The 233,809-nt window shown below is 51.1% G+C and overlaps 4 protein-coding genes and 2 non-coding genes across 20 annotated transcripts; 4 read left to right on the top strand and 2 right to left on the bottom strand.

Annotated features, from left to right (window-relative positions):
* Positions 1 to 48,544: 48,544 nt before the first annotated feature.
* Positions 48,545 to 54,755, top strand: RPS3 (ribosomal protein S3). Its single transcript, XM_003814701.4, has 7 exons — positions 48,545 to 48,642; positions 49,759 to 49,889; positions 50,709 to 50,802; positions 51,421 to 51,515; positions 53,085 to 53,272; positions 53,737 to 53,933; positions 54,677 to 54,755. The coding sequence occupies exons 1-6, from the start codon at positions 48,613 to 48,615 to the stop codon at positions 53,928 to 53,930; spliced, it is 732 nt and encodes a 243-aa protein (XP_003814749.1). The 5' UTR covers positions 48,545 to 48,612; the 3' UTR covers positions 53,931 to 53,933; positions 54,677 to 54,755.
* Positions 49,456 to 49,603, top strand: LOC112441262 (small nucleolar RNA SNORD15). The gene has a single exon (XR_003029199.1). It is a non-coding gene; the product is annotated as a small nucleolar RNA SNORD15 (small nucleolar RNA).
* LOC112441261 (small nucleolar RNA SNORD15) lies at positions 53,486 to 53,631 on the top strand. Its single transcript, XR_003029198.1, has one exon. It is a non-coding gene; the product is annotated as a small nucleolar RNA SNORD15 (small nucleolar RNA).
* A 9,288-nt stretch (positions 54,756 to 64,043) lies between the features above and the next one.
* On the bottom strand, positions 64,044 to 80,942 carry KLHL35 (kelch like family member 35). 3 transcript variants are annotated; one of them, XM_055094691.2, is made up of 7 exons: positions 80,505 to 80,942; positions 77,219 to 78,091; positions 75,912 to 76,096; positions 73,990 to 74,108; positions 72,860 to 73,048; positions 71,164 to 71,352; positions 64,044 to 70,240 (listed from the first exon to the last, which is right to left on the bottom strand). In XM_055094691.2, the coding sequence occupies exons 2-7, from the start codon at positions 78,088 to 78,090 to the stop codon at positions 70,052 to 70,054; spliced, it is 1,743 nt and encodes a 580-aa protein (XP_054950666.1). In that variant the 5' UTR covers position 78,091; positions 80,505 to 80,942; the 3' UTR covers positions 64,044 to 70,051. The 3 variants fall into 3 exon arrangements, with proteins under 3 accessions (XP_054950666.1, XP_003846066.3, XP_054950667.1); XM_003846018.5 differs by lacking the exon at positions 80,505 to 80,942 and having other exon boundaries at positions 77,219 to 78,228; XM_055094692.2 differs by lacking the exons at positions 64,044 to 70,240; positions 80,505 to 80,942 and having other exon boundaries at positions 71,196 to 71,352; positions 73,953 to 74,108; positions 77,219 to 78,228.
* Positions 80,943 to 82,091: 1,149 nt separating this feature from the next.
* GDPD5 (glycerophosphodiester phosphodiesterase domain containing 5) lies at positions 82,092 to 173,902 on the bottom strand. Of its 12 annotated transcripts, none has more exons than XM_055094685.2 (19): positions 173,108 to 173,902; positions 138,006 to 138,089; positions 127,028 to 127,272; positions 125,403 to 125,579; positions 116,651 to 116,803; positions 110,588 to 110,691; positions 105,148 to 105,241; positions 104,212 to 104,271; positions 97,349 to 97,447; positions 96,981 to 97,074; positions 96,441 to 96,586; positions 91,879 to 91,961; positions 90,601 to 90,751; positions 89,828 to 90,046; positions 89,110 to 89,267; positions 88,611 to 88,758; positions 87,326 to 87,408; positions 84,381 to 84,493; positions 82,092 to 83,107 (listed from the first exon to the last, which is right to left on the bottom strand). In XM_055094685.2, the coding sequence occupies exons 4-19, from the start codon at positions 125,517 to 125,519 to the stop codon at positions 82,959 to 82,961; spliced, it is 1,971 nt and encodes a 656-aa protein (XP_054950660.1). In that variant the 5' UTR covers positions 125,520 to 125,579; positions 127,028 to 127,272; positions 138,006 to 138,089; positions 173,108 to 173,902; the 3' UTR covers positions 82,092 to 82,958. The 12 variants fall into 12 exon arrangements, with proteins under 12 accessions (XP_054950660.1, XP_034789276.1, XP_034789278.1 ...); XM_034933385.3 differs by lacking the exon at positions 127,028 to 127,272 and adding an exon at positions 86,786 to 86,800 and having other exon boundaries at positions 82,092 to 83,110; positions 173,108 to 173,825; XM_034933387.3 differs by lacking the exon at positions 127,028 to 127,272 and adding an exon at positions 86,786 to 86,800 and having other exon boundaries at positions 173,108 to 173,824.
* A 29,581-nt stretch (positions 173,903 to 203,483) lies between these two features.
* On the top strand, positions 203,484 to 220,504 carry SERPINH1 (serpin family H member 1). Of its 2 annotated transcripts, none has more exons than XM_055094693.2 (5): positions 203,484 to 211,480; positions 214,021 to 214,676; positions 216,438 to 216,536; positions 216,646 to 216,878; positions 219,501 to 220,504. In XM_055094693.2, the coding sequence occupies exons 2-5, from the start codon at positions 214,055 to 214,057 to the stop codon at positions 219,801 to 219,803; spliced, it is 1,257 nt and encodes a 418-aa protein (XP_054950668.1). In that variant the 5' UTR covers positions 203,484 to 211,480; positions 214,021 to 214,054; the 3' UTR covers positions 219,804 to 220,504. The 2 variants fall into 2 exon arrangements, with proteins under 2 accessions (XP_054950668.1, XP_003814752.2); XM_003814704.5 differs by having other exon boundaries at positions 203,484 to 210,022.
* Positions 220,505 to 233,809: the final 13,305 nt, after the last annotated feature.

The raw sequence follows: 233,809 nt of genomic DNA on the forward strand, positions 1-233,809 counted from the left end.
CGCTTGTGTTTGCGGGCCTCCCCTGAGCGCCTGCATACAGTAGGTGCCCAGTAGATGTTAGCCCACTTCTCTGCAGGCTTCTCGATGTCCTGTGAAATCTTGGCTGAGACCCTGCTTTGTCTGAGGTGCCTTCCTGCTTTGCAGGTAGTGGGAAATGGTAAGGTCTTTACCACACCCTCACTACTGAGATTTGGCTAATTATCCCGGATAGGTCCCTGATATCTAAGTATTAAGGGGAAAGTAAGCTATCATTTACTCTGATGCTGTTGTGAGTATGTAAACATCTCCTGTAATTATGCTCAGAAGCAGTCACCTATACTGTTTATATGCAGTATAATTACTATAATTATGTCCAGATTTGGCAGAGGGGCAGGGGGAGGCTGATGGGTAGGCAGGGTGGCCCACCTCTGGGCAATGTTAGGAGCTAGAGAATATGGATGAAGGCCCAGAACCCTCCTCCCAGTCTTGGCCTCTGGGCTTCACCCTCTACAGAGGAAGAAGAGGAAACCACCTGTTGTTTCTGCAGGGCTCAGAGATCTGGAAAGGAGCAGACTAGAATCTTCTTTGATGACAGGAGATCCCTAACCAGGATGGTGAAGCCAGGTCCTGCCACTCTCCACATCAGTTTCCCCACCTGTAAAACAGGTTTGACCAAACCATAAGATCTCCAATGGATCTCTCCATGATGATGCCCAAAACATCTAAATGTATTTATTTATTTTATTTATTTTTGAGACGAAGTCTTGCTCTGCCACCCAGGCTGGAGTACAATGGAATGATCTTGGCTCACTGCAACCTCTGCCTCCTGGGTTCAAGAAATTCTGCCACCTCAGCCTCCCCAGTAGCTGGAATTACAGCCACTGCCATCATGCCCAGCTAATTTTTGTATTTTTGTAGAGATAGGGATTCACCATGTTGGCCAGGCTGGTCTCGAACTCCTGACCTTAGGTGATCCACCCACCTTGGCCTCCCAAAGTGCTGGGATTACAGGCGTGAGCCGCCGCACCTGGCCCTAAATTTAAAGACTCATGCAAATTCTTCATGTATTTGTTTTACTGTATTTGTTTTTGTGTTTGTTTTACTGTAAAAATAATGTTTTTAATTACTTCCAAGTAAAAGAAACAGTCCAGAAAGATGCATCAGGTGGTTTCAGGTAACCTCTCCCCACAGCTTGGAAAGCAGGGCTCTGACATTTAGGGACACTGAACAGACTGGTAGACTGTGGAGTCAACATGCAGGAGTCCAAATACTGTATATCCCCACTGGCCTGTAAATTCCATGAGGCAGGGCTGTGGTATGCCTGGTGCTACTTGATACAATTCTGAGATAAGTGCTCTTCCCTTTTTCTTTTTTTGATGAGGTCTCACTGTTGTTCAGGCTGGAATGCAGACTGCAGTGGCATCATCATAGCTCACTGCAGTCTCCAACTCCTCAGCTTAAGCTATCCTCCAGCCTCAGCCTTCTGAGTAGCTGGGATTACAGAAGTGCACCACCACACCAGGCTAATTTTTAAATTAGTTTTTGTAGACATGGAGTCTCTCTGTGTTGCCCAGGCTGGTCTCAAACTCCTGGCCTCAGGTGATCCTCCCACCTCAGCCTCCCAAAGTGCTGGATTTACAGGCATGAGACACCGTGCCTGGCCCTCTTTTCCCTTTTTTATAAATGAGCAAACTGATATCCAAAGAAATTAAGTCATTTGCCCAAATCCATAGCCTCCTCTGGGCCTTGCCTCTGACCTCCCTTCCTCTAGCCTTCCCCCAAAGGGAAACTGATACATAGTAGAAACTATGATTTAATTTACTTTATTTATTTATTTATTTATTTATTTATTTTTATTTATTTATTTTTTTGAGGCAGAGTCTTGCTCTGTCGCCCAGGCTGGAGTGCAGTGGCGCGATCTCAGCTCACTGCAAGCTCCGCCTCCTGGGTTCACACCATTCTCCTGCCTCAGCCTCCCGAGTAGCTTGGACTACAGGTGCCCGCCACCATGCCGGGCTAATTTTTTGTATTTTTAGTAGAGACGGGTTTTCACCGTGTTAGCCAGGATGGTCTCGATCTCCTGACCTCGTGATCTGCCCACCTCGGCCTCCCAAAGTGCTGGGATTACAGGTGTGAGCCACTGCTCCCGGTCGATTTAATTTACTTTAAATTCCAGTGAGGGAGCAACGATGGCAGAAGAAGAGTCAAGAGGACAATTTTGCTTTACCTGCCAGGCTCTATGAAAAACATATATATATATATATATTTTTTTTTTTTTTTTTTTTTTTTGAGATGGAGTCTTGCTCTGTCACCCAGGCTGGAGTGCAGTGGCGCAATCTCGGCTCACTGCAAGCTCCGCCTCCTGGGTTCAGGCCGTTCTCCTGCCTCAGCCTCCTGAGTAGCTGGGACTGCAGGCGCCCGCCACCACGCCCAGCTAATTTTTGAAAAACATATTTATGTATTAATAAAATGGCCGGGCATAGTGGCTCACGCCTGTAATCCTAACACTTTGGGAGGCCAAGGCGGGTAGATCACTTGAGGTCAGGCGTTCAAGACCAGCCTGGCTAACATGGTGAAACCCTGTCTCTCCTAAAAATACAAAAAAAAAAAAAAAAATTAGCCAGGCATGGTGGCGGGCGCCTGTAGTCCTGGCAACTTGGGAGACTGAGGCAGGAGAATCACTTGAATCTGGGAAGTGGAGATTGCAGTGAGCCGAGATCACGCCACTGCACTCCAGCCTGGGTGACAGAGCCAGACTCCATCTCAAAAAAAAAAAAAAATTTAATAAAATGTAAAAGTGATAATGTTGAGGAGAACTCTTTGTATATCCACAATATAATCTCAGCATATCCACAATATAATCTCAGCCAGTAATAAGTGTTATGAAGAAAATAAAGCAATAATGAAACAGGGTGATAGGGACAAGTAGACTTAGAAAAAGGCCCTCCGAGGAGGTGGGCTTTGGGCTGAAACCTGCGGAAAAGAATCAGCGATGTGAGGGGACAGTCAGGGAAGGAGCTGCCCAGGCAGAAGGAGCAGCAACTGTAGAGGTGCAGGAGCAAGGACAGTGCTCCTGGTGTTGGTGAACAGGCAAGGGGTGGTACAGGTGAGGCAGCAGGGTTGGGGACACACAGAACTTGTAGTTGAGGATGAGGAGTTTGGGGAGCCAGTGGGAGGTTTAAGCAGCTGAGCACCAGTATCTGCTTTGCATTTTTAAAGGTCACTCTAACTGTTGGATAGAGGTGACTTGGTACTGGACAAGAGCAGAGGCAAGGCACCCCATTATTGCAGTCGTCAGGGTGGGGTTTTGGGCAAGACAGGTGGCCACAGAAATGAAGGAAGTAATGGGGTTCAGGATATATTTGGGAAGCAGATTTTTTTTTTTTTTTTTTTTGAGACAGAGTCTCACTCTGTTGCCCAGGCTGGAGTGCAGTGGCACGATCTCGGCTCACTGCAAACTCCGCCTTCCAGGTTCAGGCGATTCTAGTGCCTCAGCTTCCTAAGGTAGCTGTGACTATAGGCGCATGCCACCCCGCCCAGCTAATTTTGCATTTTTAGTAGAGACACGGGATTTCACCTCAAGTGATCCACCCGCCTCGGCCTCCCAGAGTGCTGGGATTACAGGCGTGAGCCACCACACCTGGCCGGGTTCAGGATATATTTGAAAGGGGAGCTGCCAGCACCTACTGAGGGACTGGCTGTGAATAATGGAGGATCCAGGATGACTCAGAGGTTTGGGTCAGGGTCTGTCTGTGCCAACTCTGCATGTAATTCTCCAAGGGAAGTCACGGTCGAGAGGACTGGTGGCCTCCATTCTTCCCGTCAACCCATTTGTGTCACATCCTCCACCTGAGCAACAGAGTGATTTTTGCTCAAAGGCAAATGGCTTCAGCAGCTGAGGCTCATAGGATATGGTCATCTCCAACTGTGTTCCAACTAGGGCGAGTCACATGCCTGAAATTTACCACTCACAATCATTTCTTATTAAGAAATGAGAAAGGGAGGTTCTGGGTGTGGTGGCTCATGCCTGTAATCCCAGCACTTTGGGAGGCTGAGGCAGGAGGATTGCTAGAGCCCAGGAGTTTGAGGCCAGCCTGGGCAACATAGTGAGACCTCTACAAAAAATAAAAAAAACAAAAAACTAGCTGGGTTTGGTGGTGTGTGCCTGTAGTCTTAACTACTTGGGAGACCAAGGAAGGAGGATACCTTTAGACCAAGAGTTTGAGGCTGCCATGAGCTATGATTATCCCACTGCACTCCAGCCTGTGCAGAGAGACCCCTGTCTCTTTAATAAAAAAAAAAGAAGAAGAAGAAGAAAGAAAGCAAGAAAAAAAAAAAAGAAAGAAAGCAAGAAAAAGAAAAGAAAGAAAAGGAGAGATAGAGAGAGAGAAAGGAAGTATTATGTCTGCTTTTTAGATGAGAACACAAAACTTTACAAGGGAAACTGCTTAAGCCAAGGGCATAGCAAATGAAAGGTAGAGCAAGGACTCAAACCCAAAGCTGCTGCATAGCTGGGCAGATAGCTGAGTGTCAGACTAAAGTCAGACTGAAGTGTAAGTGAGTGGGTGGATGAGTTTTCAGCTCCTTGTTCAACAAAGGACTTGAGCTGGGTGTGGTGGCTCACGCCTGTAATCCCAGCAATTTGGGAAGCTGAGGTGGGCGGATCACCTGAGATCAGGAGTTCAAGACCAGCCTGGCCAACACCCTGTCTCTACTAAAAATACAAAAATTAGCCAGGTGTGGTGGCACGCGTCTGTAGTCCCAAGTACTCAGGAGGCTGAGGCAGGAGAATCGCTTGAACCTGGGAGATGGAGGTTGCAGTGAGCCGAGATCATGCCACTGCTCTCCAGCTGAGGCGACGGAGTGAGACTCCATCTCAAAAAAAAAGGACTTGAGCCTGACTGAAGCCTTACTGATGTGCTCCTTCAAGATGTTAGAAATTGAGAAACTAATAAGGAGCTTCCCTACCTCTGCCCAACCAGAAATCTGAATGTGATCCTTGACTCCTTTCTTGTCCACCTCACTCCTTAGCTACCTAGTCCCAGACTACCTCCTAAGTGTCTCCCAATAAAGTTGGAGGGGTACCAGGAATGAGACCATGCTGGGCCTGGAGGGTCATGTAAGGAATTTGTTCTTCATCCAAGTATCAATGAAGAGGCTGTGCAGAGAGGTGACATGATCAGACATGCATTTGGAGAAGATGCTCTGGTGGATGTGTGAAGAATGGATTGGACATGCACCAGAAGGGATGCAGACAGGAAGACCAATTAGGACATGGTGTCAGCAATTCAGAGGGAGGAATGATAACTGCATTCCAGAGAGAGGACACACAACAGCTGCAAAGCCAGGAAGGAAGGAAAGGGCACAATGCTTGGGGGAATTCAGATGGATCTGTGGCGAAAGCAGAGTAGTGGGGAAGGACTGGAAAGGAAGATGGGGCCGTATCCTGAGGAAGCAGGCTCAGACAAGGCATCTCCCCAGTATGGCTCAGGGCCTGTTTTAGGTTTGTCTAACAAGATCTCCAGTCCCCATTTTCCTAAGGTGGGATTGTTGGTATTTATCACTAGGTGGACATTTCAATGTTATCTTTTTTTTTTTTTTTTTTTGAGATGGAGCCTCGCTCTGTTGCCCAGGCTGGAGTGCAGTGGTGCAATCTCGGCTCACTGCAACCTCTGCCTCCCGGGTTCACGCCATTCTCCTGCCTCAGCCTCCGGAATAGCTGGGACTATAGGCACCCACCACCACGCCCAGCTAATTTTTGGTATTCTTATTTTTAGTAGAGACGGGGTTTCACCATGTTAGCCAGGATGGTCTTGATCTCCTGACCTCGTAGTCTGCCCGCCTCGGCCTCCCAAAGTCCTGGGATTACAGGCGTGAGCCAACGTGCCCAGCATCAAAATTCTCATTTGTAATCAACAAAAACCAATTCTGGCAGACTTAAACATACAAAAAAATTATTGGCCATATATTCAGGTAGCTGCCACTGCTGAACAATGGACACCACAGTTCACATCTCCACTTTCTCCAGCACCAAACCCAACCCCATTGCTGCCCCCAGAAACTAGATATGGCCACTGCTGCCTCTGTCACCATGATGGACTCTTTGTTGGCCCTACATCTTTGAGTCAAAGTCCCCCATGCATTTGATTGGCTGAGTCTAGGTTATGTGGTCCCACCCTTGCTTCAAGGATGCTGAGAAACTGTGTAGATGGCATTTGAGATTTCCATTCTGGGAGGTGGGCTTTGACTTACTGTAAGACTCATGGGATAGAAAATTCCCCAAACATAAGAAAAGAGTTTAGAGGCTGAGCAGCCAAAAACAATTCAAGTATCCACTTCACTATGAAATGCAACTGGGTGAGTTATAGGAATAGCTCAGAATGGGAGGCAACATGAAGGGATAGATGTCCTTGCTGACAGGCCTTTGCCAGGATGCCTTAGTGTTGCTAGCTTTCTAAAACAGGGAGAAAATGATTCTGACTCTGTTAATGGTGGAGTATTATCCTCCACCCTCCTCCAGATAACAATATAAATGTTGGACAAAATATAAAAACAAGGATTTGGCTGGGCATGGTGGCTCAAGCTTGTAATCCCAGCACTTCGGGAGGCCAAGGTGGGAGGATTGCTTGAGCCCAAGAGTTCAAGACCAGCCTGGGCAACATGCGAGACCCTGTCTCTGAAAAAAAAAAAAATTTTTTTTTTTTTTTGCCAGGTACAGTGGCTCAAGCCTGTAATCCTAGCACTTTGGAAGCCAAGGCGGGTAGATCACCTGAGGTCAGGAGTTCAAGACCAGCCTGGCCAACAAGGTGAAACCCCGTCTCTACTAAAATATAAAAATTAGCCAGGCATGATGGTGGGTGCTTGTAATCCCAGCTACTTGGGAGGCTGAGAAGGGAGAATCGCTTGAACCCAGAAGACAGTGGTTGCAGTGAGCCGAGATCACACCACTGCACTCCAGCCTGGGTGGCTGAGTGAGAGTCTGTCTCAAAAAACAAAATTTTTTTTTTAATTCACCGGGCGTGGTAGCGTGCACCTGTAGTCCCAGCTACTTGGGAGGCTGAGGCAAGAGGATGGCTTGAGCCCAGGAGTTTGAGGCTGCAGTGAGCTGAGATTGCGCCACTGCACTCCAGCCTGAGTGACAGAGTGAAACGCTGTATTTGAATTAAAAAACAAAAACAAGGATTTGAAAGCACTGCAGAGCAAACAAAAACAGTCCGAAATTGGAGGAAATTCACCCTTGTTAGATGGGAACCACACTGGGGAAATCTCCTTTTCTATACTTTCCTCCTGAAGGCGCTACCCAATCTGGGCAGTGCATGGAAGCTAGGACTCAGGAAGAAATCTCTAGGACGCAGGAAGCTGCTTGAGATATTAAAGGATGGAATTAGGGGCTGCTAAAATGGCTAGAAATTGAAGGAGAAATCTTGGAAAGAAGAGGGGCACAAAGGGGGTAAGCCCCCAAATAAGTATTTGACAGAAAAAGTATTTGGATTTCATAAATTTGATGAAAAACCTCATTAGAAATCCAAAAAGTTTAGCAAAATCCAAGTATGATAAATACGAAGAAAACAATACCTAAACACATCATAATCAAACTGTTAAAAACAAAAAAGAAAGAAAAAGTCTTTTTTTTTTTTGCAACAGAGTTTTGCTGTTGTTGCCCAGGCTGGAGTGCAAAGGCGTGATCTCAGGTCACCACAACCTCCACTTCCCAGGTTCAAGCAATTCTCCTGCCTCAGCCTCCCGAGTAGCTGGGATTACAGGCATGCGCCACCACGCCCGGCTAATTTTGTATTTTTAGTAGGCACGGGGTTTCTCCATGTTGGTCAGGCTGGTCTCAAACTCCTGACCTCAGGTGATCTGCCCACCTCGGCCTCCCAAAGTGCTGGGATTACAGGCGTGAGCCACCATGCCCAGCAAGAAAGAGAAAGTCTTGACAGTAGCCATAGAAAAAGACATAATAGCAAACAGATTACGTACAGAGAAACAATACAAATGAATCCTGACTTCTCATCAGAAACCATGGAGCCAGAAAACAATGGAATATCATCTTTAAAATGCTGAAAAGTAAACAAAAACCTGTCAGTCCAGTGAAATAAAGATCTTTTCAGATAAATGAAAGCATAGAGCATTAATTGCCAGCAGACCTGCAGAATAAGAAATGTTGCTGGGCACAGTGACTCACTCGCAGTCATCTCAGCAATTTGGGAAGCCAATGAAGGAGAATCGCTTGAGTCCAAAATGTAGCACAATGCCCGGCTAATTTTGTATGTGTGTGGAGACAGGGGTCTCATTATGTTGCCCAGGCTGGTCTCAAACTCCTGGGCTCAAGTGATCCTCCTGCCTCAGCCTCCCAAAGCGCTGGGATTACAGGCATGAGTCACCATGCCTGTCCCCCAGAAGTTAGATCTTTAGAAGGGTATGAAAGAATACTAGAAACAGTGAGTATATGGACAAATACATGAACAAATTTTTTTCTCTGCTTTTAATTGACTGGTGAACATCAAAATAATATTTTATTGTGGAGTTTTTAATGCATGTAGAAGTGAAATGTGTGGCAACAATAGCATAAAAGACAGATAAATTGAATTATATTGTTGTAAGGTTCATATCTTTTTTTTTTTTTTTTTTTTTTTTTTTTAGACAGAATCTCACTCTGTCACCCAGGCTGGAGTGTGCAAGGGCGCCATCTCAGCTCACTTCAATCTCCACCTCCTGGATTCCAGCAATTCTCCTGCCACAGCCTCCCAAGTAGCTGGGATTGCAGGCACCTGCCATCATGCCCAGCTAATTTTTGTATTTTTGTAGAGACAGGGTTTCACCATGTTGTCCAGGCTGGTCTTCTTTTTTTTTTTTTTTTTTTTTTTTTTGAGACAGAGTCTTGCTCTGTCGCCCAGGTTGGAGTGCAATGGCGTGATCTCAGCTCACTGCAACCTCCGCCTCCCAGGTTCGAGCGATTCTCCCACCTCAGCCTCCCCAGTAGCTGGGACTACAGGAGTGTATCACCACACCTAGCTACTTTTTGTATTTTTAGTAGAGATGGGGTTTCACCATGTTGACCAGGCTGGTCTTGAACTCTTGACCTCAGGTGATCCACAGGCCTCGGCCTCCCAAAGTGCTGGGATTACAGGTGTGAGCCACCGCACCCAGCGTATATCTTTTATTCTGAATAAACTGTGATAGGTTATGGAGGTATATTGTAATCCCTAGAGGAACAACTTAAAAATACAGGAAGTAGGTATATTTAAATGAAGTACTAAAAATACTTGATTAACCTGAAAGAGGACAGAAAGGAAAAAGAGAACAAAAAACAGATGGGACAAAAATGAAACACAGCAAAATGGTAGATCTAAATCTTACCATATAAAAACTGCATTAAGGGGCGGGGTGTGGTGGCTCACGCCTGTTGTCCCAGCACTTTGGGAGGCCAAGGCAGGTGGATCACCTGAGGTCGGGAGTTCGCGACCCACCTGACCAACATGGAGAAACCCTGTCTCTACTAAAAATACAAAATTAGCCGGGTGTGGTGGCACATGCCTGTCATCCCAGCTACTTGGGAGGCTGAGGCTGGAGAACTGCTTGAACCTGGGAGGCGGAGGTCACGGAGAGCCAAGATCGCGCCATTACACTCCAGCCTGGGCAACAAGAGTGAAACTCTGTCTCAAAAAAAAAAAAAAAAAAAAACTGCAGTAAGTGTATATGGACTAAACATTCTAATTAAAAGAATAAAAAAGCAAGGCTCAATTTTTACTGCCTTCAAAACATGTACTTTAGGCAGGGCGCAGTGGCTCACACCTGTAATCCCAGCACTTTGGGAGGCCGAGTTGAGGTCAGGAGTTTGAGACCAGCCTGGCCAACATGGTGAAACCCTGTCTCTCCTAAAAATACAAAAATTAGCCAGGCGTGGTAGCACATGCCTGTAATCCCAGCTACTCGGGAAGCTGAAGCAGGATAATCACTTGAACCCAGGAGGTGGAAGTTGCAGTGAGCCAAGATCACGCCACTGCACCCCAGCCTGGGCAATGAGTGAGACTCCATATTTTTTAAAAATTTAATTAATTAAATTAAATATATATATGAAATAAAAGGCACAAATATTGAGAAGAAAAAAGTAGAGCTGTCTATATGTGCAGATTACATGAATATTTACATAGAAAATATTAAGGAATGTATAAAACTGCTAGAATTAATAAACAATATATGAAAATCTATTGTGTTTCTAAAAATAAAAAAGAAATTGAGATTTAAATTTCTATTTATAATAGCATCAAAAAACACAAAGTACTTAAGAATAAATTTGGCTGGGCACAGTGGCTCACACCTGTAATCCCAGCACTTTGGGAGGCCAAGGCCAAGGCAGATGGATCACCTGAGGTCAGGAGTTCAAGACCAGCCTGGCCAACATAGTGAAACCCTGTCTCTACTAAAAAAAATACAAAAATTAGCCAGGTGTGGTGGCGCACATCTGTAGTCCCAGCTACTCAGGTGGCTGAGTCAGGAGAATCCCTTGAACCCGGGAGGCGGAGGTTGCAGTGAGCCGAGATCGCACCACTGCACTCTAGCCTGGGCAAGAGAGTGAGATGCTGTATCAGAAAAATAAAAAATAAAAAAAATAAAAAATAAATTTAACTAAAGACATGTAAGACCTCTATCTTTACACTGAAAATCATAAAACATTGTTGAAAGTAATCAAAGAGCTAAACAAATTAAGAAACATAACAAATTCATGGTTCGTAAGACACAATATTAAGCTGTTATTTTCCCAAAATTGTTCTATAAATCCAATACGATAAGCTTTGTTGTAGACATTTATATGGAAATAGCAAAAGCAATCTTGGTGGTGAGGGGGAGACAAAGTTGGAGGACACATACTACCTGATTTTAAAATTTATTCTCAAGCTACCATTATGAAGACTGAATGGGGCTGGGCACAGTGGCTCACACCTATAATCTCAGCTCTTTGGGAGGCTGAGACAAGCAGATCACTTCAGACCAGGAGTTCGAGACCAGCCTGGCCAACATGATGTAATCCTATCTCTACTAAAAATACAAAAATTAGCTGGGCGTGGTAGCACATGCCTATAATCCCAGCTACTTGGGAGGCTGAAGTATGAGAATCGTTTGAACCCAGGAGTTGGAAGTTGCAGTGAGCCGAGACTGCACTACTGCACTCCAGCCTGGGTGACAGAGCAAGACACACACACACACACACACACACACACAAAAGACTGAATAGTACTAGTCTAAGGATAGACAAATAGGTTAATGGGATGGAAATAGCCCCATAAGAATATGGTCAACTGTCAGCATCCCCTTTTGGATTGTAAGCTTTGTATCTGTGTCTGTATTTGCCTGGTTTCTAACTGCACCCCCAGAGCCTAGAACAGAGCTGATTACTTAGTGTGTGTATTGTAACTGAATAATCAGAGCCTAGTATAGTAGGTGCTCAATAAATATTTATTGAATAAATGTATTTTAAGAAATGGGGTGGACATAACAATCTGGTCCTCTCCCAGGGCCAAGCTATATGCTTTTTTTAAAAAAAATTATTTATGTATTTATTTATTTATTTTTGAGACTGAGTCTCACTGTGTCCCTAGGCTGATGTGCAATGGTGTGATCTTGGCTCATTGCAACCTCTGCCTCCCAGGTTCAAGCAATTCTCCTGCCTCAGTCTCCCAAGTAGCTGGGATTGCAGGTGCCTGCCACCACACCCAGCTAATTTTTGTATTTTTCATAGAGACAGGGGTTTCACCATGTTGATCAGGCTGGTCTCAAACTCCTGACCTCAGGTGATCCACCCACTTTGGCCTCCAAAGTGCTGGGATTACACGCATGAGCCACTGTGCCCAGCCCAAACTGTATGCTTTTAGACATGCTAATTCTGGAGGATGAGAGATCACCCTACCTTACTCTATTCCCACTTCTCCTAGTTCCCTTTGCTGGAGTCCTCTCTTTCCTTTCTTTTAACCATCCAGAAAATCAGCACTACTGGCTCCCTGATCTGCACTGTCCCCAACCCCCCGACTACTGTGGACCCTCCAAAATTCAGAAAGCAGATCATGCTAGGGGCTCTAGAGGTTCTCCTCCAGCAGAACCAAGATGGAGGAAGAATGAGAGGCTGGGCTGGAATTGCCCCCTTGGAAGGGTGACCAACTGCACAGGTTTCCCAGATGCGGGGGTTTCCTGGGACATAGGGCTATGAGTTTTTAAACTAGGACAGTCCTGAGGAAACCAGGGATTATACCCACCTCCTGGGAATCCTCCAGCTTCCTTCATCAGAAAGGGATGGACTATACCTCTCCCATGGTGGGGACTGCCAACCCTAGGGTCAGCAGTCTTTTTGTAATGATGGTTTAAATATCCAGAGCAAAGATGGCTCCATATCCTCACCCCCAAAACAGGGTCTGAAGCTTAGGAAGTGCTAGATAATTGTTGGATGATGAGCGTGCTTAGGAGCAGGAGAAAGGGCCCTGCCCTCTGGGACCCCCTGAATCCAAGGTGGGCTGTTTTCTACAGCTCCAACCCCTCCTTCCTGCACATTTTGCACCTCTCCCAAGCAGGGAAACGGCTTTCTTGCCCCATCCAGCCCCATCATATCCCTGCCCACCCTGCACGTTCTATCAAGCACCAGCATGTTTCTGCAGTCAACATTTATGTACATTTTAATTATTTTTATAAAAGCATTACTTTTTTAAAAAGTTTCAATATAGAATGTTAGTAAGGGAAAAGTCAAAGCCCCACCCCACCTCATCCCACGCTGCCCTATACCCCCCCTCTTTTTTTTTTTTTGAGACGGAGTCTAGCTCTGTTGCCCAGGCTGGAGTGCAGTGGCGTGATCTCGGCTCACTGCAAGCTCCACCTCCCAGGTTCACGCCATTCTCCTGCCTCAGCCTCCCAAGTAGCTGAGACTATAGGCACCCAACACCATGCCCATGCCCAGATAATTTTTTGTATTTTTAGTAGAGACAGGGTTTCACTTTGTTAGCCAGGATGGTCTCAATCTCCTGACCTTGTGATCAGCCTGCCTTGGCCTCCCAAAGTGTTGGGATTACAGGCATGAGCCACTGCGCCCAGCCCTTACCCCCTCTCTTAAAAAAACTTTATTTTTACCTTTTCTGCTTTTAGCTATGGTAGTTTGTACCACAAATCTGATTGATATGCATATACCTCAATTTCTTGATTTATCCACTTGAATTAACATTTATTGACTCTTCTCATGAAAAAGGACATTTGCTCATTTACTTTAATGCTCATCTCCCAATCCTTTCTACATTGTGTTGTAGTGTTAGTTTATTCTTCCATTGATTGATAATTGCTTAAAACCTTTATTTCCATTCCTATGCACTTTAGATAGTATCTGTCATTTTTTTTCTTTTTTTGTTTTTTATAATAGAGATGGGGGCTCAACATATTGCCCAGGCTGGTCTCGAACTCCTGGGCTCAACTGATCCTCCTGCCTTGACCTCCCAAAGTGCTGGGATTAAGGCTTGAGCCAGCGTGCCTGGCCAAGATAGCATCTCTTGATTTATACTATGTAAAATGAAAAAGTTAGCATCTGTGCAGTGTTTGATCTCTCCTCTTCTCCTCCAGCCTTCTGACACTGATAGTTATACTCTTACATTGCTAAGAGTTATAATATTTAAATTTATTCTGTAACTATAATGAAGTCTTCCATGCTTTATCTAGAGAGTAATTCTGCTCATTTAAATCCAATAAATAGCATTTTCAATATTACAATTAGAAACAAATTCTAATTTGAGATTATATTAGATTCATAAAACAAGAAAGAACTGCTAATAAAGGGATCAATTAGACAACATGAAAGAGTCCTGGGAAATAAAAAACATGATTGCCCAGATAAAAAATATAATTAAAAAGTCTAGAAGTGGCAGGGCACGGTGGGTCACGCCTGTAATCCCAGCACTTTGGGAGGCCGAGGCAGGTGGATCACGAGGTCAGGAGATCAAGACCATCCTGGCTACATGGTGAAACCCCGTCTCTATTAAAAAATACAAAAAATTAGCAGGGCGTGGTGGTGGGCGCCTGTAGTCCCAGCTACTTGGGAGGCTGAGGCAAGAGAATGGCACGAACCCAGGAGGCAGAGCTTGCAGTGAGCCAAGATCGCACCACTGCACTCCAGCCTGGGCAACAGAGTGAGACTCCGTCTCAAAAAAAAAAAAAAAAAAAAAAATTCTAGAAGCTAGTGCCAGAAAATAAGGAAGCACTGGAAAAAAAAAAAAAAAAAAAAGGAACCTGAAAGAGCTCTCAATAGCCAAAACCGGAACAGTATGAGCAACAAAATAAATAAGGTCATATTGGATTATAACCCAAAGTATAAAATAAATAAACATGAGTCCATAGTGGTCTAAATAAATGGTTGAATAAATAAATACATGGCAGGAAAGGACAGATCTTCCTTACAGAGGAATACCAAATAATATATAGATATACTCTCCCCTCCAGATGGAGTTGAATTAGCCCTCTTGCCTTGAATGTGTGCTGGACTTAGTGACTCACTTGCAAAGAACAGAGTATGGATAGGGAAAAAAATAGTAACTTTAAAGTGGAGAAATCTGGCAAACACTGCTTTAATGAAGTGATCAGGGTTACGTCACCAGCTGATATCATGTGATGAGCCAGACACTCCACTGTTGTGATATTCTCCCCCAAAATACCTAACTCCAGCCTAATCATGAGAAAAATTCCAAATTGAGGAACATTCTGTGGAATACCTGACCAGCCCTCTTAAAACTGTGAAAATGATTTTAAAAACAAGGAAAGACTGAGAAATTGTCACAGAGGAGACCAAGGAGACATGAGGACTAAATACGGTGGGAAATACTGGAGTGGGTCCTGGAACAGAAAAGGACATTAGTAGGAAAACTGGTGAAAATCTGGAGTTTCATTAATAGTAATATATGAATGTTAACTTCTTAGTTTTGATGGACCACAGTTATGTAATGCCACGGACCCTGGTGGACTGAACAAAGGAGGACAAACATGGGAATAAAAACAAAGACAAGGCCAGGCGTGGTGGTTCACGCCTGTAATCCCAGCACTTTGGGAGGACGAGGCAGGCAGATCACGAGGTCAGGAGATTGAGACCATCCTGGCTAACACGGTGAAACCCTATCTCTACTAAAACTACAAAAAATTAGCCAGGCGTGGTGGTGGGCACCTGTAGTCCCAGCTACTTGAGAGGCTGAGGCAGAAGAATGGCGTGAACCCATGAGGCGGAGCTTGCAGTGAGCCAAGATCGCGCCACCGCACTCCAGCCTGGGCAACAGAGCGAGACTCCCTCTCAAAAAAAAAAAAAAAAAAAAAAATCAAAGACAAAAGAGTATATTTGGAAGAAGGGGTTAGGGGACTCCTTGCTTCTAGTGAACAAGGGCCCTGAGCTTCTAGAGCCCTTTGTATTTACTAAGTAAAGGAGATAAGGAGAAGGGGGTGGTTGTCGGTCAGCTGCTTGACTTAGTACATGGCCTGCATGACTGCATTCTTTGAAGACTAGGCTCCAGATGTCCCCATAGATAACCTCAAGGAGCACGGCACCAGGGAGTGACTGCCCTCAGCATACCTTCTGGTAGCAGGTACAGGTGCAAGTTTGCCCACATTCTGTATTCTTGATAAACAGTTTGCTGTTTGATCATATAGCCTCCAGTGGAATGCTGAGTTGGTCACAACCCTCAGGCTTTCGGCTCCTATCAATGTAAGATGCTCACATTAGAAGAAAGTGGGTGAAGGGTATATGGGAACTTTGTATATTATCTTTGCAACTTTTCTAAAAACCTTTTTTTTCTTTTTGAGATGGAGTCTTGCTTTGTCACCCAGGCTGGAGTGCAGTGGCGCAATCTCGGCTCACTGCAGCCTCTGCCTCCCGAGTAGCTGGGACAACAGGCGCCTGACACCACTCCCAGCTAATTTTTGTATTTTTAGTAGAGATGGGGTTTCACCATATTGACCTGGCTAGTCTTGAACTCCTAACTTCAAGTGATCCACCCACTTTGGCCTCCCAAAGTGCTGGGATTACAAGCATGAGCCACTGCATCCAGCCTCCTACAAATCTAAAATTACTCCAAAATAAAAAATTTATGTAAAAAAGTGGCTGGGTACAGTGGCTCATGCCTGTAATCCCAGCACTTTGGAAGGCTGAGACAGATGGATCACCTGAGGTCAGGAGTTTGAGACCCGGGCCAACATGGAGAACCCCATCTCTCCACTAAAAATACAAAAACTAGCTGGGTGTGGTGGCGCATGCCTGTAATCCCAGCTACTCAGAAGGCTGAGGCAGGAGAGAATTGTTTGAACCTGAGGGGCGGGTGGAGGGGGCAGGTTGTAGTGAGCCAAGATCACACCACTGCACTCCAGCCTGGGGCAGCAGAACGAGGCTCTGACTCAAAAAAAAAAAAAAAAAAATTCATATAGTTCTCCAAAAATATAGAGACAAAAAATAATTCTTTATTTTACCTTTTTTTTTTTTTTTTTTTTTTTTTTTCTTTTAAGACAAGGTCTCACTCTGTTGCCCGGGCTGGAAGGCAGTGGCACAATCATGGCAGCCTTGACACCTAGGCTCATATGATCCTTCCACCTCAACCTCCCAAGTAGTTGGGACTACAGGTGCATGCCACCATACCTGGCTAATTTTTTACCTTTTATAGAGACAGGGTCTCACTATGTTGTCCAGGCTGGTCTTGAACTCCTGGGCTCAAGTAATCCCCCTGCCTCAGCCTCCCAAAGTGCTGGAATTACAAGTGTGAGCCACCATGCCCAGACACAATATTTTTAAATAGGTAGAAAAAAATCAAGTCATAAAGCATCAATTCAGGAGGTCTGATATCTGTTTAATGAGAATTCCAGAGAGAAAAAAGAGCCAGAGCCGGGTGCAGTGGCTCACGCCTGTAATCCCAGCACTTTGGGAGGCTGAGGCGGGCGGATCACGAGGTCAGGAGATAGAGGCCATCCTGGCTAACACGGTGAAATCCCGTCTCTACTAAAAATACAAAAAAATTAGCCAGGCATGGTGGCAGGCACCTGTAGTCCCAGCTACTCGGGAAGCTGAGGCAGGAGAATGGTGTGAACCTGGGAGGCAGTTTGCAGTGAGCCGAGATCCTGCCACTGCACTCCAGACTGGGCGAGAGTGAGACTCCGTCTCAAAAAAAAAAAAAAGAGCCAGGCATGGTGGCTTATCCCTGTAATCCCAGCACTTTGGGAGGCCGAGGCAGGTGGATCATGAGGTCAGGAATTCAAGACCAGCCTGACCAATGTGGTGAAACCCTGTCTCTACTAAAAATACAACAATTAGCTGGGCGTGGTGGCACATGCCTGTAATCCCAGCTACTCAGGAAGCTGAGGCAGGAGAATCGCTTTAACCCAGGAGGCAGGGGTTGCAGTGAGCTGAGATCATGCCATTGCACTCCAGTGGCAGAGCAAGACTCTGTTTCAAAAAAAAAAAAAAAAAGAAAGAAAGAAAATAGAGGTAAGAAAATAATCAGAGAAATACTAGAAGAAAATTTCCCAGAGCAGTAACAACAAAAAAATGAGTCTTTACATTAAAAGTGTCTGTCCGTTGAATGCTGAGCAGAATCCTAAGGATTCATGAGGTTTCAGAAAGTCCAAGACCTTCTGGAAATCAGAAACAAACAAACATTATCTGCAAGGGAATAAAGATCAAATGAGCACTGGGCTTCTCTGAAGCTAGAAGCTATAAAACAATGGTCTGTATAGTTCTAAGGGGAAATGGTTTTGAACAGTTAAGCCACAAAACAAGCTTAGGGGCAAAATTCTGAGAAGCAATAAAATTTACCTCCCACACATTCTTTTCTTTTCTTATCTTTTTTTTTTCCTTTTTTGAGACTTGCCCTGTCGCCCAGGCTAGAGTGCAGTGTCACCATCACAGTTCGCTGCAGCCTTGACCTCCTGGGCTCAACTGATCCTCCCACCTCAGCCTCCCAAGTAGCTGGGACTACAGGTGTACACCACCACACTTGGCTAATATTTGTATTTTTTGTAGAGATGGGGTTTCTCCATGTTGCCCAGGCTGGTCTCGAACTCCTGAGGCTCAAGTGATCTTCCCATCCCAGCCTCCCAAAGGGCTGGGATTATAGGCGTGAGCCACCGCACCCGGCCAGCCACGTGCTTTTGCTGAAAAAATTACTTGAGATTGTAATCCAGAAAAAACAAAAAATCAGATATAATGTAGTGCTGTCATTCTCAAGATATAGTTCCAGAAGCAGCATCTGGGAACATGTTAAAAATGCAAATGTAGGGCCCATCTCAACCTGTTGAGTCAGAAACTCTGGGGTTTGAGGGCAGCAGTCTGTGTCTTTACCACCCTTCCAAGTGATGTGGTGCATGCTCAAATTTGCAGACCCCAGAGTTGTGGATGATGCTGTCAGTCCACTCAAATCCCTTTCACCAGGCTGCTGCACCCATTCCCAGCTGCTGTGAGTTGCTGTACAAAATGCCCCCTGTCTCAAGGTGGCACCAGGCTGAGACTGGTCTCCAGCCAAGAACACTTCCTAGCTTAGCTTTCTTCCCCCGCCCTATCCTGCTTCCCTCCTTCCTCTTCTCCTGAGATCACTTCCTCAGTTGGTCACTGTCACCAAAATCCCTGTCCCAGCCTCTGCTTCCTAGGAGGCCGGACCTAAGTCACATAGTAACCAAGAAACCACAGAACTAACTCACATGCACATTGAAAAAGAAGTCCCACAATGGTAACTGCCAGGAAGTATTTGATTTAAATTAGAACATGGAAACAGAAGACTGCGATAACAATGTCTTTTAAACGTTTTTTGTTTTTTTTTTTTTCGAGGCAGAGTTTCACTCTTGTTGCCCAGGCTGGAGTGCAATGGCATGATCTCAGCTCACAGCAACTTCCACCTCCCGGGTTCAAGCCATTCTCCTGCCTCAGCCTCCAGAGTAGACGGGATTACAGGCATGCACTACCACACCCGGCTAATTTTGTATTTTTAGTAGAGATGGGGTTTCTCCATGTTGGCCAGGCTGGTCTCAAACTCCGGACCTCAGGTGATCCGCCCGCCTCAGCCTCCCAAAGTGCTGGGATTACAGTTGTGAGCCACCGCGCCGGGCGGGTCTTTAAAATGTTTTTAAGAAAAAAGGGAATTTCAGTCCATAGACAGTACAATTAAGAAGCTAGAAGCTCTTAGTCATATGGTAAAGAAAGCACACAGTTCTTCTCTCAAAAAGCAATAGGAAAAGTGTCAAGAAACTCCAGAAAAAACACAAAACTATACCAGAAAATTGTGATTCAAATATGAAACTGTGGCATGATTTTAAGCAATTGATGATATGTAAGGAAAGAGAAGAACTTGATCTGAACATTTGGAATATTTCATTTTTTTATTGACCTTATTTTATTTTACTTTGAGAAAAATTTCAACATATGCCGAAGTAGAAAAAAATTGCAAAATGAACTTCATGTACCCATCATCACTCAACTTCAATGGTTATCAAGATCAGGTCAATCTCAAATATCTAGTCAATTTTCAAATTTCTCTAAATATCTCATTTTTTTCTTTTTACAGTTGGTATGTTTAAATCTGGACCCAAAGTATATTTATTGCATTTAGTTTATATGTCTCTCTTAAATCTCTCCCAGGCTACAGTGAAACGCTCCCATTTGGACAGCCTCAGTTTAGGGACCTGGAATTACATTTCCTTCTTTACTGATCCAAACAATATCCAAAATCTACAGTGACTGTTCTGTTCCTGCTTGAAGGTCAAATCCCTTGTCTTTTTTTTTTTTTTTTTTTTTTTTGAGACGGAGTCTCGCTCTGTCGCCCAGGCCGGAGTGCAGTGGCACAATCTCGGCTCACTCCAAGTTCTGCCTCCCAGGTTCACGCCATTCTCCTGCCTCAGCCTCCCGAGTAGCTGGGACTACAGGCACCCGCCACCACGCACGGCTAATTTTTTGTATTTTTAGTAGAGACGGGGTTTCACCATGTTAGCCAGGATGGTCTCGATCTCCTGACCTCGTGATCCGCCCGCCTCGGCCTCCCAAAGTGCTGGGATTACCGGCATGAGCCACCATGCCCGGCCAAATCCCTTGTCTTAATCACTACTGCCTCTTGAAATAACCATTTGGATTGCCTTCAAGTTCAGGCTGCTTCAACCTCTCTCAAATCTTCAGGTTTTTTAGAATCAAAAGATTATCTCCAGTTTCTTTAGGTCTTAAAGGACCTTTTCTTGGGGGTCCAGTCAATATAGAAATTTGGGATCCCCTGTTCCTGCATAAATACTGAAGCAGGTGTCCGGGGTCTAGAAATCTTCTGTATTTTTCTGTTTACCAAACTTTGTTAAGAGCTCCCCTGGTCACACAGGCTATGGATACTTGAGTGCCAGATGGGATTAAAGATAGCCAAACAATGCTCTAATTTATCTCTGAACCTCTCAGAAAGTTCAGGAAGTTTAGGTTAGGAGCCAAAAGGTGTTTAGGGCTGCAGCCACAAAAGATCCTCAGAAACAATCTTCAGCCGGGGAGCCCAGGTTTTGTTGTAAAGAGCCCTTGACCATGAACATGAATGAGGCGGCTGGCTTTGGGCATAGACTGCCTCATGGAAGCTCTGCCTCCTGCCCAGCCCTGAGTCCTGGGGTCTGGACTTTACCCCTTCCTTCTCTTTATTGGGGTGGTTGGTTATGAGGGGTGGGGAGCAGGAAGGGCAGATGGGGCTGGAAGCAACGTGAAGGGAGCTTTAGTCTCAGCTGCCCAAGACCTCCCAGCTAGTAAGTTGTCAGGCCAGGATTTGAACCCAGACTGATCTGGTTTCAGATTTTAACCCCTTCTCCTGCCTCCTCACTCCCGTGGAAACTGGAAGACCAGGAGGGAAAAGCCCTAATGCTGACTTAGATATTCACTCACTCAAGGACTGAGAGGAACGCCTAGAATCAGAACGGCCAAGTTCCTTGCAGTTAAACAGTTGACTCAGACAAATATCAACAGACACACCCAGATAGATGAAAGCAAAAGTCAACAAACCAGCTAACAAAAACGGTCCTTTTGACAGATGAGGAAAAATCAAATAATTACTCAGGTCAACCTCTTCACTCTTGTTATAGATGCTTGGGGAACTTAAACCTTAACTAGCTAATTTTTTGTTGGGGGAGGAAAGGCGGGTAGATATTTGGAATGTTCCAGACACTGTGCTGAAAACTGGGACAGCAAGATAAGAAGATACAGTCCCTGCCCTCAAGAAAACTGTTCCTGGGTGCTTTATTCCTGTGAGTGATGAGCTCCCTTGACAGCAGGGACAATTTTTCATCCTGTCTCCATCCTCATTGCCTGCATGGGGCCGGTCTGGCACAAAATTACCACTCACTCCGTGAATGAATTTCACTTTTGAAAATTATCCCATTTTCTCTGACACCTGATAATTCTTCAAGTGTTTGGTGATTTTGTAAATTGTTAGACAAGAGAAAACTGGGCCAGGCACAGTGGCCCACACCTGTAATCCCAGCACATTGGAAGGCCGAGGCAGGTGGATTACCTGAGGTCAGGAGTTCGGGACCAGCCTGGCCAATGTGGTGAAACCCCGTCTCTACTAAAAAATACAAAAATTAGCTGGGCATGCTGGCAGTCGCCTGTAATTCCAGCTACTCAGGAGGCTGAGGCAGGAGAATTGCTTGAACCCAGGAAGCAGAGGTTGCAGTGAGCTGAGATCATGCCACTGCACTCCAGTCTGGGTGATAAAAGCAAAACTCCACCAAAAAAAATAAATAAAAAGAAGAAACTGTAGTCAAGGAAGGGAATTTAGAGGTGAAATGATGCATGCTGCTTGGTAAATACTTTTTCTTTCTTTCTTTTTTTTTTTTTTTTGAGACAACGTCTTGCTATGTTGCCTAGGCTGGTCTCAAACTCCTGGGCTCATGTGATCCTCCTGCCTCAGCCTTCTAAAGTCCTGAGATTACAGGTGTCAGCCACCATGCCAGCCGAGACATACCTTTTTTTTTTTTTTTTTTTTTGAGATGGAGTCTGGCTTTGTCACCCAGGCTGGAGTGCAGTGGCACAATCTCGACTTACTGCAGCCTCCGCCTCCCAGGTTCAACCAATTCTCCTGCCTCAACCTCCTGAGTAGCTGGGACTATGGGTGCACACCACCACGCCTGGCCAATTTTTGTAATTTTGGTAGAGATGGAGTCTCGCCATGTTAGCCAGGCTGGCCTCGAACTCCTGACCTCAGGTGATCCACCCACTTCAGCCTCCCAAAGTGGTGGGATTACAGGTGTGAACCACCACAACTGGGCAAGACATACTTTTTTAATGCCTTCCTGAGTAAAGTAAGGGAAGCAGAGGGAGAAAACAGCCAGGCCTTAGAATGGCACCCTGTATCCGATGAAGAAAAAGCGCTGTGACTTCTGGAACAGGAGATGGGACCATCTGTTGCTTTCAAAGGTCTCTAAGGATCCACAGCCCTGTGGCTGTGAAGGAGACAGAGTTTGAAATGGTTGTCAGAAGTAAATCTTCAGACTTCCAGGAGTGGGGCCATTCATTCATTCAACATGTGTTTGTTTATTTATTTATTTATTTATTATTTTTTGAGACAAAGTCTCGCTCCTGTCCCCCAGGCTGGAGTGCAATGGCACGATCTCAGCTCACTGCAACCTCCGCCTCCTGGGTTCAAGTGATTCTCCTGCCTCAGCGTCCCGAGTAGCTGGGATTACAGGCACCTGCCACCATGCCCGGCTAATTTTTGTATTTTTAGTAGAGACAGGGTCTCACCATGTTGGCCAGGCTGGTCTCAAACTCCTGACCTAGGGTGACCCGCAGGCCTTGGCCTCCCAAAGTGCTGGGATTACAGGCATGAGCTACAGCGCCTGACGTCAACATGTATTTATTGAGTACCTACTCTGTGCCATGTCTTTGTTTGAAGGACTGGAGATACAACAATGAGTACGAGTTTAAGAATCCCTGCCCTCCTATGGAACTTACATTCTATTCAGGGAGCAGGAAAAAATTAATACATACAATTATAAATGCACTTATTCCTTGACCCAGCAACCTCATTTCTGAGGCTTTAGCCTAGAGCTTTATCGGCACCGTAAAAAATGATACAGGCACAAGGTTATTCATTGCGGTACTGTTTGAAATAGCAAAAGACTGAGCACAGCTTTGAATTTTGAACCACAAAACTTATTATACATTCAAATCAAAAGGAAAGTTTAGAAAATTGTAGTATAGGTTTTGTTGGATGGCGATAAATGTATTATGGAGAAAAATTAAGTAGGGAAGGAGATTCGGTAATGATGAGAGGGGACATTGCTATTTGAATGTGATTGTTAGGGAAGGCCTAGTGGAGAAGGCCCGCATGTGAGTAAATATCTGAAGGAGATAAGGATATACTGGAACATCCTTCAGGCAGAGGGAACAGCAAGGGCCAAGGCCCTGAGGCCTTTCAATGGCTGAAGAACAGCAAGGAGGCTAGGGTGAGCTGGAGTGGCCTAGTGGTGGGGAGAGGGTGTCCCAGCATTGTCCTCCAGCCGCTGGGGCCTGAAGGCTTGCAGCTGGGAGACTCATGGCCCTGAGGGACCACCACCATCTCCAGCTCCCCTGCCCACCTCCTAGTACTGCTTGCAGTGATGGCTTCCTCCTGGAAATTCTCTTCTCCGTTGGCCACCTGACGACAATCCTGAGGTCTCCCTCTGGGTACTACTTCTTTTTTTCTTTTTTTTTTTTTTTTTGAGATAGGGTCTTGCTTTGTTACCCAGGCTGGAGCACAGTAGCACAAACACTGCTCACTGCAGTCTCAAATTTCTGGGCTCAAGCGATCCTCTCGCCTCAGCCCCACAAGAAGCTGGGACTACAGGTGCGCAAGTCACCACTCCCAGCTAATTTTTGTATTTTGTAAAGACGGGGTTTCGCCATGTCGCACCAGGCTAGTCTCCTGGGCTCAAGTAATCCTCCAAGCTCAGCCTCCCAAAGTGCTGGGACTACAGGCGTGCATCACCCTGCCCCTCTGGCGGCCTCTTCTAAGTCTCCCTCACTGCCCCGAAGCCCCAAGCCTCCCGGTTCTGTCCTTGTCCTCCTCTCTCTTGCCAGCTGTTACCATTCCACCCTCCTCCAGGGCTTCTGCCCAGAGTCTGCTCCCAAGCCCAGACCCACAGTTCTCCTGGCCTCTGGACATCTGCCTCGGATGTCTCAAGCATCTTGGACTCCACGTATGCCCAGACCTGACCAAAGCACTCACTGATCACCCCTCTGCCCTGCAGACCAGAAAGGCTCATCCTCTGGATTCCCACCGTGCATGCCTCCCCTCACAGACGGTGCTGATGGTTCCCCCTTTCTGCCTCCTCCATCTGCCCTGAGCAGGACCCGGCTTGGTCTGTTTGTTTGCTGAGGCCTCCCCAGCACCCAGCGCAGTGCCGGGTACACAGTGAGTCCTCAATAAACAAACTGAACAGGCCAGGCGTGGTGGCTCATGCCTGTAATCTCAGCACTTTGGGAGGGAGGCAGGTGGATCACCTGAGGTCAGGAGATTGAGACCAGCCTGACCAACATGGAGAAACCCCATCTCTACTAAAAATACAAATAAAATTAGCTGGGCGTGGTGGCGCATGCCTGTAATCCCAGCTATTCAGAAGGCTGAGGCAGGAGAATCGCTTGAACCTGGGAGGCGGAGGTTGCAGTGAGCCAAGATCGCGCCATTGCACTCCAGCCTGGGCAATAAGAGTGAAACTACGTCTCAAAAAACAAAAAACAAAAAACAAACTGAACAAATAACTGCACAGCTTCAGTCACTGCCTCCAGCTTCTGAATCTGCTCCCCTCTGCTAGACCCAGGGGCCCGCCCTCCAGGGTCCCTAAGCTCTGGTTGGGGACAGCCCCATGGTCCAGCCTCACAGCTCTCCCACACTCAGAACCGTGCTTCTTGCAGGAGATTCAGATTTCAGGAGGCCACCGGCCCCTTGCATCTGCCCCCTGGAGGCTCAGTGTCGCTCTTTTGGTTTCAGTGATTTCTGCCTGCAGGGGACAGAGTGTGACTAGGTCATGGACACCCTTGGGAAGAACATTTTGAATAGGAGGAAAGAGAAGCAGAACCAGGCATTGGAGGGCCCCGCCTGTCGGGCCCTAAAGACCCATGGTGATGCCTCTCAGTGCAGCATCCTGATGTGTTTGTGTCCCACGATGAGACTGTAAGCCCTAGAGAGCGAGGATGGCCTCAGCTTCTCCTCTATGACTGGTGTCCTATGGCAACGGTTCTCAACACAGGGCAGTCCTCCACCCTCACCCCTAAGATTGCCAGAAAAATGCAGGCCACCCAGTGAAATCTTAGAATCAGATAAATAAGTACTTTTTCAGTATAAGTATGTTCTCTACTCAGTATGTCATTTGGGGCATCCTTATAGTGAAAAGTTATTTGTAGGAACATTCATTCTGTTTTATAGAATGAGGTGTTGTCCAATTCTAGAAAAAAAATGTGTTATATGTATGAAATACAAATTCAAATTTAACTGGGTGGCTTGAATTTTTATTAGCTAAGTCTGGCAACCCTATCCCTGGGTGACATTTGGCAATGTGTGGAGACACTTTTGGTTGTCAAACTGTAGGGGGGTGCGGGGTGCTACTGGCATTTAGTGAGAGAGGGGAAGGATGCTACTAAACATCCTGTAGGGCATAGGATACCCCCACCACAACAAAGAATTCTCCAGACCAAAATGTCAATGGGTACTAGAGCACCCAGAACTCTCCTCCTCATACCCTTGACGCACCTGCCTTCCTACCCCCAAGCCATTGTGGCAAGAGACTCTTAGACTTACCACAGATGTTGGCTGGGCATGGTGGCTCATGCCTGTAATCCCAGCACTTTGGGAGGCTGAGGCAGGAGGATCACTTGAGGTCAGGAGTTCGAGACAAGCCTGGCCAAAATAATAAAACCCCATCTCTACTAAAAAATACCAAAAAAATTAGCTGGGCATGGTGAGGCGTCCTTTCTGGACCAGCTCCTGCAGCCTGGTCCCCGTGCCCATGCAGAGGTAGCTGCTGCTGCTGAGCTGATGTTGAGCATGGCAGGGACAGAGCTCTATCTTCTGCTGACACTGGAAATTGGGATCCTGTGGTCATGGGGGCAGTGTATTCTACTAGATTCTACTAAGTTGCTTTAAAATTAGCTGTATCGGCTGGGCACGGTGGCTCACACCTGTAATCCCAGCACTTTGGGAGGCTGAGGCCAGCGGACCATGAGGTCAGGAGTTCGAGACCAGCCTGGCCAATATGGTGAAACCCCATCTCTACTAAAAATACAAAAATTAGCCGGGTGTGGTGGCGAGCGCCTATAGTCCCAGCTACTTGGGAGGCTAAGGCAGAAGAATCGCTTGAATTCAGGAGGCGGAGGTTGCACTAAGCCTAGATCACACCACTGCACTCCAGCATGGGTGACAGAGCAAGACGCTGTCTCAAAAAAAAAAAAAAAAAAAAATTAGCTATACCATTATACTCTATCACCAGCAAGGTATGGCAGGACTGACACCAGGCTTTCAAATGCTGGCAATCTGACAGGCAAAAAGTAGCATCTTATTGTTTTAATTTGCATTTCCCTTACAATGGTAGAGATCGAATATCTTTGGATGTTCATTTTTATTTTTATTTTATTTTATTTATTTTTGGTGAGACAGAGATTTACTCTTGTTGCCCAGGCTGAAATGCAATGGCGCGATCTCGGCTTACTGCATCCCTGGCCTCCCAGGTTCAAGCGATTCTCCTGCCTCAGCCTCCCAAGTAGCTGGGATTACAGGCATGTGCCACCACGCCCGGCTAATTTTGTATTTTCAGTAGAGATGGGGTTTCACCATGTTGCCCAGGCTGATTTTGAACTCCTGACCTCAGGTGATCTGCCCGCCTCGGACTCCCAAAGTGCTGGGATTATAGGCGTGAGCCACTGTGCCCGGCCTTATTTTTTTTTTTTTAATTTTTTTAGTATTTATTGATCATTCTTGGGTGTTTCTCGGAGAGGGGGATTTGGCAGGGTCATAGGACAATAGTGGAGGGAAGGTCAGCAGATAAACATGTGAACAAAGGTCTCTGGTTTTCCTAGGCAGAGGGCCCTGCCGCCTTCCGCAGTGTTTGTGTCCCTGGGTACTTGAGATTAGGGAGTGGTGATGACTCTTAAGGAGCATGCTGCCTTCAAGCATCTGTTTAACAAAGCACATCTTGCACCGCCCTTAATCCATTTAACCCTGAGTGGACACAGCACATGTTTCAGAGAGCACGGGGTTGGGGGTAAGGTTATAGATTAACAGCATCCCAAGGCAGAAGAATTTTTCTTAGTACAGAACAAAATGGAGTCTCCTATGTCTACTTCTTTCTACACAGACACAGTAACAATCTGATCTCTCTTTCTTTTCCCCACATTTCCCCCTTTTCTATTCGACAAAACCGCCATCGTCATCATGGCCCGTTCTCAATGAGCTGTTGGGTACACCTCCCAGATGGGGTGGCGGCCAGGCAGAGGGGCTCCTCACTTCCCAGACCGGGCGGCTGGGCAGAGGCGCCCCCCACCTCCCAGACGGGGCAGCAGCCAGGCGGGGACTGACCCCACCTCCCGGACGGGGCATTTTTTATTTTTTATGTTTTTAAAATTTATTAACTCATATACCTGCACATCATACAACAGTCAAAAATCATCAGTGAGCCAGGAACGGTGGTTCACGCCTGTAATGTCAGCACTTTGGGAGGCTGAGGCAGGAGGATTGCTTGAGCTCAGGAGTTCAAGACCAGCCTGGGCAACATAATAAGATCTCATCTTTACTTTAAAATTCTTTTTAATTAGCCAGATGTGGTGGCACATGCTTGTAGTCCAGCTACTTAGGAGGCTGAGGTGGGAGGATCACTTGAGCCCAGGAGGTCAAGGCTGCAGTGATCTGTGATTGCACCAGTGCACTCTAGCCTGAGCAACAGAGCCAGACCCTGTCTCAAAAAAAAAAAAAAAAAAGAGTCAGTAAAAAGTAAATCTCCTTTCCATAGATCTGAAGCCAGCTCCCATTGAAAGACCGTGTCTGAAAGAAGTTTCTGGTGTTTCCTTCCAGAGATATTCAATGCATATATAAGCACTTGGATATACAGGCTTTCCTTTTGGTTTTTAAACAAATTGTCAACCAGGCATGGTGGCTCATGCCTGTAATCCCAGCATTTTGGGAGGTCGAGGTGGGCGGACCACTTGAGGTCAGGAGTTCAAGACCAGCCTGGCCAACATGTTGAAACCCCATCTCTGCTAAAAATGCAAAAATTAGCCAGGCATGGTGGTGGGCGCCTGTAATCCCAGCTACTCAGGAAGCTGAGGCATGAGAATCACTTGAACCCGGGAGGTGGAAGTTGCAGTGAGCCGAGATCATGCCACTGCATTCCAGCCCGGGCAACAGAACAAGACTCCAAGACTCCGTCTCAAAAAATAAACTAAACTAAACAAATTGTAACATTTTCCACACTGTTCTGCACTTTTCTTTCTTTCTTTCTTTCTTTTATGAGACAGGGTCTTACCCTGTCATCCAGACTGGAATGCAGTGATCTTGCCTCACTGCAGCCACAACCTCCTGGGTTCAAGCAATCCTCCTGCCTCAGCCCCCCAAGTAGCTGGAACTATAGGCATGCACCACCACACCTGGCTAATTATTTTTTTTTTTCTATTTTCTGTAGAGATGGGTTTTTGCCACATTGCCCAGGCTGGTCTTGAACTCCTGGGCTCATATGATCCTCCCGAAAGTGCTAGGGTTACAGGCATGAGCCACTGCACCTGGAATTTTTTTAAATCCTGGAAAATGGCTTATCCCAATACACATAGAGGTATCTCATTATTGTACATGATTCATAGTATCCCATCTGATGGACACAGTACAATTTTGAACAGTTCCCTAGCGTTGGACATTTTGGTGGCTTCCAATATTTTGCTGTAGTGAATATTTTTGTGCATATACAATATCTCACCTATAGGAATGTATTTGCAGGATAATTTCCTGGAAGCACTAGAAGCGCAACTGCTGGGTCAAAGGGCAAGTGTATTTAAAATGTTCAAGGTTATTACCAAGTTGCCTTTCACATCAATTCACTGTTTATGTCATTTTATGATCATACAGAAGCTTTTTTTAAATTCAGAGAAAAATATAACACAGTCATTGTTTTTGATAATAAGAAACCAGCATTTATGAAGCATCTACTGTGTATCAGGAACTTTACACATATTGCCAAAAACACTCAGGACCCCTCTGAGGCACAATGAATTAAGTATTTTGTTCGAGGCACCCACAAAGGAGGTGGCAGAACCAGAAACCAAGCCACGGTCTGTCGGGATCCTCAGCTTGGGCCTGGGCTTGCTCCTTGTCATCATGCAGAAGCTGACACCCTGGTATGAGGAACTGGATTCCAGCATAACTCACAGTGATGTCACATGACAGGTGTCTGCATGGAGGCCTGAACCAAGAGCTGGAACACAGACCCAGAGAACAGGGAAGGTCGGGTGGCGGTGGGGTGGCTGAAGGGGCTTCATAGAGGCAAGAGCCTTGAAGGTGAGGCCTAAGGGTTGGAGGGAACAGATTTTGCTGGTGAAAAGTAGACAAGGCTGCTCAGGGGAAAGGGATCCACAAAGACATAGAGGCCTGAAAATCAACTGGGGAAAGAAGAGCTAGTGTGCACAGAGCAGAGGTTGGTCTGGGGCTGAGGCTGGAAAGGTGGGGTGCAGGCAGGGGGTGAAGAACCCCTTGCAGGCCGCTCTATGGAGCTTGGGCCTTCCAGCGGGAGGCTGCTCATCTGGGAGGCTGGACAGGGCACATGGCATGGGGAGGAGCTCAGACTCTGGAGCTAATCTTACCTCCACCCCTTCCTTGCTCTGTGCGCTGTCTCCTCCTCTGTGAAACAGAGAATCTAATTCATAACATTGTGGGAATTAAATGTGTTAAGACAAGTTTAAAAAATAAAAAACACTGGCTGGGCATGGTGGCTCACGCTTGTAATCCCAGCACTTTGGGAGGCCGAGATGGGCAGGACGGGTGCATCACGAGGTCAGGAGATGAAGACCATTCTGGCTAACACGGTGAAACCCCGTCTCTACTAAAAATACCCAAAAAATTAGCCAGGCGTGGTGGCAGGCACCTGTAGTCCCAGTTACTCAGGAGGCTGAGGCAGGAGAATGGCGTGAACCCGGGAGGCAGAGCTTGCAGTGAGCCGAGATTGCGCCACTGCACTCCAGCCTGGGCAACAGAGCGAGATTTCATCTCAAAATAAGTAAATAAATAAATAACACCTGACACTTCACAAGCACTCAAGAAGTGGTAGCCATTTATTAGTGAACAATTGAATTGTTTTAAAAAGTTGTTTTTTTAAATGGATAACCTCTTTTTTTTAGGTTGTTAAAAAAAAATCTTAGTTGGCAGAGCATTGGTTCCATTTGGCAGGAGATGACAGGAGGTGATATCATAACGGCCCAGTCCAGGCACCACTGACAAGGGTTTTGATCAGAGCGATGTCAGGTCCATCTCTGGGCAGCATAGCTGCCGAGACAGCTCTCAGTAGTTTATATGTGTTGCCAAACAATAATTGTCCTAAAGTGTTGAAATGCTGTTACGCAAATGCAGATTTTAGAAAGTTAGCATTTATTTAGCTCTTACTATTATAATTAAAGTATCTAATCCTCTCACCAACCTTATTGGAGAAGTACTCTTATTATCCCCTTTTTACAGATGACAAAACTGAGATCCAAAGAGAGCTTTAGGCCATTTTCCCAAGGCCACACAACTAGGGTCCACACCAGGCTTTGTGAGTCCACAGATGGTTCTCATCTCTTTTTTTGTTTTTTGGTTTTTGGTTTTTATTAGAGACAAAGTCTCACCCTGTTTCCCAGGCTGGAGTGCAGTGGCACGATCTTGGCTCACTGCAACCTCTGCCTCCTGGGTTCAAGTGATTCTCCTGCCTCAGCCTCCCAAGCAGCTGGGATTACAGGCGTGCACCACCATGCCTGGCTAATTTTTGTATTTTTAGTAAAGATGGGGTTTCACCATGATGGCCAAGCTGGTCTTGAACCCCTGACCTCAAGTGACCCTCCCACCTCGGCCTCCCAGAGTGCTGGGATTACAGGCGTGAGCACCCATGCCCAGTGCTCTCACCTCTTTTTGGATCTGCCTTTCCAGTGGGAAACTGAATCAAGAATCCAGTTGGTGGTGGTGGTGGTGTGGCCTTCCCAACGCTGTGGTCTTTGAAGTTGAGTTGTCTAAACTCTCCAACCTCCTGAATCCTGAATAGCTCTGTTCTCAGACCAGAGGGGAACAGAGAGACAGGGGTAGCCACACAAGTTTCCTAATCTGGGGCATGACAAGCTAAGCTGCATTTGTTATTTTATTATATATTTTAATTTTTTTGAGACAGGGTCTTGCTCTGTTGCCCAGGTTGGAGTGCAGTGGTGTGATCATAGCTCACTGTAACCTCAAACTCCTGGGCTCAAGTGATTTCTCTGCCTCAGCCTCCCCAGTAAGTGGGATCACAGGTGCTATATATATATATACACATATATATGTATATATGTGTATATGTGTATATCTATACATATACGTATATGTGTATATCTATACATATACGTATATGTGTATATCTATACATATACGTATGTGTATATCTATACATATACGTATGTGTATATCTATACATATACGTATGTGTATATCTATACATATACGTATATGTGTATATCTATACATATACGTATATGTGTATATCTATACATATACGTATATGTGTATATCTATACATATACGTATATGTGTATATCTATACATATACGTATATGTGTATATCTATACATATACGTATATGTGTATATCTATACTATATACGTATGTGTATATCTATACATATACGTATATGTGTATATCTATACATATATGTATATGTGTATATCTATACTATATATGTGTATATGTGTATATATATATATATTTTAAAATATAATTTAGAGACAAGGTGTCACTATGTTGCCCAGGCCTGTCTCAAATGATCCCCCCCACCTCAGCCTGTCAAAATGTTAGGATTACAGGCATGAGCCACCACCCCAGGCCCATGCCTGGCTAATTTTAAAATTGTTTTGTAGAGACAGGGGTCTCACTATGTTGCATAGGCTGGTCTCAAACTGCTAGGTTCAAGTGATACTCCCACCTCAGCCTCTAGAGTAGCTGGGACTACAGACAGGAGCCACCATGCCCGGCTGAAGTTGTGTTTTAGAAAGCAGCTCTGATGTAGCAAGGCGGAGGCCTGAGGGGTGAAGAGAGAGAGACAGCAAGCATCCAGGAAGTGTGTGGGGGAGGTGTGGGCTGGCAGGGCTGTGGGCAGGGCCAGGAGAAACCCTGAGCCTAGCCATCTCCCAGGGATGCTCTGAAATCCTCCTAAGCCCTTGTCCTGCAGCAGGTACTTACCTGACTAAAATCATCAATAGCCACAAGTGGCTACTGAGCCCTTGAAATGTGAGTAGTCCAAATTGAGAAGGGCAAGAAACAAAAAACATCAGATTTCAAAGACTTAGTATCAAAAAAAGAATGTAAGGTGTCTGAATGATTTTTAGATTAATGGCATGTTGAAATGAGAACATTTTTGGATATATGGGGTTAGATTTAAATATTATTACAATTCAAGTCACCTGTTCCATTCTTTTTTTTTGAGACAGAGTTTTGCTCTTGTTGCCCAGGCTGGAGTGCAATGCGCGATCTCCGCTCACTGCAACCTCCGCCTCCCGGGTTCAAGCGATTCTCCTGCCTCAGCCTCCCGAGCAGCTGAGATTACAGGTGTCCACCACCATGCCCATCTAATTCTTGTATTTTTAGCAGAGAAGGGGTTTCACCATGTTGGTCAGGCTGGTCTTGAACTCCTGACCTCAGGTGATCCATCCGCCTCTGCCTCCCAAAGTGCTGGGATTACAGCGTGAGCCAACGCGCCCAGCCCCTGTTTCATTATTTTTTTCTATGATTCTCTTTTTGAAATGGAGTCTCGCTCTGTTGCCCAGGCTGGAGTGCAGTGGTGCGACCTCGGCTCACTGCAACCTCCACCTCCCGAGTTCAAGCTATTCTCCTGCCTCGACCTCCCAAGTAGCTGGGACTATGGGCGTGCACCACCATGCCCGGCTAATTTTTGTATTTTTAGTAGAGGCGGAGTTTCACCATGTTGCCCTGGCCAGTCTCGAACGCCTGACCTCAAGTGATCCTTCGCCTCGGCCTCCCAAAGTGCTGGGATAACAGGCGTGAGCCACCGGGCCCGGCCTACTTTACTTTTTTTTTTTTTTTTTAAAGTGGCTACTAGAAAACTTGAAATTACGCATATGGCTCACGATGGACAGAGCCACACTTCCCTCCTGGGAACCTGTCTTCCTTCCCTTTCACAGAAACTGGGTGCTCGGGGGCGAAGGCTCGGCATCAGAGGCGTCCTCTTGGGTCCAGGCTCTTCTGGGTTCTCTCCTGCTGCGGAACCACAGCGCGGCTCCTGCAACCCGCGGGCTCCGCTGTGCTCTGCCGCCCCCTAGCGGCGCCTCTTCCAATCTGCCCTCCCGCTCTTCAGCGACATCCCATCTTCGTTGATGTGACTGGGAGGGACTCTGTATCCTGAAGCACTTTGGGGTCCCAAGGCGTTCATTCCACTACCTACCATCCTGTGTTGATTTTAGCTGAAAGCCACTTAATACAAAGAATTTAAGGAAAAAATTAGAGTTTAAGGCATGTCCTCGTCCCAGGTCTCAATATAACGAAAATGTCTTAGGTATCTCTTCTCCGATTGTGGCTTCTGGTTGGTGAAGAGTTATCGATGATGTCTGGAAAGCAATATTGCACCTACTCCATTAAACTCCAGGATGTTAATAAGTAATTTGATTTATGGGACTAGATGTTTGGTCTCGGAAGGCAGTTTCCTGATTTTGGTAAAACAGGTTAGTAGTATAGAGATCAGTTAAACTGTACCCTGAGGATTATGGGGCAATAATGTATATAAAGTATTTACAACAGTGCCTAGTACATTATGAACTCTCAACAAATGTAGCTATTGATAGATGAATTGATTTTTTAATATATATATATAAACAAAAATCAGGCCAGATGTGGTGGCTCACACCTATAGTCACAGCACTTTGGGAAGCCGAGGCAGGCGGATCACCTGAGCTCAGGAGTTCTAGACCAGCCTGGCCAACATGACAAAACCCTGTCTCTACTAAAAATACAAAAATTAGCCAGGCATGGTGCACACCTGTAATCCCAGCTGCTCTGGAGGCTGAGGCAGGAGAGTCGCTTGAACCCGGGAGGTGGAGGTTGCAGTTAGCCGAGATCACGCCACTGCACTCTAGCCTGGGTGACAGAGTGAGACTCTGTCTCAAAAATAAATAAATAAATAAATAGTATAAACAACAATTGTAGGTTTGGGGAGTGTTACTTGCCCCTGCATGCATGCTAGAGTCCTAGCTCAGAACCTTTTTCACGAGTAAACAAAGGGAGTTGAAAGAAATGAAATTTCCTTTTTTTTTGTTTTTTTGAGCTGGAGTCTCACTCCGTTGCCCAGGCTGGAGTGCAGTGGCACAATCTCAGCTCACTGCAACCTCTGTCTCCCAGGCTCAAGTGATTCTCCTGCCTCAGCCTCCTGAGTAGCTGGGATTACAGGTGTACACCACCACACCTGGCTAATTTTTGTATTTTTAGTAGAGACGGGGTTTCACCATGTTGGCCAGGCTGGTCTCGAACTCCTAACCTCAGGTGATCCACCCACCTTGGCCTCCCAAAGTGCTGGGATTACAGGTGTGAGTCACCGTGCCCGGCCAGGAAGTAAATTTCAATGGGTAACTGGGCTGGGAAAACATCCCGCTGGTCAGGCTCTTCCTGGAAAATTACCCAGTGAGACCAAACCAAAGTCAACTCGGCCACCCTGGGCAAGGGGAGCGAGTGGGGAAGAGGTCATGGATCAACTCCACAGAGAACTCTGGATTTTCCAGAGTGCACGAAGACATTCCCAGGGTTGTGCGGAATGGAAATATAAATTCAAGAAGGAAATGAAACAATAAAAATGTTCAACTGTTCAAGAAAAGCTTATTTGTGTACTTGTGTATTTTTTAAAGCGGATGATTATGGGTATCAAATCACTGTGGCATTTATATTCCCATGGATACATTTTCATAAGTGACTAACTGCTTTAAAGTGTTGACATTAGAATGGTGCTGGAAATTGGCTGGGTGCGGTGGTTCACGCCTGTAATCCCAACACTTTGGGAGCCTGAGACGGGCAGATCGTGAGGTCAGGAGGTCAAGACCATCCTAGCTAACATGGTGAAACCCCGCCTCTACTAAAATACAAATATTAGCCAGGCGTGGTGGCGGGTGCCTGTAGTCCCAGCTACTTGAGAGGCTGAGGCAGGAGAATAGCATGAACCCGGGAGGCGGAGCTTGCAGTGAGCCGAGATCGTGCCACTACACTCCAGCCTGGGTGACAGAGCAAGACTCCGTCTCAAAAAAAAAAAAAAAAAAAAGAATAGTGCTGGAAATTATAGACTTTGCAAGTTTATTTAAACTTACAGTGAAAAGTTCTACCTATGTCAAGGTTCTACATAACTTTTTAAATTTTTATTTATTTATTTATTTTGAGATGGGGTCTCACTTTGCCACCCAAGCCAGAGTGCAGTGCTGCCATCTCGGCTCACTGCAACCTCCGGCTTTCAGGTTCAAGCGATTCTCCTGCCTCAGCCTCCTGAGTAGCTGGAATTACAGGCGCACGCCACCATGCCTGGCTAATTTTTGTATTTTTAGTAGAGATGGGGTTTCGCCATGTTGGCCAGGCTGGTCTAGAACTCCTGACCTCAAGTGATCCACCCACCTTGGCCTCCCCAAGTGCTGGAATTATAGGCATGAGCCACCGCACCCTGCTCGAAGTTCTGCATATAACTTTAAACACACAAAAGAAAAACACATCCTTCAAATTCTTGGAGGTGGAATGTGAGCAACTCTGAATCCCAGGGCTCAGGCTGTATACCTGGGAGTGGTTCGTCTGGGTTGTAGGACTGCAGGATCAACATTCCTTAAGGATATACCAGACTCCACAAAGCAGCTGTGCTGCTGTATTTCCCTCCAGCAGGCTTGGCAAGATCCGTTGTTCCACATCCCCATGAAGGGGTAAAAGACAACGCCAACCTGAAATATGCCAGATTGGTATATTGATTATTGCAAGAGGAAAACACTGGAGAAATTGTAGTTTCTGAAAGGCTGAGCTGACCTGTCTCTTGCTACATGAAGCAAGCAATAAAGATTCCTCTGGGAGGAGTCCCTTCTCCACACCAGACAGAGAAAATAACACTTATCACCGGAGACTGGGAATTGGAAGTCACCATGGACCTGAATAAACATACTTAACAGTAACCCTTATCTTCCACTTGGTTCACAGCTCACCACTACCATGTATCTCCTAGTGACTTCCCTAGAAAATCTACTGCCCCATAGCCAGATTTTCTTGGTCCTGTCATTTCTTCTCAAATGTATCACTCTATCTAAAAAGTATAAAAGTTTCTTGCTTTGGCCACTTCTTCATGCTTCACCCTCTTACGAAGATCCCCATATACATGTAAAATTAATGAAATTTGTATACTTTTCTCTTGTTAATCTGCCTGTTGTTGATTTCGTTTCTAGATCCAGCGGAAGAGCTCACTAAGAGCTAAAAGAAGGGGTTAGAGGTGATCTCTGGCTCCTTGACACTCCCCAAGTTGATGACCGGGTGGGGTCTTGCAGCATTCCTGAGGCAAACACATCCATCATCTCTCCAGGGAAGTCCAAACTAAGCAGAGGTTACTTGGAGCCAGGACCTCAGACTCCCAAGCCTGGTGAGTCAGGTTTTGGGGTTTTTGTATGTGTGTGTCTTGCTTTTTGTTTTTTTTTTTTAGAGACAGGGTCTTGCTCTGTTGCCCAGGCTGAAGTGCAGTGGTACAACCTTGGCTCACTGCATCCTCAAACTCCTGGGCTCAAGCAATCTCCCCACCTCAGCCTCCTGAGCAGCTGGGACTACAGGCATGGGCCACCATGCCTGACTAATTTTTTTTATTATTATTATTTTTAGATATAGGATCTCACTATGTTGCCCAGGCTAGTCTTGAACTCCTGGCCTCAAGCCATCCTCCTGCCTTGACCTCCCAAAGTTCTGGGATTATAGGTGTGAGCCACCGTGCCTGGCCAAGAGTCAAGGTCTGAACTAGATTGGATGGTTCTAATAGCTTCTCTTTACGAAAGCCCTCAGCACTCACCCCTAAGTTAAAGCTCTCTCTTCCCTGTCATACCTGGTTCCTGTCCCTCCCTGGTCAGCTTGGCTGCATGCCAGTCCTTGGCTCTTCCCCTCCCCACTTGCCTCCAAGCTAACCAGCTGCCTGTTCACACAGCCTTATTCTGGGTAGGAAGCTGGGAAGTTGGTAGCATTGGCTTGTTAGCCTCTTGTTCCTGTCCTCCAGCTACCTAAGTGAAGTCACACAGTATATTCAGACCCATATGTGTGGATTTCACTAGTCAAATCCTGGGAAGCCAGTCTCCTGCCTGTTGTTTCTGTGGGGCATGCCCACCCCCCGCTATGTATTGTTCTCCATGCTCAGGCCTTTGAACGGAGTTTGAATGGGGTTACCAATGGTGTCCACTTGGCTGGGGGCCAGGTTTGTAATGGCGGTAGGATGCGGAGAGCAGCAGCCCCAACCCTTTCTGGTGAACAAATTGACCACGTTGCTGTAGTTGGTTGTTATGACCACCAGAGTGCGCAGTATGCACAGTTTTGGGAGAGCCAGTTAAGAAGGGAGGCATTTTAAAGCTAAAATTAAGTGATAGCAAAGACGGAACTTATGATGAAAAAAAAATGAAGATAAAATTAAACTAGATAAACCTACTGCCTCTGGGTATTCCAACTGTATTCCCTGTCTTCAACCTGGGCTCAGTAACAGCGCTTCAAGAAGGGTTCAGCTGGTCTTTCTTACCTGGCTGACCACTGAAACTGCCCTCCCGCTCCTGGCCCTTTTTGGCCCTGGGAAGGCCCTTGCAGCTGCTCCTGGGCCCCATCTCTCTAGAACAGATGCTGGTCCCATGCCCCTGCATGACGCCTGATGGGGCTGGGACATCCTTGGCCTTTCTGTTCCAGCAGTCTGATCTGTGGCCGACTTCTTCCCACATTTTTCCTTTGAAGGAGCTTTCTCTGTCCTCTACGTTGTGGTAGTGTGGTCCTTTTGCCTGTAAGAAATAGTGCCTGCTGTGTGTAAGAATGAAAGGCACTGGTGTCTTGTGGTCTTCCCCTAAGAGCAGAGATATGAGCCACGTGTTAGTGTTGGGTAGTGTGGTCCTTTTGCCTGTAAGAAATAGTGCCTGCTGTGTGTAAGAATGAAAGGCACTGGTGTCTTGTGGTCTTCCCCTAAGAGCAGAGATATGAGCCACGTGTTAGTGTTGGGTAGTGTGGTCCTTTTGCCTGTAAGAAATAGTGCCTGCTGTGTGTAAGAATGAAAGGCACTGGTGTCTTGTGGTCTTCCCCTAAGAGCAGAGATATGAGCCACGTGTTCGTGTTGGGTAGGACTTGTTGAAACTGACTCACTAAACAAAAACACTGAAGATTAATGTAAACCTAAATGCCAAATTGTTTGTCTGCATTAAAAGCAATGATGGCCGGGCGCGGTGGCTCACGCCTATAATCCCAGCACTTTGGGAGGCCGAGGCGGGTGGATCACGAGGTCAGGAGATCGAGACCATCCTGGCTAACACGGTGAAACCCCGTCTCTACTAAAAATACAAAAAAAAAAATTAGCCGGGCGTGGAGGCGGGCGCCTATAGTCCTAGCTACTCGGGAGGCTGAGGCAGGAGTATGGCGTGAACCCGGGAGGCGGAGCTTGCAGTGAGCCGAGATCGCGCCACTGCACTCCAGCCTGGGCAACAGAGCGAGACTCCATCTCAAAAAAAAAAAAAAAAAAAAAAAAAAGCAATGCTAACCCATTCCATCTAACAAGGATTTTCCATGTGCTAAGCACTAAGCTAAATGCTTTACAGATACCATTTAATTCAATCATAGAAATTCTATGAAATTAATGATAATTCCTCCATGTTATGGATGAAGACTCTTAGACTCAGAAAGGTTAAGTGACTTGCCTGAGATCACAAAGCTTGTAAGTGGCAGTACTGGGATAGGAAATAGACTGAGCTGGCTTCCAGTTTGCCCTCTGTCTGCCTCCACCTGAGCTGCCCACTCCCTTTCCACCCTCCAGGCATGGCGCCAGCGTCCCTCGCCGCCGGGTGTATTGTGGCGCCCCCATTTGTGTGATATTGCAGGTGCACATTGACTCCTCACAGTGGGTATCGACACCTAGGGAGAGATCTGGAAACTTGTGCCCCCGTAGTTTACACTGCCTTACCAGAACAGTGTCATTTTTATTTTCCTGGGTCTTTTTTCTTTTTTCGAAAAGGAGTCTCGCTCTGTCGCCCAGACTGGAATGCAGTGGCGCAATCTCAGCTCGCTGCAACCTCCACCTCCTGGGTTCAAGTGATTCTCCTGCCTCAACCTCCTGAATAGCTGGGATTACAGGCACGCACCACCACTTCCAACTAATTTTTGTTAGAGACGAGGTTTCACCATGTTGGCCAGGCTGGTCTCAAACTCTTGACCTCAAGTGATCTGCCTGCCTTGGCCTCCCAAAGTGCTGGGATTACAGGCGTGAGCCACCATCTCCAGGCTTTCCTGGGTCATTTTTATTTCCTTCTTTGTTCTTTTCAATATTTTTAAATGAAAGCATTTTATTGTTTAAATCAGGAAACTATTTTCATAATTCAGGGGTGTTCTCTTGCTCCCAAAGTGTTCAACCCATTTACGCTGCCTGGTGCGTCCACTACTCTGGTAAACAACTGAGCCTCTTGTAAGCCTCCACTGAAGAACTGGAACTCTGTGACACCTTTTCCAACACCCTGCCTTCCCCAACGCCTTCTCACTGTAATGCCCCTTATGATGCCTATCACACTCATTTATCTGTATCCCCACTCCCAGCTCTGAGCTCCTGGAAGGCAGCAGCGGAGTCAGATTCTTCAGTGACCCTAGGATCTGGCATCGGCACTGGTTCCAAGCAAGAATAACTAATGCCAATTGAATACACTGCATCCCGGGTGCTTTACTATGTGCTAAGCACTTTGCCTGTATTAATTCATTTACTCTTACAACTATTCCAGGGTGTGGGTTTACTATTATTTTCATCACATTTTACAGATGAAGTAACTGATGCACAGATAACACACCTGAGGTCGCCTAGCTGGTAACTATAGAAACCCAGACCAGGAATGCGAGACCAGGCTGTCAGGCTCAAACATACGCCACACTGAAGAGGTGCTTGGTAATGCTTTGCTAAATGAAAAAACCTAGAGTTTCTCCAAAGTATCATTCAATCTGAAAAGTGTTTTGAATACAGCTGGGAGCAGTGGCCACACCTGTAATCACAACTATTTGGGAGGCTGAGTGAGGTGTGAGGATGGCGTGAGGCCAGGAGTTTGGGAGCAGCCTGGGCAACATAGCAAAACCCTGTCTCTAAAATAAATAAATAAATAAATAAATAAATAAATAAATAAATAAATAAAATTGATCAGGGGGAGTGCCTTGAATAGTCCCAAAGGCAGGAAATTGCGCTTATTTTTTTGTGTGTCTTTTTTTTTTCTCTTCCTTTTTGTGAAGAACGGGGTCTTGCTATATTGCCCAGGCAGGTCTCGAACTCCTGGGCTCAAGCTATCCTCCTGCCTCTGCTTCCCTGAGAGCTGGGATTACAGGCGTGAGCCACCGCGCCCGGCTTCAAAGGCAGGAATTTAAATCCACATCCCAGCCCACTGTGCGGATCCAGTGGCCACACAGCCAGTTTATTCAGGAAAACCTGAACAAGGTTAAGTGGTTGCACTCACTGAGTTCACCTCTCCTCATTTACTAAACCATTTGGACCTCAGTTTATAGAAGAGAAAGAACACGTATATGTGGGTGAGGGGCTGTGGTGGTCTCACTTCCCTGGCTCCAGGGCTCCAGGCCTCCAGGAGCAATCCTGAACTTCCCTTAATCTGCCTCTTCCATCCTTATAAAGCTGATCTTCTAGGTCAGGGTGGGGTCCCAGGAACTCACCTGACTATGAAACTTAACTGTGAGTTTGCTATCAACTGTCTCTAAAAAAGAAAAAGAAAAAGGAATTGCCAGTCACCCCAGCCTTCAACAACCACCACCCTGATCAGTCAGCAGCCATCAACATCAAGGCAAGATCTTCCACCAGCAAAAAGATTATGACTCACTGAAAGCTCAGATGATCATTGGCATTTTTTATCAATAAAGTATTTTTAATTAAGATATGTACATTTTGGTTTTAGACATAATGCTATTGCACACTTAATAGACTACAGTTAAGTGTGCAATGGTGCAACTATAACTTTTACATGCACTATAGTGTAAATATAACTTTGATATGCACTGGGAAACAAAACAAATTCATGTGACTCACTTTGTTGGGATGTGTCTGCAGCCAAACCTGCAACGTCTCTGAGGTATACCTGTAATTCTAAATGTTCTAGTAGCAAAAAGCAAAAAGAAATAGATGAACTTAATTGTAATAACATTTTATTTAACCCTATATATAAAGTGTTATTGTTTCAACATGTAATCAATATAAAATATTAATGAGACATTATATTCCTTTTTGTATTTCCAAATCTGGTGTGTATTTTATACTTACAGCATTTTTCCATCCAGACTAGCAATTTTCACGTGCTCAAAAGCCCCATGAGGTCAGTGGCTATGGTATAAGACAATACAAATGTATAGTCTGAATAAGAGACTCTGAGTTTGTTTTTTTTTTTTCCTGAGACGGAGTCTTGCTCTTTCGCCCAGGCTGTAGTGCAGTGGCGCAATCTCGGCTCACTGCAACCTCCGCCTCCCAGGTTCAAGCAATTCTCCTGCCTCAGCCTCCCTCGTAGCTGAGATTACAGGTGTGTGCCACCACACTCGGCTAATTTTGTATTTTTAGTAGAGATAGGGTTTCACCATGTTGGCCAGGCTGGCCTTGAACTCCTGACCTCTGGTGATCCATCCGCCTCAGCCTCCTAAAGTGCTGAGATTACAGGCGTGAGCCACAGCTCCTGGCCTGAGACTCTGAGTTTTCTATCATAGATCACATTGTAGATGAAAAGTTTTTTTTTAAAAAAAAGAGACTCTGAGTTTTCAGAAGAAAGGATTATACCATTTTGTGTTGTAGGAAAAGACATCCCTATTGTTTCACAAGTGGCCGCATGATCAGAAATCCATATATGTTCGTGTCTCCTTACATTTTTTTCTTTTTTCTTTGTTTTCATTTCACAAGTAACACATGCATATATATATTTTTTTCTTTTTTGTTTTTTGAGACAGAGTCTCGCTCTGTCACCCAGGCTGGAGTGCAGAGGCACGATCTGGGCTCACTGCAACCTCCGCCTCCCAGGTTCAAGCCATCCTCCCACCTCAGCCTCCTGAGTAGCTAGGACTACAGACCCACACGCCCGGCTAATTTTTGTATCTTTTTGTAGAGATGGAGTTTCGCCCAGGCCCGTCTCGAACTCCTGAGTTCAAGCAATCTGCCCACCTCAGCCTCCCCAAGTGCAGGGATTAAAGGCGTGAGCCACTGCACCCAGCCAATATATTTTAAGAAAAGTCAAGCCATAAATTGCTCCTTAACCTCCCCTAATACTGCTGCATTCCCCAGAGGTAACCTTAGTTCTCTATCAGTTGAGTATAAATCCTTCCATGCATTTACATGCATAAATATGTTTTATTATATTTTACATAAATATTATAGAGTAATATTTTTCTGCATCTTGCTTTTTTTCACATAGCAGAATTACTTAATGCTTTTTCCATGCAAGTACACAGATCTATTTCTTTTTTTTTAGTTATTACATAATATTCCATAACTATTTTCCTACTTCAGGGCTTTTTGGCTGTTTATAATTTATTTTTTCACTATTACTAATAATGTTCTAATAAGCATTCTTGTAATCACCCCATGTACATTGTGTGAGTCTTTTTCTGTAGTAGATAAAAAGAAATGTATTTTCTGGGCCAAAGGGAATCTACATCTTCAATTTTAGTGGATACTGCCAAGCTGCCCTCCAAAAAGGAAGTACCAATTCACACCTCACCTACAGAGTGAGGATGTTTGTTTTATCACACTCTTCCATACACTGAATCTTATTTTTATTTTAAGTAGGGGTATTCAGAAGTGTGAGTCTTTTAAGCAATGATACAAAAGCAGTAAAAAAAAAAGATCTGTTCAAATTTATTTGACAGCATTCTTCTATGAATATGCAGAGACTCAATTTGAGACCCAGAGTGAGTCACTGATCAATTTTAAACAAAACACTGAGAATCCAATGACATCATTGTGTCTCTCTGGGGGTGTCAGACTCTAAAGTAAGTGACAACTGAATATAGTTGCTATTGCCCTAGAACAGCAATCCCTTAACAGGTGCCATAATGGAGACCCATGTACCCTCTCTCTGTGAACAGTAGAAGCTCCTCTGTCTTCCCACCTCCCTCTGAGCCACTCTGGAGCAGCGAGGCAGGCACACCCACCCCTATTCCCACGACTTCAATTCTCTCTCTTTCTTTGCCAAGCTCATCGAGTGGGATTCAGGTAAGTTTTTCTCTCTTTCTTTCTTTTTTTTTTTTTTCCTGAGACAGAGTCTCACTCTGTTGCCCAGGCTGGAGTGCAGTGGCGCAATCACGGCTCACTGCAAACTCCACCTCCTGGGCTCAAATGAGTCTCGTGCCTCAGCCTCCTGAGTAGCTGGGACTATAGGCCTGCCATCATGCCCGACTAATTTTTGTATTTTTAGTAGAGACGGGGGTCTCACCATGTTGGCCAGGCTGGTCTCAAACTCCTGGCCTCAAGTGATCTGCCTGCCTTGGCCTCCCAAAGTGCTGGGATTACAGGCATGAGCCACCATGCCCAGCCTTTGGATTCAGGTAAATTCAATGCTTTCTATGAGGTTCTACTGTTTTCAAACTGTTCCCAGAAACTGTGGGCTGTATTCATTCGACCAGGGCAAATCTCACCTTTGGTTTTCAGGAATTTCAGGAAAGTACCTTTGTGACGCTCAGAGGGCCCCTGCATGGCCCAAGTGTGGCCACAAAGCCATATGTTTCTCAGACACACACAGTCCTCTCTTCACAATCCCAGGGACAATTCTGTGACTCTGTGGGCTGAACAGATAAAGCCTTGCTTTCATTTTGGATACCCAGGGAGAGATTAAGGCACTCTCACTGTCCTTGCTCTTAATTACAACTCAGTGTATCACAACTGCTATTGTTTTCATAGCATTATTTTGAGTACTATATTGCCTTTTTCTTATAATAGTCTTAGACAAAGGAAGGGCAGTATGATCAAGACAAAGGCTTCCTTCATGGACTTTCTCCTGGGACTAGGGGGTGACACTCAGGCAGGCAGCCTCCTGGCATCCCTGGGGAAGGGCAGCAGATGAACTACCACATCATTAAGAGGCATTTACCTCAGAGAACTTGCCACTGTCTGATCCTCAGCTTTGAGCCTCCAGAATTTGGTTTTCTGAACATCCCAAATAAGATACAGCATGTGCAGGCAAATTCATATTAGTTCCACGCTACGAGTAACTATCTAAAAACCAGAATCCATGCATTGATTTGTTTGCTCTTCAAACTTTGACTGACACTGGGCCTGAGCCTGTCCAGATCCAAGCTCTGAATAGAATGAATAAAATAGGCTCAGTCCAGGCTCTTACAGAACCTACAGTCTACTGAGAGAAACACATAGACCATTCCAACCCAGTGAGCTGAGTGTTACAGGAGGGGATGCACAGAACGCTATCAAAGCAATGAGAGGAGGCAAAACCCTGAAGAAGTGGTGTATTTAACATGTGGGCAGCAGGGAAGGGAAAGAGTCAGTATGAAGTGAGATTACCATGGGCAACGGGGAGAATGATTGCTAGAGCAAGGTCTTAAGGAAACAGAACTAAACTGGGACCAGAACACAATGGGAAGGCTGGCCTTGGGAAGAAAGAGGGTCTCTTTCCTAAGCCAGGAAGGAAGGAGGAAAGGATAGCCAGGGACACATGGGATTATAGGATGGGCGGGAGGCAGTTTCTGGTTGTGCAATCTATTAGGGGGGCAAGGGACTAGGAGGGAGGTTGACTATTGAAAGTGAGGAGGAGGTTCTGGGGTTCTAGCTTTGTCAAAGATTATAATAGGGACCGTGGGAGAATGTGAGGCATATGGGAATGAAAAATAGAAGCGATTCACTGAGAGGGTCTAGGAGCCTGCTGTGATTTTACTCTGATCCCAGCACGCAAGGCCAGGTGCTCTCCCTCAGCGCCCACATCTCTAGTGAATCCATAGGCAGGTGGATTTACCAGGCTCATGTTTTCAGCAACCTGGCCCCACTCTATAGACAGACCAAGGAGTTGGATGAAGAGGCACATGAAGAGCAGAGAGAGATAACAGATGGATGGGGGGTGGGGGGGAAGAAAAACAACTTATTCCTAGGTTCCTCATCTTGGTAAGGATGGTCGCCAAGCATTCACAACTGAAGTCAGAAACTAGGGCTTCTGCTGGGCACAGTGGTTCACGCCTGTAATCCCAGCACTTTGGGAGGCCGAGGTGGGTGGATCATCTGAGGTCAGGAGTTCGAGACCAGCCTGGCCAACATGGTGAGACCCTGTCTCTACTAAAAACACAAAAATTAGCCAGTGGTGGTGCATGCCTGTAATCCCAGCTACTCGGGAGGTTGAGGCAGGAGAATCACTTGAACCCAGGAGGCAGAGGTTGCAGTGAGCCGAGATTGCGCTACTGCACTCTAGCCTGGACAACAAAGGGAAACTTTGTCTCAAAAAAAAAAAAAAAAGATAGATCCACAGCTACCATTTCTTTGGTTCTTTGGTTCATCCACTTCTTTTCCTTTCTTTTCTTTTTTTTTCTTTGAGACGGAGTCTCGCTCTGTCACCCAGACTGGAGGGCAGTGGCTTTGACCATGGCTTACTGCAATTCCACCTCTCGGGTTCAAGTGATTCTCATGCCTCAGCCTCCCAAGTAGCTGGGATTACAGGCGTGCACCACCACACTTGGCTAATTTTTGTATTTTTAGTAGAGATGGGGTTTCACTATGCTGGCCAGACTGGTCTCAAACTCACGACCTCAGGTGATCCACCTGCCTCGGCCTCCCAAAGTGCTGGGATTACAGGCATAAGCCACCGCGCCCACCCACTTTTTGTCATCTTCCCTGGTCCCTCTGCTCAGCAACCACAGAACTCTGTTAATTCCATGATTATAGGACAGGTCACTTTACATCAGAGTTGTTTTAGTGCTGGAGTTAAACACTCCAATGGCTTCTAGGACCAGAAAATAACTGAGTGGTGCTGCCAGGGAGTGTGGCACCTTGGAAAGCCTCTTTTTGTATAACAGGAAAGGAGAGCACTGCCCATGAAGAAATGTGGGTTCACTATTTTGCTAGATATTTCTATATCCTTAAGAAAAACCTAAAATAGTTTTAGAGAGAAATACCCTGACTTTTAAATGAAGAAAACTATTCAAACTTAAAATAAAACTGTTGGCTGGGTGCGGTGGCTCACGCCTGTAATCCCAGCACTTTTGGAGGCCGAGGTGGGCGGATCACAAGGTTAGGAGTTCAAGACAAGCCTGGCCAACATAGTGAAACCCTATCTCTACTAAAAATACGAAAATTAGCTGGACATGGCGGTGCGTGCCTGTAGTCCCAGCTACTCAGGAGGCTGAGGCAGGAGAATCGCTTGAACCCGGGAGGTGGAGGTTACGGTGAGCGGCGATCGCACCACTGCACTCCAGCTTAGGCAACAGAGTGAGACTTCGTCTCAAAAATAAATAAATAAATAAAATAAAACTGTTATTGAAGTGTTTAGGGGTAAAGTTTACCAATGTCTGCAACTTACTTTGAAATGCCTCAAAAGATGTATTGGTGGGTGGCTACAGGGATGAGTAGATCCATGATAAAGCAACAGCAAAATATTAATTGTAGCATCATTCTCAATTCCCCCTCAGCTTGGTGATGCATACACGTACAGTTTTTTCAACTGTTCTGTAAGCTTCATTAAAAAATGAAGGGACATTTTTAATTTTTTATTTTTTTTAGACTGAGTCTCACTCTGTTGCCCGGGCTGAGTGCAGTGGCACAATCACGGCTCACTGCAGCCTAGACCTCCTGTACTCAAGCAATCCTCTCACCTCTCCCTCCAGAGTAGCTGGGACTACAGGCACACACCACCACACCTGGATAATTTTCTTTTTTCACTTTTCATAGAGATGAGGGTGTCTCATTCTGTTGCCCAGACTGGTCTCAAACTTCTGGCCTCAAGCTATCCACTTGCCTTGGCCTCCCAAAGTGCTAAGATTACAGGCCTGAGCCACTGCACCTGGCTAGAATTTTTTTTTAATTGAAAAAGAAGGCCAGGCACGGTGGCTCATGCCTGTAATCCCAGCACTCTGGGAGGCTAAAGCAGGTGGATCACTTGAGGTCAGGAGTTCAAGACCAGCCTGGCCAACATAGTGAAACTTCATCTCTACTAAAAATACAAAAATTAGCTGGGTGTGGTGGTGTGCACCTGTAATCCCAGCTACTCAGGAGGCCAAGGCAGAAGAATCACTTGAACCTGGGAAGTGGAGGTTGCAGGGAGCTGAGATCGTACTACTGCACTCCAGCTTGGGCAACGGGAGAGAAAAGAAAGAAAGGAGAGAAAGAGAGAGAGAAAGAGAGAGGAAGGAAGGAAGGAAGGAAGGAAGGAAGGGCAGGCCCATGGGACCTTCTGGGACTTCTGTTACAAATTGTAATGGACTTGATGAAAGTAAGGTGGGGTAAATGAGAACAACATAAAGGACACAGAACGCAGTCCCTAGGACACTTAGTAAGTATCAGGTTTTATTATTATCATTTGGAACGGAGGAAATGGGTACAGACTGGGGGACATGAGTTGTTTTGTTTGTTTGTTTGTTTGAGACAGAGTCTCACTCTGTCGTCCAGGCTAGAGTGCAGTGGTGGGATCTTGGCCCACTGCAACCTCCATCTCCCAGGTCCAAGCAATCCTCCCACCTCAGCCTCCCGAGTAGCTGGGATTACAGGTGCCCGACACCACTCCCAGCTAATTTTTCTATTTTTAGTAGAGACGGGGTTTCACCATGTTCGCCAGGCTAATCTCGAACTCCTGACCTCAAGTAATCCGCCCGCCTTGGCCTCCCAAAGAGGAGTCTTAAATGAGTTTCACTGAGGGATTTCAGCAGATTTTCATTACAGTGTCCACCCTGAAAGTGTAGGGGCCAGAGTTCCACGCTGGTTAATCTCTCTTGCTGTGTGAACTTATACCTGTAATTTCCACCTCTGCACCTCACATTGCTTGTTTTGAAACTATGAGAATTGAACTCTAAGGTCCCCTGAAGTTTAGAAGTCCTGCTGGATGAACCCCCTTTCCTGTTCCTGCCTACATTCTTCTTTCCCTGGACGCCTTACTTACGTAAAAACTACATTTCCCATGAGCACCCACAGGCGTGCACGCAGCGCAGCTCTTTGTCGTCGCTCGCGCCCTTTATACTCACTTCCGCCCGCGAGCCACTTCCTTTCCTTTCAGCGGAGCGCGGCGGCAAGATGGCCGTGCAAATATCCAAGAAGAGGAAGGTGAGCCTCTGGGGACTGGGTTCGGAGAACGACGGCGCCGCGCGGGTCGAGGGCTTCTCGGGGTGCCACCGCGAGGCCTGCAGCTCCGTGGCCTGCCCTGGAAGCGGCTTAGGCTTCCTGGCGTTCCTGCGGGCCGCGGATGGCGGTGGATTGAGTGAGAGGCCCGAGCCAGGAGGGCGCTGTGTGGCCGGGTTCCAAGTGAAGCGCAGAGAGATGGGCACCAGGCGCCCCTTCTGTCCCGGAGAAGGCGTTTGTGAGCATTTGTCGGTCAACGGAATTAGTAAACGTGGTATTTTGAGGGCGTGTGTCATTTCCCTCATGTCTTATCCCATGGTTTTGGGAAGAGAAGGCAGCAGTGTATTCTTGCCTTAACTGGTCGTTTCTGGGTACAGTCTGCTGGCCCCAGGACCTCAACTTGAAGGGTTGCTGACGGTTGCTTGCTCCGTCTGGGGACCCCGGGAGGAAGCTGCCTCGGATTTAACGCCTTGTCATTCCATGGGATAGAACTGTGTAAAAATCATTAGCTTTAAAAATAGACAGTTTGTCATTTCATATATACACTTCGATGTCAAAATTAAATCCACAACTTCTCGAGAGTTAGGATTTGCCAGCTCTGTTGGTACCGTAAAGCCAAATAACATGGCTGGGATTCTTTAGACGGTGCAGGTTGTGTCTACAAGTGAGAGAGCTTATATGTTAAGTCTACTATCTATTCCTTAACAGTGACAAGTACAGTGTCTTTGCTGTGCTGAATGAAGTGTAAATAGGCCATTAGAGCAGTTTCTTGTTTTGCATGTGGAACTGTTTTAAACCCTTCGATGAAGAGATGATGACGAGTCTGACTTGGGGATGTTCTCTTTGCCCAGGTGGCCTACTCTGTGCTGCGTTCTGTGGCACAGTTTAAAGAGCCCTGGTTGAAGTAATTTCCTAAAGATGACTTAGAGGCATTTGTCTGAGAAGGGTTGCTGCACTCCTGTTGGAACAAGGGTTTGGAACCATTGGTTGGAGGTATTTAGTTTTGGTGAGGGATGCATTGACTAATAAGACTAGACTGGCTCAGGCGAAAGTGAGCCTACACCGATCTCCTAATTTTGAACTTTGCTTTGTTTGGATTAGTTTGTCGCTGATGGCATCTTCAAAGCTGAACTGAATGAGTTTCTTACTCGGGAGCTGGCTGAAGATGGCTACTCTGGAGTTGAGGTGCGAGTTACACCAACCAGGACAGAAATCATTATCTTAGCCACCAGGTAAAACTCATTTAACTGGCCATCACCTATAATTGTTGTAAATGCTAAGTTGGTTTATTTATTTATTTATTTTTTTGAGACGGAGTCTTGCTCTGTCCCCGAAGCTGGAGTGCAGTGGCGCGATCTCGGCTCACTGCAAGCTCCGCCTCCCGGGTTCACGCCATTCTCCTGCGTCAGCCTCCCGAGTAGCTGGGACTATAGGCGCCCGCCACCATACCTTGCTAATTTTTTGTGTTTTTAGTAGAGTTGGGGTTTCACCGTGTTAGCCAGGACGGTCTGGATCTCCTGACCTCGTGATCCGCCTGCCTCAGCCTCCCAAAGTGCTGGGATTACAGGCGTGAGCCACCGCGCCCGGCAGGTTTATCCTTTATGAACTTAAGGGGACAGACGGAACAGTGCATCTGGGCTTAGTGAATGTAATTGCTTCTTAAAAGCTAGATTTTAAGGCCAGGCGTAGGATCACTTAAGTTCAGGAATTCAAGATCAGCCGGGGCAACATGGGGAAACCCCCGCTCTACAAAAAATAAAAAAGGGTGTGGTGGTGCATGCATGTGGTCCCACCTATTCCAGAGGCTGAAGCAGGCGATGGCTTGAGCTCAAGAGGTTCAGGCTGCAGTGAGCCATTGGTGTGATCCAGCCTGGGTGACAGAGTGAGACCCTGTCTCAAAAAAAAAAAAAAGCTACGTTTAAAAAATTTTAGTTTTTGTCAATGAAAATTATACGCTTTGTGGCAGAGATTTTGCTACCACACATATATGCAAGATTTAAAGTTACATCTAGCATTTGTGAGAATCTTGAATTGTCACTTTTCCTCCCCAGAACACAGAATGTTCTTGGTGAGAAGGGCCGGCGGATTCGGGAACTGACTGCTGTAGTTCAGAAGAGGTTTGGCTTTCCAGAGGGCAGTGTAGAGGTGAGTGATTCTGGCATATGCCAGAGGTAATGGCTCTTCAGAATGATACTTCTAAAAACTCTCAACTTAGAGACTTTAATTGTTTGTTCATTACAAATGGACTGGTATAACTGTTGAAATTCTCTTAATGAATAATGGGCTTAACTTTGTAAGCCTATTCTGCTAATGGCTGATGGTTAAAGGATTTTACATTCAACTTGGGTATAGAAATGATGCATATGATGGATTAACTGTCCCCATTGGTGTACTTGGCATGGCCAAAGGAGCCAGGGTGGGAGGGCAAGGAACCTGCATTGTGTGTAGGTGGTAGAAGTGCTTTAGGAATTGAGGGATACTGAAATTAAATGCTGTATATGATGGTGGTGTCCGATCTTTTGGCCTCCGTAGGCTACGTTGGAAGAAGAAATGTCTTGGGCCACACTACTACTGGTAGCGCAAAAAATCACGATGTTGAATTTGTGTTGGGCCACAATCAAAGCCATCTCCTGGGCAGCATGCGGCCCGTGGGTTGGGCAAGCTTGGTGTAGAAAGTGATACTTGTGTGGCAAATGCCAAATTTTCAACTTTCAGTTGAAAATAATGGTGATGGTAACAGGATATCCCTTGCTTCCTTTAAAGCTTTATGCTGAAAAGGTGGCCACTAGAGGTCTGTGTGCCATTGCCCAGGCAGAGTCTCTGCGTTACAAACTCCTAGGAGGGCTTGCTGTGCGGAGGTAAGTGTCCTGAGACCTAATGGTCATGACCTTTTGTGTGTATATGTCTGCCATTTGTTAATTTAGCAGATGAACTGTTACAAAGTTACAGGATCTGCTAGTCTCCCAGGGTTATAATAAGATACTAAGCCATGCCCTCACTGAACTGGCAGGCTAACAAGACTACTAAAGCAGCAAGAACTGTAAAGGGTGGTCAGTCCTGTAATGGAGAAGTGTTCTGGGTGCTTTGGGAGTTAAACACAAATAGAACTGTCCAAGGAGGGGACCAACTCCTGTTGGTCTTCTTGAGAAGGCTTTACAAAGAGCCCTGTTGGGGGGGGCGGGGCAGTGGGCAATGAGGAATAATTAGGCCTGTTACTGGGTGTGTGTTACGTATCCCTAGGTAGAAGTGCCTTAGTACTAGTAGGATACCATGAAACTTTAGTAGCAATCATTCAAATCTGCTTAGTGTGTTCACTCTTAAGATGGTATTGTGAAGAGATAAGATAGACCTGATGCAAAATAGCTTAAAATCTAGACACTTAACCTCTGAGTTGCATGCAGATAGTAGTAATGTTGAGGGTCTACTGGTAAGATTTCAACAGGAAGTTCTTTGTGCAGTTTGACTGTATGTAAAGGCACTGAAATGCCTTGCCTAGAGGAATGACAGGAAAGCTGTGCTGTAGGAAGGTTGACTGGTAGGGATGGGTAGTGTAGGCAAGGCTCTAGGTAAGGACCTAGAAAAGACGGCTTACCTGGTTTGAGTGCCAGCTAGGCTGCTTAGAACAATGGTTCTCAAGATTAGTGCCAGCCCCAGACCCACCAAATGGGAAACTGGATGTGTGACTCAGCAATCTGTCTTAATAACCCCTCCACATGCTGTTTGCACACATTGAAGCAAGTTAATGAACCTCTCAGCCTGGGATCTGTTATCTTCTAAGGTGGACCATTATACCACCTCTCAGTTGTGGAATATTAAGTAAGATAATGTGAAAGGGCCTGGAGGTGGCTAACTCTCCAGTTAGTATCTCGCAGAGTGTAAACTGCCGAATGAGTTGGGGGGTAGGTCATATTTTAAAATGTTTTATCAGCGTTCTAATAGCAAGATAGCCAGGATCCTAGGTGGGTTAGCTTTCCTAGTGAATGAGACTTCGGAGGTTGCAGAGTATTTCAAGGGACCACAAAGTGGGTAATTGTGGAGTGTAAATGTGGTTCTCAGTTTTGGTTATACATGAGAATTACCTAGGGAGCCTTTTTAAATAGATATTCCTGGACTTTGCCCATTTAATTGGCCTAGAGTAGGGCCTAGATGTCAGGGTTTCTTTTGTTTTTTATTTTAGCCTTCTGAGGTGATTCCAGTATGCAGCCAGGGTTGGAAAGTACATATTTAGGAGCTTGACATACTCAATGACTATTACCCTAAGGTTTGGAATGATAGGTGTGGAAGAGAATTGGTATTCTTGGGGCCAGACTCTGGTCAAATGTATTCTCCATTAAAGGAACATTGAAAACCAAGTCTTTGTTTTGTTTTTTAAACTTGGTGGAGGTCCTTGACAATAACACAAGTGGCTCTCTTCTGTTCTTTTAAAGGGCCTGCTATGGTGTGCTGCGGTTCATCATGGAGAGTGGGGCCAAAGGCTGCGAGGTCGTGGTGTCTGGGAAACTCCGAGGACAGAGGGCTAAATCCATGAAGTTTGTGGATGGCCTGATGATCCACAGCGGAGACCCTGTTAACTACTACGTTGACACTGCTGTGCGCCACGTGTTGCTCAGACAGGGTGAGCAGCTGAGAGTGCTTGGCAAAGGGCATTTGTGGACAGATTTGGTTTTCCACAGACATCTTAAGTATTTGGGGGAGTTTATCATGGAAGTAGCTGGGCATGTTCATATTCCTTGGTGTATCGATTGCCACGTTGATCTGTAAGAATCGAATTGCTGAGATCTGTCAGATCCAAGAGTTGGTTTGTCCTTGTTGTAGCCATCTGTGTACCCTTCAGTGATGACACGATGACGAGTCAGAAAGGTCACGTCCTGCTCTTGGTCCTTGTCAGTGCCATGTTCTGTGGTGCTGTGCACGAGTTCCTTTGGCAGAAGTGTCCTATTTATTGATCGATTTAGAGGCATTTGTCTGAGAAGGGTCCAGACCCAGGGGTGCTTGAGTAAACTGCTTGCTCTCTTTGGTCTTGTGTGATGGGGGCCTTTGAGACCCCAGCTGTGTGCTAACAACTGTGGTGTCCTCTAGGTGTGCTGGGCATCAAGGTGAAGATCATGCTGCCCTGGGACCCAACTGGTAAGATTGGCCCTAAGAAGCCCCTGCCTGACCACGTGAGCATTGTGGAACCCAAAGATGAGATACTGCCCACCACCCCCATCTCAGAACAGAAGGGTGGGAAGCCAGAGCCGCCTGCCATGCCCCAGCCAGTCCCCACAGCATAACAGGTATGTCTGCAAGGGCAGGGGCCTCTTGGGGCAGAATAGGGTCCTTCCGAGTCTTTCTGTTAATACTTGTATCCCACATTCTGGTAAGCGTTCGGTGAATAAAAATTTCATTTATTTGCTTTATGTGGGAGAATACAAGTTGAAGCCTGGGGTCTATTTAACCCTTGGTTCCAGTGGGACAGGTGTTGCCTTTATTCTTTCCAGAAAGAAGTTCCTGCTTTTACTCGTGTATATGAAATAGTTTTCCCTTATCCTCCCTTATTTGCTCAAAATTTTTGGCTCAGTGCAACCTCTGCCTCCCATGTTCAAGCAATTCTCCTGTCTCAGCCTCCCGAGTAGCTGGGATTATAGGCACCTGCCACCAAGCCCAGCTAATTTTTGTGTTTTTAGTAGAGACGGGGTTTCACCATGTTGGCCAGGCTAGTCTCAGACTCCTGACCGCAGGTGAGCCACTGTGCTTGGCTGCTCAAGATTTTCTAGGCACTTTTGCTATTCTGTCCTTTAGCACCCCCTGTAAAACACTAACAAGCCTCCTGTGGTCAACACTTGGGGTTTTTTTGTTTATAGGTGTTGTGTCTCTAGGTGCCTTGTATTTTTTTTTTATATGAAAAAGGACAAACCCTTATGTATGCATTTTATTAATGTTGCTGCAAACCCTAAGTGGGAGTGTGTATCCATTTGGTAAATCAGGAACTTAATAACTCTGGTAAAGTTTCTTACTTTTGTGCTTTATTTGGTTTCAGGGTCTCCTTGGCAGCTGTATTCTGGAGTCTGGATGTTGCTCTCTAAAGACCTTTAATAAAATCTTGTACAAAGACACAAGGTCTGACTAGACTGTTCAGTATTCAGACTGAGGGGCATGTTGGCCTCTGGAGCATTACATATCTTCTTGGTTTTAACCATACTTGTGGTATTTGCAAGGGCCAGAACAGTAAGACCCAAGCAGAGCCAACCAGAGAAATAATATTTGTGTGATAGAGAAGGCTGATAGCAAGCAAGGCAGCACCTTGATTCGTTGTCCTGTAGTTCAGGATTGTAGGTTTAGAAGAGGGATATGTTTGAGTTTTTCCTATGCATAAGGCGATCCACGTTGCACATAGAAAGTGAATATAAATGGCCATTATATTTTGTGTCATGCTGTGCTCTAAGTGTTCTTTACATATGTACTCGTTAATCAACCTCTCTAAAGTGTAAAGGAAATTTGCTTGCACCACTGAAGGCACGTAAGGCTCAGAAGTAAATTTGCCTAAGCAGTATAAAGCTATCATTAGAATCCACATTCCTAAGTTGTGTTCTCTTAGGGGATCATGGAACCAGTCATTGGTACTACAGGCTGTTATGTTCTGGAGAACTGTAAATTGTCTCTGATTTTATCTATCAATGTTTTGAAGTATTTTCTACCAGTGTCTGTACTTCACAAGAAATTCGGCACTATTTTTTCAGGCAAAACTAGTGAGGGACAGGTTGGCTTGAAAATCATGAGACTGATGTTAAATCAGATGCTGGTTGATCACAGAGGGGACTTACAGGGAAAGCTGTTACGGGCCTGGAAGGCCTAATCAGGTGGCTGCTTCCTGGTGATGCAGCCTGGCTGATGAGATAACCTTGGCTCCATAGATGGCTTAGCAGGTGCTGTGATGATTTGGTTGTCTTCTCAATTAGACTGAGCTGCACATGGTGTTTATATTGCTTGGCACATGGTAAGGGCTTAATATTTGAGGTAATTATGTAGGGCGCACACTGACGAGTATCTGACCCCCCCTTCCTTTTTGACTCATAAATTGGTCATCTTAACCATTTAAGTGTACACTTCTATAGTGACAGAGTCAGCCCTCTGTCCAAGGGATTTGCATCTGTGGATTCAACCAACTTTGGGTCAAAAATAATCAAAAAGGATGGTTGTGTGTGTATTGAACATGTAGACTTATTTTTCTTATTTTCAAAATACTATATTTTCTTGTCACTTATTTGCTTGTACACTGCAGTGTAGCAGCTATGTAGCATGTACATTAGGTATTAAAAGTAATCCAGTGAAGATTGAAAGTCTAAGGATGTGCCTAGGTTATCTTAGGTATAAATACTCTACCATTTTGTATAAGGAGTTTAAGCATCTGGGGATTTTGGTATTTGAAGGGGGTCGTGGAACCAATCATTGGTACTGCAGGAAGACTGCTCTATATTCTCATTGTGCATCAATCTCCAGAACTTCATCTTGCAGATGTGCTGCCCCTCCCTCACCTTTTTGAAAGAGCCTTTGATGATTATATGGATTCCTGTCTTTTTTATTTTTTGAGGTGGAGTTTTGCTCTTGTGTACCAGGCTGGAATGCAGTGGTGCTATATCGGCTTACTGCAACCTCCGCCTCCTGGGTTCAAGCCATTCTCCAGCCTCAGCCTCCCGCTAGCTGGGATTACAGGCACCCACCACCATGCCCAGCTAATTTTTGTATTTTTAGTAGAGACCGGGTTTCCCCATGTTGGCCAGGCTGGTCTCAAACTCTTGACTTCAAGTGATCCCCCCACCTCGGCCTTCCAGAGTGCTGGAATTACAGGCGTGAGCCACCACACCCAGCCAGTTGAACTTACTTGAACATCTGCAAATTATTTTTTATTATTTTTATTTTTTGAGACGGAGTCTCGCTCTGTCACCCAGGCTGGAGTGCAGTGGCGCGATCTCTGCCCACTGCAAGCCCTGCCTCCCTGGTTCACACCATCCTACCTCAGCCTCCCGAGTAGCTGGGACTACAGGTGCCCGCCACCAAGCCTGGCTATTTTTTTTTGTATTTTTAGTAGAGATGGGGTTTCACCGTGTTAGCCAGCATGGTCTCGATCTGACCTCGTGATCTGCCTGCCTCGGCCCCTCAAAGTACTGGGATTACAGGCATGAGCCACCGTGCCCGGCCAAACATCTGCAGATTAAGTGCTGGGAATAGGTTAAGACTATACTGTGCCGTATATTAGATTAGGTGATCTTTTAAATTCCTCATGAGTTTTCTCCAGTCCACTTGGAAGTTCAGCCGGTGGGAGAAGTTAGTGCTGTTAATTCCCACTAGGTGTTGCTGTAACAAAGGAAATGTGCAGTAAGAGTAATAGCTTAAGGAGAAAGAAAGAAACTTAATGAATTGTGACAGAAAAGTATGCAGATTATTAGCGTTATAGATTACTGAATTATTGGAAGAAAGTGCTGTTAATTACCACTAGGTGGTGCTGTGACAAAGGCAATGTGCAGTAAGAGTAACAGCTTAGGGAGGAAGAAATAAACTTAATTGTGACAGAAAAATGAAGATTATTAGTGTATAGATTATTGAATTATCAAAGTGAACACCCCTGTGTAACCATTTAAAAATGCCAAAATGTGTCCAGCTGTGGTGGCTCACACCTGGAATCCCAGCACTTCGGGAGGCCACGGCAGGTGGATCACTTGAGCCCAGAAGTTCCAGGCCAGCCTGGACAACATGGTGAAACCCTGTCTCTACGAAGAGATTTTAAAAATTTGCCAGATATGGAGGCTGAGGTGGGAGGATGGCTTGATCCTGGGAGGTGGAGATTGCAGTGAGCCATAATTGTGCCACCACTCTCCAGCCCAACCTGGGTGACAGACCCTGTCTCAAAAAAATAAAAAAAAAAAAACCCAGATTTGCCCCCTCCCTTGTATCTAAGAAGATATGGGAGGCCAGGTGCACTGGCTCATGCCTGTAATCTTTAGGAGGCTCAAGTGGGAGTTTTTTTTCTTTTTGAGACAGTCTTGCTCTGTCGCCCAGGCTGGAGTGCAGTAGCACAATCTCAGCTCGCTGCAACCTCAGCCTCCTGAGTAGCTGCGATTACAGAAGGCCACCACCACTCCTGGCCAATTTTTGTATTTTCAGTAGAGACAGGGTTTCACCATGTTGGCCAGGCTGGTCTCGAACTCCTGACCTCAAGTGATCCACCTCCCAAAGTGCTGGGATTACAGGCGTGAGCCACTGTACCCAGCCTACTCTTTTACATCTTTTACAGAAAACTATGTAAGACAAATGTAGAGCTCAGGTGAGCACTTGGTAACCAGAGTTTGAGAAGTATAAAGTATGCTGGGACTCCCTCTATATGCCACTCTAAACACAGCCCCACCCTCCATAAGTTACCTTGATTTTCTTTTTTGAGACAGGGTCTGGCTCTGTTGCCCAGGCTGGAATGCAGTGGTAGTGGCACAATTTCACTGCAAACTCCACCTCCTGAGCTCAAGCCATCCTCCCACTTCAACCTCCCGGGTAGCTGGGACTACAGGCACGTGCCACCATCTCTGACTAATTTTTATTTTTATTTTATTTTTTATTATTTTTTGAGACAGTCTCGCTCTGTCACCCAGGCTGGAGTGCAGTGGCGAGATCTTGGCTCACTGCAAGCTCCGCCTCCCAGGTTCACGCCATTCTCCTGCCTCAGCCTCCCAAGTAGCTGGGACTACAGGTGCCTGCCACCACGCCTGGCTAGTTTTTTGTATTTTTCGTAGAGATGGGGTTTCACCGTGTTAGCCAGGATGGTCTCGATCTCCTGACCTCATGATCTGCCCGCCTCAGCCTCCCAAAGTGCTGGGATTACAGGCATGAGCCACCGTGCCCGGCCTAATTTTTATATTTTTAGTAGAGATGGGGTTTCACCATGTTGCCCAGTCTGGTCTCGAACTCTTGACCTGAAATGATCCTCCTTCCTCGGCCTCCCAAAGTGCTGGGAATACAGATGTGAGCCACTGTGCTTGGCATTTACCTTGATTTTCAAAGTAATTGCCTCCCTAGACAGTATAATAAAAAGTACTAGCAAGTATTTTTATTTTATTTTATTTTATTTATTTATTTTTGAGACGGAGTCTCGCTCTGTCACCCAGGCTGGAGTGCAGTGGCGCAATCTCGGCTCACTGCAAGCTCCGCCCCCTGGCTTCACGACATTCTCCTGCCTCAGCCTCCCGAGTAGCTGGGAACTGCAAGCTCCGCCCCCTGGCTTCACGACATTCTCCTGCCTCAGCCTCCCGAGTAGCTGGGACTACAGGTGCCCGCTACCATGCCTGGCTAATTTTTTTGTATTTTTAGTAGAGACAGGGTTTCACCATGTTAGCCAGGATGGTCTCGATCTCCTGACCTCATCATCCACCCGCCTCGGCCTCCCAAAGTGCTGGGATTACAGGTGTGAGCCACTGCACCCAGCCCTTAATATGTCTTAAGTGGGGAGGGAGAGTTGAAAATGCTTGTTGCTTGACCAAATGGCATTACTCTTCCAGCCAGGGCTGTGCCACAGGAGTGCTGTTCAGTGGAGGAATTAAGTGGTTCCCTGAATTTAGCTGCTGTTAGAGAAGGTGGGAAGACCTCTAAGGTAATTCTTAAAGGCCTTGTGGCTCTTGATGAAGCAGTCTGACATTGTCAGTGTCCTTTAGGGACAACCATTCAGCCTTATGTGTGGTGCTGGACACAGCCAGAGATCTTAGGACACAGCCAGAGATCTTAGCTTGTAATCTGTGCAAGTAGATGGAATCCTGCTGCAGTAGTGGTCATGGCCCCACCCTCAGGACTGCAAAAGACTTCCAGTTAAATACCCAGGTAAAGCCCATCTACAGCACCCTTGAAGGAAAGGCCAAACAAGGACTCATCTTTCCCTCTTTGTGCTTTTGTACCTGGCTGTTTACACTGCTTGCACCCTTGTGACTGACTCCAGTAGAACTTAGTTGAAACTTGCCTTTGTGAAGCCTTCCCTGATCTGGCTCTTACTGTTATGGACTGATTTATGTCCCCCGAAATTCTTATGTTGAAGCCCTAACCTCCAGCACGACTGTATTTGGAGCCTTTAAGGAGGTATTGTGGCACTGGCTTGGCTCTTGTCATGGACTCTATTGCCTTTCTTGGCTGGACCTCTCTGCAGCTCCATCTTTCCTACTTCCACAGTGGGGGCTTGATGAATGAGGAGAGACTTGCTTACTTGTAGCTCTCCTGAATGTTCTTCAAGCCAAGGCTATCATTACCTCTCTGTTCCTTTCCATTTCAAAATAGGGTTTGGGAGAAGGGGGCAAGAAGAGGCATTGAATATGCAGATGGGGGTACATACTGCCCTCAGGGACTCCTGCCTCCACCTCACCAGTGATCCCAAAGTAACTGGATGTTCTCTGCAGGAGAGTAGGAGGTTCAGGCCAAAGGAGCCAAGGCTGAGGGCCAGGGGTCACAGGAAAGTTCGAGAGTCATTTTCTTTCTGTCAGGGCTTCAGATATAAAATCTGATTGCCAGTGAAATAAAGATGATACTAATCTATGTGTTTTTATTTTTATTTTATTTATTTTTTCTGACACAGAGTCTCGCTCTATCGCCCAGGCTGGAGTGCAGTGGCGTGATCTCAGCTCACTGCAACCTGTGCCTCCCAGGCAAGTGATTCTTGTGCCTCAGCCTCAAGAGGTGGGACTACAGGCAAACGCCACCATACCCAGTTAGTTTTTGTAATTTTTCATAGAGATGGGGTTTCACCATTTTGGCCAGGCTGGTCTTGAACTCCTGGCCTCAAGTGATCTGCCCACCTTGGCCTCCCAAAGTGCTGGGGTTACAGGCATGAGCCACCATGCCTGTCCTGTTTTTATTTCAACTTGTGAAAATTAACATGTGTTCCAAATAATATTTTAAAACATGTTAGTCTATTCATAAACATGATAAAATCAGCCCCTCTCCCACTGCTGAGCTCACCCTCTGCAGAGGCGCTCTCCACTGTGTTTCTTGTGTGTGTGTGTGTGTGTGTGTGTGTGTGTGTGTGTGTGTATATATTTTTTTTTTTTTTTTTTTTTTGAGACAGTCTCACTCTGTAGCCCAGGCTGGAGTGCGGTGGTGCGATCTCGACTCACTGCGATCTCAGCTTACTGCAAGCTCTGCCTCCTGGCTTCACGCCATTCTCCTGCCTCAGCCTTCCGAGTAGCTGGGACTACAGGCATCCACCACCACGCCCAGCTAATTTTTTGTATTTTTAGTAGAGACGGGGTTTCACCGTGTTAGCCAGGATGGTCTCTATCTCCTGACCTTGTGATCCGCCCTCCTTGGCTTCCCAAAGTGCTGGGATTACAGGCATGAGCCACCGCGCCCAGCCCTTCTTGTATATTCTTAAAGAGATACAGTCCATGTATACACCACTGAGTATGTGTATTTTTTATCTTTTCCCAGATGCTATTACCTTAAGTATGACAATACTGGCAGCTTAATGCACAGTTTGTTCAGAAGCCATTTTAGAAAGAGCAGGCCTGCCCTCTCAGGGTAACCTCACCACAGCAGGATTTTAGGGAAGTCTCCCACATTGGAGGCAAGAACCCTCTGAGCTGGATGCCATCCACAGCAAATTAGGTATTGTATCTGCAAGCAAAAGAAGAAACTGGCTAACATAAGCAGCATAGAACTTTATTGGAAGGATCTCAGGTAACTCAGAATCTATGAGAAGCCTGGAAAACTCAGCTCTGAAATGAGATCTAGGGAGGCTGGCATCAGGGAATGCAGCCAAGGTCATGGCTGAAAAGCAGTCTGGTCTAGGATGTCATCACCAGACTCCCCCAGTGAACGATTTCTCAGCTGTCCCTTTTTCTTTGTGTCACTCTGAGGTTTAAAGTTGTGGGTGTGAGCATCTGATTGGCCAAGCCTGGTGTCTGACCCAGCTGCTGAAAAAGATAGCTTTGGCTTCTACAGTGGAAATGAGGCCCAGCCCAGTGCCATACTCAATGCCCCTCCCCCCCCAACTAGGCAAGGTGTTGATGCTGGGTGGCCAAAACCATGTTGTGAAATTGTCCTTGGAACCCACTGATAGAAATATGGCTATTGGCAACATGGAGACAAGGGCTGAAGCCTTTCATGGACTTCTCATCAAAGGTTACTGTCGGCCGGGTGCCGTGGCTCACGCCTGTAATCCCAGCACTTTGGGAGGCCGAGGCAGGCGGATCACGAGGTCAGGAGATTGAGACCTTCCTGGCTAACACGGTGAAACCCCGTCTCTACTAAAAATACAAAAAATTAGCCGGGCGTGGTGGTGGACGCCTGTAGTCCCAGCTACTAGGGAGGCTGAGGCAGGAGAATGGCATGAAGCCAGGAGGCGGAGCTTGCAGTGAGCTGAGATCGCACCACTGCACTCCAGCCTGGGCGACAGAGCGAGACTCTCTCTCAAAAAAAAAAAATTAAATAAAAAAGGTTATTCTCAGGCTCTGAAGAGTTAGGTTCTAGTCATTAGGTTTCCTGGCAGCTGGTGACAGACTGGGAGCTGGGAGCTGCTTAACTGATCAGCTTGCCCATCAGGCAAGGAGAGAACACCTGCTAGTAATGTGAGCTCTTGGGGATAGACCCAGAGGGTGAGCCAGTCAGGGGTGAAAACACCACCATTAGCGTAGAGAACCAGGAGAAGCACAATGTGTGCTGAGAGGACAGTGGATAAAGGGTTTTTTGGGGGATCCACTCCCAGACAGAAGCTGGGCTGGCAAGGCTGCTGAAGCCCACAGCGTAATGTGATAATCTGGAGTCTGCTACCCGCATCTGTGACCTCACACCACCAAGGGGAGGTCCAAGAAATTTCAGCCACAGACCCCACCCAGTCCACCACCTCCAGTCAGCCATGCTCCGCACTCTTACCTGGGAAATTAAGCAAAGGCTATGAGTATCTCAGTGCTGCTGTGGTGGTGAGGCGAGCGGGAACACCTTCCTCTGTAGTGCTTTACTAAGGGGACTTGAGATGCGGGGAGAAGCTGAGCATTGCAATCAGACCTGGGATCAAATTCTGGCACCAGTACTGATTGAGTGGGTGACCTTGGACCTTTCTGATCCTCAGTTATCTCACAGGGCTGTTGTGGGAGTTAAAGGAGATGTAACTACTAATATGCATTTCTGTGTTTCTTCTCTAGTGTTTATCATCTATTCCCTCTGTTTGGAGACATTATAACAGTTAAGAGCCCAGCTCTGGCGGGGTGTGGTGGCTCACACCAGCATTTTGGGAGGCCTAGGCTGGTGGATCAGTAGAGGCCAGAAGTTCGAGAACAGCCTGGCCAACATGGTGAAACCCTGTCTCTACTAAAAATACAAAATTTAGCCGGGCATGGTGGCTCATGCCTATAATCCCAGCACATTGGGAGGCCAAGGTGGGTGGATCACGAGGTCAGGAGTTCAAGACCAGCCTGGCCAAGATGGTGAAACCCCATCTCTACTAAAAATACAAAAATTAGCTGGGCTTGGTGGTGGGTGCCTGTAATTCCAGCTACTTGGGAGGCTGAGGCAGGAAAATCTCTTGAACCTGGGAGGCAGAGGTTGCGGTGAGCCGATATCGTGCCAGTGCACTCCAGCCTGGGCAGCAAAGCGAGACTCCATCTCAAAAAAAAAAAAAAAAAAAAGCCAGGTGTGGTGGCACATGCCTGTAATCCCAGCTACTCAGGAGGCTGAGGCATGAGAATTGCTTGAACCCAGAAGGCGGAGGTTGCAGTGAGCCACGATCGTGCCACTGCACTCCAGCCTGGGTGAGAGAGCGAGATACTCTGTCAGACAAAGAAAAAAAAAAAAGACATCAACACTCATTGTAGAAAACTTGGACAATAAAGGAAAACATGGCTAAGAGAAAAATAAAAAAAAAACCCCAGCTCTTCAAGCCCGACAGTTTGGATTCAGCACCAGGTATACAACTTAGCAGTATGAGCGCAAGCACATCAGTTACCTCCCTGTTCCTCCCTTTGGTCATCTGCATGTAGAGTGCTTAGCACAATGCCTGACCTATCACAGCAAGTGCCCAATTAGTGCTAGCTGTTACTATTACCACTACTTAAGCATATCCTCTTGGATTTTAATACCTAAATTCATGATATTGGATTCTCCCCATCCCAACTGTACGTGCACTGACTACAGGTGCCATGCTTTCTGCTTCTGTTCAAAAGGTGGGCATAGCTGGGCAGATAATCAATATTCCCATTTTACAATGGTGAATTTGGCCTTTTACTGTGCCTTGTTCCATTTTCCATCTTGATTATTTCTATTTTTTTTTTTTTTTTTGAGACAAAGTCTCACTGTCACCTAGGCTGGAGTACAGTGGCGTGATCTCAGCTCACTGCAACCTCCGCCTCCTGGGTTCAAGTGATTCTCATGCCTCAGCCTCCTGAGTAGCTGGGATTACAGGCATGCACTAGCACACCTGGCTAATTTTTAATTTTTAGTAGAGACGGGGTTTCACCATGTTGTCCAGGCTGGTCTCGAACTCCCAACCTGTGGTGATCCGCCCACCTCAGCCTCCCAAAGTGCTGGGATTACAGGCATACATCTAGTGATTATTTCTGAGATCTGATGTTGCTATGTATAAATGCAGCTGTTGTATTTCAAAGTAGGGCCTGCCAGCATCAGAGCTGGAAAACATTGAAGTATCATAGAGAGTGAATATTTTCAACCTCAGAGATTGTTTTTCTTACTATTCTCCTCAGGGACATTAGATTTTGATATTATTTTATCAACCAAACCATTCTCTTTTTTTCCTTATAACACCCAGACTGGTATGACTCTGTTATTAGCCAAAGCTACATTTATAGCGTAAGCATGACCATGGTGAGAAGATAATTGTTAGATGCCCTGAGCTTGCTGTAAACATTTAATCTTCCTGACATCCCTTATAATGGACAGATTTCATTACTAACCTCATTTTACAAGTTTAATCCATACAGTACATCTTAGGCGGAACTGGTGATTTTTCTTAGGCTTTAAGAAATATTGGCAGGGTATGGTGGCTCACATCTGTTATCCCAGCACTTTGGGATGCTGAAATGGGAGAATCATTTGAGCTTAGGGGTTCAAGATCAACCTGGGCAACATAGCCAGACTCCATCTCTTAAAAAATTTAGGCCAGGAGTGGTGGCTCATGCCTGTAATCCAAGCACTTTGGGAGGCCGAGCCAGGCGGATCAAAGGTCAGGAGTCGAGACCATCCTGACTAACACGGTAAAACCCCGTCTCTACTAAAAATACAAAAAAAATTAGCCGGGCATGGTGGTGGGCACCTGTAGTCCCAGCTACTCGGGAGGCTGAGGCAGGACAATGGCGTGAACCCGGGAGGCGGAGGTTACAGTGAGCCGAGATCGCGCCACTGCATTCCAGCCTGGGTGACAGAGTGAGACTCCGTCACACACACACAAAAATTTAAAGATTAGTCGGGCGTGGCGGCACATGCCTGTAGTCTCAGCTACTGGGAGGCTGAGGTGGGAGGATCACTTGAGCCTGGCAGGTAAGAAACATTGGCTGGTCTCCTGGCCCCTCCTGGGCCCCTGCTGAGCCCTCCTGACCCCTTCCCAGAGTCACAGCCCCAGGCCCTTGCTTTCTGAGGTGCTGCTTGTCCCAGGGGACTGAACTGCTGGTGGTGTGCCCCAGGTGCAGGATATTGCCACTGGAAAGTACACCTGTAAGGGGATGCTGGGGTCTTGGGAAGGAAGGTGACTGTTAACCTATGGAGATCAGCTTGCTACTGTGTGAGCATTGGCCAAAATGACCAGGCTGCCCAGCCTCGGCCCGGATCAAGATCTAGAGGCCAGGAAGGAAGTGGGCCTGCCTCTCCACCGTGCCATGCAACTGGTCAGATAAGAGGTGCAGATACGGGCTCCACCCCTCCAGGACCACCAGCAACCAGGGTGTTTGCAGCCTCACAGCCTGGTTTTCCACAAGTCTGCCCCATCCCTAAGGCCACACAGCTGAAGCTTTGGCTCTGCTTTCATTCCAGGGATGGGCAGGCTGGCATTGGGCCACCTGCTGCCCCTGGCCCCAGACTCTCTGGGTGGGGGGCCATGTGATCCATCTGGCTGGGGCAATGCCAGGACCACCCCACCCATTTCAGTGTCCTAATTCTTACTTTGTTCTGCCATTGTGGCAATCTGGTGGTAAATATAACCTTTTGACAGTTTTTGAACTGCCTGGAACCCAAGATACTAAACATTTTTTAACCGTATTTGGGTTATCTTTTATTTTGGTTTTTATCCCCAATGGAGAAAAATCAAGATGGAAAAAAGTTATTTTAAAATACATGATGGGTGGCAGCAGTGGTGGTAGGGAAAAAGGTAAAAAAAAATTTTTTTAAATAAAAAGGTACAGGATGAAGTGAATTGAAAGATTTGTTTAATGCACTCTTCTTCAAGGATAGTATTTCTGTGTTCATAAAATTTGAGAATAAATTGGTCTCGAATTAAAAAAAAATTTTAGAATGTCAAGATCCTAACTTCCAATTTGAGAACACGTAACATGAGTCTCTGGATTGGGAATGACTTAAGTGATCCCAAACCCTCATTTTCACAAAGAAGATGGAGCCCTAGTAGCTCTGAAATTCAAATGAAGCCATGCCTCTGCTGCCTGGTCCAGTGCTGTGCTAACCCCTCAGCCTGCCCAGGTACAGCTGGGTCTTTGTCCACCGAGCAGGGAGTTCCACTGTGATATATGCATCCCACCCTCACTGGCAGGCCATTGACTACACCTGCAACCAGCCTATTCTCACAGCCCTTTTTGTGGTGAGCAGGAGAGCTGGACTCTGAGCCCTCAGTTGCCTAGAGAGAGGGTAGAGCTGGCCTTTAATTAAGGACTTTTTTGCTTTTTAGAGCGAGCTTCCGGGGAAGCATAGCACAGCAATAGGGCCACTTTCCTGCCAGAGGGGGTGGGTGCCAAAGGATGTGGGTCTTTTGCTCACTGGTTTACCCTCAGCATACCAGGAAAAATAGTCATCCTGATTCACTGTTTGGTCCAGGTTTTTATCACACAGTATTGTGTGATGAAATCCTTCCTGTTGAATGATTTAACTGGATGAAAATAACCATGTTTCTTTTTTGTCTTTAGAAATATGTTACTCTGGCTGGGCTTGGTGGCTCATGCCTGTAATCCCAGCACTTTGGGAGGCTGAGGCGGGTGGATCACCTGAGGTCAGGAGTTTGAGACCAGCCTGACCAACATGGTGAAACCCTGTCTCTACTAAAAATACAAAAATTAGCTGGGCATGGTGGCACACACCTGTAATCCCAGCTACGAGGGAGGCCGAGGCAGAAGAATCTCTTGAACCCAGGAGGCGGAGGTTGCGGTGAGCTGAAATTGCGCCACTGCACTCCAGCCTGGGCAACAGAGTGAGACTCCTTCTCAAACAAAAAAAAAAAAGAAAGAAAATCTAATATATCCATATGGTAATGAATGTTTCATTTTATTTTGTTTTTATTTTTATTTTTTATTTTTGAGATGGAGTCTCCCTCTCTAGCCCAGGTTGGAGTATAGTGACACAACCTAGGCTCACTGCAACCTCCACCTCCCAGGTTCAAGCAATTCTCCTGCCTCAGCCTCCCCGGTAGCTGGGACTACAGGCATACGCCACCATGCCCGGCTAATTTCTGTATTTTCAGTAGAGATGAGGTTTTGCCTTGTTAGCCAGGCTGGTCTTGAACTGCTAATCTCAGGTGAACCACCCACCTCGGCCTCCCTAAGTACTGGGTTTACAGTCATTTTTTTAAAAAATAAATCTTGTTCTTTGGAAGACCATTAAGAATAGTCATAAAATATCCTTACAAATAGAACTGCTCAAAAAAGAAACTCAAAAACTAAATTTGAGTTCAGTGGCTTATGAGGGTATACCACGAGTGAAGTCTCTTATGTTCTCAACAAGGGAGCAAACGGCAAAGCCGCACACCTGAGGGCTCAGTGCTCTCAGGATTCATGGCCTGGCTTACTGCTAAGTGGTAGCAGGTCCCTCTCTTTCATTTGGACTGAGTGTCCAAAGTGCAGTGGATTAGGAGCCAGGGAGATCCTCCATTTTTGGTCTTTTGGTTTAACCAATAGTCCTAGGAGCTTAGCACACCTGGGGTGTCACCTTTTGCTTGTGTTTGTGAACCTCTCTTATCAGGGACAAGAACCATGTGTCCATCTAGCTGCAGGCCTCTAGGGTGGGGACAGTATCCCATCAGACAGGGATTCCGCATGGTGCAAATGATGGTCTCTCCTCCTTCGACACATCTGTGCTGCACTCAAGCCATTTGTCAGGTTAGCAGAGCCTGGGGGAGGCAGTGTGGAGAGAGCTGGCTTCGGAGATAGCTGGGCCCAGGTCTGAATCCTGGCTCTGCTGCCACTTCCCAGCCCAATGACTTTAGTCACTTCACCTCACAAGGCTGAGTCTCTGTTTCCTCATTTGTGAGGGGGCAGGCGGGCGGCAATAGTGCCTGCCTTACACTATTACAAGATTTAGTGTAGTCAGTGGGAAGCCTTGTTCCAGGCACTGGAGGACACAGGTGAAACTGACACCTTTCCTGCCTCAAGGGGAATCCTATGGGTGTGTCAGGGAAGACTAGAGAAGTCACATAAAAGAAAGACCTGGCCATGTGCCCGCTGATAGAGGAGGGCAGCGGATAAGGAAGGGGCACAAGGAGAAGAGGCAACTCGGGTTGAGGTTATAAGGTGGGCCTGGGCAGAAAAAGGAGAGGGCACGTGCACGAAAGCGCACTGGAGGCACGAACAGTCAGCATGGGGTAAATGGAGCACCCTGCCTGGCATGTGGGAAGGGTCCAGCCAACTAAGATGCCCACTTGTTTGGGAGGAGCGTGCCCTGGATCTGCCCCTGCCTTTTCCCTGGGTAGGCCAGTGATATGATGCCTTCTTTGCTTTGTCCTGAGCGTTCCCCATAGGGTGGGCGCAGGCAGGCTAACTGTCCCCACTCCCCTCCTCCACTGCCATTATCAGCTGTGTCCAGATGGTCACAGGCTCTCTAATCTGGGATAATCGGCGGGTCGGAGCTCAGCTGGGACCCGGGCCTTTAAGCCTGCCATGATGGGACAGCCCCAGCTGGAGAGACCCTGTAGACAGGGCCCTGGGGCTTTGGAAGATGGGGTGGGATGTGGGGCTGGCTCTGTGCTGAAGGGAGATGCAAGGAGCAGATGATCGCTCTTCTTCCAAAGGCAATCTGAGTACAAATGAGGGGGAGCCTGCAGCTGGGGCCTGGCCAGCTCCTCCAGGCCTCACAGCGATATGCACAGAGCCTCGCAGAATCTGTCTATGGTGTCTTTTGTTCCCTTTCTCTCCCTCTCTGAGCTCACCCCTCCCTACCCAGCAGTTTGTTGCTGCCCCTAGAGCCCCAGGCTTATAATGACATCAGGGGCTTGTGCCCCCATTGACGTTGGACACCTGACAGATTCAGGTGCAGAGCCAGGGTGACTGGCTTCTCAGAGGCCCATGGCTACGGTGCCCCCACCCTGGGCCTGCAGTTTGCTGTGAGCCTCCACTCCGTAGTTGTTCAGGGATCCATAACTGTTTTTGTTTTGTTTCAGCCTCTTCCATTAGTGGGGGAGCCCGCTGCTTGTCTCCAGCTCCTAGCAGTGAGTCCTGATAATCTCAAATTTAAGGACAGTAACTTTGTCTGGGATGAGTGTGGGAAAGGATGTGTTTGGGAACAGACGCGGGCCTGCAGAGGTGTTTGTAACCATCTCTTTCTAAGTGGTGGGAAGCAGACATTTTATTCTTTAACTGTTAATATATATAGTGTGTGTTTTTTATGCATGAAATATTTTAGTTTTTTAAAATGCCCACACTACTATTTTGAAAGTAAATGAGGTAATGTATGTGTCAGAACCCAATGCCCAAAGCGATCGTAGTAAGAGGTGGGGCCTTTGGGAAGGCATTAAATTGCTTAGGGAATGAGGGTGGAACCCTCATGAATGGGATTAGAGCCTTATAGGAGAGGTTGGAGGGAGTTGCCTGGCCTCCCTCTCCCATGTGAAGACTCAGCAAGAAAACATTATTTAGGAAGCAGAGAGCCCTCATCAAACACCAGATCTGCTGGCCACCTGATCTTGCACTTTCCAGCCTTCAGAACTGTGAGAAATAAATTTCTGTTGTCTATAAATCACCCAGTCTAAGGTGTTTTGTGATAGTAGCCCAAACAGACTGCAATGGTATAAAAGTGCTTCATCAAGAGTAAACACAGGGAGCAAATATTAGACATTCCATCTCCAGGCAGGGCAGACTGCAGCTGGAACACAGACCCAACAAGGTTTTATTTATACAAGAAAAGGGACCATTAAGTTAAGGGCTGTTTGCGTGGAGGTGCCATGAGGGAGCAGAGTGTGCATCTGGGCTCTGCCTGCCTCTCCGCCTCCTGGCTCAGGCTGTCCAAATCTGAATCACCTGCCCAAGCTCTGGATGATGGTGACACAGCCGTGGGAGCTGGTGCAGCGCTGCAGGGATGGCTGGGCCTCCACCTGCCCACTGCTGGGGTCAAAGGTGAAGACCTTATCGGTGCTTTCTCCGCGATCATCCCGCCCGCCAAGGATGTGGACCTTCCCGTCACACACAGTGACTCCACAGCTTTCCTGGGTGGACAAACAGAAAGACAACTATCAGGTCCAGCCTGGGGCTTCCTCTGTCCCTGCCTGGCCAGGCCAGATAATAGAACCTTGACCCACAGACTGTGAACAGGCAATCTGGACTGTAGAGAGGCAGGAAACTGGATGGACCTGAGTTCCAGCTCTAGCTTGACCCTTATTCAGTGAATGGCCTTAGGCAAGTCACTTAACCTCTCTGGACCTCAGTTTCCTCATCGGCAAAGGGAGAAGAACTAAAGTGCCTTCTTCACAGGGTTCCCTTAACAGTTAATGGAAGTTAAGCATATAAAGCATTTTACATAGAGCCTGGAATGTGGTAAGCACACCAATAACAATAATCTCGACTGCCGCCATCTTAGAATCTCAGACTCAAGCCAGAAATCTCACCTCTAAGGTCACCAAAGGTCAGAACTGGCAGAGACCTCCAGTCCAACCATATCTGTGTAGTCTCTCGAGTTTCAGGGGATGGAGAAGAAGGTAGGGGAGGCAGGGAATTGCAGGGGCCAGAGCTTCCAGGACTTGGACCTCCCTGCTCTGATATCACTAGAGCAGACCTTAGCAACTCCCTTCCCCACATCTTACCTCATGATTGGTTACTAGCAGTGGCCTTCGGGGCAGGAGAGACCACAGGGTCATTTGGACCAAATCCCCACTCAAAGCTATAGCACTTGGGACTGCAGGGTTCTAGGCTCTGCCTTAACAGGGCCTAGTTGTTGGCCTGGGCCAGGTGCTGAACCTCTCTAAGGCCAGTCTCCTCATCTGTGAAATGCATGGTTCACTATCACTGTGAGGATGAGCTAGAGAGTGATGTATAATAAAACCACCTAGGATGGAGTCACAAGATTCACAAGCTCCAAGATCCAGAGCCTTAGAAGCGGGTTCCGCTCTCCTGCCTTGAAGCCTCCACTTACCACAGGGCTGGGGAGGACAGCTGCCTCCCCCCACACATCTGTGCCTGGATCATAGGTGAAGATTTTGCTCATGAGACCCCCCATGACATAGATGGTGTCCTCAAGGGAGACAGCCTCGAGACACCGCTGTGAGAAGGGTGCTGGTGACTGCAGGCTCCACCGGTCCTCCTTGGGGTCAAAGCACTGCACCTGAGGGGCAAGAGCAGCAGTCGTGGTGAAGACTCACCACCCCCTCCCAACAAATGCCCCACCGCCCACATGCTGCCACCTCTCCCCCCGGGGGCACTCATTCAAAACGACATTTGCCAGTGTCCACCAGGCCTGAGCCAGCATCTGGGAGGGAGGGGGAGATCCACCGTCCCTGCCCTCAAGGGCTCTTCATCTAGTTCTATGTTCTGTGCTCTGCCTCTGGACTCCCTTTGTCAAAAGCCTCCTCATCTTTCAAGGTCCTGCTCAAATGCCATCCCATCCTTAAAGGTCTCCCTTGTGTTCCCCCCTCCCCTCATCCCTCAACACACACACACAGGAACAGTCTCTCCTTTGATGGAGAACACAGTCGCCTCAGATTAATCATAGAGCACATCATACTGAGCTGGGAGAGGTACTGTCTGCTTTAGGGTTATAGAGGGTCCTCAGAGCAGACCCCTGACGGGGATGTGTTCCTAGCTGCATACACTGTCAACTCCCTTCTCTTTTCCTGGTGCTGTCAGGTCATTAGATTCTAGCTGAGGTGTCTTGCAGCCCTATTTCTACAGCTGTCCACATGCCCATGGGTGTTTCTGATGCCCTTAACAGTTTCTGTATTTAGCTGCCTGCTCACCTCACTCTCTGTTTCCTCAACTGTTTCCTTGGAGCCCCCCCTCCCCCCACAGCAGCCTATAACAAATCAGTGCTGCATGGATGGTGTTAAATGGGGCCTCCCACCATGAGTGCCCATCACGCAGCTCCAGGAGGGTTTGCTGGAAGAATGTGGTCAGGGAATAAGGAAGCGTGGGCACCCTAATTTGGGAAAGAGTCAAGTCCTAGGACCACAGGCTTATGAGGCCATCAGGGGAGGGAAGGAACTGCTATGATAAATATTTTTATTTGCAAAAAGCCTAAATGTCCAACGATAAAAGATGAGTAGACTCTAGTTCATCCACCATGTGGAATAGTACAGACATTGAAATGATGGCTATAAAGTTGCTAATCACGTGGAAAATGCTCATACCTAAATTAGAATAAAATGCAGAATGCAAAATTCTAACAAAACAAAACTGTAAGAAAAACAAAAATCAATTCAGTGGAAGCCTGTAAGGCAACACACCAAAATATGAATAGCAGCTCTGCCTAGACGGTGGGATTATGGGGTTTTTTTCTATTTTTCCGTGTTTTCTAAATTTTCAGTAGTAAGTGTATTGTTTTTGGAATGGAACAAAAGCATTTTAACTATCTTGCCCTCAATTTTTAAAATGTATGAAACTTACATGGCACCAGCCCAAACATTTGAGTCCCAGTGTGCTGCTGACCCACTGTGTGACCTTGGGGTCATTCTTCTGCTCATTTCCTTCCCTGAAACATGGAGGTGACTGGTCTGGGCTGTTGATGGGATTAAGTGAATAAATGGACAAGGGCATGGAAACGCCCAATTCTGCGCCTGGCACACAGTGGGCACCCCAGCCTCCAACGCCCTCTCGCGCCTGAGGCCCACGCCCACCTTGTCCGTGTTGACGCCGCCCTGCCTGGCGCCCCCAATCACGAAGAGCTTGCCCGCGCAGGACGCCACCGCCGCCGAGCTCACGGCCTCCGGGAGGGGCGCGACGGCCGCCCAGGTGTTGGAGAAGGGGTCGTAGCGCTCCACGCTGTGCAGGCGCCTCAGGCCGTCGAAGCCACCCACCGCGAACAGCTGCAAGTGAGGACATGGGCCGGGGAGCCGGGTGCCAGGGCCTTAGGGCCCTCGGCCTCATCGCTTCAGTCTTACAGTCTTTGAGCTGGAAACTATCCCTGTCCCCAGCCCAGTTTCAGGACCAAACTGACCCCCGAGCCCAGTGCTGCCACCACCTGGGCAGCCTCCACCCAGTTGCTGTACCTCCCTGAGCCGGTTTCCTCTCATTTAGCAGGGATGAGACCTTAACCTGCATGGTTACAGCTGTAAAATACCTGGCACCAAGCTGATGCTTAATAATAATAGCTAGTATTGAGACTTTACCACCCCACTTAATTGATTCTAAGAAGCATCTTTGTTTCTGAATTCGGGATGTAGCTTACAAAGATAATTGACTTTTTTTTTTTTTTTTTGAGACAAAGTCTCGCTCTGTTGCCCAGGCTGGAGTGTAGTGGTGCAATCTGGGCTCACTGCAAGCTCCGCCTCCCAGGTTCATGCCATTCTCCTGCCTCAGCCTCCTGAGTATCTGGGACTACAGGCACCCGCCACCACGCCGAGCTAATTTTTTGTATTTTTAGTAGAGACGGGGTTTCACCGTGTTAGCCAGGATGGTCTGGATCTCCTGACCTCGTGATCCGCCCGCCTTGGCCTCCCAAAGTGCTGGGATTACAGCCACTGCACCCGGCCGACAGATTCTTTTATTCTGGAGTGGCACAGTCAAGATTCAAACCTAGACTGTGTGGCCCCAGAGCCCATACCCTTGACCATCAGGCTGTTACTATTACAGTAATTGCTATTATTATTAGCATCAGCCATTATTATGTGACCTTGGACAAGTCTCCTTCTTTTTTGGGGGGCTTCAGACCCCTTCTTACAAAGAGAGGGTTTTAGAGAACCTCCCTCCAGCACATCCACAGATCTGTACCTTGTGTCCCAGGGCAGCCGCTGCAGCTCGTGCCTACCTGCCCCTGCACAACTGCCATCTTGTGCCTCCACCTGCCCTTGTGCAGAGAGGCTACCTTGATCCAGGTGTGCAGATGGGAGCTAAACATCCACACATCATGACTGTTGATGTGGCCTCCTAGGGAGAGAGAAGCAGCTGTTGCCCACCGGCTCTCTTGCTATCCCAAGCACCCCCAAAGAGCTAGAAACTAGGGCCCCCAGATCCAAAGGAAGGGTTAAGGGAAGGCAGCAGGAGGACTTCTTGAGCTGGTGTAAGACTCTGGACCTGTGACCCAGTGTGCTTTGAATAAGTGGTGGGAATGTCTGAGTTACGACCCTCGAGGGGAGAAGCCTGACACATTCAGGAAGAAGGGGCTGGTTTTCACCGGGCGCCTTGTGGTGGTGGTGGTGGTGTGCCAGGCTCTGTGCTCAGGAAAGCAAAGAGGGGGCCGCTGTACTAAAGGTAAGAGTACAAAGGGTACCTAAGGCAAGCATCTGGAATGTACTGGGGATCCAGGAAAAGCAGAGCCAGCTGCACTGGGAGCCAGGAGAGGTAGAGGGTGACCCAATAACCCTCCCTCCCTTCTGCCTTCACCTGCACAATTTCATTTCTGATCTCATCCCTCCATGAGGTGTTGGGAATATTAGACCCAGTTTACATATAAGAAACTCAGATGAGACTTAGAGACCAACAATGACCTGCTGAAGACTACATGGCCTTTTGTCAGAGCCAGAACCAGAGCTTCTGGCTCCAGGCCCAGCATTGGTACTGCTGGAGGACATGGCATGCCCTATGGGGCCAGGTACTGGGGATGCAGGATGTGGACTCTCCCTTCCCATGTCTGGCCACCCTGGGGATCTTGGCCGGGGATTCACCTCTCAATGGGAGCCTCCCTGGGGACAACCCTAACTGCACCCTTCAGCCTGAGCCTGTGACCAGAGCCACATCTGTTTGGTAGCCCCATCTTTGTTTATTCCTAGTGGCATCCAACAAAGGCCCCACATGTTGCTCAGAGCCATCAATGGCCTTGGATAAATTGTCCAGTGGTAATCTGTGGCCTGGATGGTCTGTGAGGCCTCCCTGGCTTATTCTCCTGCTCCTTACTCTTTGCAGGCACCCATAGTTCTTTACAACATTAAGGTCAATCCACCTAGCCCCAGACTCAAAGCCTCCCTGATCTGACTCCTGCCTCACCTGTGATACTCAACCTGCACTTCAGAGCCCTGAGTCCCCAGGGTTCCTTTCTGCATGTCCCTGCCCTTGTGCCTTTGCCCATACTGTTCCCTCCAACTTTCAAGGTCCAGCTGAAAAGTCATCTCTTCTATGAACCCTGGCTAGATTCCCTGAGTGGCATTCCAGATCATCTGGGGACTCTGAGAATTCTGATCACATTCTGCCTGGCAGTAAAAGTGAAGTCTCTCTCCTCTCCAGGACACTCCAGGGGAGCAAGGACTGTGTTTTATGCTTCTCTGAGTCTTTAGGGCTTGAGCCTTAGGGAGGACACAGTTTGTTGGTATCAAACAGATGTGTGTTCCTCCTAGCTTTGCCATTTTTGAGACAATGGGGGAAATTCTGAGCCTCTCCGAGCCTTTCTTATCTGTAAAACAGCATTGTAGGGGGATTTAATGATAACGAATGTAAGCTTCTTAGCATAATGTTCGGCACATAGTAGGCTAGTTGAAGTGATTATTAATACTAATACGAATTGACTTCCTTAGGAAGCCGGTTCAGAACAAAAAGTAATCATATGTATTGAAGTTAACATTCCTGAATAAAGGGCGGGTCACACGCGTAGTTAGCCCTGCTCACTTCAGCCAATAACTGTAGGTTATCAGAAAACATCCCGCCCCTCTCTCCCGATTGGAGGGAAAAGCAAAGGGGGTGGAGTGCGGAGGCTACTAGTCAATCCCGTGTGAGCTCCTGTTGCGGCTCCGCCCTCACCGGAGACGTAGACGTCATTGCGGAGAGCACAGGCGGCGAATTCTGAGCGAGTGTAGCCGGGCAGGCTGGGCAGTGGGGTCCACCGCTGGCTCTCTGGATGGTAGGCATCGGCGAAGGGCAGCTTCAGGAGACCTTTGCGGTCGCAACCGCCGATGACCACGATCACTTCAGCTAGGTCCATGAATCTGGCGTGCGGATAAGCCCAGTGCCTGTTGGGCCGCACCCAAGTTCGGCCCTCTCTTACCCTCTCGACCACACTGCACGGTCCCGCTGCCCTTTCACGCGTTTCTGCCATCACCCCCGCCCACCCGATCCCCCGGCCTCAATCCCGCTAGACCCTGCCACTTCCAACTTTGCCTGTGGGTACTGGGAAGAGAATCGCTAATGCTTACCGCATTCTGCTGACCTCTAAACTACAGACAAAAAAATCTTTACAGAGCCCTTGCCCTCACCTAGAAAAATCACCTCGTTTAATCCGTATGGCAGTTCTATTAGTAGGGATTATTACCCCTTTCTCAGGGGAGGAAACTGAGGCTCACATACCATGGCGTGCCCAAAGCCATTAAGCGTCAGAGCTGGAATTCAAGCCCAGGTTTGTCTGTCGCTAACTCATCTTCAACACCCTTTTCTCACCTCCAACCGCTGATTCTGCTGCCTCCCTCCTCCTATGACATCCCCTCATCCCTAATTCCATTAAGCCGGATAACTCACCCTTTCAGCAAATCATTCTTCCCTCTCATTGACCCCACCATCTGACGCCACCAGAATTTCCATACCCTTTAGCCACTGGTTTTCTAATTCCTTTGGCACATATTTGAGGATCTCTGTCCCAGGCCCTGTGCTTAGTGTTAGAGATAGTGTCGTCTCTGGGGGCATGATTAAGGGCTACTCTGCCCAGAGCCTCCCAGTCTGGCTTTCCAAAGATGGGGCAGGCTGCTTTCACTACTTCCTCATGCCCCTGCCTATTTCTATCCCTCATTAGACTGCGAGCTCCCAGAGGGCAAAGAGTGTTTTCAAATCACTTCCGCATCCCGGCACTCTGCACAGAACTTGCGTAGAGTATTAAGTACTCGGAATTACGGTTGCATGGGCCAAAGAGAGTGTGCGCAGCTGTGGGGTCTCTGCATCTCCCTCACTGGCTTGTTAACTCTTCAAGGGCAGAATTATGGGCACCAAGCCTCTAAAATGTTGAACGAATGACTGAATATCATCAAGAGGCAGTCACTAAAAGATGATGAAAGAATGAATGAGCGGTGGAAGCAGGCGGGAAGAACGGAGGGCGGGAGGCTAGGGGATGGCGGCCCTACCTCCGCGGCCGGGTCCGCAGCGCACCAGCCTCGCGGCCCAGGATGAAGCAGGCGCGAGCCTCGAGCAGCAGCGGGCGGCACTCGCCGCAGGCCTGCAGCAGCTCGTCCGCCTCCACCTTCTCCAGGAAGTAAGCGGGCGCCAGTAGCGGCAGGCGCACGTGCTCCAGCAGGCGTCGCAGCTGACCGCGGCGGGCCGGCGCGTCGTGGCGCACCCAGCGCATGGCCGCTTCAAACACGGCCTCCTCGCGCGCCACGCCCAGCGCGGGGTCCGCCAGCAGCGCCGCCACCTCGTCAGGCGCCAGCTCCAGGAAGTCGGCGTGGCGCGCCACCTCGGCGAAGGCCTGACGCAGGACGCGGCCGCAGCGCTCGGCCAGCGGGGCCAGCGAGAAGGCGGCGGCCACGCGGCGCAGCGCTAGGCTGTTGGCGGCGCGCAGGCGGCCCTCGAGAAAGCGAACGCAGGCCTCGCGCAGGCCCGCCACGCCCAGCCGCTCCGCCAGCGCCAGCACGGCCGCCGCCTCGTCCTCCGCGCGCAGCCGCACGCCCGCTCCGTACACGTAGTCGAGCACCACGGCCAGCGCCGCCGCCGCCCCGGCCGGGCTCGTGCCTGGCGCCTCGGGAGCTACTGGCACCACGGCCGGGCCGCGCTCGGGCCGCCCGGCCGCGAACAAGCTGCGGAAGTAGGCGCTGCCCGCGCTGAGCGCCGCGCGGTGGCACGGAAAGTCGCGCCCGCCGGCGCGCAGCACCACGTCGGTGAGGGTGCCGCTCCGCCGGTAGGCGTTCAGGGTCTGCAGCACGCGCTGCGCGTGGCACGGACCCGCGCACGGCGCCTCGCAGCCCGGCTCCGACTCCTCTGGCGCATGGCCTTGCCGCATCCTGCCGGGGAGAGAACACAAACAGCGTCGGGGAAGCCACCTGGCTGCGCCTGGGAGAGGCGACAGCCCTCATCCGTTTATTTCCTCCCTTGACCATTTGTTCAGCGACTCTCCCCTCCGTTCAGCATCCAGGTTCCTTATGGCTACAGTGCCCCAGCCCCGCCTCACCAGCGCGACATTCTGCCCTGCCTACTCACTCAGAGTGCCCTTTTCGGTTCTTCAAACTTGCTAAGCGTTTTCCTATCGATATCTGCAGGTGACAGATGGCACGCTCTCAAATAGGGTAATCGGAGGAGGGTCTAATAAAGGAACTATTTTCAACAGCGGAGTAGGCGTTAGGGACTCCGGTAGGAGTAGGGCTGTGTCCCAGGATACTAACAGCAGGGCGCCTTGGCCGCCCCGGGGTCTGTAGCGGGAGAGCAGGGAAGTTACTGGAACCTGGAAATATATCTGTGTAAGGAGGGTCCCGTGACAGGAGCTGAAGCCCTGGGTCAAGGGACTCAGGCTGCCCCACAGAGACCCAGTGTGTGCATGTGCAGGGGAGAGAGGGTACAATAACTCCACCGCCCTCTGCTCAATCCAGCCTGTCTCCTGCCGATCTCCGGTAGGTGCTGGACACTGACCACACCCTGAGCACTCCCCTGACAGACAGCATCATACACACAGCTTTCGCGCAAACGAATTCGACAAGTATTTATTGGGAGCCCTTTCTGTGCCAGGCAGTGAGCAAGACAACCATAGTTACGGTGTGCCCGGAGCTCCCAGCCTGGCGGGGGTGCCATGGGGAGGCACCGGAGGAGTGTTAGGGGAGTTCATAGAAGGGCCGCTGGACCCAGGTGGAGGGGAGTCAGGGAGGGCGTCCCTGAGGGGAACCTTCCAGCTGAGAAGGATGGGCGAATTCTGAAAGGTTAGAGCCCAAGCTGAGGGAAGCTGGCCCTCTCTCTAGTGAGTTCTCTTGGTGTTCTCCAGGTAGCACCGTCAGAAAGTGGAAAGAACTCTAGGGACAAATGGGGATTCTAACCCAGTCCCTGCCACAGGCTTACGGTGTGGCCGGGGCAAGTCACTCCTCTCACCTGCCCGCCCTGGCCTCAGTTATCTCATCTGAAATGGGATCATAATCCCTACCTCACAGGGCTGTGGCTTCAAGACTATTACATGGGCTGTATGAAAAGTGCTAGTACACAGTACGAGCTACATGGGTGTTTCCCTATAATGCTTTTACTCAAGAGGAAGGGAGGACACTGTGTGTGCCAGCTGCTTTTATAGACATAGTTTAATTTCATCCTCACAAGCTGAGAAGTTTCTTTAGCCCACACCTGCCCCTTTAGTTTGTCATAAGGGAAACAAGCACACACAGGACACCCGCCCTTCAGAAGTTTGCGGCGAGGCTCAGCAGAGGGGTGTTTTGTGAAGGCGCTCTGCAGACTGAGGGGCTGGGCCATGCTGGTTATGATTTGGCCATTATGAACACAAAACCTCTGCTTGCACACCTCCAGGGACAGGGAGCTCCCTCCTTTCCATCAGCTTACTCTAGGGGGCTCAGGTCCACCCTCTGCGCCCTGCCTCTCCTTCCATCCTCCTGCTCCCAGCTGCTCTGCTGCCTCTGGAGGTCAGATCCCGCCTAGTGTCAGCCTGGCTTTCATGCCCTGGTCATCCAGGGCAGCGGATCCCCTGGTCAGCATCATGAGAGATGAGCTCCCTGGTGGGCAAGAAAGTTAACTACTTTTGCCCAAGTAGAGCGACTGGATCCTGAATCCACCTGGCTCCAGGGTTTGCATGCCACACTTGCCAGGGTGGGGGTGTGTCCCAAGGAGCAGCCAGGACCGGTGGAAGGAAGTGAGACCGGTCATCACAGCACGCTGCAACCAGTCTGTCCTCCACTGGCTCAGAAAGCACAACCATGCTCTGAGTTGAGACTCAAGAGGGCAGGTCTCATCAGCATAAAGATGGACTTCTTGCAAAGGTGCCCCACAGCACAAGCAGCTCCCTGGGGGAGAAAGAGTCCCCTCCTAGGAAGTGTGTCAGTACTTTTTCATTTTACTATCTACTGCGCTGGGCACTGTGGACACACAGTGACATCAGATCCAGCATTCACTCTGGGGATCCCCAGTCTGGGGGTCGAACGACACCCAGTTGGAACACAGAAGGTAAAAATTCCCAGGTAGGGCTCAATGGGTATCCTCCCTTCTCGGCTGAGTCTAGGCACTTCAAGCCAGGGGTCATGATGCAGATTGAAGGGCCCAGCCTATAGAAGCTGACTCGAACATGCCACCATCACTCTTTTACACACCCACATCCACTTGAAGCCATTACCCAAGCACCTCCTCCGCATCCTCCCCATCTCAGACTTGCGGACACCACGCAGCTGGGGCAGCCCTGCAGCCTAAGCCTTGCCCCATGCACCTGGCACTTACCTGGCCACGCCCTCTCCCAAGTGCTCCGCAGCTGCTGCTCTCACAGGTATCACTCCCGTTTGTGCCTGCCGCCCGCACCCCTGGCAGCCCAAGCTCCAATGTTCATGCTGCTCTGCCCAGACTCCCGTTTGCTGTTCGCTCGGGCTCAGCTGCGGGAGGACAAAGGGGCTGGACGCCAGGAGGGAGGGGAAGGGAGAAGCGAGCGGGGAGGGGGATGCTGGGCTTTTGTTCCACTCTTGGACTAGCCCTGGGAGGGAGGGAAAGAAAGAGGGGGCATAAGAGTGGGATTGACTGTGTGTGGAACTCCAGGATTTGGTATGCCTGGGTTTGGGGGTGACCTGGTGCTGGCCTTGTCCCGGAATGACGATGGGTTCGAAGGTGTATGGTGCTGGAGTTGGGGTGTGGGAGGGGTGTCATCATGCAGTTGTAGGCATGTAGGTTCCAGGGTGACTATGTGTGATTGTGGAAGTACATGGAATGAAGCGACTGTGTAGCATTGGGCTGCGTGTGGACATGTGGCTGTGTGACCATGTAGATGCCAATGTGACTAAGCATGTGGGGCGGGGGGCACAGTGGCTCTGAGTCTTACTCCCTTGAGCTCAGGGAGAGGCGGGAGCTGACCTCTGCCCCAGGAAGCAGAGCACTTGCCAGACATTCAGTAGCAGGGGCAGGAGGGCCGGTCCTCGAGGTTACTGTGGGGGCCCAGTGGAGCTTCCAACATTTGCAGAGGGCTCTTTTCTTTTTTACCTATAAGGTGCCAGAATCTCCTAGACCCCAAGAATTCTATCCAGAAGATCCCTGTTTGGAAGAGACACGTCCCTTGGCTCCCAGGAAGCATGGAGTTAATTTGATGCAGGCTGGAGCTGGGGCTCAGCTTCCCCCTTTTCCCTCAGGTCACACCCATGACCAGGCAGACTCTCAGGATAAAGAGGGGAGTTACAGGCCTGCTCTGACGCCACCACTGACTCCTGCCCACAGACAGCAGAGGTCCCAAGGACTGGAAGGAAAGGACACCTGTGGTCCCAGGGCTGTACTTTGGCTTTCAGCTCAGGTGCCCCCAGTCCTGGGCATGGGCATGGGCCCTCCTCAGGCAGGTCCAAAGCTCGGAGAAGTCAAAGCCAAACTCCTGGCATGGGGAAGAGGCCTCCCTGTGCTGAGGGCTTGTCCCAACATAGCCGGGAGGTTCAGAATGCCTTCGTGTGGCTGTGAGGGCACCTGCCAGTCCCACTCCCAGCCCTACATTGGACCCAGGAGCCCTCCCCCTCTGTGTGTCATTCCTAGCTTATGGGAGGCACACATATGCGCTGGGGCCAGAGTCTGGATGGGATTCTGGCTTGGCCTGTTCTAAGCTGTGTGGCTTTTGGAGGTCACTTTACCTCTCCAAGACTGTCTCCCCATCCACCATATGAGGATACCGGCTCCCAGCCACTGGCACCATGGCGGACCCAGGGAAGGGGAGGCACCATTCTGCCACTTTCCCATTCATTCCTGAGAATGGTTCCTCCTCAGATTATAGGGTCAGAACTGAAACCTAGACCCAGCGCACTTGTCCCCACCCTCCTGCTGGCAATTCAGAGACAACACACATCAAGATGGCAGCTTTAATCACATTGGCCAAGGCCCCTAGGTTCCCTCTGTGCAGGCCCACTTAGCCACACACCCACCCTGACCATATCCAGAACACTTCTACCAGGTGGGCCCTGCCCTGTGGCCACTGATGTGGGAACCTGAGGTCACATCAGTCTGTGGACTCCTGGGTTAGGTGACCCTTCTGCCTTGAGGTCTGCTGGACACCTGGGCATGGGATCCAGTAGTCCTGAGCTCACTCTTTTGGCCATCTCCAGCTGCTCCTAGGGGACGTGGCTCAGGCCCGCTCCTGGGGCAGGGGGTTGGCGGTGGCATGAGGTGGGTTGGGGAGGAGGACGTGTCTCCACATTGCAGCTGGCTTCCTCCTGGGCTGAACCTCCTTGTGCTTTGAGACTGACAGGAAGAGCAGAGTTGCTTCAGGTAGAGGCTCGGCCCAGGCCCTTGGGGCAGGATAACAGCAGAGAACTCAGGTGCCTCGTGGCACAGACAGGAGGACAGATGGCACAGGTGAGCATCCGCACACTCCATTGCCACAGGGGGTATGGCATGGCCCATGACCCATCAAAGCTTCCAGGTCGGGATACAGGAGAGGGCCTCAGAAGAGGGGGACCAAGCCCTAGGCCCCATACTTCCCAGAAGGAGCCCCAGGCCTGCAGGGGCATCTGAAAGGATGGAGTCCTGGCCCAGCTGGGCCTCAGGGGACAGGGAGTCCCCCTCAAGAGCGGCTGCGGCTGACAAGGGGCTGGAGCCCACAAGGAGGCTGTGGAGCCCACTCCCAGAGCACTCCGAGTTCAGACACACTTCTACCAGCTCTCCTAGGCTCCCCAGCTTCTGTGTCAGGTACAGGTGGGACAGACATGTCTTCAGCTAACGCCCACTCCGCTCTATGAGGGTCTTGGTGCGGCTGCCACCCCCTCGGGGGCCCACAGGGGTGGCGGTGCTGTTGGCATATGTGTCATAACTGTTGTCTGAACATACGGAGAGCACATCGGAGACCTCTACACCATCGCTGATCTCTGCTGGGCCAGAGGGAGACAGAATGTGAGTCGGGGAGGAGGCAGTCGTGAGGATGGGTGATAGATGGGGCAGGAAGGCTGCACCACCCAGCGGGGCACTTGGAGGCTGATGAAACCACTGGGCTCAGGTCGACATTGAGCCTGGCACTCAAGGCCCCTTTGGTGTCTGCTGAGCACTCTAGCTTCACCTTCATCTGCTGTCCCCTGGGACTCTGCAGCCACAGAAAACCACCGGTGCCCCTGAGCTTGGCACCCATGTGTCCACTCTCCTCAGGGCCTTTGCATGTGTCAGCCCCTCTCTTAGGAGTGACTGCCCCAACAACACCTCCTTTTCCTACAGTCTGGCTCAAGTCTTCTCATCTGTCACTCAGCCTCCTGGGAACCTCATCGGAGCCCTGGGCCGAGTTAGGGCCTCCTCATGGCAACTCCAGCCCCTGCTTCCTTCTGCCCTGGCCATATTCTGTATGGTTGCTGCCTGGGCCCCCAAAATACCTCAAGGACCAGGGTGGGTTCTGGGCATCTATGTCCCCAGGGCCTGGTAGAGTGCTGGACACAGAGCAGAGGCTCAAGAAAGCTCTGCTGAGTGGAGTTCGGCCATATAGAGGGACACTTCATTCTTGGTGCCCAGGCAAGCGGTGCTCCCTTGCCACCTCTGCGCACATGCCGTGCCCACCTGGAATGCCCTTCCTTCCCTCAGCTCACTCGGCCCTCATCTTGAAGCCATTACCAAAGCACCTCCTCTGCATCCTCCCCATCTCAGTGTATCAGGCGCCCAAAGCCTTCCTCACTGCCCAGGCAGCTCTGACCACGCCCTCCCCCCCGGCACTCCCATTGCAGGAACTCGACTTTCCCTGCCACTGTTTATATACGTAGCTGCTGCTTCCATCAGACTGGGAATGTTGACAGGGACTGGCAAAGAGCAAGGGTGAGGCCAACATTGTAGGATCCAAGTACGAACCAGGCAAAGGGGGATGGGCCTTCAAAACAGACTCCTCTCCCTACCCCACCCCTGCCCACCAACCATGGCACTGACACCAAGCCATGGTGGATGACAGGGTGGATGACTGTGTGTGTGGGGGTGTGTGTTTTCACACGTGTACTTATGCCTTTGTATGTCTGTGGGTATAATCCCGGTGGGTTTATGTACGTCTGTGCCCTTGTCCCTACCCATATGTGCCACATGTGAATGTGTGTGCATACACATCTGTTTGCATGTGGGGGTGCAGAAAGCTGGGCCCAGGGCCTGTCTCCACCTGTCTGCAGGGCTGTGTACCTGAGAAAATAAGCTTCTCCTTCATGATGCTGACGTCCCGGCTGGTCCGGCGCACCGCAGCACTCAGCATGATCTGCTCAGGGTTGTAGCTCCGTATGCCACCCAGGCGCCACCTGCAGAGATGGCCCCGTGGGCATCAGGTCTCTCCTCAGCCCTCCCTTGGAGCAGAGACCCTGCCTACTTCCAGAGCCTCTCTGGATGTGGCCCAAGAGACCAGCAGGACTCTTGTCCCACTGTACAATGGGGAAATAGGCCCAGAGAGGGCAGAGTTGGGGCTTGAATCAGAGCCTACTGACTCTCGGCCAGGGCTCCCTGGCCTCCCTCTTACCTCCAGAGCCGTCAGTCAGCAGCCCTGGCCCAGGACTAGGGTTGGTTAGTTCTGTCTCAGGTGTCCCCAGTAATGCACCTGGCTCTCTTTGAATGGGACAGATTTGGGAGCAGGAGGAGCTTAGTAGGCACGACTCTGTTGACCTAAGCTGGGGCACACACCAATCTCAGGGAGTCCCAGCTGATGTCTCTTATAGCTCCACCATCATGACCAGACTAAGTGAAGCCATTGGGGAGACCCCCTGAGAGGGAGGGAAGGAAAGCAGGGGGGTGGGGCCAGGTGGTAGGGGGCTTTGCCCAGAGCTGGTCTGCACAGGTTCCCAAGGCAAGGGGGTTAGAGTGACTTGGAGTGGGGCCAACTGCTGCTCTGTCCTGGCAGTCCTAATGCGGAGGGAGGTCAGAGCATGAATCCCTCTGATGGCTGAGACAGGTGCAAGGTGGGGGTAAAATTACTCAAGAGTGGGCTGGGAGGTGGAGCATGCACAGGGCATGAAGGGACCAGGCACTAAGTGGAAAGGACTCAGGTTTCTGTGCCCAGCCCAGGCCACTGTCTTCACTATTGTCATTCCTCTGAACTAGCCCCAGTCCCTGGCCTCTGAACTTAGACCTTTCCTGGGATCTAGGCAGAAGGATCACTGGACTCTCACCCCTGTCCCCACCAGGAGGAGTGGGTGATCAACTTGGGAACAAGAACCCAACTGCCTCAGGGACTGAACCCTGCTTGGGGGATGGAGAGAGCCAAGACTCCACAAGAAACCAACTGTGAGTTACTAGATGGGGTCAGCGCAGCAGAAGTGGACAGACAGATGGACAGGTGGATGGATGGATGAACAGAGCAGGCAGACAAGGGGAAAGCAGGAGGCGGGGGGTGGCACAGACACCCTGGCGAGGCTGGCTGCCCTATGAATCATTGAGGGCAGTGAGCAAATCTCTCTCTGTTCATCGCTGTGCCCCAGTACCATCAGTGCCTGCCGTGTCCCGGGAGCCTGACCTGTACTTGTTGAGTGAATGAATGGAAGAATAAGGCCCACAGGGAAATAGTATCCTCCCCCGGCCTTGTCCCTCAGGGTCCCTTCCTCCATCAGGCCTCTCCTGATCCCCAGGAGACAATGACACTGCCCTGGCTGTGTCTGAGCAGACCCAGCGTGTCTGTGCCAGCCACTGAATCACCATGGGGTGGCCTCCCCAGCACCCTGGGGCTCCATGTGAGAAGGCCCAACTCCTGCTGCAGACAGCATCAGCAACCAGTGTATGTGGATGTTGGTCAACTGGGCGGACAGAGGAATGACTCAAGGAATGTCCCATAGCCAGGGATAGCATCTCCTCCTAGAAGCTGGTTGGTGAAGCTGCCTGACCCAGGAGGGGCTAAGGCACTAGACGGAGGGAGACGTGGGTCCCTAAGCTCTAGGTCCCATCCCGGAAATTCATGTTGAAACCCAGAAGGACAGTGTCAGGCCAGGGTCTCTCGGCCAGGCATATCCAGAACAGGAAGCTCAGCCACTGTGGGGTCCTCTGAGGGGAATGAGGAAAAGGCTGTGTGTTGCAGGGAGCAAAGCAGGGATGGGTGTTAGAGATAGAATGTAAAGAAGAGAGAGAAAGAGATGGGAGAGGCAGAGAAAGGTAAACAGGAAGAGTGAACAGTGGGAGAGGCAGAGCCAGGGAGGGAGAAGATGGGAAGAGAGAGGCAGAAACTTGGTAGGGTCTGCCCTGGGCAAGTGGTGAAGGCCCCTGTGAGTGCCAGAGGCAGGGGGATGGGGGTACCCAGGCAGGGTCCCCTCTCCCAGGGAGACACTTTGGTGCAGAGAGAGGCCAGGTCAGGAAGCTGTCAAGGAAACACTGGTCCCCACCTGCAGAAACGGCCATGGGAACAGGGAGCAGAGGGACACACACGGCAGTGGGACGGGAGGAGCAGAAAAGAGGATTGCAGGGGTAAGGGAGGCTTCAGGCAAGGGCGCTGTCTGCGAGGTGACCCAGGCACAGGGCTTGGTGCACGGTGGATTTTTAGACAGAACTGGAGAAGGGGATGGCAAGAGGGAGAAAGAGGAACAGAAGGAGGAGGAAGACCACACCAGAATTACCTGATCAAGTGATAGCTGTGAGATGCCAGAGTGCAGCAGAGAGAGGGGGAGGGGGAGAGAGGAGGGACATGCGCCGATCAGAGCAGGATGGGACAGAGAGAGAACATCAGTCAAGAATAAAATCCCAGCCCCTTGGTTCCTGGCTGGGTGGGGGCCCCAGGCTGGCCCTAGACCCTCCCTGGGACCAACCACACCTCCCCACTGCGAGCACACCCCAGCTATCTTGCTGAGGGCTGGTGGGAACCCATGCCCTGGCTAACAGATGAGCAGGCCAGCCCGGTGAGGAGCTGAAATTCACCTAAGCCCACATAGCCACTCAAGGCAGAGCTTGGCTCTGGGATCCCAGCTGCATGTTCATTCCAGAAGTCACCCAGCCTCTGTCTGAGGGAGGATGGGGCCACCGGAGTCCGTCCTTCTTCCCTGGTCAGGCCTGCTCCTGGCTGAGGGCCCAGGGCTCAGGAGAGGGTTCACCTGGCTGGGGTGGGGGCTGGGCCTGCTGCAGGGTAGGGACAGCCACGGAAGTGGTCAGATCCTACTCACTTCTGGAGCACGAAGATGCCCACGATGAGGGTGAAGGAGACCAGGTCGGCAGTGACCCACATGAGACAGTACTCGTCCGGAGGCTGTGGACAGACGGCCCGAGGCCAACTTCCAGTCATGGCCAGTCCAGACTGAGGCTCCAGACTGAGGGTCCGTGGACCAGAGGACCCCACATGGCCACTGGGGAAGGGCAAGGGAGGACCCTGAGAGGGTCTGGGGGCTGAAGATGACATTTTGCAGGTGTGGGCTCCAGGCGCTGTGGGCCTGGGGGCCGGGGTGTGTGTGTGCACACGTGTGCACTCTCAGGGTAGGAGGGGACTGTATGGTGCTCAGGGCAGAGGGGGTGTGTGCTAGGCCTGCAGGGTCTGTGTGTCTAGGGTCCTCAAAGCAGGAGCCAGATACTGAAAGACAATGGCTTTGCCGCCCCCCGCTGCCGACTCTCATCCATCGGTCTCGCCCCTTTCCCCAGGCTGCCTTCCCTTCACCCTCCTCTCCCATAGAACCATCCACAGCTTAGGTCTGATTCATTGGCACTGCATTCTCTCAGCCATAAGGATACCCTCCACCTGCCTTCTGCATGCTCAGGGTGACAGTGGAGCCACCACCTATCTGCAGGTGCCCAGTCAACCAGCTAAAATATTGCTTTATTTGCTCTTCTCTGAGCAGATTTTAATTGTTTCCTATTCTTTTTTATTTTTATTTTTTGAGACAGGATCTCACTTTGTCACCCAGGCTGGAGTGATCACAGCTCACTGCAGATTTGACCTGCTGGGCTCAAGCAATCCTCCCACTTCAGCCTACCGAGTAGCTAGGACTACAGGCGTGTGCCACCATGGCCAGCAAATTAATTAATTATTATTATTTTTTTTTTGTAGAGACAGGGTTGCCCAGGTTAGTCTTGTACCCCTGGGCTCCAGTGATCATCCTGCCTCTGCTTCCCAAAATGCTGGGATTATAGGCGTGAGCCCTGCGCCCGGTCAATGCTTCCTATTCCTGTCCTTGTTACCCTCCAAAGCAAAGAAACCCAAGCAGCTCTTTACTTCTTTAGAGCCCTTAGTGATGCTTTTCTCCCTGTGGATGAGGCCCAGGGTCCTCCCAGCACCTTAGTGCAGATCCCAGATGCCATGAAACCCTCATGCCTCAAGCCTGCACTCCCACCATGGACTCCCCACCATGCTAGAGACCTCCCAGGGACAGCTCCAAGCACAGAGCTTGCCGAGTGGTCAGGGCAGGCTATAGGCAGCTCCAGCACTGCCCCCCAGGGGCCCTCTGCCCCCCAACTCACCATGATCCAGAGCGGAGAAGGCACCTGGGACAGGGTGTGGGAGTTGTCAGAGGTGACGGATGGGACCCCCGCACACCACAGCAGGGAGAAGAGCCACGGCGCGTTGACTGTGTAGAGGTTCACACTCAGGTTCCAGGACGCGTAGTCCCTGTGGGGCAGGGGAGAGGCAGGTCAGCATGCGGACCCTGGCAGCTCCAGGCCCAGTGTGGGGGCTGGTAAAGCACGTCCTGTTCACGACCTCACAGCCATGCCTGGGGGAAGGAACATCGGCTCCAGAGGGCCAAGCTCCGGGACAAGCCCGGGTCTGCCCAACACGCTCACTCTCTTGTCTTTGAACCATGTGTGCCTGATTCCTCTGTGTGCCCATCCCTCTGCCCGACCGTGTGTGTGTGTGTGTGTGTGTGTGTGTGTGTGTGTGTGTGTTGGGGGGTGGTGGTGGCAGGACTGGGAGAGACTCAGTCCCACCCCCTCCTGGAGGAGCCCGGGGCAGGGCAGGCACCTGAGCTCCTGGCGGGACACCTGAGTGTAGCGTAGGTTCAGCCGCTGGATGTGGCCTCTCCGCAGGCTGGCGACTGCCTCCTTGGAGCCTGATGTCTGTTGGAAGCCGGGAGCCACCTTCCGCACCAGGGGCCTCTGCCTGCTAGGCAGCCACATGACCTGCAGGCAGAAGAGAGGCAGCCTCAGACTTCTCTTCTGCACGATGGGTAAGAGTACCTACTCCTCCTAGAGTACCTGTGGGGTTAAGAGACAGGACCTGGCAGGCGGTGAAAGCTTAGATGAAGTCATGAGCAGGGCAGGACTCAGTCCCAGCCAAGGCTGCAAAGCGCACTGGCAGCAACTCAGGAAACTTCGCTTCTGGCCTGCTGTCAGTACGGGAGGGAAAACCCAAACAGCCACTACTCTGCACATGGCCACTAGCACCTAGTGTGCCGTCCTAAACTGATGTCAGATTTCTCTGGTCCCAGATTATTACACCACACGACAGGGCAACACTTCACTGAAATAACTTGACGGCCTGGACCTTTATACATTTTAAAGTGTTTTCTTTTTCCCCTCTTGTCCCATGATGACCCTGCCAGGGAAGTGAGGAGTGTGTGATCCCCATTTTACAAATGGGAAAGCTGAAGTCCGGAGTGCAACAGGGAAAGGCTATGCAGCAGCAGGGCTCTAGCCAGGCCAGGGCTCCCGGGGGGCAGAGCTGCGTTGCAGGGCCTCACCTGGTGCTGGGGGAAGCCGGAGTGCAGCACGGCCTCCAGAGTCACGTTGATAAAACTGCTGCGGTAGGGGTGCTCCCGGGGCGGGTCACGCAGGTTGAGCAGCAGTGTGGCATTGCCCTTGGCCAGTTCCAGGAGCTCTGCCAGGCTGCAGATGGACTGGTTCTGGGCCTCTCTGTGGTCGGAGGGTGACAGGGAGCTGGCTGTCCAGAAGGGGTCAGTCTGGCAGGGACAGGGACACACACATGGCTGCATCATCAGCCCTTTGGGGGCCCCCACATACCCTTCTGGCAACCAAGCGTGGAGACCCCTGGGCTGCCAGAGTCTGCTGGGGTCAGGCAGATTGATGGCTGTGGCCATGTGGAGGCTGTAGGAGGCCCCAGCCCTAACCTTTCTACCCCACACCCTGCTTACCAAGAGGACGGAGGACGGCTTGCTTGGAATCGCTCCCAGACCCACAGCATTTCTCCTTCTAGAGCATTTCAGATCAGAGAGTCAAGCCCTCTCTAGAGTTTTACAGAGTTAAGAATTCTATTCACTGCTCTCATCCCTGTCAACCTTTTCTAGTGAGGGAAATGGACCCAGAACAAGCAGTGACAACCACGAGTCTGGCAGCAGTGGCAGGAGCCTAGGAGGCCACTAAGCAGCTTGGGTGGAGGTCGGGAAAGCTCTGAGAGTAGGGGTCTCGAAGCTGATGGCCACCCTTGCACCTCTCACTCCTTGCAGTCCCTGCTGGTGTTTTCCATGCCTAAGATTGGGATCAGGTGCAGCCAGACCTTCAGGAACCACTGGCCAGCGTTGAGTCTCTGCAGGGTGGTCCAGTTGAGCATGGAGGCAGGCCTGCGGGCCAGCTCCGGGAACTCCTCCTCCACGTTGGTGGTGCGCCGCAGGGTGGTGTCATGCATGAGGAAGGGCACGCCGTCCAGGCTGCAGGGAGGGTGGGGCCACCGAGTCAGTGACCCCCCAGATCCTTTACCTGCCCACCAATGATCGTCACCCCACACAGTCCTCCCCACCCCGCACAGGATCCCGGCTGGCTCTGCCCCTCTCTGGGCCTCAGTCTCCCCATCTGCACAGGGAAGACAGTGGGCTGGTGGGTGACCCTGAAGGGCCAATGCCTTCTGGCTCTCTGTGAGGGTCAGATGGGGGTGGGGACTGCCAAGGAGGGAGGGCTGGGAAAAATCTGGACCTACTGTCTTAGCAACCTTGGAAGGTAGGTGCTGCCTCATTTGATAATGGAGAAACTGAGGCTGAGAGAGGGAAGTATCTAGCTCAAGGTCCACAGCCTGTAAGTGGTGGAACCCAGTTTGGAACCAAATCCCTGTGATGCTATGATGAGAACAGTGCAAATGTAGACCTCTTTGGCAAATTCCACCCAACCCCAATCCTTGTCTACTCTACCAGGGTTGCAAATAGCTCATATGGTGCCTTAGTGTGAAACAGTAAAAGGTACCTGTGCCCTCTGTTCCTCAAGGCATTTTACCACCATCTGCTAGAAAGTTGTGATAAACACACAATTCTATGTCTATACTGGGAACAATGTCCTCATATATGTGATGCCCTTGTTCAGTTTGCAACCTGTACAACTATATATGACAGTTCTGCCCTTCTTCCCTTCTCAGATAACCTCTGTTATGAGATTAGTATGGATTCTTCCTGCCATTTATATTAATATCTACTTATATACGTACATGGAGAAAGTTTATATGTCACTTTTTTGTGGTATTTTAAAACGTAACTGGAGTCACAGTGAATGTATCACTCTGCAACTTGCTTTATTTCCCTCATGAGAGTGTTGTAGCTCTATCATCTATTTTTCCCTTCAAGTGGCTCTGTGGCAGTGCTCCTGCTTGCACCAAGAGCATTTGGTCTTTCCTCTATTTTACATCCTGGAGTCTGCAGGAACAGGGTGCCTGCCCTGCTGTGGATAATCTAAGTCTTCCTCCTCCCATCTCAGAGGCTCTGAGACCAGAGGTACCCCCAGCAGAGACCCAGGTGGATGCCGAAGCGTGTGGGAGGGGTTAGAGGAACTATCTCCCCTCCGCTACACCTACCTGATGGTAATGTCAGCCTGGAGCCCATACAGCTTCTGCTCGAGGGCCTTCCGGAAGGACATGAGGGTGTGCTCTGGAGCCAGCTGGGGAAGAAGGGGTGGTGAAGGGAGAGCCAAGATTCAGCTGATGTGCCCTCCCCAGCCAATGGAAAGTCTTCCATGTTGGGAGGATGGGCTAGGCCTGGTTCTAATTCTGGCTCCTCCACAGAGTAGCTGTGTGACCCTGGTCACCCACTCAGCTTCTCTGAAGTTCAGCTTCCTTATCTATTAAATCATGCCTACCTCATTGGTTTTACTGGGGGCAGGGGAGGCAGGGCTGGTTAGTGTTGATGCATATAAATGCCTGACATGTAGCTAGCACTTGACACATGGTAGCTATGGTCATTATGTTATCATTGCTCTATGCCAGGCACTGAGCTAGACACTGGGGCTGGAGGGCTTTTTTACAGTCCTCTGTGGCTCTCTGGCAGTCTTGGGCTGGGGCTGTATGTGAAATTCAGGTTATACCAAGGGTTATACCAAGGGTTATATCCTGAGACAAGTCCAGGGGGAGACCTGGAAGAAGAGAGGGTAGATGGGATGGTAGAGTTTCAGTGGGGGACCAGTTTCCTCATCTATATAAACATGACAGCAATATTTCCCTCCCTGGACTGTTACGTGAATTAAAAGCCTCTAGCACACTGCTTGATATATACAGTAAGTGCTTAATAAATAGCAACTGTTTACCCCTTACATGATCCTGGTTCTAGCATTTTTTAAAGAGACAAGGTCTTGCTGTCACCCAGGCTGTAGTGCAGTGACACAATCACAGCTCACAACAGCCTCAAACTCCTGGGCTCAAGCAATCTTCCCGCTTCAACTTCCCAAATAGCTGGGACTACAGGTGCATGCCACCACACCCAGCTCTGGTTCTAGCCTTGACTCTGCCATTAACTATTGTCCTGACTTTGGGTATATTTCTCTGTGGGTCTCAGTTTCCCCATGTGCCCCTTAGAGATGTGTACTCATGAGGGTCTTTATGCTTAGGACAGTTGGGGTTCAAGCCTCCCTAGTTGGGTCTCATCTGAGGACTGTCATACCTGTTGCTGCCACTGGGGGTCAGCACCAAACCAAGGATTGGGCAAAGACCAGGTCCATGAGGGATGGTCAGAGGGAAGGCGGGAGGGAGGACACCCCGGACCCCCCTGCCCTGCTCTGTCAGTGAAGGGGTGAGGTGGGAAGGATTCCCATGGCTGATCTCATTCATTCCCACTGAAGACAATCCTGTTCCCACCTTCTCTCCCTCTGGCCACGATGTTCCCCAGCCACTCCCCTCTTTTGTGACACAGCCTAGCACTGGGGAGCCAGGGAGTGGTGAGGGCTTTGGAACGGACTGAAAAGGTGCAATTTCACTTCCCAGACACAGAGCTGGGGCCTCAGTTTCTTTAGCTATAAAATGGGCTAACATTATCAACCTCACAGGTGAGATAACAAAAGTCACAGACCCTAGCCCAGGACCTGGCACACAGCAGGGTCTCAGTAATGAGTTTCTTTCTTCTCCTGTCCCTGGCATACAGCACTCTTGGAGGACATGTTACCTGTCTCCCAGTCCAGTGGGTTGTGTGAAGCACTCCCAGGGGAAGCAGGACTACAAAGGCATGGAGAGAGAGGCAAAGACTCAGTGGAATCCCACCCATCTCTAAATATCCTGTGGCCAGGCCTTCCATCAGTGGCCACTTGACAGGGGCCCACGCTCCCTGCTGCATGGGCTGGGGCTGCAGAAGGCAGAAGCTTGGAAGGGGTTGCGAAGACCCTCAGGGCAGAGGAAGTGTTTGGGAAGGGGAAAGTCTTTTTTGGAAGCTTTTAGACACAGTTAAGTTCTCTCTGGGTTAGGTGCTGGCCTCCTGGAGAAAGAGATATGGAAACCTGGCCCTCCCTGGCCAGACTCAGGACTCCAGGAAGGCCCCAGAAGCATACACGTTGCTGGGGTGAATTCTTAGTCCCCGTCTCAGAGCTCGCACCTGCCTCAGGCCAGTCCAAGTGGGGTTCTGTTGTCAGGAGGGTGTGCATGGCGGGGGGTGGTTACTCAGGTGGGTGGGACACTATGGTTAAGAGACCCGGATTTATAAAACAGCAACTCAAAGTACTATTAAAAAAGAGTCCTAGCTTCAGAGTTAGTGCAATCAAATATTAAAGTACATGTACACACATGCACAGAGGGACAGGCCACATCTGCATAGGAACAACACATCCAGGGACACACAGACAGTCTCCAAGACAGAGATGTGCACTTGGGCTCACCACACACAGACATGTGGACCCAGAGTCAGAGCCCCCCAAGGCAATGCACAGGGACACACAGAGCGGACCCTTGCCAGCCCCTCAAAAACTACCACCAGGGCATGATCAGTCAGATGCAGAATGTGAAAAATCCCACAGGACAAATGACTCCATTTCTCAGGACAAATAAACAGCCTAAGGGAAAAAAGGGAGGGGGAATTTTTTTTTTTGAGACGGAATTTCACTCTTGTTGCCCAGGCTGGAGTGCAATGGCGCAATCTCGGCTCACTGCAACCTCTGCCTCCCGGATTCAAGCAATTCTCCTGTCTCAGCCTCCCGAGTAGCTGGGATTACAGGCATGTACCACCACATCCGGCTAATGTATTTTTAGTAGAGATGGGGTTTCTCCATGTTGGTCAGGCTGGTCTCGAACTCCTGACCTCAGGTGATCTGCCTGCCTTGGCCTCCCAAAGTACTGGGATTACAAGCATGAGCCACTGAGCCCAGCTGGGGGATTGTTACAAACCAAAAGGCACTCAGGAGACACGCCAACCAGATGCGTGCTGTGGACCACATTTAGATCCTGATTTTTAACAACTAAACTGTAAAAAGATATTTTCGAGACAATAAAGGGAAATTGAACATGGATTCCATTTTAGATAATATTAAGGAATCATTATCCTTAATATTGGCTGGGTGTAATAACAGCATTGTGGCTATGCATCTTTCTAAAGTCCTCATGTGTTACAGATACATCCTGAAGTGCCTATGGGTAAGACGATGCGATGCCTAAGATTTGCTTTACTACCCCAGAAAAAAAAGTAGGGAACAGATGAAGCAAGAATGGCCAAACATTGATAAGTATGGGATTGCATTCATTACATCCTTCTTCATTATGTGAGTCATTATATGCTTTTCTCCACTTCTGCATATATTTGACCTTTTTCTACTAAAGAAAACCATCCTCACTGGGGCCACCTTCCTGCTTCAGCATACCACTTGTGTCCCCTGGCTGCTGGAGGGAGCCCAGGAGATGGTAATCTGAGTCATGGAGACAGGAGGGGCCATCGTTTTGAGCCCCTCAGAAGAGTTCCCCTGCCCCCACTGGGAAGGCTGGGCTCCAATTGGTCCTCACAATAACCAGCAGCATGGGCATCCATACCTTTGAGGCACAGAGGGGACTGGTGACCCCTCCAAGATGCACAGGCAGCATGTGGCCAAACTGGACACCAGATCCAGATCCCCACTGGCTGCCTCTGGGAGGGGCTGGGGTCAGCACTGGAGTCTGGCTCAGGGGCTGGAGTCTTATCGAGAAAATAATACCCACCACATGCAGGGGGCCAGACTTCCAGAGTGAGTGGCAGCCCGGCAGACCCAGCACCTCCTTCCAAAGCAGTTATGTGAGACCCCCTTACTACCCTGAGGTCCCACAACAGCCTGGAACACCAGGAAGCCAAGCCCTCAGGAAGTGCTCACACACACCCCCACTTGGCAGGGTGGGGGTGTGTACTACCTCTGCTGAGAAGCCTGGGTTCAAGGCTTTCATGGAGCAGGAGACCCTGCTCCAGAGAGATGGCCCTGCCCAAGGTAACAGCAGTGTCTGCCTCTTACTTTCTGTGCACCATGTGCATATTTGGGCACTGCACACGTGCTAACTCCTGCTCCTCATAGCCCCACAGCAGGCGCTCTCACTAGTCCCATGGTACAAGATGGGGGAACCAGGCAAAGAGATGGAAACTGTTGGGCCTCCCACAGCTGGTGAGGAGCTGTGCTGGGATGCTAACTCAGGCAGCATGGCTCTGGAGCCTGCCCTCTCACCGAAGCTCTCCTGCAGGGCTATGGAGTGCACTGGTGGCAGAATGCGGCGCTGACTTTGATCCCTTCGTCTCTCTCCAACTCACGCTGGTTCAGCCATACTCACTGTCACAGTGGGCTCTGAGCTGCCTCCCAGCTCTCCTGGAGGGTTCTCCTGATGCCTGGTGGCAGACCCCAGGCCCCACACTCAGCATCCATCTCCTGGGCCTTCCTAACTGGCACCTGGGTCTAGCCTGGGCCTAAAACCCTCCTGCATCTTTGCAGGGCACTTAGGACAAAAGTGAAATCTTTTTAGCAAGATGCCTTCAGGACGCTTCAAGATGTGCTTCCATCCCAGCACTCCTGGCCTTTTTGCCAGTCCTTCCCATGTACCTCCCCTCAAAAAGCTACAAATGGTTGCTACCATTACATATATCCATTTCCCAAGAAGGTCCCCCCCCATCGCACCCCACCCCAACGGGGCTGTTAGGACCCTGAGGTGGCACTCACCATGGGGGCCCCGCGGTGGCCAATGAGAGCAGGCTTGGGGCCGAGGTCTTTCTTCTCCATGATGCAGGGAGAGGAGATGGTGAGAGGGGCCAGGTAGAGGGCAAACACCACGGTGAAGAAGGTACAGAGAATGGTCACCTGGGAGGCTGCAGATAAGGGGCCGTGAGTGCTGCCTGGTGAGCCCTGGGCAGGTTGGGGTGCAATGCTGGACCCCTCTACCCCCGACCTGTCAGGATCCAGGTGCTCTAGGGGGCAGCCCTTATTCTTGCTGGGAAGATGAACCCCGCCTCTAACTCACACAGACACAGGTGCATACATGCAGAGAGAGAGACGTGGAGGAGGAATACAGTGTGAGGCCGACTGAAGCTGTGACCCTCCGTGGACTCTGTGGGCCACTCTGAGCCAGAATCCCCCTCACTGAGTGCAGGGGCCCCACCCCATCCCCAGGCCACCCCCAGGGAAAGCCCAGGTCAGGGCAGCGCCAGCTGGTCTTGGCATCTGCAGGGATTGGAGGGGCAGGCCCTTCACAGTTCTACTCACAGGTCCGCTCTGCGCGGGCGAACTGTCCTGCCACGATCCAGGAGAGCATGGTGACTGCTGCCAGGGCCCCCACATGCAGGAATGGCGCTGTGCCCTGTTTGCAGGGAGAGGGAAGGGAGACCAGTAACGCCCAGCTCTGCCCAGACCCTGTGTCACCAGCCTCCTACTTCTACCTATGAGGCAGGCAACCCTGTCTCCATCTGCCAACTGAGGACACTGGGAGCCTCAGGACCCTGGTGTCCTCCCTAGTTCTGACCTGCTCTGTGACCCTGGGCGCCTCCCTGCCCTTCTTTGGGCCTTGGTCTGGAGAAAGGGAAGTGACAGAAAGGCTCTTGTTGTGAGGGTCCTGGGGGACCCTCCTCACTCACCTGCAGGGAGATCAGCAGCACCTCCCACTCGTCCTCCCACAGCTGGGCCACGGCCGACATGGCCACCACCGTGGAAGCCAGGATGACCACCAGCCCGATCTGGAGGGGGAAGAGTCACCGGACAGAGGCTCAGAGCGGGTGGGAGGGTTCCCAGTGTGTCTGAGAGAGGAGCCAGAGGGAGAGACAGAGAGGGCAGGAGAGGCCGATGGAGCAGGGCAGAGGGGAGGGAGGAAAGAGACAGGCATGGGCTGCCAGGAAACTAGAGGCCGGCAGATAGACACGGCAGGGAGAGATTGAGGCAGGAGGAGGCAGCAGGAGGCCGGCAGACCCAGTGAGGAAGGGACAGCGAGAAATGGAAGGGAGGATGGGGACAGGAGGAGAGGGAACTGTGAGGAGGGAGGACATTCAGTAAGGGGGACCTCCCTGGGCCTGGCAGGTTAGTCACATCCAAGGTCCCGCCCAGCCTCCCTGCCACCTCAGCATGGCACAGCAGAGGAGGAAACCCACTTGTCCAGGCCATGCCCAGGCCTCAGGGGAAGGAGGCTGAGGACCTGGGTCTGCTGCAGGAGCCTGGAGTGCAGCCCAGCCTGGCACCCTGGGCTGGGCTCACAGTGGCACTTCAGGCGGGAGTGGGTGGTGAAACACATCGCCACCTGCCCCATCTCCACGGCCTGCCCTCTCCCGGACTCCCAGCATCTAGGTCTGCCGTGATGGGGGCCATCCTCCTTGCAGCCTCCAGAAGAAAGCAAAGCACAGCTCTCATGGAGGATGAGGTGGCACCTCTAAGGGACAGAGATCTCTGGTGACAGGTAAGACCTGAAATCTTCAACCACGTGAAGCTCGGCAGAGGTTTTCGGCTCCTCGGCCCCCAGCCCCTCGCCCCTAGCTGTGGATCTCACTCCACCCACCCCCCTCCACACCCCCAGGCGTGCCTCCCTGAAGCCCAGGTTGTGGCTCTCCTCCAAAGCCTCCCGCAGCTCCCAGTCTCTGGAAGGGTCAAAGCCGCCACCTCCGTACCCCTAGTTTCTCCAGACTCGTCTCCCATCTCCCTCCAAAGGCTTGTCCTTCTCCCACAGCACTGCCGGCCGCCCTGCCTCCCTGGAGCCGTTCTAGCTGCTGGCAGGGCCTTCACCCCCTTTCTCCCGAGGCAACCTTTCCCAGAGGCAGCAGCGGCCAGGGCCCTCTGATGCCGAGCAGGGACAGTGGCATTTCTAGACGATGAGGGTGGGGCTGTGGCCAGCATCTCCTCTCCCTACCCAGGGACCTTCACTCGCCGGCGGGGAATGCTGAGTCTCGCCTGGGATGAAGTTTCCCTTTGGAGGCTTTTCATTCCAGCCCATCAGCCTGGAAACAAATGTTCCCCCAAGAGACCCGAGCGAGGCAGGTGAGGAGCTGGAAGGGCTGTGACATGGGGGCTCGGGGCGGGAAGAGGCACGGGTGTGCCTGGGCCTGTGGGGGCGCTTCGCGTGGTCCCCAGGTTGGTTCCGCGGAGGCACGAGCATCCTCATCTCACACACGGGAAGCGAGGTTCGGGGAGAGGAACAGCTGGCTGGGTCACGGAGCTTTGAAGGGGCAGAACCAGAAACGAACACCTTCTGCCCATCTCAGGGGGTGAGGGGGTGTGCGCTTTCTCGGACAGACAGCAAGCTGGTGTCAGAGAGGCTGCGCAGTCTCTGGGAAGCCCAGCTGCGCCTCCGAACCCCTGAGAACCCCGCCCTCGGCACTCAGGCCTCTTCTCCCGGCTGCCCCCGGCGCGCAGCTCCCCCTTGTGGCCATCGTGGGAGGAGGCCCTGCACACAGTGAGTTAAGGATGGTTTCCGGGAGCATCTCATCACAATACCTATTAATGGAAATGACTTGCAATAAAACTGATTCCCCAAACCCTAATACAATTAAAAATGTTATTATCTCTGAGTTCCACAGTTGCTTTGGTGGTAATCAACACACTCAGCAGCATCACTGCATGTTCAGTGTCTGTGGGACTTCCCTACCTTGCATCATTAAGTTATAGCAATAGCACTGACACCCAAAAACGCAACCACCATCGCTCCTGAAATCTGACTGAGAAGGATGAATCCCACCCTAGAGGCCCAGAGACAGATCACCGTCCTCCTCTGAGAAAGTGGCCTTGGGTTCTCTGTCTTCATGGGACTGTGGCTTGCGATAGCCATGGTGGGAACAGGGGATACAACAGAGTCTTTCATTCACTCGATGAGTCTGGCCTAGGTGCCGGGACCCGAGGGGAGATGGAACCCCGCCTTGCAGAGGTGCAACAGCTGGCCTCTTAGGGGTATCTGGCCTCTGGGTTTTGCAGTCCAAATGGCAGACAGCTGGCCCAGGGTTAAGAGCCTCACTTGAATCACGGTCTTCAGTCGAATCCTGGCTCTGCTACCTACTGGGGATCTTTCCACATCCTCTCCAGGGACCTTTCCAGAGCTGTGAAATAGGGATAGCGAGTACCTACCTGGAAGGGGGTTGGGGAAGATCAATGAGGAAATGCAAGTGAAATGCTTAGTACAACGGCTGGCCAGAAGAAAATGCTTACTAAATCTCAGTGATATCATTTTAAAAAGTGAGCATGATATGGGAACAGGATTATTGTAAGGAGTGAAATGACTGTGAAATTCTGAGCAAAAGGTGCCTGACACATGTGGTCAGCACCCAATAAAGGATGGTTACTGCTGTTATGGTGAACGCAGTGCCTGGCACACACAGGAGGTGCTCAGTGAATGCGCCTTCCTTAAGCTGCTGCTGGAGGGACAGAGGCTGGACACCAGGAAAAACCATAAAGCTGGGGCCAGTGCATGGAGAGAAGTCTGAATTCACCAGGAGAGGTGATGAAGTAGACATAGCAGATGGCAGGTAGAGGCTGATGGAGCCTTGGTAGGAGGCAGAAGCCCCAGCCCCAGCCCAGCCAGTAACTTGCCTTGGGGCTGTGTGGTACCCAGTGCTCCTCTCTGGGGCTCAGGTTGGGTCGCTGACAGACGCCTCCTCTGTGCAGGTCCTGGGCTGGGGGCTGCTGCCACTGAGGCAGGGGAGTCAGGCGAGGACAGAAGAGCAGTGCAGTGTGCTCAGGGCAGCCTGGGGAGGTGTGAGCTGTGACCAAAACACCTCACAGAGGGCGGTGGGTGGGGCAGGAAGGGGGGCATCTCAGGGAAAGGGCCTCCTGTTTACTGTAAAGCTCCCAAGAACCCTTCAGCCTGCTCCCTCACCTCCTGGGTACCTCAATTTCTCCTGAACACTCACCTGGGAGAGATTTCTGGGAAACAGGAGATTTTGGCAGACTGGGGAGGAGGAGGAAGGTCCCCACATAAGCACCAGATCTACTCAGCACCCAGCCTGCTGTGAATGGCTCCCTCTCACCCTGTCCTGAGCATCTCTGTCCTCCCCTCCTCAGGACCCAGGGGAACCAGAGACTCTCAAAGTTCATGATTAAAACATACTATAGGCCAGGCATGGTGGATCATGCCTGTAGTCCCAGCACTTTGGGAGGCCGAGGTGGGCGGATCACGAGGTCAGGAGATCGAGACCACCCTAGCTAACACGGTGAAACCTCGTCTCTACTAAAAATACAAAAAAATTAGCTGGGCTGGTGGCCGGTGCCTGTAGTCCCAGCTACTCGGGAGGCTGAGGCAGGAGAATGGGGTGAACCCAGGAGGTGGAGCTTGCAGTGAGCCGAGATCGTGCCACTGCACTCCAGCCTGGGCGACACAGCAAGTCTGTCTCTAAAAAAAAAAAATACAAACATACTATAAAACTGTGGTCTTTAGAGTGCTATGTTGCTGATGTAAGACCAGATAGATAAATGAAAATAAGCAAAAAATTCAGAAATAGATCCAAATACATAAAGAAAATTTAGTATATGATAAAAATAGCATCTCAAATGAATAAAGGACAAATTCTCAGTAGAGAGAGTTGGGAACGTTGGGAGCCATCTAAAAAGAGCAGAGTAAGATCACACTATACCCCAAAATAGCTTCCAAAAAGAGAAAAAATTAAATGTTAAAAACGTGGAAATATATAATTACCAAGTGACACCATAGAAAAATTTTTATAATCTTGGAGTGGGAAAGACCTTTCTGAGTCTGACACAAAACCAAGGAGTCATCAAGAGATGACAGATTCAAGTATGTAAGAATAAAAAAATATATATCCCCATGGTAAAAACGCAATGAGCAAAGTCCAAGGATGAATGACAAACTAGGAAGAATTATTTGCAGTTTGTTAGCCAAATGGCTAATTTCCCACATCTATAAAGAGTTCCTGCAAATGAATAAGCAAAAAGCAATGGCAAAAATGGCAAAAGATATGAAGAGACAGTTTTATAGAAAAGAAAACACAAGTTACTCAAACATGTGAAAAATGCCGAATCTAACTCACCCGAAGGGAAATGCAAATGACAACTACAGCAAGGTACCACTTTTCACCCATCAGGCTGACAAAAGCCAATAAATCAGCTGATGCTTTATGGGCAAGGGTGTTTTTATAGAACAACTATCCATTGCTAAGAGAGCATGAATCGGAGGCACTTGGCAAGGAGGCCATTTGGCAAGATCAAAATGATGAAAGTACACATTCTTCACCCAGAAATTCCTCTCCCAGGTCACCACCACATCGTCCTGGCAAAAGACAGAAAGCAGCTGGGATGTCAATCCGGTCTATCAACAGGGAACTGGCTAGACACCTAGGGAATCAGGGAATATCCAGACCAGGGAGCAGGAGCAAGGGATGGATACCAACAGGGATGCTTTAATGCAGTGAAGAAGGAGCTCCAAGAATTCTGTTAAGGTGCGGAACAGAGGGTGGAGTAGGCGACTGTTTGTGTTTAAAGAAAAAAGAAAAAGGAAATGCATATGTACATGTGCATGTGCTTAAAATCTGTCTGGAAAGATAGTGAGGAGACTTTCTTTGTATACTTTTTTGTGCTTTTTGTATTTTGAATCATGTCGATGTATTACATGGTCAAAAATTAATTAAAGCAAACAATAAAGAATAAAGAGTCCTTAGAATTTTAGAATCAAATGACAGAATTTGGAAACAGAAGAGAATTTCCAGGCCCTGCTGGAACACTCTGAGCTCTGGGGAACTCCCTCCTGGTGGGGCGGGTCCAGCTCTGGGTCAGCTCCACCTGGAAGGACCCTGCTCATGCTGCGATCTCACATAGGGGGCAGAGGGCAGAGGAAGGCACCCTGGGAGCTGGCACCAGCATGGACAATGGGATCTGCTTCCTTGCATTGATCTGCCAGCTCCAGCTGGCTCAGCGGCTCTATAGGCCTCTCCACTAGAATCAAGCAGGTGTGACCTTACCTGCTGAGAGCCAGGCATGGCCCCAGAAGGTGACCACAGCATGTGCCAGCCCCACCCGGGGTGCCAGCTGGTGCAGTTCTTTCAAATGCCAGCTTTGCAGCCAGGAGAAGAAACTCCCTCACAGAGGGGATAGTGGAAGCCCAGAGGAGGCCTGTGAGTAGAGTGAGGGCAGGAGGAAGGTGGGGGGACCAGGGGCTGCTCACGGCTCCTATCACTCTAAGACTTCAGTCTCTGGGGTCTGACTCCCAAGCTCCAGGCCCGTGTAACAAACCGGCCTCGGTGCCTCCCTGGATGCTCACAGGCACCTCCCACTCCACACAGCCCAACCCAGGCTCATGCCGTCCCCTCTTCCTTTCCTATTCCACATCCGTCTTCTAGCTAGAAGTGAGACCCTCCCCTTGGAGTCATTCTGGCCCCATCTCATGGGCTCATGGTAGTTTCTGAACATTTCTGCCCTTTCCTAAATGGCAGGCCCACGGGGAGCCAGGCTCTGGGGAAAGGGAGACGATCCAGATGTTCCTGGGAGGGAGGGGCTCTGCCTTGGTCAGCTCGGTACCACTCTGTGCCCACCAGGGCCCCAAGAAGGCCAGGCATCAGAAACACACTTCAGCACTATGCCTGCAACGGACGTAAGGCAGAGAGTTAAGGCTCCAGAATGGGTGAAGCCTGTCTGCTTTGGGCCCAGCCCTGAGGGGGGGCACTGGGAACAGGGAGATGGAGGTTAACTCTGGCCTGCAAAGAGCACCTTGACTGGGTGGGTCGGGGTCAGGGAGCCAGACGAATACTGAAAACACAAAAACACAGCTGTTCAGACATGTAGCAGGGGAGGCTGCAGGGGCTGAGGAAGTCCCGGGAGAGAATCCTGTGTATGTAGGGGAGGTACTGAGGAAGGGGTCTGAGAGAAAAAGGGAGGGCAAGAGCAAAGTGCTAAACGGGGGAAGGAGGCAGACATGCTGGGAGAGCATGAGATGTCTCATGTAGCAGAAGCTGAGGGTGACTGTCCCATGATGGGTTGGGAGATCAGCAGGGGCCAGATCATGCCAGGTAGGGAAGTTTGGGTCATCCTGGGAGCGGTGGGAGTGGTGGAAAGGCTTTAAGTTGGGGAATGCCATCGCCAGATCAGGGTTTTCAAAAGAGCTCACCAAAGAAGGAAGAGGCAGGTGAGACCCGAGGCAGGGCCCCCAGAGGGTGGGTGCCACAGTATGAGCTGTGAGCTCTGCTGGTTAATCACATGACTATGGGACCCTGGATCTTCCATGTTTAAACTGGGAGACCTTAGGCAAGTCACTTAACCTCTTTGTACTTCAGTTTCCCCAACCACAAAATGGAATGATAACAGTACCTACATCACAAGGTTGCTGTAAGGGTTAAGTGAATGAAGACGGGTGAGGTTGTGAGAAAAGTGCTTGGCGCATAGTGAGTGCTCAGCCTTAGCTATGAGAACAATTCTAACGGCGATCCAGGGGAGGGACATGGTGGCCAGGCCCTTCCTCTGCTGCTGCTGCTGCCTCCAGCTTCCCTTGCTCTCTCCCAGCCCCGGCCGAGGCGGCCCTTACCTTGTGCAGCCAGTGCAGGTTCATCTGCTGCCCCACGGCAATGTGACATAGTGCCAGGACCTGAGGATGGACCCACAGGGTGATTGTCAGGCCCGTGTGGGCGGGAAGGCTTTGCCAGTTTCTCAGACACCCTGCTCCCCACTGCGGCTCTGGGCCTGACCCTGGGCAGAGGCAGCGAACCTCCCTCCAGGCGATGGGAATGCGCTGCCCTCCCCAGCCCAGCCCAGACTAGCCAGCCTGAGCCTGGCCTCCTCCCAGATGATTCCAGGCCTCTAGGCTCTTCCTCTGTGTGATTCCCCATCAAGAGGTCACTGGGTGCTGCTGTACTTGGACCACTCAACTTCATTCATCAAACATTTTGGGAGTTCTAGTCCCCGGGATTCTGAAACAGACTTGAGCCTGTCCCCAAGGAGCCCCCAGTCCAGCATGGGGGATCCACCTGCATCTCAGTGAGTGGAATATCGGGAGCAAGAGCCTGAAGCAGAGGCTCCTGGAAGAGGAAGCCTGCAGTGGGCCCTCTCGGCCAGGACAGCTCTCACTGGGTCCAGGGCAAACATTCCAGGAAGGGGCAGCCTAGAGAGACGGGCAAAAGCAAGAGGACCTTCTGCTTTGGGGGACCCAGGCCTCAGGTGCAGCAGCCCGAGAGGCCCTGGGCAAAATCTGAATTAATGTGCCATATGTAGCCAACTTCCTACTAGTGGCATGAAATAGCTTCTGATTAGTCGCTATTGTAAATTAAGATAAAAATGAAAATGTTATACATATCTTTCTGTATTTTTGATTACTTCCTTAGGATAGATTCCTACAAATACAATATTCCTACAAATACAGCTTTCCCCTTTATACCAGGGTGGGACCCTCCATCAGCCCAGCACAGGGCCAGTATCCCTTCCCCTGGGAGCAGGGCCACCTGCCCTCCGAAACAGCCCCATGTACCAGGAGGCCAGCGATGTATGCGAAGGCAGCAGCTGTGGTCACAAGGATGGGCACGGGCCAGTCGCTCCAGTAGCCCATGCGGTTGTAGAGGTACCTGCCAGGAGGAGAGGGGGCAGGGGTCAGACCTCCACCAGGCCACTACCTGGCCCAGGAATCAGGATGGTCTGAGCCTCCACACAGACGACAGGCTGGGCTCAGTGACCAGGCCGTGCCCACCCAGCAATAAGGCTCAGCATCTGCCTGATGCTCTACCATGCCTGCTCATGGCAGCCACCCGGGGACCAAGAAATGTAAAGGAGAAAATAATGCCCCATAATCCTATTGGCCAGAAGTAATCATTACCAAGGCTGTGCTGGATCTTCCTCCTGTGGGTTCCCCCGCCCCCATGCCTATATGTTTGTATAAACAGCAAAGCCAGGACCCCGCTGCACAAAGCAACACGGTCAGGAGCACAGGCTTTGGAGTGAGGCACACAGGCTGGATTCAAATCCCCTCTCGTCTCTGCTTTTCACTGTCTTGTAGGACCTTGTGGAGGACAGGCTTCACAGATTCTAAGATGCCATCGATTGTCACTGTCATCTCAACTTCAATGTTAAGATGTGAAAATTGGGGGTCTTAGAATTGATCGAATGTAATACTTGACTTCTCTGAGCCTTAGTTTCCTCACCTATAGGATGGGGATAAGAAAGTGCCTTTTGAAGCCAGGCGTGGTGGCTCACGCCTGTAATCCCAGCACTTTGGGAGGCTGAGGCGGGCGGATCACGAGGTCAGGAGATCGAGACCATCCTAGCTAACACGGTGAAACCCTGTCTCTACTAAAAATATAAAAAAAATCAGCCGGGCGTGGTGGTGGGCGCCTGTAGTCCCAAATACTTGGGAGGCTGAGGCAGGAGCATGGCGTGAACCTGGGAGGTGGAGCTTGCAGTGAGCCGAGATCGTGCCACTGCACTCCATCCTGGGGGACAGAGCGAGATTCCGTCTCAAACAAACAAACAAACAAACAAAAAAGTGCCTTTCGGCCAGGTGCGGTGGCTCACGCCTGTAATCCCAGCACTTTGGGAGGCCGAGGTGGGCAGATCACGAGGTCACGAGATCAAGACCATCCTGGCTAACATGGTGAAACCCCATCTCTACTAAAAATACAAAAAATTAGCCGGGCGTTGTGGCAGGCGTCTGTAGTCCCAGCTACTCGGGAGGCCGAGGCAGGAGAATGGGGTGAACCTGGGAGGCAGAGCTTGCAATGAGCAGAGATTGCAGTACTACACTCCAGCCTGGGCGACAGTGCAAGACTGTGTCTCAAAATAAATAAATAAATAAATAAATAAATAAATAAATAAATAAAAATAAAAAATAAAAAATAATTAAAAAGTGCCTTTCATGGGGTCTCATGAGGATGAAGTGAGGTGAGATGCATGGTAACTACTCAATAAACTCTCTTTGTTTTTGTTTGTTTGTTTGAGACAGGGTCTCTGTCACTGAGGCTGGAGTGCAGGGATGCGAACATGGCTCACTGAAGCTTTGACCTCCTGGGCTCAAGCAATCCTCCTACCTCAGCTGGGACCGTAGGCACCCACCAAAATATCGGGCTAATTTTTTTTGTATTTTTTGTTGAGGCAGGGTCTTGCCATGTTTCCCAGGCTGATCTCAAACTCCTGAGCTCAGGTGATCCTCCTACCTCAGCCTCCCAAAGTGCTGGGATTATAGGCGTGAGCCACCACACCTGGCCAACTGTCTTCTCAACACAAGCATTTACTTATGCCAGTAAAAATCCTGAGAAAATGTGATTTTTAAAATAGCCACGTGGTTTTCCACTGAATTAATGTACCATATGTAGCCAGCTTCCTATTAGTGGCATGAAATAGTTTCTAATTCTTCACAATTATAAATTAACATACAAATGAAATTTTTATACATATCTTTCTGTATTTTTGATTACTTCCTTAGGATAGATTCCTACAGATACAATTATAGGGTCAAAGAGAATGAATTTTTTTTTTTTTTTGAGACAGGGTCTTGCTATGTTGCCCAGGGTGAACTTGAATTCCTGGGCTCAAGCAATCCTCCCATCTCAGCCTCCCCAGTACCTGGGACTATAGGCACATACCACTGTGGCTGGTGGGATTGAAATTTTTAAGGGGCATGATAGATACTGCTTAGATGCTCTCCAGAAAGAATGAACTACCCACATCTGTCTGGGCGTGGTGGCTCACGCCTCTAATCCCAGCACTTTGGGAGGCTGAGGCGGGCAGATCACGAGGTCAGGAGATCAAGACCACGGTGAAACCCCGTCTCTACTAAAAATACAAAAAATTAGCCAGGAGCGGTGGCAGGCACCTGTAGTTCCAGCTACTTGGGAGGCTGAGGCAGGAGAATAGCGTGAACCTGGGAGGCGGAGCTTGCAGTGAGCTGAGATCATACCACTGCACTCCAGCCTGGGTGACAGAGCGAGACTGTCTCAAAAAAAAAAAAAAAAAAAAAAGAATGAACTACTCACATCCTCCTTGTACAAAGGGGGAAACTGAGGCTCAAAAGAGGCAGCAACTTGTTCAAGGTCATTAGAAAATCTGAGCGCTGGGCAGCTTCAGCCTGCTGTCATCTGGGACCTTGCCAGACAGCTGGGAAGGGACACCAGGAGGAACCCATGGGGCATCTGCCCTCCCTGGCCCTCATCCTCAGAGTCCAGGGGAAAATCTACTGCCTGGCAGATCACTGAATGCACTCACCTTACCATACAGTTGGGAAACTGAGGCCTGAAGAGGGGCAAGACTTGCTCCTGATAACTATTCCTGAAAGATGTTCTGGTTCCATTTGTCTCTCAAGTGTGACCACTTTTAGCAGGGAGTCCTTGAGGACAGCAACAGCCAAGACGGCCCTCCCCGGCCCTCCTCATCCAGTGCTGATCCCCAGCTGTCACTCACATCCTCTTACTGTATGAATTGAATTATTCCCAGAGATTCTTTTTTTTTTTGAGACAGAGTCTCACTCTGTGGCCCAGCCTGGAGTACAGTGGTCTCCCAGCTAGAGATGTGGTCTCCCAGGAAGCAACCCTCATGTTTAGGTAGAGCTTTGAGCCCTCTTATGTTCATCATCTCATTGCATCCTCAGAAAGACCTGATGAGGTTAGAGTTACCCCATTTTACAGAATGGGGTAAAATGTGATCTCGGCTCACTGCACTGCAACCTCCACCTCCCAGGCTCAAGCAATCTTCCCACCTCAGCCTCCCGAGTAGCTGGGACCACAGGCATATGCCACCACACCTGGCTAATTTTTTGTAGTTTTTGTAGAGATGGGGTTTTTTCATGTTGTCCAGGCTGGTCTTGAACACCTGGACTCACATGATCTGCCTGCCTTGGCCTCCCAACGTGCTGAGATTACAGGCATGAGTCATTGTGCCCGGTCCCCAGAGACTCTTGAGACCATCAGAACTGGGCCGGCGCATCCTGAACCCCAGCACTGACTCCAAGAAACTGAGGCGACAGGCTGAAGGAGCTGCAGGTCTCTAGGCATCCCTAAGTGCCAGGCAGGCCTCCCCTTGCCACCTCCCCAACAGGGCGGGAACCCATCCTCTGCTTGAAACTCCCAGTGACAGGGAGCTCACTCTCTGGGTAGAGTGGGTAGCTCCATGGACATGACACAGTCAGGCAGGCTGAAGTCCCGGTCCCAGATCCGTCTGCTTCTTGCTGTGTGACGCTGGAAAGGCTACTTAACCTCTCTAAGCCTTGGTCTCTTCAGTCTGTCCTCAATTCATGTTTTTGGCACTAACTGGTTGTGTGACCATGAATGAGTCTTCACCCTCTCTGGGCCTCCATTTCCCCATCTGTACATGATGGGGGTAGACTTGATGATCTTCTAGGCAGCAGACTCCAGTTCCGAGGAACTGTCTGGGTCTGCAGTTGAGGGCCAGCAGGGAACGTTCCCATTTACTCATGACAGTGCCCATGCTTTGGACATCTGCAAAGATGAATAATTGATTTATGGCATTTAATAAAGGCCAGAGGCCACCTCTGGGACTCTGCCAGGGCTCCGGCTCATCTTGCTTGGCTGCCGCAGGGCAGGGGTGGGACCGCAGCATATTCTTGATTGTGCTCATTAATAAGAGAGGCACAGCCTGGTGCCATATGGGGAAAAGTGGACACCCAGCTCCATGAGCAGAGTCCCAGGATCATCACAGAATCCTAACACCACAGCCTGTCAGAAGCCCAGGGTCCTGAAATTCCCAAATGCTAACATCATGCTGCCTTCCGGCTAGAGATGTGGTCTCCTAGGAAGCAGCCCTCATGTTTAGGTAGAGCTTTGAGCCCTGTTGTGTCCATCATCTCAGTTCATCCTCAGAAAGACCTGATGAGGTCAGAGTTACCCCATTTTACAGAAGGAGAGGCTTAGAGAGCACCAGAGACTTGCTCATCGCCACGCTGACCTGAACATCTGATCAAAAGGAAGGAACAGCAATGGATGGGGAGTGAGGAGCCAGGCTTCCAAGCCCCAGCTGTCCCCAACTGGCTGTGTGACCTGGGCCTGTTTCCTTATCTGTCAATAGAACCCTGGGTCCTTGCCCTCCTCCCATGACCTCTCCACTGCTTAGCAAAAGGCAGGCGATGGAATGGCGAAGAGGAAAAAACAGGTGCCCCTCCTGTACCCAGGTAAGTGGCTCAGACAGCCCTGCTTTTGGATCTGAGGTACCCACAAAGGACCTTGAGCTGTCCCCAAACTCATCTGCCAGCCCTGCCCAGGGCCTAGCTAAGGGAGTTAGGAGGCCTAGGATCCAGGGCTATCTCCTCTGCAGAGACCTTGGTCTCTCTGAGCTGTAGATTTCTTGTATACAAAGGGGGTAACCAGAGGCCCCTGCCCCGGTTGAGCCCTGGCCCAGCCTTATGTTCCTATTGTCCATGGTCACAGCACTGGGAAGGAATGCCCTGTGTCTCCCCAGTGGGCTTTGGCTCCTGTAAGCCTTTGTTCTTTGAGGCTCCCCTCCACCTCTTCAGGAGGCCAGGAATGCAGGCTGAATCATCAATGCAAGCACCAAGGGGTCTCCAAGACTAGCAGCTAAAGTTCCCCAGGTTTCAATCCCAGCCATTCTTTAAGGCCCAGTTCCCATGCCTCCTCCTCCAGGAAGCTTTCCCTGAGTTCGCAGTAGGACTCCCCTCGGGGCATGGATCTCTCTGTTTCCTCCTCCTCTTTCTTGCTAGTCTGCGATACAATCCTCACCCATACCTCTGGCACTTCCCACTATAGTCCCACACCAGCCTCCTCACCAAAGCTCTGGAGGTGAGCAGGACAGAGGCTCCCAGGGAGTAGGCCCTGCCCAGGGCCACACAGAGAGCTGGTGGCAGAGCTCAGAGGGCCAACCTGGGAGACAGGCTCTAACTCCAGCCCCCAGGTCCCAGCTACTGGATACCCAGCTCCGGGCCCCTTCCTCCCCCACCCACTGCCCCTACTCACCAGTTGAATTCATCATAGTCATTGTGGACTTCCCACCAGAAGTAAAGCCAGGTGAGCGTGAGGCCAAAGGTGAAGGTGAGGAGCAGGAACCAGAGGCGCTCCCACTGGAAGAGCAGAGGAGGAGGGGATTAAGTGGGTCAGGGGCCAGCCCCTTAGGCTGCCTCCCACCAGAATGTGTCCCCCTCCCTCCCACTTTGTAGCCAAACCTGCCAGGCAGGAATTCCTGCCCTCTTTACCCTGGGAAAAACTGAGGTTCAGAGAGGGGAAGTGACCTGTCCACCATCACCAAGCCCAAAGTCACAGAAAGGTGGAGAGCCAGGGGCAGTCAGGGCCTCCCCGCCTGGGGCTGTGCTCTTTTCACTGTGGCCTGCAGCCTTTCCATCGTGTACTGCTCTCCCTATTCTGGGGATGGCTCCCTTGGCGCTGGCACAGTGATCGGCAGTCTGTGAAGTCACATCCCTCACACACATGCCTACAAAGCAGGCACTCTTCTTCTCCACCTCTACCCCGTGCTACCGAGAAAAACATTGAGGCCCAGAGAGGCCAAGTGACTTGCCCAGGTCACACAGCAAGTTAGCAGAGGATTAAGGAAGAAGTACAGAAGTGCCATGTTCTGCTGCCTCCACTGGGCCAGATACCCCTGTCTCCAGCCAGGTGGAAGTGGGGTGGCGGGGGACACTGACACCACCACTGCTGTTTCCTGAGGGGCCAGCTCAGGCGTCTGCAGGCACTTCCTCCTGGCCCTCCAATTTCTCCCTGCTTTCATCCGTCCCCTTATCTTGGAAGCACAAAAAGCTTGGAATATCCTGCATCCCGGGAAACTGCTGAGATCATCAGAACAAGTCAACAGCCCTTGAGGGGAGGTCAGTGTGAGGAAGAACCAAGACTACATTTCCCCTGAGGGTGTGAAGTCACAGAGGCAGCCCTACGTCTGAGCTCCCTGCTGTGTTTCTAAACCATCCCAGTTTAACCTCTTCATGGCTCCTTACTGATAGCCAAGCAGGAGTGTGGCCCCCTGACCTCTCCAGCTTCGACCTACACAACCAGTTCCTGCAACCTGGAAGGGCCACTGCCTCTGGGCTTGTTCCCTGAACATTCCCACTCACCTTTCAAGTCAGCTCAAATATCACTGCTTCTGTGAAGCCTCCCTGGATTCACCCTGCTACCCTCGTGCCTGCCGCGGTGCGCCCGCAGCATCGGCATCCCTCTGTCTAAACTCATGCTCTGCACACCATGACCTGCTCACTGTGTCCCCCAGACAAGTGTGGGTTCTGCAAGGACGGAGACTGAGCCGACTTCCACTCTACTAGTACTTTATGACCACATGCAGGATTGGGCAGGAAGGAGGGAAAGTCTTCTCACTGTCCAGAATCCTTCCATCCCACACCATGCAAAGATACCATCAGTCTGCCCAGGAACCTCAGATCCCTGTCACCACTTACAAGCTGTGTAACTCTGGGCAAAGTACTCATTCTTTCTGTGACTCAGTTTTCACCTCTATGAAATGAGGGCAATACTAGTACTTATGCCATGGGGCTGATGGAGAATTAAATGAGATAATACAAGTCAGGTGGCTTGGTGAGCACTCAGCACACTACCAGTGTATCTGTGACATCCTCTGCCTCTCCAGAACGTAGGAAAGGCCTTCACACCCTAATGGTCCATGACTCCATACCCACTAAGGGCCTGCTCCGTGCCTCGCCCTGGGCAAGAGGGCTGGTGCCTGGGTGACCCTCCTGCCCCAGGTGGGTCACTCCAGTTGGGCGACTCATGTTTGGGTGAGCAGCTGCCACCACTCCTTGTCATGTGCAGAGCCTGACTGCCTTGCTTAGCCTCACTTTGTACATAAACAGAGATGCAAAGGTGACAACACCCTGAGGCCCAGTATTTCTAGCAGGTTTAGGCTTGGGGAGGTGGTGGCTTCTCAGAGAGTAAGCCACTTGTGTCTGCCCCAGCTGGACACAGAATGGCACAAGCTCCAGTTCCAGGCACAGCAAAGCCCAGCCTTGGTCAGGAATAGGGAAACCCTGGCTAGGAGCAGGGCAGGACATGTGCCCTTCTAGAGCAATCGAACCCTAGGAGCTGCCACCCAGAGAATGGCTGAGTCCCTAGACTCAGTCCTGCCTCCCATGGAGGCAGTCTGGGTCTGCACATGACCGTCTCTCCACCACCCTCCAGCCAGCACCCTAGGACTAGTCCTTCTCAGAATCCCTCTTGCCACCTCAAATTCTTATTTGCTCATAACAGCCTTCATTTCCTGCAGAGTGCAGCTGGTGAGTCCCAGGCCAGCTTAAACATCTGAGTCTCCCAAAGGGTGAACCATGTCTTTAGACTGACACCCATCTGGTCACGTCATACCCCAGCTTGAGAGTCCCACTGGCAAGAGCTTCTCAGTAGATGTCAGGGCCCACTCTGTCTGGCCCAGGCCAGCTCTGTGCTTTATGCCCCATGCACAGAATTACATACGGTTCCCCAAACAGGCTCTTCAGACCCCAAGCCTTCACACAGCTGGAGCCTCCATCTAAAAAGCAACCTTTCTCTGCTCCATGAGGCAAACTACTCCTTCCAGAGCGCCTCCTCCCTGAAGACTCCCCTGTCTCACAGGGTGAATCCCATCTCCTCAGAGCTCCGTAACCAATGCAGCCATCTCACCTATGGCTCAGACCCCACAGTTCTAGAACTGTCTCTATATATGTCGGTCTCCCTGCTATACATAAATGCCTTGAGGTCTGGGCAGTTTTCGTGTTCCAGATGGCACAGGAACTTGAGAAAGATTTGATAATGAAATGATAGGTGAGGAAACACCCTTTCTCCTACCCTGGCATGAGTACACCCACCCAGGAGAGATTTCCCTGAGGCTTAACAGCCAGTTCCCACAAAAAAGTACCTAGTCTTCTATAGAGCCCACGCTGGCAGTGTTAGATGGCTGTCTGTCCACAGAGACCACTTTGCCTCCTCAGGGGCAAGGCCTGTGTGCCTCTGACCAGCAGAGAAGGTTCTGAGAGGGACCTAGGCGAGGGGTGAGCCTCGGCCTAGGATGGGTCTGGTCCCAGGCAAGTAGCCTGGAGGCGGGAAGGTAAAGCACCTGCTGTAGGCGCTGGGAAGACGTCCTGTGACCGGGGTGATGCAGGGCCCGGGGGCAAGGCTGACAGGGGGCCAGGAAGACCACAGGGGCCGGGAGGGCCCATGGCAGCCAGGGTCCTATGCCCTAAAGGCCATTGTCCTCAAGTGTCCAGATCCTTACAGTGGAGCAAGGCAGGGCAGGAATGAGGGGCTGCACCTCCCACTCCTGGGAACCAGCCAAGACCAGAGCTGGCAGTGGTTGGGGGTGAGGCATCCAGGCATGGAAGGAATGCAGGCAGGGCCTAAGCAACAAGGAGCCAGGAACCCCATGATCAGAACTAGCGCATGAGCTGGGGTTGGGGCAACCTAGGGATTAAAGCCCTGGGAGCTGAAGCCGGAGGCCACAGTGAGCCTGTAGATGGGGATGAAGAGGCCCCAGCACAGAGGGAGGCAGGCAGCGGGGGTCACTCTAAGAACAATCAGAGGAAAACACTGAATGGCAGGGGCTGGAAGGAAGGGAAGGGGAAGGTGAGGAAGTAGCCAGAGGAAGTGGCCTGGGGAGCAGCTCCACTGATAAAGAGGCCCCAATAGCACTAATGGTCCTTGTCAGGGCACATTACAGCAGAGAGAGGCCTGCCTGCTCCACCCATTAGCAAGCCAATCTGGCCCTGCTCCCAGAGACGCGGAGCAGTGATCGCTGCCTCAATGCCCCGGCCACAGCCCTCCTTCATCTCTCACAGTCTGCATAACACTAGGGGTTGTTTATTTAGGGGTATCTACCCCCATTGCACAGAGGCTCAGAGAAGGGCCACCACATATGGCTGAGCAAGTTGTGCACTGCCCCCTAAGAAGTGCCACTCACATCATGGTGACCATCAATGTGCATATTATGACGATTTGCTGGCACATGGCGGGCGGGCGTGTCCTAGAAAAGGGGTGCTTTTTGCTAATTTGCATAAAGGCTCAACACGGGTGAGTGGAGGGGAGTCAGAGGGGTCAGCAGGTAGGGGAGGAGTGGGGATAAGATTTGAACCCAGGCATACTGACTGGACTCTGCAGGCCCCCTTGGGAGGCAGCCTGAACAGCTCCCCTCAAAACCCACCTTGCCCTCTGGGACCCAGTATGGCGATCCCAGGCCCAGCCTAGTTCCTTGGATTTCTCTCCTCCAACTCTCTGACCCCTAGGCCAGACCTGATGCTCCTTCAGGAAGTCTTTCCATCCCTCCAGGCCTCAAAAGGTCTCCCCTCCCTGACCATCCTGCACAGACTCTTGGCACCCACCACTGTGACCCTCAAATTGTAATTGTGGAGATGGAAGGAGCACGGGCTCTAAAGAGCTGGCTCTGCCACTCAGCACATCACTTGGCCCCTCTGAGCCTCGGTCTCCTCGTTGTAAATGGGAATAACAGCCCTTCCCTCGGAGGGAGGCTGTTAAACGAGCTGAAGGGCTTCAAGTGGCACATGGTGGGAGCATAATGAGGGTGGCTCACTGGGCTGCAAGCTCCCTCAGGGCAGGGATGGCCTGAGCTGTCTCTATGTCTCCTGGGCCCAGCATCACGCCGGGCACAAGGTGGTGGTCACCTATGGCGTGAGGGATAGAAGGAGGTATGGATGTGAGACAGGGCAACAGAGGGGTGCTAAGGGCCACCAGTGGGCAGGGCCATCGTGCAAGCCCCAGACTTACCCTCAGGGAGCAGAAGAAAAGCTGAGTGGGCTGGGGCTGAGGGAGCAGCTGGCTCCTGGGGTAGGCACCAGGAGGAGTGTGCTGGAGACTGCCTAAGGAGGGACCAGACAGGGCGAGCAGCTGGGGCAGGAGTGGCCCCTGGCTGTGGATGGGGTAGGATGCTGATTCCTGCCCCAGGGGATGGAGGCTGAGGTGGGGGCTGCTGTGATGGAGAATCCTGGAGGCTCCAACCCAGAGGCCGCTGCATCTCCTTCCATTATTACCCTAACCCTCCAGAAACAGGAGCCCCTCCGTAGCAATCTGGGCAATTGTGGGTCAATTTCCCTGAAGGCCAGTCCTTCTCCTCACTGTCTCCTGAGGATGGTCATGTCTTCTCTTCACCCTTCTTTGTCTCTGTCCTGTCCCTCCCACCCCAGAGCCCTCTGTGTTCAGAGAAGAACATAGAGAAAGACCTCATTAGCAGCGGGGGCTCATACAGTCACAGAGCACGACTGCAGCCGCAAACCCAGCCCCACACAGGAAGCATGGGCATGGCCACTGGGGTGGGATGGCTCTGCTGCTGCCTTTTGCCACTGGCTACAGGCCCCTGCCACTGTAGACTGCAGCCCCAGGCCAAAATGCACACAGCTGCCCCTCCCACTACTAGGGATCCTGAAGGTTATGGAGCACCTCCCCTTGGTCCCTTAACAGAACATGGGGTCTGAAGTCTGCACACATCACTCTGAATGTTACAGAATTTCAGAATCGCAGAGCTCCCCTGCCTGTCCCCTTGCCCTGAGGCAGCGAGCGTGTCTGCAGCCTCCAGGACACGAGCTCACCCTACTCTACTCCACTGGCTCCTGGGAAGGGGCTTCTCCTTCCAGATGCTGCCTAGTCCTTCTGTGGACTCAAAATTCTTCCTTCCAAGACATGGAGCCTGACAATGGAAGGCTGGGTTGAGGGAGTCTAGCAATACTGGGTTTGAATCCCAGACTGGCCACGACTGAGTGACCTTGGGGAAGACATTTACCTTCTCTGCGCCCCAGGTTCCTGCTCTGTAAAATGGGGACAGTATCGGCATGCTGCCCAAACCACTAAAACCTCCCATGCACGGTGTCTGGTGAGGCTGACCTTCCGGGCAGGGGAGTTACTGCCCTCCCCCGATGCGCCCCCCGGGAGGTGGAGCTGAAATCTGCCTCCTCCACTGCTCCCCTGCAGCTGGTTCTCTGATACCACACAGAACAAGGCCAGCCAAAGGGTAAGAAATATTGGGGTCAAATGACCACAGAGTGGAGAATACACAAAAGAGCTGGATTTTCACCCAGGCCCTTTTCCCACCTGCTGTGTGGCTGTAGGCCAATCGCTCAGGACCTCTGACCTCAGCTTCCTCCTCTGTTCACAGAATGACATCACCACCACCTCACAGGAGGACTGCCAGGCCCCAGCACGATTACAGATGTAAGTTGTAAGTCGCCAAATCCAGGATCGTTCCTGTAATTATCATTTCACGTCTGACAGCCCTTTAATTATGTGAAGACAGTGATCAAACCTTTCCTCCCTGCTCTACACCACATCTCTCCAGCTGCTGAGGACAGCCAGGTTGATCACCTTCCCCCAACCCAGGGTGGGTGCCATGGTCAGCCAGATGCAGAGGCCAGGCTCTGTAGGCTGTGGCCCTGGGAACCAGCACCAATGGAGGAAGAAGACCCTGGCATGGTAGCTGCCCAATCTCACTCACAGGCTGCATCCCGGGCTGTGGGGAACAGAGTCCTGTGTGAGCTCACCATGGCATTGGGGGTGGGTGGGGATGGTAATCCTAAGAGCCCTTTACTTGCTCCATCTCATCATCCCCACAGTTCTGCAAAGCAGAGGAGACCAAGTCACAGAGGAAGGAAGGGACTTGCCCAAAGTCACAAAGGGCACACATAATGGTGGAACCACAATTCACAACCAGGTCTGTGTACCTCCAGTGTCCCCAGCTGTCTCGGGGCAACAAGGAGCAGGAAATGTAAATTATCCTTGTCTGACCAAGGTGGAAACAGGCTCAGAGGAACAGGGCCTTGCCCAAGGTCACACTTTGAGTCACAGGCTGCACCAGAGCAGGGACCCTGGGATTTCAGAGTTAACTAAGATGCCAGAGATTATCTCGCCTCATCTCCTAAAGATCCAACTAAGAAGTGGTGATACTGCGATCTAAAGAAGGAGAATGGCCTGGAAATGTGGGCAAGAGATTAGGACATTAGTATATTAGTGCAAAAATGATGGGGAATTCAACTTATGGTGTTGGGACATCTGGATATTTGGTAACAACTGTAATTAGACCCCTACCTCACACCCCGTACCAAACTAAATCTGTGTCTCTCCTCTACATCCTCACCACCCTTCTCTTCCAGTCATCTACATACACGTGTTGAGCCCTTAGACACTCAGAGATAAATCAGGCCACCCTGAGCCAAGACTGGCAGCAAATAGCTCCACTCCTGGGAATTGGTGTGGTGAGCAGGGCAAACACAGGTTGCTTAGGAGCTCAGAGCCCGGATCCTTAACACTGTCAGTTATAGGAGGAGGGGTGAGCTAGAAGCCTTCCTGGAGGAGGAGACACCTGCAGCAAAGTGGAAGGAAAGGACTTATTGAGAGAACAAGGTTGGGAAACCTCAAGCCAGACAGAGAAAAGGAGCAGAGGGCGTGAAGGCACAGAGCAAAGCAGGCTTTATTTTGGGGAACTGGCTCTTTATGGGCTTATAAAAGCTTTCCTTATGTAAGAGAATTAGCCTTCATACACACTGTATATTTTTTCTTATATATCATTTGAATTAATTTTATTTATCATGCTTTCTGTGTAGAAATTTAAATTTTTATGTAGTCAAATCTATCCCTCTTTTCCTTTATACATTTTGCCTTTGGTATTGGATTTAAGAAGCGTGGCCCAATATCATATATTTAAGTAATATTTTACACCCACGATTTCTCGGCTTCATTGCTTACATTTCAATCTGCAATCCACCCATCCATCGACATCCATCTATATATAGTTCCATATGGATGTCACGTGTGTGGAGAGAGGTTTAAAAGCCTTATCTCTAAAGCATGAAGACTAGAATTTCTTTTACATCTTTCCAAGTTGTTTAAATTTTTTCAACAAATGTATGCCTTCAAAATGGGAAAAAAATTTTAAAAATAGAAAAAAATACATCTTAATCCATCTGGAATTTATTTTGGTGTGAAGTAAAAGGCAGGGATCTAATTTTACTTTCACCAAATGGATGCTTCAGCTGTCCCTACATCATTTGTGATACTGGTAGTAATTTCTACATTTGTTCACCACACAGTGAGTTCTCAGATGCCTGTGGTTGTGTTTCCAGGTTTTCCAACCTGGCCCAAGGCAGCCCTTTCCCCCTTGTGCGGGCTCTGCCTGGCACAGCTCCTTTCTGCTCAGCCAAGCCCTCTCCCCAGTGGTTCCAGCTCTTCTTTGAGGTCCCAGAGCCCAGCTGCACCCTCAGCACACGGTCCTACAGAGACCAAGAGGGAGAGACTGAGGAGGGCCTACTCCTGAATCTGCCACCTGCAAGCCAAATCTTGGGCACCTCAGCTCTTCCAATGGTCAGCCTGTTCCACCTTCACCAAGTTCCAAATGGGGGGACTGATGCATGGGAAAGCCTGGGAAATGTCAGCTGGAAAGGGTGCAGGGAGCTCCCAAAAGGGAGAGATGGGCAGGCTATGGCAGGATTACCCTGGCCCTGATCCGGGAGATTTGGGGGAGGTGGTGGCCTGGGGAGGTTGAAGAGATATTGCAGCATTAGGGCCGAGCAGGGAAAGGGATTAGAATCCCCACCCCCAGCCGGCTCCTGACAGCCTAAGAGGCTGGATTTATTTTTCTGGACTACAGAGAGCTGGGCAATCAGGCCTCTGTCCTTGCTTCTGCTGGGGTGCATTGCACTCAGAGTGGTTCATTAGGCAGGAGAATGCAATTAAGTCCTGCCTGGGGCACCCTGTCTCTCCTAGCCTATCCCTTGGCTGGCATCAGCCCCTTGGGGAGACATGAGCAGAAGGGCTGAGGGGCCCTTAGGAAGAACCATCCCAGATCCCTTCATAGGACCCTGACCACGTCACAGGGTGGGTGGCGATAGTCCCCTGGTAATGCCCCATCTCCTGCCCCACCCTTGCTCAAGGTGTTCATAGAGTGTCATCAACAAGACTTAGCCACTTCCCCTGGAGCGTGACATGGTCATGCCAGGTGCCCTTGGTGCTATTCCAAGAGGAGCTAGGCAGGGTGTGGGGGTTTCCTAAGGCAAGAGACAGCATGGCTTTATTGCAGCGATAAATCCCCACCTCCTCGTGCTGCAACAAACCAGCCCCTCCTCTCTCTCTCTTGTGGATGTAATAATATCATCTCCTAGTTTCTTATCCTTATAGGAATCCTGCAGTTTTAGAAGTGGGAAAAATAAAGCTCAGAGGGCCTCTCTCTCACCCCTGCCGGGTCTCTTTTCCTCAAAGCGCTGAAGGAGAGAAAGCCATCACTTTGAAAGTTTGTAGGGAGGGCACGTTTTCTGCAGGGTTGGAACAATGGTCTCTTTGGTACAAGACAGGAGGCACATTCCTATCCACGATCTAATTGTATCTGTAGGACATAGATGTGTACCTCCACTTAACCCACAAGCAAGCTCAGGCCCAGAGAGGGTCTGGGCCTGACCTGAGATCGCACACTCAGTCACTGGGAGGCAGGGTCAAGTTCAGGCTGCAGCTCCCTTGCCAGGAATGCCCAGTGGCATCTGGCTCAATCCAGCCACACCCTGGAGCCCATCTCAAAGGCTGCTTCATCCCTGAAGCCTGCCCTGATTTCCTGAGTGGGATCCATTCTTTCCAGCTCCATATCCTGGACACAAATCCACATGGCTGACAGGACAAAAAGTGGGGGCCAGCTGGGAAACTCATCTCTTCCTCCCTCTTGTGCACTGGCAGAGCCCAATCCCAGCTCCAAGGGTGATCTGGGAGGTCCCTCTGGCTGAGGCAGCACCCTCCACTGCCAACCACCACCAGGAGCACAGGAGGCAGCACCAAGAACACAGCACACACCCGTCCGCACATGTATGCCTACATTCTCTGACAGCTCATTAGGGGTCCGGCTGCCCCACCTGGTCAGCAAGATGGCAGTCACATCCCCTAACCGCTTCCTCACTCACTCATGAACATATATGCTCAATCCTCCTTCCAGTTGTTCATTCAGTAAATCTTGTCCGAGGACCTCCTCTGAGTCAGGTCCCTGGAGTGTGCAGGCCCAGACGCTATCCTAAAGAGTCCAGTGGGAAACAAAAAATCACAATCCACATGGCCAGCACAGGTCAACGTGCTGTGGAACCCCAGGGGAGTGAGGAAGGTGGGGAGAGAGAGCAGTGAGGAGAGAAAGGAAGGAGGAGGGCTATTTTTTGGCAGAAGTTGGGGGCATGGAGGGGGATTTGCAATGAGTCTTAAGGGGCAGAGAGGAGAAAGACAGGGCATTCCAAGCAGAGGGAATGGCAGGAGCAAAGGCCCAGTGCTGTGAAGGGTGAGGTTATCCTGGGGATGTGGAGAAGCTCAGGGTGGCTGGTGTGGACAAGCATGGAGGGGAAGGGGCAGAGGAGCTGGGGATGGATTTCCCTACACCGAGTGTCTTCCTGCCAGGGTAGGGTGATGGGGGGCTCTCATCATATCTCATCATAGAAGGCAGGCAACTGGGGTTAGGGAGGCTTATTTGTCTGTTCTGCCCACCCTTCCTGTGCTATTCCTGGACTCTACTGAGAACGCTGTACTCTCACTTGCTCCGGGGGCACAGCATGTGTTCCCATCTCCAGGATGGGCCTCCATCCACCCACGCTGGGCATCATGGGAGGATGGGATTCACTGTCAGACACTCCTTCCTCTGCACCTCAGTCCACAGCCAGTCCGTTGATACCTTCTAGGTGTCTCTGGAATGCCTCCCCAGCCTGCATCCCTGTGTATACCTCCTCACTCCCCACATAGACACCCGAGGCCTCACTGGCCCTCCTACCTCCACCTGAGGGCCCTCAGCATCCTCCACAATTTGACCACAGTGTTCCTCACACAGCCCGAGCCTGGCTCAGGCCCCCGCTGCCCAGGATGAAGCCTAGACTCCTCAATACAGCTTCAGGCTCAGGCCCACTGAGCAGCACCCTTCCCCGTCCCTGCACCTGAGCCGGTGGACTGAATTCCTTTCAGTTCCTGAACACAAGACACTCTCTTGTGCACACAGTTCCCCCTACCCTGAACACTTCCCCGGTCTGCGGAGATGGGGCCGATCCTCCCAGAGGCCAGCTCAGGCAAGCCTTCCCTGCCCCCAGGGTTTCCCCAGGCCTCCAAAATGATCAACCTGGGTGGTCCGGGTGTGTCTGATCTTGTCTGTTGCCCCACAAGCCTGGGGGCCGGCCCTTCAAGGGAGGGGAAAACCAGGTCTGATATACTTATGACCCCAGAGCAGGTAGCAGGACAGGTTTGTTGATTGAATAAGTAATCAGGGCACCCCAGACAAGACTGTTTGGTGTGGAACAGATGAGAAGGCACAGGCCTGGGGGTGTGAGTGGGGTCAGTGCAGGCTGTGCCCTCAGCCCCTTGGCCTGAATAACTCCCTTGCTCTTCCTGGAGGAAATTAATTAAGATTATAGCAGCCTTCAAAAGGTAAATGTACTACAGAAGTGCAAGAATTGGCTATGGTAGTCTGTCTCTTTCAATGTCTCTGGCTGGGAAGTTCCTCCAGGCATCTGACCTATATCCCTCTCTATAGAGAAGCTGGTTTTGACACTGCCTTTTGCAGACACAGTCTTCAGGGGACCCTGTGGGGATGGCCTGAGAACAGTCTTCTGTCCTACCAAGTCCTTAATTGGCAGTATTAGAGTAATGAGTCACAGACAACAACCAATTAATTATCCCCAGTTATAAAAAGCTCTACTTCCCCTTCCTGGCTGTTGAGTGAGCCTGGCCTCCTGCTGCCAGGCTCCTCCACTCCTCAGAACTGGGGGCAAGAGAAGAGGCCATTTCACCTCTCTGGTCCTTGGTTTCCTGCTTCTTTATTTGTTAACTGTGTGTCCTGGGGGACTGGGGGGCAAAGGCTTGGAAGAGGTGGGAATGTGTCAGGCTGGGGGGCAGGAAGGAGGGAGACCAGCGTGGATGGAGAGGAAGGGGCCCTTCCCAGGCTCTCTCCACGCACCCTCTCCACTCCCAGGATCCACTTGAGGGCCCAGGGCTGGATCATAACCAGGGAAACACTGAGGATTCCAAGCCTGGCATTCAAGGCCACTCCCCATCTTGTCCCAAATGCTCCTGGTCCAGTGATCTTTCTCCTCCATCAGGCAACTTCCCAAGTCCCCTTGCCTTTCTTCTTCCAGCAAACTCTCACTTAAACCCACATCTTCAACACACGCTATCTTCCCTAGTCTCCAGCAGTTTAGGCTGCAAATCTATCATCAGCCTGTGTGACTGATTTCTCCATCTGTAAAATGGGCACACAATTAAACATGGCCCATGGAGATGTTACAACAATGACTAGGGCAATGCATGTAAACTGTTTGCTCCCTGCATACAGTAGGTACTCAATAAATGTTAACAGATACTATTACTTTCATACTTCATTTTCCAGCCTGAGAATGAGAATAAAATGCCTCGTGACTCTCCCACCTTTCAGCCCATTTCACAGATGAGACTCAGGGAGATCGGGTTTCACAGGAGTTGAACCCAGGCTTCTCTGAATTGGGAGATACAGGGGGAGAATCACCCCTGGGGCGGGGGTGGTGAGAATAAGGAGACAAACCAGGCTCACTGGAAGAGCCGTCTCCACCACCCCTCAACTCAGGCAGCTCTCCTCTCCCTACCAGCCCCCGCAGAGCTTACGCAAGACCTCTATTTGTTCAGCGAAATTTCTGGAGCCCCTACCCTGCACCAGCCCTGTCTTTGAGACACTAGGTCGCTATTCCTTCGTTGTGAGAGTCCAGCCCCACCGCTGCCCTCACCCAGTTGCCTCAGGGAGGAATAGAGAGAGAAAAGAGAAACGGGGAGAGAGAGAAAGGATGAGGGGCAGAGGCTGGGAACCAGGAAGTAGGAGGAGACAGGGGGCGGAGCGAAGTGAGCGACTGCAGGGAGAAAGGGGCGGGGGAGCAGAGGATGCTCATCTTCAGCTGTGAGTTTGGGGTCACCTGAGGTGAGCTCAGCCCTTTCTGCAGAGGCGCTGCCACCTAGAGCTGCTGTAAAGCCCTATACCCTCTCCTAGCCTAGCTCATGGCCCCCTGCTGCCCCTCCAGCCTTGGCCCCAGACCCCTGCCTCAGATTGGTGACCCAGACCCTAGCCTTGCAGGGCACATTCTGTTCTGGTTCTCAGTCAGCTCAAAACCAGCCTCAGCCCACTTCCTCCACTCTGGGCCCTGTGCTGGCTGCAGCCAAGATCATCACTTCCTGACTCCATGCCTATGACTGGCTGGCCTTGGGCCCTCTAAGGAGATGAGACTTCTGGGAGATACGCCTTCCCCAGCGTCTGCCCTGATGGCCAAGGGACTTCCTGCCTGGGAGCTCAGCCATCCTTCTTCTCGCCTTAGCCTCAGCTGTCTCCCCACCCCATTCACACCAGTGGCTGCTGGACCTCCATTGCCCAGGTCCAGATCCAGAACAAAGTGTGGAGCATGGTAGAGTGGTCACGGGATTCTGAAGCCAAGATCACAACCTATCTCCCATTTTAGAGATGGAGAGGCTGAGGCTTGGGCATCTGGAAGGACCTGTCTCAATGGCTAGTCATAGCTGGCACTGTGCCAGTCACGTTACAGCCCTCATCACATGTCATGGCCCAGCGGCAACTTGAGAGGGGTGTGTCTCCCCTCCAGTTCACCGTTGAGGGAGCTCACAGGCAACTAGATTCAAGTAGAGGATGCACCACCAAAACCTGAATCCATCTGACTCCAGAGCCCACGGTCTGTACCCCTCCACATAAGAGGGAAAGCTGTGACATATGGTATCTCAGAGGGCTTCCCAGCAGGGGCCTGGAGTGGAGAGACCGGGGCTCTAGTATTGGCGTTGCCAGGGGCCTGCCCTGTGGCCTTGGGCAGGCCCTTCCCTCTCCTTTGCCTCAGTTTGGCCACTTGGCTCCTCTGTGGCCGGGAGTGGGGAGATGGCAATGAATCAGGCCTGGTGCCCACCCTGGCAGTTCCTGCTTTTCACTATTTGGAGGTGACGAACCCAGGCTCCTCAGTCTAGGGCTCTATCCGTCATCAGCACAGGCAGAGGAGGGCAGACAGGTGGATAAGCTTCCCTGACCTCCCCAGACAGACAGCCAGGCCTACTGGGCCTCTGACATCAGCGGCAGCCACCGCTCCCCATCCCCCACCCCGGCCCACACCCTGCTACCCCCTGGCCACTCCAGCCTCTTCTGGGGCTGGCTGAATTTAGAGGCTGCTTCTTTGTTCAGACAAGCAGGAAGGAGGAGTAAAGTTGTTCTCCAGACAGTAAAGCTTTTAGATAAACACCACACAGGAATTGGGTTCCTTCAGAGAAGAAACTAGATCCACCAGCTGACAGCGCCCCAGGGACAGGAGTGCAGCTTAGGTCTGGCCTGGGAAGCCCAGCACTGAAGGAGGCTTTCTTTATCCGGCTGTGCACCTGCTGCCAGCTCTGGCAAGCCTGTGGCTCAGGTGACTGAGCCCCGGTGCCAGACCGTGGCCCTGCCAGCTCCCAGGCTCCAGGATGGCCAGGCCCATCTCCTCACCCTCTCCTCCAGCACCTGCCTGTTTGCCTGCCTGCCTGCCTGTCAAGATCTGCCAGGAAGCTGAGAACTTCTGCTCACCTTGGGGTGACCCTTCCCTTCTAGAGCAGCCCAACCTCAACAGTGTCAGAGGAGAGTTAACAACTTGTCAACAGGACAAACTCCTTCCATGCCCTCCTGGTCAGTAGATTCAGGAATTACTATGAGCCCATTTTACAGAGGGAGAAACTGAAACCCAGAAAGGCCATTGGCCTGTCCAGAGCGAGTCAGCAGAGACAGAGCTAAGACCCCTCCCCCAGCCCCTCAGGCTTGCTGGGGCTCACTGGGTCCCTCTGACCCTGTTCCAGGGTGGCTCACCGGCGTGGTATCATCATGGGAGCGCTGGTAGCGCTTCCAACGGCAGCCGTAGATGCCCGTGAGGCAGGAGAGGCACAGCTGTGGCTCGTAGTACTGCAGGGGCTGGTGTCTCACCATACTCGTGCCCACGGCCCTGGCGCCTGGCCCTCAGGCGCCCATGGAGGCCCCCAGCTTGTCCTGCAGGAGGAAGCACAGGGCAGTGAGGCAGGGGAAGGGTGAGGAGTCAGGCACCACACAGCAAGTCATTGTAGCCTAGGTCAGGGAGGGTCACCCCTGCTCAAAGCACTGCAGTGGGGCTCCGTCTCACTTGGAGTCACAGGCCCACCCCTGCAGGTCCCCAAGAACCTGTCCTCTGCCTCCCACCCAGGCCCTCATCCTCCCTACTCCTTCCCCTCCAGCCACTCCTGACCTCTGCCATGTTCTTCACTGGCCTAGCATGCTGCTGTTCCCTCTGCCTGGAATGCTCTTCCCTTAGAAACCTGCATGGCTTCCTCCTCTTTCCCCTCCTCTCTTCAGGTCTTAGCTCAAATGTCCTTTTCTTTTCTTTTTGAGACAGAGTCTTGCTCTGTCACCCAGGCTGGAGTGCTGTGGCACGATCTCGGCTCACTGCAACCTCTGCCTCCTGGGTTCAAGCAATTCTCTTGCCTCAGCCTCCCAAGTAGCTGGGATTACAGGTGCCCACCACATCTGGCTAATTTTTGTATTTTTGTAGAGCTGGGGTTTTGCCATGTAGGCCAGGCTGGTCTCGAACTCCTGACATCAGGTTATCCACCTGCCTCAGCCTCCCAAAGTGCTGGGATGACAGGCGTGAGCCATGGCACCTAGCCACATGTCCTTTACTCAATGAGACTGTCCCAGATCACCTTCTGTAAAACTGTAGCCCCTTCCCACATTCCCTAAGCTCCTTCCCACGTTCTCAGCTTTGTTTTCTCAATCATGTCCTTAAATATAACTTGCTTATTTTTCCTGTCTATCTACCCTACTATAATGCAGTTTTCATGAAGGCAAGGATTTTTGTCTGTTGTATTTTCTGCTATATTCCCAGTAACTTGAACAGTGTCTAGCACATAGCAGACTTTCAAAATAAACATTTTAGAAGAAATTATCATATAAGCTGAGATGTGTTGAGCACTTAAAATACACCAGGCACCGTGTAAATACTTTACATTCATTGTTCCATCTCATCAGCACAACCATCTGAAGTGGCAGGTTCTGTGTCCTAAACCCATTTGACAGTTCAACAAACTGAGGCTCAGAGAACAAGGAGCAATGCCTGGCTGCTGTCCCATAACTGGACTGTAGTCAATCTAGGAACTGCTCTAGTGCCCCAAAGTATTCATTCTCCAGACACAGGGAGCTCCCTCGCTGGGTGGGGCCTGTGGGAGGATGGTATAGCAGCAAGAGGTGTCTTGAGGGTTGAAGTGTGGCTGCCAGAAGCTACTGCCCCAGCCCTGCTTGGCACCCTGGAGATATCTGTGGGAGCCTCGGCCTCTGGGGGCCAGTGTTGGTAAAGTGTGACCAGGTGGCAATGGGCTTGGGGCACCTCACACACCCTGAGTATCAGGTGTCATCCAGTCCTCCACACCACTGTGAGTTATTCTTATTCCATTTTGCCGATGACAAACCTGGGGCTCAGAGCAGAGAAACTATTTGCCCAGAGGTGCACAGCTATACTGAGGTGTCAGGACTCCAACGCTGGCCTGTGGGACTCCAGAAACTCAGTCATATGTTCTGTACCAGGCCCTGTCCGAGGCCCTGGAGACAATGTGAGCAGGACACACAAAGGCTCCTAGGGCCCTGAGAGGGCCAAAGAGGGGAACAACCAGGCATTGTTCCAAGTGCTTTCCATGCAGAAACTATAACAGCAGCCCTAGGAAGGAAGGAAGTATTTGCATTTAAAAAATGGAGATATAATTCACATGCCATAAAATTTACCCTTTTAAAGTATACAATTCAGTATTTAATATACAGTATTCAATTTTTGGTATATTCACAAGTTGTACAACCATCACCACTATCTAATCCCAAAACAATCACCATCCCAACAACCCCCCACCCCCTTCTCATGCACTGTAACTCCCTATTTACCCTGGCCTCACTCCTCTGGCCCTGGCAACTGCTCATCCACTTTCTGTCTCTATGGACTTGCCTATTCTAGAGACCTCGTATAAATGGAATCATACAATATGTGACCTTTTGTGTCTTGCTTCTTTCACGTGGCATAATGTTCTCAAGGCTCATCCATGTTGTAGCATGGATCAGCATTTCATTCCTTTTTATGTCTAACATTCTGTTGTATGGATCTACCACATTTTGTTTATCCATTGATCAGCTGATGGACATATGGGTTGTTATCACTTTTGGGTTGTTATACATAATGCTTCTGTGAATGAGTTTTTTGTGTGAACGTGTGTTTTCATTTCTTTTGGGTACACATTTCTTTTGGGATAGAATTGCTGGTCACAGCACTTTGGGAAGCCAAGGCAGGTGGATCACTTGAGGTCAGGAGTTCGAGACCAGCCTGACTAATATGGTGAAACCCCATCTCTACTAAAAATACAAAAATTAGCTGGGCATGGTGGTGGGCACCTGTAATCCCAGCTACTCAGGAGGCTGAGGCAAGAAAATCGCTTAAACCTGGGAGGCAGAGGTTGTCAAGATCGCACCACTGCACTCCAGCCAGGGTGACAGGGCGAATCTCCATCTCAAAAAAAAAAAAAAAGAATTGCTGTGTCATATGGTAACTTTTGTTTTTGAGATAAGGTCTTGCTCTGTTGCCCAAGCTGGTGTGCAGTAGTGCAATCATCGCTCATGGCAACCTCAGACTCCAGGGCTCAAGTGATCCTCCTGCGTTGCTGGGACTACAGGTATGTGCCGCCACACCTGGATCATATGGTAACTTTTATGTTTAACCTTTTGAGGAACTGCCAAACTGTTTTCCAACGTGACTGCACCATGTTACATCCCCAAAGTATCATCATCATCATCCCCATTTTATAGATGAGAACTCTGAAGCACAGAAAGGTTGACCCACTTACCAAAGGACACCCAGCAGAGCCAGGATTCATACCCACGCAGGTTGGCTCCAGGGACCTTGCTCTAACCCATGGGCCTGCCAAATCTGATCTGTCACCTATTTTTGTACAGCCCAAAAGCTAAGAATAGTCTTTATGTTTTTAAATGGTTGTGAAGAGTCAAAACAAAAATATCTTGTGACATATGAAAATTATATGAAAGTCAAATTTCAGTGTCCATAAATAACATTTCATTGGACGCAGCCATGCTCATTCATTTATGTATTGTCTACGGCTGTTTTAACTGTAACTGCAGTGTTGAGTAGTTGCCACAGAGACCATATGGCTTGCAAAGCCTAAAATACTGACTGTCTGGCCCTTTAGAGGGAAAGTTTGCAGAATCCTACAGTCACTGGGCTCTAATGGCCCATGAGCCTTTATGGTAAGTGCAGTGTATGATGGAGGGAGGAAAGGGAGCCTGTGGGCACTGACCAAAGCGCAGGGAGGGTCAGAGTATGCTCCCTGGAGTCAGCACTGAGCCAAGGCTTGGTAGATGAGCTCCTAAGATGCCACTCTCCAAGGCCCCAGGGGCTGCACCGTAGGAGCACGCTGGGCTTCAGGCCCACTCACTACTTCCACCACCAGGCCTCACTCAGGGCCTCTGCCTATCCCTCCAACACCACCACCCAATGCTGACTTCACCTCAGTGCAGAGATTACAGCCTCCAGTCTGAAGGGGAAGATGCATTAGGGGCTTGCTGGGAATACTGAATGACCCGGAGTCTCCTGAGTGCTGGGAATTGACTGCTGCAGCCTCTGTTCCGGGGAGCCCTGGGGAGGCCTGTGGACTATGGTGCAGCTGCTGGGGCTTCCCTGAGCCAGGGCCTGGGGGACAGGCTGGGGTGGGGACACAGCTTGGCTCCCATGGGGCTAGAGAGACCATGGGTGGGGGTTGGTGTAGGGTGCTCTCAGCTTTACTATACTCCAGATTTGGGGAGTGCTGCGTGCCCACATAGGCACCCCCACATTCCCAGCCTTCCCGCAGGGGTGGGAGGCCAGGGTCCACAGCCAGGGGAGCCAGATCTCACCCTGTGCACTCCCCAGACGGGGGTCTCTACTGTCATGTCAGCCACTACATCTGCCCCCGCCTCCCCAGGAAGGGAGGAGGCGGGTGCAATGTGGAAAGAAGCCTAGCTTCATGCTGCCTCGCATTGACTTGCTCTGTGGCTGGGGCCACTCAGGCTCTTCCCTGAGCCTTGGTTTCTGAATCTGTAAAAGCAGGTAACAGCTTCTGCCTTGACTTCTATAGGACACACAATTGGGGGCAGGGAGAGGGAAAGGTGCCAGGAGGTACTGCAATGCTGAGGTACAACAGGTGGACATCCTGCAATGCACGTGGGAGCCCGCCCCAGGTTCCCCTGCCTTCACACTCCTTTCCCGGGACCCCCCTGCCCCTGGGACTAATTCCCACATGTCCTCTGCCTGCCCCTCCCCTGTCCCCACGACTGCACATTACAACCCACCCAGGAATGGAAATTCCACTTCAAACCTGGAAAAGAGGGAAGTAGAAGTGCATGAGTCATGCCTCGGCCCAGAACTTCGCTGATACTGGCTCTCAGAGTCTCCTCTCCCCCTGGTGCATTTTTGTCCTGTTCATAACTGTAGGGGATTCTCTGGGAGGCAAACCTCTTCTCTCTCTTCTGTATGCTCTCCTGGCTGCAGCCATCTTGTCCACTCTCACGGCTTTAGTTATCAGGTGCTGCCAAGGCCACCCAGGCTCTGCCTCTGATCGAGATAGCCAGCAGCTCCTGGATGTCTCCAGCGGTGTCACCCAGGCCTTGCAGACCCAGTTCAGCCACACTGCCCTCTACCACCCTTTTCTCAAGGCCCTTTTCTCCCCATCCCCACAGCCACTCCCCTGTTCAAGGCCTCATCTCCCCTGGCTGGGGACTCCTCCAGATTCCTTGCTTTCAGCCCCATCCCTCCAATCCAAACTCTTACCTGCAGCTGGACTGAACTTCTTAACAGGCAGTGACCGGGATCTGACCACTACTGCTTTTCCAGCCTTGCTTCCCTTCACCTGGTGAACACTTCCCGATCCTTCAAGTGTCAGATGTTCCCTCCTCCATGGAGGCCCGGTTTGGTTAGAGGTCTCCCCAGCCTCCCATATCCCTGGCATGTCCCTCCCTCTTACCTGGGCACACTGTGAGAGCACCGTGGACATGCCTGCCTCCCCCATGGGATGGTCTGCGTTAACCCCATGTCCCCAGGGAGCAACACAGGGCAGCAAGAGCAGGAAGCACTAGGGACTTCTTGGACCATACTTCAGAGAAGTGCCCAGAAGTTCTGCTAACAGAGGCATGCTACTTACACCACACTCGGCCGCCGGGACGATCTCTGAGACGGGACTCTCTCCACCATCCCTCACCAGCCCATCCCCTCCCCTCCCCTTCCTGCCAGGGATAATGGCATTACTTAGGTCCAATCGATTTCTCCAAGCTATGTCCCAGGGCTGCTGATACCAGCCAAGTTCCCAAGAAATCCCCTGCCAAGAGCTACTGCTGGCTCTGGGACAAGAGAACGCTCTCACCTCTGAGCCTGATGTCCAAGGCCCCTCCCCAGCCCAAAGTCCTATTTTCTGTCAGAATTCCTGGCCCCTACCCTGTACTTGCACAGCCTCCTGCTTGCACAGGGAAAAGCAAGAGTCCATGACTGAGATGGAGTAAACACGCACTATGGAGCAGAGGCAGGATGCTGGGATGGGCGTGCACGTCCGGCGTCCTGTCTCATCCTCACATCCCGGGACGCACCTGCCTGCTCCCCTACCCTTTCTCCCTCCCATAACTGCCAGGCCCACGCTGTGCCCCCCAGACTGCACTGCACTGCTCTCAGCCCCTTTTCTGATCATGAAGTGCCTGGATTCTAGCCTGGTCACCCTCAACTGAATTGCTATGTGACCTTGGACAGGTCACTACCTCTTCCCTGAGCCTTACTTTACCCATCAGGGAATGAGGACTAAATGGGGTAATACATGGAAGTGCTCAGGTCTGTAATAAAAAGGAATTGAGGCAACAACATGAATCTTGAAGACGTCATGCCAACTTCACAAAAGGCCACATATTGTATGATTCCATGTATAAGAAATGACCAGAATGGGCAAATACTGAGACAGAAAGTAGCTCAGTGAATGCCAGGGGCTGGGAGGATTGGGGAGGAAAGGCGGAGTGACTGCTAATAGGTGTGGAGTTTCTTTTTGGGCTGGTGAAAATGTCCCTGGCCGGGCGTGGTGGCTCACACCTGTAATCCCAGCACTTTGGGAGGCCGAGGAGGGTGGATCACTTGAGGTCAGGAGTTCAAGACCAGCCTGGCCAACATGGTGAAACCCCATCCCTACTAAAAATACAAAAATTAGCTGGGCAGTAGTGGCAGGCGCCTGTAATCCCAGCTATTTGGGAGGCTGAGGCAGGAGAATCACTTGAACCCAGGAGGCGGAGGTTGCAGTGAGCTGAGATGGCACCACCGCACTCCAGCCTGGGCAAGAGAGTGAGACCCTGTGCGCCACCATCCAACCCCCCTACAAAAAAAGAAAATGTCCTGGAATTAGTGGTGATGGTTGCGAACTTTATCTCGATAAAACTTTTTTTGTTTAAGTGCCCAGGTCTGGAAGTCACATGAATGTCTGCACTAGTTGTGAGGTGCTGCGAGGTCAGCAGCAGCTGCACCAGAGGGGACAACAGCCTGGAAACCTTGGCTGTACCTGGGCCCCCTCCACTCCTACCCAAGCGTGGGTCTCCAGACCCCTCAGATTCTGGAAACAACTCTAGTTCCTTCCAAGGAACTCTTCTGCCAAATTAACCTGAATTGTTTCTGTTGTTTGCAATCCCAAACCTTGATTGGTATGAGGATATTCACTGTGTTGCCAGCTTTTAACAGGTTTTAAGCCCTTAATAAATGTGTTCCAGAACTGATTGAGGTCAAGTGCCATGGCTCATGCCTGTAATCCTAGCACTTTGAGGAAGCCGAGGCAGGAGGATCACTTGAGGCCAGGAGTTCAAGACCAGCCTGGGCAACATGGTGAGACCTCCATCTCTAAAAAAATAAATAATAATAATAAAAAGAACTGGCTGAGCTAACATATGTACAGTGTGAGTACTACCAGCCACAATAGTTACTGTTTGTTGTGCTAGCACTTGCTGCTGGGTGGTGTGGGCACTCCAGGTCATTGCTGGGTACTGTGCTGAGCATTGCATAGGCGTCCCCTCCCCTTGACAACCTTCCTGAGCAAAGGCCAATGGTCTTAACAGATTGCAAACATGGGCCTGAACGAATGGGCAAACCAACCACAGTGCATCCCACACAATGAGGAATATTATTTGGCAATAAAAAGGAGTCAGCTACCCAGCCACAAAAAGCAATGGACAGACCTTGAAAACATATTGCTAAGCGACAGAAGCCAATCTGGAAAGCTATATACTGTATAATTCCAACTAAGTGACGTTCTAGAAAAGGCAAAACTATGGAGGTAGTAAAGAGATCAGTGGCTGTCAAGGACTCAGGGGGAAGGGAAAAATAAGTGGTGCTCAAGGAATTTTGAGGGCAGTGAAGCTCTTCTGTATGACACAGTAATGATGGACATGTGTCAAACCCCATAGAGTGTGCAACACAAGGAGGGAACTATAGCGCAAACATGGACTTTAGTCAATCATAATTAACCAATATTAGTTCATCAGTTGTAATAAATGTACCATATTAATATAAGATGTAAAGAATAAGCCAGACTATGGGGAGGGGAAAGGCAGAGGAGGGTATATGGAAACTCTGTACTTTCCAATCAATTTTACTGTAAACCTAAAACTGCTTTTGAAAAAGTGTATTAAATACACACACACACACACATACACACACACGTGTGCACCTGCACCCAAGAGGTTAGGTAATTCACCCAAGGCCAAACAGCTAATCATGGAGGAGGGAGGATTTGAACCCAGGGCTGTTGACTCTAAAGTCCAGACTCTCCATGGTTGCAGCCCCACAGGGCGGGCCTGTTCACGTTTCTATCACCTTCCACGTCAATGCCAGCTGCAGCATCTCTATAACTGCAAATTGTACCTCAAAGGGCCAAGCTCAACATTTTGGTTGGTATCAGGAAAGCACAGGCAGAATGAGTCTAGGAACATTGGGGAGGAAAGGAAAACCCCCAACAGTGCCAGGGCTGGTGGGGATGGGAGGCCGACCTTTGGCATTGTGCTAGGGCCCTGGGGAAGGGGGGCAAGCATGCAGATGGAGAGACACCCCCCTTCTCCTTGGCCGTGGCTGCCCTCGCGGGGCCTCAACCCCAGCCCAGCCCTGGGATGATGGTCTGAGGCTGAACTCGAACACCGGTAGGCTGAGTGACTGCCCCAAGCCTCTGGCCTCAGTTTTCCCATCTGTATCATGGGAGGGTTTGAGCACCCTTGGCTGATCTCCAAGGGCCTTTCCAGCACTCAACTTCTAAAACCCTTTAGCTACCCGCTCTCTCCTCACCCCCAGTAGCAAAGCAGAGAGGGGGCTGCTCGAGGAAAAGGGAAGGCCAATCCCTGATCCCTCCCTGGTCTGACTGGGGAAGAGCCCCCTCTGCTCCCACGACTAATCACTGGGCATCCTGACAGTCACCCTCCTGGGACGCAGTTCAAAACTTGGATGAAAGTGGCAGGAAGGCCCATACCAAGGTTAGGCACCTGGTCGTCCTGAGCACCAGGGCAGAGCTCTGGCCCTGCCCAAGGGCCTCCACCATCTTTGATAGGGATTAAGGTGTAGGTACATTGTGGCCTAGATGACTCACAAATAGTGGTGACCCCAAACTTCCCTTACAGTAAAATGCCAGGCATGAAAGGTGCAGGGCCATGGTTTCCATAGGGCTCCGGGATCATGGCCTTGGAGCAGGACCAGGGCCTTTCTGTGGTCCTTCCTCACCACTTCATCCATCCCTGCTCCCAACCCAGCTGTGCCTATGAAACCACCTTAGCCCTGGAGCCCCTCCACCTATCCTCAATGCCTGGCAAACTCCTGCTCATCTCAGCTCAGGTAGCCCCTCCTCCAGGAAGCCCCTCCTGACTGGGTCACTATCTCTTCTGGATCCCACAAATCTGTGTTTCCTGACCACTGTGTAGGGGCTTCCAGGAGATGGTGAGATCTATGCAGAATTCAGAAATGAGAAAAGATTTGCAGCACAAAGGGGAGAAGGAAGGGCATTTTAGGTAAGGAGACAGCATAGCGGAAGCCTAGGTGGCAGGGAGGGCAGTGATTGGGGCTTCTCCCAGGGCAGAGGGCACCCCAAACAGCTCACCAAGTGGACCGTTTCCCAAAACAAAACAACTAAACCCAAACCTACAAAACAAATCTCTGGCCCCAGGGTGAGGGCTGGAGGTGGGGGAGACAGGAAAGATTCTGGAAAAAGCCCAGCCAGTGAAATGTGGAACCCACCTATCCCCGGCCCTGCCCTGTGCTCTCCGGCCCCAGCCTCCTGCAGGTAGCTTTTCCGGGGTGCTCAAGACTCAGTCTATTTTCCATTGCATAGCCTCATTTGATGGCTTGAATGGAGAGATCCCCGGCTGCCACCAACTCACTGTACAGCCTTGGGGAAGTTGTTCCACCTCTCTGGGCCTCAGAGAAAGCCCTAGATTCTAATGGAATCTGCAGAGAAGGTAACCAGACCTAGGGGCAGGAAGGAATTCTAAGTCACAGGGGCAGCTGCCAGTGGGGAGAGGCTCGGGGAGGAGATGCCTGGAAGGAGGCAGGGAGAGAGGCTTTGAGGTGAAGAGGCAGGTGGGGCCTGTGCCACCCAGGCCCTGCCAGCCTCCTCATTCTCTGGGGAAATGTTACTCAGTGGCTGAGGCTGGGGCTCAGCCAGAGCCTCCAAGAATCAATCATGCCATAATTAAGGTCACTATTAATCTCTTTCCACGGTGATGCCAGGGCCTCCTGTTTACCCAACACTTCTGTCCCAAGAGACCTCTGATTGCCATTCCTCTCGGGAGGAGGCTGGCAGGGCCCAGAGGCGAAGGTAGACTAGCTCTTCCCCAGCTCAGGAGCCTGCCCAGGGGCCTTGGGTTCTCTTGGTACAGAAAGGACTTCTCTTTCCCAGGTCAGGGCTATGAGCTTGGGCTGAGTAGTCACCAAAAGTGACCTGGCCTTGCCCAGAGGGCACAGCTTAGCATCTCAGAACTCAAAATCTCAGGCTCCAAATGCCCCAAATTGGACCTCTAGAATCACTTCACCCAAGACTCACAGTGTCATGGAATCCTCATTGAATAATTCAACTGGTATCTTCAAATTATCCCTGGATTTCAGACTGCTAAGTCACAAAACATCAGCACCAAAGTCCTGGAGGCACTCCATCCAGCCTCCCCTTCCATTCAGAAATCCCCTGTGCTGCTCTTACTGGTGGTTCTCCAGCCTCTCCAGACCGGTCAGTGGCTTCCCTAGACTCACATACTCCTAGTGACAGGCCCCTCCCTCCCTGGAGGGCTGAGTAGTTTTCTCCAAGCCACCAGGACTGTAGGAAGGCCATCCTAAGAAGAGATCCTGCCCCCACCCCCTTCTCCCCCAGTGACACTGACAGGTTCTCTGGGGAGCAGGCAGAGCCAGTGAAGGCCCCGGGACTACTACTTGGGGGTAGTAGAGACTTTCAGCATCCCCCACCCTCAGTTTGACTTGTGCAAGCCCCTTCCAGGAGCCCAGTGGTTCAGCCGCAGGGGCCAGGCTGGCTTTTTCTGATGGCTCTTCCTAAGTCCCAGGGAGAGGGGAGTGGGAAAGTGGGGCACACCAAGTAAATGAAAGGGGGAGGAGGAGGAGGAACGTGAGTACAGTGGAGACTTGTAAAGAGCAATCTTGTCTCTGTCCTCTCCTGCCCCTCCTTGTACCACTGTGCTCCAAAGACACCACCTACCCAGCTTTCCCACCTCCATGCCTTCACTCAGGTTGGGCCCTCTGCCAGGAAAGCCCTCCCCAAATCCCAATCCAAATCCCAATCCAAATCCCATCCATCTTAACAAACAGACCCTGTGCAAAGCTTGGGCTGATTCCCCCCAACAAAAGCCCACTGCCTCCTCCTTTTTGTGCTCATATCATCTGGCAGAGCTCCTGAGAATGATCACAGGCCTCAGTGCGCTGTAATTATCTGCTTCCGTGGCTGCCTCACCCACCAGACTGAGAGCTTCCCCGGGTTCAGACTTCTGATCCACTTGGCCAGGCTTTTCTGAAGACCTATAGTGTCTGCAGCCCCACACCTGGTGATGGGGACACAAGATATACCAGGCCCTGTCCTTGCTAGAAGAGTCACTGTATAGAGGACCTATGTCCCCTGCACTGGGCCTGGCACCAAGGAGGTACCTATTTAGTTGTCAGTCAAAAAGCTGGTTAAATGTGAGACGGAAGGAAAAAAAGAACCAATCAAAGCATCTTACACCACACAACTGCAGAGCCACTTCTGAAAGCCTGAATTCTGCCTCTGAATAATAATTAGCCTCTTCCCAATTTACAGGAAAAAAAATTACAAAAAAAAAGACTCAATTAGGTACTTTTCTCTCACAAATTTTTCTTAAACCTCTGATATCCATTTGCACATTTCTATACCATATCTAGTGTAAGATGACCTCAAATCTGGCACAGGATACTAATTTCATCACTGTCATGAACATCACTACTCTTCACAGTCTTCTGCAAAGAACAGCAGTCTCTGCTTCCAGGCAGGTCCGAGAACCTGGGGCCTAAACTTTTCCTCCCTTCCTTCAAATGTCGAGGTTTCACCTTGGTGACCAATGAAAACCGAGCTTGCTCGAATGCTGAGGAAGAAAGTCCCAGGAGCTGGCTGGCCCACATTGAAGGTTCACGCCAATTCCATGATATAAGGCCTCCAAATCCACTATTTGTCATTTATTCCTTTGGAGGAAGCATCACTTTCTCTAGGATTCTCTTTTAAAATATAAATCTTCTCTGGAGGTGGAAGCCCATTCAACCCTCAGATTGGAGGTTAAGGAAACTTAGTTTAATGCTGGGCTCTTGAGAGGCAGTAAATCACAGGGTTTGTGAAGAGGTCAGCCTGCCTGGGTTTTCTTTTTTTTTTTTTTTTTAGAGACACAGTCTCACTCTGTCACCCAGGCTGGAGTGTAGTGGCACAATCATAGCTCACTGCAGCTCGAACTCCTGGGCTCAAGCAATCTTCCTGCCTCAGCCTCCCAAGTAGCTGGGACTACAGGTGCATGCCACCATGCCTGGCGACCTGCCTGGGTTTGAAACCCAGCTCTACCATGTATTTAATGGAGCAAGTTTCTAAATGCCTTTATACCTCAGCTTCCTTATCTATAAAGCAGGGATAACCATGGCATCAGCCTCATGGGCTCTCAGACAAGTACCTGGAACGCTGTACTAAGCAAGAGACAAGTCTACTCAGAGCTTCAGTTTTTTCCTGTCCATAAAATGGGACAATAATCCCATTTATGCCTTTTTCATAAACTCCCCCATGGGGGAGGTGGACATTGTGTAAGAACCCAGTCAGCTGCCCTCTGCAGCCTGTCTTGAACTCCTTTCTTCCTCCCTCCTTTTCTCTTTACCTGGAAGAAGGTACCGGTGGCTGTGAGCTGGGCTCCTGGAGGTGTCTTGTCCACAGAGGCAGTGATATCACTTCACCGGGAGAGCTGAGAGGACAAGGGGATAAATCCAGTGAGTTCATTCATCAGTCCATCCTGCCTTCTATTGTCCCACTTGACCCTTAGTGAGCACCCATCCTGTTCCCTCCCTGTGCTGGGTGTGGGGCCCAGTGATGGGTGACACCGAGTCCCTGCCCTGGGGAAGCCACAAAGCTGGTGGATGGGCTGACAGGACATACGTGATCTAACACCCAGCCATGAAACCCAGCACATGCAATCCACCTCCACGCATGCTGCCCACAAACCAGCCCCAGGCCCAGACCCAGATAACCTGTTTCCTGAACCACTCCTGCCCCTCCAGGACCCACGGACCCAGGATCCAAAGCCCAGCCACCCTGGGGGCAGAGGCCCTTTCACGCTGCCCAGGGTCCTGCTTCTCTGAGGTAGCTGCCAAACCAGCTTGTTCTTCTAAAGCAGCCGCTAAGGGAAGGACGGTAGCCCAGAGGTGGGATCTGGGGCACCACAATTACATGCCTGAGCTCTGACTCACTCACCACCTCCCCCTCGCCAGCTCCTGCAGCCAGCAGGGCAACCCCCCACCCAGGAATTGGGAAAAGAGATGGTACCGACAGGCCACGGGAAGCAGAGGGGCCAGGAGAGGTGAGGAGGAGACTGCAGACCAGCATTGCAGGCTTCAGAGGATGCTGACACCTTGTCTACTAGGGACACTGGGGCTGCAAGGACGGAGGCCTACCTACATCACATAGAGGCAGAGCCAGGGCTGGGACCTGAGCCTCCTGGTGCCAATATAACAACCCTCCCCAACCCAACTGGATTCTAGAGCCACACACCAGCAAGAAACACATAACCAAACACACACCTCTGTGTGTGAACCAGAGGTGGACAGAGCTGGACTCAGAGACAGCTCGGAAATGACAGCCACAGAGAGATCAGCACTTGAGACACTCCCAGGCCTGCCCCTCTGCACCTCCAGGTTCCTCACAGTGCCCTGAATGTACAGCACTTTACAGTTTATTAAACATACTTATTTCCTCTACCCCCTACAATGATCCTAAGGCCTAAGTGGCAGAGGAAATATAAATAGACCAGTGGCTTCTCCTCTAAACTTTAATGTTTGAGAAGCCATGGTCTCTTTATATTTCCTGGGGCCTTGGACCTTGGAAACCTAGGGAACTTGTTAAAATGTGGTCTGACTCAGTTAAGTCTAGGCTGGGGCCTGAGATTCTGCATTTCTGATAAGCTCCCAGGTGATGCTGATGCTGCAGGTCCCTGGACCACAATTTGAGTAGCAAGGCCAGAATGAGTCAAGAGCATGGGACCTGGAGTCGAACTACACAAGTTAGAATCTTGGCTCTTACTGTGTGACCTTGGGCAAATTACTTAACCTTTCTGTGCCTCAATCTCCTTAGGTATAAAATACTACTACTAATAAAACCTACACCATAGGGTCAATGTGGGGATTAAATTAGTTACCATATGTAAAACACTTAAAGTGACTATTATTTCAGATTTTGAAATGGAGGTTCTGAGAAGTGAACACACTCAGCAAGGCGGCAGAGCCAGAATTCAAGCTCAAACCTACAAGCTGCACAAAATGTCACAGCCATCAAGCCCCTCCCTTATTTCAGATTTTGAAATGGAGGTTCTGAGAAGTGAACACACTCAGCAAGGCGGCAGAGCCAGAATTCAAGCTCAAACCTACAAGCTGCACAACATGTCACAGCCATCAAGCCCCTCCCCCCATCAGACAGACATGGATATTGAGGTCCAGAGAGGGGCAGAAAACTGAAATGACCACCAGAAAGTTGGTGTGAGAAATACAAGTCCATGACTCCATCCCAGTGCTCCTTCCACCACACCTTACTGCCTGTCAGGAAGGAAAGTACCGCAGAGTCTCCCCAGGGCTGTCAGCTCCGCTGTCAGCCTTACCTGGGCCCACGGCTGCCCTGGAAACTACCTGTGGGGTTGGCTGGACGCGGAGGCCACCCCCATCCCCACTCTGCCCTCTCTCCATCCCGCCCACCAGGCTGGGTGAGGCAGAATGGTCTCACATCCTCCTGCCATTCCCCTCCTCCTACCTCCAGCCTGTGCCCACTGCCCTGTGTCAGGTCACCCAGCTGGGGTCTCAGGTAGAGGGTGACACGCCCGGGTCTGGCTCCACCCCCACCTTGCCTTCCCAGCACGGGGCCAATGGTAGCCTGTGAGTCACCTGAAGGAAGTGCTCGGCCCCAAGCAGGAAGTGGCTCTTCAAGCAGAAAACCCCTGCAGGATCCCCCAGTGCCCTGGAGCAGATGGCTTAGTAGTGGAAGCTGGTGAAGGAAGGGAAGCTGATTGGGACACAGCAACATCTACTCAGATTTTACCTGACATTCAAACTTGGGACTCACCCTCCACTTTTTGCTGCCTGGCCTGAGGACTTTTCTGCTGTGGACTGGCTGTATGCCTTAGGTACATCAGTACCCTCTCTGATCCTCATTCATAGGATCATGGACTGCACTAAAAGACTGCTATAACCTGGTAGTCCACATGAAATGAAGGGTTGGAGCAAGTGAATATAGGGTTTTATTTTATTTTTGAGACGGAGTTTCGCTCTTGTTGCCCAGGTTATAATGCAGTGGTGTAATCTTGGCTTGCTGCAACCTCCACCTCTCGGGTTCAAGTGATTCTCTTGCCTCAGCCTCCCGAGTAGCTGCGATTACAGACACACACCCCGCCCAGCTAATTTTTGTATTTTTAGTAGAGACGAGGTTTCACCATGTTGGCCAGGCTGGTCTTGAATTTCTGACCTCAGATGATCCACCCGCCTTGGCCTCCCACAGTGCTGGGATTACAGGTATGAGCACTGCACCTTGCAAATATAGGGTTTTAAATGAATGAACAAATGCACATGAGTGAAATGAACGAGTAAATTAAGATACCTAGATATAAAACTCTAGCTACAGTGTAAGATCTATCATTTGTCTATTGTTCATTGTATGATAGAGAACTCTTTATTGGCAAGAAGACCCACCCCCCGAACACCCTTAGACAGGGAAAAGGGGCCCCCACACATCACACACACACACACACACACTCACAAATCAATTCATTAAGAGTACACAGGAGCCTCTGTCACGTTATACTCATGTGACCTGTAATCCTAAACATTCGCTCCTAACACCTCTAAGGCCCTAGTTAAACTCTTCTCTGTTTTTTATTTTTTTATTTTTTTAAGGCATGCGTTGTGGACTGGGTCTCACTATGCTGCCCAGGCTGGAGAGCAGTGGCTATTCTCAGGCAAATCATGGCAGACTACAGGCTTGAACTCCCGGACTCAAGCAACCCTCCCACCTCAGCCTCCCGAGTAGCTGGGACTACAGGCATGCTACCACGCCAGGCCTCTCCATTTCTCGAACTTGAAGAACAAAAGATGATTCTGTTAAGATGCTGTGAAGGTCTATGGGTCGTGTTGCTGCTGAGGAGGGAGATGGATGCTGCTTGGGGGAGGAGTGCAGCAGGGGGGGCCTAAGTGGCAAAAATATATAAGAGGGAGACAAGTTAGCTTGTCAAAGCCTTCCTCCCAGACAGCAGCGAGCACCAGTTTCTTGCATAAGCAAGCATCTCTATTCCGGTCTCGCTGTGCATCCTTTATTTTGGCATTTCTTCCTGCTCCAATTTGTGGTTCTAAAAGTACTCATGAATTAGTGTGATATTCACAAAAATGCACATGGTGGCTGAGGAACATCTTACAACATTCTGCAACTCACATTACTCACATTAATGTAACATGAAGTCTGGTATTAATTCTTTAAATTTGCAACTAGATGGACATTGAATACTAGAACTGTGAATAGTTTCATTTCTATAAAATTTTCAAAAATTTAATTAATATTTCATGTCTGTTTAAAGATTTTATTTAAAAATCTGATCTTCATTAATTGTGATGGGTATAGCTTTAATTTTAATAGATGATTTTATGGAATAAAAACACTCTTGAAAACATGCAATAAATTTTCCTATGTTTATATTTACATTCGTTTACTATTTTTTTTTTTTTTGAGACAGAGTCTCGCTCTGTCACCCAGGCTGGAAGGCTGGAGTGCAGTGGTAAGATCTTGATTCACTGCAACCTCTGCCTCCCAGGTTCAAGTTATTTTCCTGCCTCAGCCTCCCAAGTGGCTGGGATTACAGGCATGTGCCACCACGCCCAACTATTTTTCTATTTTTAGAAGAGATGGGCTTTCACCATGTTGGCCAGGCTGGTCTCGAACTCCTGACCTCAAGTGATCTGCCTGCCTCAGCCTCAGTGCTGAGATTACAGGTGTAAGCCACTGCATGTGGCCACAGTTCATTTTTAGTTATTCCATAAAATCTTTACTTTAGCAAGATCACTAATTATATTGTTATAATCAAGATTTTCATCACTTGTGTTCTGTTGATGGCAATAATCTAAAAGACTAAAAGTAAAATGTGATTGTATTTAAAGTACATAAAATTTGATGGCCAGATGCGGTGGCTCACGCTTGTAATCCCAGCACTTTGAGGGCCTTGGCAGGCAGATCACCTGAGGTCGGGAGTTCGAGACCAGCCTGGCCAACATGGTGAAATCCCGTCTCTACTAAACATAAAAAAAATAGCTGGGCATGGTGGCATGCGCCTGTAATCCCAGCTATTCAGGAGGCTGAGGCAGGAGAATCGCTTGAATCAGGCAGGCAGAGGTTGCAGTGCACTACCATCATGCCACTGCACTCCAGCCTGGGCAACAGAGTGAGACTCCATCTCAACAACAACAACAACAACAAAATATATATATATAGGCTGGACATGGTGGCTCACGTCTGTAATCCCAGCACTTTGGGAGACCGAGGCGGGCAGATCACAAGGTCAGGAGCTCGAGACCATTCTGGCTAACATGATGAAACCCCGTCTCTACTAAAAATACAAAAAATTAGCCGGGTGTGATGGCACGTGCCTGTAGTCTCAGCTACTTGGGAGGCTGAGCCAGGAGAGTCGCTTGAACCCGGAAGGCAGAGGTTGCAGTGAGCCAAGATTACGCCCACTGCACTTCAGCCTGAGTGACAGAGCTGTCACTCTGTCACACACACACACACACACACACACACACTATATATATGTCTGAATTTAATTTTATATATATATATAATTTGAATATATATTCAATATAATCCTAGCTACTCAGGAGGCTGAGGAAGGAGAATCACTTGAACCTGAGAAGCAGAGGTTGCAGTGAGCTGAGATCGTGCCACACTGCACTCCAGCCTGGGTGACAGAGTCAGACTCTGTCTCAAAAAAAGAAAAAAAAGAATTGTTAAGTCTTATTATTTATATCTGAACATCATCAGCTTAACAATATACTCGGAGATGTGCAATAAATTCAGACATTCTTGATATTTTATCACTCGCAGTCAAATAAAACTAAACTTTACACAATGTAAATATGTACACAATGTACATATTTCAATGTACATTGTGAAGGTATATTTGTCAAGGAGGGAAGGAGGGAAAATCATATCTATTTTATTTAACAGTCTCCTGGCTTGCTTTACAATCTTCGAATATCTGACAAAGATACATGGATCTCTATTTGTATTTTTGCTCTCAGTGCTCCAAATTTAGGAGAGGCCTGTCCACTCCCCACCCACCACCTCTCATGTTGTGGGGCCTAGACCCCCTGTGCTGGTGACTTCACATCTGTGAGCAACTGCTTGTCTGTCAGCCAGCCCTGCCTTCCCCAGTTTGCCTTTTACAAGTGCTTTCCACATGGAAGGTCCTTATGCTTATGCCTTGTGCATGGGGCTGTATTTCCAGGGCAGTAAGCACTCAAATTTCCTCAGGGGCAGTGACCACAACTTGACTGGCCTCTTCCACAGACCCTGTACTCCTTAAAGTCCCTTCAGCTCCAACAGCACCTTGCAGGGGAGCCAGGGTGCCCCGGGTCTTCCATCCCCAGTTCTTGTTACACCATCCCCCTGGAAAGGGAGCCGGCTAGGCTGGGAGGGCCCAGCAGCCTCTGCTGTGCCAGGCTAGAAGCCCCCCGCCATCCAGCTGGGCAGTGGTCATGGTGACCTGTAGCCCACAGCTATTTTCCTCAGCCCCTGACACCTGGGCTGGCAAATCTCCACATTCCTTGCCCACTGCTCTTCCTAGCATCTTTCACAAAGAGCTTCTAGAGAGCAGGAAGCAAGTTGGGGAGGTGGGGGAGCAGAGGAGTGAGCAGGAGACTGAGAGCCAGGAGACCTGGCTTTTCTTCCTGGCTTGGCCACTAGAAGGCAGGTCAACATCTTCCTATGTCATATGGGGACACTGGGACCTGCCCAGATCCCCTCTTGGGATGACAGGGAGAACCAGTGAGCAGGACGTGACAGGACTGTGTAAACTGTACAGTGTGCAGTGGCTGTAACAGGGGCCAGACCCCATCTCCCTCATGTTTCCTGCTCAGCCTGGCACAGTGCCGAGGGCCCATCTATTGCAATACTGCCCAACATTTACAAGGGCTGGACATACTCTCTGTACGAGGCCAAGGTTTCTATGTATGCTATCTGACGCCTCTTAGCCTCCCGCTGCAGACTATTTTTCTTTTTTTTCTTTTCTTTCTTTTTTTTTTTTTTTTTTTGTGACGGAGTCTCGCTCTGTTATTCAGGCTGGAGTGCAGTGGCGCGATCACGGCTCACTGCCACCTCCACCTCCCAGGCTCAAACAATCCTCCCGCCTCAGCCTCCTGAGTCTCTAGGACTATAGGTATGTGCTACCATACCCGGCAAATTTTTGTATTTTTTTTGTAGAGACGGGGTTTTGCCATGTTGCCCAGGCTGGTCTTGAACTCCTGAGCTTAAGTGATCTGCCCACCTTGGCCTCCCAAAGTGCTAGGATTACAGGCATGAGCCACCATGTCCGGCTGCAGTAGATATTTTTTATAGATGGTAAACAGAGCTCGAGAGGGTTTAGGGTCTCTTGAATTCATACTCTTACTACCAAGCCAGTCTAGACACCAAAAATCTAGTCACCAATGCACATTTCCTGAGCTCTCCTGTGTGCCCAGCAGACAGACGCAGCCCCTGCTGGAGGAGCCCATGAGCTAAAGGTGTAGACAAACACACCAAGCGCATCATGTGAACAAAGGCGGCAGGACGCGTAAGGGGTGGAGGCCTTGATGGTGGATCAAAGTTGTCTCCCGGCCTCACCCCCAGCCTGGCACAGTGCTGGACCCACCACAGGCAGCAGTAATACCCAGGAGTGAACAAACTTGTTTTCCTGACATTCACCTCCCCAACCTAGCCACTCCCTGCCTGCCTCCTGGACAGTGAGGGGGCTCTGGAATTTTTAGACCACTTTCTCCTCTGGGACCACCACCTTAAGGGCACCCTCTCTCTTGGCGCCTGCAGGTGCCCCAGGCCTTTGCAGTGGATTGTACGTTAAACCTGGTGAAAGTAAAACTGTACTTATCTGAGCACAGAATCCCTTATACAACAGGTACTCAATACATGGGTATCAGATGAGTTAATGAGTTTGCAGCAGTGACTGACCACTTCGGTGCCTGGCTCAGTTCATCCTGACCACTGGGGGCTTAATTCAGGTTCTGAACCAATGAGGGGTTAGTGGGCCAGGGCAGAGCTGATAAAGAGTAAGATGCTCACTTAACCGGCCGTGGGGCTGGGAGCAGGTCCTGGCCCTCTCTGCTCTTTTGCTGTGTGATCACCGGCAAATCACTTCACCTTTCTGGGCGTCCACTGCGTCGAGCAGGGATTAACACCACGTTACAATCTCCTGATTTTAGTTGAGCACATACAAAATGGGTTACAAACATAGGGCACTGAGGCTCAGAGACAGGAGGTGACTTGGCCAAGGTCACACAGCAGGTGACAGAGTGTGGACTAGCACCCAGGCCTGTCATGGTCTGTTGTGGGGGGCTGGTGGAGGGGGGGTTGACTCCCAGAGGCCTGAGTGGGGAGGCCAGATCATGGGTAACATCTCTTGTGATGTCACAGGGGACAGGAGAGAGTTAAGGGTGGATCCCATGAGAGCTAACCCAGGCTGACATCACCAGTGAAAGTGAGAGTCACATAGTCAGAGTCTTAGGATTTAGTCAGTACAGCCAGGAAGGGCAACCTGTTTATTTGTTCCTGGAATGTGTTGACCAACGCAAGTTCCCCCAAGTGATCCCTGAGCACCTTCTATGGAAACACAGAGTGGGTGGGCTAGGAAGAAAAGCCAAATTCAACTCAGGTGGGGATGGGCCACAGTGGCTTTGATGTCTCTATGGGCATGTGGTGCCTCCATGGCCTTGAACTAACCTCTGCCCTTAAGCCTTGTCCCACCTCCTACTCGTCACTGATGCCCTCCGGGCTGGGTGGGTGGGCTGGGAGGGAGAACTACAGCAGGTTACCAGGGCCTCTAGGGCTGGGAGGGACCTGGACTGGTTGGAGAGATTGCCCAAAGCCAAGTCATCTGGGAGAACAATGGGGGCGGGAGCTCTGTGGGATTTTGCCTCTAGAAGCTGACAGAGAAAGACCTGGGGCTAGAGAAGCAGTGGAGCACAGTGGGGCTCTCAGAAGGCACTACCCCTTGCTGACCACACAGCCTGGGATTCCCCCTTCTGCATACCCCTTTCTCACAGCTGTCACTTGCTGGTGCCAGGTCCTGGGCAATCAGCACCTTACACGCTTTATCTCATATAGTCTGTTGACTCAGGAGGGAGAGGTATGAATTCTCCAGCATCTTTGCCCCTGGAGGGTCAGCCCTAGGGTATGACCTACAGTGTCCCTCTGGAAGACAAAGCCAAAGTTCCTTCTATGGAGCTTGGCTGGAAATAGCCTCTTGCTTCTCCTCCTTCTCTTTCTGCTTCTACATTTCCTATTCCCTTAGCAGGTTTCCCTTAGCAGGGAAGCTTCCTAATGAATCACTGTCACACGAATCCTTGTCTCAGGGTCTGCTTCTAGGTCTGCTTCAGGTGTCTCAGGTGGGTGCCATCAATGTTTCCATTTCAGAGATGAGGAAACTGAAGCTCAGATCTTTCCTGTGAAAGATCCCCATCTTGCAAGCAGCAGAACATGCACTTGAATTGACGTCTGCCAGGTGCAAAGCCAAGCACTGACCCCTCCCCTCAGGTCCCACCACTTTGTCCACAGCCATCATCATCTGAGCCGGTTTATGCCCCCAAATGCCACTGTCCCTTCCTGGACATCTGGTCATCTAGGCTAACTTTCCTTCTTTCTTCTTCTTTTCCTTTTTTTTTTTTTTAACTGGAAGGAAAGGAGAAGAATGTGCAGATGATCCAAGGGGGATGACTAAGTCTTCAAATTCCTCTGGTTGGCTCAGACCCTGTTTTGGTCAATCCTTGTGAATCAGGGCGGGTCTGACATTCTGGGAATGCAAGGAGACTTCAAATCATCTTCATGAAAACAAGTTGTAAAAATACTGACCGCCACTCCAAGTGGCCAGCTGATAGGCTTGGCTCCATGGAGCAGGGTTGAACAAGTTCACCAGAAGGGAACACACAGCAGGAAAGAGTTAGGCTAGACCCAAAGGAAGAACTTCCCTGTAATTGAGAGCTGGGCCCAGAGAAGGGGTTGGGTGTGGCCTCTTTGGAAGCAGGCCATCCACGTCCTGACCTTCCCAGGCCTTTCTTGTTTGCAGTGTCTACGAAACAGCTTTGGTGAGCACTGAAGATGCAAAAACCACCAGAGGCCAACCCCGCCCAGCCCTGAGCTTCAACTCCTGACCTGAACCTGGTTTACGAGGATGCTCTGAGCTAGTGGGGCTTCTGCCTCCTGGGATCCTCCCCACACCCCAGGGTGGCTGCTACCACCCTACCCTGCAGATGTGAAGACTGGCAGAGGTCAGGGCAGGACTGAAGGCTACCTGCCCAGCACTGCACCTCCTTCACCCTCAGCCCTCCACAGCCATTCCTCCAGAAAGCACCACCCCCTCCAGGCACCCTCCCTGCCCCTGGCAGAGGACTAGGCGGGTGTCTACAGATGACCACTTCACCCTCCCTCCTCCCTCTGGCCTCTCCTCTCTCCTCTTCTGGCTCCTTCCAATCAGCAGTGAGCAGGCCTGGGGCTCACGCAGTTCATCCCCTGCACCCCTTCCCAGCTCTCCTCCCTTTCTCTCCTCCCTTCTCATCCAAACTTCTGAGAGTTGTCTGCACCCGTATCTCCACTTCGTCCCACCCACTGCAAAACCCATTACCCTCTGCTGCCACCAAGTTCAACAATGGCTTCTGTGTGGGTAAATCCATGGGGCACTTCTCCATCCTCAGCCACTGATTGCCCGGTTGTTTGTCCCCCTTTCTGGCCCCACCTCACCAGCCCCTTCACTGGATCCTCTCTGCCCAGGCCTGAATGCTGCTGCTCTCAATCCTAAGCCCCCTTTCCCTCCCTTGCCCATCACATCCTTCTTGGCAGTATCATCCACCCCACGGTTTCAACCACCCATCTCTGGCTGGACCAAGTTCAAGACTCAAGTATCCTGCAACCCTCTGGTCATCTGCACCTGGACATCCCACAGGAAGCTCACACCCACAGTGGCCAAATGGGAACTCCTCTTCCTTTCCACGCATTTCAAGGCACCTTCATTCCCTCCAACCTCCAGGCCTGGAAGATGAGAATCACCCTCCCCATCTCCCTTTTCTTCAAACCCGCCAGTGCCATCTGACGCCAAGCCCAGCTCTGTTCTCCATCTCCTTCCTCTCATCTCCCAAACAGCTCTGTAGTACCACTCAAACTCCTCCTGTAGGAAGCCCTCCCTGACTCTCCAGCAGGCCTGGGCATGCCTTCACCTGTTTTCATGTGCCCTGTACAGCCATCCATTCAGCAGCCACGCTAGTGTCCAACTGCATAGCTGACTGCCTGGGCTGGCTCTGGAAGGTAGGGGCAGGGTCTGATCTGACCCTGGGTCCCCAATACCGAGGCCAAGTGCAGCATGAGGGGTCCCAAAGAGGTTTCTCAAATCTGGGAACTTGTATTTCTGCTGAGTTTGCCACATTGGTGAGGTCTGGATCTTCCCTCAGACCACAGGCCCCTAGGGGCAAGGGCTATACCCTGGCTCGGCCCCTCCTCGCACTTAGCCCCTTTCAGAGCACCCTAACCTGCCTGCCATTTATGACAAGATACCATGGGGGCCCTGAGAGAGCCTAAGAGGCCCACCTCATACTTGTGCAAACACATGCGAACACACAGAGACATCCAAAAAGACATAGGGCACATATTCACGGACAGACACAGGTGACACGAATGGGCACACTGGCGCAAGCATACAGGCTCCCAGAAGTACATGGAGCCATACAAAGACAGGTCCACAGGGACACAAACATCCTGGAAACAGGGACCCGGGCCATGGCCTCGCTCAGAGTCACCTGCTCCAGGGGTGAAGCCTTTGGCTGGGCCAGGGCTCCAGGCTGGTGCTCGGGGCTCCAGAGCAGGGGCTCAGGGAGACGTGGCAACAGCCACCTGAACAGTCTGGCCTGTTCCATTTGGACTCTGAGGCTGTGATCAGAGTGGGGAGGGGTGCTGGGAGAGGAGAGGGTGAGAGAGCAGGAGCCGCTCTCCACAGACAGGGCTGGGGGCAGAGGAGGCCACCGGCCCTGCTAGGCTCCTCCAGACCCCTCTGCCAAGGGAGTTACACTTCCACCCTCCCCTACCAAAGAGCCAATCTGAGCAGAGAACAATCATGAAGTTTCTAATGTACTGGAAGAGGAGGGAAAGCAAGCCAGGGTAGGTACGTGTATCACATTCAAAACTGATGTAAATGACCCGCGCCAAACACCTGGGTGTGAGCCCCATCAGTCCTGACCTCTCCCTACACCCCCAAGTCCAGTATCTCCCCAGATCCTGTTGATTTGCCCTCAGAAATGGCTTCCTCATGATGGTACTCAAGCCTCTCATATTGCTGCCTGAGAAACAGAAGGACATCCTGGAACCTACAGGATTGAGTACAAACCCTACACGCAAAACTTTTTTCAACCTGCCCACAACTCACTTTCCAGTCATTTCCTTCCCTCCTCACCTCAGGGCAGCCCTGCCACCTGGAGCTAAGTCCCTGCTCCAGGGACTCCCTTCTCCAGCTCAACACTTTTGCAAAGTTAATTTCTTCTGTGTAGAATGCCTTTCCACTTGCTTCAGTTTGGTGAACTCCTATAGATCCCTCAATACCCAAATGGGAAATGCTGCTATTCAGTGGATTGGCTTCCACAGTGGCAGTCACATCCTAAGGTCAGCACATCACGAATAAGTTGCATATGGTCAAAATCACCCTTGGCTTTATCTAGCTACCATTTATATATGATGCCTAGGCATTGTTCTAGGCATTTCCTGTGTTTACTCATCTAACTCTCACAACTGTAGCAGATGGTATTTCCAAAGACATCTGCAGCAATGTCTCCCATCCTACACCCTCTTCTTACAAAGTGATGCTGACACCAGTCCCATGGAGAGAAGTGGCGTCTCTGTCCCAGCACTTGAATCTGAGAAGGCTGGGGAGTAATGGCTGAGGTGACACTACGGCACTTTCAGGGACAGGTCACTGAGTGTGAAGCAGCTTCTGCCTCCTTCACCAGGACACTCCTACTAGAGCCCTGCACCACCGTGTAGACACTGTGATTGCTCTGAGACTGCCTTGCTGTGGGAAGGCTCAAACAAGCCTGCAGAGAGAGAAAAGAAGGCCTGAGACTACGCAAAGAGCGAGAGAAGCTGGGCAAACCTCTGGGTGCCCCAGCTCCTCCCCACTCTAGACGCCACCTGACAGAAACCAAGTGAGACCCTGACCAACAGCCACTGGGCTGAGCCCAAGGCTGAGCTCAACTTAAATTCCTGGCCTACAGAAACTGTGAGATAATGATTGTTCTTTTTCTTTTTTTTTTTTTTTTTTTGAGACTGAGTCTCGCTTTATCGCCCAGGCTGGAGTGCAGTGGGACATCTCAGCTCACTGCAACCTCTGCCTCCCGGGCTCAAGTGATTCTCCTGCCTCAGACTCCTGTGTAGCTGGGATTACAGGTGTGCATCACCATGCCCAGCTAATTTTTGTATTTTTAATAGAGATGGGGTTTCATCATGTTGGCCAGGCTGGTCTCGAACTCCTGACCTCAGGTGATCCGCCTGCCTCGGCCTCCCAAAGTGCTGGGATTACAGGCATGAGCCACCACGCCCAGCCATGATTGTTCCTATATAAAGTCACTAAATTTTGGGGTGATTTGTTATGTGACAACAGTAACTGGAACAAATATAAATTATGAACTATCATTCTCCTCACTTCAGAGAAGGATCTGAGGCAGAGAGGCTAAGCAACTTGTCCAAGGTCATAGAGGTAGTAACTGGCAGAACTGGGATTTGAACCCAGGCAGTTTAGCCTCAGAATCCACACTATTCACTGCTATGCCATACTGACTGCCTGCAAGGTCTGATTGGTCTCCCAGCCCACAGCAGGCCTCAGGGAGTGGTTGCTGAATAAATGAGCGAAGGAAGGAATAGGCAAATGAATGAATGAAAGTGAGCAAAAGCAGAGTGAGCTTCCAGGTGCAAGGCAAGGACCTTAGAGAGCCTGCACCATGCAAATGAGTCTGACGTGAGTCCCCTTGTTGCTGAAGCAGCTCCGCTGTCCACAGCCCTGGGGAAAGTCAGGCGATCAGAGGAGACTAGCAGGTGCCATTGGCCTCCACCCACTACAGATGCTCATCTCTTGAGCCTCCTGAGATGTTCATCTCCCAGCCCCCTGCCTCCCCCAGCCCTGAATGCTGCAGGATTAGACATAGGCCCCTGGGGAGCTGATCCCTCCTAAGGACAAGGCTTGCGGATCTCAGGGACTGCAGGGGGAAGGTCCCCAGGCTGGAGAGCCAAGTTTAATCCTGGCATGGCCATTGACTGGCTGGGTGAACTTGAATGAGTCTCTGCCCCTCTCTGTGCACAGGTGCTCTCCAGCTCCAATATTCTGAGACTTACCACATGCTCAGCTGCCCTCATGGATGGGTGCAGGTGAGCTGTGGGTCCTATAGCCATGGGCAAAAGGGACCTGTCCCTAGAGGGAAAGCGGAAAACGAGAATGAATCCCACCTACTACTCACTGCAAGTCTGCTGTACGCCAAGCATTTCAACATGAACAATTTCTACTCCTTGCAGCAATCCCACTGGGCACAGTGGCAGGTGAGGAGGGCCTTAGATTCAGCTAAAGGAGGCTAAAAGCCAGGGTCCAACCCAGGCCCATCCAACTTCAAAACTCCCTAGTCTTGTTACAAGAGCCAAGAAGTGGAACAACCCAAGGGTCCATCGACAGGTGAACGGACAGACAGAATGTGGTCTAGCCACACAATGGAGCAGCACTCCGCCTGAACAAAGAAGGGGATCCAACCACATGCTGCAGCATGGATGAACCATGAGGACACTATGCTAAGTGAAATAAGCCAAATATTGTACACTTCCACTTATATATGGTATCTAAAATAGTCAAACTCAGAAACAGAAAGTGGAATGGTGGGTGCCAGGGGCCAGAGAAAGAGGGAGAAATGGGGAGTAGTTGTGTAATAGGTATAGAGTCTCAGTTTTGCAAGATGAAAAAGCTCTGGAGATCTGTTTCACAAGAATGTGAATATAGTTAACATATGGAACTGTATTTAACATGGTTACGATGGTGCATTTTATGTTTGTTAACTTAAATAATACAATTTTTAAAAATACTCTCACTCAGCCAGGCACAGTGGCTCACGCCTGTAATTCCAGCACTTTGGGAGGCCGAGGCAGGCAGATCATGAGGTCAGGAGTTCGAGACCAGCCCGACCAACTTGGTGAAACCCAGTCTCTATTAAAAATACAAAAATTAGCCGGGTGTGCGCATGCCTGTAATCCCAGCTACTCAGGAAGCTGAGGCAGGAGAATTGCTTGAACCCGGGAGGCAGAGGTTGCAGTGAGCCGAGATCGTGCCATTGCACTCCAGCTTGGGTGACAGAGCGAGACTCCGTCTCAGAAAAAAAAACAACAACAACAAAAAACTCTCACTCTTGAGGTAGATAGGGAGATTAGAAAGGGTATTAGCAAGGGGAGTCCAGGAAGGCTTCACAGAAGAGGGGGCATTTGAGCTGGACAGGATTTGGGCAAGCACAGATGGGCCTGGGGCACTACAGATAGAGGCTTGGACCTTTGGCCCCTGCCTCCCTCTCAGGATCCAGCTGCCTCCGCCCCCCAGCCCCACCCCCAGCCCTCCAGATCACCACCTAAAAGCAGTGCCCCAGAGGAGAGCAGGCATTGGCTTGGAAGGAAGAAGGGATTTCCTACTATGTGCTCCCGGGCCCACTCACTGCATGACCTTGGGCCAGTCCTTTTCCTTGTGGGGCCCCTGTTTTCCTGTCTGTACCATCAGAGAATGACCTGCAATTCCTAGGTGTCCTTCCAATTCTCACACTGGGAATAATCTCTGAGTGGGAGGGAGGAGGCACCAGAGACCTGCAGAGAGTGGGGACCAGGACACTCTCTGATCAAAAGACCAGGAATCTGGAGCCACAGCCTCATGATCCTGCCCCAGGCGACCTTTACTCACTTCACAGAAGGGAAATCTGAGACCCACGTGGATTTGGTTTAATTCAAACTTAACCAACATGTGCCTGCACCTACTATATTTGTGATAGGGCCATAATTCCTCCCTCAGTCCAGAACTGTTTCTCCTATTCCATGCTGCCAGAAGTGGAAAAGACTCTAACATAAGGTAAAGCATGAATCATTGCAGTCAGAGAGACAAAATCCTCCATGCCTAGGTTTCTCTCCAAGAATTCTGACTCTTGCCTCTTTCCCCTAGCTCTCAGGAACCCCTAGTTTCTCCCTCAGAAGGAACGGGGCGGGGCAGTCCTTGGTTTCAATATCAGCTCCGCCAAGTACCAGCTGGGCCTCTGTGTCCTCATCTGCATCATGGGGATAAGGACCCTTCCCAGAGCCCCTTGGGAGGGTCAGATATGGCAAGAGCACAAAATGCTGAGCCAAGGGCTTGGCACACAGTAGGCACTCAATAAAAGGTCGCCATCATCCGTTCTCTCCTTTCCAGACAAAGACGTTTTCATCGATCTGTTTGTTCCTCTCAGGGACGCTTTGTTTGTTTGAGCTCTTCCCAGAAGACACTCCCCCCAGGAACACTGGGTGATGCTCCCCAGCCAGCCCCAGGGAGGAGGAAGGAGGAGGGATGAACTTACTCGATAGGAAAAGGAAAATTCATCATCAGGTAAACACAAGAGAGCAACCCCGGGGAAGTCCAGTGGCTGCCCCTCCACCTAGGAGGACCCAGGGTAGCCTCAGATCCCACTTAATAAGCTCCCTAGGGCCTGGCTGGGAGGCCTGATATGATCCGGCTGCTACTTAAATCGCACAAAGCCTTCTATTCTTAGCTGAGCAGAGGCCTGGTTCCATCCCAGCTGTCCATTAGCACTAACCAGCCCCAGGCACACCATCACAGCGGCCAGTCAAGACCACAAGGTAGGGCGGGGGCAGCCCTGTGATCTGACCGAAGTCTGAGACCTACCTGAGGGGGCTACAGACGACTCCCCAGTTGCCAGAGTGTTCACGGAGCCTGCAGAGGGGCTGCCTGGGCTGGATGAAGGTTTGGATTGTGACCCCTAAGGCCACCTCCAAGTCTGGATTTCATATCACCGAGATTCTATGGTTCCATGATCCAGTGCTTCCAAGATTTGGGAACTGAAAGAGTCCACGGTTCTAAGTACCAAGGTTCCAAGATGCCAACAAAGACGGAATGCTGGGCTCTAGAGTGTGCACCCTGCCCCTGCCCCCCTCCCCTTCTCTGTCCAACCCTTAAGAGGCAGAGGATGGCCAGCTCTATCCCAATCCTGGGGTCCCCAGGCAGGGGAGTAGCACAGACAGCATGGTGGACTCGGCACTGAGGTCAGCAACACTTGTTTTACGCCACCCCTAATCCACTGGCGCAAGACTCCCTGGGGAACTTCTGGGCACTGCAGGACAAACAGGGAAAGAAAGAGAGGAAGGGCCAAAGCTGCCCTGGGGCCCACCAATGCCAGATGCTGCTGGGCAGGATGTTCAGTGTCTGCTCTGTGCCAGCAGGGCCAGCATACCCCTGTCAGGCGGGCATGGGGAGGCTGGGTGGGCTACCCAAGGTCACAGGCCAGAAAGTGCAGCAGCTGGGCCAAGAACCCCAGGCTGGGCTGGCTTCAGAGATCACTGCTCCCCTCACCCTGCTTTGCTGTAGGCCACAGCTTCCTGGGACCACTTCTTCCAACATCCTCATTTAGAGGGGAAAACTGAGGCCCAGAGGGAGAAAGGGCCTATGATCAAGGTCACATAGAGAATTGGTGGCAGAGCCAGGCAGAATCTTTCCCAGGCTAGGGGGCACTGGCTGCCTCCAAGCCCCACTGGGTCACAGCCACTGAGCCTTCTCTACATTCCTCCTTTCCAGCCCAGACCGGGGTTCTTAAGGCAGGGCTGTCTCCTGTTCCCTTAGTCCCCAACACAGTGGTTGCCCCACGAGGCCATCTGAGTGACAAGCCAAGAATCAGAGGATAGGACAGTGGGTCAATGCTTCACACCCAAGGCTGGCCAGCGGAGCACACACATGGTCTGGAGAGAGCTGACCCTGTCAGATGCTGGGGACACTCACAGGGACACTTGTCAGGAACACTCAGAGGCTAATTAAGCAGCTGTCCCATTAAGGAAAGCAAATCAGGCTCTACACACGCATTGACCATCACAGAGCCTGCCAGTCATCAGGACAGGACACCCAGCCTCAGCTGTCTGAGCCCTTGACCCGCACTCTGGGCCATCATCCCCCAACACCCACCCCCAGCACCCACTATCTATCAGTTGCTTTTTTTTTTTTTTTCCACAGTAGGATTTTATAGATTATTTCTCATCTGAAGCTCACAATGAGCCTGAGAATTAGGTACTTGTTCCCTCCATTTTATAGGACAGGGAGGACAAGGGACTCGCCCACGTCACCTGGCTAATATGACAGAGTCAGGACTCACACCCAGTGGCTTTACATGGTCCCAGGGGAAAGGTCAACAAATACCTGGGTAACTTTGAAGTCCTTTTGGTGGAGTCACAAGGTACAAAAACGTGTCTAAGCTGCACTGACCATTTTGAGGAAGTTGACAAGAATTTCCTCTCTCCTGTTTACAGAGACCACAGATCAAGTATCTAAAAACATCCAATTTCTTTGCTCTGGCCTAGCATTAGATCTGCCTTGCAAATCGGTGGCCTGCCATGTATCCGGTGCCTTCCTGGGTGTGCCACCCACTGGGTTGATTTGATCTCACACCAGCCTTGTGACGTTGGCCTTATCATCAGCATCTTAAAATGAGGCCAGCTAAGGCTCAGAGAGCCCCAGGCACAAATTCAAGGTTGCACAGGCACACGGATGGAGCCAGGACAGGAAGCCAGGTGTGTTCCTGCTTGGTCTTTTTAAGACAGGGGGAGAGTTGGAGGAGGGGTAAATTGACGTTTGTTCACTGGGATCTTTTAAAAATAATCCGCCTAGGTTTACATCAATATCCCACTATATCTTTCTCCCTGCCTGCCACTCTGCCTCTCCCACTGTGGCCCCCATGCCAATCTAAGCGGAGGAAGGATCTGTGATGCCTCTGGGTGCCAGCCTCACCAGCTGTCTGCCCCTACTCCCCCCACATAGGGCCAGGACCATCTGGAGCTGCTCAGGAACAAGGGCACTGAGAGGGACCCCCAGAATTCCAGGCGAAGGGATGCTGGGCACAACCTAGCCTTGTCCCTCCAGCACCTACCCTGGGCAGGTGGCTTTGGCTCAGCATGCTGTGACAGGCTGCAGGCCTCCCAGAGGGGGTACCTGAGGCCCTGCTGAAATAAAGCAGTGTCCACATTGAAGATCTTGGTCATCCCGACTGACACCTCCTGGCATGAACGGGGAAGTGGAAGGGATGTGGAGTGACTGTCTTTTTCTGCCCCTCAAGCCCTATGCCCACCAGCCACCCAGGGATACAGGACACAGAGAGGCTCCTGTATGTGGGCAGGCCATGTTAGACCCAGACTGTAAACAGGACAGACAAGTTGGGTGTGGGGGGTGTTCCTGACATGTGCTCCCAGCCTTCCTCAGAGGCCAAGACCCCTGGGTTGCAGCCAGGGAAGGGGCGGTATCTGGTCCCTGGGCCCAGCAGATAGGAAGGACAGCACCATCTTTCTTTCTGTTCAAACACAGACAGGGCTGCAGACACACAGTTCTGGCCTGTGTGTGCGACTTGTACATAATTCAGAGGCTCCTATTGCTCTGGCCTGGATAAAATGTACCAGCAGGGGCAGCTTGCACAGAGAACAGTGAGCTGATGCCAGGGAGCACTTCCTGAAAAGAGGTGAGTGGCCCAGAGGCTTGGGGGATTAATATAAATTGGACAAATGAATATTGTTAATGACAAGAACTGTTTACTTGTTTGTGGAGTAAGTCAGTTTATAATCCATGTTCATAAACTTTATCTCGTTGAACCTTCATAAAAGTCCAGTGTGGAAGTTACTATTAACAGACAAGAAGGCGGAGGCTCAGAGGCTGAGTCACTTGCCCATTTTCTTTTTCTTTTTTGAGATGGAGTCTCGCTCTGTTGCCCAGGCTGGAGTGCAGTGGCACGATCTCAGCTCACTGCAATCTCCGCCTCCTGGGTTCAAGCGATTCTCCTGCCTCAGCCTCCCGAGGAGCTGGGATTACAGGCACGCACCACCAAGCCCGGCTAATTTTTGTATTTTTAGTAGAGACAGGGTTTCACCATGTTGGCCAGGCTGGTCTCGAACTCCTGCCCTCAAGTGATCTGCCCGCGTCGGCCTCCCAAAGTGTTGGGATTACAGGCATGAGCTACCACACCTGGCTGCCCATTTTCACATAGATGGAAGCAGAGCTCCCTCCCCGTGCTAAGCTGCAGCATGCGCTCAATGCCACTGCCACTCCCAGTCACGGGACACCAAGGAATGTCCTCTGGGCTCAGGGGGCCAACTGCTGAAGGGAGAAAGCACGAGGGGCAAAGTTCCCTGGCAGCGGGAGGGCTGTCCCCGACTCAGGGCACCATGGCCCCAGCCCTGCTGGGGCAACACAGAGAACCCTGAGGCAGGAGACAGGGAGAGTGGTGAGGCCTTCCCCTGCACAAGCATCCAGAACTCCTGAGAGCTCTTCAGAGTAGGAAGGGAGGTGCCAGGTGACCTCGCCTGACCACAAATGTGAGGAACCCAAGGCCTACAGAGGAAGAGTCCAGCCAGTCCACAAACACCCACTGGGCACCAGCCAGGTGCTGGGGACACTGGGATGAATGTGACCAGCTCTGAAGAGGCTCCTCATCAGGTGAGCACCCACTTGGCTGGAGCTCAGACCCTCAAAATCTGCCCCAGAAACTTCTCCAGCCCCGTCTGACCTCCTTTTCCTCCCTCTGCTCCCACATCCACAGGCTCCTTACAGGGTCCTCATGACACAGTGTCATGTGCTGCCTCCTTTCACCTCTGCTCCAGCTGTTGAAGAATGCCCTTCCCAGCCACCTGGAGCCCATCCACCCCCACTCCCCCATCTCTTCTTCGCAGAGCCTCACTTAAGTGCCCCCCAACCCCAAGCTGAGACTGATGGACCCCAGGAGGAAGCTCGCTCCCTTCTCCCCCTCTCCCCTCCTCCTCCTCCGGGCCTCCCCATGCTCTTGACCTCCCTTGCAACATCTGTGCACTCTGCCCAGGGTAATGGGTCCTGGAATTGCCTCACTCTCTGCCCCTCAGGACCTGGGACTAAGAAGGTACAGCTCTGCTGAATTGAGTAAATGTGTCACCCACCCAAAGCAACGACCCAGAGCAATTAACAGATCACTTCTTCCTTTTAAGGCATGTATTTAAGGCTTGCCTTTCTTTGAAAACCCTCGGAGGAAAGAGACGCAGCACTGTGGAGGAAAAATGAAATGGAAGAGACTTAGATTGTCTTGGCATTTCCAAGTGCTGGCTCTGTTCCTGGCACACAGTAGATGTCTGAGATATGTTCGTTTGGTGGATGAAAGAATAAAAATATCTCCACAGCCACTTGCCCCTGCTGCCTGAAGTTCCACCATTATCACTGAATCTTTTCTGGGGCTAAAGAGTATTCCCTGTGATGCTCTCTCTAAATGTAGTCCTGGGCCAGGAAACTAGCTCTAGCTGGGGGTTTCCTTGCACAAAACAGCAAGGGCAGGGTTTGCCCATGAGATCTTCTCACTGCTTTCTCAAGACGGTGTGTCCAGACCCTGCTCTTTGACCAAGGAGTTGCATGTTCAAATAAGCTTAGGAAAGGCTGGCTGCACACTCTGCCACCCACTGGGGTCCCTAATTCATATTAATACATTAAAGACCCTGAGAAGGCCTGTTTAGATTTATGTGACCTAGCGTTTCCCAAATCTGTATGCTCATGCATCCTTGAATCCATTCCCATGCCACGGGACTAGGGCTCCTCAGGGGACAGTTTGGGAAGTGTGGACTAGATAGTGTGCCTGGGTCCAGGTGGGACAAGGTCTGCAGGTTGAAGGGTGTCTGTGGCTGCCACCCAGCCAGGGCCATGCTTCCCTGCACTGACCATTTGACAGAGGCAAAAAGTCCAACCTCAGCCACCACCACCAATAGCTCATGACAGAGACAGATAATGAACATGGCATCAGACAGCTTCCAAACGTAGCACAAAGGAGGGAGAAGGTAACAGCGTGGGCCAGAGACCTGAGTGAGTTCCAACTGTGACTTTGTGCTCACTGCTGGCCATTGGGTGGGGGGACCCCATCCTGCTAAGCTTTGTTTTCATCATCTGCAAAATGGGGATAATGCTATTCTCAGGGCTGTTGTGAAGATGGAGGTAATGCAAGCAGAGGCAGATTATAAACTGTCAAGTCCTGTGCCAGCATTTGCTGTGTGCATCATTATTTTACTGCATACATGGCCAGGAGGGTGTGGTAATGTCTTGATTGATCACAAGCCACTGCAGAGGTCCTCAATCAGGACAGATGGATGGATGGATACATGGATGCATGGAAGAATGGATAGACAGAATCCCCAGTGTGACACAGGCTCACCAATGGCCGACTGGTTGAATAGGTATGAATGAATACATGAACCAATTCTAGTAAGGTCAATTGTTCCATTTCTTAGTCCCCAACTGGTAGAAGCATGAAATTGGGAAGGACACACACACACACACACACACACACACACACACACACACACACGAGGGGAGAGGAAAGAGATGCAGCGCTCTGGAGGCAAGTCTGTGGGCAGCAGAATAAAGGAACCGACAGGGTGGGAAGAGCCAGAAACCAGAGTTGAACACATGCAGCAGCCCAGGGTCATCTGGCACAGGGGTCAAGCTGCGTCGGCATTCTCAGCAAGGCAGGCGGGGTTCCTAAGGCCTGTCCCTCAAGCCGTCCATGTTGCCATTGTTCAGAGGAAGAAAGTGATCAATCTCTTTTGCAAAGGTTTCCAACCAAAACTGTTAGAGTTGTTTTTAATGGGATAGAGAGCAGAAAGAAGTCTTTAGAGCTGGGTGTGGTGGCTCACTCCTGTAATCCCAGCTCTTTGGGAGGCCGAGGCAGGTGGATCACCTGAGGTCAGGAGTTCGAGACCAGACTGACCAACATGATGAAACCCTGTCTCTACTAAAAATACAAAATTAGCTGGGCGTGGTGGCGGGCACCTGTAATCCCAGCTATGTGGGAGGCTGAGGCAGGAGAATCACTTGAACCTGGGAGGCAGAGGTTGCAGCCTGGGCAACAAGAGCGAAACTCTGTCTCAAAAAAGAAAGAAAGAAAGAAGTCTTTAGGGCAAGACACAGGCCTTAGCTGCTTCTTCTGGAAAAATGTTTCTTACAGTTTATATGAATTCATCAACACATCTATGCACAGGACATACTGTGTACCAGGCAAGTGCTGTTGGGCACTGGGGACACAATGCCACGTCTAGACAGCATCACATGTGGAAGGTTCTGGATAAATGAGGTATCGGGTCACTTAAGGATGGAGAGGGAGGTTTTATAGAAAAAAATTCACAGACAAGAAGTCTGGAGGACCAATTTAAATCATTACATGACCTCAGACAAGTCACCTTCCTTCTCTCAGCCTCCATCTTCCCTTCTATAAAGTGGGTCTGATAAAAATCATGAAAACTATTACATGGCACCAGACACTGACCCAGCAGTTACAGATGTTCTCTTAAGGCACACAGCCAGCAAGGCAGGTGTTGCTAACAATTTGTTGTGGAGTAAATTGTCCCTTTCACAGATAAGCAAACTGAGACTTGGCTGGTTACCAACTTGCCTGAGGTCAGAGAGTCGGTGGGAGTCAGGGTGTAAGCTCCGGTGTGTCTGATTCCAGAGCCCACACTCTCCTGCCCTCCCAAACAAGTCCCACACTTCCTCCTCACAGACTGCTGTGAGGATGCAATGACATCACAGATATCAGAGCGCTTCGTAAAGTTAAACTGTCATGTGTCCAAAGTCAACAAAAAGTCAGTCTTGACTCTCCGTGAAACTAAACACTGAAGTTTACAGGGGCACTCAGAACTAGTCACAGCCTAGAACTCCTGGGTTCCTCGCTCTCAACCTCTGGCATTCCTCGGCTAACTTCCTCCCAGGGAAAGGGACCCAGCAATCCCAGGAGCCCCAGATGACCCCTCAAGGCCCACAGAGCAGGGTTCCCCTGGCACCCATAGGGCCTCCTCCTAGACCAGGAGACCACCTGGCTAGTAGCCTCCTGACTCTCCTGTGCTCCACTCCTGCTGAGGACCTAGAGGGCACGGCCTGGCCCAGGTGCCACGGGAGCTGCCGCAGGGACCCTCACCACTTCCCACCGACAGGCTGTGGGACCTCAAGCCACTCACCTCACCTGTCTGAGCCCGAGGTTTCTCACCTGCAAAATGAGGGATGAAAGCGGATCTCATGTGGGAAAGGAGCCACTCCAAGGAGAGACTCAAACATGACTGCCCTTGAGCTGGGTGAGTTCAGCTGAGTGGGTAGGAAGGGGAGCACCAGGCTCTGTTTTGAGGAGGGAGGCAAAACCCTACCTACCAGGAATCACCCATCTAACCTTGAATTCTCGGCCTGCCCTTGGCAGTCCTGGTCTGAGAGATGGACTCAGCTGCTACCACTGCCAGCCACCAGCAGAACCCTATCTGCTGTCTTCCCAGGTTGGCTAGGGTCCCAGAGGGGGAGAAGCAGGAGAAGGGTCTTCAGTCAGAACTACATATGTCTTCACTGGAGGGACCTGGGCCCTAGAGCACAGACATCCTTGCAGGCCCACGGTGGCCCGAAATGGTTGCTAACTGGCCTTGGGCCACACAGTGAGACAGAGGTGCCAGGACCCAGGCCTTTAGGCCCAGCCCAGGGCTCTCTGCACTGGTCCAAAGTCACCCCTTTTGGAGCATGGATTAAGCATAGAGAGGAAGAACAGTGTGAAGAGTTAGGATGATGCACCCCCTACCCTGCCATGGTCAAGAGGCTCTGGCCATTGACGGTTGAACCCCCAAGCTCCAAGGTGAAAATCGACACCTGGTCACCCAGTTCTCTGCTTCATTCACTGCAGGCACTGACAGGGCACATCTGGACAGAGGAGGGGCTCAGTCTGCCTCTGCAGAGTCCCCAGCAAGAGGAAGAAGGCTCCAATTGCAGCAGAGTGGACTTCAATTAGTCTCAAGAAAGAACTTCCTGCAGAGGCATTAAGCATGAACAGCACACAGAGAAGGGGGGCATGATGAGGGCAACTGTAGCATCTCCTCTGAAATACAGGATGCTGTCTCATTCATTATGTCATTTTACTTTCAAACCAGCCTGGAAGGTAAGTGTTGCTGCTCTAATTTTATAGGTGAGCAACTGAGGCTCAGAGAGGCTAAGTGACTTGCCCATGTCTTCTAAGTTCCACTCAAGAGAGGCAGAGCCAGGATTCAAAGCCAGAATTCTGACTCCGAGGCCCACATACCTCCCCTCTCAGGAAGTCTCTGAGGATCCAGGTGTTACCACACCTGCCATGGGCATCTCACTGTGTCACCTCAGATGCCTAGGTGTGAGCTGGTGGAGATGCCAGGGGCATTCCTTTCAGGAAGGAGAGGGAGTGCTCGCTGGCAGCCAGCTGTAAAGGGCTCTGTGTCCTAGACCTGCCGGCTGTGCCCCTGCAGACAACACCCCGTGGGGGCCTCCCACATGGTTTCCATGCAAAGTGTCATATCTTCTGTCCTTTCCCTGACCATGTCTCCTCTTGGGCAAGGCTCAGTCTCTGGCACCATTATGCTTCCTGCTCCCTGCCTGGCAAGAACCACACCCCCCACCTAACTCCACACCCAGACTCCCCATTACAGGGCCTGGCAGCATTTGGTGGCACTTGCTGCACGGCCTGTCCCAGGCCTGCCCAGCCCCACACTCCTCTTACCTGACATTCATAGGCTCCTGGGAGACCCTCTGAACTCAGAGTGGCATGGCTCATAACACCCTGGACATGAGGAACATGTTCTGGGTCCAGGGCTATCCCCAGAACTGTGGCAATGACTGCCCAGCTCTAAGGAAGGTGTGTGAAGTGGCCACATCATGGCCAGCTCTGGGATGGGCAAGTCGCAGCAGGGCTGGGGCCGCTGCTCTGTGCACCTGAACTCGCCTGACACTAGCCTACCTGTGACTTCTGCTCCACTCCAGAGGTTCCCCTGTCCCTGGCAGGGTCACCCCAGAAGCCATCTATAGCTTGCTTTGGTGGAGGAGGCAGAGAGGGAGAGATGGGTACCTCTAAAACTCCTCTCGCCGAGGTGTCTGAGGCAGCTCGGCTGCTGATTCATCTTTGGGGTGAGGGCTGAGAGCCCCTTCATTAAGGGGTATGGTAAAAACAGATGATCTTTAAACTGTGTCCTAAGGACAGTGTATTCAGTGGACTCCCGGGCTTTCGATGGACAGAGTGAGGAAGTGTCTTTGGTTTGCTTCTCCAGAGCCACTCTCTACCTTGTTTGGGGCCCTGGGAACTGACCTCTGTGGAATGTAATGGGCTCTATGCTGCTGGCTTCCAGAGAGGTACACCCAACAGGAAGCACAAATGGGGGACTGAAGGAAAGAGGAAAGATAGTTGAAGTTTATCCCCTGTGAGGTCTCCTGGGTTGACTGGGTCCCTGTACTGATGGCCCACAGCCCCTATCCCTATAGCTGCCCACTTCCCTTGCTCCTTCAGCCCTGAGTGGTAACTGCTCCCAGCCACTGCTAGTCCCTCGGTGCTGCACTATCCCGTGTTGATTTGTCACACGCCTAATGCCTGAGCCAGTCACTCTGGGTTGATGCACCCTCTCTGGCTGTGCCCAGGCAAGGAGACCAAGCACTGCCACTGATGGCCCCTTTTGTAGTCTTCCTCTGTCCAGTCCTCAGAGCCTCCTCTGGTCTTAAAGAAGAGCAGTTTGAAGGGATGCCCATGATTACATGTGCAGGCCTCCTCTGTCCTCTGTCTCAGCCTGGGCCTGGTGGGGCAAGGGGAGCAGACTGGGAGACAGGGAGCGTGGACCAGCCAGTGAAGGAAGGGGCAGGAGGCAGGGGTCAGCTCCCCAGCGAGTGCATGCACCAACAGCTCTTGAGTGCTTAGTTTACGGTAGGCACTGTGCTCCACATACCAATAATTTTATTTGCTTCTCAGGTAATCCCAGGAAGTCCTTCCTACAAATGCATTTTATAGGAGAAACAACTCGTGCTCAAAGAGATAAAATGATTCTTCCAGGGTCATCCTGCCAGTAACTGACAAAGCCAGGATCAACATAAGTTTTCTGTCTTCTGTATGGTAGACACGTTGGACAGTGATACCTGGACTTGAGCAAGCCCTGAGAATGACCTTATATGGCAGACGCGCCTCAATGCAGTTTGGTTCTAAGCTAAGGAATCTGGGAGTAGCCAACCCGGAGATCCATTCCTTATCTATGAGGAACATCTGAGCTCTTGGCCCATCCTATGGAACTTGCGGGCCAAACAGAGGATTGAGGTCTGTGGTTTGGGGTAAATGGAGGTTGCTAGGTGGAAGTTGTTGGGGGAGGTGCTAAGTGAAAATGCTATAGAAATTGCACGCTTTTAGGCCGGGGGGCGGTAGCTCACAGCTATAATCCCAGCACTTTGGGAGGCTGAGGCAGGCGGATCACCTGAAGTCAGGAGTTTGAGACCAGCCTAACCAACATAGTGAAACTCCATCTCTACTAAAAATACAAAATTAGCTGCGTGTGGTGGCACTTGCCTGTAATCCCAGCTACTTGGGAGGCTGAGGCAGGAGAATCGCTTGAACCTGGGAGGCGGAGGCTGCAGTGAGTGAAGATCGCACCATTGCACTCCAGCCTGGGCAATAAGAGCGAAACTCTGTCTCAAAAAAAAACCAAAACCAAAACCAAAAACAAAAAAAACTGCACACTTCCTGCGAGTGGTTGTGGTTCTTCGGTCCAGCCAGCAGCCACTGGACTCTCTCCCCTGTGTGTGAGCCCGTAGTAAAATCCCATGGCTCATTCGCTGGCTCTGGGTCTCCTCCTTGGCCTCTTGAGCCTGGTGCCATCCTCACTGGCACTGACAGGGGTTTGGCTCAACACCTAGTAACTACCTTGAAATAATTTTAGTGAACTGGCTCACAATCACAGCAGAGTTGGATGACTTAAGTGGGGTCAATTATCGGTGAGGATTTGCACAGAGGCCTCCAATGTTCCCTGGACACCCTCCCCTAGATTAAAAAAAAAAATCCTCTGACATTCTTCAGTTCTCCCAGGTGGGACAGGGGCCCCAAGCAGGTGGTGCAGTTGGGTGTCCGGGTTGGAAAAACAAGCAGATTCAGACAAGGCTTCATTGTTAAGGAGAGTCTGACACTTTGACCATTAAAGCAAAACTGAGCAAAACAAAATGCTTACTGCCTTGTCTTATCTCTTAGAGAGAAAGGGGACAGTGGGAAGGGCCCCCGGGCTGGGTGTTGATCCCACCCTAACCAGCGCCAGTCTCAGAGACCTGGCCTCAGGTGGCTGGGGCAGGGAGTTCAGGGTCTCAGTCCAACCCGGCGTCAGGTATGGGGTGGGTGCTTGCCATGTGTGGCCTCGTCTGGCCTCTGTGGCCCTTTCAGAGAGATCGTTATTGTCATTTTTCAGATGAGGAAACCGAGGCTCCGAGAAGACACGCAGGGAGCAGCTGCATGCTGGAACCCAGGTTAACTGGATTACCAAGTCTTCCCACTCCCCTCGTCTCTCCAGGCAGGAAGGTCCTGCGGGGAGGAAGCAGCCTCGGAAGGAATGAGCTCCTTGTCCTGGGGATGTGCAAGTATTGTCTTGGGACACTGTGGGAGGTAGGCTGCAGAGGGCAGCCAGGTGGCTCTCAAACTGAAATCACCAGGGGAGCTTCATCAACTACTGATGCCTGGGTCATGCCCCAGAGATTGTGGGGCCTGCAGGACTTTTAAAAGTTTCCCAGATGATTCTAATGTGAAACAAAGTTTGAAAGCCATGGGCTTGGATGCCCACTGCTGCCCTTCCCACCTCTGAAACTCCCCTGCCACACGCCTTTCTAAGGAAAGAAGGGATTTATTACCCTGACCCCATTTTACAAAATGGGCAGAAGCCAAGCAAAATATAAGGGTGTCCTCAAGGCCCCACAGCCAGCAACAAATCGAGGCAGCATGAGGGGTCCCCTGATTTCAGACTGCCCCTGGGGTGAGCTTCTTTAAGACACTTGGGGGTTCCAGCTCCCTTGTCAGTGGGAGAGAAGTTTCTCTTTGAGCCTCCTGGGTGAGAGAGTGAGACACATTCTTCGTGGCATTTTTTTTAAAGAGTCCACTCGTTCAAAAGCTAAACAGCTGCAGGATTAACGCTGGAAGACCCCCTCTGCTTGCTGGCGTGCCTTGGGAGCAAGAAGATAAAAGAACTCAAAGCAGGCCTGTTTATCCTTTTCTGTAGGAGATTTGGTCACAAGCCTGGGAAGAGCTGGGCCTGTCAGACCAGCAGTCCACACTTCCTCCCCACCTGCCTTTCCGCCTTCCTCATGCCCTGAAAGCAGAATATCACAGATGGAGAGATGGTGTGGGTTGGTGGGAAGTGAGAGGCCTGTGGAGTCCACTGGTCCTGGGGTCTGCCCAAGCTCTCCCCCTTGCCAGCTACCTTTGGAGAGGAGCTACTCCTCTCTCAGCTCATTCAGTGCTGATCTCACAGAGGTCCAAAGTCAGCAACATGGGCACCACCTCCAGGAAGCCTTCCCTGACTCCCCTCCCCAACCAGCGCCGGGCAACCCCAGGCCCCTGGCCTTCCCTGTCACATTCTGTGTTGTCACTGCTTCTGTGTCCTCCCAACCCTACCAGGCTGTTCATTCATTCATTCCACAGAGCAGCTGCCCTTTGCCTGGGATTCATTCCAAACGCCTTTCCTGAGCACCTGTTCTCTCTAAGATCCTCTGTGAGGTGCTGGAGATACAGATCATAACAGCTAACCTGCACTGAGTGCTCATTATGTGCTGGGCATTTTTTTGAGTGCTTTACATGTATAATTCATTTCACCCTCACAACTCTATGATGAAGATGCTGTAATTATCCCCATTTTACATATGGGGAAACTAAAGCCCAAAGAGGTTAAATCACTTGCCCAAGTCATTTAGCCCTACCCTGTGCCACCAGCCACAGATACTGATGGGACCGGCCCCTGCCTCAGGAGCCTGCTTCTCACAGTTTGGAAGTTTTGCACCTGTGTGTTTCCTTGTCTAATGCTGTTTCCCCCACAGACCAGAATCTCCAACCATGTTACATTTCGGTTGGATGTGTGTGTGAGCAGCACCAAATAAATGCTGCTTCCCTTTAAGGAAGAACTCACACTCTCTGCCCAGCATCTGCTAGCTGGACGCCAGACGGCTTCTCCCACCTGGGTCATTTATTCTGCGTAGGCCTGAGAAGAAAACCCAAGTCCCCAGATATCCCAGTCCTGCTCCCTCCCCTGAACCTAGCTCGGGACCCTTCCAGGCCAACAGCACCTGCTTACACACCACTGTTCACAGGGAAGGTGGTGGGAACTGTGAATCTGCAAACCCCAGCTAAGTCCCCCTAAGGGAAGGCCTCCCTGCCACCTGGCACGCCCTCCCTCCAGCCATCACTCACTGGACTCTTCCATCAGCTTCTTACTGAGTTGCTCGTTCACGAAGCCATCGAGGGGATGGGCAAGAAGACTCATGCTGATGGAGTACCCACCTGTGTGCCAGGCCTGGACAGGCACCCCACTTTCTTCATCTCATTTAATAACAGTTATTATCAGCCCCAATGTACAGGGAAAAAACAGAGGTGCAAAAGTTGAGCAAGTTGTCCATGGGGCAGCTTGCACTGCCTCCCCTGGCCCGGAGGGTGTGGCTCTGTGCCAGGCACACTGCTAGGCACTCAGAGGGAGGGGAGGATTCGGCGGGGGCACATAGAATCTAGTTTTGACAAGCCAGCAAGGGAAGCAGACCAAGCAGAACCCCAATCCACAGACCACAGTCAGTGTGCAGAGGGCCGTGAATCAGCAGCAGAGGAGGCTTGGATCCCACCTGCATGGGAGGAGTCCTGGAAGCTTATAGCAGGCAGCATCTTTGGACCTAATTGAACTCCTTACTGCTCTTTCCCATGGTCACAGCAGGAGAAAGGGTAAGCCTTGGCCTACAAAGCTCTGGTGCCCAGTGTGTGTTTGCCACCACCCCAAAGGGGGCAAAGGGAGGAGAAGCTGGCTGCCCTGCCAGTGACCCCGCTGTGGCCCGGCCAGCCTGCCTCCAGTCCCGCCAACTTGGCCTGGCCTGGCCCAGCCAGTTCCCAATCACAGGGTCTCCTCTGCCAGCTAATGACCATGCTGCCTGCAGCTCAGGCCACCACCCTCCTTTGGGCGAGGCAGCTACCCACACAGCCTGCTGGCCCAGACAGTGGCCAGGCCAAAAATCACAGCTGCCCGTCATACCACATCCTCTGGCCCTGGTGCTGTGGTCTCCTCCTCCTCCTTCCAGGGTCACGAAAGACGATGTAGAAAGCTGGAGCTACAGGGGAGCTCAGAACCCACCCTGCTCACCATAGACATGGACACACGGGACCCCAGAGAGGGGCTGACTCACCCCAGGTCACACAGACAACTAGCCAGCCTGTGCACGGCCTAGGGCCCAGGTCCTTCCTGGGCCCCATGCTCAGTCCAACACTGCCCTTCCTTAGCCTTGAGAAAAAACCTTGTCCAGGCTTTTTACACACAATGTATGCTTTCGAGGTACTTGGGTGGAGGTGAGGAGACAGGACATCTTCTAAGCACAGACTTACAATTCAAACAGATGCAGCTTGGCTCCCTGCTCCCTACCTTTGAGCTGTGTGACCTCGGGGAAGATCAGGTACCTCTCTGAGCCCCAGTTTCTAGGGGATAACAGTAGCTACCTCAGGGAGTTTGTGTGAACAAGAGTGTCTATAAAACATTTAGCACATTGTCTGGCTCATAGTAAGTACTCAAGATATCAGCTGTTGTTGATATCATCACTGTAGTATTGTGTGGATACATTTTACAAACTGCAAAATGTTATGGATAGTAGGTATTATTTTTTACTATTACTGCTGAATGTTAAAGATTCAGAGGGGGCATGACCAGAGGGTTGGGTAATCCAGGAATGTTTCTGAGGGAATTTATGACCTGAGTCAGGTCTTGACAGGTGGGGAGGTAAGTGGAGAAGAGGCAGGGATGGCGGTTCTGATGGGAGGAACCACAAACAAAGGGGTTGTGATGGGGCCACATGTGGTGTGTTTAGGAGACAGTGCAGAGCAATGAGCCAGAAGGCCGGGCAGAGGCTAAGGTGACCAAGGACCTGAATGCCATAACTAGGGCCTGGTCTTCATCTTACAGGCCGTAAGGAGCCACAGAGGCTTCTAAATGGGTGCTCCATTAAGCTTTCTGAAATGTGAGTTCTGTCTAACATTCAAGGCCCTCTCCTATATGGGCATTCACCCCTCACTAACCCCACCAAGCCAGCCTCCTCGCCCCAAGTTCTCCCTACCTCTCGGCTTACCACACTATCCCACCTGCCCCGCCACTAGCCCACTAGCTCACACTCATGATGAGGCACCCCCCTGTTGAGTGCCTATAGTGCCGTGTGTTTCACACATGGGACCTCAAGATCATCCGTAACAGCCTTGAGAAGTGGACATCACAACCGTCATTTCACAAAGGGGGAAATGGAGGCCTGGTGGGATCATGTGTCTTGCCCATGCTCTCAGTGAGACGGTGGCACAGCCAGGATTCCTTCTTGGAGGGATGTCAGGACCCCCCGTCTTTGCAGCAAGTTGCCTCTAGCTCCTGCCCAGACAGCCACCTCCCTGACAAAGCCTTCCTGGTTACTCCAGTCCTCAAGGGCCTCCCCTCCACCCCTTTCTGCCCTGTACCCTCCCCCTTACTCCTCCCCCTCACCACCTCTCTGGAATCAGAGGCCCACTTGATCCTAGCTCAGCTAGCTTGGTTCCCAGTGTTGCCTGTGGGACCATCTGGCCCCCAACAGAAGAGACAGGACATCATCAACCCCAGCTCTCTCCTGTTGGGGGCCAGATGACACTTTCTCCCTGTCCTATCCTGCCTGCCCCCCCATATCCAAGACTGCTAACAGCACAGACAGGAGCCCCCACCTCCTCTGGTAGGGTTCAGAAGCTCACTGAACATAGAGCTATTTCCCTGAGCCTGCCCCCAGCTGAGGGCAGTATTAATTATTCACTGCACCTTGGTGCCTAGGGAGGTCAGACAATGGGCCCGAGGGAATGGACACCAGCTCCAGGCACCACAGCCCTGCCAGCAGGAAGCCAAGGGAGGGGGTAAGAATCCAGAGCCCCTTGCCGGTGTCCCCAAGCAGACTGATTCTAGAGGCTATGAGACTAGGGGAGTGTGACCCACACAGCAGCCTGAGCTGAGCAAATTCAGGTCTCTGAGCCTGCCCTGCAACCATATCCTGCGTTCTAATCGAAGACAAGTCTGAGAATTTCCCCAGACTTCCTGGTCAAACTTCAAGCTTCCTTTTCTTCATAGGGATGGAAACGGATATTTGGCCAGGCACTGCATCTTTGTAGCTCATTTAATCCTCACAACAACCTGCTAAAGGAGGTATTCTAATTTTATAGGCTCAGAGGGATGAAGTGATTTGCTCAGTGCCACTCAGCTAGTGGGAGGCACAGTAGACTCACGCCCACCTGGTCTGTCTGATTTACCACTATCTGGGATTCACCAGTTACTGTGGCTCGAGGCTGCCGCTTAGCCCGTCTGGGTAACTTCCAGGGCACCTGGTATGCAGTTGGCACTCAAACAGTTCTACAAGCAAACTCAAAGGCCCTGGGGAAGTGGTTTTACCTCTCTGAGCTTCAGTTGCCCACACAAGACTGGGCCATTAATAACCACCCCAGTCTTGGCAAGTACAACATGCCCCTTAACACTTGACAGCCAGATGTGATGGCCCCACTAACTGAGCAGGTAACACACAGCCTGCCATAACCTATTTTAAGGTGGCACTTGGAACCATGGATGCATCAAGAGGTCCCAAGTGACTCTGCAACCCTCCTCTGCTTCACTCTAGGTTCCAGGCTCTCTCCACGTCATGAAAGGAGATCACAGGTGTGAAATTATTTCATCAAAGAGCTTTGTTTAGACATAGAGATTATTGTGAGGATTTGAGTCCCCAGACAGAGGTCTGGGGTAGAGGGAATCCCAAGCCCCTCAGTCACCTTGTCTTTTGGGTTCCCCTAACCCTTCCACCCCCAGGGATTGAGCTTCAGACTTCCACAGACCTCTCACCATGCTCCTCCACCTTCCAGGGGCTTTCCAAGGTGGTTTCCCCTTGACTCCAGGGAGTTGGGCATATCTAGGGTTAACTAGGCCTAGCCAAGGCCACAGGGCCCAGACCAAGGCCATATCCCCTCCCCGTCCCCACACAGAACAAGAGCCCACAGAGTCCATGCCAAGGGCTCTTTCACAACACCCCTCTCCCTACATGCCTTGGGGGCAGCAGAAGCATCCCCTGCCTGGGAATAAAGACACCTGGGACTGTGCCCCAGCCCTGGGAGCCCCCAGCCTTGAGACCTTGAGCAGGTCCCTTCCTTCCTGGGCAGAGGTGTCCTGCAGGTTCCCCTGCCCAGAAGAAAATGAGGTTGGACCTTCCATTTGGGCCAAAGGCAATGAGGTTGCAGGCATTCCTCGGGGCCCCAGCACCAACCACACTAATTCTCACCACAGCCTCATACATGGTCGCCCAGATCTCACATCAGCGATAGGGAAAGCCCCAGCCACCTATCCAGAAGATCCTAACTGGGGAGGAGTGTGCATACCTTGAAGGATGCTCAGGAAGGTTTTCTCAAGTCTACTTCTGGCTCAAGGACTCACCGGCTTTAGGACCGGACAACTGGCACTCCCTTCGGGTGGGCCTCAGTGTCCCCATTAGTAATGTGAGGGAGGTGAGTCACGTGAGCCACATCTCCAGCCACCCCAGAGGGGCCACATCTCCAGCTCTGACAGACCCTTACTTGGGGATCTCTGCAGTGAATTCACCAACAGATAAGCACGTCTCAGGACCTCCAGAGTGTCTTAGAGACCCTGGAGTCTGACACACAAGGGCCAGGAGCTGCTGCTCTCACATCCTGGGCCCACAGGGAGAGAAGCTTTGGAAATGGGAAGCTTCCCACCTCTACCCTCAACTCTGAGTCACCTTTCCTCGCGGGTGACATGGCCAGGGAGCGGGAGGCAAGAAGAAGCCACTTCCTCAGCTTTAGCATCAGCGCTCAAGTGCTCTGCCTCTTCCCCCTCTATCCTCTCCCGCTACCCCAGTCTCCTCCCCGCAGTGAAAGGAGGTCACTCAGCCCCGTTAAGCCTCAGTTTCTCCATCTGCAAGCGCCGATAATAATACACAACACCTATTTCAGGAGTAGCAGTGAGGCTTAGGCGGGGCGGGGCAGGGCGCGGACCCGCACACAATGGGCGCTCAATAAGTACGCGTTTTCTTTCTTTCCCCTCCCCTTCCCGCGCCCCCTCCCAGCCAGTTCCAGCCTCTGCTTGTTTCCCCTGACACTCCCTCCGCTGGCCCCCGCGCTGCCGCGATGGGGTCGGGGACCGCTCCTGCCCCGCATCCGGGGCTCTCACCTGCAGCCTTGGCTCTCGCGGGCCGCCGGGACAGAAGGGGACCCCTGTGTTATCTTCGGGGCAGGCGCTGAACCCCTCGCCTGAGGCGGGACGAAGGTGACAGCCTGGGCTCGCGGCACCAGCCCGGCGGTTCGGTCCGACTGTCCTGCCCGCCTAGGACCCCTCACGGAGCGCACGACCCGGCCAGAGCTTCCCGGGCGCTCGCGCTGTTCCAAGCTGTTCCAACTGAAGGTTGGGGTCTCGTAAAGCCAGAGGCTGGGGGCGTCCGGGGTCCCGTGCACGGGAGGCGAGGGCCTGGGGCCACACTGCGCTAGCCCTGGAGCTGGGGTTCCGACCCTCACTGACGGAAAGGCGCGGAGCGACCCTGCAACCACGGACCGGTACGGCGGCGTTAGGAGCGTCCCGTCCCGGCGCAGCGGGTCAGGGCCGGGGCTCCGCGCGTCCCGGCCGCACGCCCCGAACCGCGGGGCTGGGACGGGCAGGGCAGGGCAGGCGCCGGCGGGGAGGCGCGGCGGCCGGAGCCCCGCTGGGAAGTCTTTCCAGGTCCCGACTTGGCTAGCTCTGCAAAACGGGGCGGACCTCGGCGCGGCGGCCGACTTCCGAGCTCCCGGCCGCGGCTCCACTTCCTCCTCTTCCCCCGCTCGCTCGCCGCTCGCTCAGCGCCGAGCCGCTGCCACCTCCGCTGTCATCCCCGCCACCCACCCCCACCGGAGCCGCAGCCCGAGCTCAGCCGAGGCAGCGCCGCCCAGCGCCCCAGCGCCAGCCAGCGCGGCCCCGCCCGGACGGGGCGGAGTCAGCAGAGACCCCGCCCCCGGCCGGCTGCGGGCAGGGGCGGGGCGCACGCCCTCTCCCCTGCCCGGGCCTCGCGCGTGGGGCTGCAGGAGCCAATCCGAGGGTGGGAGCGGAGCGGCGCCCTGCGGAAAGCGGATTCTACCTCGGAGAGGGCGGGGCGGACAATGGAGAGGTGCGGCTGCAGGAGGACAATGGCGGGGCTGGGGGTTCGGAACGGGTCGAATCGGGGAGGGGGTTGGCCTCGGGACCCGGATGGAGGGAGAGGCGAGAGGGCTGGCTTGCCTGGGACGGGGGCATGGGGACTGCTGTGCGGGGATTGCGGGGTTCACGGGGAAGGAGCAGGTGCCAGTGTAGGAAAAGAAGCCGGGGCGAGGCAAGGTGGAGGATATCCGGGGTCAGGGGTCCCAGGGACGCTGGAGCGAGCCCTCCTGAGTGGTGGGATGCCACCGACACCTTGCTTCTCCCTAGCTTCTAGTGCTCGGCGCTCAGAGGTGAGAGTTGGGCTGGGAAGTGTTCAGATTTCAGGAAACGGTGAAAAATAAGTTTTTGGAAATGAGCGAATTTGTCTTCCACAAGCCTCCCTTCCCTGCGCCCATCCCCGAGGAGGAGCGTCGTGGTCAATTTTAAAAATATGAACTCAAGAGCAGAGTTGTGTGAGGACACACACTTCGAATCGTGATGCATCTGCAGTCCGCTCCCGCCCCTTCCCACCCCGCGCATTGGGTGCAGGAGCCGTCTTTATTTTCTATTTCATTTTATTTTGAGACAGGGTCCCGCTCTGTGGCCCAGGCTGGAGTGCAGTGGCACTATCACGGCTCACTGCAGCCTCGAACTTCCAGGCTAAAGAGATCCTCCCACCTGTGCCTCCGGAGTAGCTGTGACTACAGGCGTGCACCACCACATCTGGCTAATTTTTAAATTTTTTGTAGAGACAGGGTCTCACTATGTTTTCCAGGCTGGTCTCGATCTCCCGGGTTCCAGCGATCCTCCTGCCTCGACCTCCCAAAGTGCTGAGATTATAGGTGTGAGCCCTGTGCTTGGCCAAGGAGCCGTCTTCAGTGTGTGCACAGGGCCAGGCGCAGAGAAGGTGTTGGAGGGAACTGATGTATGAATGAAAGTTGAATGTGTGCCGCGGGGGGGTGGGGTAGGGACCATGTGAAAGCCGCTAACTGGCCTGGGGAGCTAAGGGATGTTGGTGGCACAGTACAGTCTCTTTGTAAACCTCACAGCAACCTTATGTTGTGATAGGTACCCCATTTCACAGATGAGGACTCAGCACAGAGAGGCTAAGTGATGTTCCCGAGACCACACAGCTGGCACAGAGTTCTATCCACCCATCACTATCAAATTCTAGGGTAAAGCTGTGTGGCTTTAACAGGTTACTCTCCCTCTCTGAGCCTCTGTTTTCTCATCTATAAAAGAAGAATAAAGGTGCTACCTGGCAGGGAACCAGGTGAGGGACTGGGCAGGCAGCAGGCTTCAGAGGGTGAAGCATGGGCATTCCCTGCAAAAGAAATGGCATCAGACTATGGCTGAGAGACTGGTTGGAAGAACAAAGAAGAGGGTGAGCTGGAGGCTGAAGTTCAGGCTGCGGACTTGAGGGTGTCCTCTCTTCTTCAGGCCCAGGGGTTGGGAGTAGGCAAGTTGGGCCCAGGAAGTTGGGACTGGTCTCTGGAGCCTGAGGGCTGGGAGAAGGCAGTTTTGCCTTTACTTGTTGAACTTGACGCTAAGAAACCTTGTGGCCCTTCCCTCTGTCCAGAGCCCTCTCTGGCTCCCGGTTGCCAGCATGACCAAGCCCTACATCCCTAGCCTGGCGTTCCAGCCCCTTTGTTATTGCTCTCTGCCTGCTGACTCCACCAGCCTCATCTCCCCATTGCTTACTTCCCTCTCTACTTGCGCCAACTTCTCTCAGCTCCATCAGCAAGCAGGATGCATTCTGTCTCCATGCAGTTGTCTCCTCCATGTGTTGCCTTGCTGTTCCCCTTCTCTCTGGAGTTAATTCTCATTTCTCTGCTGGGCTGAAGGGCAGAACCTCAAGGCCAAATGCTCATCTGTTCTCTTCACTGCTGTATCCCCAGAGCCTAGCATGGAGCCTGGCACATAGTAGGTGCCAAGTAAACAATTGTTGAATAAATGACCCATCTCTCATGAGATTTATCAAGATTTATCTCCACCAAGATTTATCACCACCTCCGAGAAGCCTTCCTGAACTCCCCCAGGCTGCCTGCCTTTGGTCTGGGCTCCCTCAGCTTGAAGGTTCTGTAATGATTGATTTCCATGTCTGGTTTCCCTCCCACCCACCACCATCCAGCCTGGTACATGGCCTGCCCTTGTGAGATCTCGGCACTGGGAGATGAATGAGGCTCTCAGAGAGTTCTCTGGCTGCCCCTGCTGCCAGAGCCTCCTTAGCTGGGTCAGATGAGCAGGATGTCAGAATAAAAGGAGCTTTTCAGAACAGACCCTCCATGACCCCTGAGGCGCTGGGGGTGTGTGAGGGGGAGGCATGCCCAAGGTTGTCAGGAGGTGACTAGCAAACAGGTCTCAGACACCCACATTTGCCCTCTGGCTACTCTTCCAAAGGGGAGGGAGTCTTGTGAGCTGGGGAATCTGGCCTTTTGGTGGCCAAGGAGTTCCATGAAGCATGACAGAGGTGGTCATGGTGGCTGGTCTGGGCGGTGGTCGAGGGTGAGGCTACACGGAAACATTAGCCTTTTCTGCCTGATGCCCTACTTTTCCCAAGAACCTTCTACCTTCCTTACATTCTTCTCACCGGAGGCAGCAGCTTCAGCTTCGGGCCCCAGGGCTGTTAAACGCAGCTCCTCCCATTCTTATGGCAGATAGACATTCACTTTCACGTCTACATTTATATTAGTATTTTGCAGTTTTTCTTAAACAGGGCCACTGAATTGTATGAGGCTCCACACCCCTGGAGATCTACTTCCAACAAATCCTTCCACTGCGTCCATATATGCAGGTCCTGTGTGAGGCGTTGGCAGGGACACTCTGCCCTCCTGCAGCTCCCTGTCTGGTGGGGTGATTGGGCTCCACTGAGCTTATTGAGCCCTCAAAATGCTTCATGCCTTCCTACCCCTCTGCCTCCGTCCCTGCCAGCCTGGAGTCCTTTCCCTGTCCCTCCTGCCTGCATGTGTCCCACTTGCCTAGTGGATTTTCTCCATCCTTCAAGGCCCTTCTCACAAGCTGATGCCTCTGAGAACCCTGCCCACTTCTCCCAGTGGCAAGCACAGCCTCTTCCTTTGGAGCCTGTGGCACCGAAGGCCCTTTGCCTCTTCTGATGCCTTTGGATCTGGGCTGCTGTTGATGGGTCAATTTTCCCACCAGATTATGAGCTTTTGGAGGGCAAGGGGTGGAGTCTGATTTCTCGCTGCCCGAGTCCCTCATTCACCAATGTTTCCTGAGTTGGACCAAGTCCTATACCAAACATTGGGTATCCAGGGATGGGACAATCAGATGAGAACCTGCCCTCATCATCGAGGAGCCCCCAGTCCCAGAGCTGTCTGCATGGAAATGTGTACCAAGTGCTTTCTGAACAGAGGAGGCTGCCTGATTCAGCTGGAGGAGGGCAAGCTGGGTCAAGGGCAGCTTCACAGGGAGGGTGACACTTGGGTATTTAAGAAGCAGAACTTGTCAAGATAAGGAGGGAAGCGTCTTCTGGGCAGACGGAACATTGAGTGCAAAGGCATGAAAGTGGGAATGGGCAGGTGGAGGGTGAGAAGTTAGTGTATTTAGGGCAACAGAAATGACGGAGGGAGAAGTGGGTTGCACAACAGAGCAGTTAGAGCACAGACTCTGGAGCCACATGGCCTAGGTTCGAATCCTGACACTACCAAGTACTAGCTCTGTTGTTACTCAGTGCCTCAGTTTCCTTATCTGTAGAGTGGGGATAATCCCAGTACTTACTTTGTAGGATATTTATAAGGATTAAGTGAGTTAATTTTTATAAGGCACCTAGGGTAGTGTTGATGACACACGTAAGTTCCTAGTGAGTGTTAGGTAAATGAGGGGGAGCCGGAGAGGCCATGATAGGTGGGGTTCATGTTTGGAATTTATCTGGAGGACACTGGAGCATTAGCAAGGAGGGAGTGTGAAGGGGAGTGGGAAGCTTGGCTTGGACCCAGCCTGCTCTGCCCACTCACGCACATCCAGAGGGCATCCCTGGGACCCCCACCTGCCTGCCGCTCCTGCTCTCTGGTCTTCCACTGCCCTCAGTGGCCCTGTGGCCTCAACTGACCTCAACTGATGTATAACAGGGCTGTAGGAGCTGGGGCCACACCTACCCCAGTACACCTGGGGGAAACTTTATGTTCCAGTTTATTGCCAAAGGAGGTCAAGTAGGGGTCCCGAGGGGATCCGGGACACATGTGCAGGGTGAGCATCTGAGCTGTAGCCTGGCTTAACGCATGGTGGATTTGGTAAGAGTGTGTATGTGGAATGGGGAGTGGAGAGGGGCTGGAGGCACTTGCCTGGCCTGGAGAGCTGGTTGGATGTAGGGCACTGAGGGCTGTGATGCTGTGGGCTTGGGAGCCAGGTGCACATCCTGGCCCAGTCACCTTCCCTCTCTGTGCCTGAGATTCCTGTGGGTAAAAGGGAGATGAAAATAGTAGCTCCTTCAGGCCGGTTAGCTCAGTTGGGAAAAAAAAGAAAAAATAGTGGCTCCTTCAAAGGTGGTAAGGATGAAAAGATCAAATGTTCAGTCAGTGAGGCCTGAGGTACATGGTGTATATCTGGGAGACCAAAATCAATTCTGTAGTACCAAGGCCGAAAGGTCAAGAGAGACTGTGGCTGGAGAGCCAGGCAGAGGGACGTGCCACACAAGGTCTTAGTCAAGAGTTGGCCTCTGTGCTGAGGGTGGAGGGGAGCCGTGGGAGGGTTTCACAGGGACAACAAGGTCATATGTGCTTCTCAGAGATCACTGAGGTAGACAGACTGGGGCCTGTGTTAAGAGTCAAGGTGACAAGGAGAGGCGCGGGTCTGAGCCTGGGCCCCGGCTGTGGCCCAAGTGGGTGGGAGGCATCCCAGAACATCTACAGGGAAAGAGGCTCGACCTACTGATTTATGTCCACGTAGGGCAAGAGTGAGCTAGAAATGCCTGGGTGACTCCCAGGGCCCAGCTGGTGGTGCTATTTCCTGGGGCGGAGAGCCTGGAGATGCCTGGGGCGGGGAAAGGTGATGATGTGGCTTGGGGACACAGTGAGTTTGAGGGACCATTGGGAGATACATGGGATATTCCGCGGTAGAGCTCTGGGGGGCGGGGCCGGGCTTGAGTCCACCTCTTGGGAATGGACAGCCTTTGGGAGGAGAGGCTGAGTAGCCCCTGGGAGGGAAGTGTGGCTCACCACGGATGAAAACCAACAGGGAGGGGATGGGCAGGGGCGGGGGCCTGAGGAGGAGCCCTCTGAGGGGAAGAAGAGGACAGAGGGGAGCAGACAGTGAGAGGAGAGTGTGCAGGGAGAGGTTAGCCAGGGCGGGGAGGGCCAGGATGGAGGTGTCCCCTGGGGTGGGCCATTGGGACTGTGGGTGACTTGGGAAGGGTGATGTGCATAGGGTGGGAGGCAGGAGCAGGGGCTCACTTGGTGACATGGTGGACAGCCCCTTTCAGGGCAGCTGGCAGGGCAACATGGTTGGATGGCAGCTGGCGGGGAAGGCAGAGGCAGAGGAGGGTTTTGGTTTTGGTGTTGGCTCCTGGAGGAGGGCTTCAGTTAAAGCTCTGTGAATAAGGGAGGGGCAGGAAGCTGACCTGGGACTGAGGAGAGGCTGTATTTGGGGGTTGGGGGTGAGGACCACAGTGGGGACAGGAGAGACAGATCTGAAGCAGCCCCTTCTCACTTCGTAGAGGGGGCTTTGGGAAATGTCTGTGTCGAGTTAATAAAAAATGATATCATGGCTGGGTGGGATAGCTGACACCTGTAATCCCAGCACTTTGGGAGGCCAAGGCGGATGGATCACTTGAGGCCAGGAGTTTGAGACCAGCCTGGCCAACATAGTGAAACCCCATCTCTACTAAAAATACAAAAATTAGCCACATGTGGTGGTGCATGCCTGTAGTCCCAGCTACTTGGGAAGCATGAGGCATGAGGTGGAGGCTGCAGAGAGCTGAGATCGTGCCACTTCACTCCACCCTGGGAGACCCTGTCTCAAAAAAAAAAAAAAGATACCTGACCCCCTTTCTCATTCTCCTGGATCACTGTTCAGGCTCCAGTCTTGCAAGGCTGGGGAGCTTCACATTCCTTTCTGACCCCAGATCCTGGAAGCTTCCTCTCCCACCAGGTCTTGTCGCCAGCCAGTGGGAATAACCGAGGTCACCATAATGCCATGCTGACCCTTCCCCAGAGCCTTTGGATGCTCACTAGAAGAACTATCTGCTTTGTCCCCACCATTGTCAGTTGCCGGGGTCTGCTTCCCTCCAACCCCCACCATGAACTTGCCAGATTGATTTCTGTGTCCCAGCACAGGGTGTGGCCACACCCAGTAGGCACTCAATACCTTTAACTGTAGAAATGCAGAGGGAATGCCTTCATTTGGCTGCCTCTGCTGCCCCCTGCTGTCTGAGACTGGTTGGTACAACATTAAAGGGCTGGTTCTGGAACTTAATGGTTTCGGGACCCCTTTTCCTGCCTAAAAATTATTGAGGACCCCAAAGAACATCTGTTTATATGTTTTATGTCTATTGGTATTTACAGTAATATAAATTTAAATTGATATGTTTTTAAAATATTCATATTATATGATTAAAATAATAAATGTAGTGTAACAACATATTTTTAGAAAAAATAACTATATTTCCCAAAATAAAAAATTAATGAGAAAAGTGGCATTATTTTATATGTTTACAAATTTCTTTAATGTCTTGATAGAAGACAGCTGGATTTTCAAACACACTTCTGCATTTAATCTGATGCAATATGTTGTTTTAAGTGAAATTTATGAAGAAAATACAGGCTTACGCAAATACATAGTTGAAAAAGGGATATGTTAACAGCCCTTTCAAATAATTGTGGCTATTCTTTTTTTTATTTTTTAGAGGCAGGATCTTGCTCTGTTGCCCAGGCTGGAGTGCAGTGGCATGATCATAGCTCACTGTAACCTCAAACTCTTGGGCTCAAGTGATCCTTTCACCTCAGCCTCCCAAGTAGCAGAGACTACAGGTACTCACCACCACACTCAGCTCATTTTTCTTTTTTTTGGTACAGATGGGGTCTCACTATGTTGCCCAGGCTGGTCTTTTCCTGGCCTCAAGCAATCCTCCTGCCTCAGCTTCCCTAAGTGCTGGGATTACAGGTGTGAACTACTGAGCCTGGCTATTCTTTTTTGATACTAGCCAAAACTTGACAAGTGCTGTTTTTTTTTTTTGAAGGTTAGTTGTGATTAGAATCTGAAATCTGGCCGGGCGCGGTGGCTCATGCCTGTAATCCCAGCACTTTGGGAGGCTGAGGTGGGTGGATCACGAGGTCAGGAGTTTGAGACCAGCTTGGCCAATATGGTGAAACCCCGTCTCTACTAAAAATACAAAAATTAGCTGGGCATGGTGGTGCCTGCCTGTAGTCCCAGCTGCTCGGGAGGCTGAGGCAGGAGAATCTCTTGAACCCGGGAGGCGGAGGTTGCAGTGAGCCAAGATTCTGCCACTGCACTCAGTCTCAAAAAAAAAAAAAAAAATCTGAAATCCTATCAATGAAATTTTTATGTTCAATTACATTAAAATACATTAGACTCTTTTGCATTTTGGATATATCTTTTGCCCAAGCATGATGTTATAACTTAATGCACTGGCTGTTTGGAAAAAAATGGTTCACCAAGTTATGCAGGTCTTTCAAATTTTGACAAATATTAGTATACTATGTTTTAAAAATCGCATTAGTTAATATCAACACCGATCTCATCAGAGAAGTCTTTAAGTATTGGGAAGCTGCCAAGGTCACAGTGGTGAACACAAGGTTTCTAAAATTCCAATTTTCACTTGAGCTTGGGTTTCATCATTAGCAATAAATACTGTCAGTTTGCCATGAAATGACAGATTCATTTTATTCATTCTTGAGAAAATGTCTGCCAGAGACTCAAGTCTGCATAAGCATAATTTATCTGTCAGTATTTCTTTCAGGTCAAAATGGTGTTCCATGAAAAAAAAAAAAGTGACTAGTTAAGCTCACAGTTGAAACAAGTGCAAATGCTTTTCTGGAGACAACCATTGTGCTGCATCGGATATGGCAGAAGTGCTCTATGTTGCTTCCCAGAATATTAAAAAGATGTATATTCAAGGACCAGTATATTGTGAATGGGATCATTTTTATTGCTGCATCAAAGACTTTCCTGGTCGATGTTGGCAGTGTTTTCCTACGAGGGCGTGGCAGTGAAAAATGCGATGACTTCCTGTACATCGCATTGGAGGCCGCCACCTTGGCTTTTGCACCGTCAGGGAAATGTCAACCCAGCAAAAAAGGCAAATGATGCCTTAGTCTCATTATGAAAAGAGTTTTGACCTTGCAGACTTCCCCAGCAGGGTCTGTACTTGGCATTCATGTTTTAATTTAACGTTCTCATACCAGAAGCAGGGCTCAGTCACCCTTGACACAGTTTCCAATACTATGCCCCACCCAAATGGCTCCAGCTGGTGGCTGGAGATAAAACTTAGAGGCTTCTCTCCCACCTAGCAGGCTGGCTCCTGGCTTTCCCGCTCTCTCCTTTAAACGGACCATTCAGACATGAGCTTGTCAACTGGAAGTGACCACCTTTCAGTCACAGTGTGACCAACTGGAACTAGTGACTGCTTGCTTTAAACCTACCAATTAAAGCTCCCTGAGGGAAAGCTGGACACCCTCGACCCAATATAGGCAGTGGCCCATGGGTCTCGTCTCTTCCTGCCTGCACTCCCTGACCTGTGTGTGTGTGTGTGTGTGTGTGTGTGTGTGTGTGTGTGTCCGTGTGTGTGTGAGAGAGAGACAGAGACACCTCTGTTGTGCCCTCCAGGGTGTGTAAGTACTAAACATTTTTACACTTTCACACTGTGGTTTTATCCCCTGAAGGTGAGGCCACTGAAGGACCCATGCAGGTGGGTCCCCTCCCTACTGGCGCTCTTTTTTTTTGAGCCCCTCCGCTGTTGGGAACAGCTACCAGTTAAGTTGATAGAGTTTCCTTCAAAACATAGCCCTGACACCCTCTCAGAACAGAGGGGCCTCCTTATCTCCAGGAGCAGCAGGGGAGGGGGAAGGAAGAGGAGAGTTGAGAGAAGACACCTGCCCCTCTCATCATGTGCTTAAGAGGCACCCATGGGCACTGTTCAGGGCCAAAAATTAGAAATACCCCAACCAGCCAGTACCATGGGGGTGGTGATAGGAACCCTGGCTTCCTAGAATAACTCAGTTCCAGGAACCTGTGCTGAGGGCCCAGTCCATGCCAGACTTGAGGCTGGCACTAGAGATGCAAAATGCAATCAGACCCTGCCCCCTCCCCTTGAGGAGTGTTCAGTTTAGTGGGGGAGAGAAGGGTGCCACATCAGTAATAAAAACAGACCCCTTTATTTTTGTTAACTTTACCAAATGAAATTTTATAAATTCAAAGTGCCATCTACTGCTTCCTCCCGGGTTCTCTTCTTTCCCCCAGCACCCCTGCCCCCCAACACCAGGTTCTCTTCTGTAACACTCACCGCGAGGGTCCGAGGCTTCATTCTTGAAGTCAGTGAGACCAAGAACCCTCCAATTCCGGACACAGCGTCACCCTTATTATACAACAGGCTGTTTTCCTATGCTGTCCAAAACTGCATAGATTCCCCCTAAAGCCGCTCCTTCAGTATTCTCCATCTCTGTGACAGATCCCAACATCCTAGACATCACCCCCTATAGCCCGTCAGTCACAGAGATGCAGGGAAGGGAATTCTAAAGCTACTGGAGGCCAGGCATGGTGGCTCACGCCTATAAGCCCAGCACTTTGGGAGGCCGAGGCGGGCGGATCACTTGAGGTCAAGAGTTCAAGACCAGTCTGACCAACATGGTGAAACCCCGTCTCTACTAAAAATACAAAAATTAGCTGGGCCTGGTGGCGCGCGCCTGTAATTCCAGCCACTCGGGAGGCTGAGGGATGAGAATCACTTGAACCCAGGAGGTGGAAGTTGAGGTGAGCTGAGATTGCACCACTGCACTCCAGCCTGTGTGATGGAGTGACAGAAAGGAAGGAAGGGAGAGAGGGACGGAGGAAGGAAGGAAGGAGGGGAGGAAGAGAACAAAAGAAAAAAAGAGAAAGCAAGCTAGCTACTGGAGTGTCCAGGCTCCCAACTCTGGAGTTTCTATCTCCTGAACATCTAAACATTTTTCCATCCACTCCTTGACCCTGTGGCTCCCATAATCACCTCCAAGGCCAGTGCCCATCATGTCAGCCTCCTCTCTTGCCCTCTCCTATCCACTTCCCACTATTTCAGATCTAAGCACAGCATTCTCTTGATTAAAACTCCTCAGTGGCTCCCCTCTCTTGGCTCTCAGCAGCACATGCTGGGCCCTCTACACCCAAGTCAACCTGGAAGGCACAGCTCCCGTGTCTCCTCCTCCAGGAAGCCTCCCTCTGACCATGAGGTAGGCCTACCATCTGGGAAAGGTGGAAGGGAAGGAGGGATTAAGTAGAAAGAGCCTCAGACTGCACTGCAGCTCCGAGAAAGCCTCAGCCAGCCCAGTGGGGAGGCCAGAGCACAAATTAGCTGTTAGAGGCTGGGCGTGGTGGCTCACACCTGTAGTCCCAGCTACTTGGGAGGCTGAGGCAGAAGGATCGCTTGAGCCTGGGAGGCGGAGGTTGCAGTGAGCTGAAATTGTGCCATTGTGCTCCAGCCTGGGTGACAGAGTGATACTCTGGCTCAAAAACAAACAAACAAAACAAAAACAAACAAACAAACAAAAAAAACAGAGGAGACATCTGCTGGGCAGAAATGGCCAGGCCTCCTTCTCCCACTGAGCTGAGTCATTGGCTAGGGCTGCCCAAGGAGAAAGTGGCCTTGTCAGGAACACAGCAGTAGATCCCAGGGTGTTGCTGCTGGGATCTGTTGCTAACGACACTCCTGCTCTACACTCTCTTAAAGGAAGATCTGAGTGGCAAACCTCCATGGCTTGATGGATGTTAAAGTTGGAAGGAATTTAAGAGATGCTCTAGGCCAGCCGCTGTCACATTTTACAGATGAGAAAACTGAGGTTGGCCAGAGGAAGTGACTTGCCCAAAGCCACCCAGCATGTAAACCAATATGCAAACCCAGGTTCTGACACCCAAGTCTGCGCTCTTCTGAATCATTGCTGACTCAGAGTCACAGTGGGGCTAGAGGGCAGTGAGAGGAGAGTGGCAAGGTATGACTTCAGGACGCGGCTCAGGTGTCACTTCCTCACAGAAGCCTTGCCTGGACCCAAGCTCTTCTCTGGGCTCCCCGAGGCCTCTGTCCACTCATTTACCAGTCAGTTCTGTGAATGTCAGCTTGTGTGTCTGCTTCCATGAGGCCATGTCCCCAGCACCCAGCATGGGACCCGGAACATCGTGCTACATGTGAAGGTACACGCCTCTGGTTTCTACTGCCCTCTCTGGCAGCTCAACCCTCCAGGACAGAAGAGCAATCGGTTCCGCTATTCGTTGCTTCCTTCCTTTCTTCCTGCTTTAAATAAATGTATACTGAGTGATTACTTCATACAGTTCTGGGGACACAGCGGTGAAAAATTTTGCCTTCATGAAATTTACTTTCTAGTAGAGGGAGGTAGACAATAAGCAAAACAAATACAAGGAGTGGTGTATTAGATGGGATACATGCTATGGGCAAAAGAAAGAGCCTCAGAGACAGAGGAGACCAGGAGGTGTCAGCGAGGACACTTGCCACTTAAATAGAGGAGTCAAGGAAGCTGACGTTTGAGTAAAAGCCTGAAGCAGATGACAGGTGTGAAGGCCCCTGGTGTGTTCACACTAGGAGGCCAATGTGGCTGGAATGGAGGGAGTGATTGATGGGGTTGGGAGAGGTAAAAGACGAGCCTACGAGGTCACAGAGATTAAATCACAGAGGGCCTAGAGCCTGCAGTAGGAATTTGACTTTTACTCCAGTTGAAATGGGAAGGCATTGTAGAGTTCTAAGTAAAGAGGTGTCATTGTTTTACTTCTAAGTTAGACCTGGGGGATACGGTAAAGGCAGGGGGAGAATGCCGCAGTCTGAGGAGAGGTGATGGCGGCTCAGATACAGTGACCGCAGGAGCCGTGCAACAGGTAGTCAGATTCTGGGGTGTCTTTTGGAGGTAGAGCCACAGGATTTTCTGATGAATTAAATGTAGGTTGTGAGACAAAGAGATGAGTCAAGGATGACCCCCATGTTTTGGCTTGATCACCTAGAAGGATGACATCACCCTTGTCTGACATGAGGAAGACGAGAGGGGTAGGTTTTGGGGAGCAGATCAGAATTCAGGATTGGACACGTTCATTTTCAGATGTCTTAGGCATCCAAGTAAAGATGTCAGGCACACAGTTGGATACACAAGTCTGGAGTCTGGGAGAGGTCCGGAAATGTGGGAGTTACAGGCATAGAGAAGGTATCTGAAGCCTTGAACTTGGATGACACTGTCAAGGAAACGGTGCTTGAGGGAGAAGAAAGAGGACCAAGGACTGAGCTCTGGAGCTCCCATATCAGGGCAGGAGGATCCTCTAGGGAGGTGGGAGGAAGAGCACAGTTGTGTGGTATTCTGGAAGGCAGGTGACGAAAGTGAAACCAAGGAGGGGCCGTTGGCAGGTTCCCTGCTGCTGCTACTGGTAAGGGAGAGCAGGATTGAGGACTGGCTACTGGATTTAGCAATGTGGAGGTCTTGGTGACCTTGAAGAGTTTCAGTGGAGTGATAAACGTGGGATGCTGGTTCAAGTGAGCTTGAGAGAGAACAGGAGGAAGAAACTGGAGACAAAGATAAGGACCACTCTTTTTTTTTTTGAGACAGGGTCTTGCTGTCCCCCAGATTGGAGTGCAGCAGCGCAATCGCAATCATGGCTCACTGCAGCCTCAACCTCCTAGGCTCAGGTGATTTTCCCACCTCAGGCCCCCAGGTAGTTGGGATCACAGGCACATGCCACCACGCCCAGCTAATTTTTTAAAAATTATTTTTAGAGATAGGGGTCTCACCATGTTGCCCAGGCTGGTCTCGAACTCCTGGGCTCAAGTGATCCTCCCACCTCACCCTCCCAAAGTGCTGGGATTACAAGCATGAGCTACCATGCCTGGCCTAGACCACCTTTTTTAGGAGTTCTGATGGAAAGGGAAGGAAGGAAAGGGGATGAAGAGAAAAACTGAGAATGTTTTTATGAGATAGAATGTGTGTATGCTGACGGGAAAGGTCTAGATGAGAGAACAGTGGAAGATACGGGGGAGATGGAGGGACTGCCGCAGCCATGGCCTTGAGTAGCTGAGGGGGTGGAATCCAGCCACATAAGCAGGGGTCGACCTTCTGAGGAGTGCGTGGTTTTATCCATCGAGAGAAGGCAGATGCAAGGAGATTGGTCGGTGTGGTGGTGGAGCCTCTGGAGTTCATTGCTGATCGAGTCCGCTCTCTCAGTGAATCAGGAAGCAAGGCAGTCAGCCACAGTGAGAGTGGGGAAGAGGCCTGGGAGATTGGAGGGCAGGGGGCAGCAGGAGAGCAGATGATTAGGGGTGTCTGGGATGACTGTGTGGAAAAGTGCAGGCACCTGGGGTCGGTGCACGTGATTAAGCAGCAGGCAGCCTGGAGAGCCTCCAGCCCAGGTCCCTTCACAGACCATGCGGGTTTCTTCCCTCTTGGGTAGCAGTGGGCCAGGCAAGGCAGTGTGGATCTGCAGCTGACCAGGGGCTCAGAGGAAGGAGCATGCCTAGGAAGTCTCAGATTTCCAGGACTGGTTTACATATTTATGCAAAGCCACCTCCTCCCTGTTCCATATTGGAACAAAGTGTGTGTGTGGAGGGTAGCATTTAACAGGACCTCTTTGGACTGGTCTTACAATGCCCCCTATGTCAAGGACCTTACTATGCCCACAGGGGCAGGTCCTGTCACCATCCCATCATTAGAGAACCGGGAACCCACCTCCCTGACATGGGCAGGGTGGGGCTGCCCTGTCTGTTTTTCATTGTCCTCCTGCTTTGGTTTCTGCTTTTTGGCAGAGACTGCTTTTCCTAGATTACTTCCAACATCTGTTCACTTGCTTCTAGAATAAAACAGGATAAGTTTGATTCTGATATTTTCTTTTTCCCCAAGGCCATCTTCAGTGAAGGCCTGGACTCTCTCCAGGTGCCCCGCTAGTGCCTTCCTACTCTGGAGTCCGCTGCCTGTGGTGGGCTTTGGGCCCTGCCTGATGCCAGCCAAACCTCCTCCCGTCCCTGGATCCTCTCTTGCCTCCAGCTCCTGACTCCTAAGGACTCTTTATGCCCCAGAGCCTCCTTTGCTGAGCTGCCTGAGCTGAGGGCCCAGAACTACTGGCCTTCAGATTTGGGGTGGCACATGGTAAGTCCTGGGGCATCGTGATGGGCTGGCCAGGCCCATCCAGGGATATCCCTGCCTCTTACTTCCCAGTCAGTCCCAGCCCCATTCTTCCCTCCCCACACCCCACCAAGGTACACAGGATGCCCTGTGCTAGCTTCAGAGCTAGACCCTCACCTTTCACAGGCTGGGGAAAGGTCAGCAAATGTGAAAGGGAGAAAGAGTCACATTTTCTCTTTTCTTTTCTTTTTCTTTCTTTTTTTTTTTTTTTTGAGACAGTCTCACTCTGTTGCCCAGGCTGGAGTGCAGTGGTGCCATTTCGGCTCACTGCAAGCTCCGCCCCCTGGGTTTAAGTGATTCTCCTGCCTCAGCCTCCCAAGTAGCTGGGATTACAGGCGCACACCACCATGCCTGGCTAATTTTTGTATTTTTAGTAGAGACCGGGTTTCACCATTTTGGCCAGGGTAGTCTCGAACTCCTGACCTCAGGTGATCCACCTGCCTCGGCCTCCCAAAGTGCTGGGATTACAGGCGTGAGCCACCGTGCCCAGCCCACATTTTCTGAACTATTTTTTTTTTTGAGATAGAATCTCACTCTGTCGCCCAGACTGGAGTGCAATGGCATGATCTCAGCTCACTGCAACCTCCATCTCTCAGGTTCAAGCAAATCTCGTACCTCAGCCTCTCAAGTAGCTGGGATTACAGGGATGTGCCACCACGCCCGGCTAATTTTTGTATTTTTAGTAGAGACGGGTTTTGCCATATTGCCCAGGCTGGTCTCAAACTCCTGGCATCAAGTGATCCGCTCACCTCAGCCTCCCACTATGCTAGGCACATGTGGCTCACACTTGTGCTAGTTCCCCAGTATCCATGCCCCCTTCTTCCATAGTAATAGCACTCCTGGTTTTTACCTGGACTTACGGTCTTTGGGAACAAAGAGCACATTTCACAGCTCTCTGTGGCCCCAGGACTAAATGGAATGTAAGCAGCATTGCTGTGTATGTCTTCTGGGAAATGCCCTTAGATAGACAGACATGCACTTTTTTTATTCTTCCATCTGCTGCCTGGGCTCCAGCTGCCATCTTGGTCATTGGAGGCAAGGGCCACACCCTTGGCATAGAGGAGTCATGAGTTGGCAGGAGCCTAAAATGCCAGAGGATTTAGCAAAGCAGGGTCCCCACACCACTCCTGGATCACCTATTCCCAGACCCTTACCTGAGTGAGAAACAAACCCTCTTGTTCAAGGCACTATTATTGTAGGGTTATGTTATTCACAGCTGCTCCTAATCCTAGGGTGACACGTCACTTTTCATGAGTTATGTCATTTTCATCCTCACAACAGTCCTGCCAAGTGGATGTTACCTCATTTTTAGAGAGAGAAAAGGAGGCTCAATGATTTTGTTTTCTATTTTATATAAAAATTGACTTTCTTTAATCTGTATTCTGCTGAAGCCTCAGTGATTTTAAGCAAGTGGTCCAAGGCCACCCAGCCAGTATGATGCCGAAGTGGGCTGAAGCCCTGGTTGCTCTGATTCCTGGGCCCTGCTCTCTCTGATTCCTGGGCCCTGCTCTGTGAGCCCTTGGGGTCACACCCAGGCTGACCTCCCTGTGTGTACAGACCCAGGTTGATGAACACCCTCTGGTCTTCCCAGGCTTCGTCTGGGTCCAGAAGCATCTACTGAGCAGGCGGAACTGTTGCAGGGTCAGAGATGTTGCAGGGTGACCCCATTCTGTCCCTGTTTTAGCAGTGAAAGTTGCACATCCCTCATTCCTGGGCAAATCAAGACAGTCACCCTAGAGCTGTGGTCCAGCCAGGTCCTGTTGCTGCCCCTTTGGGCACCCAGAACCTGATCCCTCACAACCTGCTGTTTTCCAGGCATTTGTGCACCACCTCCCAATCCTTGGGATCCTCCAGGCTGTGGTTAGAGGCTGGGACAGGGGTTAAGGTACTACGAAAATGAGGCTCAGGCTGGGCGCAGTGGCTCACGCCTGTAATCCCAGCAACTTGGGAAACCAAAGCAGGGGGATGGCTTAAGGCCAGCAGTTTGTGACCAGCCTGAGCAACATAACAAGAATTGTCTTTACAAAAAAAAAAAAAAGCTACCCAGGCATGGTGGCAGGCACCAGTAGTCACGGCTACTCAGGAGGCTGAGGCAGGAAGACAGGAAGATCACTTGACCCCGGGAGTTTGAGGCTGCAGTGAGCTATGATCGTGCCACTGCACTCCAGCCTTGGTTGCAGAGTGAGACCTCGTCTCTTAAAAAAAAAAATTAGGCTCATCAATGCCAGCAAGAAGTAACAGCCCAAATCAAGTAAGACCTTGATTTGTCTTTACAATGGCCTCGAAAGACAGCAGCCCCCACATTCATTTTGACTCTCCATTGTCCCCTGACTCTCTGTATATCCTGTGACCTCATGATAACAGAGTCCCTGCCTGCTGGTGAAATGGGAAAGCTTCCCTTGAGCCCCTTGCAGGGCGTGCGATGCGGGTGTGACTTGCTTCTTCAGTGCCTCGCTTCTTTAACCTCTAGAGCAGGTTGTGGGGCTCCGGGCCCACAGCAGCGTCTAGGGGTGGATGATTACAGCTCCTGAAGCCCCAGCAGGCATGTGCTACTGTGTGCTTTTAGTTTTGCCGTCTATAGGCAGCTTGTGTTAACCAGCTCAATTAGACCCTCTACCTTGTTGCGAGGACAGAGGACTTTCTGTATCCCGGGTTCTTGCCTTGGTGTTCTGAAGAATTGGATCACACCTGAGCTCAGAGAATGAGTGCAAGGTTTTATGGAGTGGAGGTAGCTCTCAGCAGATGGGGGAGCCAGAAGGGACGGAGTGGGAAGGTTTTCCCCTGGAGTTGACCGCTCAGTGGCCTGGGCTCTTTTCCGACTGCCCCAGCCAAACTCCACCAGGTTCCCCCGGTTGATGGCCTGCCGGCCTGCTGGCTCTGTGGGTGTGCTCCTTCTGCCGGCATGCTCCAACGTCCTCTTGACACCCAGCTGCTCGTGTCTTCTTCTGCTGATGTGTTCTCCTCAACATCCAGCCACTTGTGTCTCTGCCTGCTAGGGTTTCGGGGTTTTTATAGGCACAGTATGGGGGGCGTAGCAGGCCAGGGTGGTCTTGGGAAATGCAACATTTGGGTGTGAAGTCAGGAGTGCCTATCCTCACCTAGGTCTATAGGCACAGGCCCGGGGGTGGAGCCCTAGCCAGGGGCCACTCCCACCTCTACCCAGCACTTCCCTGCCCACTTTCATATCACTGGGGCCTGAGGCAATCAGGCTGATCTGCTAGCGCTACTCATCCCTGCCTTCATCTAGGAACCGGGCAGGCATGGTGGAGCCCCAACACACTGCAGCACGAGGCCACTGCACTCAGAAAGGCTTGTGTCACATCCTAGCTCTTCTACCCTTCACCCATGTGACCTTGGCCCGGTGATTTCACCTTTTGAGACTTAGTCTTCTCATCTATAAAATGGGGATAATAATACCTGCCTCACAAGGCTACAGCAAGGATTAATGAGATCATACACCGTGAAGTTTGGCTCTGGACCTGGAATACAGTTAACACTTGATAAAGATTGTCATTGTTGTCACTGTATCGCCACTCCTCTGTGCCAGGCAGCTCTCATGCTGGATACCAGGGACCCTGCGATACACCAGAGCCATTCAGGAACTCCTTAAGGAACTCAGAATCTGATGGGGAGATGTGCCACAAAGACAATTTAAACAAATAATAGATGATGGCTCACACCTGTAATCCCAGCACTTTGGGAGGCCAAGGTCAGAAGCTCTCCTGAGGCCAGGGGTTCAAGACCAGACTGGTCAAGGTAGCAAGACCCCATCTCTATAAAAAAATAAAATAATAATAATAATTGTTTTAATGGGGGAGTGAACAAGGTAGGGTGGGAACACCGGGAGGAGGGGATTGCCACAGAGCAGTCAGGGAGGTTGTCCTAGAGGAGGCAGAGCTTGCATGGGGGCTCACAGAGGATCACCTTTTGCCAGGTGAAGCTGGGGGCTAGTGGAATGAAGCCTGTTGCAACTCCCTAAGTCTAGGATTCTCTAGTTGTGCACTTGAGGTGAAGATGAGGCTCTTCCTGTTGGCTGGAGTCTCAGCAGAGGCTCTAGAAGCTGAGGGGCCCAAGCACCTCACATCCTCCATGGGGAGTTAGACCATCTTGCAGCACAAGCAGAGGGTGCCCTCCCAGGCCTGCCCCACCAAGCCCACCCAACACCCACCCATGTTAAAGCCTTTTTTTGGAGAAAATTGTTATTTTGCTCTGAGCTTCCCTCCCTTCTTTAAACCAAGTGCGGAGGGCTTCAAGACGTTGGGGGACATGGGAACCTGAATTGTCCTCACATATCACAGAGTCTAAAGGCAGTGTGTGGTGGTGGAATGGGGAGAGCCAGGGCCACCCTGGGAATGGCTCATGCTGCCAGGCTAGACAAAGGATATCTGATTTTTCCAGTGGACCGGATGAGGGCCTGTGGAGGGAGCTGGAGGCGGGTGGGGTGAGGACCTCCCAACAGAGGGTACTGCTGGAACTGATGTCTGAGGGGAGAGGTTGCAAACCAGAGGGGGCATTGTTCCTTTGGGTGGGGGTGGCAGGGGTGGGGGGGATCTAGATGAGAGGTCCCCAGGGGAGGAGGTTCACTGAAAAACCTCCTGGAGAATCCTGTGAGTTAGAGTAGAATTTGGACATCTACCATGTCTCAGAGGGTCCCCAGGCCAGGTTACAACTGTATCAGGCAAGGAGGGCCTGATCTGCTCTCTCTCCCACTCTATAGACAGATGGTCATGGAGATGCTGGGTGAGGTGGCTCACACCTGTAATCCCAGCATTTTGGGAGGCCAAGGCGGGTGGATCACCTGAGGTCAGGAGTTCGAGACCAGCCTGGCCAACATGGTGAAAACCTGTCTCTACTAAAAATACAAAAAATTAGCTGGGTGTGGTGGTGGGCACCTGTAATTCCAGCTTCTCAGGAGGCTGAGGCAGGAGAATCACTTGAACCCAGGAGTCGGAGGCTGCAGTGAGCTGAGATCGCGCCACTGCACTGAGGGAGACCAGAGGCAGTCGCCGCCCTCTCCGAGTCTCTAGTTTCTGAGGCAAGCCCACCCCCAGAGAAGAGTCTTATTCTACATTGGATGAGATTTTGCAGTTTTAATATTACTTTTTGGTTTTATTACTTTGAACTATACTTTTAAAAAATTAATGATGGACAATTTCAAACATACCCAAAATTAGAGAGATGAGTCTAATGACCCCATCACGTACCCATCATTCAGCCTCAGCAATAGTGGGTCATACCAATCCTGTTTCCTCTGTGCCCCAACCTACTTCTCCCAGTGTAATTTGGAATCAAATCTTCGAGAAAGAAAAGAATGACTTCCTCCTTGCTCTGAAAAATTAAAAATAAGAAGAGCCACTGCCCTCCACTGTTTGATTAGAACACTAAGGTTAGGGCATAAACCCGAGATTAAAGCTGGCAGGATCCATGGAACCATCCCAAGGACGGTGGGGTTGGTATATGTGTCCTTCACCATCCAGCTCCCACCACTCTGAACAGGGCTCGGCACATAGTAAGTGCTCAACAGATCATTCTGGTGCTTCTCCTCCACTTGCCCCTCTGTAGCCTTCCCAGGCAGCGGCTTTTCCTCTGTCAGACATGAGCTGGGGCGGATACTCAGCTCTTCATCCGAGGCTGCAGGCTGGTTCTGCCCACAGCAATCCCATCCCAGGCTTGGCCAAGAGGAGAATTACTTTGCAGAATACAAGACATAATGAGGAAAAGCATCTACTTCAGTGCTCTGTAATGGTAGCCACTGGTTATCATAAAAGCAGTGGTGGCCAGGCGTGGTGGCTCACGCCTGTAATCCTAGCACTTTGGGAGGCCGAGGCGGGTGGATCACTTGAGGTCAGGAGTTCGAGACCACCCTGGGCAACTGGTGAAACCCTGTCTCTATTAAAAATACAAAAATTAGCCGGGTGTTGTGGAACACGCCTGTAATCCCAGCTACTTGGGAGGCTAAGGCAGGATAATTGGTTGAACCCAGGAGTTGGAGGTTGCAGTGAGCTGAGATTGCACCACTGTACTCCTGCCTGGGTGACAGAGGGAGACTGTCTCAAAAAAAAAAATTAAAAAAATAAATAAAAGTGGGAAGGAGACATCCAGAGAAAAGTTTGGGGCAGGAGGGTGGCATATGGGCAGACATTTTCGGAACTTCACCGTCCTGTGTGGAAGGTGGCATAGAAGGGGTGAGAACAGAGGCAGCAAGATAGTGAGGAGACAGGAGCCACAATCTGAGAAGGATGAAGGTTTGACCCACCTGGGAAGGGAACCCCCAGCACGTGGCAGAGGGAGGAGCTGAGAATCCTTAGAGGCACACCTCTAAGGTGCCAGAGGTCCCACTCCGCCTGCCTTTGAGCTCCGGATCCTGAATGCCCCCAGGGAGGCTTTGTAAAGATCCTTCCTAGGACTGGCTACACTTTGCAGGACCCATTGCCAAATGAAAATGCAGGGCTCCTAGTAAAAAAGATTACTAAGAATTTCAAGATGGCGACAGCAGAGTACTGAAATAAGAACAGGGTTCTTTGCATAGGGCTGCTGATACAGAAAGAGAACATAGGACATCCAGTTAAAGTTGAATTTCACATAAACAATGAATTTTTTATTTTTATTTTTTAGTTTGTCTGTCTTGTGCAATACTTGCAATAACATGTTTCTGTTTATCTGAAATTCAAATTTAACTGGGAATCCTGTATTGTACCTGGCAACTCCACCAGGTGGGTCCTGTCTCCTCCCTTAACTGGAGCTCCTGGGAGTGGTTCAGGCTTAGGGTTCTTCCAGGATAATGGTTTTCAAACTTCAGCCTGCATCAGAAACATCTGGAGGGCTTGGTAAAATCCAGATTGCTTCCCCCCAGCCAGAGTTTCTGATTCATGCCTAGAGTACAGCCCAAGAATTTTCATTTCTGACAGGTACCAAGGTGATGCTGATACAATTGGTCCTGGGACCACACTCTGAGAACCACTGCTGGGGTACATCACCCTAGGAAGCCCCTGAAAGAGATAGAAAATCGTAGTGACCCAAAACGGACACCAGAGGGCAGAAGCGCCCACTGGTCAGGCTATAGGACCTGCCCACTGGCCTGGGGCTGGGCTTACACCTTTGCTGAACATTTGTTCTGTGCCTGACCACGTCCAGGGCCCTGGAGCAGACAAAGAAAGACGTGGGTCAGCATTAGTCTCTGCCCTGAGGGGCTCAGGGTGTGGAAAGGGAGACAGATGTACTAAGTGAGAATTACAATTGGTGCTGAGATGGGGGAAGCACGGGTTGTGGGAGCCCAGGGGAGGCTGGGGGTGGTCAGGGCCCGCTTCCTGTAGGAGCCTGAACAGAGGGTAGGAGCCATCCATACCGGGAGAAGGGGAGGAGGGGCTTTCTGGGCATAAGAATACACAAGTACAAGGGCGCACACTGGACAGTGCCAGGGACTGCTTGAGGAGGAGTGCAGAGGTAGAGGACAGAATCGGTGGGAGGGTAGCCTGGTGAGGCTGGGGCTTGGCAGATCCTGAGGGTCTCAGGGAGCCCCAGGAGGGTTTTAACTAGATGGTGTGTTAGAATGAAGAGTGTCTGGGAAGAGATACCAGAGGCAAGGAGGCCTAGTGAGCAGGAGGGTGCAGTGGTCAAGGGAGGAGGTGACCAGGGGAAGCAAGGGTGGCCCAGTCTCTCTCATCTGTTCCTCCATTCCTCCATTCATTGCACGTGTGTATGGAGCAACTTCTCTGAGCCAGGCCCTGGGTTGGGTGCTGGCTGCCGGCTGCTGGGACTTGGCAGTGATGAAGACAGTTCCTGGCTTATGTGGAGAGCTCACATTTTAACTGAGAAGACCACCATCCAACAGCCAACCTCACAGTGAGCCAGCTAGTTACAGTTGTGGTCCCTGAGGGATGGGTACCAGAGATATCAAGGGAGCCACATGGCAGGGTCTGGGCAGAGTTGGGGTTAGGGTGGGGGTAGGAGGCATCTCTCAAGAGAGACCCTGACCTGGGCATCCTGACCTAGCGAACAGATGCCTCATTCAGCCCTACCCTGGTGCCTCCGTGCCGCAGCCCAGAGCTAACAATATGGCCATTGACAGCTCCTGCCACTGCCTGAGGTCTAGCTTTGCTGCCCCCATCCATCCTTAGCCACACAATCCTGGCCTTCAGTGGGGAAGAAAGAGCAGGATTATACTCAGGTACTAGGGGCTGGGCCCACCCCTCCACCAGAGTCAGCCTGGCCCCAGCCCAGGTGAGTGCCCAGCCAGGCACCTTCCTCAAATGTCCAGTGCTCTTGCTCTAAGCATGTGAAGAGTCCAGCAGCTAGAAGCAGAAGGATGCAGGAGATGACCTGAAATGCCAAGGGGATGCCGTGGACTCGCAGGGCTCCTGGACGCACACTGTAGAACATTTGTCGATAGAGATGGGATTGGCCTCATGAATGACATAGATGCAAATCAAGCTAACTGGAGCATTACTTCTAGAAGGCTGACCTTCTTGCTATTCCTAGAGCATGGCTAGTTCATTCTAACTGTGGGGCCTTTGCCCATGCAGCTCCCTCTGCTTGGGATCCCCTCCTCCCACCATAAAGGTCTCCCTCCTCCTTTGGTCGGAGGAAGAATGGCTCCCCAAAGACATCCATGTCTGAATTCCTGGAACCTGTGAGTGCATTACCTTGCATGGTACAAGGGACTTTGCACATGAGATTAAATTACAGATCTTGAGATAGGGAGACTTTACTGGTGGCCCAGTGTCATCAGGGAGGTCCGTCTCAAGAGGGAGGCAGAGGGGTCGGAGTCAGAGAAACAGATGTGATGAGGGAAGGAGAAAGCAGAGAGAGAGGGAGATTGGCAGCTGCCACACTGCTGGCTTTGAAGGTGGAGGCAGGGGCCACAAGTCAAGGAATGCGGGTGGCTTCTAGAAGCTGGAAAGGGCAAGGAAGCAGATTCATCCCCAGAGTCTTTAGAAGGAGTTGCTAGCCCATTTAAGTCTTCTGACCTCAAAACCATAAAAGAATAAATTTGTATCATTTGAAGCCACTAAGTGTGTGGTACTAGATACAGCAGCCACCGGAAATGATTACAGCTTCTTATTCAGATTTCAGGCTGCCTGGTGTAAAGTAGTCTTACCCACAACACCTGTTTTCATTTCTTGCTAGCCCTCATTATTACTGGAAATGATCACATTTCTTTCTTAGTTTATTGCGTGTCTCCACTCGCCAGCACACCAGGCTCCTGGAGGGCAAAGATCTGGTTTTGCCCACTTTTTTATCCCAGTACCTAGAACAGTGCCTGGTAAATTGTGGGTTCTCAATAAATCTTTGCTACGTGAGACTGGGAACGGTAGCTCACGCCTATAATCCCAGCACTTCGGGAGGCTGAGGCAGGCAGATCACCTGAGGTCAGGAGTTCGAGACCAGCCAGGCCAACATGGTGAAACCCTGTCTCTACTAAAAACACAAAAATTAGCCAGGCGTGGTGGTGCGTACCTGGAATCCCAGCTACTTGGGAGGCTGAGGCAGGAGAATCGCTTGAACCCGGGAGCCAGAGGTTGCAGTGAGCCAAGACCCCAACCGCTGCACTCCAGAGTGAGACTCTGTCTCAACAACAACAAATCTTTGCTGGGCACGGTGGCTCACGCCTGTAATCCCAGCACTTTGGGAGGCTGAGGCGGGTGGATCACGAGGTCAGGAGTTCAAGACCAGCCTGGCCAAGATGGTGAAACCCCGTCTCTACTAAAAATACAAAAATTAGCTGGGTGTGGTGGTGGGCGCTTGTAATCCCAGCTACTCGGAAGGCTGAGAATTGCTTGAATCTGGGAGGCGGAGGTTGCAGTGAGCCGAGATCATGCCACTGCACTCCAGCCTGGGCGACAGAGCGAGACTCTATCTCAAAAAAAAAAAAAAAAAAAAAAACTTTGTTGCATGAAAGGAAGAATGAAGAAGTAAAGGACTTCCTCTGACTCTCTCTTATGTGCACTGAGGGCAGGGAAGGGGGGTGCCTCGGCTGGTGGAGGGAGGCCTCAGAACCATGAGAATGGAGTGAGGCCTGGAGGGCTGCAGAGATCTGTGGGAACTGCAGAATTTGGGCACATGCTGTCCAGTTTACAGGCCACTTCCAATCCAGGGTCTTTTTGTTGTCGTTGTTCCTTGGAACTACCTGGAAGAGGAAGACAGGCTTGAAAGGAACCATGGCTCTCACTTTGCAGGTGGGCATCTAGGTTCTGGATGGTGGTTTGAGGGTTAGGGAGACACTGCCTCTCCAGCAAGGGTCAGTGGGACCTGAGAGGGGCCTGAAGGCCCTGCCTGCTCCCCAGAGCCTTCCCGGCACCTCACGTGCCAGTTCTCCTTGGCACTTGGGCTGCCAGCCTTTGCCCCTGCTCTTCCCCCTGCCAGGGTGTCTTTCCTCTCCTTGCCTTCTTCCAGGGCTGGGACTAGGGCGAGACAAGTGCAAACTAAAAGGAGCGCCAGAAATCTCAGTAATCAGGATTAATCATATTTTCATGTAATTATTGTTATTATTATTATTATTATTTTTGAGATGGAGTCTCACTGTGTCGCCCAGGCTAGAGTACAGTGGCGTGATCTTGGCTCACTGCAAGCTCTGCCTCCTGGGTTCATGCCATTCTCCTGCCTCAGCCTCCCCAGTAGCTGGGACTACAAACACCTGCCACCACGCCTGGCTAATTTTTTGTATTTTTAGTAGAGATGGGGTTTCGCCGTGTTAGCCAGGATGGTCTCTATCTCCTGACCTCGTGATCTGCCCTCCTCGGCCTCCCAAAGTACTGGGATTACAGGCATGAGCCACCGTGCCCAGCCTCTTGTAATATTTTTTAAAAATCAAAACAAATGCAAAAAATCCATGATGAACAAAATATCACATTTTAAATAAGGACTTTTTTATTTTTCCTTTTGTCGCAGGCTCCAATATGGCTTGACACAGTCCATGCTACTAATCCTGTCTGAGACTGGCAATGTAATTTGTGAGGCCCCTTCTTCAAAAATTATTATTATTTGTTGCCCAGGCTGGAGTGCAGTGGTGTGACCTCAGCTCACTGCAACCTCCACTTCCTGGGTTCAAGCAATTCTCCTGCCTCAGCCTCCCGAATAGCTGGGATTACAGGCACATGCCACCATGCCCAGCTATTAGTATTTTTAGTAAAGATGGGGTTTCACCATGTTGGCCAGGCTGGTCTCGAACTCCTGACCTCAAATGATCCGCCTGCCTCGGCCTCCCAAAGTGCTGGGATTACAGGCATGAGTTACCGCGCCCAGCCTCAAAAATTATTAAGAATTGCAGTGGCAATTAGCCGGGTGTGGTGGCGGGCTCCTGTAATCCCAGCTACTCGGGAGGCTGAGGCAGGAGAATCGCTTGAACCCAGGAGTCGAAGGTTGCAGTGTGCATTCCAGCCTGGGCAACAGAGTGAGACTCTGTCTCAAAAAAAAAAAAAAAAATTGCAGCGGCTGGGTAGTGGCTCAAGCCTGTAATCCTGGCACTTAGAGAGGCCAACGTGGAAGGATCGCTTGAGCTCAAGAGTTCAAGACCAGCCTGGGCAATAGAGAGACCCCATCACTACAAAAAATACAAAAATAAGGCCGGGCACGGTGGCTCATGCCTGTAATCCCAGCACTTTGGGAGGCTGAGGTGGGTGGATCACAAGGTCAGGAGATCGAGACCATCCTGGCTAACATGGTGAAACCCTGTATCTACTAAAAATACACAAAAAAATTAGCCAGGCATGGTGGCGGGCACCTGTAGTCCCAGCTACTGGGGAGGCTGAGGCAGGAGAATGGCATGAACCCGGGAGGCGGAGCTTGCAGTGAGCTGAGATCACGCCACTGCACTCCAGCCTGGGCGACTGAGCAAGACTCCGTCTCAAAAAAAATAAAATAAATAAAAAATAAAAATAAAAAAAGAATTGCAGGATGTCAGTAGTAACCATCGAATCACTTGGGAGGGTCTGTGAGACTGCACAGGCTGTACACCCATGAGGTTGGCCCTGATCCTGTCTTTATTTAAAATTGTGATATTTTGTTACTCATAGAATTTTTGCATTGATTTAGATTTTTTGAAATATTGCATGAAACATGATTTACTTTGATGACTGAGGTTTTTGGTGCTCTCATTAATTGTGCCCCCAAGGCAAGTGCCTCACCCTATTCCCAGTCTTCTCTGCTTGGTGTGCACTTCTCAACCTTAGGTAGCCTCCTCCAAGAAGTCTTCCCTGACCCCTGATCCCACACTGGATTGGTACTTCTGGGCTCCTTCTGGCTGGGCTACAGTCCCAGAGCTCCTCTGCTTCCTCCCCTCCATCCCATTCCTGAGCACCTGGTGTGAGTCCCATTGTTTAAGGGAGTAGATTTGGTTTGCTTCTGTGTTCCAGAACAGGGCCTGGCTCGGAACAGTTGCTCAGGAAAAGTGGGTTTTGAGAGAAAATGAGTGGTCTGCCAGTGCTTGGAATTTTATGTCAACACGATGTCTTTGGGTCAAGCCCTTCTGTCTCCAGAAGTTCCTTGGTAAAACCTCTATGGGGTAATCCTTGGGCAAGACTCTATCTCTGAAAATGCCCAGTGGTGGCAGAGCCAGCTCTGTGGGCACCAGACCTCCTCATCCCCCACCCCACCACCCATGGGCACCATGGCAGAGCCAGCCTCACCTTAGGTGGCAGGGCAGAAACCTGGCATGGGTGTGGGGCTGGGCCAGTCCTGTGGACCTGTGATGCTGGCCTGTTGTTGACCCGCTTGCTCCTCCACAAACCGTGCCAAGCTCCATCTTCAGGCCAAGCCCTGTAGTTCCTCACCTCAGGGACTCACAGCCTTGCTCCAATAACCTGGCTCCCTGCCTTGTTCGGGGGACCAGACTTGGTGTCTAGATTTGTGTCCGGGACAGAACCTTTCTAGTACTCAGCACCACCATCGTTAAGTCTTCTAGGTACCCTGTGTCAGGGAGCTGGAGGAAGATGCCTATGAATTCCTGAGTCTCAGCATATGCTCTGATCAGTCCTTTACCCCAACTATGTCCCAGGACTCCCTCAAGCCTGGCCAGTGTTTATCCAGCTCTCCCTTCTTCATTGTTCTAACAATTTAAAGCCACTGCCTGGGGCCTGGGCAGGGTTAACAAAGTAATCAACTTTAGGCAGTGCCCAAAATGTGAGTGGCTCCCGGAGTCCTTGGCGACACTGACGCCAGCACAAACCTTCTGACACCCTTGCAGGTATGGCCCAGTGGCTGCTGTGGACAGAATCCCAGGCCCCAAGCAAGGAGAGCTAGCTTCAAACCCAGCTCTATAATCTCTGCTTGTTTGGGGCTCAGTTTCATCATCTGCAAAATGGGGAGAAAATGCCTACCTCATAGCAGGGTGATGGGAATTAATGGAAAATGCAGGAGCTCCTGGCACACCACAGGCACTGGGAAATGCTAGTTCCCTTTCTCCTGTGCTTGCTTTTGGTGTGAAGACCAGTTAGCTGTGCTCCCTGGGGACTCCCTTCCCGCTCCAGCTCCCAGCCTCTGAGTTCTTTTTCACAACTCTCTGTGCCAACTCAAGAGATGGGGAAACTGAGGCTCAGAGGGATCAGGGACTTGCTGAAAGTCAGGTGTAGAGTCAGAGACTGAGCACAGGCTGGAATCTAGGAGCTGGGGCTCGGCCAGAGGTCTGGGCTTGGCAGGTGGCCAGCTCCTCCCCTCCCGTGTTTCCCCATCTGGCCCTGGGAATGCTGAGCCTGTGAAGCACAGCTGTATATATAGCATCAGCTATGGGCTCCTCCCCCATCACACACACATGGGCACACACACACACAGACCCAGCCAACAGCGCTGGGTGCTTCCATGAAAGGCGTGTTTCCCTCCTGAGTCAGAGCAGACCCCGAACAGACAGCCTTTGGGCCTGGCTGGGCTGCAGTCCCAGAGCTCTAGGCGGCCCTGAGAGCCAGCCCCCTCCCTGCTGGAACCTCTGGGCAGCAGCCAGCACAGCTGCATCCCCTCAGCAAGGCCTGCAACGATAGGCCCACGTTGCATCAGCTCGGCCTGTCTCTGGGCCTGCTCCGGCCCCAACAGCCAATGGGGCCCGGCCGAGTGTACAGACCCCAGCACTGGTCCAGCCCACCCCACCACCATCACCGTGCAGCCGCCTGGTCCTCCTTCGCTCTCGGCTAGGAGGAGGGCACCGCTGCTCCATCGCCTGTGGCATGGCCCTCTCTCTGTGCCCCTGCCCCCACCAGTGGCTCTGCCAGCTCAGCCTTGGTTTCCCTTCCGGGAGGTAGCAGGGTCACCCCTTGGCCTGGCGTGGGCCCATTTCTCCACAGCCTCTGTTCTCCTCAGGCTCTGTGCTTGCTCTGATCCGCATCTTTCACCTGTGGCATCTTTCAGTTACTCTCCTATAACCATGATTCACAAATTGTCATCTTTGGACAGGCCTTCTCTCCTGACAGAATTACGGACATTACAGCCTCCTGATGTCTCCAGTCTATGGAGCCCACCAGCTTCCCCCAGAGCTCACTGCCTTCCCCCAGAGTCTCCATTGCAGGAAAGGGACCATTTGCCACTTGTTCACCAGGCCAGACACCAGAGAGTCCTCCTTCCCCCTTCTCCCAGGCCCTCCGTGCCCAACCCACCGCCACTGGGCCCTCTCCAGCCTGAGGCCCCTGCCTGGTCTGGGCACCAGCATCTCTCTCCAGGTTACCGAGCCATTCTCTCCTCTGGCCTCCCTCTCTCGCTCTGCATGCAGCAGGCAGAGAATGCAAAAACGCAGGGTGACCTGTCACCAACTTCCACAGCTTTAGTCACACGTACCCCCCTCCCATGGTGGCCTCTGTGGGGTCTCGTGCCTACCCTCCCCTGGCTGCGTCCCATGAAATCTTGCCAGGATTTGGCTCTTTAGCCTGAGGCCTAAAGCCAGCAGGTCTGGGCTGGTGGGAAATGCCAGACCTGGCCAGAGGAGCCACAGCCCCAGCCTCCCACCTTCCCCAGGGTTGCAGCGCAGTATCTCTGAGCCCCAGGCTCAGCACCACCACTTCCCCAGCCACCCTCGGACAAGCCCCCTTCAGGCTGGAGCTTGATACCCTTCTGGGTGTTTCTTTTCTATTCACTTGATTGATTTTTTTTTTTTTTGGCTGACTATAAAAGTAATATACGCTATTGAAAACAATTCAGAAAAGCAGAGAAAAGAAAATAAAGATATATATATTCTATCTCCAAAGATAAACACTATTAAATGATGTAAGAGTATTTCTTTCTAGCCTTTCTCTATGAATATTTTATATACCTATGTATTTTGTATTAATACATATACTATACATTCATTCAATAAAAAACCCATGCTGGGCGCAGTGGCTCACACCTGTCATCCCAGCACTTTGGGAGGCCAAGGCGGGAGGATCGCTTGAGCCTTTGGAGTCCAAGACCAGCCTGGGCAACATGGGGAGACCCTGTCTCTACAAAATTAAAACATTAGCCACGGTTGGTGGCGTACACCTGTGGTCCCAACTACTTGGGAGGATGGCTTGAGCCCATGACATCTAGGCTGCAGTGAGCCATGTTTGCACCACTGCACTCCAGCCTGGGTGACAGAGTGAGATTCTGTTTCTAAATAAATAAAAAATAAATAACCCCACATCTTTTAATAGCAGAAACTTTTAAAAAATTAAGTGAAAATCACCCCAAAACCAGCATTAACTTTTTGGTGAAATGTGAACATTCTTCCAGATATCTGCAGCTCTCCCGTGGAATTTTCATCAACAGGCTGTTTCATAAACGGCTTTATTTTTTATCCAACAATCCACCAAGCGATCTTTCTGTGCCTGGGGATTACAACAAGCTTTCCCCTTTTTGACATCTGCAAATACTTCATCCCTTATTGACCTTCTCTCCAATTTTTTGTTATTACAGACAAGGGTCTGAAGAACATCCTTCTGCGTATATCTATGCTCATATTTTTAAACATCATTTCCTTAAGTGAAATTTCTAAAAATTGATTTTTTTCCAAAAGAACATGAATAATTTCAAATTGTGAAAATGTGTAAATAGGTAATGTACGCTCTGCACGCTGCTCTTCCACTCTAACACCAAATTCAGTAACAGGACATAAGAACTTCCTGGCTTTTTGTTTTTTTCCAGCTTCATGGTATTCTCAACCCCTATGGCTGGACAATTAGGTTGTTTCTGATTTTTGCTATTATAAATAGTGTTGCAGGGAATTATTCAATAACATATTTTTATTTAAAAGTGCCAACCACCTTCTAGAAAGCGTGTGCCAATTTTTCCTCCTGCCAGGAGTGTGTACAAATCCTTTTACCTGTTTAAAATTAAATCCTTCAAACTCTTCCAGACTCAGCCCATATCCCATGTTACAGATGAGGAAATTGAGGTGCAGAGAGGTGCAGTGACTTTCCAAGGTCACCAGGGACAGATCCCAACACAAACTTTCTGACTCCCAGGCTGGGCTTCTCCTGCTTTGCCAGACTATTATCCTCTGCCTGTGCCTCCCCAGGGAAGTCCCCACTCCAGTCACAGCCCTTTGTTAGTGTCGTGTGTATGTGCAAGGTGAGGTGTGAGTGGAACTGATGGGACAGCGCTCAGAGGACAGGGAAGGAATGGTCAGAGTGGCGTCTACGGGTTGTGTAAGATTTGACCAGTTGGTGAAGATGTGAGCAGAGGTGTGGAGTGGAGAGCCTAACATCACTCAGTGTTCACAAAGTCCTCTGCTATTCATTATTTTATCTGTGTGTCTCATCATCCTGCAGAGTATCAGTCCTATTTTACAGAGGGGTAATTTAAATCATGGGTACATAGCCAAGAAGTGGCAGACCTGGGGCAGGATCCCAGGTCTCCTAACCCCCAAGTGAGGGCATTTCACACTCCATAGCACAGCAGGGCTGCACTGGGCTGAAGCAGATTAGAGGTGGTTTGGCAGGGTGTAGGGGGTGGTCAGAGCTCAGGAGTCCCTTTTCTGAGTGTCAGGGATGCTAAGACAAGGGAGGACAGCCCTGTAGCCCACCTGGGCATCACTGTTATTACAGGCTCAGCAGCACCTAAGGGAGAAGAGAACAAGACGGGAAGGGAAAGGCAGGGCTGTAGTTAACACACATCCTCCATCCCACCAGCCCTTCAGGCCTGGTCTTGCAGGCACCGGAGCTGGTTCCATGGGTTGCCAGAGGAAGCCTGAGAGAGGGAGGCTGGGAGAGGGGGCAGGGAACCTGATCCTGTGTATATGCCAATACCCAACAAAAACTTGTGTAGGGGGGTGGGGTGCATTTGGGTTACTGGAGTTACACAGACATGTGTGTACATGGATTGTGTGAAGGGGCTGCTCAAGTGCTGTGTGTGCACCATGTATGTGGGTGCACATACGCCTGTGTATATAGCGAGTCAGTGGGCTTGTGTCTCCTGGGTATTGTGCCAGGCATGTGGGTGAAGGCGCTGGAGTTCCTATGTGGCTTCGCTCAGCACCAGGATTGCAGAGGGGTAGGGGCGGGCCTGCTCTGGGAGGAGGAGGGGAGGAATCATGTGCCCACCCATCCCCACATGGACCGGCTGCCCACCCTCCAACGTGGCAGCACGCAGGACAGCCCTTTTTGGATGGAAGGCCCCACGCTCCAAGAGAGAGAATCCAAGATTACAGAAATCGTGTTTTCCTGACTCATGCCTTGGGCTGAGAGCACATTCTTGGCTCCTGGACAGCATCTCAAAGAAGAGCTGCCTACAGCAGCCCTGGCTCCCCGAGGGAGGGGGCCGACCCTGGACTGGCTGTCGGAGCTTTCTGGGCTCCAATTTTATACCAATGTAAAAAGAAGGGGATTAAACTTCCTTCCGATTAACGTTCTATAATTAAAAGTGAGACACTAATGACAGTGCCCAGCACAGGCCTGGCAGCGGCAAAATGGCCCATAAATGTCACTTCCTTCTCGTCCACTCCCTGCCTTCCCGTGGATATGGCATAAACAGACCTGATTCAAAACCCAGCTCTGACTCTGGCTTGTTGTGTGCCCTTGACCCTGTTGCTTAGTCTCCCTGATCCTCAGTTTCTTCATGCTGAAAATCAGAACATTCTTCCTTACCTGAAAGGAATAAATATGATAATAAATGTGAATGTGTTGCACACTTATATGACATGCAAGTTTTTGTCCTAGGATTCTATGGGGTGAAGACTGAGTGAATCTAGCCACTGGGGCCAAAGAAAGCTGTTTCCGCAGCACCTGGCAGAACTGGACCTACATACCCGCCTGGGTCATTAGAGGGTACTGTGGGAGAAAGAGGGCTGGGAGTCCAGGGCTTAGGCTCCAGCCCAGCTCCACCTCTGATTTGCTGTGTGACCTTGGGTAAATTCCTGCCCTCTCTGGGCTTCCGTTGTCCTCTCTGTATAGTGTGGATGCAGTTGGACTTGATGGTTTTCTACTTTCTGCTGTCCACACCTCTCGGGACCTAGGGATCTAGAGGATTTCCAGCCAGCCTCCACGTGCCAGGCACCAGAACCACTTCCTTCAGTGAAGCGAGGCACTGGAGGAGTCCAGAGACAAAATGCTTGAGAGTTTCTCTGCTTATCAGACTCTTCTCCCCCACCCCCTAAAAGAGTGCTTTTTCCAGAAAGCTCTGCCTGGAATGTGGGGGAAGGGCCACAGTCAGTCTGGGCTGGGCTCAGAGCTAAGAATATTGTGGCAAAGGCTCTTGACTTTTTTTTTTTTTTTTTTGCTGATCTTGGAAATTTAAAGGAGCCGTTGCTTTCCCTTCTTCAGGGAGGCTGTGCTAGGGGCACAGCAGCCTCAGGCAGCCACTTCTCATCCCCTGGCCGGCCAAGCTTACCCAGTGCCTCTTCCATACTGTCCCCTTGCTGGAGCTGGGGACTCACAGTGACAAGGAAAAGGCCCTGCCCTTCCAAAGTCTCCAGTGATGGTTCACTGACAATACAGGGTGATAACAGAGATAATGCAGCAGCGGGATAGGTCACAGAGGAGGCTTCTGACCCGGTGTGAGATTAGTGGGGGTCGGATGGAGGTTGGGCCTTCAGACCCAGCCCTCCTTAGGCCTCAGCTTTGCTGTCTGTAAGGGCAGGTCCTCTCTTCAGTGACCACTCATGATACTGGGTCTATTTAACAGCATGAGCTTTGGTTTATCCCTCAAAATGGGACAGTCACAGCACTCTCAGTCTCCCCCTCAGGTGTTGGTGAAGCCTAAAAGAGCTAAGAGATGTAAGAGAGTAGAGGAAGGGAGTCTCACTGGGATTGTGACATCTGAACCTGCTGAAAACCCAGGCGACCCTCTCTGTTTAGCCAGCATTGATGGGCACTCTTTGTTTCTGCTCTGCCCTGCCCTCAGCTCACTGACCAAGTCCCAAGGAAGCCTGAGGGCCAATGTGGGGGTAGGAGTAGAGAGTGGGGTCTGGCCTGGGACCCGGGAGGTCTCCTTGGATAAACAAGAATTTATCTTTTTTTTTTGAGATGGAGTCTCGCTCTGTCACCCATGCTGGAGTGCAGTGGCATGATCTCGGCTCACTGCAAACTCCACCTCCCAGGTTCAAGAGATTCTCCCGCCTCAGCCTCCTGAGTAGCTGGGATTACAGGCACATGACACCACAGCTGTCTAATTTTCATATTTTTATTAGAGATGGGGTTTCACCATTTTGGCCACGCTGACCTTGAACTGCTGACCTCAGGTGATCCACCCACCTCGGCCTTCCAAAGTGCTGGGATTACAGGCAGGAGCCACCGCACCCAGCCTAGAATTTATCTTTAAAAGCAATATACAGTTGAGGCAGGAGGAAGCACATGAGAACCACGACAGCCACCTCAAAGAGATGGACACCATGCCAAGGCTGGAAGCTTTTGTTAATAATCAGACCTGTCCTAAAAAAGAATGCGGGGCTGCCTCTGAAGGAGGTAAGCTCTCTCTTCTTAGAGGTGCCTCGGTGCTTGCCTTTTTGGGATACTGAAAAGAGGGCTTCTGCCTGGGGCTGCAGACAGGAACCCCTGACCTCTGAGATGCCTTGCAGCTCAGAGTCTTTAAAACATTTATTCCAGAATCCTTCGACTCTGAGATTTTAACATGTTAAGATTCCTTAGCTGGATTCAAAGACTCCTTGGGGGCTTTGAGTGGAAGTAATCTCTGATTCCTTGACCCTGAATCACAGAGTCTGAAGCTTTTGGGATCTGAGATTTCCCACAGTCCTTGTACTCAAAAGACTCTGAGCTGCAGAAGCCTACCCAGACAGAGAGGTTTGTCACCACCACCAGGCTTCCCCACAACCACTAACAGAGGGCAGGGACCCAGGTGATTGACTCATTTGCTGGGTACTGGGATTTTTTTGCTCCCCAGGATCCAGGCAAGCACCTAGAAGAAAGAAGATACTCAATGCATTCATTCATGACTGAATGAATGAAGAGTCCCTACCCTGTCCCTTCCTCTCCATACTGTGTCCATCCAATAGCTATCATTAAACTACTAAAGAGGACTTTTCGGAGGGTAGGGAGCCTCGGCTGATCAGAAATTGAGCCACTGTCTCCCAGATTATTTAGGGTTTCCTAAATAATATGCCTCACTGAATCACTGAATTCCCTACTAACAGGTACATACCCCACAGATGGACATCGCACAGGGCAAGGACTTTGTTCAGCTCTCAGCTGTGTCCTCAGCACCTAGAACAGTAATGAATCAGCACCTAGAACAGTAATGAATACCCTAGCTTAACTTGGAGGTCAAGGAGCTATCAGTTTGCGAGGGTGGGGTAGGAATTGACAGTGAGACCTGAGGCCTGTGGGAGGGGACACAAAGAGGGAGGGGACGCAATAGGGAGGGGGCCAGGGGTGACAAGGATTGAGGAAGGGAGAGAGGGGGGAAAAAAAGCAAGGGATGCCTTAGAACCACATTTCACAGAGGCCCAGAAAGGGAAAGTAACCTGCTTACGGTCACACAGCACCTTGCTCAGTGGAGAGCCAGGTTTTCCTTCCTGTGCACTCCTCCAAGCCCAGCCAGACCACCTGAAGTTCCCCAGGCATCTCTGCCTCTATTACTCCAAGACTTGAACTTTCCGGGTGCCGGGCAGGTACCGGGTCTGGTCTGCTCCCTCTCCCTCTGGCCATCGCTGAGGTTGAGGTTTTTTGAATGTACAAGTATGGAGAAGGGCACTGCCTTCAGAAGCCTGAACGTCTCCCCTGAGAGGGAGGGGGTGCACAGGACTCAATTGTTTCAGCTTGAAAATGGGGGAGAGCGGGGAGAAAGGGAGATGGCTCTGCTTGGGGCAGAGCCCCTGCGGGGAAAGGGGCGCCTGAAAGAATGTGCGATTCGGAGTGGGCTAGCTTGTGCAGAGAGCCTGGGGGTGGGAGGAAGCTCGCACTCTGAAGGACACGCTGATCCCCGTGGGGACTCCCGGCGCCCCGCAGCCCGTGCCGCCGAGGGAGGCAGTAGGACCCAGGGGCCGGGAGGCGCCGGCAGAGGGAGGGGCCGGGGGCCGGGGAGGTTTTGAGGGAGGTCTTTGGCTTTTTTTGGCGGAGCTGGGGCGCCCTCCGGAAGCGTTTCCAACTTTCCAGAAGTTTCTCGGGACGGGCAGGAGGGGGTGGGGACTGCCATATATAGATCCCGGGAGCAGGGGAGCGGGCTAAGAGTAGAATCGTGTCGCGGCTCGAGAGCGAGAGTCACGTCCCGGCGCTAGCCCAGCCCGACCCAGGTGAGGGGCGGGAGACGCCTGCGTGCGTGCGGCCCGGGGGAGCGCCGAGCAATCTGGGGGTGCGCGAGGGAGTAAGAGGGGCGAGGGGACCCTGCGAAGCGTTGGGTGCCGAGCCAGAGCCTACAAATTGGAGTCCTCGGCACTTTGGGGGCCGCTGGAGGGTTTGGAATCGAGAGCCCAGGGCTAGCCAGTGATGGAGCCAGCTGAGGGCTAGGGCGGAGATCGGAGCCGGGTTGGGAGTCCGTGCACTCGGAGGACTGGGAAAAAGTGCAGGGACCCCTAGAAGGTGGTGGTGGCAGATACGAGACTAGGTGCTGTGTAAAGGGGGCTGGGGGCAGAGAGCAGAGCCTCTGCGGAAAGAAACAGAGGAGGAAGGACATGGGTCTGGTGCCTCTTCCCGCAAGGGTAGGGAGGATAGGCCGGCCTCGCAGTTCCAGGTCACTTCCGTTCTGGGGTTGAGGCTCAGGGGCAGCGGTGATTGGTGGCCCAGCCTCCTCACAGGCTTGCTGAGGGAATTTGAGCCTCCTGAAGGTAGTAGGGTGGTGGGAAAGGAGGTGAAATCGTCTCGACTCCTGGGGTCCATGTGCTCTGGTAGAAGTGGGCGACAGTGGCTCAATTTCTGATCAGCAGCTTGCAGCCTAGATGATGGCAGCCAAAGGAAAGACTTGGCCAGCGAGGCTCCCTACCACTCCGAAAAAGGGAGTGGGGGTCAGCAGGGTCTGCTCTGCTCTGGGGATTAAGGGGCTGACTAGAAGGATTTGAGTCTTTCCTTCTGTCCACTGCCACAGGGTTCTTGGAGTAACTGCAGGGTTTAAACTGCAGGGTCTAACTTCCAGAGGCTGGGGTTCCCTGCCCCCCAGCTTAGAGACATTCCTGAGGTGGCTGAAGAGCAGGAAGGAGAATGAATGCACTTCCAGACTGGCCCAGAGTCTCAGCCCCTCCTCTTCCTTGTTTCCCGCTGGTCCCTCTGGGCTGTAGGGCCCGGATGGAGGCCTGAGGAAAATGAGGGGGCTTTGGTTCTCCGGAATTCCGGCCGGGGCCACACCCTCCTGTCTTCAGATGGTTCATGTACCCATCCCCCCTTCCCGTCCTCTCCTTTGTCTCCTCTGTCACTGGGACTCCCAGCAGAGATTTTTTTTTGTACTGGCTGTGTAACAGGACACCGCATGCAGCCCTCAGGAGGGGCTCTGTGCTGGGAAGGCGGACCCCTGTGCTGGGAAGGCAGACCCCTGTTTATCCCAAGGGACCTGGGGTGACCCCCTGCCCTGGCCTCATTTCTCCCATTGTACAGTGAGGTGGTCGATCTCCAAGGTCCCTGTAGATTGGGGACTGGTTGTGCCCTCTGCGCCAGGGGCCTCCTCACCATCTCTCCTTTGCCGGCTCCCGCCCTCTTCACTCTTCTGTTTTCTTTCAGAATGAAAAAGGCAGGCATTGACCTCCCTCTGAGGCAGTTTCCAGGTACTTTAGACCTCTCAAGTGTTTGGGACCCTCTGGTGGGGTCCCATCATCTCCTCCCCTTCCCTTCCAGACCCTGCTCAGTCCGGCTAGCTGTGGGCACAGCCCTGGCTAGGTGATCTTGTATTTTCTTTGTGGGACTGTAACTCAGCTAACCTTGGCCTGAGGGCTGGCATTTCTCTGTGGCAAGATGGGCTGGGCTGTGGGAGGCTGGCCTGCTTGCAGTAACTTGCCTTCCCCCGTTCCTGCTGCTAGGTTCAGTGGGGCTGCCCTTCTCCCCAGTAGCGCATTTCCCTTCAGAGATTCATGTGCGGATGGGAAGGGAACTAAGGCCAAGAAGGCTCCTGGAGTCCCCTGGCAAATACGTGGCACCCCTGGGACCTGAGTCAGGCCTGCTTCCCAGGCTGGAAGCCCCCCTCTGCCGGCCGGTGGAGATAGTTCAGCCTCCTGCCTGCCACGTCACCACCAGGAGCAGGCGCTAAGCTGCTGTGGGCCTAGCGGGCTGCCTGAGGAATCCCAAACCAGTTATTTGGAGCTTGCTTGAGAAGCCCCTCCCAGTCCTTTGAGGTTCTGGCTGGTGGGGGTGGGGGCTGTCAAGATGGTACCTGCCACGTGGCATGGCTGGGAGTGGGCTCTTCAGCTGCCTCCTCAGGGAAGGAAGGCTGGTGGCCTCTGCTGTGGTCTGAGCTCTAGCATCACTGGTCTGGATCAGAGGTGGCTTTTGAGTAGGTTGGCCATATGCCTATTGTCCTGGCATAATAATTAGTAGTGCCCATTTTACTCTTATAAGTGTCCTTGTTTGTGCAATAAATTATATGGTTGCTCTGCCTTTGAGGCTCCAGTTCTGGCAGGGAAGGAGCCAGAGCTGGGAGGGAGGTGTCTTGGGGTTTATTCTAGGCCCCAAGATATCCCCTTCATTTTAGGGTGAGACTCAGATCTCCCCGCTCCTTCCAGACATTTTTAGATATCTGGGCCTTCCCTCCTCTCCCCACCTCCCTCCCCTTGGACCCTTTGCTTCTCTTATACTGTACCTTCAAGGCTCCGAGGAGGGAGGCAGTCCCAGGAGATGGGGAGCCTGTCCAGGTTTTTGGGATGGCAGCAGTAGAATCTTCCCAGAAATACAGTGGTCCCCAGGCAGCCAGAGTCCTGAGGGTCTTCCACCAGGATTTCAAATGTTCGGTCTTCTTCAAGGATGACTACAAGTTGGGATCTACCAGAGCAGTGGGATCGCAGCCTCCACCAGGATTCCTTCTATCCTTCCCTTTGCCCTGTCATCTCTCCTGTGCTGTTGCATGATGTAGAGGAGGATAATGGCCCGAAGGGAGAGAGGGAGTGTGGAAGTATCCCAGGAACAGAGACTGTCCCAATTGGAGGCCCCAGAGAGGGAACTGGGGCTTGTCCTGGGGGCCACTGCTACTGCTGGGGCTTGGGGAGGAGGCCTGAGGGCAACCCTGAAGCCGTGGAGCAGATGGCCTGTGTGGCAGTGGCTGTCAGATTGGAGGGCAGAATGGAATCTGATGTGGCTCCAGCTTCCTTGAAGGCTGAGTGCACATCTGGCCAGCTGCTGGTGATGGGGAAGGGGGTCACTGCTCTATTGAGCTATGTGTGACTCACCCTTTTCCCTAGTATCCTGTCCTTGTGCTATGTCAGGAAGCCTCCTCCCCAGCCCCACCGAGTCTTCAAAGGAGTTGGTCCCCCAGGAGCTTTTGTCCTGGGGATTTCCCATCCGCACTGGGAGCACTGTGGGTAGATGGGCATTCCAAGTTCCTGCCCAGACAGAAGCCATGGGCATGGAGACCTGGACCCTTCAGCTTGGAAAAGGGAGACTGAGGCTGAGTGGACACAGGACACACACACACTCTCAGGGTCACCCTTGGGGCAGCAAAGTGGAGCATCTTGGCTCCCCATTTCATGAGTGACCCAACTGGTGACTCATTAACATCCCAGAGCAGAATGAAAGGCATGGGGGCGGGGCAGCCCTCTGGCTCTGTCCCTCATCCCTTGCCCAGGCATCTGGGTTTCCTGCAGATTCTCAGCTCAGCTGCTGCTTTTTCTCACTGGAAAAGGGCTCCCAGGGTTATGTGAGATCAGGGCTGACCACTCTATAAACTGATGAGGACCCCAGGTCTGGCCAAGTGACCCTGTTTTACCTTCGTTCAGGAAGAGCTGAGGCCTACTGTGTACTAGGCACGGGAGATATAGTGGCAACCAGATTGGCTAGCTTTTCTGTCCTGGAGGCCACAGCCTACTTAGGAGCAGAAATAGATATGAAATAAACACACAAATAAGTGGAAGTGTTGGCTGGCCGATGTAGGAAATCAATAAGGTGGTCTGGTGGTGACTTGCTGGGAATGCTTCTTTGAGTAGGGAGGTAACAGAGGCCTCTGAGAGGCTGGCAGCTCTGAGTCAGGTCTGGGATTCCTGGGCTGTGGGCTCTCTTGCCCCCATCTCCAGGGGACTTGTGGCAGCCAGAGAGCTGAGGGTGGTTGTTGGGGAGGAAGGCCTTGGGCTTCAAGACCACCCTGTCTGTGCAATCCTCACAGGCCCACCGTGGTGCACGCAAACCACTTCCTGGCCATGCGCTCCCTCCTGCTTCTCAGCGCCTTCTGCCTCCTGGAGGCGGCCCTGGCCGCCGAGGTGAAGAAACCTGCAGCCGCAGCAGCTCCTGGCACCGCGGAGAAGTTGAGCCCCAAGGCGGCCACGCTTGCTGAGCGCAGCGCCGGCCTGGCCTTCAGCTTGTACCAGGCCATGGCCAAGGACCAGGCAGTGGAGAACATCCTGGTGTCACCCGTGGTGGTGGCCTCGTCGCTGGGGCTCGTGTCGCTGGGCGGCAAGGCGACCACGGCGTCGCAGGCCAAGGCAGTGCTGAGTGCCGAGCAGCTGCGCGACGAGGAGGTGCACGCCGGCCTGGGCGAGCTGCTGCGCTCACTCAGCAACTCCACGGCGCGCAACGTGACCTGGAAGCTGGGCAGCCGACTGTACGGACCCAGCTCAGTGAGCTTCGCTGATGACTTCGTGCGCAGCAGCAAGCAGCACTACAACTGCGAGCACTCCAAGATCAACTTCCGCGACAAGCGCAGCGCGCTGCAGTCCATCAACGAGTGGGCCGCGCAGACCACCGACGGCAAGCTGCCCGAGGTCACCAAGGACGTGGAGCGCACGGACGGCGCCCTGCTAGTCAACGCCATGTTCTTCAAGCGTGAGTCGGGGGCGCGTTCAGGGGTCCTCCTCTTCCTCCTCCCAGGACCCCCTGCAAGAGTTAGGACGACATTCCGTGCGCTCCATTCTTCACTGCCTCTCATTTATGCTGTGACAACCCAGGGAGGCAGGACTGTCACTCAGCTTTTTGTACAGACTGGAAACTAGATTCAGAGACAGGTAGCAGCGTGTAAAGGAATGGTTCAGGGAGCGGAGGCCCCAGAGGGACTCCATGGAATGTATTCCGACCGACTTTCGTCAAAGTTCTCGTCCTTGTGTATCTTGGAATGAATAACATTTAATAATCCATTCTGCCTCAGTAGTGAGCTAGAGAAAGAACTCAAATCCTTTTTTTAAAATTATTTTTTTTTGAGATGGAGTCTCACTCTGTCACCCAGGCTGGAGTGCAATGGCACGATCTCAGCTCACTGCAGCCTTGGCCTCCGGGGTTCAAGCAATTCTCCTGCCTCAGCCTCCCGAGTAGCTGGGGTTACAGGTGCCTACCACCACACCCAGCTAATTTTTGTATTTTTACTAGAGACGGGGTTTTGCCATGTTGGCCAGGCTGGTCTCAAACTTTTGGTCTCAAGTGATCTGCCCGCCTCGGCCTCCCAAAGTGCTGGGATTACAGGTGCGAGCCACCATGTGCGGCCAAGACCCAGAATCCTTAAAGCAACCTTGGGGGCAGGCAGTGTTACCTTCATTTCACAGTGAGGAAACTGAGGCTCAGCAAGGAGGAAGCAGAGCCAGGCCTCAGGCCCAGATGCCTCTGTCTTCAGTTGAAGATTAGATGTAGGGTTAATAAATATTTTTGAGTACCTCCATAGACAACACTATTCTCACAGTTTGCTGTGAGAATGAAGTAACCCTCGTTTTACAAATGAGGCCAAGCTAGGAGAGCTGAGGTCTCCCCGAGTCAGTGGCTGAGCTTGGATTGGAACACAGGTCTGGCTGTGAGCAAGGGCAGGGTTCAGGCCACTCTCAGACATTTTTTGTTGCTATTTTCTGGTCATGGAGACAGAACTTGCAGAGGAAAACGAAGGGTGGGCTGAGCACAGTAGCTCACGCCTGTAATCCTAGCACTTTGGGAGGCCAAGGTGGGTGGATCACATGAGCCCAGGAATTTGAGACCAGCCTGGGTAAGATGGCGAAACCCCATGTCTACAAAAAATTAGCCAGGCATGGTGGCGCATGCTGGTAGTCCTAGCTACTCTGGAGGCTGAGGTGGGAGGATCGCTGGAGCCGGGGAATTCAAGACTGCAGTGTGTCATGATTGCACCACTGCACTCCAGCTGTAGGATGGAGTGGGACGGACCTTGTCTCAAAAAGAAAAAGATAAAAAAAAATTAAGGGTGGCCATGGGGCACTCCCTGCCCAGGGCACAGCTGTCCCCGAGGTACCAGGGAGGGTAGAAAGCCTACCTCAGAGCATGTTTCCAAAATATCTGACAAGTGCTAGAGCTGGGGGTGGCCATAGAGGTGGCTGAGCTGAGGGCGGAATTAATTCTCTATCATATGGGAGCAGCAGGCACTGACTGTAGGGAACTGCATCCTCAGATGGCATGTCCTGGGGCCAAGACCCCTTCCCAAAGCTGGGAACATAGACTCTGTGGGCTGGGTGCTCTATAGCTGGGCCCTGAAGAATGGAGCAAAGACCTGTGGCAAGAATAAATCAAGGGTCTGCAGCTGGGGGTGGCTGTGGGCTGTGATTGTGTTTGGGGGCGGCCATGTGTCTCTGACCCTGTGTTTTGCCCCAACTACAGCACACTGGGATGAGAAATTCCACCACAAGATGGTGGACAACCGTGGCTTCATGGTGACTCGGTCCTATACCGTGGGTGTCATGATGATGCACCGGACAGGTAGGTGCTGTGAGGAGCAGGGTGTCAAGGTGGGTGGGGGTCCAAGGGTAGTTGGTCTGACCCACCCCTGCACACAGGGTGCCCAGTGTCCTTTCCGCTCCTCTCCCAGGCCTCTACAACTACTACGACGACGAGAAGGAAAAGCTGCAAATCGTGGAGATGCCCCTGGCCCACAAGCTCTCCAGCCTCATCATCCTCATGCCCCATCACGTGGAGCCTCTCGAGCGCCTTGAAAAGCTGCTAACCAAAGAGCAGCTGAAGATCTGGATGGGGAAGATGCAGAAGAAGGCTGTTGCCATCTCCTTGCCCAAGGGTGTGGTGGAGGTGACCCATGACCTGCAGGTAAGGGGTGGCCCAGCCTAGGGGACCTGCAGGCCTTGGAGCCAGGGGGAGGTGCTTGGGGGACCCACTCACCAATTCAGCAGGTCTGTCCCAAGACCCCCTGGATGTCCAGGCAGTGCTGGGCTCTGTGATGGGGGAAGCTGGGGCAGGAGGTGTGGGCCATGCCCTTGGGAAGATGATGATAATACCAGCAGCTAAATATAACGGAACATTCCTGTATGCTAGGCGTTCTTCTAAGCACTTTATATGTATTATTATTATTATTATTTTTGAGATGGAGTCTCACTCTGTTGCCCAGGCTGGAGTGCAATGGTGCCATCTCGACTCACTGCAACCTCCACTTCCCGGGTTCAAGCGATTCTCCTGCCTCAGCCTCCCGAGTAGCTGGGATTACAGGCATGTGCCACCACCCCCAGCTAATTTTTGTATTTTTAATAGAGACGGGATTTCACCATGTTGGCCAGGCTGGTCTCAAACTCCTGACATCAAGTGATCCTCCTGCCTCAGCCTCCCAAAGTGCTGGGATTACAGGTGTGAGCCACCGTGCCCAGCCTTTATACGTATTAAACTCTTTTAATCCTCAAAACAACTTTATTAGGTAGGACTATAAGTTTCATCTTAGAGATGAGGAAACTGAGGCTCAGAAAGGTTAAGTAACCTGTGCAAAGTCACACAGCTAGTAATTCAGACATCTTGCACCAGAGCTAACCCTCGGTCACTGCACTGCCTCTGAGGTCTGAAGTGCCCCCAGTTATAGATTGTTTAAGCTGGAGGATTATCTACCATCCAATAATCAGACTGGTAGCTATGGGTCATCTAGGATGGCCAGAAACTTAACACACATTCTCAAGATTCTCCCTTGTAACCACCCTGGGTAGTGGGCAGAGGCTCAGAGAGAAGCAATGACTCCCTAAGGTTCCCCAGGCTCATAAGTGGTGGAGTTGCAATTAGACCTCAAGGTAAAAACATAATAGCCGCCTTTTTGTCAATCGAGAGATATTTTTGACTTACCCAAAAAAGGAAACCTTTGTGTCATTCTTTCCTTGGATGCCACAAATGGTTCTCACCTGCAGAATCGATCCAGACTTGCTGCCCAGAGAGCTTGGAGAGATAAAGCTGGAGATGAAGTGGGGCTTAGGCTCCAAACCAGGGACAAGTGGAGCTCGTACTGGTCTGTGCTGTAGACCCTGGGAGTTCCTGGAGAGGGGTCACTGTCTCCCTCCTGGTCCTGGCCCTGATCCTTCCCCAGCCCCTTCTCCAGTGGCTGTTGTCCCACCCCCTTCTCCCCTTGTTCCTCTGGTGTCTTCCTGGAACCCTCAGTGGAGACCCCACCCCCCAGATACGGGGTAGATTGAGTTAGGAAATTTGAGGCGGATGACGTGTGCAAGGTCATCGGGGTGGGAAGAGCTGGGCCTACCTCGAATGCCTGTCTCATGACCCCCTGACTCTCAGGACCTCAGGCCTAGTTCCTGTGTGGCCTTGCCAGGGAGGTGGATGTTATCCTGCAGAATCCTGGACCCTGGATGCTGCCATTCACTCAGCCCACAGCCATTTACTGTCCTCTCTCCTGCATTGAGAGCCAGGGAGAGCGCCGGACATGGGCCCCGCCCTCAGGGAGCTCCAAGCCAGGTGGGAGAGACAGGCAGCACCAGAGTGATAACAGGAAGGTCCAGGGAGGCACCACTCATCCTGTGGGCTCGGGAAGGCTTCCTGAAAGAAGTGGTTTCTAAAGAGCCCTAATGGGAGACAGGATGGCCATCCAGGATATAAGCTGTTCTGTGAGGCTGTCTGGAGAGTGGGGTGGGGCGTGCCAAGGGATGTGGCTGGAGGCTGCCACGGAGGCACAGGTCATATGTTAAAGAGCTTATGGTTGGCTTCCAAGAGCTGTGCAGGGCCATGGAAAGATGTTTGTGTGTGTGTGTGTGTGTGTGTGTGTGTATGTGTGTATATGTGTTTTAACTTTTTACTATCGAACATTGGAAAAATAAAAGTAGATTAGTGTAATGAAACCTCAAGTGTCTGTCGCCCAGCTTCAAGCATTATCAGCTCATGGCCAATAGTGATCCATTTATACCCACTAATTCCCCCCTGCATCTGATTATTCTGAAGCAAATTCCAGGCATCCTATCACTCTGGACAGGTTTTCAGCCCCAGAGTGATGTGGACATAGTTGTCCTTAGATCAGTCTTTCTCAAACTTGAGTATGCTAAGAAAGCACTTGGGGAGTTTGTGAAAAGGAATCCATGCCCACTCCCAGAGATTCTGATTCAGGGGGTCTGGGCTGGGGTCAGGACATGAGCATTTGAGATAAGCTCCTGGGTGGTGCCCATGCTGCCTGTCCCTGAACTGCAGCTGGGCAGTGCCGGGATACGTTCTCACTTGTTTTTCTGAGTCTCAGCTTCCTCATCTGTGAAGTGGCAATTAGAAGCCCTTGTAGGGTTGCAGTGAGAATTGAGAAAGCTGTGATTTGAAGTGCCAGTGCCATGCCTGGCATACAGAAGGTGACCAGGGGGTGGTTCTCTCCTCTCTGAGGAGCGGTCAGGGTAGTATGGGGTGGAGGGTTTGAGGGTGGAGGAGCCTGGCAGCAATGGCCTCACCTGGCACACCTCCTTGTTCCCACAGAAACACCTGGCTGGGCTGGGCCTGACTGAGGCCATTGACAAGAACAAGGCCGACTTGTCACGCATGTCAGGCAAGAAGGACCTGTACCTGGCCAGCGTGTTCCACGCCACCGCCTTTGAGTTGGACACAGATGGCAACCCCTTTGACCAGGACATCTACGGGCGCGAGGAGCTGCGCAGCCCCAAGCTGTTCTACGCCGACCACCCCTTCATCTTCCTAGTGCGGGACACCCAAAGCGGCTCCCTGCTATTCATTGGGCGCCTGGTCCGGCCTAAGGGTGACAAGATGCGAGACGAGTTATAGGGCCTCAGGGTGCACACAGGATGGCAGGAGGCATCCAAAGGCTCCTGAGACACATGGGTGCTATTGGGGTTGGGGGGGAGGTGAGGTACCAGCCTTGGATACTCCATGGGGTGGGGGTGGAAAAACAGACCGGGGTTCCCGTGTGCCTGAGCGGACCTTCCCAGCTAGAATTCACTCCACTTGGACATGGGCCCCAGATACCATGATGCTGAGCCCGGAAACTCCACATCCTGTGGGACCTGGGCCATAGTCATTCTGCCTGCCCTCAAAGTCCCAGATCAAGCCTGCCTCAATCAGTATTCATATTTATAGCCAGGTACCTTCTCACCTGTGAGACCAAATTGAGCTAGGGGGGTCAGCCAGCCCTCTTCTGACACTAAAACACCTCAGCTGCCTCCCCAGCTCTATCCCAACCTCTCCCAACTATAAAACTAGGTGCTGCAGCCCCTGGGACCAGGCACCCCCAGAATGACCTGGCCGCAGTGAGGCGGATCGAGAAGGAGCTCCCAGGAGGGGCTTCTGGGCAGACTCTGGTCAAGAAGCATCGTGTCTGGCGTTGTGGGGATGAACTTTTTGTTTTGTTTCTTCCTTTTTTAGTTCTTCAAAGATAGGGAGGGAAGGGGGAACATGAGCCTTTGTTGCTATCAATCCAAGAACTTATTTGTACAATTTTTTTTTTCAATAAAACTTTTCCAATGACATTTTGTTGGAGCGTGGAAGAAGATTGGATCAGGAGATTCTTACACCATTCTTCCCAGGGGACAAGGTCTCCTGTTAAGGCAGACTCGCTACTGATGGCTCATATCAGGCCCTGGAATGCTGGCAGATCGCTGGCAGATCACTGTGCAGACAGCGCCAAGTGGCAGGTGCATTCCATGCTGACCCGGGAAATGGTTCTGGCTCTGGCAGCCCTGGAGAAGTTGCAGCTGCAGGACCTCAATGAGAGCACTGGACCTGGAGCCAGTCTTCAGCCTCTTCGCCTTTCTTTCTTTACCCTTTTTTTAAGATGTGAATCTTGCTATATTGCCCAGGCTGGACTCAAACTCCTGGGTTCCAGCGAACCTCCTTCCTCAGCCTCCTGAGTAGCTGGGACTACAGGCAGGGCTATGGGCATGAGCCACTATGCCCAGCTCCCCTAGCCTTTCCTTGCACGCTGACCTCATGCTACATCCAGGGCTACAGGTACAAACTCAGGCACACATTTAGTAAGTTGCCTGGCTTTGGGCTGGGCTTTGGAAGGAGATTGTGGGGATCCTTGCCCTTAGGTGGCCCGAAGTGTTGGATTTGTAGCAGGGGAGGAGGAGGCACCCAACACAGTCCTTTTTGACACAGTCCTCCGGTTGGATGCCTCATGGTCCTTAGGGCTCCTGACACTGTACCTTAGGGGGAGAGAGGGATGCACAGAACAGAGCCAGTGGCCAGGGAGGCAGAGGAGCAGAGGATATTGGGCTGGAGGCCCATTTCTGCTGCCTGCTGGCCATTTAACCTAGGACAGGTCATTTTTCTCTCTGGGCACGTCCAGCTTTCCTCTGCCAAAGGTTGTGACCTGGGGATTGTTGGTTCAGGAAGGGACCCCTTACCTGGCTGAGCAATCCAGCAGTAGCCACCAAGATGTACATGGGTCTGCAGAAGGGCCAGCTGATTCACTCCCATCATTGCCACGACAGAGTTTCAGCAAGACTGCTCAGAGTCCCAGGGCCATCCTGTGCTTCGGCTCAATCATACAGATCTCTATCCTCAAGGGGCTTTGTCTAGAGGTGGAGACTTAGGGACAGGGTACTCAGTGCTCACTGTGTTCCAGGCACCTGGATCATTCTGTTCCAGGTGTGCCACGTTTGTCCCCCTGCCTCAGGGACTTTGCACTAGCTGTCCTTTCTGCCTGGCAGGCGGTTCTTGTAGATGTTTGCAGGGTTGCTTTTTGTCATCCAGGATTCAGCGTAAACGTTGTCTGCTCAGAGAGGCCTTCCCTGACCACCCTACACAACCAGTCCCTCTCCCACCTCAGTTTCTCTACCATGGTTTCTCACTTTACTGACTCCTTAGCACTATGAAATTACCCACTTAAGACTTCCCTGCCTGCTTCCCCTCCTAGAATGGAAGCTCCATGAAGAGAGGGTCCATGGCTGTTTGTCTATTGCAGCAAATCCTGCACCTAGCTTTAGCATCATGCACATATCGAGGAAGGCTCCCAGGAGGAGGTGATATGGGGGCTGCTTTAAAGGGTGAGTAGGCATTTCTGGATCAGAATAATGCTTTGAGTGAAACCAGCTGGTACGCCTTTGTGTTTTGCTCCTCCTATGTGCCAAATACTTAATATGTACAATTTTATCCAAGCTTCCTAACAGCTTGGCTAGTTAGGGATTATCCCCATCTTACAGGTGAGATAACAGGCTGAGCAGTTAAGTGAGCTGCCTGAGGCCCTACAGTCAGTGGGGGCCGAGCTGGGACTAGATCCTAGTCGGTTGGGCAGTTGCTTCGCCACATAGGAAGGGCAGGAGAGGCCCCTAACACAGTGCCTGGAACCCAGCACTGAGCACAGATTCTAGTAATGAAGGCATGTTAACTTGCATACATCTCTCTTAATCCTTGCAATAGCCCCGTTAGGTGGGAAGTCATCCTAACTTTACAAGGTGCAGCTCAGAGAAGGCAGAGACTGGACTGGAACCCAGGCCTCCTGGCCCTGAAGTTCAGCCTGTGACAGCTCCCCCACCAAGTGGGAATGGGCAGTAAAATAAGCCAGGCCCGGGTGTGGGGCCACCGAGAGGACCCAAAGGGGATCTTGAGGCCACGCTCCTCCATCCTGACTCAGGTGGGGAGGGTGGTAAGAGGTCTGTGCTGTTGCATCTCAAACACCCGTCCGTGAGGACTGGAGTTGCTGGTGTGTGAGTGGCAGTGCAGGTGGCAGAGGTGGGTGAGTTAGGGGTGGGGTGGGGTCTAGAGGTTGGTCCAGCCAGTGTTGCTGCCCCCCAGTGCCCCATCACTGCCCTGTGTGGAGCTTTCCTGCTGCCTGGAGGCCATTGGAGGGATTACCCTGTTATTCTCACCGTGGTGCTTGTTAAAGTCTCGGGAGATAATAAGCCTGTTGGATTGTGCGGGTCCCAGATGTGGATGCGGATTAGCCTTCTCCTGAGTGCCTACTGTGTGCCTGGCACTGCCATGTATGATTTCATTTACTTTTCAGACTTCCCTCCAGAGTAGCTATTACTGCCCCATGTTATGGACAAGAAAACTGGGGCTCAGAGAGGGGAAGTGACCAGCTCAAGGCCACCCAGCAGGACAATGACAGAGCTTGGCTCACATGGGAACCCAGGTTTCCTGGCTGTAGAGGAAGGAGAAGTTACTGACGTGTGTGAGCTCCATGCTCCACAGTTTGCAAGGGGCGGTCACCCATCTTTTCCCCAGTCCCTGCAGCACGGGGCTTGTTGTCCTGACACTCCAGTTGTGACCTCTGCGACAGCATGCCCTTGTCTGCCTGTGTCCTGCTGCATCCCCGCACTTAGCACAACGCCCGGCACACAGAAGGCGCCTAATAAATGCACCTTCTAAGGAAGCAGTCTAGTGGGAGCTGTGGTGTTTAGCAGCAGAGGCGTTGGAGCCTGACAGACCTGACGGGCGTCCCAGCTCTGCCACTTCCTAGCTGTGTGACCATGGGTCAGTTACTTACCTTCTCTGAGCTTCAGTTTCCTCAGTAGTAAGGTGGAAATGATAACAGTACTTACCTCATAAGGTTGTGGTGAAAGTTAAATGAGGTAATCCATGGTACTTGGCAAATACATAGCCAATAAACATTATTAGTAGTTACTAATAAGAGAAGGTAGTGATTCAAAATCATACAGCAGAGCTGGGATTTGAGCCTACCTCTCTGCAACTGTAAAAAGCCTGACCCCTTCCATTATGCCACAGTGCCTTGGGTTCAGGCTGGGCTGAAGTGTCAGGGGAGACTCCTGGAAGAAGGGGCTAGAGCTGGACGACAAGAAGGAAAGAGGCATTCCAGATGTGAGGAACAGCTGGAACAGAGGTGCAGCAGTTGCGATGGGCAGGGTGACCGTGGAACACAGGGAGGGGGGTGGTGAGGAGGGTTGAAGTGGGAGACGGAGGATTGAACTGCTACATGATGGGAACCCCCTGGATAAGGCACTCAGAGGGTCAGTGAGCATTATTAGAGGCAGGACAGATGGCCCTCGCCACTCAATCCCTCTGAGTTTCCCAATCCTCTGTCCCGCCACTCCCGCTAATTCTACAGCCCCTTTCAGTTCTCACCATCTCCCCTTCCCATTTGCCCATGCTGTCTCCTCTGCCTGGTCCCAGGCCCCTCCCATCTCTGCCTGTTGAGCCCCCTCATCCTTAGAGGCCTATTTCAAAGGATACTATAACCCCCAGGGAACCTTCCAGGCCCCTAGACAGAAGCATGACAGCATGCACAGCAGCATCCCTTCAGGTGCCCTGGAGACACACCATCCTTCATGCATCTTGTGCCGTCTTCCGTTTTCTCAAGTGTGACTTTTTTCAGTCTGCTCAGCCCCACCACGTGGTCGTCTCCAGTGCCCCATCCCTCGGGGCGCACCCAGTTCACACTGACCCGCCTGGCTGCTCCAGCAAGAATGAGGAAGTGGCTTTGTATTGAAAAGACCCACGCTGAGAAGTGGACAGCTCTTTTCCTTTCTTTTTTTCCATGTCATTTCTCCATTTACCCATTCTTGGTGTAAGCAGAGGTCCCAAGCTCAGCAGGGGAAACTCCAGGCAGAGGAGAGTGCACTGAGCCACATTTTCTGACTTCCTTTTTTTTTTTTTTGAGACTCACTCTGTTGCCAGGCTAGAGTGTAGTGGCATAATCTCGGCTCACTGCGACCTCCGCCTCCCGGGTTCAAGAGATTCTCCTGCCTCAGCTTCCCAAGTAGCTGGGACTACAGGCACGCACCACCACACCCAGCTAATTTTTGTATTTTTAGTAGAGAGGGGGTTTCACTATATTGGCCAGGATGGTCTCAATCTCTTGACCTCGTGATTCACCCGCCTGGGCCTCTCAAAGTGCTGGGATTACAGGTGTGAGCCACCGCACCCAGCCTTCTGATTTCTTAAGACATGAATTTGAGGCTGCCGTTGCCAAATTACAGTCAATTTATCAGTTGAATTCATAGGACTGCTGTGTCTCAGGTGAAACTTAGGGCACTGACCTCGATGAGAATGAGACAGTGTCATATGGGAAGATATGGACAATTTAGAGGACCCCCCCCCGCCCCCGCCCCCGCCCCAACAACATCTACTCCACCGCGCCTCCTAGTGGCAGAAGCAGTCCTTGCTCCTCTACCTGCGGAGGCTCCTGCTGCCTTGCCCGAAGATCTTGCAATGACCTTGCCTGAAAGTTATCCTGCAGCGTTTTAGTTATTTATTGCTGAGTAACAGGCCACTCCACATGTAGTGACTTAATTGGGTTTGCTCAGATGACTGCAATCACTGGATGCTGGGCTCAGCTGGGGTAGTTGGGATGGCTGATGCTGGGCCTCTCTGTCTACAGCATCCTTCTTCCCAGTTTCTTCATGGCACGGTGACCGCAGGATTCCGGGAGAATGGAGGCAGGAGCTAAGCATCTGAGGCCTGGGCTCTGCAACTTGCATTATGTCACTTATAATACATTCTCCTGGTTAAAGCTAGTCATCAGGCCAGCCCAGATTCAAAGCGTGAAAACTAGACTCCTCTTCTGGAGCATAATATGGTGGGCATCTGTCACCTGAGGAGAGGCCAGTTCTCTTCATGCCCCACTCACGTTGTCTCCAGCCCCATCATGGATAGATCCTTGCCTGCCTAATTCCTGAGTCAAGTCTGGGAGGAGGCAGCACACACATCAAAAGAATTGCAAGATTTTGCTAACTTATATCAGCAAAAATCTGGATAGCGTATATCAGAATGTTTTCTGTGGGTGCTAATCCAGGGAGGGAGGAATATGACTTTCACTGGGCTGAATTTATTAATATAGGTACATTTAGCTGAGATTCTAGATTCAATGTGCCAGTGTGAGCAGCTAGGAGTGGTTTTGTTTGCTTAGCTGGTTGACTGACTCCTGGATTCAATCAAGGCCTGTGCTCATTGAAATTGAGATGCCAGAAGTTCCTCGTTTTAATATAGAAGATGCAATCCAAAGACCAAGGGAGGGAGGAATGTTGAGGTGACTGTTCCCTGTGTGGCCCACTCCCTCTCCTTGGCTAAGCTCCACATGCCTAACTTCCTCTTGTACAGAAAGACCCCCTTCACCAAGGCACCCAGAAACACATGAGTGAGGGAAGCATCTCTGAAGCATGTTGCAGCACTTGCTCTCTGTGGGCTGGGCATACTGGTGGGAGATGCTGCCATGAAAATGGACTCCATGATTTCAGTGGAAATGATGGGACCCCAGGGGAGCAGAGGGCGAGCAGCACTCGACCACCCAGGACATCAGACCTCAGGTGGCAATAAGCATGTTCTGACCATAGATGTCTTCAGCAAAGGCTGATCAATCAAGGACCAAATAAGACCAAGGAGACCAAACAGATGGGCAGCTCTTAAGGTCCTCCTTAATCTCTCTTTCTCTTTTTTTTTTTTAGATGGGAGTGCAGTGATGCGATCTCGGATCGCTGCAACCTCCACCTCCTGGGTTCAAGTGATTCTGCTGCCTCAGCCTCCCTAGTAGCTGGGATTACAGGCATGCACCACTACACCCAGCAAATTTTTGTATTATTAGTAGAGACAGGATTTCACCATGTTGGCCAGGCTGGTCTTGAACTCCTGACCTCAGGTGATCCACCCACCTTGGCCTCCCAAAGTGCTGGGATTACAGGTGTGAGCCACCGCACCTGGCCCTCCTTAATCTCTATAACAGAAACAGCAAAACAAAACAACCAACAAACAAACACAAACCCTCTAGAGCTGGCAAGTGGAAGCTTGACTTGAGCCACTAAGAACAAGATCTCAACCTCTCACCCAAAGTCCCTAGAATGAAAGAGAGGCCAGTACCCTTCAGAAAAGCCCCTTGAATAGCACCAGAGATACATACTGTAAATCATTCCTTCAGCCTTCTGCAAACGGTCCTGGGCCATTTGCCAGAAAACTGTGCTCTGTGGAAAGAAAATACTCAAATTTTTCAGGGATTAGTGGATGTTAAGTCTATTTAATGTTAATTCCTGAGGACCCAGAAAGCTGCTGTGTAGAGGCTCAGGTTGGTCAGGTAATAATTGGAGTTTTGACCCAAGTGCAGTGGGACCCTGAACCCATTCTGCAATTATTATTATTATTTTTTGCTTTCATGATATATAATTGGAATTACAGGTAGAATTCATACATGAGCCTCCAGACCTGTGGAATAAGCGTAATTATGGCAAAATGATCAAGTGGAAACCCCTCAATCTCCCCCTTCTTACCAAAATAATACATCAATAATAAATTCTGGGGAGTAACAGGAACTTGTGCCACCATCAAAGACTTGAAAGATGCAAAGGTGGTTTCTGTCACATTTCATTTAACTCATCTATTTGGTCTGTGCAGAAGGCACGGGTCTTGGAGAATGACATGTCATTACTGTAAGCTTACTCAGGTGGTGAGTTCAGTTGCAGATGCTATTATTCCAGGTGTGGTCTTTTTATGGGAATTATAATTGTTTTTTGTCACAATGTAAAACTATCTGATGAGTTATGTTTTCTTGTCCTCTACAGACAGTCCCCTTAGCAGTTTTCTTTCTGTTGGCAGGGATAGCAGTACACCTTTCTCGTCTTGTCTTGAAACTCCTCAAGTGTCTGATTTTCTATGTAGATTTTGATCATCCTCCCATATCACAGGCCATTATATTTGTCCACTACGTTGATTATACTATGTTGCTAGGATTGGGAGAAGGAGAAGCAGTGGGTACTTCAGATGCATCAATAAGACATAAGTGTGCCTAAGAATGGAAGTAAGTTTCATGAGAACATAGGGGCCTGCCACCCACGTGAAATTCCTGGGTGTTCAGTGATCTGGATCCCTGCAAAATGAAAGACAACTTGCTGGGCTTTCTGCCTCTTACTGCTAATAAGCACAACACTTCTTGGGCTTCTATGTATTCTGGAAGCAACATATATTGGTGTGTTTCTCTGATCCTTATAAGGTTACTGAGTAACCTATAAGGCTGCAGGGTTGGAATGGGGTCCAGAGAAAAGGAAAGTTTCCAGGTGGTCCAGAATGAAAGGCAAGCAGCTCGGCCACATGGCCCTGATAGCCCAGCCGATCCCAAGATGGCTCAAGTGTCTGCGGCAGATGGGATGGTATTTGAACCCATGGCAAACTCTGATAGAAGAATCACAATGGAGTATCTACAATTTAGGAGTGAAGCCTGGTGCTCCTTAGCAAGCAGTTTTCCTCCTTTTGGGGAAAGACTCTTGGCTCACTGCTGGCTGGGCTTAGCTGACAGTGGTCTCAGTGTGGGAGGCACCAAGGGATTGTGAAAGTAATTAATGACTGTAACACACAGTGTGTTCTTTTCTCAGGGATACTTGGGTTATATGTGCTCAGTGGTTGCTAAATGAGATGTCAGTAAATTATGCATCAGGTATGAAAACACACTTGACTTCTCTCCTTTCTTATCCCCCTTATCCGAAATCGGGCTTCTGTTTCTTCTACTCTAGAGAGTCTACAATTGCCAAAGTCAGTGATCTCTTTATTGCTACTTTAAAAAAAACTAATTTCAGCCGGATGCAGTGGCTCATGCCTATAATCCCAGCACTTTGGGAAGCCGAGGCGGGCAGATCGCGAGGGCAAGAGATCGAGACCATCCTGGCCAACATGGTGAAACCCCATCTCTACTAAAAATACAAAAAATTAGCTGGGCATGGTGGCATGCGCCTGTAGTCCCAGCTACTCGGGAGGCTGAGGCAGGAAAATCACTTGAACCTGGGAGGCGGAGGTTGCAGTGAGCCGAGATCACACCATTACACTCCAGCCTGGCAACAGAGTGAGACTCCATCTCAAAACAACAACAACAACAAAAAACTAATTTCGCGCCTATGAAAAAAATTCCAACATACATGACAATTAAATAATAGTACACATAGCTGGGCGCGGTGGCTCACGCCTGTAATCCCAGCACTTTGGGAGGCTGAGGCGGGCAGATCCTGAGGTCAGGAGTTCAAGACCAGCCTGACCAACATGGTGAAATCCTGTTTCTGCTAAAAATACAAAAATTAGCTAGGCGTGGTGGTGTGCGCCTGTAGTCCCAGCTACTCGGGAGGCTGAGACAGGAGAATCACTTGAACCTGGGAAGCGGAGGTTGCAGTGAACAGAGATTTCACTACCACACTCCAGCCTGGCCGACAGAGTGAGACTCCATCTCAAAATAAATAAATAATAGTACCCATCACAAAACTTCAATATGTAACAACATTTTGCCCATTTTGTTCAACAGATTCTAAATCCATATTGCAGGGAAGCCGTTATGGTCTCTAACCCTGTTGACTCTTCATCCTTGATGTCTTCCCCAAGGTGACATTCCTTTCTAGTTTTCTTCTGACTCCTCTGCTGCTTTAGGGCAGCCTCCACTTGGGGGCTCCTTCTTCTGCCTGTCCCCTGAATGTGGGTGTTTCCCAGCGCTCTGTCCTGACCCCATCCGTCTCTCGCTTTCCACACTCCTGCTGGGTAAACTCACCCTCTCTCATAGCCTTTTTACCTTCTGTGGGTTGGCGAGGCTCACATTTCAATGAGGTCTGCATCTCCGCCTTCAGCTCAGACCCTTTTCCCAGTCTCAGACCACCATGTCCAGAAGTCTGGACACCAAATTGAGTCCATCCTCCTGCCAAAACAAGCTGTTTCCTGGATTCCCATTAATCCACACAACAATAGAGATCTACTCATATTTATTAGATACCAATTTTTATGTAAGAAAAAAATGTAAGATTCTGGAACAAGCCAAAGAAATTACTGCTACATGAAAAAGATGGACAATAACAAGTGTTGGTAAGGATATGGAGAAACTGGAACCCTCCTACACTGCGGGTGGGAATGTAAAACAGTGAAGCCCTGGCCCACCCAGAACCAGAATAAACGCCATAGAGGATTTTTCCCCTTTTCCCCCCACTTCAAGAGATGGGCTCTTGAGCACAGTAGAATGATCAGAGCTCACTGCAGCCTTGAGCTCCTGGGTTCAAGCCTCAGCCTCCGAAATAGCTGGAACTACAGGCATGCACCACCACACCCAGCAGAGGATGTTGAACTGATGGCCCAAGGTGGAGAGGGAATGAAAGTGCAGGTGCTTTGATGGATGAGGGATGGAGTGGCTTCCCTCCGGGAATGAAGGTGTGCAGAAAGGGCCACGTGCCTGCGGGCTGGGTTGCAGGGCCTCTGAGGGATGGGCTCAGATGTGGAAGCTATAGGAATGCCTGGGCAAACTGGGCAGAAATACCACAACCTGGGCAGGCTTTGGGAGGTCCCCAGCCAAGCCCTAGGGAGAGGGAGAGGGGCTGCCAGCCCCCTGGCTTGGGCTCAGGGAAGCCATAGTGATTCTTCTCAGGATGGCCTGAACCTCCTGGAATTGTGATAAGCCCCAAAGACAGGATGAGGCTCCAGGAAAATGACTAATATCAGATTTCCTGTCAACCGTGGCAACGAGAGAAGGGGGCTCCCAGTCTATTTAATTAGATTTACCAAAATAAAGACGTGGCATTTCTTAAACCTGAGTGCCATGCTGTGATGCATAGACTGAATTACAAATTGTGAGATGGGTGAGGTAAGAGGGGGTGGCCATAGAGATAGTGAAAAGTGGGCAAATTTGCTATTTAGCAGGAAGGCCAGGCAGGTCTTACGGATAGTTTGGAAGCTGAGGGTCGGAGACTGGTACTAAAAAGGATTTCCCGGTTTCTGGCTGAGAACTGGGTCAACCCGAGTGCATTCCCATCCACTTCCTCTAGACCATCCATCCACCCAGCGGCACAGACTCCCGAAAGTGTCGCTCCAGTCCGAGTTGGCTCCTGTCCCTTGTCCACATAGACCGTCTCCCCGCTCCCCCAATATGGCACCAGGTGCCTAGGCCGTGTGGGGCGTCGGCAGGTATCACGGGTGGGGTCCATTGTGTGAGGACTAACATCGCGGCCTTTCCCCAGACCAGCCACCGGGGACTCCAGAGAGGCCTCGGCCCAGCTCCCGGAAAGGGTCTCCCAGCCAGGCCTTCTAGCGGCCCAAAGCGGGTAGGCGGAGCGCAGATACCGGGGCCTCTTTCGCCCACCCTCGCCAGGGCACTGTCCTTCCCACCGGCCCGATCCCGCGTCCCGAGGTCTCGCGGGGCCAGGCTGCACGGGCGGCGGAGCCCGGAGCCCGGGGCGGGGCCGGAGATGAGCCTGCAGGCGGGGGGCTGTGCGAGTGCGCGGGGCCGGGGGCTGCTGTTTCCGAGCCGAGAGCCCTGGTAGCGGGGCTCTGTGGGCGGAGACGCCCTCCCGAGCCTGGGCATCTTCGGGGTGGGACTCTCGGGTCGGAGTTCCGCCGCCGGCCCATCCAGTTTCAGCGGGTCGCCTTTGCCTCTGGGCCGGGTGGGGAGCCTCCCATTCCAGAGACCCCCCGACTCCCTGCCCCTCGCGGCGTAGGGGCGCCCTTTCTGCGGCGCCGCGGGGCCGTCCTCTCCCCTCCCCGGGCGGCTGCAGCAGGGGCGCGGGAGCCCGCGGACTGCGGGGTTGCGGTCGCCCCTGCTTTGTGAGTTCCCGCAGCTGGGAGGAAGAAGGAGAGGAGGGAGGAGGGAGAGGTGGGGAAGGGGACGCCGCGGGAGACTGGGAAGTGGCTGCCGCAGGGAGGAGCTAGGCCTCGAGTGAAGCCTGCTTGTAAGAAGGACCAGGAGAGTCGGGTGCGCCCCCGCCCTCCCTGCCCCACCCCAAGATGGGGACCCAGAGCCCCTCCTCCCGCACTGGGCCTTCTTTCTGGGTAGTGGAGGGCTGGACTGGGCTGAGCTGGGAAGGCCTGCAGCTCAGAGGCGCTGCTCTGTGCGTCAGGACCGGCTTGCAAATGAAGATGTTGAGGGGCTGGCTCTGGACTCATAGCAGAAACTGCCAGATCTAGCGGCCACCCCTCAGTCCTCATCTGCGCCGGCCCTCCCACCTTTCGACCCGGCCTCACTGTCTCCTGATTGAATCACTCCGGGCACCACAGTTCCCTGGTTCCTCCTTACAGCTCCGGGCCAGCCCCTCTGAACTTTTTCTGGGCGATTCTCTCTGACCTCTTAAGTCCGCAACGCTTGGAATTGGACCCACATCTCTTTCCATTCTGACACTCTCTGAGGGAGCGCAGCGTCCTTCATGTGGGGCTTGTGACCATCCTCCCCCCAGCCCCAGGGCAGCTGACTACCAGGCCCTGTTTCCAGACGTCTCTTCAGAGGTCAAGCCTTGGTAGCCAGTGGCCTGGACATCTGCCCCCGGGTGTCTCGGAGGCCCTCAGGGAAACCTTGTTCTGCTTCTCAGAGATGGCGCCACGGTTCGCTTGGCCTGTGGAAACGTGTGTGTCATGGGACCTGGTGTGTGGGTCAGAGGAAGGACTGGGAGGAGGAGGAAGGTGTCCACATGCGATTTTTTTTTTTGAGACTGAGTCTCGCTCTATCGCCCGGGCTGGAGTGCAGTGGCTAGATCTCAGCTCACTGCAATCTCTGCCTCCCAGGTTCAAGCGATTCTCGTGCCTTAGCCTCCCAAGTAGCTGGGATTACAGGTGCCTGCCACTACACCCAGCTAATTTTGGTATATTTAGTAGAGACAGGGTTTCACCATGTTGGTCAGGCTGCTCTTGAACTCCTGGCCTCAAATAATCCACCCACCTCGGCCTCCCAAAGTCCTGGGATTACAGCCGTGAGCCATCGAGCCCGACCTTCACACGCAATTCTTTAGCCTCAATGTGGCCTTGTCTTATCTTCAGGTTTCTGACTATTGGAGCTCATATGGCAGCAAGCTCTGAGGGCTACTTTTGTGTTGGGCCAAAAAAAAGCCAACCTCACTGTGAAGAAACGTCTCTCTCTCTCTTTCTCTCTCTCTGTGTGTGTGTTTGTGTGTGTATAGACAAAACCCTAGTGCTCTTGGGAACGGGGTGAGGAGGCAGGCTTGGGGCCAGTTGGATGGGGAAGGCTTGCTTAGAAAACTAGACTATTTGGGTGTCCTCCATACTGTATTTCCTCTGATGATTTTCCTGTAAGAACTGAGCTGAGCTCCTTTGAAAGGGATAGCAGTATTCCTTGGGAGCCAGCTTTGGTGGGGGCAACTGGTGGAGCCTCCACCCTAGCTTCTTGGGGGCTCTGGGCTTTGAAAGGGAGGCTGTAATATGGCCTTGCGGCCCCTGCCAGTGGCATCCCGGCTGGACCCATCTTTGACTGAGGCTGAGCCCCAGGCCCGCTGGCAGCTCCCAGCCGTCCTCCCCACAGCCTGGCTGTGGCTGTTCCTCGGCCTGCCAGCCCCACAATCACAGCCCACAGGACGCACCCCCACTCCCTCCCTGATATCCTGGAATTCAGAAAATGGATCACCCCTGCCTCGTCCTAGTTTTCCACCCCAGAGACCTGCCATACCCTTGGTCAAGTCCTCATGCAAACCAGATTCCTTTCATTCAAGGACTTTCAGAGGGAGCGTTACCCAGTCCTCAGCCACACCCATGCCGCCCTGTCTGCCTTGTCTGGACTGCCTAGACTCCATCAGAACTCCACAGCCACTTTCTCTGGAAAGCCTTCCTGGCTGCCCTTGCCAGGTGTTCTCTCTTCACTGGCCTCTCAAAGCCAGGTCTTGACTTGTCCTAGGGCCTCATCCCATACCATGTTTTATTGTCATAATATTCTTTCCCATAGTGACCCCAGTGCTCAGCACTGAGCCTGGCACAAAGTGCATGCTAAGGACAAGCTTGCTGCACGGAGAAATGAATGGGGACTTCAGATATACATACATATATATATATATGTATATATATATGTATATATATATATATATACACACACACACACACATACATACATACACACGCTTTTTTTTTTTTGAGACCGAGTCTCGCTCTGTTGCCCA

Source organism: Pan paniscus, chromosome 9 (assembly GCF_029289425.2).
Source record: "Pan paniscus chromosome 9, NHGRI_mPanPan1-v2.0_pri, whole genome shotgun sequence".
Taxonomy (NCBI): domain Eukaryota; kingdom Metazoa; phylum Chordata; class Mammalia; order Primates; family Hominidae; genus Pan; species Pan paniscus.

Bases quoted from the DNA above. Each gene is read 5' to 3' on its own strand.
- RPS3 (XM_003814701.4), top strand. From the start codon at position 48,613: ATGGCCGTGCAAATATCCAAGAAGAGGAAG. The intron at 49,890-50,708 runs GTAAAACTCATT...TTTCCTCCCCAG, and splicing joins ATCATTATCTTAGCCACCAG to AACACAGAATGTTCTTGGTG. The intron at 53,273-53,736 runs GTGAGCAGCTGA...GGTGTCCTCTAG, and splicing joins CCACGTGTTGCTCAGACAGG to GTGTGCTGGGCATCAAGGTG.
- KLHL35 (XM_055094691.2), bottom strand. From the start codon at position 78,090: ATGCGGCAAGGCCATGCGCCAGAGGAGTCGGAGCCGGGCTGCGAGGCG. The intron at 76,097-77,218 runs GTAGGGCCGCCA...TCCGCACGCCAG, and splicing joins CTGCGGACCCGGCCGCGGAG to ATTCATGGACCTAGCTGAAG. The intron at 70,241-71,163 runs GTAAGTGGAGGC...TTGTCCACCCAG, and splicing joins CTGTCCTCCCCAGCCCTGTG to GAAAGCTGTGGAGTCACTGT.
- GDPD5 (XM_034933385.3), bottom strand. From the start codon at position 125,519: ATGGTGAGACACCAGCCCCTGCAGTACTACGAGCCACAGCTGTGCCTC. The intron at 104,272-105,147 runs GTACATGGGGCT...GTCCATCCTCAG, and splicing joins CATACATCGCTGGCCTCCTG to GTCCTGGCACTATGTCACAT. The intron at 91,962-96,440 runs GTGAGTGCCACC...CTTCTTCCCCAG, and splicing joins GCCACCGCGGGGCCCCCATG to CTGGCTCCAGAGCACACCCT.
- SERPINH1 (XM_055094693.2), top strand. From the start codon at position 214,055: ATGCGCTCCCTCCTGCTTCTCAGCGCCTTCTGCCTCCTGGAGGCGGCC. The intron at 214,677-216,437 runs GTGAGTCGGGGG...CCCCAACTACAG, and splicing joins CAACGCCATGTTCTTCAAGC to CACACTGGGATGAGAAATTC. The intron at 216,537-216,645 runs GTAGGTGCTGTG...CTCCTCTCCCAG, and splicing joins CATGATGATGCACCGGACAG to GCCTCTACAACTACTACGAC.